At 39.1% G+C, this 255445-nt stretch overlaps 1 protein-coding gene across 9 annotated transcripts; it reads right to left on the bottom strand.

Moving 5' to 3' along the window:
- Positions 1 to 22857: 22857 nt before the first annotated feature.
- On the bottom strand, positions 22858 to 245929 carry LOC124256979 (nucleolysin TIAR-like). 9 transcript variants are annotated; one of them, XM_046690940.1, is made up of 16 exons: positions 245883 to 245929; positions 245775 to 245806; positions 245534 to 245630; positions 209912 to 210007; positions 97242 to 97299; positions 83037 to 83057; positions 82531 to 82618; positions 62961 to 63036; positions 53294 to 53414; positions 49523 to 49615; positions 45993 to 46077; positions 44015 to 44147; positions 35177 to 35352; positions 33543 to 33652; positions 29125 to 29148; positions 22858 to 24049 (listed from the first exon to the last, which is right to left on the bottom strand). In XM_046690940.1, the coding sequence occupies exons 1-16, from the start codon at positions 245892 to 245894 to the stop codon at positions 24030 to 24032; spliced, it is 1242 nt and encodes a 413-aa protein (XP_046546896.1). In that variant the 5' UTR covers positions 245895 to 245929; the 3' UTR covers positions 22858 to 24029. The 9 variants fall into 9 exon arrangements, with proteins under 9 accessions (XP_046546896.1, XP_046546901.1, XP_046546893.1 ...); XM_046690945.1 differs by lacking the exons at positions 245534 to 245630; positions 245775 to 245806; positions 245883 to 245929 and adding an exon at positions 224530 to 224612; XM_046690937.1 differs by lacking the exons at positions 245534 to 245630; positions 245775 to 245806; positions 245883 to 245929 and adding an exon at positions 223191 to 223332.
- Positions 245930 to 255445: the final 9516 nt, after the last annotated feature.

Raw genomic sequence — 255445 nt, 5'->3', positions numbered from 1 at the left:
CGACAAGTCTTGATTCGATACATCATTAACGACAAAGTCAAAACGGAATCTGTACGAAGAAGGAAGGAAGAAAATAGTCGCCCTCCTCGTTCCCCCATCTCGCATCAACCTCTCCCGTTTGACATTTCTCACACCATGATGTCTATCTGACGAACGTTTGAAAGACAGAGTGGTAATGGCCGCCGGTCACTTCCGGTTTACCCGGAAATGGTTGGCTGGTATCGATGGAGGTGTAAGTGGAACGCGGGCAGACGTCCCACTGTTATTGTCGTCGTTTTGGGATGGAGTTTGTTATATACTGGTGCTGCTGGAAAGGAGAGAATGCTGCTGAGCTGGCTATACGAGTCGGATGGTCACCTTCATTAACGTATAGTATGTAGAGGATACGAGGATGAGGAGAAATGTGAATGGATTCAAGGATGGGAGGGATCTTATTTTAGTTCAAATTCTGTCGGAATTGTTCACGTAAGATTTTTGAGTTTCTGTTAGTCTACTATAGAATTAAGTATAGAAGGAGTTGAGGCGGATATTGCATCGGGTTACTGACACCAAACTAGTATATTTTCAAAAGATTATTCTTTCAACTACATTGTTATATTTCACACAATATTTGTATATATTTTGAATTGATGTGAATTCTGAATGTTTCATCATGATGTTTCAAAGACTTACAAAGTAAATATTGCGTGATATTCAGAAAATTATTGTTTCTGATTGTTTTAATTTTTGTCTTTAAATTTTGAAATTTTATCTTGATTCTTTACTGGTAAACATACCCGTGAAGATCTGGGGTAGATGGGTCTTCAACAACCCATGCTTGCCACAAAAGGCGACTATGCTTGTCGTAAGAGGCGACTAACGGGATCGGGTGGTCAGGCTCGCTGACTTGGTTGACACATGTCATCGGTTCCCAATTACGCAGATCGATGATCATGCTGTTGATCACTGGATTGTCTGGTCCAGACTCGATTATTTACAGACCGCCGCCATATAGCTGGAATATTGGTGAATGCGGCGTAAAACTAAACTCACTCACTGGTAAACATAATATACCTTATAAGCTGTTTTCATGCAAATACTATTTGAGTTTAATGTTGCATCTTTTCACCATTATCAGTCAATATATCATCAGGCTTGATGTAGATCGGGTAATTTAATACATGAAGTAACCCCATACAACATTCTCAGTTTTTACGGTGTGTACAATGGGATGGAATTAAGATCGTATCATTTATAAGATGTGGCCTTGCAGTTTCGGGCTAACAGTGATGAGGTCTGATCGTGCAGATTTCCCCCGCGCGTCTGCTGATAACAAATATGTCAACAACAGTCGATAAACTCACATCTTCCGGTTTGGGTTACTAATGAAATTTCCAGTATCGAATTTACATCAGACTATCTCTGGAAAACCTTTAAGTGTCCACTGTCTTGCCAACAAACCGCTATAATTCCAAACCGTTTGGTACTAAAGGAAGGCCACGTGTGGGCTTAGTGGTTAACTAGTCTGGGTTCGATTCTTCAAATGGGTGCTACCTCTGTAGTCGATATATTTACAACAGTAACATGACTATAAGGTTTGAAAGGCAACCCCCGTGAAGATCTGGGTTCGCACTTGTCCTCAGCAACCCATAATTGAAGCAAAAGGCGACTGAAGGGATCAGTTGGTCAGGCTCGCTGTCTTGGATGATGCATGTCATCTTATCACTGACTGACTGACTGACTGAGTTAAGTTTTACGCCGCTTTTGGCAATATTCCAGCAATATCACGGCGGGGGACACCAGAAATGGGCTTAACACATTGTGCCCATGTGGGGAATCGAACCCGGATCCTCGGCGTGACGAGCCAACGCTTTAACCACTAGGCTACCCCACCGCCCCTGTCATCTTATCACAGGTGCGTATACGTAGATTGATTTTCATGAAGTCTCTGATTTGTATGGTCCAGGACTGTTTTCAGACCGACGCCATATAGCGAGGAATATCGGGAATAACAGCAAACAAATACAATGCTCTGTGAGGGGCGGTGGGGTATACGTAGCCTAGTGGTTAAAGCGTTTGCTTGTCAAGACCCGGGTTCGATTGCACTCATGAGTACAATGTGTGAAACCCATTTCTGGTGTCCCCCGCCGTGATATAGCTGAAATATTGCTAAAAGCGGCGTAAAACCAAACTCACACAATCGTATGTTTTGTTACAAAAGGTAATTGTGTCTTTAACACTTAGAACATTTTCCCGTTACGCCGATTAGTGAGTGTATAGTATTTTACGGCGCTTCCAACAATATTCCGGCTCCATCAGAATAGCATCAGAGTTTGTTTCATATACTGTACCCAAGTGAGGACTGGAACCCAGTCTTCGGTGTGAAGAACGCCGGCCTTAACCACATGGCTACAACATCTTCCCGTCTCACCTAACTTTTGACAAATAATAGATAACAATCAAATAATTAAGCTCTTGTAGCCGACTCGATGTCATGAAGCTGATCATGCTGAGTGCTATTACGTGTCTAAGAAAATATTTGTAAATTAGAAGTCTAGCAAACAGTGCGTGTATCGAACGGGATACTGTAAATTACTGTAATTTCGTGTGTGTTTTAGAAACTAATTTCATATTGATTTCTCGGAGCGACAAAGACCAAGAGAAAACATAGACCTGTAGAAAAAAAACTGAAGCAGGTGAAATCAGCAACTGAAATTGATTACCTAAGTTTCTAACACAGTTGAGTGTGGTGGGGGAGTAATTTGTAACAGAAGTCGAAATTAGCGCTTTCTCAAACAAATACGCCAAAACAGAACCGTCTAATTAGATCCTTGTACATTCAACGGTAATGAATAATTGTCTACGTAACGCCCGATAGACTTGGTTCGATGGAAGGTGTTAACTTCTACTAGGTGGCTCAACGTACCACACAAAACTGTTGATGTCTCTGTAGTGAAGTAGATGTTTCTCTTACCAGAAATCCGTTAATGTCATTACTGTTAAAACTGTTCTTATGTGTTGTGTGAAAATATAAAATACGGTCAGAAAAAGAAGGAATAATGATATTATTTTCTTTTTCTAGCCGCGTTCCCAAAAACATATGGCCTGTTTACTTCGAATCAATATTCGCAATGCATTTTATATATATTTTGGAAAGCGTATAAAATCCGTGTGGTTGCGTGTTTTGGGAATAAGAAGGTATCTCGGTTGAGTGATGATAAGAGAGCCAGAAATGAGAAGTGTTACCAGTACCGTGGCTGCCAGACGCATTTAACACAAGGTTATAATCTCCAGGCCATTAAAACATGGTCGAACTGGGTTACTGCGCTTACATCTAATATAGGCAATATTCGCAGTATAACGGTAACTAGGAATAAATGGACATAGCGTAGTTCCAGTCTCATAGCAGCGGTTATTGCACAGCCTATAACTATACTGGGATGCTGCGGCGTCAACAGTGTTGAAACGTGAGCGGTCGTTCCCACAGATGGTGTTGGGATGTGGGTGTAAAGATGCCAAGATGTTGCAGCGTAATGCAAGTCTGTTTCCTGTGAAGTCATCCAGGGAAACTTGAGGCAACTGTCGTTCAAGAAGGCGACATTTACTGAAATACCATACATATCATCAGGTTCCTGAAGGTCATGTGTTCTTTAACGAAGATATGAATAAATGTGAATTAGAAAGATTCATTCATTCATTCATTCATTCATTCATTCATTCATTCATTTGCTGCTTTTTGCGGGCCATCCATATTTCAACAGTCAGCTAAATGTCCAGTCCGTTTCCAGCAAATTGACACAGTTACTCATACATTTTCTATGGAAAACTACACTGATGTTGTAGCTATAATGTGTCCACTTTCAGTGACGAAAAAGCATAGATTATATATTTAAAGGAGCGTCATGGTAGCTAAGTGGTATAAGCTGTCTTGCCACCCCCAAACCAAGGTTCTACTCTATGGTTACACTGTACCAATCCCTGGCTTCGCATTCCCAGCCCTTAATGGAATATTGATAGATGTTGACTTGATGACAAAACCAATTTATACTTTTCGGGAGTCTATTCTCATCTCAGTCGGTAGTGTCCGAGGAACCAAGAATTGTTTGTTTGTTGTTTAAAGCCGCGGGGCGGTGGGGTAGCCTAGTGGTTAAAGCGTTGGCTCGTCACGCCGAAGACCCGGGTTCGAATCCCCACATGGGTACAATGTGTGAAGCCTATTTCTGGTGTCCCCCGCCGTGATGTTGCTGGAATATTGCTAAAAGCGGCGTAAACCAAACTCAGTCAGTCAGTCAGTTTAAAGCCGCACTCAGCAATATTTCAGCTATATAGGGACTGTCAGTAGATAATCGAGTCAATATTTCTCTATCTCTGTTTCTAATAATTGTCTGTGATGTAATTAGTTATTGTAAATATCTTTGGAGAAGGGTTTCGTAAGTTGTAAGAACTTGTCCCCGATCCTTTTCACATTGTGAATAAAATATGTTTAAACTAAACTAATCGAGTCTGGAAGAGACAATCCAGTGATCAAGATCATGAGCATCCATCTCACCCATTCTCCACTAAGAGGGTCGATTTTGGATTTGTAACATTTAAAAAAAATTCTTCCGAATATTATTCGCTTTATAACTTTTTGTCTAGAAGAAGACGCCAGATATCTGGAACAATAACTTGATGACCCAAATCTGACTTACTTTACGCAATGCCTTAAATAATGTATATCAAATTTCAGAAAATCAGATACGTTAAAATGGTGAGTTTGTGAATGTGTTGTTAATCATATTTCATCACACATCATTGAATTGAAAGAGTTCGTGATGTAAGGTAAATATGAAGAAGACATAAAGTTCAGATCATTTAAGAATTTTATAGGTATTTGTCGTTTTAAATCACAAGTTGACTGTCCCCGGAAGTGAGGTTCCTTTTTGATGCAAAGATAGTTGAAGGTATTCTCTTATGGTGGACTAAGTAAAATCACTGCTTCTAAGGAGCGGATTTCAGGAACATGAAAATATAAAATTGATTCAAAAGTGAACGTATCTGATGTATTTTCCATTGGCATTGTATTGTATTATTGTATTATTGAAAATACCTTCAAACATGTTTCCATGAGATAACACAACTATTTTGAGCAAAATACATATTATGAGAATACATATCCTGTACATGTGCAACACTGAGACAGAAGATGCATGTTTAACGTATCTGATGGACATCTCTCATTGTTGGATATCACGTTAAAACAACAAAATCAACTCAAAATTCATTGTCGGATAGTACCTTAACACAATATTAACTCAAACAACCATTGTTGTAATGCGACTGGACAATGTAACCATATATAACCAATATTTCACCAAAAAAATAAGACAAAGAGATCATCATCAGATAGGTTAACTGAATTATCAGATACGTGGAATAGAGTTTCGCTAACTTGTCAAGCGTTACATTAATCACCGTTTAATTTATGGAATGAGCATCAGAGCATGACCACAATAACACTCATTGATAACTGTAAATGTTTATAAACATGATCTAGCAAACAAATGAATTATACCAAATTACATCAAATACGTTAACATACAGTAATATACGTTAAACATTTTTGTAAGCGTTTGTCACAGAGAGGGTTCAGTCTAAGGCTTTCTAAGGCACATTCAATGAAAATACGATTATAAATGTTTACAAACAATTATCTAGCTGGTCCGATAAGAACAGTTTATATTTCGTAGAATACTCACTAGAGAACAGGTAGACTGTCTCACAGTCCCTAAACCGCATTATTTTCCCTACTACCTCTCATCTCTGCAATGCTAAAGCCCTAAATAATGCAAGTCTAGATTCGATTTCCTTAGGTTTTGAATCTCTGATCTCCCTGGGGCTCCTTTTCAATTTAAATGGGCTTGTTTGTTACTATCAAAATTATATATATTCAGAGTCTAGAGAACAAGCAATATGCCTCCCTAGTCTACACACACAACGACGCCAAGATCCAGTCATGTGCTCAAACCGGATATAAACGTAAATTCTGAGTGGAAAGTAAAGATTATCGTGTACATGCCGATGTAATCCGAATGAAATTAAAGTCATCCTTGTTTGTGGTTAACGTATCTGATGGCCACTAACGTCAACACCAGGTCATGTTGTATATACTGGGGATGATTGAGGCTAGTATGAATTTTCTTGATAAGTATTTGATACTGTCCTCCATGAGGCCCTAAACCCTACGAGTATTACAATGGTTAGTGTGTAATTAACTTGGTTTATTGAAGTGAGGTGAAATTGTGTTTAACGTCGTGCTTGAGAATATTTCGCTCATATGACGACGTGCATGCGTGTGTATGTGTATGTGCGGCTGCTTGTACTAGCCCAGACTTAAGCTGGTTTTATAGTGCTAGCTCACTGAGATACCATGCGGCAGTGAAGCATGAATACCCCACTCAGACACATTATTCTGACTCCGAGCCGACCAGTCCTTGTTGTACCCATTAATGCCAACCGCCAGGCAGGGACCAACAAGTACCATATTTTAACGTCTTTTGGTATGACGCGTTGGGGATCGAACCCGCGACCTTCCGCTCTCCGGGCGGAACTGGGTTTAGTTAACGTATCTGATGAAAATTGAATGTCACATGCCATTAATCGTTAGAAACTACCACGACAAAGTGAAAGTAGCAAATTGGAAACAGATTTCAGTTGCTTGACTTTCATGATTGGCCCGATCACTTTGTACACTTTTATTGTTAGGGGGTACATTCTAATATTTTCACGATGTCTGCAAAAATACTGATATTAATTTGTTGGAAATTTATTTCATCCATATTAACAATAAATATAATTTTGAATTCAACTTATGTGTTGACAGACTTATATATATATGCAACAAATGAAGCATATTTTTTGCACACTACCTGGCGTAGGTAAGAGAATAGAGCAGCGCTTTATATGTGACTTAGGACGTGGAAACCAGAAAATGCCAAAATTGGGCACTTGAAAGTCAGATAACTTAGATTTTTGTGTTTATTTGTGATTCAAGTAGTGTTTCAGCTCAAACCAAACCTAAGAGTAGTATAAGAGTGCAATTGCAACTTTTAATCTTTGGATATTTACTTAATATCGTCAGTGGAAAGAAAAATACTAAAACAGTCCCACTTAGTGGAGAATGGGTGATCTACCCAATCGGGATATGATGACATGTGTCAACCAAGTCCGCGAACCTGACCACCCTATCCCGTTAGTCGTCTCTTACGGCAAGCATGGGTTGCTGAAGATCAGTTCTAACTCGGTACCAAGAATTGTCTTTTCACCCTATTAATGTTTCTGTGTGCCAGCACCGTTCCAAGACGTTCCCATGGGATTCACCAACGTAGTAAACGTCTTCGACGGGGATCACCGTCAGAGTTGTCCTCCCACACCAAGCAGACACGCCGTATTACGACTGATATACTGCCGTAAGCCGCGTCAAACCAAACACACCTGCTCTCATCTAAATCACAGGTCGCCGTCTATACGTTGATGGCAACGGAACATAGCCCAGGATAATCCTCTTCCGTCACGGACTGTCAAAAGCAAATACACAAAGACCTATCATGTTACGTTAAAGACACTTACGGCTTCCCACAGCTGAAAGGACCTCTATCTTATCTGAATCTCTGTGTTATTAGCTTATCTCTCACAGACAGCTCAATGATAACTCACTGTGGATCTAGTTGTTGGAATAGGGAGGCTTTGAAGAGATATATTCATCTATCGCTGACCTTTCGGCTCGGTCTAGCCATGCAGTACTACAACTCTGTCCGAACACCTCCATATGTGTCATGGAGGGTGTAATGGATTATTGTATCAGTGCTGTCTGCATCAAAAGAGTCGACTCTTCCCTCTTGGCATCAAAGGGTTAACAGATGCTGCTCTGGGATAATTGTCTTTGAAGAGAAATCTGGTTATTTTTTTTTCGGGAATGTGTGTAATTTGGAGCCGGCGTGGTTGTGATTTGTAGGTCATGGCGTTGTGTATAATGAATAGCCGGTATTTAACATTCCTGCATATTATTGTAATGAGACTGCTGCTGTTACGACTACTCCTTACGTCCTCCCACTCTTCCTCCCACTCTTCCTCCGCTCTTCCTCCTCCCACTGCTACGACTACCACTGCTCCAACGGGTTCGATTATCAAGATGGCTACAATCTGTGTGGCTCATTTCTGGTCTCCCCTCCGTGACGTTGATGAAATATTGTTAAGAACGACGTAAAACCATATTTGTTCCTTCTCCACCACCACTGTCGAAGCTGTCGCCGCCGCCGCCGCTGCTGCTGCTACTCGTGACGATCCGGGTTTGAATTCGGGTCTTCTGCAACCCATGCTTGTTGTAAAAGGGGTAAAGGTTAGGCTCCCTGCCTTGATTGATGCATTTCAACGTATTGAGTAGATCAATGCTCCTGATTATTGACAGACTGCCATCCTGGAATGTTGAGTTCACCGTTAAACAGCAAAACAAACAAACTGCTACAACTAGAGAGGTGGGGTAACCCAGGGGTTAAAGCGTTCGCTTCTCACGCCGGATACGCAGGTTCGCTTCCGCACCTGGGTACAATCCGTGAAGCTCAAGTTTGGTATTACCCGATAACCCGATATTGATGGAACATTTCTAGAAGCGACCTAAACTCATTCCCTCCACTCACTCACCCACCAACACCACTGCTACTACTAGCTTGGGTTCGAATCCCCACATGGGTACAATGTGTGAAGCCTATTTCTGGTGTCCCCCGCCGTGATGTTGCTGGAATATTGCTAAAAGCGGCGTAAAACTAAACTCAGTCAGTCAGTCAGTACTACTAGCTACTATTACTCGCAGCCCATGGTTGTAGTAAGAGGCGACTATCGGTATCGGGTGGTCAGGATCGCTCGCTGACTTGGTTGACACATATCAGCGTATCTAATCGATTCGTTCGATGCTCATGCTGTTGATCACTGGGTTGTCTGGTCCGACCCGATCATTTCCGTACCGCTCCATATAACGCCACCACTGGTGAGAGCGGCGTTAAACCACAGCCAACCCATCATTGTTGGAAACTATAACACGTTATGTATACACGGGCATCGTAATAATATGAACTTTACAAGAGCCTAGTGCGGTCGAACAGTTAGTCTGTCTCACAGTCCCTGAACCACATTAATTTCCTCCATAGTGACTAGCATTTAAATACGATTATTTGTTACTATCAAAATTATATATGTATATATATATATGTGTGTGTGTGTGTGTGTGTGTGTGTATGTGTGTGTATATATATATATATGTATATATATATATATATATATATATATATATATATATATATATATATATATGTATGTATATATAAAGAAAGTGATGATGAGAATACCGAGCGTACTATATATATATATATATATATATATATATATATATATATTCAGAGACTAAGCGTTAGTCTATCTAATACTATAGTCCGTTTGGCTCAAAAGCTCGAGAACGGATTGAGGCGGCACAGCACAGGTGAATGAATAAATAACCCCTGGCTGTCCCTTTCTCTGCACTCCTCCCTCGTAACAAATAGTGAACTGTGTCAATATTTTAATGATAGTTTGTTAAACAACATTATTATTTTTAGGGCAAAAATTCTGCAAAAACCTCACAGAGTTGGTATGATGTTTTGATTATGATCAGCGTTTCATTGACTATGTTATGTTTATTAGTTTTCGAGTTAGATTGCAATTCATCGGTCCGCTTTTGAGCCAAACGGACTGTAGTAACCCGACTGAAGCGAAATATCCACATGAGTTCGTCATCATTCCACCTGATTCCCTCCCCAAACCCCCAGACACCCCCCTTCTCTGCCCCTCCTAACACCTCTGTTAGAATTATCACGTTCACCAACACGTTCTCATGTCATTAGACAGAGTATATATTTTTTGAAATTAATGTACTCAGGGACCCGGTGATCATTTTATCTTTGTGTGGATTTTATCATGGGGATTGTGTTGAGAGTTTCATTATTAACAATTCATTGGTTTGGTCAGTCGTTGGACACATTCAGTTTTTCTACGTCATTGGGGGCGACTATTTATTTTTTTTATTCAACGAACGGGTCTTAATTGCTTTTCCCAGATCTATAATATTACCGTTTCTTAATTATCTTTCTTTCTCAGTACAAAACCTACTTCTCCGTTGGGTAAGTCTTTAGTCTTTAGTCTGGGTAAGTCAGTCCAATACAATACTTGCTCTGCAGCTTGTCAGACAATGTCTTTCCTTCTACCTCAGACAACTCTTATATAGGAGTGAGTGAGGTTAGTTTTACGCTGCTTTTAGCAATATTTCAGCAATATCATAGCGAGGGACACCAGAAATGGGCTTTCCACATTGTACCCATGTGGGGAATCGAACTCGGGTATTCAGCGTGACGAGCGAACGCTTTAATCACTAGGCTACCCCACCGCCCAATTACATAGAAGGATCTATGAACAGAGTGAGTGAGTTGGTTTAACGATAAACGGGATAGTATTACAGTTATATCACAGATCGCCAGGCACGTTATAACGTGTGTCAGTTTTCTGTATCGTCGTATGACCAATTTTAAGATCGGGCAGATTCGAACATATAGTCATATGAAGGGAAGCAACTCTGTATGGCAAATTTTGACGTTTGAGGGCACTTGTCCATGTGCTCCTCAACCGAATAATACGAAAACGAAATGTAATATGCTGGACATGTTTTCAGGCGCGTAGCAAGCCCTTTTTCGTGTAAGCCGATAGGTTGCAAAGCTTTATATTTAGATAGTATTGAGGGCCTGCCCAAATTTCATAGCATATATTTGTATGGCATAACATTCTTCCATGCAAAAAGGGGGCGGTGGGGTAGCCTAGTGGTTGAAGCGTTGGCTCGTCACGCCGAAGACCCGGGTTCGAATCCCCACATGGGCACAATGTGTGAAGCCCATTTCTGGTGTCCCCCGCCGTGATGTTGCTGGAATATTGCTAAAAGCGGCGTAAAACCAAACTCAGTCAGTCATGCCCGGGCTTTTTTTATAATGGCAGCTACGCCCCTGGTTCTGTCGCACAGGAAGTGAATTCAACTTTTTCAACCAGTACTTTGCCTGAAATCTCCACCTTACCAAGTATGTGCAATGGTGCCGTAAAGACTGTCTATGGTTAGATATGATTAGATCACTTTAACCCTGAGATCGCTTTGTGCAACGGTATCCAGGTCTTACAGGTGCTCTAAGTACTCAAAATGGCCTCTGGAGTATTTTTTCAGCATCAACTTTTTTCCAGCCAATGTTTTCTGTCAGACGTTGACGTTAGCGAGTACGTACTGGGCCCCACAGCTGCTTTACGTACTCAGAAGAGTCCCTGGAGTATGCTTCAGGAAACTATGGTCTCCCATCTACGACTCCGGAGTCGCAACTTTGGGAGTTTTATTTCAGGAAAACTGCCACGCTGGCCAGCCATGCACTCACAAACCCTCAGTGACTTCCTGTGTGGATAAATTCGGCTACCACCTGCATGACTCGGGACATCAATCTCCCAACGTGTGGTTCATGCCATTTGGCATTATGACGTCATGAGGCAGCACCAGTCGCCAACAGGCTTGGATGCATGGGATATGAGGTAATATTACACCAAATGTCACTGCACTCAACTGATAGTTATAATTGTAGATATCACACGAATGAATCCATAAAATGCAAGGCCATGGTGGAACCGTCTGATCACAATTTACTGGATCCTCTTTTATCGTCTGATAGAGAAAGATTTTTTTTCAGTTCTTCTTTATCCCGCTCGTGTGTTGATTAAAACTGTTTTTTTTATATTCCGGCCGATTGAAGCCGGGTCCACTGAATCTGAAATTAATGCCGATGAAAAAATATTTTCCAAATCTCAGCATCGACGGCGATTGTTGCAACGATGGACAAGATTGTTGGGAGAAACTAGGTCGCTAGTATCTGCCACTTCTCTTCCCTCGACAATTACAAAACAGAGCACATGGCTAATACCTTACACCCGCCTTCCTTGCACACTTCTAGGACAAAACAAGTCGCTGATACCTTACACCTTTCTTTCCAGGGCTTTTCCAGATCACAACAGGTAGCTAATACCTTATACATGTACTTAATTTTCCCAGGGCACTTCCAGGTCGCTTATACCTTACACCTCTTTCCAGGACAGTTCCAGGACACGACAAGTTGCTAGTTCCTTACACCCGTCTCCACAGGGCACTCGAGGACACGACAAGTTGCTAGTACCTTACACCTCTTTCCAGGACAGTTCCAGGACACGACAAGTCGCTAGTACCTTACACCCGTCTCCACAGGGCACTCGAGGACACGACAAGTTGCTAGTACCTTACACCTCTTTCCAGGACAGTTCCAGGACACGACAAGTCGCTAGTACCTTACACCCGTCTCAACAGGGCACTCGAGGACACAAGTCGCTAGTAGCTTACACCCATCTCCACAGGGCACTCGAGGACACGACAGGTTGCTAGTACCTTACATCCGTCTCCACAGGGCACTCGAGGACACGACAGGTTGCTAGTACCTTACACCCGTCTCCACAGGGCACTCGAGGACACGACAGGTTGCTAGTACCTTACACCTTTCTCTCCAGGAGTGTTCCAGGACACAACCAGTCGTTAGTATCTTACACTTGTCCTGTAATAATTGCAGTACAGACCAGGTGGTTCCTACGGTGTCTTCAATTTCCAATGCGGAATCCATGGCAGAACGGGCCCTCATGTACTTCATGTTTGATTATCTTGGATTGGATCAGGTCTGCATGACCTCATTTATTTTTCTTAAGGGCGTTCCTGACTAGAGCAGATCGACAGTATCCCATGTTAGTTTCTCGGGCAAGTTCCTGACTGGAGCAGATCGACAGTATCCCATGTTAGTTTCTCGGGCAAGTTCTTAACTGGAGCAGATCGACAGTATCCCATGTTAGTTTCTCGGGCAAGTTCCTGACTGGAGCAGATCGAAAGTATCCCATCTTAGTTTCTCGGGCAAAGTTCTTCACTGGAGCGGATCGACAGTATCCCATGTTAGTTTCTCAGGCAAGTTCCTGACTGGAGCAGATTGACAGTATCCCATGTTAGTTTCTCGGGCAAAGTTCTTAACTGGAGCAGATCGACACTATCTCATGTCAGTTTCACAGGGAAGTTCTTAACTGGAGCAGATCGACAGTATCCCATGTTAGTTTCTCGGGCAAGTTCCTGACTTGAGCAGATCGACACTATCCCATGTTAGTTTCTCAGGGAAATTCTGGACTGCAGCAGATTGACAGTATCCCATGTTAGTTTCTCGGGCAAAGTTCTTAACTGGAGCAGATCGACACTATCTCATGTTAGTTTCTCAGGGAAGTTCTTAACTGGAGCAAATCGACAGTATATCATGTTAGTTTCTCAGGGAAGTTCTTAACTGAAGCAGATCGACAGTATCCCATGTTAGTTTCTCAGGGAAGTTCTTAACTGGAGCAGATCGACAGTATCTCATGTTAGTTTCTCAGGGAAGTTCTTAACTGGAGCAGATCGACAGTATATCATGTTAGTTTCTCAGGGAAGTTCTTTACTGGAGCAGATCGACAGTATCTCATGTTAGTTTCTCAGGGAGCATCTTAACTGGAGCAGATCGACAGTATCCGATGCCAGTTTCTCAGGGAAGATCTTTACGGGAGCAGATCGACAGTATCCGATGTGTCTAGTTTCTCGACAGTATCTGGAGCAGATCGACAGTTTCCCATGTTAGTTTCTCGGGCAAAGTTCTTAACTGGAGCGGATTAGTTTCTCAGGGGAAGTTCTTAACTGGAGCAGATCGACAGTATCCCATGTTAGTTTCTCAGGGAAGTTCTTAACTGGAGCAGATCGACAGTATCTCATGTTAGTTTCTCAGGGAAGTTCTTAACTGGAGCAGATCGACAGTATCCGATGTTAGTTTCTCAGGATCGAAGTTCTTTAGTTTCTCACTTTACTGGAGCAGATCGACAGTATCTCATGTTAGTTTCTCGGGCAAGTTCTTAACTGGAGCGGATCGACAGTATCCCATGTTAGTTTCTCAGGGAAGTTCTTTACTGGAGGAGATCGACAGTATCTCATGTTAGTTTCTCAGGGAAGTTCTTAACTGGAGCAGATCAACAGTATCTCATGTTAGTTTCTCAGGGAAGTTCTTAACTGGAGCAGATCGACAGTATCCCATGTTAGTTTCTCAGGGAAGTTCTTTACGGGAGCAGATCGACAGTATCTGATGTTAGTCTTCTCAGGGAAGTTCTTATCTGGAGCAGATCGACAGTATCCCATGTTAGTTTCTCAGGGAAGTTCTTTACTGGAGCAGATCGACAGTATCTCATGTTAGTTTCTCAGGGAAGTTCTTAACTGGAGCAGATCGACAGTATCCCATGTTAGTTTCTCAGGGAAGTTCTTAACTGGAGCAGATCGACAGTATCCGATGTTAGTTTCTCAGGGAAGTTCTTAACTGGAGTGGATCGACACTATGTCATGTTAGTTTCTCAGGGAAGTTCTTAACTGGAGCAAATTGACAGTGTATCATGTTAGTTTCTCAGGGAAGTTCTTTACTAGAGCAGATCGACAGTATCCCATCTTAGTTTCTCAGGGAAGTTCTTAACTGGAGTGGATCGACAGTATCCCATCTTAGTTTCTCAGGGAAGTTCTTAACTGGAGCGGATCGACACTATGTCATGTTAGTTTCTCAGGGAAGTTCTTAACTGGAGCTATCGATTGACAGTGTATCATGTTAGTTTCTCAGGGAAGTTCTTTACTGGAGCAGATCGACAGTATCTCATGTTAGTTTCTCAGGGAAGTTCTTAACTGGAGCAGATCGACAGTATCCCATGTTAGTTTCTCAGGGAAGTTCTTTACTGGAGCAGATCGACAGTATCTCATGTTAGTTTCTCAGGGAAGTTCTTAACTGGAGCAAATCGACAGTATCCCATGTTAGTTTCTCAGGGAAGTTCTTTACTGGAGCAGATCGACAGTATCTCATGTTAGTTTCTCAGGGAAGTTCTTTACTGGAGCAGATCGACAGTATCCGATGTTAGTTTCTCGGGCAAGTTCTTAACTGGAGCAAATCGACAGTATCCCATCTTAGTTTCTCAGGGAAGTTCTTAACTGGAGTGGATCGACACTATGTCATGTTAGTTTCTCAGGGAAGTTCTTAACTGGAGCAAATTGACAGTGTATCATGTTAGTTTCTCAGGGAAGTTCTTTACTAGAGCAGATCGACAGTATCTCATGTTAGTTTCTCAGGGAAGTTCTTAACTGGAGCAGATCGACAGTATCCCATGTTAGTTTCTCAGGGAAGTTCTTAACTGGAGCAAATCGACAGTATCCCATGTTAGTTTCTCAGGGAAGTTCTTAACTGGAGCAGATCGACAGTATCTCATGTTAGTTTCTCAGGGAAGTTCTTAACTGGAGCAAATCGACAGTATCCTTAGCTAGAGCAGATGTTAGTTTCTCAGGGAAGTTCTTTACTGGAGCAGATCGACAGTATCTCATGTTAGTTTCTCAGGGAAGTTCTTAACTGGAGCAAATCGACAGTATCCCGTGTTAGTTTCTCAGGGAAGTTCTTTACTGGAGCAGATCGACAGTATCTCATGTTAGTTTCTCAGGGAAGTTCTTTACTGGAGCAGATCGACAGTATCCGATGTTAGTTTCTCGGGGAAGTTCCTAACATTATTTCAGTGTCCAGCAAGTGTAGGGTTCGGGAAAAGGTTATGCACAGAGAACGGTTCGTCAGATTCCGGGTTATATATGACCTGCTTTCTGTAGCTGAGTATATATATATATATATACACGTCACAACCGCACCTCACGTCGATTGTAAGTGCTCATAGGTGATGGGTGACCGTATTCTACACTGACCAGTAATGCTAAGGTGAAATAATCCCATGTTGAGCAGACAATCCAGTGACTGACATCATGAGCATTGGTCGACGGAACTGGAATACGATGACACGTGCAAACAAACCATGGACTGACTGACTGACAGAGTTTGGTTTTACGCCGCTTTTAGCAATATTCCAGCTACATCACGGCGGGTGAACACCAGAAATGGGCTTCACACATTGTACCCATGTGGGGATTCGAACCCGGGTCTTCGGCGTGACGAGCCAACGCTTTAACCACTAGGCTACCCCACCGCCCCAAACAAACCATGGATCATCAGTGAGCACCTGTGGTTCGAACTTCCCTAGTGCTGTCCTGGCATGACTTAGGAACGCAACTCTAAACAGCTAATTTTGGTGTCAAGGACGACAAATTGTTCCATTTATTAATTAACCCTAATCAACGCTTTCAAAACAGCAACGCCATACGAAATACTCAACTAGTGGTCGATAGTGTGATCATTGACTGGTAGTAAGGCGGCCTAGCGGTTAAAACGTTCGCTAAAACGTTGTTGCTGCGTTTTAAACTTGTTTGATTGCATGTAATAGTACTTGAAGTTATCAATTCACATAATATCAATCACTGGATTGTTTGGTCCAGACTTGATTACGTACAGGCTGTTCATACTGCTGAAACTGCTGTGTGCAGGGGCGGTGGGGTAGCCTTGTGGTTAAGGCGTTCACTCCTCATGCCGAAGACCCGGGTTCGATTCCCCACGTGAGTACAATGTATGAAGCCCATTTCTGGTGTCCCCGCTGTGATTGTTGAAATATTGCTTAAATCGACGTAAAACTAAACTCACTCACTCTTCATGAGGAAAGGGGAGCCCGCAGAGTGTCTCACATTCACTGAACCACATTATTTCCCCCTCCGTCCAAGCCTATCTTCAATGCAAAAGCTCAAATGAAGTAAGTCTAGGTTTCCTCAGGTCCTCCGAGCTCACTGGGTCCTCCTTTCAGTTTATATGGAGTTATTTGTTTGTCAGAATTTTATATATTCAGAGACTAAACGTTAGTCCGAGCTAGAAATGACAGTTACTTGACCTTTTCCACTTGCTGAAACCTACGATATTTCACTTATAAAACCATGTGCATAGAAACGGCGTGCGTGCGTGCCTTACAACGCATGGTTTATACACGGGGGTTTGTAACGCAAATATATTATAAATGCCGGGGTCTTAGCACTGTGCCCAAAGATCCATTCGTGTTTTGGATGTCATATTTATAATTCCTAGTTTTCTGAAATTTTCAACTCATCTCTTGCACTGTCCTAAAGCATTTTCTTGTATAAAAAAAAGAAAAAAGGAGAAAACGTGAAACATAAACAAATATCAAACGATGACGTTTACTATTCAATTCAGCCTTCATTTCATTCTATACAGAGTTGTGGAAATGCATTGACTGTCATAATTCGCATCAGAGTTTAAAAGGGAAAATAAATCAGGTGTGAAATCAAACTAATCTAGTCTGTATTTGTACCTTGCTGCATAAACAGGCCGATCAAAGTTGTTCCATAACCTTACCCAATACCATAGTTATTTCAGTTTAGGATCACAGTATATTTTGCCTTAAAGAATATATTATGAAAATGCATGTGGGTCAATATCTCAGTTTGTTTCATGAGTGTGGTGATCAATTTCCCCTTCAGATGTCACATGTATGCTGCTTGTTGAAGTGCACCACTGTGTGTGTGCCTCTTCAGAGACTGGCCACATGGAAAGCTGCCTGTGATAACATTGATTCAAGTTGTGGGCACCAAGTGGAAGGGTCATAAATACCCCTTTGAACTTCACAAATTGGAGTCACAATTTAACTTGGTAAAGCTGAATCGGACGACCACATCATCTTTACATGATACAAAGCCAAGAGTTAATATGCTGTTCGAGATTTGTTTTCACTGTAAACATGCTTAGGGCACATATAGCAACACAATGATCTCAGCTGATAGGGTTTACTGCGATGCAGAAGTCGCATGAAGCCACTAGCACTTTAAATGATGCAGAACAGAATCAATTCTTCAAAGGAAAAAAAATATATTGAAAAAAAAGTGGAATCCCGCAGCTAATGGATAGGTCAAAGAAGTGCAGGCTTTGTTTTCAATAAAAAAAAGGACAAACACGTTCATTTACAAACCAGTCTTCTTTATTTTCCAGTCCAAAGTGTGGATATACAAACACTTTATTCTCATATCCATCAGCCATGGCCTGACATATCTAACACCTACAGCAGAGTGACAGACAATGGCTCCATCTACACACCACAGTAACACAGGGGAGGTAACTGAGGCTGGCTTGTCTCATGGCAAGGTCCCAGGTGGGACTCCATTTTGACCAAGTACATTAACATCTACATCTAACGATCAGATAGTTGGTCGTGGAAATCCACAGATCTTTTTTCCCCCACATAATACAATTCATGTTGGATCAAACAGTGTATACAGATGAATTATGAAACATGCATACAAAATGAGCAGAGTAAACAACAGATGGTTCATCAAGGTTCATGGCATTTTCGGAATCTCCAAACGAACCGAGTTCACATGACCTGGGCCACAGACCAGATACCATAGACAAGCCAGTGTACAGTAGTACCTATCTGCGTTCCTATGACTTGTTAGACAGTCTCCATGGGTTCCACCTAATACCTACATGATATTTATATATGTATATATACTTATCTACAATAGCAGCAGCAGTAGCAGCAGACGCTAAAAGAATGAAGGGCTGTCTCCTCTCCTTGTCAGGAGGCAGCAGCATGTCATATAGGAATGAACAGGTTAGGTCATTCACAGAAAATAATCCCAACTTCAATTTAGATTAGCTGCAAATTTCCTATGTTCAGATCTGGCTGCATCCATCAAATCTCCCCACGAAATAAGGCTCTGAACTGAACTGACTCTAGACTGAACCAAACTGTTTGGTGGTCTAAGCAGAACATTGGACTTGATATGGCAAGACTCAGACTGGCTTGGGCTGGTTTGAACCGATTTGAAGTGGAAACAGCCAGACTGGACAGGATTGGATCGGATACAAACCAACATACAAGGTCATCAGGAACTGAGGTGAAACTGTATCTGGTAAAGAGACTTACGGGAAGAAATTGTTAGAAGTTGTATCTCATGTTAATAACATTGATGTTAGTTTGTACCTGTTCACAATCAATAACATTAAAAAAAAAAACAGTTTCAAGGAAATTTGCAGCCAACTTACTCCTTACTGTATTCAAACATCTGATGAAGTTCATTGTAAGTACCTTAGGCTATTCTACATCAAACAATCACATAAATTCGAAAAAAAGTATGATTTCAAGCAAAGAACTTAACTGTCATGAGACGAAGAATTTCACTGTCATCATCTAAACTATGGATGTAAAAGAGTAATGAACCTGTGTACTGAGCTCAGTGAGGTATCTCTGAACCATTTAAATACATTTGAATACACTAAAGATTTGTCAGATCAAAGGATGTCTTGGAATGTATATCAGTTAGATGGTGTGCAAAAGTGGAGTACATAATGCACATAAACATAAACAAACTGACTAGAACCTTGCAGGATGGCAATATCTTCAGCGAGTATGCATCTACATTGAGAATTTCAAATCATGTAAAGCAAACGTACATATTCACTTCATAGGCAATTAATCAACATGTATAAAATGCTGTTCTTAGCCATAAATTGGACTTGTGTCAATTCAAAGATTATAATCAACTCATCGATGATATTATGATTATAGAATAATCGAAAACAGTAAAAGTAGAGCTACAAAACTCACGTAAAAAAGATCTATAAAATAAACTTTGACATTGCCTATGGGGTAAATATGTCGATAAATTTTATAAATAAATTATACCGATATTAAGCTAAACATTTTGTCTCTGATATGTACAGCATACGTCTGATCAAAATTGTAATAAATAGGAATAGTGATATTTCATATGAAGAATATCAATGTTATGAAACAATACACTGTATACAAAATGGTGGTGATTTTATTGGGACTATTTTCTGTTGAGGACTTGTCATGATAGACAGTGCTTACCATACCTACATATGAAATACTAACAGAAGGTCATAATGCTTACTTTGTTGAAATAATGATTGGTTTACTCTCTCAACCTTACAACAGTAAATACTAAAGTGAGTGGGACTGTGTTGGCTAATGAACCCAAAACACGATGCTCTCACATCAACACCCATAACACGATGCTCTCACATCAACACCTATTACATGATGCTCTCATCAACACTTCTCCTGAGAGGGTAATTAACGTGGAAGCAAAGCTTGTCATAAATATACCAATATTACAAAACTGCTTGGTTATTTGAATTTCAAACACTGACCTGAATCGTCTCCAATAACATGATATGCAGATTTAACACTTAAAAAAAATCAACAGCAATTCTTGGTGGGTAGTACTTTCTCAAATTTGTAAAAAAGCCAGGAAAATACAAAGAACACTTGATCCTGGAGTCTTACTATATTTACATCCCTGATACAAACTTTAAAAAAAAATAATTAAAAATTGATGTTTATTACCTTTCTGTATTTCAGTTGGCATAACAATCTTGCCTGAAGTGCGTCCTCCATCAACCTTCGAGGCAACTGATCTCCTACCTCCCACAAACATGATTGGTCACTATTGCCAGTCCTCACTGACGTCCAAACTAAATGATGCGTAGAAAATGAAGAGTTTGCTGGATATTATAATTATACTATCCCAAAACTACCTGAGCTTTTAAACTGACAACAGCAGGGCAGCATGTTGGACAACCATTTAACGTTAACTGTTGAATCAATATCTGCTTAGAAAAGAAGGTAATCTCGGTTCAGAGGCCGAAGGTATATAGGCGTCACAAAATAGGTGTTGAACCAACCATCAACAACCAATGGTCGGTCAACAACGTCGAAAATTATGACTTTTATACTTTTATACAAACAACAGTAGTGTGGAATTCAAAAATTCAAATAGATAAAGTTCGCTGAGATCGTCACTCCGGCGCGGAGTGTTAAACACGATTTGCTGGTACTCTCGTCAAAACTAAGCATATGTATTTATGAAGGTATTAATGTCACATATAAAACTGTACAATGTCACGTGTTTGCTTGTGATAATACAATACTTACAAATGGTTAGGAGAACACCAGGTTGCATTGATGCATACAACTGCACCACAAAGCCCGGAACAAAGGAAAAAAAAGGGTTCTAGGATAATATCATAACGTGCATTCACTGCATCAATGTTTGGGAAACGTTCTGAGTGTTAAACTCCGCTAAGCAGGAAACAGGAATGATGGGTAGCCACGTGAGGAATCGCGAGAAACTTGTACACTTATTTGGAAAATTCTTACCCTTGACTACTGAGGATGATGACCTATAAAAGTAACATTTTGTCAACTGGTCTACTGTACCACATCGATCTTAAAACAGTAAAACACATTCTAAAATATTGCATTGTGGGATACTAATTAACGATCAATCAAACGAATAGATTAAAAACTTTCTATCATTAATGCATGCCCCCAAAGAATTTTTAAAAAAAAGATGGAGGTTGCCTGCGTGATTTATGAAAACGGAAAATTAACTTGACCATTCTTTTGACTATTTTGGATAAGAACAACACATGCATGTGTACGAGTTTGACCGAGTTAGGATAGTAAGATATTTACATTGTGGTGATAGGTATGATGGATAGCCCCCAGCGATGACACATGACCCAAGACGAATACCGCCCTCTACAAGCTTCCACGGACACTTACAAACGTCTCAACTTACGAAAAGCTGTGGCAAATAAAACCTGCAATTTGTACAGAGCTGAAATTTGGCACAGAAACCAACTTGCTAAAACAAGGCCGACATGTAGGTTTATAAGCGAATTGCGAGACCCCATAATACCACGCCAACCAATAGTAGAGTGTATATATATATATACGTCGCACATTGGGAGACATTTTCGTAGACAAAAGCTGTATTTACAGAATCCTTTCACCCACGGACAACATGAACATTAAAATCATTGACTTTTCTACAATGGACTAATATTTATTTCACATGCAACAACATTATACACAGAATCTCAACCTCACGTTGTCACTTTCATATATGCCATCAATCAAACAATTTTCAACAATCCTAATAATGATATTAATAATATATATTTTCAACATCTTTGTACAGAAACCCCGTCTGTTGATGGTCGGTTGGTCGGTGGTGTAGTAGTGATTTACTGTTCTATTGTAGGGCATGTCACCGTTAATTGCTGATATTTTCTCTACTTAGTGAGCATGACCAACCTAGCTTGGTAAAAACAAACATTATGAATACTATGTACATTGCTAGATACATGGTACAGCGCGGTACTCTCATCAATTTTCCAGTTAAATTATACATCATATCAAAATATAGAGAATTGGCTCTCTTTCGTGTTGATGTCAATACAGACCTGTAAGATGAAAAATGAAGTTTTACAAATGAGTCAACAGTCAATAGAATAATAGCAATAATAATAATAATCATCAAACTGCTGGTAACAAAACCTATCATACCGTCACGTCTAGATGGTGGACTCTTAGGGTGAAGAGTAACTGGGGTTACCAACAAAACAAAACAAAACGGATTTATCATGTTCAAGCAAGGAAAGAGGAATTACTGTAATTGACGTGATTGACACCCTACTGTCATTTACATGAATAGCCTTCCCTTCCAACAGTGGAAAATGAACATCAGAATCCCCTTCATTCCAACGCTGGAAACTAGACATCAAAATCCCGTTCACTCCAACAGCCTAACTAGACATCAGAATCTCCTCCCCTACATTGGAAACTGGACGTCAGAATCCCCTTCATTCCAACGCTGGAAACTAGACGCCAGAATCCTCTTCTTTCTAACACTGGAAACTAGACGCCAGAATCCTCTTCTTTCTAACACTGGAAACTAGCTAGACATTAGAATCCCCTTCTTTCCAACACTGGAAACTAGACGCCAGAATCCCCTTCTTTCCAACACTGGAAAGTAGACATCAAAATCCTGTTCATCCCAACAGCCTAACTAGACATCAGAATCTCCTCCCCCACATTGGAAACTGGACGTCAGAATCCCCTTCCCCTCCAACACTGGACATAGGAATCCCTTCTCCCCAACAGTGGAAACGAGATGTCAGAATCTCCTTACTTCAAACTGTGGAAGCTGTATATCAGAATCCCCTTCTCTCTAACACCCTAAATCAGAATCCCCATCTTGTCCTTCGCCTCATCACGTATGTGTGTATCTGAACAACTACACTAATGGAGTTTTCCAATCAAAATTAGTTTGGACATGTCATGTTAACTTTGTCGAGGTTGAGTTCTAAACATTGTTTTCCAATAATTAATGATCTAAAGCGTATTAGCAATGACTATTATCTCGTCTGTCCTTGAGAGAGTCTCATAACCACCAAGTAATTGCTTAAATACCCAGGATGCCAATTACGTCAATTACAGTATTTTGAACCAAAATGTGCGCTATAGGTAGCAGAACGGTAGCAGCCATACTGGCTCTCTCGTACAAGGTAGTAAAATGGAAGGTTGACGTCCGTCCAACCAATGATTAGCTACGGGCTCTGCGAGCTAACGTACAAAATAGATCAAAGGTCATTCCGACCTTTCTCGCACCACATGATCACAGAGGTTGGTTTTTCACAATAAATATTAATGAGCATTTGTCAATCATACAACACTGTACAGAGTCATAATCGACAGGGATAGAAGATATCTCGCTGTGACGTTACCAACTTCTGTATAGACTTACAATTTACACAAGAAATACCTGGGGAAAAAATCAATCTCTACCTCATGGACAAAAAACAAAACAATTTTTTTTTAGTACGTACATGTACACATGGACTTCACCACAGACATACAAACACATGAATGTTTCCACTACTAACTAATCTACCTATTTGGACTATGTACAACGCATGTAAAGACGCCGTCTTAGTTTCACTGGATCCCCATCGAAGCTGCGTCCATCCGTCTGTCCATCTGACTTGTCGCTATCTTTAGTCTGGGGACAGATGGACATACAGACGGCTGGTGAATGGCGGCGGTCAGTTTCCGGTCACTTGTTTCCTGGACAAGGAGTGTACTACTGAGATAACCCTAGATGAAGGTTACTGTGCTTGCTGGTAACCTGAAACAAACCACGCGAACCTTAGACCAATCAACGCTCAACGTCACATCTTAACAAAGACAAATAGTATTAAAGGAGTCACAAAAAAACATTGCTGCCATTACTTTAGAATGAAGCATTTTATCTGTATCTGCTGAAAATGAAATTGAAAAACAATACTTTTTGACTTAACACTATCATTATGATTTTTGAATATTGCCGGGTGTAAAAACATATTTACCACCAGGATGTGTAATAAATTATGATTATTTGCATAGGTATTATTGATCAGGTTCTTATAAAGGAGCTCTTGTCTCTGGGATCTGGCACCAGCAAAAAAAGATTGGTTTGTACACAAGTGCTTGTCATCAGCTGATGTGCTGGCTCACACAAGCTATTGCAAAATATTTCAACAAAGGAGCATTCAAGCCTGTTCTTTACAGAAACAAGTGCCCCCTTAGAACCAGTCCTTCACAACAACTGCCTTCAGTAAGTAAACAGTATACAAACATATAAGGCCATACAGTATTCAGATGGCCGTGCTGTCATTCAAGCAATACCCTTCAGATTCTGAAAGAAACAGGAAGGAGGAGGGAGGGGAGTAAAGGGCGGCTAATAAGCAGCATGCAGCGCCAAGATGGACAGACAGACAGACAGACTGGTGGTTAGATAGTGCCATACACAAAGTAACAGCAAGCAAAACTCTTTGAATACCTCAAATTCATATTTTGGGTCTAAATCTGCAATGTTGGAAAATGCAGCCCTAAATACATTATTTATTATATTTAAGGCCAAGTACTGACTGACTGAGTTTAGTTTTTGCCGCTTTTAGCAATATTCCAGCAATATCACGGCGGGGGACACCAGAAATGGGCTTAACACATTGTGCTCATGTGGGGAATCGAACCCGGGTCTTCGGCATGACGAGCCAACACTTTAACCATTAGGCTACCCCACCGCCCCTTAAAGCCAAGTAACTTTATAGTTACAGAGTATATTGTTCTTATATCAGGAGTCAGCTAGTATTGAGGTATGTATAATTATATAATCTCATATAGTCCCAACAACGTAGCCTGTTTTGCTGCCATTTGGTTCCTGTGTAGTGTTTTATGCAGAACCATCCAATACATTATCACAATTTCTATAACCAAACTAAAATTGTTCCTCGGTGTATTTCTTGCCAAATATTCCTTAAAAGCGGTGAATAAAACATGACATTTAAAATTCAATTGATGTCTTTATCAGATGAAGGCTAAATAATAATAGCTCATAATATATGTTTTCTGTAGCAATACTCAATTGAATTGAGTGAGGTTTTATCATAGCCCAGCAATATCAGAGCTGACACCAGAAATTGGCTTCACTCTTTGTATGTGGGTTAATTCAACCTGGGTTTGCCTGTTTTGTTCAAACAAAATATCCTAGTACTTAAAAATGAGATTTCCTGCATAACGTGTCAGACATATTATCGACCTTAGTCCTCACTTGCTGAAAAAATGATTTCTTCCATGAAAATATTCAAACTGATGTGAGTCTTAGGTAATGCTCACATTTCATTGATTAATAACACACCAGACTGACCAAATGAATCCCAATTCGATAAACAAAATTTTTTACTTAAAAATGAGATTTCAAACGTGTCAGACATAGTTGTATCCGACTTTGAAAATCCCCAAACCGTGAAATCTTTAAAAAAAACCCAAATAAGTCCTTGCCATTGTCACATACCCCATTTGTGAATCCCCAGTGTCTTTATGTCATTATTAAAGTCTTTATGTCATTAAAAGAGAAAAACCTGTCAAGCACTTACAAAGAAAATCTATTTATGCAAGGGCATACATGTTAACTGGAAAGTTCAACCATTTTAATCTGTCAGATTAACTTTTTGTTGATCTGCCTTCGACATATTAATCTCTTATTCTCTGATCTTCAAGGAAAATGTAGAACTGCAAAATTATGTTAGAAAGGAGCACAACCTAGGAAGATTGGGTCGTCAGCTAACAGGCCTCACGGGGGATGCCAGGACCCATCATTATGTTCGCGACAAGTTTTCCGAAAAGATAATTACCCTAGGGAAATAATGATTAAAAAAATCCTAACAGGTCAGATTAAATCAAATTTAAGTTGTACAAAGGGCAGTGAGAACACTAAAGATTCCTTCGAGGAGATTGGTAAGGTTAACAAATCGTACGTGCATGCAATTCAGCATTTTTCTACAACCACCAATCTTTAAAAAAGAGAAAGAATTCATGATCATCAGATACCTTTCATTATTTATTCATTTCTCTGTGACTGCTGTTTGTATGTGATCGGTTATATCCATTTGTCAAGAGAAACGTAACACTAAACGCTTGTAATTTGTCTTAACAAAACCATCTTGATTGAATTCTGAAAAATTCTCATTAACATCATTGCCATTTTGCGTTTTTTAAAAATGTCATTGGTTTTAACAATCTCTCATATCATCAATACTTCAATGAAATTGATGTACTTTCTTCACTCAAATAGTTATGCCAAATACGGTTTTCAAATTAGCTTTATATTAATTCCAGCATGTTTCACGCTATCTGCAAACATTTTGAAAGCCTTTCTGAACTTTTATCGACTTGAGAAGTGTAAGTCCAATATTGCTTTTAGAGGCTACTCAAAACAAATTGACAGTATAATTAATAAATACTGTCAAACTTCATGCCCTCTACTGCTATCATTACGTAATAATAACCAATAAAAGAACAGTTAATCTCTTTAAATCATTTATCATCATCATTCTGGCCCAGCGATTTAGCCCCTTTATTGTTTTATGAACAGGAGGCTGATGAAAACAAACATATTAGGACTGGGATACAGTCTACATGGAATCGGTAGACTGATGTTTCTAGACTGGTTGCCTGTCCGACCTCACTCAGCTCAAGGCAATAAACCAGGTGGGAATCGATATCCGATGAGACGATAAATGTTATAGGGAGTTTAATACTATCTGATTCACAATAAACCTAGCACACGGAGTTGGGGGTACTCTGCAAGATTTAAATGTCATCGAGATTGATGGCAGTTGAGAAGGGGGGATGGCCACGCCTGGACAATCTCCACCAGTCACCACTCATGGTCATTTCCAGAAAATCCTTGTCCCGAAAAAAAATCCCTGCTTACTTTTTCATCGATTTCTAAGTCTAGCATAGCTTGTAGCACAGCTGCTGTCTTGTATCGCGTCATTTATGTAATATAATGTATTAATTGGTTCTGTGTATTGTATACACCAAGTTATTAGTTTATTCAATGTACTCGAAACCTGGATGTGTGGAAACAAATTAGTTTTAGAACTTATGGAAATGACTGTTGCCATGCTGGTTTCTATTGTCTGATGTTGTTATACACATCAATATCTATGTAATATATATGCAGATGGAACTATTTACTGGCAGGTTTATTAAACTTCATATAAGAAAGTGATATGATTGATTATAACAGTTTGAAGAGCCAATTATATTAAAGTTACAGCGTTATCCAATACATGTATCAACCTATTACAGGAAGTGGACTTATTCTGAGAAAGTATTGCAGTAATTTGTCCTAAAAAAGTTTGGAATTAATTTTTTGCAGGAACTTATCCACAAAGTCCAAATCTTTCTACGAGCCAGTCATATACTAATAAGTGATATTAGGTCGAAGATGATTGTTAATCCCATACCTCAACATAAACTTCCGAAAAGTCCTAAGATTGCTTTGAAGAGGGTGTCTATCTCAACAGTATGTCCTTGATGTTAACAGACCAAGGATCACAACTCTGGTGAACCTCGTATTGAAACCCATTTTCAGCAGATCCTGACATTTAAGGGGCATAACTCTGTGCTGGAATTAACCTCCATAAACCGGAGACAACTAAGCACAACAAACAATTGCCATACAAGAAAAAAAGTCAATATTCAGTCTACACTATTACTACATAAATGTTTTTGAAACTCTCCCAAACCACAAATCATATTTTTCTCCTCTGTGGACCAAGATGTTTTGCAGTTTTTTTTCATTAATGTTTCTCAATTATTCCACCCAAAAGCAATCACCGGTTTCCAGTTCCCCATTGAGAGAGCTGATGCAGACGTAGAACTGCCTGTTCTTGCCAGAGAAAGGGAGATGATATCAGACAGATGGGCACAAGAATAAAACTCCTGGCACAATTTCCATTCATTTAGAAGAAAATTCTTTCCATTTAATTCATGCTGGTGCAGAAACAGAAGGACAGAGAAAAACCAGAGTAGGACTGACTATTCTGAAGCCATCTGCTGGACTAGATTATGCAGCTACAGAGTTACAAGCAGCTCTACATATGACACAAAGCGGACTGCTACAGGACGACAGACAGATGGAGTATGAGCGAGACATGAGTTTCTATATCAAGCGCTTGCGACTAAAATTGTGAAAGTGATAGAAGTGTTTTGTGCAGAAGGAACAAATTGTAAAAATGTAAAAATATAAAATACTATGCAATAAACCAGTGAGATGGCATAAAAAACAGCAAACTGTTGCTCCTCTTCCAAGTGAAGGGAAGGGGGAAAAAGTCATAGGCATTGAAAATATGCCTTGTTAAAAAAGCTTTGATCACAGTTGTCAGTATGGAAACTAATATTGACCTGTAGCTTAACAAGATTTGGAATGTGTTCATACAAAATAATCAAAGCAAATTGTTGATCATGAAACTTTTATGAATCAAATGAACATGGTCTTCAAAAGCAGTTTTGTTTCAATCATATTTTCACGGATGAAAACTGTCCATAATGTTCGGCTGAAAAATTCAGGCAAGCAGCCTCATTAACAAATATTTTTGAACAGTATGAAAACTTCTGAAACCTAAAATGAAATCATCATTTGAATGTTTTCCCAGACGATGAGACATGAACAAACCAGACCAGCCAACTGACTTCAGTGGAAGCGTTACCCAACAAGATGAGAAAGCATGTACCCTTCGGTGCCACTTTAAACACAGCACACACTCGCAACAGACAAACAGGGGCAGGATATATATCAGATATATACACTGGATAGATATATCAATATATGATATGTATATATTTGGCACACACACTAACTACACAACAAACCTAGTTGGGGAATATCCTGCTCATCTGTAGAACAAAAACAGTATATATAACAAACAAACTAGGGCTGTATAACCATTATCACATACTCTAACCCTAATCTTCTACAATTATCAAATAAATAGAATATAGCCTAAAAGCATAGAACTGAAAATCATAAACACAAAATTTGAAAATGCTTAATTAATTTAACCATTAACTTTTTCAAAGTATTGATTATTTAAGTTGGAAAAGCTGTAACGCACTCTGATCAATTTTTTCAGTAGCCATCATAATACATTACAATGAACAAGAACGTGTGATTACAAACAAAAGAGCAGAAAAAAACAGTATTATCCACTCATAACCAAACCACACAAGAGTACATGTTTAGATACAAGATTCCGGACAGCATTCTAACTTGCAAACGAACCAATCTGCCCAAGGCACCACAGAAGTCATTAATAGGCCTACAAGAAGTAGCAACGATTGATATTGACAAACTGATATTGGTGTTTAGTACGCTCAATGGGGGCACAACTTAAGTATTGACAATCTAATACTAGTGTTTAGTAGGCCTTATTGAGATCATGTCGTGTTAGTTAATGTGCAACATGCAAACCAAACGGTTAACTAACTACTAACAAGTCGTAGCTCTGCGGCCAGGTGAAGTCTGTCTCTCTAAAGCTCTTCACAAAAAGTTCCGACCACGCAAACCGTAAAGACAGCCCTCCAGGCAGGAACGAGGGCTGTATTTGCAAATAGTATCTAAATGCCTTCTGGTTCAGGCGGCAAATTTGATAATTCTCAGGGGACAGGTTGTTATGGATTTTTCCTTTATCAAGATTCTGAGCAGATCACTCAATGTTGATACAAATGAAACATACAGGGGAATTGCAGCACAAGCTCTGTAGACAGAATTGTCATTGGAGGAAGTATGTATTCCAAATGATTGTTTTATGCTTGATGTTGATAGAGCTTTGAAGAGGAAGCATGGGTCTCAACTCAACATCTCTTCAGCTAAGGCTGGTTTACCTGTCCTGCGGGATAAATTCCCTCATTTATCCTTAATCTAGTTTGTGTTCTTAAAACCTAATCCCATAAATCCAAGACAACATGGTACTAAAAGAGACCTACTTTTGAGACTATGTATTAGTTACTGAAGCGTCTTACACACAACTAATAACCTTTCCTGATCAGATATGTTGACAACTTAAGTATTTATTTATTGTTTTTCTGTCAATGGGAAAATGTTATCCTAATTAATGTTGGGTGCATGAGTGGGGGGTGTTTGTTAGTGGTTTTTGCACTTCATATCCCATCAATTATCCTTAAAATGAAAACAATGCCAAAGAGTGAGTGAGTGAGTGAGTGTGAGTGAGTTGGGTTTTCGCCGCTTTTAGCAATATTCCAGCAATATCATGGCGGGGGAACACCAGAAATGGGCTTTACACCCATGTACCCATGTGGGGAAACGAACCGAGTCCTTCGTCGTGATGAGTGAACGCTTTAACAACTAGGAACCCCACCGCCCCAAATGCCAAAGAACACTGAAAGGCATGAGGGAAAGAGTAGGAAAATGGATTGAGTGGATGTTACAAATCTTTCGCTGCTTTTAGCAATATTCCAGAAATATCCCAGCAGGGGACACCAGAACTGGATTTCACACAGTATATCAGGTCTTCGGTGTGATGAGCGAATGCTTTTACTGCAAGGCTACCCCCTAACCCACTTGTCCCTAGCACATGTTAGTAGCCTCGAGCTTGTGGACAAGCATGAGTTTCAAAGGCTGTAGCCCCTTCTATGATTCCTGCTCTTATCAACGTTCACTGGCCATCTATAATGTGTAAAGACACAAGTCCAACCCAAGTTACTCCCATCTACAGTCCGTTTGAGACAAAATGATACCGATGAATTGCAATCTCACACAAAAACAAATAGACTTATAAAAGAATCAAACCAAATAAAACAACTGACCATCTCTAGAAAATAATTGCATAATTTTTGACACAAAAATATAAAAGTTGTTTAAGAAACTGTCATCATTTATTTGTGCGTTTTCCAAGTTTGTTTCAAGGGCGCATTGGCAACTAAAGGAACAGCGCGAAATAAATGATGACAGTTTCTTAAACAACTTTTTTATTTTTGTGACACAAATTATGCAATTTTTCTAGAGTTGGTCTGTTGTTTTTATTGCAGTCCGCGTTGGTTTGATTGTTTTTGGTCTATTTGTTTTTGTGTTAGATTGCAATTCATCGGTATCATTTTGTCTCAAGCGGACTGTAGACCATGACAAGGACAACTAGGGGTTAATGAATGGGTAGGTGGGCCTTGGGAGGCTAAGCAGACCAGAAGATTTATCCATGTCTTAGAAGCAGGCTGGAGGCACGATTCCTTAAGAGAATCAATGGTTATACAGTTACTGGCTGGCAGAGCAGGAACACCCTCATACAGTGTAAGATTTGGTTATCAAGTATGCTTTAAGAGAGATTGCTAAACGAAAAGGTTAATTCTGAACAATATGTTGCTCTTCTGTATCCTACAAGACTAGACATCGCCCGGCTAGACTGAGTAATGAGATTCATCTATGTCATGGGAGAATATTGTGTAAGATTTGAGACAGAGTAATATAATATCCCACCAGATATAGAGCTGGGATATTTGGGTATGTCCTCTCAGTGATTTAAGGAGTTTTCCAATGGACAATATTTGGGGCTGTGATGTACAGGCCACGTAGCCAGAAATAATAAGAAAAACTCATCCGGAACATGGATGGACTCTCAGTGGGCAATTGGAACTACAGGCTAAAAATAGTCTTATATTTTCTCTTGAACTTTTGACACAGATACGTTTTCTCAATAGCATATCGAGATTGTGATTTATTTTGCCCACATATTGGATAATTGTGGCACACTTGTGCAGGAACTTTGAGAACATATCAAGATTGTCATATTTTTTCGCAGAAACATAAAGAGATTGTATTACATGAGATTCTCTGTGTGTGAGTGTGAGAGTGAGTGAGTGAGTGAGAGAGAGAAAGAGAGAGAGAGAGAGAGAGAGAGAGAGAGACAGAGAGAGAGAGAGAGAGAGAGAGAGAGAGAGAGAGAGAGAGAGAGAGAGAGAGAGAGAGAGAGAGAGAGAGGGAGGGAGGGAGGGAGGGAGATTTTAGCAGGATTTTAGATTTATTGATTTCTTGAGAGACAGATGTTAATAAGTGTGCATCAGAATTTCTTTCCAGAACCAATGGTCCAGCTAATACATGTATGTATGTCGTTCTGACTTGAATATAGCCTATTTATTTCATACAATATAAGCTTTCCTTGTTTTACTGTGTGTTTATTCAAAACAAAATAAAATCTACATAATGTACTTAACACAGACACCCTACATCAGTTGACTGGGCACTGTATAATGGGATTGTATTTTCTACAGAAATAACATTGAAAAACAATAAAATAATCAAAATATGCTTCTGGGCATTCAAGCGGCACTGAACAGACTAGAAATGTATCTAATTGCTCATAAGCATAACCATGAGAGGATATAAAATGTATAGCCTAGATGGGGCACATTATGTATATATACTGAAGGTATAATATAACACATATTGGACAGTCTAAAGAGATTATACTCAGCACCCTAGAGACGGAATATACTCTTTAGCCTATAAACGAGGTGTCATACAAAATGGGCTAGAGAGGGAATATGCATAACCTAGATAGGGAATATACCTTTTAGCCTATACATGAGACTTCATACAAAATGGGCTAGAGAGGGAATACACTGCATAACCTAGATAGGGAATATACCGCCCTATACACGAGAGGTCATACAAAAGAGAGGGAATGGCCTATACATGAGAGGTCATACAAAATGGGCTAGAGAGGGAATATACTGCATAACCTAGATAGGGAATATACCGTTTAGCCTATACACGAGAGGTCATACAAAATGGGCTAGAGAGGGAATATACCGTTTAGCCTATACACGAGGGGTCATACAAAATGGGCTAGAGTGGGAATACACTGCATAACCTAGATAGGGAATATACCTTTTAGCCTATACACGAGAGTTCATACAAAATGGGCTAGACAGAGAATATACTGCAAAACCTAGAGAGGGAATATAGAAGAACCTATGCAAGGAACATTCTGTGAAGTGTATGGGTTACTGCAAAGGCCTACAGTATGTCAAGTCAACCAGCCTGGCTTCATCCAACCCACAAGAAAGGGTAAACAGCACAACATTCTTCCTATTATAAGATGCAGGTAATATTAGTTTCCTCTGTACGTGGTAGTAGCGAGCCCCACTGGTATTAGTGTGGTAGTCGCATACATGGTGGGCGTGTCGGTGCACGCACGTCAAGGCAGGCACGTGCGCACATGGACACACCACGGCCACTCACTGACTTAGAGCACAGTATCTAAAAATGGTAATCTCACCCTGCTGCATAGGGTAGCCGACCACACCCTGCTGTTGCTGCCCGTTGAACTGCTGTTGTCCCGGCTGCATTGGTACTTGCCCCCACTGCTGTTGCATCTGCATATTGCCACTGAAACGAGAGATAAGGAAGGAGTGAGTGTGAGTGAGTGAGTGAGTGAGTGAATTTAGTTTTACGCCGCACTCAGATATATTCCAGCTGTATGGAGGCAGACTGTAAATAAAAGTGTCTGGGCCAGACAATCCAGTGATCAACAGCATGAGTATCGATCCAAACAAATGGGATATGATGTGTCAACCAAGTCGGAGAGCCTGACCACTCTGATCTTGTTAGTCGCCTCTTACGACAAGCATGGGTTGCTGAATATCTATTGAGTGAGATAGTGAGTGAGTGAGTGAGAGAGGTTTTGTTTGTATACCTGTTGCTTAACACCACACTCAGCAATATTCCAGCAAAATTCCAGCAATAATCCAGCAATATTCCAGCGGTTTGACATCATGAGCATCAACTGGGATACAATGATATGCATCATCCAAGTTAGACTGTCTCACAGTCCCTGAACCACATCATTTTCCCTACTGCCTAGCCTTCTCGGCAATGCTAAAGCCTTAAATGAAGCAAGTCTAGATTTTCTCAGGTTATCTCTCGTCTCCCTGGGGCTCCTTTTCAATTTGGATTTGTTCGTTACTATCAACATTATATACATTCAGAGGCTAAGCATTAGTCTACATCCAAGTCAGCAGGCCCGACTATGCAACCCGTAAGTCTTACAAGCAAGGACTGACGAAGAAAATTCTAACCCATATATTCATGGGTCAGTGAGGAAAAAGTGGAAGTATGGTTTTATGCCACTTGCAGTGATATTCCATCAATATCATGACTTGGGGTACATGAATGGACCAAACTAGAGAGTGAGTGAGTTTAGTTTTACACTGCTTTTAGCAATATTCCGGCAATATCAAAACTGTGAGTGAGGGGCACCAGAAATGGGCTTCACATATTGTACCCATGTGGGGAAACGAACCCTTTCTTCGGCGTGACGAGCGAACGCTTTAACCACTAGGCTACCCCACCGCCCCAAACTCAAAACTAGAGAGGTTGAGGAAGGAGTATTGAGAGACACGAAGCTGAAGACAGCTCTGGCAATATGGTAAGGTTTGATTCAAGCAGTTCAAAATGCACTGGTATATCTGTCAACGCATCACATAATTATGGTTATAATCTGTGAGGTCCAAGTCCAAAAGCATTTCTTTCTGTCTGATAAGCTCAGCCATTCCCATATATTAACATTAAACACTATTAATAATATTCCCTATAGACAAATTCCGGCAAGCCGACTCAAACATTTGGCGCAGGCTGTGTGTATTAACACATCATCATATAACATGTATATGTTACGTTTCAAAATCATTTCATCAGCACTGTCTGGTAGATCGGGATACCATCATGAACCTAACACAGAATGTCTGATGGGTGCAGCTTTCAGTCTTTGTCAGTGCATGTGTCTCATACAAACAGAATCTATGACACTCCAGGGTTTATACAGTTTATGGATACAATGATTGCGATACACAGAATACAAAGATCGTTGTCTCCGGCAAAATCAATGCTGCTATCTATCTCCATTACGCTTACCCTGCAAACTGATAGTTATACTGGGGCCATTGACTCATGCTGGCTGCCTGTATATAGCCTGCCTGGCCCACGCTCTGATAGGCGCTGTTGCCGGGGTAGTTGTAGTAGCCCATGTTGAAGTACTGACCGTACGTGTTGGGCGATGTTGCCTGGTAAGGCTGTTGTTGTTGCTGCTGCTGTAAAATATAAAAATATCTCTGTATTTGTAAATTAATACATGACAAGTTAATGCAAAAAGAGTGGCTTTGAGTGAGTGAGTGAGTGAGTGAGTGAGTGAGTGAGTGAGTGAGTGAGTGAGTGAGTGAGTGATTATGGTTGGGGACATTGAGTATCGCTGTGTTCAAATTTAAAGTCACTTCGGCAGTATTTCTGCCATATTACGATGAGGGTGTTGTATCAAATCACAATATCCACCTCCGAATATGAAACTGACTTGACAGCCGAATGACCACAAGATGTAATTTTTTGAGTAAAATTGATATTTTATACTTATCCTGACTCATGCTCTTTTTGCTTGTCTCCTTCCTCTTGCGAACATAGTGGAACACTTGTATCTCCCTAATTGAAGTTCCCTTCAATGTAAAATCACTAATTAGTACACCACGAGTTACCTCCCTTCCACAAGCTCGGGAACGAGGGCGCCACCTCTACCCATGTGCCTCACTCTCTCCTCATATACTGAGCCCAACATTTGAATTTACAGGGAAATCCAAAGTGTTATTTGGGGAGGATGGGAGGGTTGACCTCATGAGTCAGGATAAGTATAAAATATCAATTTTACTCAAAAATTACATATTTTTCCTTATCCTGACTCATGCTCTTTTGCTTGTAGAATCCAACAGAGCCGGAGGTGGGAATATATAATACTTTGGATTTTAATAATTAGTGATTTGAATCAGTGAGGATTGTAATAACCCTATGGGAACTTCATAAAGGCATTGAACTGATGAATTCCTGCTGCCAGCTTATCAGCTGCCATATAGAGGTTATTACAATGTACTTATTATGATAAGTATATATAATATTAATACAATGCTTAAGACTAATAGACTTAAGCTTGTTAATATGCTAGTATAAACTCCTTAGAGTTTGTTAGCTAAAATACTTTAAGATATAAACATAGTACTCAAGCTTAAAATATGATTAATTTTAAGCTAATTATATAATAACAAACCCTCTTTAGGGTTTGTTAGTTAAAATATTTATAATGATATAGACAGTGCTGAGCTTAAGATATGAATAAGCTTAGCTATATATATAACAGCAAACTTTTGTAGAGTTTGTTAGCTAATACATTTTTACAATATGAGTATAGTATTGTGCTTAAGATATAATTATCTTAAGCTACATATATAATAGCCAAACTTAGTAGAGTTTGTTAGCTAATATATTTTTACAATATGAGTATAATACTGTGCTTAAGATATAATTAACTTAAGCTACATATATAATAGCCAAACTTAGTATAGTTTGTTAGCTAATATATTTTTACAATATGAGTATAGTACTGTGCTTAAGATATAATTAACTTAAGCTACATATATAATAGCCAAACTTAGTAGAGTTTGTTAGCTAATATATTTTTACAATATGAGTATAGTACTGTGCTTAAGATATAATTAACTTAAGCTACATATATAATAGCCAAACTTAGTAAAGTTTGTTAGCTAATATATTTTTACAATATGAGTATAGTACTGTGCTTAAGATATAATTAACTTAAGCTACATATACAATAGCCAAAACTCTGTAGAGCTTATTAGCTAATAGATTTATAATGTAACCATAGTACTAAGCTTAAGATATGATTAGACTTAAGCTAAATGTATATAGCAAAAACTCCTTAGAGTTTATTAACTAATATACTTTTATGTTATAAACATAGTACTGAGCTTAAGATATGATTAAACTTAAGCTATATATATATAATAGTAAAACTCCGTGAGAGTTTGATAGCTAATACATTTTATTATGTTGATTTAGACCTAGTATTGAGCTTAAGATATGAAGTAAACCTTGCTAAATATATAATAGCAAAAACCTTTTAGAGTTTTAATAGCTAATATACTTATATGGTATCAACATAGTATTGAGCTTAAGATATGAAGAAACCTTAAGCTACATATGTATAGCAAAACTCCGTAGAGTTTGTTAGCTAATACATGATATAATGTAACCATAAAGCTTAAAAATATGATGAAAACTTAAGCCCAATATATAATAGCAAAAACTCTTTTAGAGTTTTGATAGCTAATATACCTATATGATATAAACATAGTACTGCGCTTAAGATATGAATAAGCTTAAGTTACATATATAATAGCAAAAAACTCCATAGAGTTTGTTAGCTAATACATGTTATAATGTAACCATATTGCTTAAGATATGATGAAACTTAAGCCAAATAGCAAAAGCTCTTTAGAATTTGTTAGCTAATATAGTTATATGATATAAACATAGTACTGAGCTTAAGATATGAATGAGCTTAAGCTACCTATATAATAGCAAAACTCCGTAGAGTTTGTTAGCTAATGTATTTTTACAATATGAGTATAGTACTATGCTTAAAATATACTTGACTTAAGCTACGTATATAATAGCCAAAAAAAACTCTGTAGAGTTTGTTAGCTAATGCATTTATCATGTAACCACTGTGATGATAAAAAACGAGCTTAAGCAAATTATATATAGCATGAAGCTATTTAGTACTGTTATAAGATAAGTAAAAATCTGTAAGATTGACTTATCTTCTCCGAGGAACTGTCAACTGTTGTGCAAGGACCATGGGATCAAATTGGTGGATACCTGAGATGTCCTCGGTGGTGATATCTCTCAGATAATGGTTGGCAACCACCATATCGGATCTACAGTAATAAACCCTCCATTATTTCAAATAACATTTGTGTAGATGAAATTGTAGAAGTTAGCTTCTAATATCAAGAGTATTAAAGCTCATGGAGGGTCGGATTAGGTCCATCTGTCTTGTATGCACGTTAGTATGACAGTTCTGATCCAAACGGAGATATAGTAATGCGAGACTACACTCTGCGAAGTTGATGATAGAGGAAAAAAATCTGTTGTATTTTTTCTTCCTGTTTGGTTTGGTGGAGATAAATTTACAGTGCTCTTGCTGGCCAGCTTTGATAGCATCATCGTATCATGGAGTCCAAGTATGTCATCCAGGCATGTTCATAAACCTCACTTGTGAGGTGTTGTAGCACTATATTCATATCCCCAAGTTGGTACCTGCGAAACTTCCGCTTTATTCTCCAAACAGAAACTTAGTAGGTTTTACTAACCATCTAGTTGTGTTAATAGCTTGATGATTAAATTCAGGTGTAGTCTGAAACGCTGTGGATTTCGATCCACTTGTATCACGTCGTTTGAGGTAAATCGCTATGATGTCCTTGACGATCTATGTGCACAACCGGAGTTTGTGTCCTCGATGAACTTTATGTAAAATCGCCTGACTGCTGTGCCCTTTGTCTAAACTTGACAGAGGAGGTCTCTAACCTGAAGAAAGCAGCCTAATCATGAAGGTTCAGGTTAACTGGGCTGTAAGGAGGCTTGCTCGCTCATTGATATAAAGTTGTCACTTGCAACCTATGTCTTGAACTGTGAACTATGCTCTCGACCTCTGTGTATGCTTGTTCATCGGGTCCAATCAGAATAAGGCATTTTGATTCTGTAGAGTACCAGCTGTGTGATGTCACCGTGTAGCAGGAAAAGGAACCTTGTATAATATAGTGCCGTCGCTGATATTAGAACAATCGCCGGTCTTCATCGTAACTTCCCCGGTTACCCGAAAGTGACCACGTGTTTCGAGGATTAATGGTAAACGCTACAAGCTTCTCGCTAGAAAATACCCTCGCTCTGTAATATTAATGCTGGGTAGGTTATTTTCCTGGCTGTCGTGGAAAGTGCTTCAGTTTTGAATATAATTCCGACTTCTTTATATATAAAGGTACAATAACTTGTAAGTTGTCAGCTTGTAGACTGTATACATGAATGTATCGGCCATAATTGTAGAATTAAAGCTGAATTTGTTGTACATATTTCTTCTCAGAAATGTTGGACGATTATGAGTTATACCGCTGTAACAAGGCTGCTGTTCAATTTCGATATTGAATTGTTCTGCAGATATGCGTAATGGTCACGCATGTAGATAATCGTATCGTCGTCCGGGATTGCATATACTAGCAATTTATAATGAATAGTTGATTTCTGTGAAGATCTATGAAACGCCGTTGACAAATTAATACAGCCGACGTTCTGTGTTGTAAATAGCCTGTGCAATTGTCTTCGCGTAGGGCTTATAGATCGCATCTGGCATACAGTTGATAGACAACTTATGCGCGATGCGTCTTGAACGGACTGAGGAGTAGCTATATATGACGAAAGTGGCTAGTATATGGAGACCTTTGGAGGAGACTTCCTCGGTGAACGCCGGAGACTTCACGCTTCCTCGAAGTATCCCTTCTAGATCTACTGGTGAAGTAGACTTGAGCCACTTTAGCCTTCGCGACCTTCGCTGGTATCGAAGTCAAAGTCCGATTAGAATATATATATATATATATATAAGAGCTTTGCTTCGCGAATGGCCTCTGTGTTTAACAGGATGTGGGGTCGAAGCGCATACTCCTCCGCTGACGTCCCTTGTAGCTGGTGAGGCTCTAGCTTTCGCCGAGGCTGCCTGGGACTTGCTGGTTCTGCATAAGTAGGGCCGAGTGGATCATCTTATCATTTTCAGAAGTCGTGGTTACCCGAAATCTGGCGATAAGTGTCTCAATGATCGCTCTAGATCTATTTAGGCCAACTTAACATACGCCTCGTCCATGGATTCAACTGAACCAATTTACGATTGTAGTTCTTATTGTTGATATCGATGATCAACTTGTAGTTTTCATCGATGTCTTAAGCCTTGAAGAAGGGGTCCATGTTGTGCGTGGAAAACTTCTAGGCGTGAAAGTTCGGCAATTATGGTGTCTGAACTTTTGTGGCTTTATGGGATGCTATGTCTAGATTCTGTGCTACCGCAGCAATCGGGTCGATCGGAGGTAGGGTGATAGCATCTGCGTCGTCTTCCTTCATCAGGTATGTCTGCGTCGTACTGCCACTCTAGGAAGGTGATGTAGACTTGTGTGGTAACCTGTGAGGCGATCGATGTGGTGATGTACGAGGAGATCGGAGACTATTGACAGCTTCGCGAAGCTCTTGAGTAGTCCCTTGACTCTGTTAAATGACGATCTATATTCGGGTGTCCTTCCCGAAAGTGCCTTCGCTAACGCCATGGGACGCTTCGGGCGAAGCTTCCTCTGCGCTCGGGTGCTGGGGAACGGCGATTTGAGCTTCAAGGGCTTCCGTGGAGGTCTGGTGGCTGAGTCTGCATCTAAGGATGAAGCCGAGGAATGTGATGATCTATCCCTTCGCCTTGGCTGGCCTTCGCGAAGGCTGTACATCTGGGTCCTTCGTCAAGGTGGTCTGCGACTTCCTTCGCGAAGGCTGCATCGCCTTTGGCTGCTACGCTGACTGGAGGTGCCTCTAGAGTGTTGTTAAGTTGGAGCCTTCGCCGAAGGCTCGTGACTCTGGGCTGGCTGCTTCTCCAGTCTGTAGTGACCTCCATCACGCACGACCATGATTTGCAGTAGTAGCTCGTCTGGGATGGTCTGCACGGCGTAGTCGGTGCCATCTCTGCGCTGTTAGTGGTAGGGCCCTCAGGTAAGTCGCCTCTGACATCAGTGTAGAGACATCAGGCTGCATGACGATCTCTGCTGATGTCATTGTAGCTGTCACCGGTCGCTACTTGTCTCATATCGCCGGGGATGATGATCGGCTGATCATCGTGAGAGGCCAAGTTCAGCGGCTGGAACAATCTCGGTTGAGAAAGTCCTAGTAGACTTCGTTGAATTCCCTCAGAGGTCGACGCGCTGCCCTGGGGGTGCTAAGTCTGGCGTTGAGTGTTGGTAGCACCGGGACCCTCAGGAAGATCATCGAATGTTGATCTGCGCTGACATCACTGTTGCCGACATCAGTCATTCTTTGATGTACATCAGGAATGATGATCGGCTGATCATCATACAGGCCCAAATCTGCGATGAGAACAATCTCGGCTGAGAAAGTTCTAGTAGACTTCGCTGAATACCCTCAGTGCGACGAAAGGGATGTCTGGGGAAGCAGGACGCTTCTTGAGGCGGGCGGACTACGCCCCACGCCTCCACCATTCTAGCGGAAAACCAGACGGGAGGGGGTCGACCAACAGCAGTAGACTGGCTGAGGGTTCAGGTGTATCAGTCATGCTAGACTCTGCATAACCTATCTCCTATCTGCTGCGCTGCCTCAAACGCAAAAGTAATTATTTATTAAAGGTAGAATTGGATAAATTAGTATCGCAACTGCAACGCGAATCACATGAAACATGGCGCAGTACAGCTAGGGCATATTAAATGCGATCAGCAGCAGAATAAAAACGTAATGTGCAACAGTACAGAATTTTTATCAACGTAATCCACTGCAACAGCAGCACGGCGTCCCGCATAAACAGTAGAAACACGACTAAATATCAATATATAATTGTTGAAAGATACTAGCTAAACCTCTATAGATCTCTATAATGAGGTAACTAACTAAATATAATCAAAGGATATAGTGTGTCGGGAGACACAGGCGCTCTCACGTCCAGCTCACTGGGCGAAGAAGGAGAGAGTGAGGCACATGGGTAGAGGTGGCGCCCTCGTTCCCGCGCTTGTGGAAGGGAGGTAACTCGTGGTGTACTAATTAGTGATTTTACATTGAAGGGAACTTCAATTAGGGAGATACAAGTGTTCCACTATGTTCGCAAGAGGAAGGAGACAAGCAAAAAGAGCATGAGTCAGGATAAGGAAAAATAAGTAATATTAAATATATCAGTATGTCAGTCATAGTGGGGCTTGAATATACATCTAAATAGTCAGATTTCTAGAAACTTGAAAGTAACCCAAAACAAACAACATGAAGCTTCATGAAAGACAATACACAGGGTTGTACCTTTACCAACCAAATAAAGGGTTCGCAGGGGCCCAACTTACTAATTTCTACGTCGCGTAAAACCCTGCTACTCTTTTCATGATACCAAACAAGCTTCAAATAAATGTAAGACAATAATCTTTCCATCATACCAAACTTCAAATACATTACAATGGAAAATTGCCATGTCAGAACAATACTACAGAATTTATACAAGCATGTAAAAGAACCATTAACCAAAGTCTCAACAGAATCTCGTGCTATCAACTTGCAAAGTCCTTGACATTTCTTCACCGTACAGCCATATTTCTTATTTAAAGCTTCTAATGCAGACATTTTGAACATGCTCTATCACATACACTGGAGCATTGTTTTACCATATGAATCAAATACACCATACCTGTATTCAAAAGAATTTGACTTTTATAAATAATGTTTTCACTTAAAAAATCCCTGTATTCATATCTTCAGCACAAACTGTACGGAATGACATTAGAGTTTTATACCTCAATTACGTACATATGTCAGTTATATTCAAACATTCAACAGACCGAAATGTCAAGAGTATTTCATTACGTCAATTTTTCCACACACACTTCTATACATAAGCTCTTGTCAACATTCCTGGCGATCAATTTTTTTCATAAAACACTCAATCTTTCAGGAAATCCCATTCCATTCTTCCGATATACATTTGGACACATTACAAGACCGTGAAGAAAGACGGCATGGATCTTGTAGTGACTTTCAGGCTACATACTCACCTCAAACATAGACAGTGAGTCAATAACTGGTGTTAACATTTGGACGTTTGAAGATAACGCAATGTTATAACACCAGAAATAGACAGTCTCTGCAGAATGTTTACCTCTCTGGCCATGTGATAGGAACAGATATACTCTGGTAATAATAGGGTGAGAATATCGGGGTTCGTAAATATCATAAAAATGCTCATATATTCCTCACAATTCTTTCATAATACTGTAGTTCATCTGTTATGACATAAAAGATTAACTATAATGACATGAAAGAATCGTTCCTTAACTTCTTTTGAGTAGCATAAATGTGGAATAATGCACCAAACACATGGGAGTGTTCATTTCCTAGTTTTGAGAGACTGCAAAACACTTTTCCACTAATACACATGGGAGTGTTCATTTCCCAAAAACAGATTTGGTAACAACAGTTAGTACCAATTGATACCTTTTCAATTGATACACTTTAATCAATTGATACACCTTGTCAATTGATACATCTTGTCAATTGCCAGAATGTGGATGGATGGGTTTGGGGATAGATAGTTGGATGGATGGATGGATGGAATGTATGTGTGTATGTATGTATGTATGTGTATGTGTGTGTGTGTGTGTGTATGTATGTATGTGTATGTATGTGTGTATGTATGTATGCATGTATGTATGCGTGGATGGATGGATGGAAGGATGAGGGGGATAGATGGATAAAATAGACAGTTGATGGATTGGATTAGTTTGAGAATAGTTTGATGTGAAGGTGGATAGGTTTATGGATGGATAGTTAAGGGTGTGAAGGTGGGTGAATAGTGTGAAGGTGTCGATAGTTTGTGCATGGATGGGGGTTGGAGGTTTGGGGATGGGTTGGAGGTTTGGGTGGATTGGTTGGTGCATGGAAGGGTGGGGCTTCAAGGAAGGATTAGTGGGTGGGTGAGGTTTGTGGATGTGTGGATGGGAGAGTTGGTGAATATGTGGATAAGTGGATGGGTCATAGTGGTTGAGTGGGCGAGCCAAGGATGGGTCAGTAGAGAGATTGGCCAATTGGATTGAAGAGTGGGTTGAGGAGCGTGAAGTTTGTACGTACATTTACCAATTGCTGTGTTGTCTGACTGGGGTCGTTCGACTCTTTCCCCCAGGAGCACTTCACCTGTTGGTCGTTCACTGTTGTGCCATGTACAGATACAATTGCAGTTGTTGCATTTTCTTTAGAAGCAAATCTGAAAGATAAGACAGACTTTGATGAGGATGTTGAAACAAAACCAGCACCATCCAAAATATAACATTCATTAAATGGGGTTTAATGAAGAAACTCTGGCAACTACAAGACGTTTTTAGCTGTATGTGTTTTGTCTGAAAGTATGTAATCTATTCATTATCAAACTAAAATTTAAAAGGTTCGCACAAATTAAATCTTTGCTCAAATGCATATCTGCCACAATATACTTCAAAAAAACATGTTACTCCTCCTCATAGACACAAAATACATTAGTTTTCTTTGTCGTTATATACATTGTTACAATTTAGTGTATATATTGCTCCAATTATGTGGGGCTTCGCACATGTCGCAAAACACTTCTACCCCTGTAGTACCCTATCTGCGGTACCCACTTGACTAACTGCATGTATATAAAGTCTTTATTGTGCTGCACACAGCATTGAGTGAGTGAGTTTAGTTTTACGCCACTTTTAGCAATATTCCAGCAATATCATGGCAGGGGACACCAGAAATGGGCTTCACACATTGTACCCATGTGGGGAATCGAACCTGGATCGTTGGTGTGACGAGTGAACGCCTTAACCATTAAGCTACTAAGCTACCCCATCAGCAGTTTCAGTAGTATGAGAAACCTGTCTTTAATCAAGTCCGGACCAAACAATCCAGTGATTGCTATTATGTGAATTGATAACTTCATGCACTATTACAAGCAATCAAACAAGTTTAAAACGCAGAAACAAAATCTTAAAAAATCTAAAAATATATATCTAAGTACAACTTAAGTCATATTTCTTCATCTAAAAGCTTTTACATCATAATTCATTTATTTTTAGATCTTGCATCTCTTGGGGACGTAATGACACTGGAATTTCTGCTTGTGATATATCTCTATTGAGTTAGATTTACAGCTGCCATAAGGACGCCTGATGGTCTTGTGTTTCAATGCCCAAGTGTTCTGTATTGTGAGTCTTTTGAATGACATATCTTATGTCATCAGCTACATTAAGCAATGAAAACAACAAACTAACCATAAATATATGGCTGAATACATTGAAAAATGTGAAATGGAATTTCTGCTTAGAATGCAATATTAAGAAACAGTCTAATACTTTGTTTTTAGTTGCTAATTAAAGATTTAATCAGCAGATGATATATTTATTGAGATCATAATACATTTGAAATAATCCAAAGCATTTATGAGGTTGTTTAGATATATTACCCAAGCAATAATATAGCGTTTATATCAGATGGATTATTTGATATTAAGACCTGGTTATATTTTGCCTTCACTGACTGGGTTTGCATTTCTTTTAAGATGAACACCTGAGAATAACTGTTCTCATAACGATGCCCATACGTCAAACCGTCATTCTAAGTAGAATTTACAATTTTGTTGAGAATATGTTTCCTGTAAGTAGATTGATCCTATTTCAAATATAGGTCTTATTCTTCATCGCGGGTAAATTTTGAGAAGATTGTTTACATGACTTTGGTTTGCTTATTCATCTCGGAATATTCACAACAAGATTAGAGTGTGAACTAAAATCTATATTCACAGATAAGATACTCATACTGACTGACTGAGTGAGTTTGGTTTTACGCCGCTTTTAGCAATATTCCAGCAACATCACGGCGGGGGACACCAGAAATGGGCTTCACACATTGTGCCCATGTGGGGATTCGAACCCGGGTCTTCGGCGTGACAAGCCAACGCTTTAACCATTAGGCTACCCCACCGCCCCAATATAAGATACTCATAAAAATGGCAGATTTCTTAAAAGGTCTGTGCTTGAGTTGAGAGTGTTAATTTCTTTAACATCAAGTCATAACACCAGTTGAAGCTCACCTTACAAAAGCATAACCTTTATCTTTAAACACCCTGATCTCTTGTATAGCCCCATACGGACTGAATGTCTTCTTCATCAATTCCTCTGGAAAATAAGAAGAGATAAATAAATTCACAGTTCCCATGGGAACTAAAATGAATGAGACCCACAACAAAATAACTAACAAATCTCACACTTGAAATCTGCCCCGTCCACTTTCTCTAACACATTTCAGATAATGGAGTCCAGCCAACATTAACACACTCTGACAGAGAAACAATACTTGATAAATCATGAATCTGGTTCACTTATAAAGCTAAGAGCTGTTTCATAAATAATTTGTTCTGCCATACTTATCAAAGACACCTTATCTGCAACTGGACTCAATCTTTGTGGAAGAATGATTTATTGCAGAGTTTGAAAGGAAGGCTCCGTGAAAAAGGATTACAAATATCTGACACATTTGTTTCTGCATGAAGGATGATGTGTTAGAGTAATGCCAATTCCAATTTCTCATCTGACTCTGCTTCATATATCTTGATATTCCCAGGGTGGTTCAATCTGCATCTAGTACTGATGGCTACCCAGAATGACCTGGACATGACAGTATGGACTTACAAGCAACCTCCTCATCACAGCCTTCATCAATCAATAGCTGGGATACTGTGACTGTTTGTACCCAATGTAGGTTCACGCTGTGTGATGTGAATTTGGTATTTGCCAACTAAACACACAGTGATTTGTGGAATGGCTCTTCCAACAGTCTTGCTGATGAACTTTCAATACCTGTGGCTCATTACAAGTATAGTGAGTGAGTTTGGTTTTACGCCGCTTTTAGCAATATTCCAGCAATATCAAGGCGGGGGACACCAGAAATGGGCTTAACACGGGGAATCGAACCCGGGTCTTCGGCGTGACGAGCGAACGCCTTAACCACAAGCCTACCCCACCGCCCTTACAAGTATAGTCTAAAACTGTTGTTTCAAAGTGAGTGAGTGTGGTTTTACTCCGCTTTTGGCAATATTCCAGCAATGTCAAGTCAGACAAGCGAAAGCTTTAACTATTAGGCTACCCCACTGTTGTTTCAAAGCTTGAGTTATCCTTGAGACAACTAAGTTCGGAACATCAAGATTCGAAACAACTAAATAAGGAATCTGCCGAGACCACTGTAACTACTTTTGTAGGTACCTTAAACACATGAGTTCAGTGTTGCAAGAGTCAGGTAAAATAGTAGATATGTGTGTCAATATCGATCAATGCCTCCATGATGAACGACTAAACTAGACAGGTCACAGGTGACAGTTGGTCCCCAGATCCTGTAATAGCCGCAAAGGCAGTCAGGTCATAGGTCACAGCTGGTCTCCAGATCCATTATAACCATTAAGTCCGGTCACTCCTGGACTCCAGCTCCCATCGTAGGCATTAAATCAGTCAGGTCACCAAAGTCCCATTTCAGTCTCCTCTTTCAACAAGCATTGCTTACAAGGGACCTATTCTGCCCCGGAATCCCCATATGCAGAATTAAACCTTAGCCTCATGCGTTAAAAGCTAACACATTACCCACAAGGCTACTTGATTGTTCCCTAAGGATCTGCACTGCTCTGATAAATCTAGGATTTGAAAGAATGCTACAATCCTTAAAAGGTTTTAGCCAAAGAAGCTATTCAGGATAATTGCTCGTTAAACTTTTCAACAAATGTCCACTGACATGAAAGTAAGAAAGGAGTCCACATCAGCTGTACATCGCTCTAACGTTCCAGTTTTCATTCAACGAGTCAAATTCTCATATCAAAGTCTGATTCTGCATTCACTACGACCTTCCCAGACTCCATTTAAACTTTAATGTTATTCAAGGCTATCCATGAAATCGTCAAGTTGACTTCAGACAAGAGTCAAGAACATCCCTGACCTCCTCGTCTACTAGACCAAACCTGGAATTGGAGTTAGCATGGAGTCACCAATCAGAGCCAATTTGAGCAATGTTAAATGTACCTGAAGAGCCGGTAGTGATAAGTCCAATTTTAGTGGTTTCTTATAGATTACCATTACTAGGGTTAGTACACTTTGTGGTCCTGTCCCTGTTCAGAGTCTTCTAGGCCTACATCAGGCTGTTGGAAATTGCTCAATATCTCCACTGAGATATAAATCACGACTTGTGTTTTTTTTTAGCACGTCTGCCTGGAATTTGACTTTGGACATTTTTTTCGTGACTGGTTGTAATGTCTGTGAAACAGGAGAGCTTGAAAGAACTTATCAGTCTGCTGTTGATTAAGTGCAGTTTGAAAGAATGAAGACTCTGTGTTTGGAAAAGATGAGACTGATATTGTTTTTCCAAGACTCATGATCAGTGACAGATCTGTTTCTCAAAGCGATCACAGTGCCGAGACTAGTAATTTTAAAGTCGCGTAGTTTAACACACACATTCCTAGTCATACCACTAACCCTATTAATAGCATTTCTGCAGCAGATAATGAAACACACAGAATTGATCTCCATGAGTGTGTGAGTGAGTTTAGTTTTACGCTGCTATCAGCAATATTCCAGGCATATGGCATCAGTCTGTAAATAATCGAGTCCAGACCAGACAATCCAGGGATCAACAGCGTGAGCATCAATCTACGCAAATGGGATATGATGACATGTGTCAAGCAAGTCAGCGAGCCTGACCACCCGATCCCGTTAGTCACCTCTTACGACAACCAAGGGTTACTGAAGACCAGTTCTAACCCGGATCTTCACAGGTGGGTGGGTAAGTGAGTGAGTGAGTTGGGTTTAGCACTGCTTTGAAAGGTGTTCCAGCTTTATCATGGTGTGTCAGCTAAATGTGGGGGAAACGATGCAGGTCAGAGACATCTACCACTGCTGAAGCTAATGGGCAGGGGTATTGAGCTGACAAACCGAGACACATAATGGGGGCAAACTGGGATTCGAACCCACAATGACAGGTTTGTGCCATGCCCAAGGGATGCAACTCTGCACAGAAAATAACCACCCCCTCCAAGAATGCGACCCAGGAGGAAGCTAAACACTGATTTTACTCCACACATTAGCAAAAACACAAACAGAGCTCATCAAGACCTCAATCACTCTCATCCCCACAAAACCCAATGGAGGAAATCTCATTAATCGATCCGGTTTCTATATCTGCTTGTCTCTTTCAGATAACTCGGAAGTCAAAGTACAGCTGAAAAAATACAATACTATCAAATTACAGATAGTCATCAACGTCAGTAAAGATACCATAGACTTTGTATTTCCCTTTCCTCTTTGCTGGAAACTGGCAAGCTGCAAATCAGACTCGTAGAAAATAATAGACCATTACTCATTGGTGTGACAAGCATCCACCTCAACCACAGGGCCAACCAACACACTCATTATGCAATGCCAGCCAGCCCCTGTAACCCACATATCCAGAACATACATCCGCAAACTTAGTGACACTACAAACAGGTGTGACTAGCATCCACCTGAACCACAGGGCCACCCAACTGTTGTAATTGTTTATATAGATTGACAGGTCTATGTGAAAGTCATGCTACTGTTCCAGTACCTGTGAGTCCATTTGAAATTCCTCCACAATACACTGTACAGTTTGTGGCACTGGATTGGCTGAACACTTCATCATAGGAGAGAGGTTTTACATCTGGAAACAAAAAAAACAGAACGTTAGTGTTATTGCATCAAGATTTATCCAGGTACTCTCAGTACTCAGGCATCAATCTATACAACTGCGATACATGGGCATCATCACCAAAAGTCTGCGAATCTGACCATCCAATCCAGTCAGTTGCCTCGTAGGACTGACTGACTGACTGACTGACTGAGTTTAGTTTTACGCCGCTTTTAGCAATATTCCAGCAATATCACGGCGGGGGACACCACAAATGGGCTTAACACATTGTGCCCATGTGGGGAATCGAACCCCGGGTCTTCGGCGTGACGAGCCAACGCTTTAACCACTAGGCTACCCCACTGCCCCATGCCTCGTAGGATTTATTGTTAATTTTTTATTGCTGTAACATTTAAATTAGTTTCAAAACTGAAATTCAAGCAGTGAATTCAGGTTGGAACAATTATATTAGTCTTCTAATAATGTTACACTTCTGTAAAGGTGTCTTATATTTTGCTCATAATTGAGCCAATAGAGAAGGCAAAATACTTCTGAAAGGAAGGCGATTTTTTTTTTTAACCTGTCCAATAAAAAATATCCCAATTTGCCTGCCAGGGACCTTTAAAGAAACACTTCACGTCTCTCTTGTGCTGTCATTATAGTTTCAGAATCTGATATTGGATTTCAAAATCAAGTAAAACTCAAGTTAATGTTTTTCTTCACATCTTTACAAAGATTCCATGGTATTATCAAACAACAATACTATCTTGAGAAAAAACCCAAAACAAAACATTTCAAGGAAGCAAACATCAGAAGACACAAAGAAATCCAGACCCGTGAAAAAGAAATCTTCAATGAAAACAGAAAAATTCCGAAAAAGAAATCTTCAATGAAAACAGAATTTTTCCGAAATAAAACTGAAACTGTCTGCTCAAACAAATATTTGATGAAGTAATGGAAACAGCTCACATCAGAGCAACACACCCTTAACATTTGCTCAGATCCATTACAGTCTCAAAGCTAGCGTCTTACAATTCAGCAAGATGTGGTCAAATGTGGCCACCTTTCCTCCTCCCTTGACCTCTGACATTTTCCCCATATCCCCAGAACCAGCAAAGCCAGAAGATGGCCGCCCCATGTCGAGCCATTAACCCTTCCTTCCTGTCATCTTTCCGATGCCATACTCGCGATGGCATCTGATCACCTTGGTGGAGAATAATCCATTGCCGATGAGGCATAAACGTGCATCATTAATCCCCATAAAAATGTGATTATGATAAACACATGTAAATGATCATGCTAATAGTAGACTATCGAACGGTACGGGTGAACATCGGTCGACCCGGGAATGGATTACAGTGAAAAAGTGGAAATCTGTTTTGTGTTAAAAGTGACGAGATCAGTCTCGCAAGTTTCACTCTCTCACCTTGGTGCAGAGTCTGAGAAATGTGATTTGACACGTGACAACTTCATAAGATGAGGAACTCTCGAAAGGATTCACACTCGTATAATTGTTACAGAGTGGCTATATCACCGTTTATTTTTTTCATCTTTAATTTAGCGAATCTGGGTGAGAAAATGTATCCCAAGGTAGTATAAAATTATTGTTATCTTTGTGCATTTTTCCAACACTTTTACTGTGAAACATCCTAGTTTTGACAAACAGTTCTGAAATAAGACACCACAAGTACTTGACAGATGTATTGTATGTTTCTTCAGAATCATTCTACGAGAATACCCACTATGGAAGAGTTAAAAAATAACTAAATATCTAACCAAATTGTCTCTGAACCGTTTTTTTTAATCATTTATCCTGCATTGCTAGTCAGTTGGAACCCACAAACCCAGAACTTAGATCCACAAACTTGGAGACACTACAAACAAGTCTCCAACCATGGCCAATGTCCGTTTTGACCTGCTAATGTTTCAGTAACTGCAAATATATTTGTCCCGTGTTTTGTGATTGCATGTTGTGGTTGCAGACTTCCTGTTTCCTCCTACTTTTAAGTGTCACACCATCATGTTTTGTTTACTTTACAGCCACTTGCTACAGAGGACACCTTCTTACACCTTTCATAGAAATATTCCATCATTACCAAATTTGAAACAATCTTCTGGGATATGTTGAACACTAATCCATCAATCGCCTGATGAACGAACGATCTGTCTCTAATTATGACTTGACTAATCATGCACTCTTTTCCAAAAATCCAAGAAATGATTTTTGATCATTACAGAAACACCCACTCTATCCTCAAAATTCTCCTATCCCTCGAGGTATCATTAACATTAGGTAACTGCACAATGTAGAACTACCACGAATCCGAGTTCCCCTCCCTCCCCTGAAGACATTCTGACCTTGATTCTCCTTTTCAAGCCCTTAATGAGTGATTAAATTAAAGTCTACGTGGAACTTCCATCATCTCTAATGGAATACAGGGCACATTTTGGAGATCTATTCCCATGTCTTTCTCGCATACACTCAGTCCTTCCACAAGAGTGCCTGATTAACTGGATGACACTCCCATCAGGAGTCTCATCAAGTACATATTTGAACAATATTTTCCAACTGTGCTCTTCATTAGCATAATAAGTTATTAATTCTCGCGGTAATTAAATGGCGTCTGACTGGCTCTTCAATGTCTCCTGGTGCAGACGGACAACAGAGGTATGACATGTTCATATTTACCTACCTCTTCAAACTCCAATTCCTGACAATGTCTCATTACAAACATGGTCACTCCAGTTTGCATCAATACCCTTTGTTGCCGAATTTCCTACACTTGTGAGTATCAGGATATTGACTCTGCTGTCAAATTCTAAGAATTTTGTGTGTGAAGTTATAAATTTAAAATGCAATCAATACAGCTGATCTTTACTAATTTATTATGTAATAAACGTGTCGGTTAAATCAGACTGTCTGCCCTCGTCTCAGGGTGCTGAATAGGGTCTAAGAGTTACGAGATTCAATAATTGATGTCTACCAGACAAAACAGTGACAAAGAGTTTGGACCACACTAGCAAAGTACATACGACACTTTATGAGCCAGATCACATGAATGTAAGCGAGTATGTATACCTGCCTGTGGACTAATACTGATTTTATAATGCTAGCCCACCAAGATACCATGCTAATGTTTAACAGGGATACCCTCCTTCAACACAAATTCTGACTCGTGGCCGACCAGTCCCTCAATTCCGACATCACTTAATGGTTACAAGTACAATCTATTAACGTCTTTTGGGATGAAGCAGCCAGGGTTCGAACCACTGACCTTCCACATATAAACAGACACACTATTCACTATGCCATGAGGGCTGTCTGGCAACAAGAAAAACATGCAGTACGGTTAATTCCCTTCAAGCTAAACTCTTCTTGGCTTTTATACTGGCCTCTTGAGACCCATCAAAAAGTAATACACAGATAATTTTCAATAACTTTTTACTGTTTGTCTGCAAGCAACAAGTGTTTTCGTTTTTTCATTCTGAAGGAACCCACTTCAAAATATCCTTCAATGAAGTAGCTCCTGTTGAGGGGATCATAATTAAAACTGTAACCTTTAGTCAGGAGGAGTAAATGCAATGTTTTTGAAGCATTTTTTATCCTGAGACAGCAGACGTCAAACTGAACCTTCCCTGGAGTCAGAGCAATGACAAGAAGTAGTGTTTGATTAGGTTTTTTATGATTTTGGAAAAATTTCACCATCTCACCTGACGACCATCTGTTTTCTTTCTGACTTGGGGCAGGAGGTTTTCGTGTAGCCCAGTTGGTTCTGATTGGCCGGGAACCTAACCACTGCCCGTTCATATTGGCGATTGCGTTTTCTGCATCCTGAAAAAAAGATGGATTCAAAGTTATGAAGTGCTACTTTATTCCAATCACTTTGTGGCAATAAATCATGTCGAAGAGGGAGAAAAAAGCAGGAAAAAGTTAATAGGAATGGATGAAATCAGGCTGCGTTTTTCGACAAAGTAATCAGAAAATGGCTCTAAGAATAATTTTCTGAACACAACTGGCTCACGTAAATGAAATTCATTGCTGACGTTTATTTAATACAAACGCAACAGGCATGTTTCTGTCCCTGTGAAACTGCATAAATCGCGCGACACTCTTGTCCTGGTGACAGAAAAAAAACTACACCTTCCTCCCAAAAATCAATAAAAGAGCAAAGAAAACAGTAATGAACTCATTTTTTTTGCTCGCTAATTTACATGGAACGGCACAGAAAGCCTGGTCTTGGGTATCTTCACAAGAACATCCTAACACATACAGGAAAGCAATGTTCAGAGTTTAAATTGCAGGTTGTATTGATCAACACATGTTTTTCACAACTGTCTTCGCAGAGCTCAAAGATGGGCTAGAACAGACGTGAAGATGTGAAGCAATCTCGTAAGCAGCAGGGGATCGCGGCAGAACGGAGACAACTGTTGTCACTCCGCTAACGGCAAGGATTCCACACTGCCCAAGTATGTCCCCATCAGCTCAGCTTTTTCAGTTTTCTCCAAGGTGTGACAATTACTACGGCTTTGTGAAGTTGAAATTTTCCATAAAATATCGCCAGTTTGCTTGTCTGTTTCAGGGACACGTGTGATACGGCAAAAAGCTGCCCCTTCAGGCAAGGCTGTGTCGTCTTGATTAAACACTGACTTAGAATTAAGGCTTTATAGGAACTATCCCCATTAAATTGAAGCACACGGAAGAGACTTCCTTCTGATGAGATTTGTGGATATATTTTAAATGAAATGTGTCAGTGTTGGGGGTAAGAATGATGGTACAGACAAACACTGATTCCATTTGTCTGTTTGTGAAAGGCTAAAGGGTTGCTTCCATCACAACATACTGGAAGGAACTGTTCACAGAGGTCGGGGAGTGTAATCCACTGCTTCAGAGTTAAATAATTTCAGAGTACATGAGAATGAGTTTGAAGAGGTGATAAACACAATTCACTCATCTTGACTGTACGAGGGTGAGTGACGAAGTTGGGCTCATCGCCTCTTGAAATGGTGTTTCAGTTATTTCAAGGGTCATCAGCATGGCAAGGAAATCCTGAAGTGACACAGGATGTAGGAAGATGACTTCCACTTTGTCACCATCATACCTATGCTCTCACCAAAGCGGTAAACATCTGAGTGAGTGAGTGAGTGAGCTGGGTTTTGTGCCACATTTAGCAAAATTCCAGCAATATCACGGTTCGGGCGCCAGAAATGGGCTTCGCACATTGTATCCATCTGGGAAATCGAACCCAGGTCTTCAGTGTGACGAGCAAACACCTTAACCACTCGGCTACCACACTGCCTCAGTTAACATATGAGAATCACTTCCAGGTTTTCCACCCCACCGACATGAGCCGACATGCCATGATATAACTGGAATACTGTCAAACCAGCACTAATCCCAACTCACTCACTCACATAGAGGAAACATAAGGCTCTGACAGACTGGCCCTGAAATGGGCACAACATCAGTCAGCATAGCCATGGGATCTCTAGGCATAGCTGCTTATTATCTGGTACTGTCAGATACAAAAGGAATTTGTCAGATACAAGAGGAGGTTTGACAAATGAGCACTAAGCACTGAGCATCAAACCTTGTTTTGCCAAAATGGCAATCACCCTACCCATGAGGCTAGTCCCCAAATAACCCACACCTTTGACTACTCTCTGCAGACATTATATTGCACCATTGGTCCCTACATATAACATGTGACAGTAAGGCAGCAGTGACCCCAGACCTATTTACCCCAAGCTACCAATGTTATCCATTGATAGTAATACCTCCAAACATGTGACACCATCTTGAGACAAAGTGGTGTCCATTACCCTACAGTAAGGCAGCCATACTCAGACACTACAGTACTGTATCACTGTAACCTTTCTGATAAATGAACCCATTTCTACCATCTGGTGTTTTTATCTTCTCCTCCCCCCCAATCCTTGGGCTGTAAATGACCTTTTCCGACATCTTAAAAGCTAAAAGTAAGGTCAAATCATTTGACATTTCTTGTTCAGGAATCTATCATATTTCTCGATCCTGTCCATACAATAAGCTCATGAATTATTCACAAGAAGACTTCCCAGTAAACTGACAGAGTTTGGGTTTACGCCGCTTTTAGCAATACTTCCCAGTAAAAAACAAGAAGTGAGTGGTGCTCGTCCTCATGGTCACCTCAAACAGACAAGTGACCATAAAGCAGACGCGATTCTCAGCTAAATGATTGTGTTCTCGGTGAAATATTCATTAATAACATTAAATATGGCAGCAATTCTCAGAGATTTACTTCTCTATTTCATTACCATACCACAATTAAACCTAATTACCCCATGTTTAAACTGGTTAGGCTTGAGACTGCACCTTAGTGCAATATTACCACGTTGCCAAGTTTATTTGTTTTTTTCCATTGGGTTGCCAAACTTGATCCGTCCTATCTGATAACAATGCCTTTTCCATGACGAGACCGAACACAATACACTTAATTGTCACAAAAATGCTGTTTCTCTTCCATTTTCTATCTATTAATCCTGCAAATGGGAGAACAAATTTGCCCTGCTTGATAAACAATAGTCTGTATGCACGCCGCGCGGAGCTGGGGCGATACGGTGCACGATGCATCCATGTCATGGCTCTGGTTTGTGTATGAGGAGAAGCCTCACCTTCTTCAACTAAATGGAATTACTCCCCGCCAGACAGTTCTGATTTTTATCGGAGCTCTTGGTGAAGCATGGAATCGGTAAACAAACGTGATGAATGGGACAGTTAATGAAGGCATATCATTTTGAATTACCACCATTCTTTTCCATGGGTGCAATCACCAAAAGGAAACAAAACCATTTTCCACACGGCTGCTTCAATATGATTTGGCTTTTACCAAAACAGAAGAAGTGTAAGTTCAATGATTTTTGCCGAGATATTTAACTAGCCAATTCGTATAAAAGCTTGCGGAAAAAGTGTAATTTATTCAAAGTAATTTGACAATACGAGACACATATACCATCCTGGGAAAGAGGAAAAATTACTACCTTTGAGACTATTTATTGACAGCGTGTGGAACTAATTGTTGAATGATACACATCTCTTAGGGAAGCTGTACCTTGGGACCATGGAAAATGACACAATTTCTCCCGATTCCCAGCAATCGTCATGGCAACTGTCGGGATAAAATACTGGCGTGTTCGAAGCCTGTCATTAAGCCCCAATATTTGGGTTGCCTTCCTTTGGCTTGCGTTTTCCTGTCGTGGATACTGTCCATAAAGCAAAACCATTGTCCACTTGGAACTGTTTAAAGGACTGAGAACTTCTGGTGTGGTATATCAAAAGAACGTGTTTAATATTTTCAGGAATAAACTCATGACTTGAGCAGAATGCAACTACGTCAGTTGTCTCCCTTTACATACTGAAAATATCAACATGCAAACCAGCGGGATGGAATGAATTATTCAACCCTTTCTGAAGTCCCAAAGAGAAAATGCTGTTGCAGAAAAAACACACACTTTCACTTGCTGATAATCAGTCAAAATAAAAACTCAAGGGACATTTCGCCTGAGTCATTTTGTACAAAGAGAAATCTATTACACGTTCTCTATTGGAGAACTTCAAAGGCCATATCCTACCCCTGCCTTCCATTCTGCAAGCTTTTTCACTTTCTTGCTGCCAATGTAAGTTGATTAGAGACCTATTACATTTTTTTTTAAACATATAAAGAGAGCATTTATGCAAATTTGGATCTCTTCTCAATGTTACTGTGAGTGAATTTGAACAAAACTGTTTAAATAAATATCAGAAAACATTGACATGATTTCAGAACATTAGGCAAGGATGCCGTAGCATAATAGACATTAATCTTGGTGCTTCTGTTATGACGTTTGATAAATGTAAAACCTAACTGATTGGTACGTTTAGTTGAACTGTAATCACTCATGGTGACTGCTTTGTCGTTTAAAGTCACACTGCCCATTTTGATAAAAACAGTCAAACAGATCTGTCAATATCTGATTCTCTTTTAAAAAAAAGAAGATAAAATTTCAGAGATTTCATGTATATCTGAGTGCGTCAGTGAATAGGATTTTACGTCATCATCAGTGAATTTTGAGCTTTATCAGACCATCATGTGCTATAGCTTCAAGTGAAAAAAAATATATATGCATGTCGCGTTCGAATTTTTCAACTTCAAGAAACTAACCACAATATTTCATTCATAATTGTTTGGTGCAGCAGAGCAGAGGATTTATCTCATGGCCTAATGTAAATATATCATCTTTAAGCACTCTTCCACAAAGAATACAAACAAAAACAATATTCATGAACTGAAAATGAAAATATATTTTTTATAAAAGTGACAAAGACGGACACGTTATTTCATACAAAATAAATGACATGGAATATTTGAGTTTTTAAATTCCAAAATGATATAACAAAACTTAGAACTTATTTCGAAAAGTTTTTAGAGCTTTTGAAATAGGGCCATCAATCTCAACCTTGACAACCCTCTTCCAACAAATGCAAGTGAAATACAAAATATTGGGTTTCATCCCACTGACTACAATGTGTTTGTCAGTCCATTTGTTACTGCTGAAAACACACAGCTTCATCTCACTACCCATAATGCAATTGGGACAATATTAAGTGAAAGCGTGACCCTAAGTAGATCTTTACGTTCAGAAATAGTGGCTTTTCGTGAGTGCTTTAACAAAGCATGGAGCACTGTTGGCTTAATTTGGAACGAACATGAAAGAAAGATATTTGGTGAGAAAAGGGGCGTCTCGGCAGCCATTACTTTCACAATAAAACGACCTGGGTATTACATGGTTTCGCTATATTCAATCCCTCAAAGCCCGTTTGCAGTTCTATCAAGTCCACAATGACACTGAAACATGAAGACTCAAGCACGTGCTACCATTGTTTAAGAAGGGACTGAAGCAAATGAGGGTGATCGCACAACGTTCATTAATGACCAGTGAAAAACAACACGAAGATTATTCTGTTACCAAAGTGACTATTTTTTCGGTGTATATTTCCTTCGCGTCTGATGATCTCACGAGTGTCAATGTTTATATTGACCTCGACAGTCAATGAAAGATATTACCTGGACGAAATATTGCCATTTGTGTTTTTGAAACAAGATACTGATATTGTTTGATAACAAAAAGTAATATTGCCTTCACAAATTTATACCGCTTAAAGATATTAATTTATTACTATTAATAAAGAGCTGACTATAATACCAGATTACTTTAACAGGTAAAAAAGGACCTTTGAATCACAACCTTGTATAAAATATTAATGTTTTTAGTTTGATATTAATCTATCCTGCGAACAAATGACCTTACTTCATGCACAGAAAAATCAATACAAAGTGTTCCATATCACATGCAAGGACATAAATAGTAAAGAAAAGTTAATCTTCACTGCTCGTCCTGTAAGCTGAAGAGTGTGTTATCTGCCGATGAACCTGACGCAAATATCTACACAGAGATGAGGCAGCTATCAAAAGTGCTACGTGAACAATCTTTTCGTGTGTTGAGTTGGTTGCTAGGCTAAACATCAATCGTAAGCAAAGCTGATGATGGAATGAAGTACAAACACCAAGGCCATGGGTATCGACTATCAGTGACACAAGGAAGAGAAATATTGTTACTCGGGTCATATATTGCAGGGGCGGTGGGGTAGCCTAGTGGTTAAAGCGTTGGCTCATCACGCCGAAGACCCGGGTTCGAATCCCACATGGGTACATTGAGTGAAGCCCATTTCTGGTGTCCCCCGCCATGATATTGCTGGAATATTGCTAAAAGCGGCGTAAAACCAAACTCAGTCAGTCAGTCATATATTGCATCTATGTTAACCAGAGGACCAACAAGCCTTGCATGAAAGAGTATGACTGCAGAATGGAACACTAGAACAGACTGGAGGTGGGGTGGGGTGGGGTTTGGGGTGGGTTTGGTGGTGTGTGTGGGTGTCTGTAGCGTGACAAGCAAACACTTTAACCACTAGGCTACCCCACAGGCCAGGAAACTGGATGAAAAGGATAGTTATCTCGCGGAGTTGGTAATTGCATGTTATTGTATCCTTATTGCGCGGATCAGTGCTCATGTCAACACTCCATTGTCGGGTCCAGACTGGTTTATTTACAGGCTGCTGTCACAGACCTTGAACACTGCTGAGTATATTTTCTAAAATTAAAATATACTTTACCATTGGACTCATGCAATAATACGTTAACTAAGCAAGAAAGCCTCCTTGTTGGTCCAGAAGTGATAGAAATACAAACCACCCAATGATGCAACAACTTCAGATACAACTATAAGAATATGAATTAGTAAATTATTATTTCAAATATGGTAGTCTGTGCTGACATTTACACTAGATATGAGTTATTGAAAAGCCAAGATAAATCCCTGATCATTCCTGAGCTTAAACAAATAAATTGAAACAACTTTGATTTCAGTTTAGAACAAATTGGGCTGTTACATAAGACTTTCCTACAACAAATGTTATCCACATTTAAATGCATTTACTGACATTTAGTTCCATAAATATAGATTCTTATTTATAAATATAAAGTTAAAAAAAACAAACCCAGTAAACAAAAAAACGCAATCCCTATAGAGCCCATAACCATGCTGAATTTTGGTGTTATCTAAAGTTGTAGTCATTTTCCAACTGAGTTGCACTACCATTTTTATACATTCTCTAGGGTCTGGCAGACAGACTAATAAACAGACTAAAGTAGGGGGCAGGAACTAGCTCATTTTAGTCACTATCTTTTATGATATAGCTTTCTATTCAGATTTGAAAATTGTCCAAATTTATCAATTTCTACCAGTTCTATGGACATCTTACCATCATAAATATTTGTCAGGGTTATTGGTCAAGGTCTATGTTCGAACACAGAAGTAGTCTTAAGCAAAGGTCCAAGCACACTTTGCTTGTGAAAATGGGACGAAAACAAAATCATAAATGCTGATGTAAAATTCCTTAGAGCAATCCACAAATCTGGGAATAAAGAATTATCTCCTGAAAGAGATTGGTTGGCCACATTTCAATACTCCAATGGCGAATACATCATGCCATGAATTGACCGATTTGGAACCTATTGGCGTATAAAAAGGCTTTGCAATGATCTACAACCCTGATGGGAAAATTGATGTAAATATGGTTGCCATTGTTGTAAAGTGAGTTGTAATGGCAATAGTTGTGTGAGTACAACTCCACGGAACAAAGCCACCATGACCTAGCTGCCTCATTAAGAGGTCACGGGTCGCCACAATGTCTGAAGAAATCCAGCAAGGGAATCCATAGCTTAGCTTAACCTGCCGATATTTCTCTAATGATTGGGAGGAACGTGGTGGACTCCATGATCACAGGAGTTCCTGACAACCGGGCCTTCCTTGAAGCACACTTACTCAGATACGTAAGACTCGGATCAAGGGCAGGATTTGGTAGATTCTCACTTCAGACAAATTTCCTATCTATGGTATATATTACAATGGCATTTCTAGGTTTCCACAAATTAAAGAAATGTTAAGTAGTGAGATATTTTATTAACTGTCCGTTCCTTAATCCTAAAATAAATACAGACAATAAAGAAAGACTAAGAATAATACTGAGTGTCCAAGAGGCAAGTGAGATAATAGGACAAAATAAGCCCTTTGACGAGTGAGTATGCTATTTATGCTGCTTGTGGCAAGATTCCAGCAATGTGACCTAGCATTGATATGACATTTTGTTTCTTGTAAAACGCCACGCTCTGCAATATTCCAGCTAAATGAAGACCACCTGAAAATTTATGAGTGAGTGAGTTGGGTTTTACGCTGCTTTTAGCAATATTCCAGCAATATCACGGCGGGGGGACACCATAAATGGGCTTCACACATTGTGCCCATGTGGGGATTCGAACCCGGGTCCTCAGCGTGACGAGCTGACGCTTTAACCATTAGACTACCCCATCGTCCATGAAAATTTATTAGGCTTGGACAAGACAATCCACTGATAATACTGCGAGCAATTCACGATGATACCCCCCTACACTTAGTTGCAAAGCCTGATCACCATTTGGTTGCTGATTAAAACCAGGGATTTACCTTGAGTCCTGGACAACAAAATGGGGGTCCCAGACACTTAAATATTATTATTAATACTGTTATTGTATTGTGTATCATGATCATCACGTGCACATTGTTACTGTAATTAAATTGCAAATAATACCATAACCCAGCTAGTAGTTGGATTTTTCACAAAAAGTATCTGGACTTTTTCTGAGTCCCTGTGGACGCTAATAAATTTTGTTGCATCCATTGTCAATTTTTATGTATATAGGACACAGGAATTCGTGTCCTGTAAATCCCTGTTAAGACCAGCATACGTGAATGGGGCCCTAACCCAACATTCCCATGACTTGTAGTTGTACACCTACGAAAATCATCTAAGGATTTGATCCAGATCTTACAAGTCATGTGAAAACCAAGACAGCCATCGTTAACTGAGGATTTGTCGTTCCAAGGTTTGTGGGTGCTTCCTGCCCTATTTTTCTGACACCTGAGGGGCTGACCAAAATATGGAGGTTAACAATGATTTGCTAGGTACTGTATCTTCATCACTACCTTAAGGAATTACACTGGCTTAACATACTGCTGCCACACAGCCCTGGGTCTGGGGTCCTGCGGGATTAAACTGATGCATGGGCGTGTCCCACAGGGCGATCAACTTGGTAGAAGTCGGAGGAGGAGAGTTGAAATGGGGGTTCATGTGTCATTCAAGTTGACGGCACTTATACAATGAGCGAGCACATGCGTCTGTGTCAATATTAACATGTATGTAGTGCTTGTATTTGTCTGGACTTATGCCAGATCTATAGTGCCAGTAGGTTCATTGCTGCTGTTAAACATTAATACCCGACTCCAGACAAAGTATACAGTCTCCATGCCAACCAGTCTGTTTTATCCCAAGAGTCATGCAAGGTAACAACAACTACCATTTTTGCCATGCAAGGTAACAACATGCACCATGTTTTACGCCTTTTGGTATCTTATGGCTCAAGAGCGAGTGAGTTCAGTTTTATGCCGCACTCAGCAATATTCCAGCTATATGGTAGGGTCTGTAAAAAATTGAGTCTGGACCAGACATCCAGTGATCAACAGCATGAGCATCCATCTATGCAATTGGGATGCGATGACATGTGTCAACCAAGTCAGCGAGCCTGACCAACCGATACCGTTAGTCACCTCTTACGACAAGCATGGGTTACTGAAGATCAATTGTAAACCGGATCTTCACGGGTTATGGCTCAAGATCAAATCTGACCTTTCCTTCTCTGGACAAAAGCCCAATCCACTACAGCATGGAGGCAGTCTTGAAATCATTGAATGGAGAGTTAAATGTACTCACCACTTTGTTTACAAATGAGACGAAGCCATATCCTTTGGATTTCATAGTCTGTGGGTCTCTGATGATCTTACAATCTCTGAAAGACAAAACAGAAGGATATGACATTTTTTATTCTTCCAGTTCTACTTTTCGAATGGAAATAGAACAGTGTGATATATGAGTGATCCAACATTTATGAATGTTTTCCATCATATTCTCCATCTGATCCTTATAGGTAATAAATATTTTCATACCCTATTGCGATATATGAGTGATCCAACAGGGCTATATTACTCAGTATAAGACTGACTGACTGAGTTTGGTTTTACGCCACTTTTAGCAATATTCCAGCAATATCACGGCAGGGGACACCAGAAATGGGCTTCACACATTGTACCCATGTGGGGATTCGAACCCGGGTCTTCGGCGTGACGAGCCAACGCTTTAACCACTAGGCTACCCCACCGCCCACTCAGTATAAGAACAGTCTGGTCACTAGATTCACTAGAATTGTTCTGACAACTTAACCACAATTTGTTTTTCATCTTTTTAAATCTTTTGGAACGAAAAGTCTCCATAATAAAATTCAACATTACTAATGACGCCAGTTGGGATTGATGTTACCAGAAACATTCAATCTTCTAAAATAAACTTATCGATGCAACCATTTTCTGTTTAAACATGTAAAGAAGCAGACTGAATACCAGAACATAATTTGCTTTAAACAGGATGTAAATTGGATTTTATTTCCAAGAAAAGGCACGACCCTTTTTTAAACATACATTAAGCACATTCTCCAAAATAAATTTATCATCTAACTTTCTTTCACCCAGTCATAAATCATGGCTCCTCCGCTTCCTGCTGCGATGCTGGAAAAGCTGTTTATTGCGGATTTTGACGATTATTTTTAGCGTCCCTGCACCCTCATATTTCATATCTAATATCTGACATTTTGGGAAATCATCTAAAAGTAATTGACAAAGAAATAAATAATTATGCTTAAGAACAAGACGCCCTTTTGAGGAACTTATCATCGGGGGCATCAGCTCCATAAATAAGGGTCTGACTTGACCACGTATTGATTGATGTCTTAAGACCAAGGAATGCATGCGTAGACTACCCACACAAGCGTATCATCCACCAGTGATATTATCAACATTTCAACAACATCATATCAGACAAAATCTCACAACACATGGCCAGGCTCGGTTTCAGGTAATAATGTGTAATTTCTAGCTCCGATGTCTATCGTTGGGCAAAAGGCAGTTCTAATACAATGTAGATAGCGGGTTAATTGGAATAAGACCAGATTTCCATGAGAAAGTAGGGTCGACAGGGAAATGACTTATGTTTATTTGTCGCGCCATGATGAGTATCTAGCATTCCTTTAATAATTAACTTACAGGAACCAGACCTGCAGAAACTGATCACTCAGTGATGATATTTGAAGTTTTCTTGGCTGTGATATCATAACCCTGGGTGGATATTAACACCATACGGGATATTTGTGTTTTGCAATTTTGAAAACAGACCAAGGGGGTATACGTAAAAAAGTAATTGTGGAAAACAATCTTGAAGCTGTGTGGCCTCATACTGTTTCAGTATTTATTTTGAGATTTAAACCCGATAGCTAAAGCAGCAGGGCTTTTGGTAATCCATAGAATCAGTTTGAGGTAAACCTTCTACCATTTTCTTACGTTTTCTAAATACCAAGTATCACTCTCTGAGGCAATTATGGATAAAAATGCTCGACCTGGTTCATTTTTGTCCATCTTTCTTGTCAATGGGATTACAATGGCGAGAAATTTAACAACAATCTTTTTTATAGCTGATTTTCTTAAAAAACATAATATCTTAATACAATTAAAAAAAATGTTTTTGTACTGAAAGAAACAGAGAAAATGCTTTTTCAACACAGGTCTCGGAGAGATTGATCTGTAAATGAAATACAAACTGAGAGGTTGATGGCTATCAGAGTTAGATGTTTTTTTCACGTAAGTCTAACTGAAGTGAATCAGTTCCTCATCGCAACAGATTGGGCGAATTGAAGAGTAATATTGATGCAATGGTAGACATCCCAACCATCTTGAGAACCTACACTAACACATTCTTCAGTAACTACAATAACGTGAGTGTAACGGAAACATGTGAACACCGATGTGCCTCCTCCATGTTGACCATAAACACCCGACAATGGCCTGCCCTGGCCTGGTAGTAACCCACCACTTTACAACCACCTTTCAAGACGGGCGGAGTGTAAAGACAATTTGCAGGGGCCTAACCGAATCAAATATAAATAAAAAGAATTGTTCTAGAGCGAACTGCCATGGCAAGGAAACATAATAGGATCAATCATACAAGGTTATGTCATATTTTCCCCTCTACTGTCACATGAAAAGATTTCACCGAGCAACACTCGACCAGAAGTGTAATGGAAACTTCTCAAAGACAGCACGTCAACCCGGGCTTACAGACTGAGCTCCTGACAGCAGGCATTAATACTGGGAGATAATAAATGGTGAAAACCGCTCAGCTTCGATTGGACTTTATGAAAGTGTGCTGTGTCTTATTTGGATATTTTTAGTGTAATTGCCAATATGAAAACTGCATAAACGGAATTGATGTTAAACTTTACAGCTCCAGCTCAGTTCTGTAATCAAATTTTTAACAATATTTGGCGAGTTATAAAGTAAATCTGAATGGCATTAGGTTAATTCGGGATTTGATAAAATGTTGATGGATTGTTTTCCAAGTTTGTGGCAAGAAGCAACACGGATCGGCATTCCACCTGGTGATCTGTTTCTGCTAGGTGGAACGTATCACGTGGCAAAAGACCCTCCAGCCTTGGAAACAAGACCTTCTATTGTTCAAGAATGTGGTGATTGAGTCTGGTCTGTGCCTAATACACTGTGCTCTACTGTAAATGATTAAACACTGAAAGAATCGATAGTATGCGGAGGTTCCAAAAACTTGTTTTCAAATTGAAAGAAATAACAAGGGAGAACATCATCTTCCGAAGCATCTAACTGCCTGCACTTCGTGAGAGTGCCGTCCTCTTGGGGTCTGGTGATGCCAGCCTTGGCTCATAATGGGAGTATTGATTTGGGCTTAGGCAGAGTGAGTGAGTCAGTTGGGTTCAGTGCCAGGTTTTAGCAGGGCTGCTTCACACATCAGAGAAGCACTATCTGAGTTAGGTTCAATGCCATTTTGAACAAAATATCACTCATGTCATTGCATGTTACTTTAAAGTTCGAGGGAAGACTAAAGTGAATGAGTTTAGCTTTACGCCACATTTAGCAACATTCCAGCAATATCACGGCGGGGGACACCACAAATGGGCTTCACACATTGTGCCCATGTGGGGAATCGAACCCGGGTTTTCGGCGTGACGAGCGAACGCTTTAACCACTAGGCTACCCCACCGCCCCCCTTAACCACTAGGCTACCCCACTGCCCCCTAATACTAACGTGGCAGGTCTATGACGGTATGGTGCTGACAAACAGAATTATAATCAGGGCAAAAGTGGGATCTGATACGACTCAGGAATGTATCTGCATAATTAATCGCATCAGCTCAGATGACTGTAGTACCTCTGACCCTTACACAGTCTCATAAGGTCGGAGCTCACGTTGTCTATATGATGACTGCACCTATCAAACTTTTAGCATGGTCCTGGAGGAACCAAGGTGTCATGCCCTTTGCATGATGGACAAAGGTATCGGCACACTGCACCCTTGTCCAGTATCAAACTGTTTTCAGAGTGACAAGGGAACGCTTTAACAGTGGGCGCAGCTTGAGAGGCAAATGGATAGAACGGAATCTGAACACTGCGTTTGAAATAAGTGCCTGTTAAGAGGCCCGTGCCTTGTAGTTGATGTGTCGTAGTTTCAACACTGTACACGTCCTTATGGCCCGTAGTAAATTTACGTGTCCATTTATTTGGCACAAAAGCTGCCTTTTTTTTTTTTAATGAGCCCCTGAAGAGTTTAGTCAGGACCCGCAGCTTTTGAAGTCTGTGGGTCCTGATGGAAGCCTGGCATTTATTTTATTCCACTGTATGAAAAGTCTTCAAACTTGTCACAAAGATGTTAGGATAATGATTTGGAACAAGATAAAAGCTGACCGATTGGCAGAGTGAAAATACATCGGAACTCACACACTTGTCATATTTTCATTAGACATAACGTTATGCTACTGGTCTAGGTCTCACTGGTAGAGGTTCCCCTTCAAATAAAGATAGACCTGTCTCCATGGTCTGGTGCACACTTCCTGTCTTGATCTAGACACTGAAATTAGAGGGCTGATGAATCTGAAATGCTGTCGCTTTGATAAGGGTAACATGATCGCGATCAATCATCATCCTGCACAGACGAGGAGCGTATTTTGGTCAACCAAACACAGAGGTCAGGATACAATATGTATCTTTTGGAATTAGTGGAGTAAATTAAACTGACAGAATCACCCTGACATACCTTTTCGACTTTTTGCTAATTTTGATTTCAAAACCCTACCGCTACATTAACCTTAAAGGCAAAGAGTGAGTGGGTTTAGTTGTATGCTGCTTTTAGCAATATTCCAGCAATGTCACGACAAGGGGCACCAGAAATGGGCTTGACACATTGTACCCATGTGGGGATTCGAACCCGGGTCATCAGCGTGACGAGCCGACGCTTTAACCATTAGGCTACCCCATCGCCCCACCCCATTAATGGAAAAGATGTTTCTGTATTGAGTTGATAGTGCAGCAAGTACCAGTATATGAAATGATATGCACTGTTTAGCTTACTATCGCCAGTGAGGAGGGAAAGCTTAATGGTGATGATCTAGGTTCCTGGTGAGCAACGGGGCGCAACTCAGAAGAGCAAACTGTGGCAGCATGGTCACCAGAAATGGGCTTCACACATTGTACCCATGTGGGGAATCGAACCCTGGCAAACCAAGCATGATTGTGAGGATGCACAGCAGGAGTTCGGGTATCTTCAAAGACAGCCCAGTCTGAACATTGGCCTCCAACAGGCTACTCATGACTTATGCAAAGTCATGTAACCGTCTAACGACAATCTTAGTAAGCCTTTGTTACAGTGTGTGAGTTATGGTCCCTTTAGTGCTAAGATAGCTTTGTGCAACGGGGCCCAGGAGAGAGCAGCTATCCTTGAAACCACTACCTACTACATCCCATGGCAAAGAACACTATCCCTACTTTTTGTCATGAAGGAATACAGATGTGAATACTTCATGAGTTTTGTTCCAATAAACCCCCAAGATTCAATCTGCCTTTGTTGCCCCATGGTTAGGCAATATTGAAATGAAATATTCATCACAATTCGCCAACGCATCTGGTCACAAAACAAGGTAACATCAAAAGAGTATCTGTGATTACATACACTTTTTTCCTGGTGATACTAGCAGAAATGTATCTCTACTAGAACTGTCTCATTAATAAGTGCAGGACAATAACACACTCCACCATCCATCATCAAATCCTCCTCCTCTTTTCTTTACATTTTCTTTCCCTAGCTTTGGTTCAAGAATGTACACCTCTTGAAGAAAGCCATCAAGAAAGTGTCCCTAGTGAATTGTGTTTCTACAGCACATAACACTAGCTGCTCTTGCAGCAAGATACGAAAGCTAGTTCCTGTTACTTAAAAATAATCACCATCTGGATTAACTTTCACTTTTCTGCACTTTCTTCAAGAAACAAGCCAGTGATTTGAAAAGCAACAATGTTGAATAAACAAGAATCATTATCAAACAAATAGAGGTTATAAATGAATCAGTGAGTGAGTGAGTGAGTGAGTGAGTGAGTGAGTGAGTGAGTGAGTGAGTTAGTTTAGGTTTACGCCACACTCAGCAATATTCCAGTCAGTCATATGGTGGCGGTCTGTAAATAATTGAGTCTGGACCAGACAATCCAGTGATCAACAGCATGAGCATCGATCTGCGCAATTGGGAACCGATGACATGTGTTAACCAAGTCAGCGATAAATGAATCAGACTCCTATATGTATGACCAAGGTGGTCAATAACAAAGCATGTAACTTGATGTCCTGAAGTACGTCTTCCAAGCCTTTGTTTCCAACTCTCTCTCAGCCGTCACAATTCTCTGTGCAGAGTGAGTGTGTGAGTGAGTTTAGTTTTATATACTGCAATATTCTACATGGCGGCAGACTGTAAACAATCGAGTCTGGACCAGACAATCCAGTGATCAACAGCATGGGCATCGATCTGTGCAGAATTGTCTCCCTTTAGCATGCCAAGACCTATGATGGTGGGTTTAATACTGCTTGTCACAATCGTGTTTCTAGGTTTTCTAGCACTGTACCCATGCTTGTGGGTTTCAGAGACTTCACCACTATATAAGCTGACAAGCCTTCCTACAAGTGGTGCTAAACCCAACTCACTCACTCTAAACCCTCATCCTATATACACCTGTGACCTTTATCACACTTTTAGGATCTAAATGAAACAATATACTGCAAGTTTCAAGCACTTTTAACTTTTCGGGAAAACATCTCACAGCCAGACATTTCTGGAGATTCTTCTCATGGATATTGATGGATACAAGTGGATAAACAAATTTGTAGGATACTCACAGACAAGACACTCCTTTACTTTTGACAGGGTTAATTGGACATATTCTATTTAAATACACATGACTTATTATGAGAGGATTGTGTATCATAGAAAGATAAAAATATTCCTACCAAAAGTGGAGAAGTATGTTGCTGCTGAACCCATAATGCCCCAGTAGACATCGAACAATTTTGAAACAATTCTTTTTCCAATGCTATCATTTTTCATTTTTCGGCAATAAATTTCCAGGCAATATTTTTCAATAATAACAGCTATAACTTAGCTTTGCTTCACAAATGGATAAATACCTATTACGAGATACGTCTGCCAACAGTGTGCCAGCCGCGAGGACGACCACCAGCCAAATATGCAGTTTTGCTGTATCGTATCAAATATTCATACTGAACTGACAGTTAGTTTCATTTATTACAGATGGGTTGAAGATGCATCTATATTCATTTCCCACAAGAAATCAAGTAAATTTCATTTCATATTGCTAAATGATGTGGACATATTTCAGCATCCCGATGGACCCTCCTCTATCCACTCGAATAACATTTGGACAAAAACACAAAATGTTTTCCCTTTATATTGTATTGAAATGCTCAACACCAAATGACAAGTGTGTTATTGTGTCCGAATGGCCGCAACATGTTTCAAATCCAAATACACTGGCTCATATGTCATAAAAATGTTTTCTCCTTATGCATAGTTTCGTTTCAAAATACTTTTTTTTATCAACATTGAACATGAAAAATGTGATTTCAACTGTTACTCCAATCACAGCAAATTACTGTTCACTTTCATCAGATAACGCTTCAAAGGTGTCTTGTCCAAGAATCTCATGCAAAACTGATCACAACTAGTAATTTTTTATGGGCAAAAAAATCCAATTTCCTTGGACAAGTAAGGCAAAAATGCCCCTTTGGAAATTCATTTGATTAAATCCTTCAAATTATGGTGCAATCAAAAAAGTATCTGCCATGACTTGCCATGGTTTTATAAAGTTTACTCTCTATGCCAAGGCTGACAAACGCGATCACTGGCCTAGCTCTTTTTTAACTTGTCAGCTACCATTGTACCAAAACATGAGAGAGCACAAAGATAGGAGACATATGAAACGCAAGCCATCAATACAACCAAAACCATTTCTTTAAAGATACGATACTGTATTGAATGGTAGGAGATTAGTTTTTCCTGTTTCGTTCATGATGCTCGATTAAAACATTTTTTTCTGATCATATTCACTGCTCCCTCACAGACTTGTAGCAAATTTGATAACATCGGCCATACTCCATCGATGAAAGAGCTGGAATTCACACTTGCGCATATCAATCATTCATACATGAAATAAAATATGATTTTCACACTGTTTTATCGTCAGCTATTCATCTCGACCAGGAAAATGGAGCCAACTCAAATTTGCAACAATCAGTTGTTGGAAGGGGTTGAAATCAACCATTCCTTTAGGTTCAATGACAAGGCACCAGAAGCCAAATTTTATAGATTGAGGACACCAAACTGGTATGAAATGAAGAAGCCATCACTCATGCTTGCTTTTGTTCGTTGCTTTTTGTAAATAATTCCCAACGATTCGGCTACTTAAACTTAATTAAATTTGGCCAAAAAATATAAATGATCTATGAATACATTTTTTGAGTTTGAACTGTTCCTCTTTCCAAATGTGTCAACAAGAGGAACAATTTGTTGTAATGAATTTTCTTACACTTTGAAAGGAAAAATATGGGAAGTTAACGATAATAATTTTCTTGCAATGCGTGCAGAAACTTCTGGGTAAAGTGGGCAAGTTTGCATCAAAAAGTCAATGAAATAAAAAAGACTAGACGAGAAGACCATCTTGTAACTATTCAGAATTTCTAAGTAAAGAACAAATTAGGAGAACCTATGTATGCCTTGAACAGGTCATTCAGGTACTCGGTTCATTAACAACTGGAATGAGGTGAGGTGAGATGAAATTGGGTTTTACGTCGTGCTTGAGAATATTTCGCTCATATGACGACGTGCATGCGTGTGTATGTGTATGTGCGGCTGCTTGTACTAGCCCAGACTGAAGCTGGTTTTATAATGCTAGCCCACTGAGATACCAAGCCGCAGTGGAGCATGAATACCCCACTCAGACACATTATACTGACTCTGAGCCGACCAGTCCTTGTTGTACCCATTAATGCCGAGCGCCAGGCAGGGACCAACAAGCACCATATTTTAACGTCTTTTGGTATGACGCGGTCGGGGATCGAACCCGCGACCTTCCGCTTTCCAGGCGGACGCTCTAACCACTACACCACGGAGGCGGTCTCAACTGGAATGAACCTTTGAAAAGCCAGTTCAACTGATTTTAAAAAAAAATGATTAACCTCTCATCTTGTCAAATGATGTAAACTGTCTCATACAACTGTGACTTTGAACGTATTTTCATATAGCAAGTGCTTAATAAACCATTCATAACATTAATTCTAATCTATTTAGGAAGATAGTGTCTTGACTGATTCTAAAAACTACAGCTATTTTTGGAATGAATTATAAACAATACTTAAGTTGGCAATTTTTAAGAAGGACTGAATTTGGTTTTACACCGCTTTTAGCAATATTCCAGCAAAATCACGGCGGGGGACACCAGAAATGGGCTTCACAAATTGTACCCATGTGGGGATTCGAACCCAGGTCTTCGGCGTGACGAGTCAACGCTTTAACCACTGGGCTACCCCACAGCCCCCAATTTTTAAGAAGGAAATACCTTGTACTGTGTTCCTGGCTTTTAGCTTGTGATCTTACAGATGTATTGGCTTCTTAACATCATCATTCCAATGAAGAAAAATATTCCAACAAATTTGGACACGTGAGATGACAACTTTGAAGGTATGAGCCATGTTAAACAATACTGAAGCAACAATGGGTTGGAAAACATGCCTTTGGTGGTGAGTGAGTTTAGTTTTACGCTGCACTCAGCAATATTCCAGCTATATGGCGGTGGTCTGTAAATAATCAAGTCTGGACCAGGCCTTGTGTGGCAAGCAATTGGACTGATTATAAGGTAACCTACAATCGAGAAGATACAAAATGAAATCAAACAAGTGATACCGTTTCAATGAATTTATACACTGAAATATGGCAATTCTGTAAAACCACACAACTTCAAAGGAGAAAGAGGCTGGCACTTGTCAGTCAAGAATCTGACAAATTCCTTGTCTTTAAGTGTTCTCTTGCCAAGCACCTGAACTGCAGGTGGTTCGTATCTGGGAATACTCAATAAAAAGATCCCAGCCAAGTCTACTGGTACCAAAACACTCTCGTTTTCATCTTCTTGCTTGTAATTTTTGTCTTCAGGAACATAACGACAGTACTTAGCTTGTCAATCAAGGACATACTTGTGAAGACATCGTTCTTTTAATTCCAACCTCTTCGAAGGGCTGTTTTCTACTGGGTCGTAAGTTCAGATTTCAACCTGCAGCAAGTTCTGGCTTGATTTGGTTGATGTCTACTGAACTGGCAAAGGTTTTAGACATCATTCCCTTACTAGAAAGTGAACTGAGAGTGTATATAATGTTTAATGGCCAATTTTAGCTTCTTCTTTTTTACGTGTTTAACAAATGTGAAATGAATGGATTAACTATCTGCAAAAGGAGTTACCGATATACCACAATACACTTTTCAAACACTTACGTACTGTAATATATTTTTCTGATAACTGATATATTGGGTAAAACACTATGACACATTTTGTCATTATCTCTATGGTTTAAGGTAAAATAAACACAGACTTTCATTGACCTCTGACGTTTAATATTGTAATTAACTGATAAAACAGCATTCTTCATGAGCTATAAAAAGTATAAAAAGGAAAGTATCCTTAACTATGCAACTTATATGTTAGATGGGTGTTATCAGAATCATATGTTTCTCAGGCCTTAGTGTGTAGACTGCCTGACTGCCTGAGTTTGGTTTTACGCCGCTTTTAGCAATATTCCAGCAACATCACGGCGGGGGACACCAGAAATGGGCTTCACACATTGTGCCCATGTGGGGATTCGAACCCGGGTCTTCGGCGTGACGAGCCAACGCTTTAACCATTAGGCTACCCCACCGCCCCCTTAGTGCGTAGAAATAGGATCTGCATGTAAAATCAGTGCCACTTACTGTCAAACATTTTAGCTCCCAAATGTATGACAAAACGAACCGTAATTTGGACACCAGTATCAAAATATATTCCAAAACAATTTACTTGCAAATACACAGCCCTAGCATTTACTTGAACTGCATCACTGCAACAGATGTTGAGTGGGTGGTGATTGTGAATGAGCGCCTGCTTGAAGACAGGGGCCAGTGATAGCTGTTATGACAACTGTAGCTCAACATACGGAAAGGTTTAGAATTGTCCCCCTTGGCTATCTTCCCCTCAGTAACCATCAACCTCATCTGACATTGAGACATGAAAAACTCAGACAATCTACCCCTTCAACGTGTGATCACTGGGACATCTTAAAGCCAGTTCATAAATCTATCCACTTTACATGTGTGACTATTGGGACATGAGAAACCAACTTCAAGAATCGCCATCAATTCCTTCAAATGATTGGTCATTGGGGCTTCTGAAGCTCAATTCAAAATGTCCACTCCTTGAAATAAGTGATCTTTGGGACATGAAAAACTCACATCATAAATCTACCTCCTTGAAATGAATGATTACTTGGGATTGAAATGCATTTTACAGATGTGTATTTACTGTGACATCTGAAACCAACCCTATATACCCCTTTAAATAAGTGATGCTCAAGTTTAAAGGCAGGTAAAACTATGGCTGATTGTGTAAGCAACAATCCGCCCATCAGTGGCACACTCAATCAAATTACTAGTTCAATTTGAGTTTTTGAGGTGTTTAAAATACAAGATAATTTTGAAAAAATATATTCTGACACTACCTGAACACACTAAAACGGTTTAATGTAAACCATCGCAGGATTTGTTAACAGACTTTGCAATATAATCAACTAAAGTCACAGATTAAGGTTTTTCACAATATTTCAAATATAAGGTACAACACTCAGATTAACAATGTATAACAATTACTGATATAGATAATACTTCCATGATTGATGACTTAGTGTTCTCAACTTGTTAAATATCTACCACTGACTGACTGAGTTTGGTTTTACGCCGCTTTTAGCAATATTCCAGCAATATCACGGCGGGGGACACCAGAAATGGGCTTCACACATTGTACCCATGTGGGGATTCGAACCCGGGTCTTCGGCGTGATGAGCCAATGCTTTAACCACTAGGCTACCCCACCTACCGAATATCAACCAATCTTTACCTAAACACTTACTTGTAAGTATAGAAACTACATTAAAACATGACACACACAATTTTGTTTTGTTTTCAAAAACAATCAGAAAGTGATATAATAAAATGTGTTAGTAATTGTAAATTTATACAAGTAATTAAAGAAAACATGCTGATGTGTCTGAAGGTAATGACAACACAGATTAAAAAGTGACCCAGAGAAAGAAATGTCCTCATGATACACTCTCATTTGGCCCAAAGTTCATACGAGTTAATAAACCCTACTTTGGCCAAAATTCATGTCCCCTCAGTTTTGTGGAAAATAGTTTATACATTCCAAATATGAAGAAACACAATGAAGGAATGGGAGACAATTGTTTTACGCCCTTTTTTTTAGCAACATCATGTTGGGGACACCAGAAATGGGCTCCCACACATTAGATGCATTAGGCAAATCAAACTTGGACTTTTTGTATGGTGAGTCAACACTTCAACCACTAAGCTTTTCTCAAGAAAGAACAAAATATATCAAGTTTGAAACTGAGTGTTAACTTTGCAACAAGTTGACGCAAAAAATATTTCAATTTAGTCAAACATAATCGACCCAAATAGAATCAGAAAAGAAATAAAATATATATGCAGTTTAAATTGAGTGTTAATTTTGAGCAAAGTTGGAATTTGTCAATTCAAATATTTACAAAAAACAAACAAGATATGAAAAAATGACAGCTGGCTAAAAAAAATGTTAGTAGAAACAAGACTGTTCTTGGACAAGTTCATCCAGATTTTATATTGCATCAATCGTCTGACACTGAAGGCACTCAAAAACAAATTTGAATTCGACACACGGAGGTTGGCAAGCACTCTCGGAGCATGCTGGTCCGCAGTGTGAGTGGTCCTTCACAAGACAAGGCGACTTCATCTACCATGAGGGAATATTGAGGTTCGACTGGCCTTTGTGCTTCCGGAACTCGCATCATATTGCCAAGAAAAATATGACCAAATCATGCAACAATGTCTCCCAGGAACTTATCAGCCATACAGAACTGTAAGCTGTGTGTGTGAAAAAGAGGTGATGATCAGCAAAAACACTGCGTCACGATAGGGATGGGAAGTAATTTCTATCAATGCTGGTTATACAAAGACCCCTCTGGGAAGAATTACCCAAATTCGTTCCTTCTCTCGCTCATGATTTTGACAAGTTGGATGTCAGTATCGAAGCTTGATGTGTTTTATGTGCATGAACAAAATGGTCTCAATCGACAAAACCTGACACGCTCTCAACATCTTGGTTTATCTCCATCAGTGAGTGAGTTGTGAAATCTTAAGGCTACCTGTTTTTCAAAGGATATTTTCTTTTGTCAAGAGGCCGGAATTTGCAGTCTATTTGCACGACCTCATGTCAATTTTTGAAGACAGTGTAACACTTTCAATTTTAAAGGGTAACAAAATGTCAATCTTGGGCAAGGAGTGATATCACTTAAGCAGTAAGGTTATACATGTACCATTTCTGTTAAAGCCTGGTGGTTCGTAAAATAATAAGGAAACAATTTCAGGAAAAATCCATAAACTTGTATGTACTTTCTCTTCAGTTAATATATATCCACACACGCAATACTTCCAAACTCAGAATCCTAATGAAAAACTAAACTTTCCATTCCATTTAAACCGATCTGCAATCGCATGTATCGGGCAATTGATTATGACGGGAAAGAAAACGCATACCATTTGCAATCGTTGCAGGAATATCTCGAAAACAGAACCCCACTGAGAATACTTAACGCCTACTACCAAGTTAAAAAGCAGTGTTGCAATTCCCACAGGCAATGGAAAAGAACTGCAATAAAATTTTGACCTTCTTAGTCGCAATAATTACTAGATCTATAGATCTAAAGAAGAAAATTAAGAGAATTTGGTGATTATTAGTGACATAGACTGAGGAAAGAATGTTTTTTCTAAGTGAACACAGACTCAGCTCATTGTACGAGGGCTGCGTTGAATTAATGTACTTTATTCTTACAACCTCCCAAGTATGAGCTGAGCCTTGTGAATCAAAGTTTATAAAATAAGAAAGAAATGGACTGGCCGACATTAAAATCTCACATCAGAATTTCCATTTTCCAGCAATCAAAACATAATAAAGTTATATTCAAATATTCAAACAGAATTGATTTCCACATTTGAAGTTATTCTTAATGTCAGCCGTAAATATTTGGTAAAACAACAAAAAGTAGGAAATTTGAAAAAAGTAAACGTAAATAATGTATATATACATTTTCAAAAAACACTAAAATTGAAAAAAGGAATGATAAAGAATGTATGGAAAAAAGAAGAGGAGTGAAAGGCATACATGGCCACGGGAACAAAGTAGCGCTTTTGGGGTTGGTAGTAGACAGGGCCAGTTCACGCTGGGGATATCTGTTAAGTCAGGAAATAATCATTAACACCTGAGTGAGCGAGTGAGTCGGGTTTAAAGCCATTCTTAGCTTTATTCCAGCCACTTTGTAGCATGGGTCACTAAGAATAGGTTTCAAACCCAGAATCTGACATGATGATTCAAAGCTTTAACCATCAAGCTACCCATATGCCCCCTTAAGTGCTTCAGCCAGTTCTCGGACCAACAACAGTGTGTATTCTGTAGCTCTTAATACTTAAAGTTCCTTTGAATTAGCAACTGTTACAACTGTCAGATCTCAGGTCAGTGGGTTATGGCAGTTGTAGCAGTTGAGTTCATGGAGCTGTGCAGTGTTCCCAAGACAGTATTTTATGTAAATGTACTTCTCATAAAAGTGGTGCATCACTTGATTCTTTCATATTATTACAAAAGTCAATCTGCCATGACTTATAAACCTAATATGAAGGAATCAGGTGACTTTTATTGAGTAGTATATTAGAATGTCATTTTACAACAATTACCCACTAATGCCTTGGTGTTTATAGTAAACTCAGACCAAATGTTGAAATAATCACCAAGTCTTGTTGCTCTGGTACGATGTGACGTCTTGTACATGGAAGAATATATTTTACGCTTGAATACGTACCAGTCAGCATTATTCCAGCTTTATTCCTAAGGTGCTTAAACAACCTGGTGTGCATGAGGCAAACCAATCCATGAAATCATGATCATAGCAACATTAAAGTCAGAGAGCCTGACCACCGATCAGTCAGTCGAAAGCATTGGCTACCAGGGAGCAATTACAAAATGGAATCTGCACATGCCTTCTGCATTTAGACTAAAAACAACAATTTAACTCTTTGAGAAAAAAAATACAACTACTGAAAATTTGACAACTTCTAAGTTTGAAAATGTCCAAATGTGAGACCAATATGTACATTTTAGTTTCTCCCTAATACATCCTTGCCCCAAAAGTGAATTCATATTCATTTGGTACAGCAAAGGTTACTTTTGAAATCAATACTGTCTGCACGCTAGTGTTCAACAAATCTTCCCTGCAAGTTTATACCTTATTCATACCATAACAGTGTCTACAGTAAGATGTAGTAACATTCAGTAACATCCAGAAAATCCATACATTATTCTAGGTAGATATGAAATTTATACACCAACCGAGGCGTCACTATTTGCTGTAATTCTCTCCCCGTTCACCAAATCGGACTATAACGAAAAAATAATTCATGAGTGGTACTTGAAAATATGAAAATAGTCCAGCCGTCCAACATATGTGCCCAGCGAACGTTTCTTTCTTTTGATGTACGCCATTATATATACACTGTGTCATGGACAGAGATTAACAGCAAGGAAATTGCTTAATGCTGGAGACAAGAGTTGAAGATGATTTGCCTCTGCGGGGAGACATGATTTGGTTACAGTATGTAGGACATCACCTCTGCCAGCCCCAGGTCATGATCAACTGGTGCGGTATCCCAACTTGGAACACGGGTGCTGCAACCACTTGAACTTTAAGCCCTACGCTCAGTGTATTTCTTGGTAATGTGCACATGCTTGGCTTAAATATTATCTTGATTACCAGTGGTCCCTTCCCCACTAAAAATCAATGGATAGTCTATTTCCAGGAACCAAGCGGAACCCCCGGAGAAAGTTTGGAGGATCAGCTCTCATCAGCTAAAAGCAAAGATCGCGCAAGTCTTGGGAATACATCGCATTCTCATCTAACTTTTATTTCCCTTGTGCTGAACTAGTCTACCGAGTGGTCTGAAATTATGACACCCTGGGCACTGAAATTGATTATGCTCTGACTACAATTAAATCCACACAAAAGAACAAACTCAAGTCACTTGTTGCCAACTCCCTGGTCTATGGAAAAGGTATCTGCAATTTTGGTCATAATCGAGCTTTGGGATTCCGAAAAACATCCTTTACATCTCAAGGGAACGATCAGGAATAATTTTCATTTTATTTGCAGCAATTTCTAAGAGAATTATAAAGTGCGATTTTCAGGATAGATGACCCCTGCCTTTAGAGCTCTTAATGTCTATTATATAGACTCCCCTTTCTATCAACTTTAATTAAATTTCCTGCAAACTCACGTGTGACAAAGACTAGCGCCAGTCACAAGGTGCATGAGAGTGTTACGGTACAATTTCTTCCTTTTAGACACAGTAATTTGGTCTTCACCCTTGTAATACATGCTGTATTTGATAATGACAAAGTCAGATGGGATATACTAATGACTGCAAAAGTGGCCTAGTAGTTAATGCGTTTGCTCATTACACGATAATCACAGGTTCGACTCCCCAAAATTAGGTTCAATGTTTGATGACTATCAAAGTAGATATTACGGATGTACTGGGACTTTGTAAAACCTCACTAATATTAAAGGCAGGAGCGCCAGTCTCTTACAATTTATGTTAAAACCTGTCGTAAATACATAGTTTATCACAGGCTTATGAATGTCATAGCTCTACGAAAGCCTTGTGGATCGGGCCCCAGCTGATCAAGTTTTTGTGACGCCGGCAAGCTCATAATATCAAGCACTAGTTTACTTGGTACACACTTGCCGATTTACATGCTTAAATGGCTGGAATACTGCCAAGTACAGCATTAAACAACAATTAACTCAATAAGCACACACACCTGGAATCTTACAATGGCCCGAGGTCCTTAAAACGTAAAACACATGTTGCTGATATAAAATCTAACATGTTAGCAGTCCGGCGTTTATGGAAATAAGCATCTGATCTCTACACTTCATCACCTGAGTTAAATATGCATTAGAGACACATTGTATCAGAACGTAGGATTCATAACAACTTAGGTGTCGCCACTATTGGGTGTTGATATACCAGACATCTTGCTAGTCTCTAAAGGATGCACACTATCTTCAACTAAACATGATAGATAATGTCAGAGAAATTCCTTTCCTGCCCTGAGATCAAGACAATCTGACTTCAGTAACCCATTCTCATAAAAAAACAATAAGGTTGACTATTTTGGTAACCAAATGCCCAAATTGGCAGTGTCTTTGACGCCCCCTTCTGGAAATGATAATCTTTGTAAAGGAATTAGTTGAATGCTGAAAGAACCTCGTAGCATTACTGTCAATGTGCACCAATTTGCATGTCTGATGATGAGTTATCAAGGGACACACACAGCGACTGGCCCAACCATAGGTATCACCAGCAACGTATCGGCCAGACTGCACAGTAAATGCCTACTAAACTCCTTGACAATTCCCAGAGGCAAACACCTATTTAAATTCCGCCCCATGATGTGACCAAATTGTTTTGGATTAGTAAAGGCTAGGATTAACAGTATCGTTTTGCTAATACGCTTCAACAATTATCCCCTGACTGATCTTGTAAAGATGTGGCCTTCACGGGTTGATCCAGTAAATTTAATCTTCATTTACAAACGCATGCATTTTCTCTTAAAATTACTCCAATGCCATGAATACAAATTTGATCAATTTAACTCAGATGAAATTCAAGGTTTAATTCAAACTTTGAATGTCTTAGAAGGAATAATTCTACATAAAGGACTCACTTCAAAAGCAGAAATATGTAAATTAAACAGATGCATAATTGCTAAACTGGTGAATGAACTGATTAATCTCTGCAAAAGTACATTGCACAGAAAATTAAACAGATGCATAATTAACCTGAACTGGGGGAATAAATAGATTTTAAAAACAACACAATCACTGTCAAAGTACTATGCAAATGTCTGAAGACAAAGTAGATATTACTGACACACTGTTAAAGTATGGTCAAACCTAACAAGTATCAAAGGCAGTACTCCAGTACCATGTAAAGTACTTAAATTTTTAAAAGTAATTCATGTCCATGCACATTATTTTAAATAGTCCCAACATATGCTCCCTTCATCAACAGTCTTGTCCAATCTGCTGGCAACTAACCCCATTCACAGCGTGAAGCTATTTAATATCCTGTTCTATCTGTTTTCCCTCAACCAAAGCATTGATCAAAACACTGACACAAGGCATCCAGCAGGTTTCATTGTCCTACAGTGAGCAAGTATAGGAGAAGACGCCCATGAAATATGGACAATTTAAATAAATTATTTCTCTGTGTTGATGAATTCCAATTTGCACTGTCTATGACAGTTAGTTTCTCGCTTCTGACTATATTATTTAGGTCAATTCAAATTAATTATTTTTAAGTTTCAAATATGTTTTGGCTATGGAACATGTATGTTTGATATTTGTATGCTCTTGGCACAATTACCTAACCAACTAAACAAAGCCTTTAAATAGTTATATATTAGTTTTCAGATTTACATGATATGTTTTAACTTAACCCTTTTCTGAAGCTTATACAAAGCAAATATAGTACCCAAGTACCTAATTATGTTCTAATCTAAAACCAAAAATCCCTGGTAATTCGGTCATCTTATTCCAATGCATGTCTTAGTAAGCCGTTTTGTACAGTTTACCTTATTAAGACAGTGTTCACGAAAAGCGTCTGACCCTCTGACAAATCCGACAGATTCGCCAAAGGTCTGATAGAAGTCTACAACCCACCAGCCCCAGTGTCTGACTGTATATTTCACAATGACTTTGACTGAAGTTGTTATATGTGACACTTGTTTGCTGTTTATAAATCCTATGTTTGTTAATAATTTCAATGCCAATTATAAGAAATGTTAAATCTGAAATGTGTGTTTAATTTTATTCTTTGGGTCCTGTGAGAATTTTCAATGGGTCAGACAGACATCTGAAGCTTACAGGACCCAATGTCCTGTTACTTTGAAACACCATTCGTGAACACTGTTAAGATTGAAAAAACACCTCATAAACCCTGAGGTTACCTACTGAATTGAGATTCCCCAGACATATATTTTGAATGTACATTAACTCAGATCTCTGAACCAAAGTAACCTAATAAATAAGTGATTCTATAACATCAATGAATTAAGACTTACCTTTCCTGTAGAACTGAACAACTCAACGTTTGCCTAGGATCAAAAGTTACCTTTAGTTAAAGGTACGATCCTGAGCAAAAGTTGAGTGGTATAACGAATCTGAAGCTAATGTCCCACAACAATCTTACCTTAGTACACGCAACTATTGTAAGTACACGACTTACGACAGTTGCAGTGCTAAGACAGCAACAGGGTCCACAGGTAAGGTGTATGAACAGATAGTAGCACCGATCAACATTCAAAGTTCAATTGTTTTGACTTTGTGGCGTTTGTTTCCAGCTTGCAAACAAACTTTGAATAGTGAACGCACTGCATGTCTTCATGACTGTACCACTCCCGGCTTAAATACTTACGAGATTTCTCCGAATACTTTGAAAGCTTCACGTAACTGGTGTCCTTCAATATCTGGACTCAGATCCCCGACAAATATGTGAAAGTGTTCTGCAAGAGAAAGGAAATCAAATTATGGAATCGGTACACCTTGACTCACCCCTCTCTTTTCCAGAGGGCTCGTTACCAAAGTAATATCAGGATAAGCAGCATCCAAACAAACATGTCCCTTCCCCCCTCCAAACCTCCCCCATCCCATCCCCAAAGTTACCCACAATCCATTCCTTCTTCAGACCCACCTTGTCCTGGGACTGTAACTTTTTTGCGCCACCATGTATCAAATCTTTCATGGAATGAAGTTCACTTTCAAAATCTGTACCTAGCACAAAACAGAACCTGGTTCTCTTAAACCAAAAAAGAAAAAATTCTCTCCCCGTTTTGGCTAATGGTAGATAGATTTCTTTTTTCATTTTTTGTTTGTTTCATAATTAGGTGGGCAGTATTAATGAAATAAGTAAGACACACATACCATACGTTGATCTTAACCACTCTGAAATGCAGGAAAGAGCCTCATCAGTCATAATAAAATGTGGAAACAACAGATATAGTACTAACTAGAGCACGAACATCCAAGGGGCAAAATGGTCCCAAACTTCAACACTTTTTTTTTTTTTTTTTTTTTTTTTTTTTTGAATTTACTTATTTATTTTTGAGAAAAACAATTCAACACACAAACTCAAATGAATTTATTCCTTTTTGAGTTTCCATGTCTAAACAGATATTCCCAGTGGAAATTTGACAAAGTTAATCCCAGTGTCTAGATGTTCATCAGCTTCCAAAGTTGTTTGTAGAATATCCTGTTCAAATCCATAAACTGAGCGCAGTTTATCACAGGCATGGATTTCCATTACGTCAAATTTCCACAGTGTTAACTCAAAACATGGATTAAATTGATGTTTAGTTTTATCATTCGTTTTATTAGTAAACAGTTTAACGGAATTAGGGCAATTTGAACACAACAGATGGTCCTGGGCATAGAGGTAAAGAAACTGTGCACCTTGAGACATGAGATGATTGTTTCTCTTTCAAGAAACCAATGTGGATCCTTAATCTGGAATAAAACTGCACAAAAAATAGAGAATCAAACCAGCATCACAAAATAACACGCTGAAAGTAAACCCTATATTAACACACAAAACATCAAAATATCACTGTTCAATGTCCTTGTCACCGGCTATGAAGTCATCTGTCAAACAAGACAGACCACGCTAACTAAAGAAGACATATAACAAATCTTCAGCTTCGCAGAGTACCACACTTGCATATGTTGGTTGGTCTAGCTTCCCTCCCCATCAATCTAACGCCTGTGAGCAGATTGGCTCTTGGCAAGGATCACGACCTTGTCTGTTCAATATTATCTCACTAATGGCACTAAACAGTCTAAATGTTTGGACACAAAGATCAGATGAGGCGCAGGTGAAAGCTATTGGTGACAGAATAACCTCCATGATTCCAGACACAGCAGGACTAATATAGACCCATCACTGCCAACCAACATGTTGGGGACAGATCCAAGCAATCTTAAGCATGTTGTGGAGAGTCCTTGAAGTCTGACTTACACACAGCATCATCAAACACCATCACTCACTTTCTTAATGTAGTGTAGCAATGCACTGAAGAGGCTGGGTGATAAAATGAAAAATCTAGAGAATATTGGGAAAATTCAAATTGAAATTACATCCAAATTAGGGTAATGGAATCGTATTTCCATTGAAAGACATTTGGAGAATGTTCCCTCAAATATCAGTTTCAAGCCAACATCAGCATCACTAACGCCTCGCCACGACAGGTTCCCCTATGAATACCAATCCATAAAAGATATGACAAAATACTTGTTGAAGATAAATTTTGACACTTCACTATTTCTGCTTTTATCCAATAACTTCTTACTAATTTCTTTTAATTCAATATATTTCAAAAGCACCAGTTTTCATTTGCACCTTTAAGACTTTTAAAAGGTTAAGGACGGCATACTACGATCAATTATACACGATGTTAAAGTTTTAACCTAGTCTGTCGAATAAAACAGCCGTGAACTATTTGCTGACGTGGTTTCAACACCCGTTGTGATCACAGTAGTTGATAATGAGGTGGTCAAAATGATTACAAAGAAAACAATTTGTGATTATTGGACTTGACATTCACAGAAGTAAATTAAACTCTGCATGAAGCATAACAGGCTGGCAACGAAATTACACCATTATTTGCCGAGTCCAACACCACTGGCTTGACATCACATTTGTGCTCGTACTTGCTGATCAAAGCAAGTGCATCTATTTGTTTTATAAATGCTTCTGTTCTGTTCTCCAAATCAGCAAAACATCTTCTTTTAGATTTGTATTTAAAAAAACCCTGATGTTTAGTGTTACAAATTAAAGGAGCATGGTGTCCTTGTGGTTTTCAATGGTATCTTAATCTTGGTATCCTTAACATTGCTGGGGCGGTGGGGTAGCCTAGTGGTTAAAGCGTTCGCTCGTCATACCGAAGACCCGGGTTCGATTCCCCACATGGGTACAATGTGTGAAGCCCATTTCTGGTGTCCCCTGCTGTGATATTGCTGGAATATTGCTAAAAAGCGGCGTAAAACTATACTAACTCACTCACTCACTCACTTAACATTGCTAATTTCTAACAGCGAGTTAGCGAGGTAATATTTAACATTGCATAAGCATTATTTCTGTTTAAGAGCAACAAAAAATCTAAAACATTAAGGAAATTATGAAGAGACCTTGATTTTTTCTTTTATTTGAAAATACCTCAAATTAACTGTTTTCAGGATAGAAATGAATACCTTCATATCTGAGCAAAGAATGCTTCCAATAAGCAAAAAATACACATAATAAATTAAATAAATATTAAAAAAAATTAAACTGCTTGCCTGGGATGAAAACTATATCCACCAGTTTTATAGGTTACACCCAAATGAAAGAAATTAATTCAAGCATCAATAATTAATTTCAGTAATTTGTTGCAAAACACCCAACACACACACATAACCTTAGCTGGATTTAATAACTTTGTGGCTATATTTGCTACACGCATTGGTTTGAAATTGGAAACAAGAGCTTTCACCATATTTGTTCCAAAGTTCAAATGTTTCAAGTCACCAAATTTTAGGCTGGTTTGATGGACGGACATTGCAGCAGTGTTTCAATGAAGAGTCTACTGAACAAGTACTATAGGAGCCTCTGGAGTTTTAACTGTATAAAGTGTTCATTTGACTTCTGTGATGCTTACTGGGAACGAGGCAGTTTCCCTCGTTAATTCAATTTGGACGATTTTCGATCCTATAATCAACAGCAATCTTCGGAAGGCAGATTTTTTTTTATAGCATGTAATAATGTTATAAATACTGATAGACTAGAACGAGAGAGTTCGCAGGAAAGAATTGATTGACGACAGATCAAAGGTGTTATTGACAAGCTTATAAAACAAACTCCAATTTGGCTTCATCCTATTGCTTTCAAACATTACGGATTAGAGGGATATGAAAAACATGCGATACAATGCTTGTGTAATTGTTCGGACAACGAGCATTCACAAACAGCTACAACAGACACAACGAATTAAATCCAGCTGTATATTCCCTAACTGAATCAGTCTATGACCCTCAAAGCCTGCTGCGAATTCAGAAAAGCTGTGCTGAAAGATTACCCTCAGAATAAAATCTACAGGAGAACTAGATCTAATTGGTGATCAACTAACGACTAGGGCTGACTGCACGATGGCTGTGTTTCAAATCACTTCTAACGTGGATGTATTGGCAGGCCAGTCCAATCGCCAGCTCTCCAACTCTCATAATTGAAGATAAGTTACTTTCCACAAGGGAGAGATAAATCGTAATGTATGGAGGACAAAGGTTTTATTACACCCTCTATTGGTTATTCTTGGAACTGAAAACCCCTACAATGCAACGGTACAAGTAATCATGGTGGATTACCATATCTGCGAGTGCTTGGTGACCAATCTTTGGCTCACATACTACCACCTCTAGAAATCCTCTCTTAATGACTGGCATAAGCCTGATATGCAATCACTCCATAGGAAAAATGAGGAGGTTTTAACGTGAAATTAGCATGGCAAATATTTTGGTCAAACCAAAAAAAGAGTGACAATAATGCTGTTGCTAACAGCAAAATTAGGAAGTTTGCTGATCACATAATGACAAAAAGAAAAATTTCAAAAGAATTTGAATATCCTCGAGCTCAGTCTTGAGACTTTTATTGTGATTCTAGTCAAGGGAGGCAACTCTCCTTCAAAACCATCATCGTAAATGTGGATCTCAATTGTCTTTAAACCTGTTTAGGAATCAAATGCGTCGTTGACATGGTTGTAGTATAAATGAAGAGACGTCTTAGAAATAAAAACGGAGATCAGGAAAAGCAGATTTAGAGCGATTTGAACAGAATTCACAACAAATTGAGGAAGCGTTAATCAAACTTTACTCTTCTTTTGAAAATTGTCACCTTTGTCATGTTTTTTTCAGAAATTTCGTAATCTAAGTGCTGTAGGCTACTTTGAAATTCAAATTAGAAAAACACTTTTTTGAGCATGAACCCGTGAGCAATTTGTTGGCTTTAATTAGCTTTGCCTTAGGCTTAAAGAGCGAGGGCCTCACCAATAATTCATAAGACAAACCATTTCTCGAGGGGTAGCAAAATTCTACAGTTATTTCTTCACTTAGTACAGAATATGACAGGCCAAAACCTTGCTGGGGATTTCCCAAGCTGATTAATGAATAATTAACAATCAATCAATACAATCATCCTGACAGCTACTGGAAAATTTTGATAGGCAAAAATTCCCTATGGTGCGAAATGGATAAGTTATGCATCGGCCATCGGAACGAATGGCAAAGCTGTTGAATTTTCCCCGCCAGTGGCAATCTTCATGTGTCAATATTTGCCACGTAATAGATTATATTTAACTTCCCAAGTGTCTCCGATCTTGAACGAAAAACACAATTTGGGATTTGAAAAGTGAGAATTTGCAAAATCATCTTTGTAATCACAAGACTGCGGAGTACGGGAGTGAACACTGAATCAGGATGCGAGCCAATTGTATCTTTTTTTCAAAATGATTAATGTCTGCCAACATTTCAATTGATATTTTCCCCTCTATAAAACATTAGATATATGTGATAGGGAAAAACCCAGAGATATTGAATTTCCTCAGCCATAAACTTTACTCCCCAATTTTTGTCTTGACGAATCTAGAAATGCTGCTCATTACAACGCAAACATTTTACCACAGTACAAATCCTGAAAAACATTATTTCCAATAACCATGGATAGAAAATCATTATTCTTTAAACGCCATAACAGAATTGGCAAAATAATATATAAAAAATTCCTTCATGAGATGACATTCAAACTCACAGTTATGCAACAACAAAGTGATGCTCTGGTTAATGTAACAGCAGAGGACTTTGCCACTGATTTTACTTCATCAAACAAAACCGTGATGTAAAATTCCAAAATACCAAAATTGTGCTAAAAGCAGCATCAAAGAAAAGTGTATCATCTGTTGTAACTTTATCAATTAATGAAGCCTACAGAAGAAACTACTGGCTTCATCAGGCTGTCCGGCCCAACGACCAGAAATAACAAGCGCTGATATGGAAATCAATGCATTCGGTGGTTGAACCAAGTGCGCAAACGTGAAACTTCCGTTTCTGGAAGCAGACAATGTTAACATACAACCTACTTCCTACTTACAACGTTCAAAGGACAAGTCTGACCATTGGCAAACACGTGATCAAGTGGCTTGGTAACAATGGTGCCAGCAAGCAATGACTTGAACCAGAGTAAAATCAAAGGTCATTTAACAACCGACTGTAGCCCTATCAGTTTTGATAGTATCTAGTGATTAAAAAATTTAGGGGGTCCTGGATCCTTTAGGTTTTCTCTTATAGTATTTGACTGACTGACTGACTGAGTTTGGTTTTACGCCGCTTTTAGCAATATTCCAGCAACATCACGCCGGGGGACACCAGAAATGGGCTTCACACTGTAGTATTTGAATCTAGGCCCATTAATGTTTAACATAAGGGTTAACGAAAAGAACCCTTTTGTTGAGCTTCACTGGAACCAATATTCAAACATTAGATCAATAATGGCAAGCATTTACTGATGTCAAAAGATGGTGCTTTGCATGTTGCATCGGCAAGCAGTTTCAATGGGATTTGAACCACCCAAAGGGACACCAATACAGAGAGAATGAGTGCTACCTCTCCATCGGGTTAGTCAGGGCTCAATCTAGAACAACAAATTGTTTTCTCAAAAACTCAAATTATGCTTAAAAAAGATGCACTGGTTCAAATTTAGCTTGATTAGATTGAGTAATTACTGCTGTTGTACTCTTCAGATATGTGATGATTTTTTAATCAGATATTTTAACATTAATGACATGCAAGGTGACAAATTTAAGATGATAAATGCAGCACCTAAGTCTGGGTGGCAACTTCGGAGTTATAATGATGTAATGACCTGTTGGAGGACTCCTCAAGAGCCTTCAGTCTAACTGTAAAGTGCTATTGGACATAATCAGTATATTATTCTCCCAGCTTCAGACTTGAAACAGCTCGGAGGATTCAGCTGTTGATGATCCTACTTTTCCGGCGAGAAACGTCTGAACGCAAACTGTAATAAGACGTAACTATGTCTTAAAAGACAGATTTCAAAAGGTCAAGTCTCCAAGATGAAAATGAGTCCTGTGTATAGCAACAATTCTAACTGGCGGAATGACAGACCCGTCTCGTGAGACGCAGCCCTGCTCCGATGTGCATGTAGGGAGCCCCCACCAGGTGGCGGGTGACACTGAGCCTAATTACGCTGGAGATGCGTGGAATACCAACCAAGACACCTCGGCTCATCAGGTCGTTGGCCAGACACGCCAAGATTTGACCTAACTGGACACAAGGCCTACACAATCGACTGACCATTGACAATGAAAATCTTATTACGTTGCAAAAAAATCCTTTGAACCCTCCAAGAGAAGACATTCATGGCTGAGTTTGTGGAAAGAACAGGATGTGAGCCAGAATCTAATTTGAAATACACTTGAGAAAAGCCAGTTGAATATCGTACTGTAGCAATGTACGTCTTTCCTTTCAGAAAACACAGAAGAAATTAAATTGAACGGCTCAATACTTCTTCAATACTTTCTTGTCTTGTCATAAAATACCATTTTGGCTGATGATTTCCAGAAAACATGTCTGAGATACGACACACTATTCATTCAAACTGAAGCTAATGCACAAAAACGATATGATAAAAATATATACCAGTCATATTGAATTATTTGCAGGTTTTGACACATAACCTCAATAACAGTCTTATAATTAACAGTAATTTAATTCAACGCAGAAATCAAGCAACATAAACTGTTTGAACTAACAAATCATCCTTGTAATTCACCAAAATACAATTTACATCCGGCTTCAATAATTTGTGGTGAAAATGTCGGAATTAAACCGCTACTTGTGACAACAAATCAATGGACTGGAAGAGTGGTGATAGGAGAGCCACCGAGAAGAGAACTCATGACATACTAAATAAGCCATGAAAGCTGCCTCGCACAAAATGTCCCTTCCTCTGTAACAGCTCTGAACAGATTCCAACCAACAAAAGACTTGCCAGGCCCCACGTCTTTGTTGTAGAGAGATGTCGAAACCTCCTGCAAATGATAGACTCTCTGGAGGCAAGCCTTACAAATGGCCACACTTCGGAAAGTTTTTGTCTTTCTCTGGGTAGTCATAAACTTGTCCAGGCTGAGATAAAACTCTGACATGGATTCGTTTTTTAATTCCACCTGCTGCATATTTTTCTTCCATTGGGCTTCATGCAGCACAAGGGATTAAATTATGAAACAGGTCTTTTATGGAAATTGCCTGTTCGGGGGAAAGACACAATTCCGGACCTGAAGTTCAGGCTCTGTACAAATGAGGCAGCCTTTCGTAAAAGGTGACAAAGATGAAGTGTTCGGCATGCACGTTGCCCATATGATTTAAAGCAATATGTTATCCTCAACAGTGTCCCATGATGAGAGATCCAACTGACCCCTTGAGATAGGTTTCTTAAAGCCTCCTTTATCCTAATGTCAACAAGATGCAATTCATTACGTTAAGCTTTGGTCATAAGAAACTAAAGGGGAAACCATAAAATAAATCACTCTTATCTCTATTGATGTGTTTTGTAATCATGTCTCTAATTCAAACAAGGGCAGGAATAATGAAATTGATGGTTGTTATGCTAGAGAGCCATGAAAACTCTTTAATGTCGCCATGAAACTGAGCTCTAAAGAATCAAGTTGTATGCATCTCTGCCATTTCAGACCTGGACTCTAGATTCGCAAAGTAATCCTAGCCATACAAACGTTTTAATTCTATGTTGAAGCAAGAGAATATAGTTTTATGGCACTTTTAGCCATATTCTTGCCATATCAAAACAAGAGAAATGAGTATTGGGCTTCACACATTGTACCCATCTAGGGTGTCGAACCTGGTCGTGGGTGTTACAAGCCAACCACTGGACTACCCTTCCTTCTTACTTGATGTTAAACCAGAGGTAACAATCACAGTGGAAGGATCACAGTTCAACAGGACACGTGCTATTTATTCCTTTTATTTCTTGTGTTTGACACTTAAAATAAAACCTTTGAGTATCTTGAAAATTGGCTTAAAGAAGGACTTCCCATTTAAACTCCTCATCCCTAATCTATGTACCCATAACACATAAGAAATTAAGTAAGTAAATCAGTGCAGAATTTCTGACAAGTGTCAAATTGAATCCATTAACCAAAAAAAAAGAAGATTGAAATGATGAGGAAATGAATTGAAAAGAGTTAATTTTCCAGACAATCTGCTTGAATAAGGGCAACTCCATTGAGGCTTCCTCCTGTCCACGACAATACAGATAAATGGAAAAGATTACTTGGCAGCGTGGAAAAAATCTAATTGAAATAAAAGAATCCCGGACTCCAGCTTCTGGGGTAAAAACACCCTATGTGAGGCATTGGCGGGCAATTTCCTTAACTTCATTAGAAAGAGATCAGGGCCTAAGATGCAATTCATCATTACAGTAACAACCTGAGCATAGAACATGCTACAAGAAAGCATAGCAATAGTTCCGGGCAGTCTGGGGGCACAATCAATCTCCACGACTAGTTCTACAATGCCTTCCTGGAGGGAAACAGCCACAGGCAACAGTGACACAACCAAATTAAGGGTTGTACCTTCAAAATTACCACCCTGTCAACACTTGTTGACCAAGCTTGGGTTTTCTTAGGGCAGGAAAAAACAACAGCTAGTTGTAGGGCTGAAAGCATGAGAAACTGATCTCAGTTCCAAGGCTTAATTTCTATGTTTTTGTTGACACATGGTTCAAATCTTCAAATAAGCAGGTGTCTCATGACTCATTGACAAGTAGGGTCTGTGAGGAGATGATAGCATGCCATGGGGTTAGGTTTTATTGTTTGTAATCCATACGAAATCTTACACCATTTTTCTTCCACTACCAAGATTGACTTGAGGTCGGAATGTGGACTCCCCTGTTCGAGAAGTATATTATCATCACATGTGAGCAGAGTTGTAACCACTAGCCTGAAATACTCGTCTCTGGAAACATCTTGCTGGCTAAACATACACCATATGCAATACATCAAAATTAAACATTGATCTTTCACCACAGCCTTAGAATTTAGAGTCAGGGTTGGAGAATGGGGATTTAACATGAAGTGTAAATCCAGAAAGTCTCCCTTGTGCAGAGTCTCATTCCAGAGAGCAGTGTTACTTAGTATTACTCTGTTAGATTAACACAAACTGACTCTAGTCAATATGCTGAGGTAGCTCTACAGACCAGAACACCTCATCCTGTGGACAGTCATAAATTCTCATTCCGGGGCAATATAGGTCCGTTCTACCAGCATGGGATAAATGATAAAATCTGTCCAATGGTGCTGAACATGAGGTCACTGCCCTACCATAAACCAGTAAGTATTGGTACGTTCTAGTCTGTGTGTATGGTTGTGTCCAATTACTTTGGGCATGTAATGGCATTGATGTTCCATTCTGAAGCTGTGTTCTAGTTCCAGGAATATTTCCTGCTGAGCCTCCTGATGAGGGCTAATGAGATAGACATTCAATTAATATCCAACCAAGGCAATAGCTCCCAGCTGTTGTCTGTTTTTTCATGTTTTTCCAAGCCTAATTTATTAAATTATCATTAGAACATACAATAGAGTGGTCTACAGAGAATTTACCATACTGAGTTAGTTTCCACTCACCCATGGTTGTTTCAAAATCAAAGGAAAACAGTATGATCAACTTTGAACTAAAACCCCAGGCTAAATTAACTTTCCGATTTGCAAAATATATCAGAAAATGTAAAACCAGATACAGACCTATCTTTTATATTTTGTGCGTAACGTTTCATTTCTTGTGTAGATTTATTAGATGAAATAGTTATGATTATTATTTGGTTCTCAAAAAACAACTGTGAATTTGGTGCTACATGTCAAATCTCATCTTGCACACCTTGCTCTTCAATCAAATTGTCATGCAGTTTAATTAAACTGTATTGCTGTTTAATGAACTGAATGAACACAAATATTATTGTTAACAATATGTTTGTATTTGGCAAAAGGGTGAGTAAGGTTTTATGCCTCTTTTAGCAATATTGCCGCAATATCACAGCTGGTTAATTCTGATATTGCTGTCCTTGTACTTATGTGCTGAATCAAAACCTTGCCTTTAAACTTGACAAGCAAATGCCATAACCACAAGGCTATCCAATTCCCTGTCAGCACAACAAAATACAATAATGTCTATCAGATTTAATTTCAAATTACTCGTTCTTATGTTAGAAGTTTCTGATAACTCATGAAATTTCACCTTAGACTTACATTTCATGAACATAAAATGACGCCCGACTAAAAATATAATAAAAAGAAAATAGCATTATGGTTCAAATTGTCTGCACTTGAGGATTTGTTGTGTTAAATGGAATTCATAGGAATGGTTTAGAATGAGGAAATGGATGCCAGAAAATACTTGTCTTGTGAGGGTTCTCCATCATAACATTCCCATTGTGCAACCACTGAATCATCTGAGCAGATTGGTGGATTAACTCGGACTTGAACAGCCATAGTGAGTGTGGTCTTACACATCTTTTAGCAATATTCCAGCAACATCATGGTGGGGGGCACCAGAAATGGGCTTCACACACTGTACCCGAGTGGGGAATAGAACCTGGATCTTCGGTGTGACGAGTGAATGCTTTAACCACTAGGCTACCCCCACCGCCCCTTGAACAGTCATAACACAGACTGGCAATGCAATGGAGGAGGAATGCCGTAGCAATTTATGTTGAATACATCTACCACTTTGGCTAACCATCAGTGTGCATGGGTTAGAACTTACACAGGCCAAGGATGTAACTCAGTCTGAACTTGGGACTAAAACCCACATTCAGAAAATACCAACACAGCCAAGGTAAGAAATGGTGAAGAGTAAGTTGCAGCAATTTGGACTGTAGGGCTAGTCAGCCTCAAGAATAGCAATAGAATGTATGATAAAGTCTATGTGGTGATATATGGACAGTTTATGCCAATCTGTGTCAGAGATTCACCCAATTCCATGCCATTAATGGAATCATGGCAACAGCTTTACTTAGGAAGCAGATTATGACAAATATATTCTGATGCATTCATATGACACTAAGACGGCCATTTTGGAATGCACATACTCTACAGACATCAATACCATGAATTCGTACACTTAAAGAAAGTCAATAGTCAGCTGAGACTGACTGCCACAGAAATACTCATTTTTAGACCAAGGGCTATGAGTATAAATATTCTGATAAGTAGACCATGAAATGTCCAATGGTCATATACCTCTTTATGATGATCATCAGAAATAAGTCGGAGATTCCAAAGCATTGGCCTTGAAACATGAAGTAGGTGAATGGCACGATATAAAAACACAAAAAAACGCCAGATATAGAACGACCACTTCAGATTAACTTGCTCACGCTAATTATAGCAGTCTGATTAGAAGACGTATCTCTTGTGTTCCTGGATTACAAATCTCATCACACGGAAGAGCTCGGAGGTTGTAGTCATGCACAGAATAATCAATAAATGAGAAGAAAACAAATAAGCTCAACTTGTCCACACCACTTTTTCATCCAGAAAAAACCCAGCATTCATTCCAGTCTGACTGAACCGTTCAATTCACACCTCCATGAAATGTAGGAGGGTTGACATGGATTAAAATTGACACAGAAAAGCATGGCCTAACAGAGTCCAGGCTAAAAAAGCCGTGAAAATTTTCCAATATCTTTTCACCGAGAAGAATGATGGATGTTGGATAAAAATCTTCGGAAATCACTTTTTTTTGTGGGGAAAAGTGATTTAAATGTCAGTGACATATTGCGCCAATCCATCAATAGATGACTGTTTGGTTGGCCACTGATTGCTTTCAAAATCTTTCTATCCATAGTCAAGTCCAAACCAAGGACAAAAACTTGAAATTAATGCTGAACAGGATGCTTCAAAGCAACACAGAAAGCATTATATTCAATGATTGTGTTTCTCTCTCTTCCTGAATTCTGACACGTATTGGCACCTATAATGGAATATGGCTGGCAAATGCGTAGAATGTGGAGACGGACTGGTCAGAATTAGACTCTAAACCAGAAAATCTGTTATGAACAGCTCGGAAAATAAATTACGCTGAGCGCTATCTTTTTTGTCATGCATCGTCCATTTTGTAAAGTAATAATTTCAGCAACTGAAAAATTGGTTATTGAAAATAATGGGATATGCTGACCAATAAGACTTGATGAAATACACCTTGAACCTCTTCAGAAAATTAAATCATGAAAAATGGACTGCTGTGTTTGAAGTTAGACTGCTTTCAAATATTGTTTCCTGCAGGAAGGCAGCAGCCTGTTACCTGGATGAACATCAATTGTTATCTATAGGAAGTATCTGTTGATGTTCTCACATCACAAGAAATATATATTTTGCTTTGCCCTTCAACAAAACTCAGGGCATACTAACCTCAAACAAGGATTTGTCAGGACAGAGATATTAGAAGTTAACAAAAAGTATTGTGACAACGAAACAAAGCTTAAGAGAAACATGCTTAGATTTGGGATGAACATGTGTTAGTATTATGTAGATATTCATTTACAAGCAAGACATGATAAACTGAACACAGATATATGTATATACATGTATGACAGAAATATGACTGCAGTAAGGCCATGAAAAGTTCATGAATGTTTCATGTGGGTCATTATTACATGTTGATAATAGGATTGTTTTTAAAGGGATCAGTAATTTTGTTTTTCTTTGATAATGAAAGGGTCATTTCCTTTGGCAAAAAGAAACTGTTAATGTTGAGAGACTAATGTTAAAATTGTTTGACATTTTACACTTCACTGTCCACTGATGAAAAAACACAAAATAAATTGCAATAGAAAAATTCCATTAATTTTCATGGCCTTATATATGATCAGATATAAGCAATATGATGGCAATTTGATCAAACCTGCAATATTTTAAAATCAATACTTCACCATTAACACATTGTACAATTCAAGAGACACTCGTTCAGCTTCCATGGCAACAGGTTGGAATATGGAAAAACTCATTTAAATTATTTTTGTTACAATGAAATACCAAAATTGTCACAAAATCCAAGGCATTTGCAAATCTATGTTCACAGCACAGGCTGTCAACTGTGTCAACTGCTGGAACAAGTGGAAATTGGATTTTCTGAATTTCTCGAACAGTATGAATAATAATATCCTCTAACAGCCTTGAAATGTCTTGTAAATAAGAAAAGTTCTATTTCACTGTTGAAGTAAAGTATTCTAATTTATGTATGAATTGTGGTCGACTGAGAAAAGCTTTGTGCTCCCAGAATCAGCGATTTCCTAACAGTGACTTTTCTCTTCCATATGCGTCAATTCACTCAGGAATCGGTTCCTTCACATGTCCAAAGTACCTGGCTTTGAATTTGGCATATTTTCATTCTCAACTCTCTCCTGTGTGCAATTATACTGAACATTTTCAAGCATTTTCTTATCAACATAACAAGGAGAAATTTCAGTTTGTTCTCATGAGAAATGAATAGTTTTGTCGCCCAGAAAATATTTTTTTGTCATTCCTTTTCTTTTGTGAACTCATAAATCCTCACAATTTAGATCTTAATTGCAGTCTTACCAAATACTGAAATTAATACGCAAAAATTGAATAGAACCGGAAAATTTAACTTATTAATCGAGTGTTTTTCTGTATCAATTTTGACAGTGTCGGGCACCTTGAGCGTGTTGATTTCTAAAGATACACGATCTCACATGTTAAAGGTCAAGCAATGATATCAGTATCAAAACATTGCAGATTTTACATGAAGAATGAACTAAAAGTAACACAGTTTGAAGCACCCAATGCAAGGGTCCTGGAACTAAATGGCTAAATAGCTGTAGCCAACAGTAACAGACATATGACAGGTCAAAGTTAATTATTGCTTGATTTTTCCTTTTTGGTCGCTCCTAACAGAAGCCCCATGTGTGGGTTGTCGTGGAATTGCCCATAAATTGTGAGTGCCATTTGCAGCCAGAAGAGCCATTGGTAATAGCAATAGTAAGGGGAGATAACTTACTGCTTGTGTCCTGCTTGGGCTGGCTACTTGGAGAAGTTGCCCAGTTAACTTTCATCTCCTGAAACAGAGAAAAACGTGTTAAGATTCATCAGTAAAAACAGGCTTGGGATTGTGGCCATAATGTTCCTGCTATGCATAGAGTTTAAATGTGATGTGAGCGCCAGATATTGGCTTGCCTAATCTGCTTGCTGATATTCCACAAGCGGTGGCCGTGCCTCCAGATCGGGATGGTGATAGAGAAAGATGGGAGGCATGAGGATGAGTGCCACTCATGGGTACAATCACTTGTTCAAGTGCCAAATATAATGCACATTAGAAAAACATATTAGCCGTTGATTTCAGGGCACTGAGCGCACAATAGCACATGCTTTAATCCTGGAATTGATTTGAAGAATATCATTCCCTGCTCAATTCAACATTTGTCACATATCAAAGTGAAGCATATTGCAAAATCTATAACTGTCTCAAGACTGAACAACTTGGAAGAAAGAAAATGGTTTTAGGAAGATTCCATCGAGACAAAAGCTAAACCAGAAATACCTTGATACAATCTTCACAATTTCAGTAATATTGATCAAGATATCAGACAGTTATTATCATTTTAGTTCAGGCAAAAGTTACACGTTTTTATGCCCCATTATGTGATTTTTATACCATCAGAGCCATAAGGCTTACAGCGTTTCTTCTACAAAAGATGTATTTTGCATTTCGGATGACTTCACTAGGCAAATCAAACAAATGAACGTAAGCTAGAATTATGAAAATGAATAATTCATCCATTTTCGATAATTATAAATGTCATGAAGTACTCATTGTGAAACAAATACCACACATCTGGTTCACCATTTAGAACAAGGACACATGCATATACATTAATATTGACCCAATGCTCCCAACAAACATGGCTGCTGAATGAACCTGACGCAACCTAACCATGGGGAACCTCACCAGATGACTACACACCATAAAAACATAAACTTAAATTGTATCTCCCGGACTAGCTGGGTGACATGTCGCCAATGTCACGGTGTTTAGTGTGTGTTTAAGTAAGCCTGGCAATATGTTCAAGTAATATCATTGCAATATGCAATCTGTAAATCGTCAATCGGTTCCAATTGTTCATACACATCAGTGCCCGACTGCATGTTGGCATACTGATACAGACTGAGCCATGCCACACATTGTAACCAGCTTTTCATGGGTTGAACATAGAGATTTTTCTGGGTTACATCTTCTTTTTATTCTCGAGTACAACGTTTCAGGGCTTGTTCTGGCCCCATCATCAGGTAAACTGAACAGTAACTGTTAACTCTGGCCCGTGACGTCGCAATGCTTATGACGTCACAATGCTATGACGACGCAATACATGTGGTGGTCAATAGATACAGATGACATGGCTAATAGAATACATGTTATTATGAATAGATAAGATGTCATTTACTGCAAAATTAATGGATCAATTTAGAACTGTGCAGATACTTATACAAAATTGTTGATTGAATTAGAAATGTACAGCATAACAACCTCCCTTTCTTGGACATCGCCATTGACAACTCAAACAACCATTGTGACGTCATAAGCATTGTGACGTCACGGCCAGAGTTAACAGTTACTGTTCAGTTTACCTGATGATGGGGCCAGAACAAGCCCTGAAACGTTGTACTCGAGAATAAAAAAGAAGATGTAACCCAGAAAAATCTCTATGTTCATCAAATATCATCTTCTAAAATGCCAATCAAGCATTTTCATGGGTTGTTTCTCCAACAAACATTGGGTATTGGGAACCCATTCTCCTCTACCCCACAAAGATCCAGTTAGGACAGTAACCCACACTTGATCTTAAACATGAATTATGGGATCAGGTGGTCAGGTATGCTGACACGGTTGCACGGTTCCACAGGAGATATCGCTTGTGAGAGATCCTAGGAGATATCGTTTTGACAGTAGATTTTGTACAATGCCCTGACAATGCTATGTCATCAACTTGATGACGTCACAATGCTATGACATCACTGCACTGCAAGATATATGGTAGTACAGTGTTGAGAGATGTACATTTTTCATTGAAAACTAATGAAGAATGAATTTTGATGATAAATAGAATTTCTCCCTCATGTCTACTGATATCAATCATATCAACATTCGTTGACAAAGTAAAAATATCCTCGGCAAGCCTTGGATATTTGTAACTTTATCAACTCGTGTTGATATAATTGGTATCAGTAGACACTTGGGCGAGATTCTCTATGTATCTAATTATTGATGCTCATGATATCAGTCACTGGATTGTCTGGTCCAGACTCGATCACTGAAAAACCATCATCATATCGTTGGAATATTCACTGCATTGCAGAACAACAAGATGTTTCTTTACAAACAAGTGGTAGGGTAGCCTAATGGTTAAGGCGTTCCTTTGTCACACCAAAGACCCGGGTTCGATTCCCCCGAATTTTGGTGTCCCCGTCGTGATATTGTCGGAATACTGTTAAAAGCGGCATAAAACCCAACTCACTCTATACACACACGAGGTATTGGTAACTGCCTAGTGAGAGAGGATTGAGATGTCTTGTTACAGATGAGCAAGGTGACCGCGTTACCTGACGCATTCTTGGCATGTGTCTCAACACCAGCATACAGATCGATCTGTTTAACCATCAAATCAGGGGGACAATCTCTGACACACAGCTGTAAGTTTACAATTGAATAAATGTCCCTTCTACTGATCCCACTTGGGTAATGTCCATACCAAAATAAGCACCAATAATGCTACTTTGGGGGAAATCAAATTTGGGAAGTCAACAAAGGAAATAACGTGTCCAAGTTTCAAATTGCCTCCTCTAGTCCATAGTATTTGTTAATTATAACACAAATTCAATCTGCCATTATCTCCATGGACAAAATCGATAAACTCCGCGAAAGTAAAAAAGCACTGCCTTAGACGTGAATGTAGCACAGTGGACCAGCTCTTTGGGAGGCACCAATTATGACCACAAACTAACTCGGTTTGATCGCTCCCTTATGGAAAATTTCCTCTATGCTAGACCTAAGGTCAAGTCATTTCCATTTTATCCGAAAAAATCAATTTTAAGTGGAGGCAATCATATATTTGTGGCCAACAAACAGTAGCCTAAGTCTTTGAGTTTTGTCCCCTGAATTTTGCCCCTTCGCATAGTTCCTACTGAAAATACACGAACAATTTTTTACACAAAGCAACATAATTTGTGGACAATTGATTTTGGTTCTGTTCGCAATCACTTCAATAAAGCTGTGTAATCGCAAGTCAGAGGCAGCCATGAGGTGCTTGGAGAGATTATCATACAGCAATTACCCAACATGCCTCTGCTTTTAGAAATTGGAGCAGATTCCACTAGAAATTGGAGCAGATTTTTCCACTTGGCTTTCACAGGCAGTCGGCACCTCGTCTTGATGAGGTTACTTCCACAAATCTCCCATTCGTAATCAAATAAGCGATGACACTTGGTCGCTTTCTCTCCCACAATTCCCGGTCATAACGTACTCATTTGCCTCAGACCTGCATCGACCCAATCTTATGCCAAGCCTTGGAATTCTAAGCTACATCAAATGATTAGCTGTTGATCAAATACTTCACAAGCTCTTAATCTAATTCAAACAGTCTTCCTTGTAGACGTATCATTGGTGCTAAAAGCATGTTTTAACATATATAATTTGGAGTTGCATCATTTGAACTGTGACCACATTTGTAACACACACTTTCTCTCTCACACACTCTCTCATATTTCCCCTCTCCGTCTCTCTCACACTCTCTCTCAACGTGTTATTGATTTGCATATCAAATATTTTGGATTTCAGACTTGAAGCTGTTCTTGTACTTAATTTGTACCATTTCGATAGATTTAACTCTTCATATTCTTACCTTCTAATTTGGACCTAATTTCAGCGGGGGACAAATCTATACACTGTTCAAAGGACTTTACAACAGAACAGAAGATAATGATTAGGCTCCAAGAACATCGTGGTCAATATCAATTAATCATCATTATCTCTTGTGAACACACTTCCAAATGTCATATTATGTCAAAAGGCAGCGTACTGACATTATCAACAATGGCTGAAGCGCTTGATCTCCTAGAAGTCCACTAATCTAAAACAAATAGCAATTATCCATTTCGGCCATAGCTGATTACAGGATAAATTCCGACAAGGAACAATAGGAACAATTATATCAAATTTCTCCACTGAAAATGCTCCTAATGACAAGCATTTATTAACACAACTATCCCATCGTCAACTGATGTAATCAAATAGGTAATTAGGCCATATTAGCCATTGAATTATTAGTACCGCATTACTCTCAGTAACCATTGAGAATCCTATCTTGCAATAACATCTAACGGTGGAGTTTGGATGAACACTGCTTTGGACAGTATTTTTTATCAATATCATGGCCCTTTTTGTCTATTTGACCATGTGTACATTTTTGGTGTCTTTCTCTTTCTCTTTCAATATTAAAATTCAAGCAATTTGTGAAATTCACGTTTTTTGTTATTACCAAGGAAACATTTTCTTGAGGTTGATAAACCTTGTCCTTTCACAAGCAGGGTGATTTTGTATTTTGTAAATTACATGGTATACATGATTTTAAACTTTCCTGTTCCAAACCAAACCGACAGACATTCCTAAATAGGATAATTCCTTTGTAATGGGTCCAACAGCAGACCTTCCCATCATGCAGTTTTTTTGATAAAATTAATACGTGCATGTATCATCAAATATCATTAAAACTCTCCCCAAGGACTTTATGTATCGATCAAGCAGAACATATCAAGCTTGGATGTGATTCAACAGTGTTTGCGTAGGTGATGGCAAAAAAGTTGAGTTAAAGTTTGATCCTTCTGATGTGCGGCAGACAGTACATGTAAAATGTAATTCCCCTTTAAAGCAGAAAATATCATTCCAGACTTGAACAAGTTTCAGACGAGACAAAGAAAACCACCGAAGTGGATTATGCTATTCTTATCGCCCCGTGGGCCTTGGCTATATTGCAAACGATAATTTGATGGATCTTCGTGACCAGGGTTTGATTGAGAATGATAATCCTTTATAGGAGAACAAACATCCTATCATGACACAATGAACGCCTGACGTAGAAATTTAAACTGTGTGCATCAACATTGGTATTTGCTTCGTTTGATTCGCCGAACCGAAAATCAACTTTGAAGACAATCGTTCTTACCCTTAATGATTAACCAACTGAAGATCTGAATAAATATGCTAAATGGGAGAAAGACATTTTTGATCAGTGCCAGGGAAAATGCTTTTACTGGTGGCATTAGGAATCTCTTGCAAAAACATTTGCCTTGGAAAAATAGCTTCATCTAACAGCCAACAGGAGACGTTTGGAAGATCTCTGATTCTCAACTACTTGAAATTCTCACGTGCCCACAACTGCTACATGCCGAGGGCCTCAAATAAGCGAACATCGGCCGTGTAAACCCTTTTGCCTGCACGATTGCCACACATGATACTTCCCAGCTCCATTTCCTCCAAATGTCCACTGTTACAGGCCCGCAATGAGTAAACAAAGTCTGCAAAAGCATTCGGCTGCAGTTGAAACGTATTAGAGACACGCTGGTCAATTAGCTAGCTTGTGTGGTCGACAAAAAACCCATGTAGTATTTGGATCATGATTGAATTATTAACCTCCCGAGTGACAAAAACCCCAGTTTCAAATAGCAATGTCAAAATGGCTATAACGAATATATTTGATGTGGTATACCAAAATAAAAGGCGGTTTTAATGCTTTCAAACAAATGGCCAGATGATGCTTAAATAGATTAAAAAGTAATGTTCCCAATGTGCTTTCAGCTCCTGAATTGCTAAATCATGAGACACAGAATTTGGGAGCAGTGAGATAGATCTGGACTTTGTAACTGTTGAAAATTTCTTCTAAACCGCTGTTAAAGAGCTTGCTGATCAATAATGAGAGCCAAACAATTGCAACAACAGCATCAAAGATAGCGGCTGAATGGACACCAGGAAAGAGAACCAATCAACAAGGACGGACAAGTCAATAATGCATGCGATACTGGGCCCTTGTGAATAGGCAAAATAACGATAGCAGTAAATGCAAAAATGAAACAGTCCCACAAGGCTCTCCACATGCACATAGACAATAGGAGCCCACTAATGTATCTTGGCAAATATGCATGGAGTGAATAATACATTGCCTTAACAATTGAGAAATTATTTCAGTGGAAAAATGTAAATTGTGACTTGCAGCCTTCATCTGGAAGCAGGTGACCTTCAAAGGTACGGGTCTGTACTCAAATAATGCCTGGGACACCGAAAAGATATTCAGATATTCTCTATGCCAGGGAAGTGGGTAGGAAAATAATTTCTGATCATGCAATAATCTCATTCATAAGACAGAGACTGTGACCGATTTGAACACAGAACATGAGGAATCGTGCCCAGTCACAAGGGAATCTAATGCTGTCCGATCCCACTCCAACTAATAGCTTCCTTGAACGACCATATTGACCATTTTTACCCTAACCTCTATTTCGAAAGACACCCACCAACATTCCAAAGTCATCAGTAATATACATATATTTGTCATCTTGGTAACATGATGAATATTTCGGTCACGTCTGATGAAACGAATAAAGACCCTCCAGGTTATTTTGTACCTACTTGCAATGCTCTATGTAATCAGGTCCAAATGTCAAACATACATCAATGTCCGATAGAAACATGCAAAACACATTTATTGAATGCTCTATTCTTGGAACGGGCTATAGAAAGCAAAAACTAGAAATTCAAAATGTCTTTGTGTACTCACTAATTTAAATACCTTTCTGAAGTGAGTGAGCAAGTGATTATTGCTTAATGCTGCATCAGATATCTTGCAACTACTTGTGGCGACATATTCTCGTATATTTGTCATCAATACAGATAAACTTCAAGAAAAGCGGCATGATCTGCTTTAAACTGTAAACCCTTAACTACAGACATGAAAGAAACCATAACCAATCCAAGTGTGATTTTAAGACTATTTAAAGATGCATCTGTTGCTGTAAACATGGAAAAAAACTCAGGAAGTTTTGCATCCATCTTGTAAAATAATTCATTTCTCTGAAGAAATGAAACATTCAGCCGATTGATACAGTTTATCAATAAATGGCAAGCATATTGTCGATAAATATCTCGTTCTAGATCATGATTAATTCCAATGATTAAACGCTGATGTTAGAAGGCTATGGGCTTTGATGGATTGCAGTCATATGCCGATGTCAAAGAAACTACAGACAAGAACATTACAATCCAAGAACAGGAACAGAACAAGGCATTCTCCCAGTCAGATGACGACACATAAAACAAATCGGGAGCCCTGCCTCCACAAAAAGCAACAAACGTGAAATTGCAACAGAACCATTTATCAGCCTTCAAATACATAACAGGTTCAGAATATTTCCTATGAAACTAGTCCTGATTAATGATGGGTTGCTATTATGAGATACACCATTAATTGCGCCAGAGTATTTTCCTTTCTCGGAGACGAGCGAATAAATCGTACTTGGAGCAATAGAAGCAAAAGAATATCACATCACAGTTCAATGCAACCAGTAAAGCTCCCATCACACTTTTAATTGCTAGTGTCATCTTCATCACCCGTGATAGATCATATTCTCCAATATATGGGAGAAGAATTTCCACCAGACATGGAAGTGTGGCTCTTCTTATTGGTTGCCATGATACTGTAACGGGATTTGGGCTTCAATACTGTGTGACATTTGGATGTTTGTCCACTTGGCGACATGCTTATAGGAAAGGTGTAACGAGAGAACACTGAAGGCAAGCTAAATGTGACAATTTGGGTTCCATTATCAAGGCTTTTAAACCACTCTTATCGCATTTGAACACTGACCTGTACCAATTATCACAAACAACAACATGTTAATGTAGGAACATTGTTCAAATTTGATCAAGTGGTGTTACTTGAATGAAACAGATTTTCTGAAAAAGATTTGAAGCATGTAAGGTGAACATTGTCAAAATCTGACCAAGTGGTGTTACTTGAGTGAAACAGATTTTTTGGAAAAAGATTTTTAGTATGCAAGATGTGTTCCTAGATCAAATTTTAATCAAATATTGACCTGAAAGTCAACTATACAACAGACTATTGTGAACCAAATCTGCAAACAAGCACTACAGATTGGATGCAAATTCAATTCAAAACCGTCCGTTTTTCATAAATATTTCTTTGACAAATGGAAATTTGAACCTGGATCACATCAAGAGGCACATGTAAGATTTGCCGGTCTATTTAGCACCTAATGTAGTCTTAATTCAGGTACAACGGACCTATCAAGAATTCATGATTAAAAACCTTGACTAATAATTGCAGCATTTGGAACATGAGGTATTTCATACCGTCAAATAGCAGTTACTTCAATACCAGCCTTCTGCCATGTTACCATAATGTTTAATTATTCATCCTGAAACCATAAGTAACATTGCCTCGAGTTGTGCTGAGTTCATGCAAGTGTATTGTGTTCTTGCAGTACAAATGGATCTCTGGACAAAGGAAAGTGCTTCATATTTCATCAGTACGATATGGTACACATAAAAAGTACATTTGACAATCTTAACCGCCAAGCTCTAAGCCCGGAATCTGAGGCAGTATTGATTTCATTCCTTTCATTGGATATCAATACAACTTAGAGAGTCCCTAACCAGATACAATTCAAAATATCCCATGCATTCTACACCGATATTCAAATCACTTTTTGACAGTATCCCAAACCTTGAAACGAATTTCTTCACAATTAAGTTAAGTCTTGAAATAAATATATTTTTCTGTTTACGAAAGTCCTATTTCAAAATGAAACTTCTCCAAAACCGATTTCAAGAAATGAGTGAGTACGATAGAAATGTACAGCCTGGCTGAAGAGATTATCCAATCAATGATAGATAAAAACGAATGTATGGTGTGTGAAGACTTCAGCCATGCCTGAAATACACAGAGTACCAGAGTGATGAATAGACCAATGGTGTGTAAAATGACATGAATAATCTAGCGTATGTGATTGAATGTCGGCATCCTGGGGAGTGATGCCGAACCCCTAGTGGCAGGTCAACCTTGACTCTCGTGCCAACTGTCTCCTGAGTATTGGATGACAAGTAAAAAGAGATTTAACTGTCAAATATCAGAAAATTGTTCTATTGTCCCTTCGATCAGGAAGAAGTGTTAATCCGAAATGCTAAGGACATTTGGCTCCTCTTGGGTGAAGGCTGGTGGAAGATGATTAGGATAATTGTCCCCATGAGGTCAAGTGTCCAGTAAGAAAGGACGACGATTGTCCCATTTGACACAGCCCATTTTGGAGTCTCTCTCATTATTAATTAGTTTAGACAAAGAAATTGATGCCCTTGTTCATCACAGAATCCTTACGATTTTCTTCTTTTGACAAAAAAGAACTGAATAAAGGTCAAGCTTTCAAAGGTCTGCCCAGTGTCCCCAAATGAAAGTGAACGAATGGGTCTTGACAGAGGTTGGAAAATATCATTAAAAGTCCTGAACAGTTATTGAAACAGTCATTCAGGTTAAACACAGAAACGTACAATTGCCCTGCACCATCAAAGAAATAAACATGCTACAGTGGAGACTTTATGGACAACTCATTATCTTAGAGCTGGTCACTTCAATAGAATATATAAACAGAGCCTGTTGTCTCCAGAATGTCCAAATCCTGTGGTTCCATTGTTGGAACATTTCTATAGCTATCAATAGCACTACATGAACCCAACATTTACAGTGAATGGCTATTGGGCAGTAATACCTCTCCTTAATCTTCACACTCACCAACAACAGCATAGGTCAAACTAGGAAGAAGCGTTGGATAAAAACACGTATCAGTACTTTCATACATGCGACAATGGCCATCTCATATACCACAACATTGGATACTTGAGTACCATTAAGGAAGGAAGGAAAGGATATGGATTTTCAAAAACACAGCCATTGCATGAATGTGGCAATCCAATCGTCACCAGATGCACCACAGGAAGACCAGATTATTTAACTCTCTGTTTGGCTTGGTATTGAATACATTACCATGAAGACACAAATGGAGGCCTCAGTCAACACGCAGCCAGAATTCCATTAGGCTACTGACTCAGTTCTCATGCCTCGATGCAACCACAATGAATGACCAAACACACATTTTCAAACCTTTCAGTTTGTCATAAAACCAATGGCAGACTGAAATCCTGAAAATTAGTTAGGGATGCAATCAGATGTAATCGTAAATGTTTTCATAAAAAGGAGCAATTCTGTAACCTTTCAAGTGTTATAGACAGGAGGTGCATATTTCTATATCATGTGGGAAACTTCAAAAGTTAGTGACGATTAAATATTTACATGTGAGCAATTCTTTTTAGTCCTTCATCTTGATAGGAAATTGGTCTTCAAGCAAGACTTACTTTTGTCCAAAGGACCATGATTCTGATCAAACTTTACCGCTAATTGACTTGTCCTCAAGAAAAGTTCATTGATAGATTGGTGTAGCTTATTTCTCCTAAGAAAAACCGATTGCGTAATGCCTCATTTCATGCAACAAGAAGAAAACTCCGCTGAAAACAGTATCCACAAAGTGCATCAGTTGTGAGAAACAGTTTTCAATAGTGAGCCAATATAAGTGAATGATTTTTGGTCAGTAGGCAATATTCCACCAAGATCACAGCAGTCTGTATACAAAAGAATCTGATAAAGCTAGTGATTGGTTGATAACATGAAAACAAAGTCTTGCTTTGGGACTGACTGACTGACTGAGTTTAGTTTTACGCCACTTTTAGCAATATTCCAGCAATATTCCAGCAATATCACGTCGGGGGACACCAGAAATGGGCTTAACACATTGTGCCCATGTGGGGAATCGAACCCGGGTCTTCAGCGTGACGAGCCAACGCTTTAACCACTAGGCTACCCAACCGCCCCCTTGCTTTGGGAATACACATAACAATCAATGAGTGAGTGAGTGAGTATGGTTTTACGCCACTTTTAGCAATATTCCAGCAATATTCCAGCAATATCACGGCGGGGGACACCAGAAATGGGCTTAACACATTGTGCCCATGTGGGGAATCGAACCCGGGTCTTCAGCGTGACGAGCCAACGCTTTAACCACTAGGCTACCCCACCGCCCCCTTGCTTTGGGAATACACATAACAATCAATGAGTGAGTGAGTGAGTATGGTTTTACGCCACTTTTAGCAATATTCCAGCAATATCACGGCGGGGAATGGGCTTTGGCGTGACAAGCCAAAGCTTTAACCACTAGGCTACCCCACTTCCCCCACATAACAATGACATATAGTACTAAATGACTAAAGAACACCCTATTATGTCAAATAACTATAGTCAATCTATCACAGCATGGGATTACCCATAGTAATAAGTTTTCTGGAACTTCTTTTGAGTTGTACATAGCTAACCAGATTACACATACAGGGCTCCAGATAATTTTTAAACATTAGGAGTACGTCGTCCTTATGTTTTTAATATAGGAAAACTGGAAAAACTGTATGAGTACATTTAGAGTTCTGAATGGAAATTAATGAACTATCAGTTATCTTGTGTTTTGTCTCATATATGCATCACAACATTGCTACTCTTGTGTAAACAGATCAATAAACAATAAAACAATACTTTTTTCAGATATATATGTCTGTAAATGATTCTAAGGCTGTACACCAATGCTGTGGTGCGTATCTGCTACGTTTTCTAAATTTATTTCCTACCGTATCGTGCAAATTCTATATCCGTACATACACCCCTTATCTGGGGCCCTGACATAATAACCATCCTATCCTCAATTCAGCTTGTTATTTTGAAAGCTTTGGGTACTGGGTACCAACTCCGTTCCTGAATACCCACGGGAGCCCATGTTCAGAAAGAAGATGAAGGAAAAACTGGTGAGAATCCTAACTGATAATCAACTTGTTGAGCATTGCATAAAAAAATGCCATTATGACAGATCAGGCAAATCTGGACTATGCCAGTTCCATTTCAACAACCCCCAGGGGAGTAAAAACAACGGACATGAGTTTTAACGACCTGGAACTACAGGAATTTGATGTGACAATGCAGAAGATTTACGACTCGAAGACATTATGAGAACTGTCCCCTTACACTCTACCACACCCCCTTACGACCGGGATCAAAAACATTGGAGAAGTTGACCTACAATGACGTCCGTCTCCTGGGCATGGCCATGGAACAACAAAGTCTGGGAAGAGAACAATAAAGATATTATCTCTCAATATTGGGGACGCTCTCTTAAGCAATCCTTAAAACCATAGCAAAGATGCTCTTGCCATAACTCCCATGGGAAGCAGACACAAAAATCCAATTGCATTATCTGGCTAAGTCTCTCGCTTTCATCACTGTCTAGGTAAAGGAGACCAAGTCAAACTGCAAACTCTTTTCATGCCATTGGCTTCATCATAATTCAAGCAAGCGCCCACTTCATCAAAGAGGGAAGCAAGGCGTGAAATGGCAAATTTACAGCATTTAATCATTCACTGGCAGTTTGAGCTTCCAGTGTTGTTGGGCGAAGAGGCAAAGCACATTAGATGACGGACATAGGACTCTGAAGCAGCTATGTCTGAAAGGCCTGCCTCCGAGGAACTGAAGGTGAAGTTAGGATGTCCAAAGGGCGTTCAGGTGCTACAGATCTCATATGTAGGTCTCAACCATCTTAAATTGATTCCCTAAGTAGCAGTGGAGGTGTATATCTTTGTGTATGTCTGACCCACAATATACAGTGTCCCATCAGGAAGATTCAAGCCTATTATCTGCCAACATATATCAAGGTGAAAGGGACAAGAAGAAAAACTATGGCTCTGGCCAAAGATGTAATAACAAGTCTTGTCAGCTAGTGAACATAAAGGTTAAAGCAAGGCAACATATATCTGTCTGTCAAATGAGTGAGGACATTGGCCACCAAGAATTGCCAAGCAAGATCCTGTTCGGCTTTAATCAGAGATTTCTGTGAGACAGACACACATCCCCCTTCAGTCAATAAAAGATTGTGTAGATTGAGATAGGCTGCAGTCACTGTGCCTCAACCATGGGATGAGCCGAGCAAATTGGAAGAAATTACTTTTGGTAGTGCTTCCACCCATCTTTGAGCCGAGCCTCTAGCAGCAGACGGCTCCTGCCTAAAAATGTCCACAGGCAATGTTGTGTAATCTTCACACTCCAGTTCTCATTAAGTCAAGCCTGCTATTGTTCTTCAAATCAAGGGCTGAAAGAACAGGATCAGGCCCTCTTGCCAACTTACTTTATGTCAGGCCAAAAGATAATACTCAAATCAAATCAAAACGTGACACTCTTGAGCAAAACCAATAAACTGAACGGGAAATTCAATCAGAATTTCGTCTTGTACTGCTACACCTCATGAATGTCAAACTATATATGGTATGTTTTTTGACAGGGAATGACTCCATGATTGAATATGTATCCTGATATTATTGTCAACTTTCATGCACTTCCCTCTATTCCCCATTTCAAGAGAAATGTCTTAGAGCAACCAATTTTTTTTCGTCAGACAATTTCTTCAAGCTCTGACACTTCCTAAATTCTGTTCTCTCCGATGGACTGTCGATTTCCATGCCTGTCTAACACCAAACTCTGACTAGCGTCTCAGAAGATAATGTGCACAGCAACAATGGCTAATGCAACTTTGATACACTGGACCAGGTAATTTGATTAGCCGTGAATGCATCCATAAAGATATTACCAACCCGTGGATATCAGCACTAGTAATAAATTCATGAATGCAAAACCCTGGGGTGATGTTTATGATATTAATCAAGAACTGGACCTTCCGTAGGGACCTCCTGCTTCTGACAAGTGGCTTTGAGTCAGCCCTTTTCATCATACATGGTCAAACTGGCTCATCAAACTGCAGCTATGGAATTAGCTACTCTTCCTGGGATTTGGCCATAATCAATACAAAAGCAAGGTCAATTTTTGCACGAGCAGTTTGTATTTTGAGTATTCATTTGGATATCATCAAAACAGAAATATCTGTACCATCGAGAACAACCTTTTCCTGACTGGACTAACCTTTAAAAGGGGCAGATAAAACTTAAAAGAATCTGAAATGACATCTTGATACGTAGAAATCTTGACACATCAAACAACACACCAGGCAATCCATATTGTTTTTGCAAGGCACATCTTGCAGACCTGTATAGAAAGAGGACTGCTCAGTCTACATATCGTGATGTCAAAGATGATATGGAAATGACACAGACTTAGGCTAAGGATTGACAATGAAAACATTTCAATAATCTTGTGACCTTCACTCTTTTATTCTCCAAATGGTGCTGAGAGCCTAGGACCTGAAGTCCAAACATGGTGTTAGAAGCACCTTCACACAGCCAGTTTATAGAGTAACGGATAACAGCATTGGAAATAGCATCTTAAATCAACAGTGAAAACACAATTAGATTCTCCAATCTAAGGTAGACATCCACCTTTCCCTGGCACCTGCCACCAACGTGGAATAGTAACAACATCAAATAGACATTTCCACTAAAATCAGCAAATAAATCTCAAGTGCTGTCAGAGGTTGAAACCAGCTTAAGGACATGATTGAAAAGCATCTATCCAAGAGGCCCACTCCCTTGTCGAAGTGGTCTAGCCCGACATTCACTAATGCATCTTGAGTGATCTAAAGGCTGATCATTGATTCTACCTGCGAGTTTCAAAGCATTTGTTTTCAATTCCACTTATGTTCGGTTATGTCATGCTCTTCCTTACCAATAAACTCTAGGGGTATCCTGGTTTTCTAACATGTATGTTCCTACGCAAGATCCTGGAGATCAGAAATGAGAAGCAGCTTGATCCAAGGTCACCGTCCTCAAAATCACCCACCAAAGCAGATCAGGTCGGCCTGCCATGTGAATCAAACGGACATGGTTTCATGCACGGCTTGATCTTGGTGTGACTTCACATGCTTAGTTTGCAGAACTTCTGTCAGAGTAGTTGAGTATTTGGAAATGTCAAAATCTCTTTATTGGAAAAGTTGTGTAGCATGGCTCATTGTGCTTAATGGATCGAAATTGAACTGAAGGAATTGTGTGTGTGAACTAACTCACCTCCAATGTTTTAAGCTAGTTAGGAGGTGATTATGAGTTTTAACACCTACAGGGTTAGAAGAAACCAAGTTTATAAAAATTGTATGTAAAACAATAACATAGAAGACTGCTGATATCCTTTAACAAATTTTCTACAACAATGGTTGCCACAAGAGGATGCTTCTGAGGGGGAAAGGATTAAGAAATATAATTAGGTAATAAAAAAAACAATACACACACAAATGTGTCATACTGATTTTATATAACTTGTGTAAAATTTTAAGCAGTATCCTTGCTCTTGCTCAGGTAATACAAGAATTCTGACCCCCATAAATTCAGTATTACATACATTCTTGTGCAATAATCTCTATACATGTCAAGGACTGAAGTAGGGGGAATCTGATACAGGTGCCGAGGCAGTGAAAGTCCTTGACCTTCTGAAACCCGATACATGACATTTAGGCATGGATAAAGCAATTTCCTTTAATTTCTTGATTACATTTGTTTTGTTTGTTTGGTGTGCAAATAAATTCCTGTGAGAAAGAAGAATTGATTTATTCTGAAATAAAAAACAGAGAACAAATGCCAGCATGTCATGACAGCAAAGCTTTAAGTTTTTCTAATATCCTAGTCACTGTCAAATAAAGCCATTTTCCACTTGACTTAACGGAATCTTACTGTATCAATAATACTAAAACACTATGATGAAAAAATTAATGAAATACGATTCTTAAGATCAATGGGCCACTCACTCTACAGGAGAATCGAGTCCTGTAATCAATAGTTTAACATCACTGCATGGTTGCAGCACATTGCGTTCTCTCCACACTAGTCTGTGTTCAAGTCCTGCAATATTTCCTTTGTCATGGAAGCTACACTGACAGTTTCCATAAATTTTCCATTTCATTACAGATTCAAAATAACGGACTTGTTCCTCACAGACAAAGACCATGTAGAGAAGAAAGCTTTCCGTGCCGAACTGCTAACATTTCAATGGCATCAGGCAAGTACTATTATCAACCTGAGGCGATTATTACAGGCAGTGCAATCAACCTTTAAGATACAAGAACCCAAAAGCAGCTGAAATTACAGATAATAGAATCCATAAGTAGATTACAGTTAATTGATAAACAGTGATGTGATATGATGCTTATTCAGTGAGCAGAGCAACTGTGATCAAACCTCCATGGAAAAGGTCAGGGGATGGTGTCTTAACTCTTCTACCAACACAAAAAGGTGGGAATCGCCTAAATAACATCAACATGCACTCCTAGGTGCAGTCCATACAGCCCATTATGGGATTCCTCAAATACAAAGGAAATTTCCGTGTTGCTTTTTGTGCAAGAGATCCAGCATGCTTTTTTCATTGGGTAATCAATTTGGTGGAATCAATACAGACAAGCAGTTCAATATCCGCCCGTTGAGCATGTGCTGTTGTACGACGACGACCTGAGCGCATCTCTCTGTTGCGTCAAGTGCTTCAATTCTATGTCACTGCATTGCATGCTCGATCTGGATTTTCCTCCGAAGACATTAGAACAAAGCATCCATCAAAGGCAATTCCTCTATACAGTACTGAAGACTTGGTCAATGGACCAGGGATCTTTTTGTTAGATTTTTTTTTCTTATGTTGTTCTTAGTTTTTCAAGGGCACCTGATCTAGATAATCTTTACTTTCATCTCCATTAATTCCTCCATGAGTTAATAGGCAAAAAACCACCTCCTGGTCCTCACAGGTGTTAATCATTCAGTCCGTTGGCTTGGCCACCAACACAGTTGCATGCCTTTCCCATCCTAACCTAATTCCACTGAATTTTCCTCCCTGGAGAACAAAATGTGAAGGCCCCATGGAATATTTATGGACCTTCAAGTCACCTTAAATGAAACAATCGAAAATGCTCTCTAGAATTAAAGTCAAAATGTTTTGAAGACAGCGATTTCTGAGTTTGAATAACACAACCCTTTCACGAGTAAAGACAACAGGTTATGTAGTATTATGATATAATAACAACCACATCCTTTTGAATATTTTCAGTAAACACAAGCACCTGGTAAAATCTATGAGGCCATTTTACATGAAGACTGTCATAACAAAAAAATTAATCCTGAATTCCAATTTTTTTTCACACACCACAGACACCAGTTAATAGGGAAAATCAGCGAAATGGATGTAATTTAATGGCTTCTTCGGCCACGACAAAGTCTGCCCTGATTACCGTCACACAAAGCTTCCCTGTCAACAAAGATTCCAAGGGAGGTTATTACTTCTCGTCATTTTCACATCGCCCAAACAGGCCACAGATCATACCACTTAAGAAACCAGCTTTTAACCTTTTGAAACGACTCTCAGCTAAAATGGCTGACGAGATTGTGGCCTCTGGATGCGGCTATTTCATAAGGCAGGCAGCTGGGGATGCAAAACCTTCCTATTACCACTATGAGGAACACAACCACTTGGCTTTATCTCATACGGCAGGTAATATAAGGTGAAAACAAGGTGGCTTTCAAAGGTCATGCAGAACAATCCAGGTAATATACAAGGCAGAAACAAAGCAGTTCTTGAAGGTTAATTGGTTCTGTAACAAGGAATTGTATAACAACATGGCATTAATGGCAAACCTTGATCCTGCTTTTTTCTATTATTTACGGATTTTGAGTCCATGTTTTCAAATGTATCTCTAGCAATACTGATATAACTTCTGAATTTGCAAATGTATATCAGCTCTGCATATTCTATTAACCTTTGTGTGTCAAGGATTTATCTTGTGTATGGGTTAAATTAGGAGCCACAGACATCTGGCACTGGTCTTGTGACCAGTGCCAAACTGGACTATAGTGAAGGTATCATAATGACCAGTTGAAATATGTCATTTTTAAGGACTAGTTGACAAAACATTTTAGTTTCTATTGCTAATTATACTTCTTCTGTATGTAAAGTCAGAATTTAAGTTCATAGAACACTGCTTTGAGAAGTAAACATACAAAAAAAGTAGAATGGAATGAATAAATAATAGAAAATGATCAGTTCTGGTTTCCATGAAAGTGAATACAAGGAACCAGAAAATGGTGAATTCCAGATCAACACCTCAAGGGCAAATTGACCTCAATCAGATCTCATTGTCCAGATTTGGGGCCAGACTGTTCTATTTAGAAGCTCTGACCCTGGCTATTTTAGAAAGACTACCTTGCTGTGAGTGATCATTAATGAACAGTTCATATGCGACAATGCATAATTCTATCATTCATAAACACACATCACACCGTCACAATTATCCTGACCAAGTGGTTCTTGTCTGGAACCTACAAACTCCACACATTGCATGTGACCATGTGGTTGTTGTCTGGAGCCTACGAACTCCACACATTGCATGTCTACAGGACATAATATTCTACCCCATTACAAAGTCTAGCCGAACAAGACAATGGTGCCATATGACCCCAATCCCGGCAATATCAGAAATAGATAGCACTGACTGGGACACCTTCCGCTTCACCAAAACAACTTGTACCCTTCTGTATGCAAGATCCATAAATGTTTAACGAACATTATATGATGCTTGGAGCTCAATTAACACATCCGACCTGTTTGAGGTTCCATGGCTAGTTTACGCTTGTATCATATTTCATGACTGTAGTAGAAATAATTTGCCCCTATTAACAATACACTAATTTTTTTCTGCTGAAGCAAATAACTTATTTGGTCTTCATTTTTGCTGAAGACTATCAAATATTCTGCTGTCTAAGCAGTTCCAGTTTCAATTCTTAAAGCAATTATTAATTATGCAGTCATGCAGATGACTCTGTTGTTATTTGATAAATGAGAAACTGCAAGTAAATTGATGAGTATTTTAGGGACTCACTCATGGTAAAATGAGCCCTTGTTCTTTAAACCATTTGACGTCACATGTGTATGCGTTTTTACATTAATGGGTTTCCAAACAAGTGTAACAAAAAGATAATAAAAAATGTCAGTGTTGTGATGAAATAACAGACCCCTGGTTCCAGTTTAAGTGAGAGCGTTATTATCTCCACAAAAACTATTCCTGCCTTGTTTCGAATTCAGACTAGTGGCTACAAACTAATCTGATATTCAATATATGTGGGGGAAAAAACTTGCAGGTCCTTTTCCTTAATGTACTATCAATTTCAAGTACCACAGTACTATCAGGTTTTTTTTCACTTCCTGATTTTTTTTCTGAAACTTAACTCAGGTACAGTCTGTGCCTTAAACATTTACTACCCAACCTGTCACTTTGAGTGAAATGTATCGGCTTCCTCTGAATATTATCGGAATGAAATAACTTTCGCTAGATTTTTACAACAGTGTTGTGGATGAAGTCACTGATTTGTAAAAGTGGTACAGTTAAATGGCTTGCGACACACAATTATTTTTTATGCCACAAATATATCCAGAACCAACCCCCTGGTCTTCAGCATGAAGATCAAACACTCTACAAGACTACTTCCTCCATTTACCCCTTAAGACACACATTAGCATTATAACACAGTCAAACAGGTTGCACCCTCATGGAGTGAGTGAGTATGGTTTTACATCTCTTTTAGCAATAGTCCAGCAATAACACGCCTGTGGACTCCAGAATTAGCATCACATATTGTACCAATGTGGGGAATCAAATTGTACCAATGTGGGGAATCAAAACCGGGTCTTCTGCGTGACGAGTGGACACCTCAACCATTAGGCTTCCCTACCACCTCATGAATATTAACAATCAAAGATTAATGCTAGGCAGAAAATCAGATTGAGGATACTCAAAGCCAAGTACCTCAATTTTTTCATCCTATGTCAGAATAACTTTATCTTCAATTTACTTCTCTATCCTTACTACAATAAGGCACTGAAATGTTAAAATGTCATGGCTCAATATCTACCTCGAGCTGACTCTATTGATCCTCCCTCCATATGTGATTTATAAATCCTGGGCTCTAGATTTCTGATCGATGGAATCAAAACTAATTGAAAGAGTCTCTTAAACATATCAAAGACATCTCAAGGTTTCTTAATTCTTTTTAGACATTTTGGTTTCTTTGACACACCACCCTCCACTGTCGAAGTATAGACCGGACGAGTCTCAGGTTATCGTACATCATTGTTGTCCATACTGTCTGAACTATATCAAGGTACAAGGTCTGCAATGACATGCTCGTTTCAACGCAGAATCTATCCTTGCCTCTTCCATCATGTTTTTTTCTCTTCTGAGCCCCGATTTGACAAGACCTACAAAAATAGTCTGATCATTGGCAGCAGTGTCATGGACCCATTCTTCTTCTACCGAGGTTATTATATTTCTCATCTTGACAAGACTAAGGAAAGTATGGGGCACAACCTTGCAATGAAATCAGACGAATGAGGATTCGTTAGAAGGTTCAAAGACCTTGGCAGCCATTTGATCTCTATGGTGGGCCTTCTCCCATCGCGTCCACCAATGCGGATTGCAGATGAGGCAAGCCTGATGGCCATTCATTGGAGTGTCCAGCATCGCAATGATGTCTCCTCTACCTACAGGGTGGCATCTCCTCCATCAAATGGGTCCCCATGTCACAGTTCAGACCTCAAGATGCTCCTGGTCCAGCTCAAGTGATGGGACCCGGTCCGGCCTCCAACACCAGCCTATTACCTAGTTTGATTGCCCACCAGGGTCCATTTGTTCGCCTATTGAGGCATCTGCTCAAAATAAACCCCATCAGCATGAAAAAGCACATCTCAATTGTGTGAAGGGAATCAACCCAATTTTCTAACTTTGGGATAGTTTCATCAGTCTTGCATTAGCTGAGAAGCGGGAAGGGAAAAAAAATCAATGAGACGGTCTGCTTGTAACAACAAACCCAGGAGCATCCCGAACGAAGGAAATTGTGTTACCTGCTTTAGTTGGGGGGGAAAATTGCAGGAAATTTGAAATCGGACTTTTAAAAGAGTGTATTACAAAGCACTGGTTGACAAGGTGGATAAAGCATCACTTGGGTCTACAGTAACAGGAGACATTGATGTATTCATTAAAGCCATCTCTCCAGAAGCAAGAGGGAATTCAATTAGTACTGCAGTACAAACTCCTGGCTCCTTGATGAACCTAACCCCAATCCAGACAGTGAATATTTCATAGGAAACCCTTGTTCCTTACGATGGTCCTTGGAGGTGACAAATTATTGACTGATGACTACGATCATGCCATGATGCAATGACGCTACCATCCAATTACGGATGGTGTCCTGACAGCTAGAAAAACAATACCGGAGCCGTCAAACAGAGCCGCATACACTTCATGTGCAAATATTTATCATTAAGGACTTCAGGTAATCAAGCTAAGGTAATCAGGCAAGTGCAGACATTGCTACCTCATTGCTATCTAATTGAAGAAGGAAGGAGAAATTATAGGGCCATGGAAATCAATTGAACAACACTGCAGGATATTTTTAGGCACACATCGTAGATATACGAGTTGATATTACCATGGTTCAAACTCAATATGAGATATTGAAAAAAAGTGGATATACGAGTTGATATTACCATGGTTCAAACTCAATATGAGATATTGAAATAAGTAAATATACGAGTTGATATTACCAAGGTTCAAATCAAATGAAAGAGATAAAAAACAAGTTCCTTGCCCAAAGTTATGGAAAATATTAAGTAATAATCCTTTTGTTTGGAGAAAATACATCAATATCAAATTAACCTTTGGAAAATAAACATGATTTTAATTACTGAAATGTGAATCTTGAACTTATCATTTTGAAAAATCTGCTTAAATTGGTTGTCAAATCCTTGGCTTGGCAAAAATGAAAGCAGCATGTATGTGTCTAGGTTGGTATAAATCAAGGAATGAAAGGAAGTGATACAACTAAAGCTCTCCTGCATGAGAGATGAGCGAGTGAGTAATTGATGCTTTACTGACTGACTGACTGAGTTTGGTTTTACGCCGCTTTTAGCAATATTCCAGCAACATCACGGCGGGGGACACCAGAAATGGGCTTCACACATTGTACCCATGTAGGGATTCGAACCTGGGTCTTCGCCGTGACGAGCCAACACTTTAACCACTAGGCTACCCCACCGCCCCAATTGATGCTTTAAATCGCATCAGCAGTATTGCAGCTTTTCACAGCATTTCCTGCATGAATACGACAGCATAGAAGTAGATGATGAAACAAACATTGCTTCATCATCATGTTTTTCTCCCATGGTAGTGTCAGTCTTTAATTATATTTCAGATCCATGTATCCAGACCTTCCCAAGCAGGGAGTCAAACTATTTATGTCACTGGGGCAGATTGAAACAAGTTTACTGCAAATGTGGATCAGGATACGATCAAGTTATGTACTTCTTGTGAATTAGTGAGCTGCAGCAATATTCCAGCAATATGAAAACAAGGAGCACAAATGGGCTTCGAACATTGCACTAAAGTGAGGAATCAAACCTGAGTCTTCAGTGTGACAAGCGAAAGCTTTAACCACTAAGCTACCACACCACTTCTTTATTTACAGAACTATCCATATATATAGCTAACATAATGTGAGAACTAGGGACAAAATTAATTCTGCTTGCATGTTTAACAATAGAACAAAATTTCAAGTAATAAAATTTGAAATATCCATAAATATAGGCCCAAGAACGGAAAATAGTCAGTCTCAAATATATTCCCGAACAGATTCTGTTGAACATAAAGGGTTAAACAGTGATGACACAGGAATTTCACAAAAAAGTTTAATCTACGCTGAAAATATAGCAATGTATGACGACACCACAGAGACACGCGCCATCACATAATCAGGTGAGCTAAATCATCATTGCTTGACAGAATCTTCCAAAGCAAAATAATAATCAATACTACAATGAATACATAACTCCTGATTCAACCATAAAGACCCTTCAGGAAATAAGTTCTTAGTCGCTCCATTGATATATTGAATAACAGAGGTAAATAAATCTATCTTTAAAAAATGTGATACAAAATGTAACCCTCCATGATCAAACCTTCTAACAGGCTCTTTCCATTAAATACCTGGTTACATTCGAGCTGTTAGGCAATATATTTGATCCAATCACACATGCTTACAATGAGGCAACATAAAACTGTCATTCTTCTTGTAGGCAAAGCACATCAAAGACAGAAACGTCTTGGAAGCTTCTACTGTGAGAAACTCCTGCAACACGAGTCCTTCAAACCTCCCCGTCCAAACATTTTGCTGTGAGACAAAATACACATTCATTACAGGCTACTTGAGCTTTTGTTTACAGTACTGAGCTCAAAGTGTAAGAAAATCAACAATCTTAATGTCCGATACTTTTAGTACTTTCCTTCGACATGTTTAGTGATAAAACAGGCTTTGTTTACCTGGGTTTTTTTAATAACAGTTCTTGAAACCAAGCAATGGCCGACCCATCAGGAAGGGACCGTGGGATTGTTCTTGTCTATTCTAGGTAGATTAAGTGCTATTGTTATCACATGTGTAGGAGATGAATGAAGAAATGAATAAATGAATGAAACACAAAATGGGAATAAATGAATCAACTATTGAAGGAATAAACAAACAAATGAAGGATGGAACAAATGAATAACTAATGAAAGAATGAAATACAAATGAAGGGAAAAAAATACAGAACAAAATGTTAATAAAAGAATGGCAAATGAAGGAATAAATGAACCAACAAAAAAGGGGACAACTGAACCACAAACGAGGGCACAAATGAAGGAAAGAATTAATATTCCACCAATGAATGAAAGAATGAACCACAAATGAAGGGCAAAACTTAAGCACAATTGAATGAATGGACAAATGAAGGGAAGAATTAATGTACTACCAATGAATGGGGGAAGAAATGAACCACAAATGAAGGAATGAATAATCAAACTAACAACATAGGAGTACACGAACCACAAATGAAGGCAAGAAAAAACGCCATTGAAAGAAGAATAAATCAAAGACCAATGAAGAATTAATCATACCAACATGGAGGGATAAATGACCCACAAATGAAGGAATAAATTATTGAATGATGAACTAACGAAAAGACGACCTGTTCCTGAACATGTATATATAGTCCATATTCCCTACAACCTTGTATCAAGTCATATCAGATATATCTATACAGGTATTCAGAAAATGAATGGTAGTAAGAAAATCCCTTGTCCCTCATTATTTAAATAGCTCAGTTGTGAAAGAAGCAAAGTCATTTTCCTATAGGTAATGATCAGAGACCCTTGGTATAGGAAATCAGAGACTCAATCAAAAGCAAGCAACAGGTTTCAACTTCTCACACATTGCTTCTGCCATCAGATAGACATTCCTTCACACAACCTTATTGAGTCACAGGAGTGCCGTTATTTTCCCTACTATCAGTCATTTCAAAAGGATGTCAATCGACTCACAAGATCAACCGTTGCTCAGAAAATGGGGAAATTATTAGATTCAATTACAGGGGACAAGGATTCAACGAGCAAGAGGTCTCTTACAGCTAAGCAACTGTCTCGAGCTAGCATTCATGTGTGACGATAAGACACACACAAAGCCGTTTCAACTTCTCTTTAGGTAAAGAAAGGGGACAAGCTGTTCTTGAGTACACAATAACAATAGCAAACCAGAGCTGTCCATTCATGTTTCTCTCATTCACTGGGTGAATGGTGCTCCGCTGGTAGGGGTCATGAGGTGGGTTGTGTGCCATCAAGGCACATGGGGTGCGGAGACGGAAGAGAGAGACAGACAGACAGAGCTTACCGGTGGCGTCTGGGTGGCAGTTTCCATAAGCATTGGGGATTGGAGATGGGTGGGCACTGGTAGCCTCACTGGTGTCAGAAGTACAGATCCCGGACTACGGACTACACTGACCAGAGAAACAGGCGAGCAAGGATCCGATACTCCAATATGAAAATACATAAATTATTTAGCACGGAGCATACACAGCGAGAACCGACGCTAGCTACATCAATAGAGGAAAGAGAGCAGTGAACAGAATACGATTGGCCTGGCCGTTCTACTAGTTGATTGCACGTTGGTTTCACAGCAATCATCGTTTCCACCCAGCTCTCATTAATGGTTTGTGCAAGTCCCCCGGGAGGTGACAGCCACCGCGGTCCATTCCAACGGCTTATTGGCAGATGCAACAACGGGCTGGTGTGCTGGAGATCAGCCAAACTTACGCTGATGGATAGAGCCTGAATGCAAATTGGGAGCATACATTATTAATACCCAACTCTTTTCCCTTTGATGGCATGCTACTGTTGTTTGATAGCAGAGCAGAGGGAGAATACGAAGAGAGGGCAGGGTAATGAAGGAGGGAGGGACTGGAAGAGGAGGATGGAAGGAGGAAGGGAGGAGGGATGAACTAAGAAGGATGGACCAAACATGAACATCTTCCTCGGTCGTGTCCAAACTGTTCTCGAGGGTGGATAGGAAGATGAATGGCCTCGTGGGTGGAAGAGTGCTGCTTGGAGGCAAACAAATGCTTCTTGAATCAAAGTTGTCGAAGAACGGAGTGTTTTAAATACTCACAAAATCCTTTAAAGAGCATATTCATCCTGCCTTTCATGTTGAGAGGGTTTCAAGGGCATTGAGATGTGACTGAATGAATTCTAATAAAATTGGTTAAAGGCATTACCACCAAGTGTGATATGACACAGCCTGAACCGTGTTATAACAACCATATTACATCATTTCTACATGTTTATATCCCAATAATGCAAGCTTACAAAAGGCAGAACATAACATATTAACGTGTCATTAACACGATTCTCTTTGATTTTAACACCCTCTGCTCAATTATGCATCACCAGACCTGGATATATATCATCCAATCTGAAGCAATTTTGTCAGTGAATATCTAATTCCCTTGGGTAACATGATGTCAGCAAAATACCAACTTGACAAAACTTCCACAAATTGGAAGAGACAGGTCATCCTTGAGAGCTTTCTTCTTCTTCTTTAGGGGATTAAATAACCAAACAAAGACTTAAAGGTCAGCTTAATGGACGTGCTGGACACAATAATTATTTACTACCAATAACAATCATCAACTAGAGTATTTCAAGGGCAGCTGATGCTTGGTGCATTTCCTCTGATAGTCCTTAATCACATATCAATTGCTTGGAATTGCAAACCAGACCTGAGTATCTTGGGATCGGATAAACCGTATAAAAAATGGTTTATATGTTTTGGTGTAGATAATTCAGACTTTTTATGACAACAAATGTGTTTCTGTGAAGATGGCCATGGAATAACCATGGATACGATCTTAACACCAACCTTGAAGCATCCAAAGGTTAGGCATGGAGGATAAGTGTGGCCTGTTCTCCCCTCGAGACCCTTTCTAAGTGAACACGCATATAAGACTATTACACATACTATTAACCGACTATGGTGAAGTATGACAGGCAACACTAACCAGTTGTCCCAATTGGCCGCTGGATGACGTCAAGTGTACGGCTGTGTTGTTCAAAGGGGGTATAGATAAATGCAATCAGAACATCAATACTCAGGGAACTCTATTGAGAGTCCAAACACAATCGGCAGAAAAAAAGTCTGCTCCTTCCTTTGGATATTATTCATCAAGATGCCCCTTTAATTTCATTGCCACTCTGCCATTTTGACCAGTTGGAGTTGCACATGTGTTGTTTTAAGTGCATTGGAAATTTGGCAATTGAATGATGTATTCTGATGCATATGTGATCAGACTTCCAGAGAGGGTCTGATAAGGATATACTCATGTACTGTTGAAATTTGTTTTGGCCAAGACACAAACCAGCTACAGATTACTTGTAAAAACAATTTCGAAAAACACTTAAATCTTGTAGACATCCCATATTTCCAATTTTTTATATCTCACCAGACAATATTTTCCTAACCACCTTCTTGTACTGAAACATTCAGTGTTGGCAGACAGAAGAGAACTCTGTGATGCTAGCCACACCATAACACTCTGTCCATTGTGAAGCTCATGTGTAATTAAGTTACAGAAATAAAACTGGATTATTGGTTATATTTTAACACAATGCTCAAACACCAACATTTTCCAAACCAAAATATCTTAAATTACTTATCTGCATTGATCTTGGTTCCTTCAGGTCTTTTAAGACCCTGATTTAGTGTTCAGTCACCATATTGCCTTCGAGATCATTTCACCTCAGAACTGCCAATTCATCACAAACAGACCCTCGCAAACTTTCTAATACAATAATATTACACCATTTCATTTTAGTCCAACCTTTAGATTCCGTCAGCAGAAGGTCATAAAGCATAAAGAAGTGATTTTCTTTGCACATTCCAAGCAATGTTTGAACCCTTGGTCATGAAAATAGATCGTGGAATCATGTTCAGGTTGTAAAACCATAAACCACCATGCACCTCCTGTGAGTTGCTGAACAAACAACACACATCTCTCACCTATATTCTGGCATCAAACGCTTCCCTTGATTGAATTGAAGAGAGAGCAGGCACGCTACACACCGCCACGACCTTCAACCATTAATACAACGCCTCAATTTGTTCAACCAGTAGAGATGTCACCTTCAGCATGTCATATGTGACAAAAAGCACACTATCCAAGGGGATATAATCAAGTACAACGACAACCTACAGAGTTCGTTCTAATTTCATACCACTGCTGTCATACAAAAAGCAATTCCTCGGTAAATCAGGGAAACGAATATTGAAAGGCAGGAAATGAACATGTGCAACCAGAAATTTTAATACAAATGCCAAGCAAAAAACAAACCTCTAACTACTTCATGGAGACTCAGGTTTTATCTGCGAAGAAGTGGTGGCACTATTCTTCAAGTAAATAAACGGTATTAACAGTGATTTAAATGCTTATCTAAAACAAATATGCGATCGCAATATATGTACATAAACCATTCAGAATCCCAACACCTGATAAATGACATCAAACGTTAAGATTATAAAAAAACAATTCTTATAATTACCATTCTTACTTCAGCTACAGTTACTGAACAAAAAAGATGGCATTTCCTCTGAGCACATTCCTTCTCAAGTGGCAATCATCCTATGTAGTAACTGCCTAAAACTAACTATCACTGTTGCCACAGAAGCAGTATTTAAAACACTTCAGATGAGATAAAATGACACCAAATTACTACCAACGACTTCGAGTAATGCTTCCTCAAAGACCAGATCGAAATAAAGCCATTATCATCACTTGACCCATCCAACCCCACAACCATTCCCCCAACATAATACCAACATCGCAATAATAGTGCCACTGTGTCACTGACTCAAAACCCTGTTGTTACCAATGGCAATAAATGAAAATTTTGGTCGAGAAAATTGACAATAAGAAACAAAAAACAAATTCTTTCTGGAATCACATGGGGCAGCTTCAGCTATTTCTGAATCCACAACAGCACGGATAGCAGTACTGTTTAGGAATACATACAAATTACACCAAACACTCTTTTGGGACCGAAAAAGTGCCAACCTTCAAGAATCGTGTTTTCATGATGTATTGTACCGATTTATAAAATTCTTTTTAGCCTCACCACCAGAGATAAATGCACGAACGACAAAGAAATCTCAACTGTTTACCAAATGAGGAAAAAGTTCGATATTTTTAAAAAATTGAAGACCAATCTAAAGATAGACCAACATCTTCTAGAACTGTACAAACACGCACAAGTAGAGTATTTGTTCCGAAGGAGGAGTGGCAAGGAATCTCCATGGGTGTAAATCATAGTTGGATCACATGTCATCCAAGACAGAGGCAGAATCAACAACCAGTCATGTTGCAGTGTAAATTACTTGTGACACCGTGAAGCAGGAGCACCCTAGTGGTCTGCAAGTGTCAAATCTCTGTAATACGGAGATGAAGGTGGTCACACAATTTCATATTGCTGTCAAGAACACAGGATGTTCATCACAGACAGAAATAATTATTTTAGTTCCATCGATTTCACAATGGGAGAAGGACCTTGTTTCCTCGAGTATGTACGAGTAAACTGGGTCCTACATGTCCATTGTGTGAAAGGTTTATATTAGTTTGTAACTACAGATTAATTGTGAGTGAGTGAGTGAGTGAGTGAAAGGTTTATATTAGTTTGAAACTACAGATTAATAGTGAGTGAGTGAGTGAGTGAGTGAGTGAAAGGTTTATATTAGTTTGAAACTACAGATTAATAGTGAATGAGTGAGTGAGTGAGTGAGTGAGTGAGAAAGCGAGCTGGGCTTTACGCAGCTTTTAGCAATATTTACGCAATATCACAGCAGGGGACACCAGGAATGCGTTTCACACATTGTACCCATGTAAGGAATCGAACCCCAGTCTTCGGCATGATGAGCAAACGCTTTAACCACTAGGCTACCCCACTGCCCTGGAGACATTAATAACATCTTCCCGTTTTGTATGTGGTGAAATCGAACCCAGGTCTTAGATTGATAAGCAAAAACTTCATCCATAAGTCTACCTGAACGCCTTGAAACTATGTTTGATATGACAGATACTTTTCTTGGACAATGGATGTTGGATTCTGCTTTTATTGCCACCGATTTAATAAATTCAGAAAGGTTTTGGATAATCTTATTTGTATAACTTGTGGATCCAAACATGTAAGCATTATTTTTAGATGCATTGTTACACTAAGGTTTGTAATTTAAGTACATACACTATTGGGAAGAACTTAGAACCACCAGATACTTCCTTATTACTGAGTGAGTGAGTGAGTAGTTTTACGCGGCTTTTAGCAATATTCGAGCTATATCACGGATTTTAGCAATATTCGAGCTATATCACGGCGGGGGACACCAGGAATGGGCTTCACACAATGTACCCATGTGGTCCTTATTACTGAATCATTACCTGTTACTATTACTATATATTACATGGAAGAATTTGGTGGTCCTTAACTTCTTTTGCACAGTATGTTATTGAGTGATTAAGGGCACTAGTAACTGTAAACGTAACACAGGGATGCATCTATTTATATCAACTATGAATACCCTTCAGAAATATCAATAAGTCCAGGTAAAAATTGGACAAGAAACCACAACACCATTGTGACTGACCTACAGAAAAATTAAAAATCTAAAAAAGTAAGGATTTGGGTGTGAGATATGACAACTACACTTTAACCCATTTTTCCTTTTAAAAAAATAATTCAAGCGTTTCTCGCTGACATTACTCTTAAATCAAAGAAAACGCTTTCAGTTTAATTCATAGAAGAGAACTGTTTTTATTTTAACGTTTCTTTCAAGATATGGATCTGTTTGATGTCAGATAACTATAATTGCAATTATTTTCAATTTAGACGTGGCTGTTTTTATTGTATATCATGTCATCACTGACAAAAATCTTTTGACATCTTAATTGGATTATTCTCACAACACGCCAATGGAGGCTAATCTCCATAGTTAGAAAATGAGATTATTGCAGTGGACAAGATAATATAAAAATGTTAGATCGGCAGAAAATTCCTGCGAATATTTTTGTCAATTTTCCATGCGATCACTTGATCTTATTGTGACAGTTATTGACAGAAATTGCTTAAAACTTAACAGCTGCCAAGAAATTCTACGCTGAAGATGAAACAATTACCCTTTTCTCTACAGATATGGCAGAATTGCTCAAGAAGACTGGCATTTTTGTTGAAAATTTCACTTCAAAATGTTCAGAAAGTTTTATTACTGCATATATTTTGGAAAGCTATCTGTACATAAATCTAGCAAGGCTATTCATGATCCATTTCAAATTGCGTTTAACTGCAGCAGTTGTCAAACGATTTATCATCCTTCTTTAAACTTCACATATTTTCAAGGCCTAATTATCATAATGTTTGGCTTATGTGACGCCAGAATTCTTCGGAAAGGCTTAATTGAACGACTCAGAATGAACAGTGTCTTTAAGTCCAGAATGTTCAAAAGTTTATATACACAAGAGAGGTCCATCCTATTAGGTACCAGAACGTTATTTTGCAATTTCTGCACTTCGAGGTACAATCCAATTAAATGTATTTACATGTTAGAGACGATTCACAGTTAACATGTGTGTAATTAGTTTAATCAGGCTACAAACTATATTTCCATTTTCAAAAAAAGGAATCCAGTGTCATTCATGGTAACAGTGCTGCATGACCAAGATCCTTGCATGGTCTTAATTCATACTTTTTCCAAAATAAATCCTCATGCTGAGAGCAGCCAAAGTAAAAATGTTAAAACATTTGAATTCAGAATTTGAGAGGACACTGCCTGCTCACAAATCACAATCTCTCAATCCATTCTCTGATAATTTGAAACGTCACCACCAGAAAATGTTTCTGTCCTGTTAATCTGCCAAAACAGATCCCATTGGGTGAAAAAAAACCCCACAAAATAGTGATGAGAATTATTTGAAAGGAAATCTGAAATTCACTGATGACACCAGGTGTTTGAGAAAAGGTTAATCCACTGGTGGTGCTTGCCACTTGTACAAAACCTGTTTGTTGCAATGGTTAATTGTGAATGCCACTTTGAACAATATTTCTGTCATCACATCACAACACATCAGTATATATATAACATTGGACAATGTTTCAAGTGATGCTTTGATAAAACCAACAAGTGCTGAGATTATGTCACAAAAACCCTGGATAATAACTTAGCAGTATCTGTGATTCAAACGAACAATTTGAATATCCTTGCTATGCCAAGGGAAGCAACTCCTGACATCTATGTCTCTAACCTTAAAATGTCAATCCTGGTGGAAGTAACCTGCCTTGTGGCTCTGATTTTAATATAGATGACATCACTAAAGCTCCAGGTTGTTGAAAAATTCAGTTTGCAACGTGTATAACAATTCAACAAGTTAATTTATACACTTCCATAAAATCAGATTCACACTCAAATCTTCAAATTTGATTTACTTCCTCACAATCTGTAACAACTTACATTCACAGTGACATATATCAATTAACACCCTATCAATGCAGTTTATATATGAAATATAATACCTTACAAATGTCAAACATATTATAGTATAAATAAATCATGTACCATATGCTACGCTAAAACTCCCTGTGGGAAGTGAGAGATAGAACTGGTCTCTAACATCCTATGTTGATTGTAAAAGACGATTAAATGGGTGGTCTAGCTGTGACTTGTCTGATTGCTTGTCAATCCACACAATATGTGCTCACAATATCAATCAGTGGATTATCAGGTCCAGACTCCATTAATTACAGTCTCGGACCATATTGCTCTGAGGGGCATTTAAGACACCGACACACAGACCTGATATTGACAAAACGTCATGTACATACATCGGACACGGACATTTCTGACAACCTTAAAACACAATACTGACAATGCAAAGGCAGAAATTAACCAAGAATGTCTTCCCCTTCGAATAGTGCTAACAAACAGCAACACCCCCCACGATGCCTGCAAGTCTACTTGCCCTTAGGATACCTTTAACATTCACAAAACTGTTCCAGCTAGCAGGCAAGTGCTAATTTTGATCTCTGCCATGTAAGGTGTACATTTCAGCCTTCCAAGAACAGTATATTGTGAATTCACGTCTATTTAGAACCCCTTCCCCTCATAAACAGGCCCCATAAATGGCTAGCATGTTCCATACACGGAAAATTGATAAGCGCATTCACTGGGTGGAAACAAAATGGCATGACATACTTTAGCGTACAATGGACAGTCCAGGATTACTATAGAAGCCATGCTGTCTATTATTCACCCAATGGGACAGTGGTACAATACTGACTCATACAACGAACACTGTTGATGATATGCCAAGTATAAGCATATGCCTTCAGTGTTAAAGAGTGAAGTGACAGTTGCATAATGTTCAATGGTGTCTAGACTAATCAATAGTGTTGAGTAATCTGTCCTAGCTGTGGATGGGGTTAAACGAGCTGAAATAAGAGAAGATTGTATATCTGAGTGAACATTTACATCCTACAAAGCTGAAATGTTTGTTCAAATATCGGTAGAAATAGGTTTGTCATAAAGGATTCAGAATTCGAAAACCGATACCATGTCACACTGTCTGGCCGACAGTAGAACCTGGTTCAATTTACTAACAGGGCTGAATTCTAAATCAGAACAATTTAAGGTTTAGTATTGACACTAACTAATTTAGGAAGGAACCATCAACATTATTGATTCCCTGAGAAGATCAATTCAGGGCCGCCTTGCAACCAAATGGAGCATTTTAAGTCCAACAGCGTAGCAAGAAAGTCCCTAACGAGCTTGTACCTGAAAACCTGCATACCTGTCAGGTATAATGACAAGCCGCGGCAGCTCACAGCATCAGCTGAGCTTCTAGGGCAGCTTCAATGGATTTCATTTGCCTCTCATAATTCATATCAAAACAATGCTCAAAACACTCATTTCAACACTCTCTATGAATCTTTTCAATAATTTTCAGTGTGAGACTTAGTTCTGTCAGTCATTGGGACAAATTTCACATCAATCACCCAGCCTGAGGTATAGGTAGAAGTGTTTATGTCACTGGGCCATATGAAAACTATTTATCAATGATATTTATCTACTGTCATTTGGGGCTGTCGAACACGTGATCAAATCTGTATTTGGGCAAGTTTGCATTTACACTCCTTTTTCAACAATATTCCAGCAATATCAAAACTACGGACACGAGACATAGGCTTCACACACTGTACCAATTTATTCCTAACACTTTGCCTATCTGGGGCGTAACACACTATAGTAATCGCTAAAATCAAACCCACACTTTCAATGTGATAAGTGAAGACTTTATCCTCAAGCCTACCCAACCATTTAATTAATTCTAAAGGAAACATATCCCTGCACGAATAATTCAACATAATGTCTGCTAACTAGGGAAATAATTAGCTTTTCCTGCATGTTTCAACAATAGAACCTAAATAATATTTAACCAACTATGAAATATCAACGAAAACAAACTTAAAATAATAACACTTTTAGTCCACAGCTGCATGTATTTACAATCAGCACATAGGTTGGGAAGGTATATTTGGAGCTACTATGAAGGAAACAGTGAATGCTTGATTCAAAGAAAGTAAAACATTGTTTTCTTAAAAACAGAAACAAGCCTGCAATGCTATTAGGCCTTTGTCATTTGAAATTTTATAAGCTGTGTGTCACAGTACCTAAATGTCATGTGTCAAGGCAACTTCGAGTCAAGTGTCGACGTACATTTAAGTCCCACAACGTCCCACAATAAAGTCAACATTCAGGTCAAGATATAAATTACTGTCAATATTTTCGTTATAGGTCAAGCTGGAAATCTCCCACATCCATAAAGATCAACCGCAGCCAACACTGCAGAATCCACCATCATTCTAACAACACCATCTAGCGGGAGTAAACACAGAATTAAATCGGCTCAATAAGGACTTAAGCATTCTCTCCAACAATAATTACAAACTGATTGCTTGTGCCCAATTTTCCTGTCGACTCTTACTATGACCACCCTTTGTGTCAAATATTCAAAAATCTGTTGTGAGGACATACCACAGGCTCACTGATAGATCATTAATCCAACTTAGCGACAGCTAATAAGTTATAATTTACTACCAATAAGAGATCCATCAGTCAGGACAGAGACGGACGGCCTGCCAGTTGAGTAAATCACGAGCATGCCTCACCCCGCCACTTGCCCTACCCTTCACGACTCTTAATATCCGCATTCACTTCGCAGTAAATAAATTCCACTTCTCGCAGAAAATGTCATTTCTGACATGAAAATGTTCAGCATTTGATTGATGAGTGAGTGAGTGAGTGAGTGAGTGAGTGAGTGAGTGAGTGAGTGAGTGAGTGAGTGAGTGAGTGAGTGAGTGAGTGAGTGAGTGAGTAAAACTGTTATGCTACAGACTGTGAGGTATTAGAAACAAAGCATAATCATTAAGAGAGGTTGTCACAAACTTTAGATTAAGTGGTATCACTAGACAAGGGAAGTGTAATGGAGCTTAACGTTGTGTTCACTTATTGGGCAACATGCATGTGTGCACTGTTGCTTGTACTTGTCTTGAAGCTTGCTAGTGTTAAAGTGCCAGCTCACTAAAACACCATGCTAGTTTCCCATACCAGTCAGACAGTGTACCGACTCACACCAGTCTCCATTCTGCCAAGCGAGCGAGCGAGTTTGGATTTACGCCGCTTTTAGCAATATTCCAGCAATATCACGGCGGGGGACACCAGAAATGGGCTTCACACATTGTACCCATGTGGGGAATCGATCCCGGGTCTTTGGCGTGATGAGCCAACGCTTTACCCACTTGGCTACCCCACCGGCCCCCCATTCTGCCAAGCAGCAGGTAGGGTGACAACAGGTACAATATTTCAAGTCTTTACGTATGATGTGCTGAGGATTGAACCACCAGGGTTCCGCTCGAGACAAATGCTTCATCTACTGGACCAAAGACACGGATAACAAGATAAGACCACAACAACAGCCTCTATCGCCAGGCACAATGTCACTAAGGTTGAGAACGCATTTCATGATAAACAGACATATGACTGAATTACCGATGTCTGGGATTGAAAACTCATCACACCATGCTAACCGATGAGCGGGAAGGGGGCAATGGGTTTGTCATACCATGACAGCTATCAACCCAGCCCTTTTATTAACTGTCTCGAAAGAAAGATCAAACCAAACTCATCTGCAGTCAGTTTATTGTGACCAAAATTTGCCCTTGATTTCCAGCTTCTTCCTTTACCGAAACAGCATCAGGTTTTCTGTGAAAACAAACTTACCCTTCTCCCCATAAGCAAGGTTACAAACAAGATATTTTCGACTCGCTCAAATGAACCATTTAACACTGTGGATTGCTTGGACAGAGACTTATGATTCCTAGTGTTTTGACTGTAGGTTCACATATCTGTACATCTGTGGACAATGCGCAAGGATGTGGTGTAATTACACCCGGGACTGTTACACACACCTGTGTTGTCTGCCTGTCACGGCTTGACGCACGACACCCACAATTCTAGTCACAGGAGATATGAGTCAGCAGCACTGACAACTACAAGCCTTCAATACTGACTTCATGGGGATATATAAGCACATCATCTTAATCCACATGACCGCATATGGTACCAAACTGCTCGTCACACTTCAACAAAATTTAGTGATCAATAATGAAATATTCAGTGCTTAAAAATAAGGAATTACTGAAGTATGTCCATGCAGGTGAACGTACATGACTACATTATTAGTCAATGGCTTAAAGCTGTCCTGCCTGCCTGAACGTACGGTTGACTATTAAGTGAGTGAGTGAGTTTGGTTTTACCCCCGCTTTTAGCAATATTCCAGCAACATCACGGCAGGGGACACCAGAAATGGGCTTCACACATTGTACCCAAGTGGGGAATCAAACCCGGGTCTTCGGCGTGACGAGCCAACGCTTTACCCACTAGGCTGCCCCATCGCCCCTTGACTATTAAGAGCCTGGCTGGCTGTGTGTTTAGTACTTTGGGCAAATGCTTAATCCAGTTCCTGTACAGCAGAAATATATGACAAGCTTAATTTAAAAGGGTATTGGAGTTTCTATTTACAGTTTAATAATAAAGATAGACATCTTATTTTTAATATATTAAATTCAATTAATGGCATCGACAGGTGCTTGAGCTTTGTTGCGTATCATTTGAACCAAGGGACCCCTAAATATTCAATTTTAACATGAGCATTATTGCAGGGACTTTCATCCTATGAAATGTAAACTGCCATGGATATATCCAGAATTGAGGATGTATACTCCCTTCAAGGAGGGCCAGACTGTAAAAGTTTTGACAATGTTGATGAGATACCTCTACTAAAACCTGGGGCGGTGGGGTAGCCTAGTGGTTAAAGCGTTGGCTTGTCATGCCGAAGACCCGGTTTGAATCCCCACATGGGTACAATGTGTGCAGCCCATTTCTGGTGTCCCCCCCATGATGTTGCTGGAACATTGCTAGAAGCGGCGTAAAACAAACTCAGTCAGTCAGTCTACTAAAACCTACATCTGAAACATACCTCTTAATTTATTCCATTACATGATACACACATGCATGAAAAACTCAACAAATGAAAGCATTATGTGGTAATTTTCCTCTTCATCAATCATTGCATTTACAATTAGAATTCCTCCTTTGTGAGTGTACAATACAGTGAACATACATGGTATATTCTGACGGAGCTGTCCAGATGGTGCCTTCATGCTTGGTGCTCCAGTTTTCATATTAGCCTCACACATGGTCTAATCTATAAATTACCTGTAATGACTGGTCCTAGATATCTGGGAGGTTTTACATCAACATCATTCCCGAGATATCAGGCCAGGGATGCAGGGTTTTACACATGATCACCACATGGATTATATGACAGGCGACAAAAGCAAACACTCTAACCACTTGACCACCCAAACTCATGTGGAGGACTTGAAAGCAGCCTTCAATTTTAGCCACAAGTCCAAACACGAATTCCAGTAAATAATAATGGTAATTGAAGTAAGCTCATCTTATAATATTCCGAACTGTCCTGAAAAAGTTAAAAGCCAAATTCAGGCTACCAGACACAAAAGCTTTTGGCACTTATGGAAAAAAGCATACATTTGGGACATTCATTTGGATATGTTGGTACAATGACACGAAAACACAATGACATTGTTTCAACGCATCCTTTTTGTCATTTCTGCTCCATTAGTGCATGAACCCATGTTCACTGCAACCTCAAATAAGGACCATTTTACAAAGGCTGGAAACTAGTTTGTCTGAGCTAATACCTTCAGCTTTCTGTATCTAACCATACACATTATGTGGTGGTGTTATACAACAGCAGTGGTAAGTACAGATATTCATCAACTGCACAACATCAATACTGGGCTGTTGAAAGTTTATCTCGTGCTATTCACTGCAATTGTGAATGCTTTATGTCAGTGTCTGCATCTATTATATTTGTCACACATACTTGACAATGTCAAAATCGTTCAATACAATATTCTTGAAAATGTACCACTAATAACCAGTTCAATATGGCTCCTGTATCACTTGAAATAACCACAAGTTATATCTTTAAGACACTCTCGCCCTAACTTTACACCCATGTATAACACAATTTAGCATCCCTTACTAATTCAAGGCCTTATTAAGGCCTTTTTAAGGCCTTTTTAAGGCATGCTTACATTTGTCCAGGCAAATACGAACCTACATGTTTCATGGGAATAATTCTACTTTTCAATGATACACAAAAGGGAAATAATATCTGAGCATATTGACACAGGGCTCCAGATAAGGGCTGTATTGGCGTATGTACGGATAAAAAAATATGCAGGATACGGTAGGAAACTTTTGGAAAACGTAGCAGATACGTGCCACAGCAATGGTGTACGGTCTTAGAATCATTTACAGTCATATTTATCTGAAAAAAGTATTGTTTTATTGTTCATTGACCTGTTTACACAAGAGTTGCAATGTTGTGGTGCATATATGAAACGAAACACAAGATTACTGATACTCCATTAATATTCATTCAGTACTCTAAATGTACTCTTAAGGTTTTCCAGTACTCTTATATTGAAAAAATAAGGAGTACGTACTCCTGATGTTGAAAAATTATCTGGAGCCCTGTTGACATATCTGACTGTCCCTATAATAAATTGAATAGCAAATATTTAACAGCTGAAATAACAATGGTTCCTACATTGAAAGCTATTTATTGCATATCAATGCCTGTTAAAGGCCAAACTGACAAATTCAAGTCCATTCAAGATTGCAAACTGTTACCTGCTCCAATACCTACTGAATTCAACAGTGTAGCTATGATGGTATGTTCAGGTGTTGATTGGTTGGCCATATGTTATCAGGATGCTATTATTCATAGCTGCTGCAGACAATTCACAGAGAATCGAACCCGAGTCTTCAGCATGACGAGCAAACGCTTTAACCACTAGGCTACACCACTGCCCCTATTGCAACTGAGAGCTAGGTTAAACAACAAACTTCTTGAAACATATTCACACACTCATATCAACACAATGTTACAATTCCCAACAAACAGCTGTTACAGGCTAAAGATCACAATCTAATCACTCGCATTCCAATCAAGAAGAAAATTACATCAATTCTGTACATAACCTGCATGAATAACTCATCAAGTGCTATTCGAACATCCCAAACCTAAGGTATAAGGATTAAATATTAACTGCTTCCGAAGAATCTATTGATCTAGCAAATGTCATTAGAAAGGAGTCCTGAGATTTACATCATAACATTCTTCCACATTATAGCTGCAACATGACAGTAGCTGCTATCATTTCCATTAGTCAATTAGGTCCCACAGTCCTAACATTAGGTCACTGGCCATGCCAGGACAGATTGGAGCAATGGAGGCTGCTTCTGGTTTGGATGTGAGGTAAAATGTTTAACTTACATATCGACGTGCATGTTTGTATATTTCGAACGTACTTGTCTGGATGAAGGTGGCTGTCTAACATGCAACAATCTAACATGGATTTGGTGTTTGTTGAACTCAGCAATAATCCAGCTATATCATTGCTGTCTGTAAATAATGGAGTCTGGACCAGATAATCCAGTGATCAACAGCTTGAGCATTGATCTACGCAATTGGGAACCAATGACATGCATCAAACAAATCAGTGAGCCTGACCACCCAATCCCGTTAGTCATTTCTTACAACTCGAATGAGTTGAAATTGAAAAAGTGAGTGTGTGAGTGAATTTAGTTTGACGCCTCTTTTAGCAATATTCCAGCAATATCATGGCGAGGGACACCTGAAATGGGCTTCACACATTGTACCCATGTGGGGAAATCGAACCCAGGTCTTTGGAGTGACAAGTGAACACTTTAACCACTAGGCTACCCCACTGCACCACATGTATTTTTGAAGGATATAAACAAATCTGTATAACTGTTAAACATGATCTTCAGCTGAGCCTATATATAAGCATGTTGAACCTCTCTGCCTCTGATGTGCTATGTATCCTGAGGCAAGTGATTTGTGAAATTAGAGAAAACAGCTTTTGGCAGTGTCTAGGTACGAGGCAGTGAGTCATTGGTTGACATCTATTTGTTGTCCTACACTATTCTTACAAGCCTGGGATGGTTCAGTTCAAGGCCACATCAAAAAGATACAATGTTCTTTCAGTTGTTAATTGTATTAGGATATTTTCTGTCATTTAATTTCTTGAAAGCATAGACAAAGACAATAAATAAATAAATAAATAAATAAGACAATAAATAAATAAATAAATAAATACACCCGAAGCCAAACAATATGGTGGATCTGTATTACACTATTAGAAAACAAAACAAATAGTTTCAGTGTACACGCAATACCATCATATATAAGTACATAACATTCTTCAGCAAGACAAAAACAGAGCTTACATTTATTAGGCCAGGAATGTCAATATCAGTGCTTTTCCGGTTTAAGAAAAAATTAAACATATAGTATATTTTTGAGAAGTTAATTTGAATATAAAACTGTCTCAAGATACAGTTCATGGCACAATGATTTTTTCCTGTTTCACTCTGAGATTATTGTCTGTCTGATAAAATAACAGGTGTTTAATGATTCTTGCTGATCCACTATATATTCGAGTGACGATAGTCAAGTGATTCTAGCTCGACTAGTCTGTCTCACAGTCCCTGAACCACATTATTTTCCCTACAGCCTAGCCCTCCCTGTAGTGCTAAAGCTCTAAATGAAGCAAGTCTAGATTTCCTCAGGTTCTGAATCTCTGGTCTCCCTAGGGCTCCTTTTCAATTTAAATGGGCTTGTTTGTTACTATCAAAATTATATATATTCAGAGACTAAGCCTTAGTCTATAGCTCGACTAACAACATCGGTTGTGCATGCTGAACAATAACAATGCACTATTTGGGTCGAAAAGTAAAACCATTTTCAAGGCAATTTGAGCAACTACCACCTTTCTTCATGTGCAAAATAACTTAAATCTGGTAAAACAAGAGACTGTGAACAGACTTTGAACCACAATCCACGTTAAGCGAGTAAACGAGCTGACTTGAAACATGCAGATTAACGCTGCAACACGTTACAACCGCAACAAGCAAAAAATTAGGTTTCATAGCAATTGCTGATAAGGATTACTGACAAAAACAAAGCATATTATAACCTTTTAGCAGCATTTTGTGCCCTGGGAAAAAAAGCTCCAAGTGTGTTCAGTGTATTGGCCTTTGACAGCATGGCTTCCTACTATGTGGCAAGTTTTTGCCAATCCATAGTGTAATTTCTCAAGAGAATTGCCTCCAAGCAACGCAGGCTGGCTACCAACCCCTGTTCGACTCTAGTCGGCCTCATTGCTACGAAAAACACACAAAATATTGAATTTATTTTGACAGACGCCAATCAGCTATTCTGTCTGTCACAGCGTTGTCTTTTTCATAAAGCTTGTCCTTCTTCAAATGTATATGTAGAGGCACTGGGAAGTGATTAACTTGATTCCACAAATATTAGTAATCAATAGTTAAAACAATGATAGCTGGAATGGCTTCAGTGCCACCTTCCTCTGTGCCATGTGTTTAAGCAGAATATGCACGCATTACGAATTAACGTTATAACGAGATACGACACGACAAAATCCTATTACTGCACGCCAGTCCTGCTGAGAACATATCATTATAAAATTTCAAAGATGAGGAATACTGAAAGGATGAAGGGAGAGTGTCACAGGCTTGAAGGGTATTCGTTGAAATGGTTGGCTGAAATGCTGAAGTGGGGCAATATCGAGGGATTTGTGGCCTCGCGCTGCTGTGACAAGATCAGGTGAGACGGAGTGACATGTGACATCATGTGACATGCTCCACTGAGAGTGTCAGGAAATACCATCAAATATTAATGCACAAAGGACAAAAACTGCAAACTGCCATTGGGAGCGGAATAATCAAGCTCCATGTTCAATTGTCATCATCCTGCTATTGTTATCCTGAAGTTAATCCAATTGAATACCTTCACATGTAAACAAGCTGGAATTTTAACTGAAATATCAGTTTTACTTCCATAATTTCTTCAGTGAAAAGATCGTAAATTGTGAAATACAGATAATTTACTGGAGTATTTCATAGTAAGGCTACGTGTTTTATGCAACATATGCAAGAAAAAATATTCAGGATCGTGTATATTGTTTGTTTGGGGGGGGGGGGGTGCGTGTGAGGAAGTTTAGTTTTGCGCCACTTTTAGCAATATTCCAGCAATATCACGGTGGGGGGACACCAGAAATGGGCTTCACACACTGTACCTATGTGGGGAATCAAAACCGGGTCTTCGGCTTGACAAGCAAACACTTTAACCACTAGGCTATCCCACCACTCCTAGTTTTCAATAATTTCAAATGCTGTCAGTACTTAAGTGCAAGTGAGGGAGTTTGTTTTACGCCACTTTTAGCAATATTCCAGCAATATCACGGCGGGGGACACAAGAAATGGACTTCACACATTGTACCATGTGGGGAATCGAACCCGGGTCTTCAGCGTGACGAGCAAATGCTTTAACCTCTTGGCTACCCAACCACCCTGGCAGTACTTGAAGGTTATACATGTTACCTATTTTACGCAGCCAGGACGTCACAAGTTTCACACAAACTGTCATTCAGTGTCATATATTCACCCACAGGCATCTGTTCACGAAAGATATGTTTCAAACAGCAGCATTTGTCAAAACTGAACTCGCATCGATTCTGATTTTTAATTAAAACCAAGCCATAAATAAGTGCTCCATATGAAAAACATAAAATGATATTAATTTCATTTACTAAAGAATAAGCAGTTTCCAGGAATGGGACACATTGTAAGTGTTGCCACAAATGAACTAGCGCAAGCAAAACAGAATTTGAAATATGCAATCTGAACTAACAATGAGAAAGGGAGATAATTCAATCCCTTTATTACTTCTTTATTGAAGTAAATGCAACGTTTCGGCATAGATAACAACACCATTATTAAGCAAGTGATGTGTATACATCTATAAACTGAGCATCAATAGAATATGCGTAAACACATACATAGCTTATATGTAAATGAAAATTATGCCATTTAAAGGCAACCATGTGGAGATTGTGTTTGATAGCATTGATAGTATATTCACTAACACATGTCAGATTCATTGTAACAAAGAAGTTGTATATCTACAGAATTACCTCCCTTTTTCATCTTAAACTTCAAAATTCCATTGTTTGAAGTTAGATTATAAATACGATCACATACACAAACATAAAATCTAAGACTATCACCGAATTGTAATTAATATACACAAACCAGACAAAACTGATCTTGTCAGTTTCACACATGAAACAATCGGTCTATTTTCTTAGCTATCAACACAACGGTTACCTCCCAATAACACCTAGGTGTCTTTAACACAGAGATCCTATTGATGTCTACACAGGGTTTATAATAGTGAATCACCCAGTGTTGCTTCCAGTTCAAATTACATCACACAAATAATGTTCCACAGTGAAAAAGAGGAGGGGTGGAACATCTGTTGACAAGCTTTTGTCCCCGACACGCTTGGCTGCCTTCAACACAATTTGCCTATTACCACCAATCTCAGGTGATTGTCATGTGTTTCGGAGCATGTTTACCTGGATATATGATGCTAACCCATGACTGACTTTCCTCTTGTGAAGGTTGGAATGTTTGGAGGATGCTTGTCATTGTGGCTCATGCTTCAATCATGATTAATTTTTCATCTGATTATTAAACAGACAACTATGTATGAAACTGGATGAATCCAGAATATAGATCCTGTTTTAGCTGGAGATTCAGGTTTTTGATGAAAGACTCATATCCATCAAGAAAACCATTGCGAGGAGTGAGTGAGTGAGTCAAGTTTTACGCTGCTTTTAGCAATATTACAGCAATATCAGGGCGGGGGGACACCAGAAGTGGGCTTCACACATTGTACTCATGTGGGGAATGGTGCCTGGGACTTCGATGTGACAAGCGGACGCTTTAACCACTAGGCTACCCCACCGCCCCTCCATTGCAAGGAATAGAACTCGGCTGTCTAAGCAGACAATATGGTGGCCGCACCACCTCCTTTAAATGTGGGGAAAATTCTGTCTGAATGACGATCATAACACACCTTCATACCTGTGGGTGAAGAATCACCTGAGAAATATCATGATTTGAGCCGGCTTCATCAGCAGATGGCCAAAGGGAGGTAATTTCACACCAAAAAACACTATAAAAACTGTATCTTGTACAAGTGTCAAGAAGACAAGAGAAAGACACAAAATCGTAAAATGTAAGTGGTCACGTGTCATAGAACTATGCCTGGAAACGTCAACAAGATTTCATTTTTTTGCTTATCTATTATTGGTGGGTGGAGTGTAACGCTCTTGAAGCAGATGCATCTCAACAAGATTAAGTCTGAATAAAGAAAACATCAATGCCTTCACTGTCGGAACATGCAGCCATTGAGCCACGGATCACTTCCCTCATCCATCAAACAGCATGTACTATGCGTTCCTTTGTGAACAACTCAAGCGAGACTTGCTGAACAGTTACCTGTCACTGACACCTGTTACCTGTCGTTACCTGATGTTTGATGTGGATATCTAATGTGAAACAAGCTCATTGATAAGTATTATCCCTGAATTGTATCTTATTTGTGGTTCTTTAGCGCAGCAATCAACAACATTTCAGCCAAGTGAAAGCAGAATGAAAATTACTGTGTATGGACCAGACAATCAAGTGATTGATATTATGAGCAAATATCACATTCATTGATACAGGGCATGCAATCAACCAACGCAGTGAGAATGACCACTTTTCCCTTTTGTCAGCTCTTCAACTGGTTGTTTGGTTGTTTAACGCCGTACTCAGCAACATTTCAGCTATATGGCGGCGGTCTGTAAATAATCAAGTCTGGACCAGACAATCCATTGATCAACAGCATGAGCATCAATCGACGCAATTGGGATATGATGACATGTGTTAACCAAGTCGGCGAACCTGACCACCCCATCCTGTTTGTTGCCTCTTAAGTCAAGCATGGGTTGCATAAGACCAATTCCAACCTGGACCTTCATGGGTTGTCAGCTCTTGGAAACAGCTTAGATAACTGGGGACCATTTCTGAATCCACAAACCGGAAACAGTGTATACATACTGCAGATGACCAATACTAAAGCAGCCATGACATCAGACATGTTTCATTTTGATTACCATAAAGCTACTAAATGTTTCATACATTGCTTTTTTTTATCAGATTCAGCCAGTTAGAAATGTGATGAAATATTCATAAATAACAATCAAAGATTGCTGTGTTTCTGTAGGTAGGTACGTGGTAGGTTACGTTTAAAGCTGCACACATATTTATAAGTTCAGCAGTAGACTTTAATGAGCAACTTATTAAGGCTTTATCAGTTTCATCACAACATGTTTATATGTGTAGGTAAGCCTAACATAATTTGGGTCATGAGCATCGAGAATTCATCAGAATTTATAGGATAATATCAACCTACAATTACCAGTTTGCACGTCAACAGTTGAAATATTCAATTTTCAGTCTGAAAACCCTGACACCTGCATTTTGTGAAATTTGTTTCGTGGAGTCAAATGTTGATACAGAATATAAATTATTGAAACTTATATCCAAGAACAAGCTCAAGTAAAACTGTAGTATTACGGCCATAGCAATAAGAATTTTGGTTCGAACTATAGGATAAGGTCTGTTTCAAACTACATCCTTTCTTCTACTTTTTGAAAACTAACAATTGAATGAGACATATTACAGAATTAACATGAAAAAAAACCCAAAACATATAAAGTCTAATACAGCAACTCACCTTCATGGAATCTTGCATCTAAATGCAAATCACATATGTTGATGAATATTTAACAAGGTATTTCTAGTCCTGTGTCAAGGCAATGTAAGTGATAAGTAGCAGAGTATTTTCTTACATCCTGCGACTTACCTTGACATGCATTAAACATAACACAAATCTAGGATTGCTATGTCAACACCATTTGTCCAGGGCAACATAGGAAACAGGACTCAAACATGCACAATAACCATTAATGAACTGTGTCACTGCTAGAGGTTGTTTGAAGGTCAACAGCATCAAGTGCCAGATACACAATGGTCCCAAAATGTTTTAAAAGCTGAGAAATTGGGTCGAGTTCTCAAGATCCTAAAAAGCCAGTATCTAATCACTTTCAGCTATGGTTGCTGTGAAACATGATACTGTCAGACTTTCATCGTTTCAAACTGTTCCCATTTCAACCTTGCTTAAACCGAATATTGTGATTCATAATGTGCAAAATTAATTTTGGGAATTTGAGCCTTGCTATTAAGGAAAGAGGGTAGTACAACTAGTTGTGTATTTATTTGATTAAAAGAATATTGAGAGCTGAGAATAAAGTACATGAATCGCTGCCCGAAATCCCGAGGGACTAAAATCAGGCAAGTATTCCTCCATCCTCGCTGTCTGTCATCGAGCTCACTGTTGTGGTGGATCTGGCATCGTCAGGCATAACATGCAATTATCATCTGCGCTGAGATGTTTGTGTATTGAACAAACCAAAATATGGATAATAAATTTGAAAATATTTTCCCCGAGGGACCTTTCCGCAATGACCCTTCCTACTCGACTTGCAGTTAGTGACACTAAGCAAGCCGCCTTCATGGCTGTTGTGCAAGCCAAATTCATATTTGATCGGTTGCAGGAATTTACAAGCCATCAGAGACCAACGTAGTCTCGAAACTTAGGTCCCAAAGATGATACATCAACGGGCACAGCAAATAATAGGTAGGGAATTATTGATAATATCATCTCTTGGGAGCAGGGAAAGAAAGACCAATTCATAGGAAGCAACCTGCACACAACATAACAACATTTTCAACATGCTGGCTATGTTTTGCTGGTTTTTCCCTCGTGTTTTGACCTACTATACTTCAAGAAGACTTTCCAAGGGTTTATGGCAACCAATTTTTTCTAGTCTGAAGTCTTGCAAATGAACATATTGCATTTTTTTAGGTGCTAAAGCACATTCAATTTCACAGTCCAGCTGTTATTACAGTATTCCTGCCCCAGCAAACAGCTTGTCCAGCTCTACCAATGTGACCAAGTCCTCTAGAAACCTTTGACCCAGATCTGGCTGGCTGGCTCAAAACAAGGTTAATAACTTCAAAATTCTGCAGTCAACTTCAGAGGTAACAAGACTGACTGTCGGCAAAAACAGGAATGCAAAAACACCAATTCCGGGATGATAATATAATTACAATTACCAGTGTTATTCAATGAGTACATTTCAACCCTAACAATGCAATAGCAAACCCTGGAAACCTTCAGATCTGAAGAGACACTGTTTTTACGAAATGATTGCCAACATAACTAATATAGAACAGATGTTCTTACAGTGTTAAGAACATTTTTGAAACATAATGGCTCCAGTATAACAGAGGTCATGGGGTAAACCTGCCAAAATTTAGCAGTCAATTCGCAACTGTGCCCCAGCTCCCCAATTTGACACTGGTAATACATTACATAACAAAATCAGCTTACAGCTTCCATTCCCACTGTGGAGCAATATTTGTGGAACTGCTGCAGCATCTTGATGAGATTCACCTGTTTGTTATGATAAGCAGGAAGAGCTGCAGCGATAGCTGTGGGTCAAACCCGAGGTGGCTGTCACAGACTGGTCAGCCCACTGGGAGCGGCTGCTCTGGTCGTGTGTGTATTCAAGCCGTGTTAGGATTACCGAGACGGGCCGAGACGGACCCAGACGTGACGCTATCAGACCTATCATCCTGGGACACAAGCCCTGAGATGTCTGCAGACTAGGGCCGGATGCACGAGACTAAATCTACTGAAGAGCGAATGTGTATAGAATACTGCTATATCAACGCTCACTTTGATTTAGACTAGGAAGGGTCGATGGCTGTGTGTATATATAATATAAGAATCTTGAGAATAGTATGGTGGACATTTGTTATCAGAGTCTTTGATGGGATGTTCAGGAAGTCTGGCATACAAGATACCATATACTCATAATGGAATGGTCCGCTTGTTGATGTTTGGGTTAGATCTGTATCAATATTTTACTGCTTAGCGTAAAGAAGTTTGACAAACTGCTCAAGGGCCAGCAGATTGATTTGGTTTGGTTTCACACTCGAACACACTCATTCCCACCCGGACATAAAAAAGATTTCAAACAACTTCTTTGCAATACACCAGAACAGGATAAGATCTAAGATCCACAAAAAAACCAATGTTTGGTTGGCAGGAATGATCACAATTAATAACAGTGAGCAATTACGTTTCACTTTTTTGCAAGGCAGTCCTGAAAAAACGGAACTGATGGACCCTGGATATCCTGTTCTGTTTGGTACAGAAGCAACAGAGGTCTGACTATGTTTTCACTGGAACAGATGCCAACTTGAACAAACACCGAGCTTCAACTCTGGCTCCTCGGAACATATCCCATCAGGAGGCTATCATTTCTCTATTAGCCTCGGGACACCAGTCGCAAGGCCAACAGAGGAACACACACTTCTTGTAGGTTGTACTAGAAACAATACAAATACAACGGGTTTTATTAAGCTTTACATTTCTGCCACTTTTTTTTTCAACAATTTTCTCCCGGCCTGTCGTGTGTGATATTTTCAAACATCAAACATAATTTTCCTTTTATAGTTTTAGAGCATGATAAACACAATACAAAGACGACCAAATGCTCAATTTACCGTAATTGGAGGATTCCCTGGAATCAATGTTTCTGCTTTAAACATATTGATTGGCCCATAGCAAGCTCCAATGAAGTTTACTTTGATTTCAATGAAAATATTGATAGTATGCCTCTGTTCCGACCATTAAGAGATGCCACCCTGGCATTTCTCTTAAAAAGGTTGCCGATTTTGCTGTTCAAAATTCAAGATCACTTCCTTTCATCCACGTGTTTGTTAGAATCCTTTTCAAAAGAACCGCAGGTCTAACGTTCAGGTGTGGTAGATTGTCACATTTCATTTTTATATTTTGCATGATCATTTTTTAGTTTTTATGTTTTGGATTGATAACCAAAATAACTCTATTAATCATGACTGGATGATTTGAGTTCAGCCAATATCCAATCTAAACCTTAAGATTTCTGTCTAGCAATTATATTAATCACGTTAACCCTTTGTGGAAAGCTCAAGACAGCATTCAAACAATCATTAAGAATATAATAAAATGACATGCATTGCCTCGACACGACACTATAATCAATTTCAATCACTCAAGTTGCAGATACTTTCAAGAAGGAATGTGGATGAAATTTACAAAACACTTACACCTAGTCTAAACATAATGATAAGCATTTCTCCCGATACAGGCGACCAGTTTTTCAAAACCTTGACAAATGTCATCAATTTCATGAGTACTTTTTCTTCAACTCCTCAAACATACAAACTTTGAAATTTGTCAAGACTTTTTTGAGGCACATTTCAGTGGATCGATAAATTTGCGTTTTCAACCACTTTTATAATCAATAGAACTGGAACAAGGAACAAAGAACAAACATGGCAATAGATTCAGCGACTGATACACCCCAATAGTTACATCTTCTTCCTTCAAATGCCATGCTGTGTGATTGCATAACCTACATTAGAAAAACGTACATGATCTTTGTGCTTGTAGCTAGGATTCAGCAGGTTTTGTTGATATAGCTAAAAGTGAAAGATATTAAAGCAGAGGGCTCTGCACACACTGGCATTTATACTCTAATTGATGCTACCGTGGTTATATCGATCATCATCTAAATTAATGCACACTTCTCTCTTGCATTATCTCGAAAATCTCATCGCTCGAGTTATCTCCTCGCATCTCAACTCACAATTTTCAAACTGTTCATGTACTGACCAACCTTTCCAATGAAAAACAGTCAAGGATAAACTTATGGCGTGAAGATGAAATTTTTATTGCGGAAAAACATATTTTAAAATTGATGTTTAATAATTAATTGAACACTCATTGCACTAAAATGTCTGGTTGCGAACAGGAACATTTGAGATAACCTGTGGTATTTGGAAAAGTAATTTATGTAAGCATTGGCACCATTCCCATATGTGTGTTGGCAAACAACTGCAAGATTATTGTAAATCATAAGCTGTTTACACATACATAATTCATTTTGAGAATTCAAAGGCTTCCTGTTGCAAGGAAATTAGACATTGAATGAAACATGCTGCAAGCAGACGTACAAGGACAATAATTCATGTACTTAAAACACGGGACAGGTCATAGTTTCTAGTCTTCCAAGAGGCCATCATTGTTTCCAAATATTCTGACAATGTGAATACTGAACGTATCTATTACATGAAACCAAGGCAATGCAGGTCTAAAGGTTTCGGTAACTCTGCAGAAATGCATTTACATAACCATGCAAGTTGAACCAGGTAACTCTTGGGAGAAGAAGTCTCTGCAAAGGTCAGAGTCTGATTCACATTTAAATTGCAAAGTCTGTTCGCGTAGTTGCAGAGCAGTTACTTATCTCATCTTAAATTTAAATATGCTATTTCCAAATCAAAACATGGACATTTCACTCGCATTTCAAAAACAATGCATTTCTAGCAAAGCAGAGAAATGTATCATGGTTACATATGGAGGTACTGCTGGCCGTAACGCGCTATTGTGTGCTATCAGTGAAATACACAACAGCAACAAACTGAGGCGTCTGGCACTATGGCGAGATGAAATGGAATTAGAAATTGAAAGAAAAGACGACAAAATGGCGTGACCATGATAAATTAACAGCCACTTTACCAAATGAATACCATGCCTGCCAAAAGGCCTATAAGGACTTGTGCAACATCCCAAATGGCTTTATTTGGCATTTTCTCTTTCACATGAGTGTCTTCTTTGTTGAAAAAGATCCAGATTAAAATGACATACATGCCTGTTCTGAAAACGAATATGCCAGACTGTCTGTAGCAAGAATGGCCAAATCTCACTTTATATAACACACAGAAGTGGATGTGACAACACACTACACCAGAGAGACACACAAAAACTTACCAACTTTAAAACTTCCAAGAATAGATAGACAAAAATCCTGTCACTGCTTTTTTTCCTAAATTGTGCTAGTCCTTCGAGTTTAAAGAAATTAAAATCACCTTGTCATGTGAGCTTGGAGTCAGGATCTTAATTAAAGATTTGCAGCACCCCGATTTCTACCTTTTTTCTGATTAAAACCCTTGAACTTATAACTAAATTTAAACTCAAATTCTTCTTGATGGCGACAACCACAACTGCGTCCCAAAACCATGTTATAGAGACTGTAGCAGCTTACTGGACCCACCACAATTTGATCAGAATGTCAATGTTCTCTTGCTAACAGCTAAAAAGCGAAAACTACAGAACCTAGACTTGTGTCTCTATTCAAGGGATTCATATTTGAACAGTTCCTGATCAATTCTCAATCTAAATACAGATGAGTTTTAAATATGCCCACTTTCTATGGAGTCATTCCCTGGGTTGAGGCTGCCTACCCACGATACCAATTGATGCAATTCTATCCTCCAATGACAGCCCTCTGGGCCAACCTAGCGTTGACACAATGGCAAGGGAAACTGCTATTCATACAAGTGATTATGGAATAGTGTGAACATGTCGGGGAAAGTGCATATGTTGGTTTTATGCAAGTGCATGGCTGTGCATGGAGCTCTCGAGATCAGTTTCCCGGCAACTGCAGAGGCAGCAAACAGACGCAACGGTGGACTGGGAAGAAGACGGGTAGTGATGACAGGTCTGTTGACATGGGGAGAGGTCCATTAATGCTTCTGCCTGCTCAACCCACTAAGTAAGAAAGCTAGAAAAGAACTCGGAAGCTATCAGCAAGGATCAATGGCACGGAGGACAATCCCACGACTCAAATGCCACTGAAAGGTGTGTGAGTTCCTGGTGTTATGATACTGAGCCCAGCCCGGCCTCACAGATATTTCGGCTAAATATCGGATGGCTTTGCGATGAATCCTGCATGCTTTTAATGGAGCTTGTCTTCAAATCGGCAATGATGCTTCAACGACACTTGTGACCAACTTATTGATTGGCCAATAAACCTTCACTGTCGTGAGGAGTATTTAACGAGTTGCTATTATCAGCCACAAGTATGAGGACTGCAACACTGCAAACTCAAGAGAGGACAGAGATGTGAAATTCGGCGGACAAGAAAAGAGCACAGGCTTCTCATAAAGACCGTGGACATATTGCCTGGGCCATCTCTAACCATCCGTCCATCTTTACCACAAACAATACACAATTCAAGCTCATTTGTCCTTAATCATACAATACCTAAACTAATTTATCCATATGTTCCTGGAGTTATAGAGATTGGTTGGGGCATTAACAGCATTCTGTTAATAACCAGTTTCCCAGGATAACATTGAACAATAAAACCCACATTGAATTCACTATCAGTAGTGATCAATATTGAAGATTAAGCTAACTCGGTTAACATTCGTTAACATTGACACGGAATTTACGATGGCGCAAATTTTGCCATTCCTGGTAAGGATCGGATGTCAGATAAGTTACTTGGTGCATAGGGGTCATTCTCTCCACCAACATGCTATTAAAGAGCAGAAAATCTGCAAAAGGAAACCCCCTTGTATTAGCTTCAAGTGCTCAATGAGACAAAATGGCTATGATTCGCTAAAAATCAAATAGGATAAAGTTGATAGAAATTATCTTAAATTGGAAATTTGAATGCAAGGGCACAGTGTGAGAAAGGCTTTGTGTTCAAAGATAATTGCTTCAAATTAGAATTAATTATTTAAAGATAGCGACTTTGGTTTTAGAGACGGCAGATGTTTGGTCAAATTGCAATAAGGTATCAAACAGCTCACGATTCTTGATGCTCAGCATCTCTCAAAGACCACAGTGTTATGCTATCTTCAATTTCAATCATCATTGATCAATAACCTATTTCATAATTCACCAATTTCACAATAAAAATATCAATCAGTTTCATAGATTATAGCCACTGTTGCTGGACCCAATTAAAATTGTTCCATTTTCATCCCTTAAATTCAATTTGCTGTGTAGGTCGTGTATGATTGGAGTAAAAAGTGTGTTTTCATTTGATGAATATATTACTTAATATTTCATGATTTGGAATTCGATTTCAAACTGACAAGATTGTAGAATGAAAATGTTTGGTAAATTTCAAAAGCTCTATGAATATATGTCTGCTCAATAGAGTGACATGTTCAGTCACCTGCTGCGTGAGTGAGTGAGTGAGTGAGTGAGTGAGTGAGTGAGTGAGTGAGAAGGGTTTAGTGCCGATTTATGCAAAATTCAAGCAGGTCTGCTTAACATGGGAGGAAAGCACGAAGCGATGAAGGTATCACATTTTTATCACTATTGTAGAAAGAAGAGAACACAAATAAAACAATTTTAAACTTTCAAAGAAACTTTAACAAAATGATCATATTCACATTGTGCCAAAGAAAACTGAAACGTCTCTACCAAACAGCACTGATACAGAGTCTGGAACATATCTAGGCTCGAGGCTGATCACCCATTTTCATTAGTCAGTGACGTTGTTTTCCAATGTAAATTGCAAAGAATAGTAAGAACATACTAATTAAGCACCATAACTCTTCATAATGAAAAACTGTCATTCCCATATGGCGACGATCAGAGACAACAGACTCCTGTATGTAGATTAGGTGAGACAGGTGGCCATTTCTCCCAGGACATGACAATCTATCTCCCTGACCATCACACCCCACCATCACTTACTGATACCAGTGGTGCATGATTAAATGACCACCCTGCCCTGTGCTAATTTAGACAGATGGGGGAGGCATGCAAATAGCCCAATACAAATTATGCCCCTAGGTGGAGTTTGTGATGACCATACTGACCTCTACTTAAGGCCATGAATCTTGTGGTACTTCCTAGTTGTCAATACAGAATTTTAACACAAACAACTTCATATTACCAAATCAGAAATCTCATAATGAGACTCGTTGTTATGTTATGGGGTATCTTTGGATGAAACAGTGAGTGAGTTTAGTTTTACGCCGCTTTTAGCAATATTCCAGGAATATCAGTGGGGGCCACCAAAAATGGGCTTCAAACATTGTACCTAAGTGGGGAATTGAACCCAGGTCTTTGGCATGATGAGTCAACGCTTTAACCATTAGACTACACCACTGCCCCCTTTGATGAAACAGATGATTCGCAATTCACCTCAGTCCACTAGCTTAAACTTTCTAAACATGTGGTCAAGTAAATATTCAATGATCGTGGTCCTCACTGATCTTTTGGAGTTATAATTCCGAACCTGATATAAATGCTTTAATTAAGCTGCAAAACTGAGTAAAACTGATAACCATAGTAGATACTGTTAACTCCGTAAAACCAGGTAAGGATGTTAAGCAGAGATACGAGACTGATGTGGTGTCTTACTTGATTTAGCTGGGATAACATCCCTGAGCCACTGATACAACCTTTTGTTTGGGAAGATGAGATGGGTTGAACGTCTGTTTGGGGTATTTCACCCAGAGAAGATTCTGGGACAGAATACCTCCCTGTACCTAATGCTACATTCAAAGACTGACTGACTGAGTTTGGTTTTACGCCACTTTTAGCAATATTCCAGCAACATCACGGCGGGGGACACCAGAAATGGGCTTCACACAATGTACCCATGTGGGGATTCGAACCCGGGTCTTCGGCGTGACGAGCCAACGCTTTAACCACTAGGCTACCCCACCGCCCCTACATTCAAAGAAGCTAATGGGATGGGATGGCTTAACCTGGGATGGTTAAACCCGATTATGTGTTGAACTACACAGCTGAAGCAATATCAGAAGTGGCACCCATCTTGGATGTAAGTATGTTATCAAACCCTGGTATCCTGCTCAACATTGTAACCACAAGGTCAGCTCAGCAACTATCAACTTCATCTTCATCCCGGAATCCTATCACAAAGACTTGGATCACAACAACTGGCAATAACTACCCAGAAGTACATCAATTCAGAGTTAAACAAGTTATCTAAGTGCTAAGTCGGCCATAACTCAACCACTTCAGCAAAGACTTATGATAATTGTTGCACCAAGATGGCTCACTGGAATGAGACCCTTGACCACATATTAAGCCTCTGGAAATACAAACAAGGCTATAGGTTTCCAGAAGTCATAAATATTGACCAGTAGGCAATATCACTCATGATGTCTTCAATGAGGATTGGTCGAAGATTCAAGGTCTATCAAACTGAATGTCCGCTACAATTACCCCAAACACGGTATCCATTGCCAGTAGTAACACTGCCTTCTGCCACAGTATTGAACGCAGAGACAAGTGGCAACACCTGCCACAAAAGGGAGGTAATTTCAGTTTAAAATTGACATTTCTTGTCAACTAGACCAAGTCAACTCTATCATAAGGGCAGTTTTATCAGGCCAAGGGTATTCCAAACCTCATACTTGTCCTAACAACTACTTTTTAAGCAGTGTGGTTGAAATACACAAATGTCAGTTAGGCTTTCAGGCGTCATCCCTAAATTACTTGAAAGAGAACAGAAATAATTATAAACATTTTCTAGGCCATATCTGCAACTGCTTGCTTCCTTTCAGCCTTACATCTTGCTGGTCTGGAACATCTTCCCACTTCACAAACACCTGGTGTCTCTTTATTCTTTCACTTCTAAATGTGAAAGTAGGTTAACATGAATTTTTAAACCCTTGTTTAAAGAGGACGGAGATACAATGATGATTACCCATAAAGGGAGGCCATGAACAGTTTAATTGGCAGTCCAGCATCTCCTTCATTCAACATTCAAACACACTTTGTTGGTAACACAACATACATCTATGTATCTGATAAATATCCCAGAACTTAAACACTACACTTTCAGTCAAACAACAAACAAAGACGGCATTCAGACGATGGCTAGAAAAGGACACCACGTATTGTAGTCCATCAACCTGCTGTAACGTATGGCTGTCACACAACAAGTGGTGGTGGCGACATCTGGTGGAAAAGAAGCATAACTCCTGGTCATGCAAATATCCAACAAGCTGTGCAATAAGTAATTGTACTCGGTGACTGTTTCTCTGTGCAGTTTACGGTGTCATTGATCAAACTCTTCAAAAGATGCCTGCTAGAATTTTCAAACAGCAAAAATTGGACCATGGACATTGATGTTTTCAGGCCATGCAGCTAAGAGATATAAATGACAACAATGTAGGAATAATTAATGGTCCCGCCATGCTTCATTCCTTCATCTCACTGGCTTTCTTCATGGAAACAGATTAATAACAGTTTGTGCCATTGTTGAAGATTTTCGACAAGTTTTGTTCAAACTATTTTTAAGCCCCACTGGTGTTACCTCAAAAAGAGATGAGTATGTTTTTCCCAATTCATCTTGTTAAAAGTACCAAGATCCTGAATTAACAAATTTGCTTCAATTAATCTTTGACACATTTTTCAGCGAACATTAACCTTTTTAGAAATGATCTCGGTCCCACCCTACACCATATTTCAAAGTCCGATATCTTGAGTCACAAACGGTATATATCACCATAATCTAATAACATCAGCACCATATTTCACATCTTGTCAATGGGGAGAACAGCAAGATTGTTTTTCACAGCAATTAACACCAGCGGATTTCAATTTCTATTAGAAAGAGAGGGAGGATTGTTCCCTTGACCTGTGATCCTTACAGGGAACAATTGACCAGTGTCCAGCTACGGCCACTGGTCCCAAGGTGGTCAGTACAATGAAAGGCAGGCAGGAGTTCCAAGTCCTCACTTTCACTCCACATTCTGGCTTATATCAATGCTAGATTAGTACACTGCCAACTCTTGTGTTCAACTGGGAAATTATCCTTAAATTATTAATGTGTTTGCGTGCTTCCCGGCACAAGCTTTGTTGAACTTTGAGATCGCAAACATAGATCCTCATGATGACTTACCCGGCAGATCTGCACACCAGATAAACTACAAGACTAATACATTCCACAGATCGATACTGCAAGGTGAAGTTTTTTTAAAGTTTGATTGACAGTTATTGTCTTTACGTAATCAATAGCCAAGATGGATGGGAGAGTCTAATGAAGTCCAACCTCTTTAGGAAATAAAACTTTCATTAATGTCCCCATTTTCTACTCAATTCTGTTTGGTTCAATTTGGCGATTTTTTTCCCTTGCTAATCTTTTAAGTCTTGCTACAGGAACGCTGCCATATCTGTGATTAGGACAGTCTGTCATATATTAATAGCTGTAGCAATCTACATGTCATATTTCCATTCCCAAATCATTGATCCTTCATTTCACAAAATACAACTTCAGGCCAGCTCTGACCATGGGGCATTCATGATGGCTACCATGCTGTAATTGAAAAGAAGATAATCCATGTGTTTTATGTAGACTGGGGAACTAATGCTTATCAACTGTTTTATTGACATCAAACTGTCTGAAAACATACCAGTCTGTTTCCAACTGGACACCCAACACGCTGCAATCTATCGGTTACATACACATGGTTGATGCTGTTTCCAAACAAGCTCAGAGGCAGGGGAATAGCAGGTCTTTTTTCCCCACATGCATTGGGAGAGTAAGATGGGTTTGATCCTATTTTGATCTGTATTTCAGGTACATCAGTGGATCAACATAATGTGGAAGGTAAGTGTGTAAGGATGCACGGCTAAGACATTTACCACATAAAACTACAAGCTCAGGTGAGGTGAGGTGAGGTGAGGTGAGGTGAGGTGAGGTGAAATTGGGTTTAACGTCGTGCTTGAGAATATTTCGCTCATATGACGACGTGCATGCGTGTGTATGTGTATGTGCGGCTGCTTGTACTAGCCCAGACTTAAGCTGGTTTTATAGTGCTAGCCCACTGAGATACCATGCCGCAGTGAAGCATGAATGCCCCACTCAAACACATTATACTGACTCCGAGCCGACCAGTCCTTGTTGTACCCATTAATGCCGAGCGCCAGGCAGTGCCAACAAGTACCATATTTTAACGTCTTTTGGTATGACGCAGTCGGGGATCGAACCCGCGACCTTCCGCTCTCTGGGCGGACGCTAACCACTACACCACGGAGGCAGTCCCAAGCTCAGGTGAAGACAAACCTAGAAACAATCAGTTGACCCTGGATCCAAACCCCAAGACAGGTTCCTGGGATACCAAAGGGACATAACTTGAAGCACCATAAACAACTGACTTTCCAGTTATGCAGACAACACGAGAAGGCCATTTCATTCTCAGTCCCTTCCATGACTTCGATGGAACGCTGAAGTAAAACCCCACCCACGCTTGTTCATCAAGCTCACTAGGTACACAATTAGTCAAATGTGCTCATGCATGTCCAATGTATTCATATCCAGTTGAGTAAAAAATAAAGAAAAATTACATGTTCAAAATATATGTTCGAACTTGATCAAACATACAAATTAGCATCAGAATTTCATGCGCAACTACCATCAGTGATCATCCTCCAACATAACACAGAAATTCCTAAGTGAACTACCATAGCCTGGGGACATTACTGAGTTGAAACATGTTCCACATTTGAATACTACCCATCTAATATACACAGAATTTCACCCTATATTAAACACAATCTATGACAGCTAATTTTGCATAATGTATCCGACTTTGTTTATCAGCCATCTGTTGCACGAACCCTCCATCAACAAGCCCAAGGCATACCCAGTACAATACCACAAGTAATAAAAGTCAACTATCAGCTGGTGTTCCACCTTCAGCTGCGGTGTTGTGTTATGGCCACACTGCCATAACTGGTCCAACACAGACCTGAAAGCTGTCTTCCCGGGCCCTATATTCTGTAGTTTAATTGATAATCAATGATTTCGGTGTATTCATGTGACATAAAGGCCAGGGGAATAGGAAATGTATGAACTGTTTCCAGACTAGTGTTAAATATTAATACGGCTACTTGTAGGAGGTGTATGTTGATAGATTTTATCGAACCCTTTCAAAATGTCTTCCAGCTTCAACACAAAGAATGGCATAATATTGAATAATGTTCACACATTCAAACATTTATAACGAAATATTTTTACAATACGACAGTTCAAAAGCTACAAAATCTCCAGTCAGAGATGTAATTCTTGGACAACTACAAAGAAAAGATGAATATTTATGCAAGCCCCCAAACCACTGCTGAGAAAACGGACACCAAATAATCAAATGCACAGCCATCCACAAACTCCATGAATAAAGTGACTAAACCTGTAAAGTACGGCTAACGGTTCATGAAGTCCTTTGAAAATATACCATACATAATTCACTGTAAGTCTTTACTCGAGTAAAAAGTTGGTCACACTAAGTTCTACAATCAACAGACTTGCAAATGATAAATGTTTGATGAAGAGAGCATTGGTCTTTCCAGCGCTCTCAAAAGCCACAGACAGGGCTGACTGCACGTCTGAGAGGGAACTTTGAAGACAATTCAAAATTTATACCGTTTTCCTAGTTGATGGAATCACTATCAATTTGCACACAATAGAAAATGAGGAGTCCTAGCCATCGAACACAGTGTCATTCGTCTACTGTTAGGAAAAGGTTTACAGTCAATTGACTGAGTGAAAACAACTATGCATCAAGTCGGCAAGTTTCGCAGAACAATGCAGCCAAATGTTGGACAAAAACTGGTTCGAGGAAAGGCGCAGCTTAGCTGGTGAATGTATTCAGTTTGACGTTACCGAGACTATTACAGATGAGGTGGAAGCTGTGTGAAGTACGGTAGTTGCTGGTGGCAAATACTTTGTTCTTCCATCTTATACATGTTTGTATAGACTTGTAACTAAAGTCTTATAAATGTTTTCGATCATGCATATGACAACGGATCAGTTGTTCATATTGTCCTTAGTTTATGAATCGATACAAATTTAAGATGATCGCTACTTAATTAAATATGTACTGCACAGAAATTGTATTTTTAAGGTCATCACAGTCAAAAATGGTTTGTGAGAAAGCAGAAAACTAAAAATTTCATTTCAAACATTAATTGATCACCTCTTCAGTATTAAAGTTATCAAATGCAGGTTGATATAGATAATTTCTATCCTTACACATACAGAAAAATTAATGTTATCACCAATCTATATATTGACATATTGTGACACTTTTTGTGTTAGTACTAAAACTTCCAAACAATAACACCTCTACTTATAAGTCTCATATAAATCAATTGAACAATAAAACATTTTTATGGACCCAATAAAATAAAACCACAAAAAGGATGGTACTTCAAGAATATGGAACTTGAAGATAATCTTTCAGCCCTGTCATTCCTGATTCAACCAAGTGAACAGCAAATGGCTGCTTCATCTCTTGACCTACAACCACCCTTTATCAATACAGAGGACTTCACATGGAGACACTGAAGTTTCAAATTAAAAATCACGAGCAACACATAACATGTTCTTTCATACACAAGTGGTTAGGAAATTGAAACATTAACCACCACTCAAGATGAAAGACTATCACTTATCTACCCAAATGTTTAATCCTACCAAAACACATCATTAATTGTGAAATGACCCATTTGTAAGAAAACTGAAGGTATTTTAGAGAACATCAAAATGAATGTGTCTCACAACATATCAGTATCAAAGTTTCAAGTAAGAGTATTCAGAATGAAATCCACATTAAATATTCCTTTTGCATGTGAAACAAAGAAATCTTTAAACACAGCATTATGAACATAAAGATACCGATCAGGACCTGAAAGGACCTAACAATACGAAACCATTAATGACATAAAAAGTGATTACACTTAGCTCGGGCCATAACGCAGAATTAAAAGCATCACATATTTGAAGAAGAAGTACTTGCATTTTCTAAACCACTTCCTAGGTTCAATTAATTATATCTCCATGGCTTTCACAATCCAGGACAGACAATGGAGGAATGGTGGACAAATACCAAATATCCTAATGTTGTAACTATACAATTAAGATAGGATATAGGTTTGTTTGTCTACCAAATGTATCGATGGAGTTTAATGACAGGTGAAAACCAAAATGCTCTGCACTACCTTCTACGCTGTGCCTATATCTATTCATGCTATGATGAATAATTAACAGTCGACTGCTTGGGCTCTGAGTGTGCCTGCAGTTATGGCCGACAAAGAGCTACCCAGTTCATCGTTACCTTTGCATACAAAGCCGACGGACGGACAATAGCTATGACAATCAACCCACACTAAACCACCTGGGAATCGGTATCTCGATGGAAACATGTTCCAGAGATGGGAGGGGAAATAACAATATTTGATGATCGCTCGTCCTCCAACTGAAAAAGAGGCTGATATCTGGTCGTGTAAACGCTAATCCTAACAGGTCCACAATAAATCAAGATGACACTTTATTCCGAGCTTCGATCCACCTTCACACAATACTCCTCCGACACACTATGAATATCCGGGTAGGTTTGATTTCATAATAGAACTTGCAATATCGTAATCAATTTTACGGGATGAAAATTAGCACAAAAAGATAGCCATTCATAAGAAATGATAATCGCACATTGTCATGAAAGCCTGTTGTGAGTTTATTTGATCATGTGATTGTACCTTCGACAGTTCGTGATACTATTACAATTTTTGGGTCAATAATTGGACACACATATACTGACTCATTACGGACATAGTCATGGCCGCCATTCAGATGATGAAATGCACCACAAATTGAAACTTCTATTCAATTGTTGAATGTCACATGAAATGATATGATCATTACATGGTAATACATTCAATATTAATGACATTATTCTCATAACTGCTCTAGTTACAATCCATGCATAATCCATCGCAGGAACATTAGGACATGGAATAATGAACACTGCATCTAGAACTGATCTGCAATGAACTCGGGAATCTATACACAGTGTCCAACTTTAGACTTATCATATAGGGCCAGAAATAACATGAATTGGGTCCACTAAAACCAGGGCTCCAGATAAGGGCTGTATTGGCGTATGTACGGATAAAAAATATGCACGATACGGTAGAAAATAATTTAGAAAACGTAGCAGATACGCACCATGGCAATGGAGTACGGTGTTAGAATCATTCACAGACGTATTTATCTGAAAAAGTTCTGTTTTATTGTTTATTGACCTGTTAACAGGACTAGCAATACTGCGATGCATATATGAAACGAAACACAAGATCACTGATACTCCATTAAATTCCATTCAGTACTCTAAATGTACTCTTAAGGTTTTCCAGTACTCCTATATTGAAAAAATAAGGAGTACATACTCCTGATGTTGAAAGATTATCTGGAGCTCTGAAAAACAATAAGGGAATCCTCGATTCTTATAATTTCAACTGAGTGAAGGAATAGGATTTAAACTGCTTTTAGCAACATTCCAAAAATATCAAAAGAAATGTGGTTCACACGCTACCCGTTCAGGGAATCAGACCCTGGTCGTGGCGAGCAAACGATTAAACCACACGGCTAACTGACTGCTCCCTTAGTTTCATGAACTCAGAGTGTGATGGGTTAAGTCTGGAAGAGTCCAGGAATGTAAGGCAGGTGGAACAGAATGGAATTGATCGTCTTATCAAAGATATGATCTGGGTTCTGTCAGCTAGACTATATTCAACATGTAACAGCTCAGTTCAGACAAAACCACCCAAAACAAGCTAAAAACAAGATTCTAAGTGTCCTTAATTGAGAACAGAATTCCTTATCAATGAAAGCAAGGAAAACTTGAAATGAGGTTTGAAAATCCTCAATATTAATTCCCTTATATAGTAACATTCATGCCTGCATCAACACTTTATGAGCTGAATAAATACACTGTAAAAAGTACCAAATGATACACTTATAAATTACATTCTAAATTCCACAAAATAAAACAATTCTCAGTTGATGTACAGTTTTATTGAACTGTTTACCACATGTATCTATCTGCCTTGTGTATATGGACTAGGCTTATCGATGTTGACTCTCGCTGTGAGCTTGCATCAGGATGAGTCTCTCCATACTCAATGCAAGGTGCAACATGCAGCAGTCGTAAAGCTGCACAGATGTACACTTGATTGCCATGTAATGCACACTCACGCTGGGTAGATTGCTCTATAGATCCACTATCAAGTTCACATGAAATGGGAATGCTTCAACCAAATGTACAGCAATCTTGTATTGCCTCATCCAGATGAGTAAAAAGTGAGTATGGTTTTACGCCGCTTTTAGCAATATTCAAGCATGATCTGGGCGAGGGACACCAGAGTGAGTGAGTGAGTTTGGTTTACACTGCCTTCAGCAATATTCCAGCAACATCACGGCGGAGGACACCAGAAATGGGCTTCAAACATTGTACCCATGTGGCGAATCAAACCTGGGTCTCGGCGTGACGAGCGAACGCTTTAACCACAAGGCTACCCCACCGCCCCACTTCCTATACTTTTCTGCTTGAACAGAACAAGCTATGGCAGCACAATATTGGTTTAAAACATGTCATTATTATATACGGGGTGGTTTATGATTCTGAATTCAATGAAAATTACTAATACAATCCATGCAGAACTACCTGCAAAGTTCATGACTCGAAGATCAAAGGAAAATGCATGTAAATTAAATTCGATATTTTCAAGGTCCACTGGCCATCAATTACAGTTTTTTTTTTTTAATGTTATTGCAGAAATTAGTTCGGAAGAGAACATATTGTGTTTTAATGACTACATGTTTGTTCAGAGCATAAGTTTTAGAATCTTGACATAACCTTTAGATCAAAGAGTAAAGATTTAGGCAAAGTGAAATATTCTAATGCCACAGAATACCTAAAAGACCATATTACTTTCAGATTCTATTCTTTTAAAGAGCTGCCTCAGTATGACTTTTCGTTTTGCCGATATGTTGGCCTTTCGTTTTGCATTTTGTTATGGCGATATGCTGGCTCATTGTTTAAAAAACACACAGGTAACTTGGGAATCAAACAGGTTTCTCAGCTTTTTGAGTTTTGGTTAGAAAACAAAATCAGCTCATTCCATGCTCAATTTACACATCGAAGTAAGCGATATATTCTATAAATATTCAAATCAATAAACATGAATTTGTTGTCTGCCAATATGTTGGAAAGTTATGTTAATGAGCCTTTTGTAAGTAACATGGTGTAATTACTTTAACAAGCCTAGCATAGAGCGCCGCAGAAGCACGAGTGGTGGAAAATCATTGCTAAATGAAAAACAATTCATTATGTTCATTGCCAACTTGACAGTTGATATTTACAAGGCCATAGCATATGCAAGGAGCTGCCAATCAGTTTTTATGACATGAAACCTGATCACTTTCGTTCAGCATTCATAAACTAATATTTATCAACAGAGTGGAAATCATTTATAAGTCATTTCAAGTCCTTTATCCTATCAGTTTACGTGGCAGTACAAATCTGTCAGAATATGCTACTTTTGCTAGTATTCACAAGTTAAAACTTCCAACTCTGTGAACTCATTGTATCTGGAAACGCCAAACTTTACAAACTGTACTTTGTCACACACAACCTACTGCAACCAATCAACATGTATTAGTGCATCCAAGAAACGTTAAAAACCTCACAAGAAAAACATCAAGTGCAAACTATCTAGATTTCAATTTCAGCAGCGAAATTACTCTATCTAAATCCCAAGTTGCTGAACCATATTTTCTAAATTACTACTACAACGCGATTCTGGAAAAGTATTCAGTGACGATCAAGCATAACAACACAATGGCAATAACAATATTAACAGTTAACTAAGACACTGCCTGATGCCAGCATCTAAAGATAATCCGCAATGTGTCATTATCAATTATTTGATCGGCAGATACAAGCTCAGACACCGATTCCATAATGTGTTTATCATGCTGAAATCATCACATGAATATTGATAAACTGTCTTATCAAATACCAAATCTAATTGTGCATTTTTTCACAAAGAAATCGACATTTTTTCATTCACCATGCTGTCAACTCCCTCAGACGTAGATAGGGAAATCGTCACATGCTTCATAGTGCTACCAAGGCGAATATGGATTGCAAGCTGACATTTCACCTAATTAGATTCATGGAACAATTTGTTAAATGCCACTTAAGCAATGTGTAAGATGTATGCAAGGGAAATTGTGAGTAAATGTATTAGACCTTGTAGTAAACGGCCATATCTGCAGTACTGTTCAGGATAATTGCTTTATTTCGCAAACCGCCTATATTAATCGCTGGACAATTTGCCAGCTTTATATGGAAGACAGCTGTTAAGTGTGATTCTGGCCAATGTGAGCTTCCATTGTTCTAGTAGCACTGCAACCTGACAATCTCAAATTGTGGCAAAATACTGGAAATTTTAAGCTGATTATGATGTATGATAGTGAATGAGTTTCGTTTTATGCAGCTTTTAGCAATATTCCAGCAATATCACGTCGGGAACACCAGAAATGGGCTTCATATATTGTACCCATGTGGGGAATCGAACTCGGGTCTTCGGCGTGATGAGCAACGCTTTAACCATGAGGCTACCCCACCGCCCCATGAAGAATGATAAAAGTTTAAAGATTATCGTCACAAAATCTCACTCAGTCCATCAAAACTAAGAAAAACCAAGCAATATTTTTACCCATACTTTGAAACATTCCAAACAGCTTTAAAAAATGTTTCTTTAACCTTCTTGGTTATTAAATCTGTCAAAAAATGTTTATTTTAAAACCTGACCATCAGTAAACATGTCCAGCTCTTCTACCTCATAAATCTGCACTCTATTGGTTCAAATTGATCACATGCTAACCATTCAAACCCTATCAAATGCTTATCGAAGCTTCCTCATATATTTTAGCTTCAGAAATAAAAGTAAATTGTCAATTCAATCTGAATTCTAGTCTTATCAGTGAAATCAAAGCTGATTTGGCGAATGTTATTCCTGGTGGTGAATACTGGATAGGCAATCCAAAAACCTGAGTGAAATACAAAAGGAGAGTCTCTGTACGATAAGCATTCAATTCACTCACATAGCCCACAATACAACCAGAATAACAATCCACTATCACGATTTATTTGCACATATACCATTGAAGCACATGCATACGTTTACATACTAAGTGTTATAAATAGATGCTTTGAATACATTAACTTTATAACACATATCATACTCACATCCTCACATAAGCTGGAACTGACATATGAGGCTCAGCCTTTGTTAAAAATTTCAGCATAAAGTACATTATCTAATCACATAAGTATGAGCTGCCCAACAATGCCCTCGGTCTTAGTAAGACAAAAGCAGCATATGTCATTGCAGGTCACTCAAATCATAGGGGTACATGTCTATGACTGACTGACTGACTGAGTTTGGTTTTACGCTGCTTTTAGCAAGATTCCAGCAACATCAAGGCGGGGGGACACCAGAAATGGGCTTCACACATTGTACCCATGTGGGGATTCGAACTCGGGTCTTCGGCGTGACGAGCCAACGCTTTAACCACTAGGCTACCCCACCGCCCCACATGTCTATGAAATACAACTAGCCTACTTGCCACATCGTGGCAGTTAAACATTGTGTTAATGTATGGCCTCTGTTTAGCAAAGCTTACTGGACCATCTGGAAATTTACCTGACTCTGGCTACATGTCAGTGGTTATAGTCACCGATCGAGTGAGTAAGTGAGTTTAGTTTTACGCAGCTTTTAGCAATATTCCAGCAATATCACGGCAGGGGACACCAGAAATGGGCTTCACACATTGTACCAATGTCAGAGTGAGTGAGTTAAAATTTAAAGTCACATTGGTAATATTTCAGCCATATCGTGACTAAATCAAGTTATGTACCCATGTCAGAATCGAACCCGGGTCTTCAGCTTGACCAGCTTTAACCACAAGGCTACCCACAGACCGATGGACTATTTATTAATAGTAAGCACTTCAGCATATGTTGAAAAGGGTGTACTGGAAAGTTTAGGTAGTAATGCAGTATGAACAAATGCATGTACCTGTAGAACATTCTGCCGGGTTTAATACATGCACTGGTTTCTAAAGAACCCTTGGGGTATTCTGCTGTTGAAATGATGCACTTTCGAGGTCATTTTCAGCAAATTTGCTATCCACTGAATGAACTTACAGTGCATGAGAAAACTAACTAAATATTACATTGTACCTTTTGCACGATATACGGACATAGGGGCCGCAACAAATCGGCTATGAGCCAAATATGATACATATCACGAATATTGGGTAATGAATACAATAACAAGTCAACATCTGAAGCATTATTAATTATCTTCAGCGAAACAATAATAAAATTAATTCCGACATGTCTTTACCATGCTGACAGTGTTCATTTATCATGACAGTCACCAGAGACGCCATTACTGTCAAACTAAATATTATGAGTGTTGACCATTCTCCTGCCTGGCTTAGATCTATCCATTTTGCATATCTTTCCTTGATAAATAACAATCAAATTCAAGTCAAAACAGTCCTTTATAAAAAATTCATGAACATTTGATTCTTGTGATCATGAATAACAAACTGAATTCACGAAAGTTTATGGTTCGATTCACCAATATGCATTTGTATCATAACATCCCAAATGGACACCTGAGAAACAAATAACTTTGCCTGACTTGGCATTAATGTCAATATATGGAATACCTTTGTTACATTGAAACCATTCATTTTAACTTCCATTAGCTCAGTGGAAGGGCATTGTCAGTCCTTACTAATAATACATGAGTTCACTCATCCATACATGTGTCCGAGGACATTTCTGTACAAAACATAAATTTAAAATATTTTTGTTCGTTAATCTAAAATATGTTGCTGCAGATCAAATGTGGATTACAAATACCAAATCTGCTTTTTTACAAGTTTAGACAAGGTGAAGAAAAAAACTCATGAAATATAATCATGTTGTTTCATGTCCATGTCCATGTCTGAAACCATGTCGTAAGATACGCAAACGATCACACACAAATCTTTTATCAGGGAAACATGCTTGAAAGGAATGCTATAAAGGACTTCATAACTGAAGAGAGAGGCGTTAAAGCAAGAAGTAATGTTTCTATTCACACAAAGTTGACTTTTCAATAAGCTTGTTCCTTTCTTTTCAAGTTTCAATAGTTAATGCAAGGGTGGAGAGCGTCTCACCCTGCCTTAACACTCTCTCCAACATATGACCCAATACTGAAGAACACCAACGTCAGCCTTCAACTTGTATCTCATTACAGATCAACAGCAAGCCTTTCCACTTAACAGAAAATAGCTATGCAGCAATTCAGTCTCAAGTCGTAGCCTATTTAATATCAGAGTAAACTTACTCCCCATGGGTTCAGAAAGAGCTCAAAGAGGCTAACTTTATTCAAAACGCTTCCCACAGCAAAACTCCACACAAAAGCATAATGGTTGTGTAAAATCTTGCCTGTATGACTCAGAGAGAAAAGAGGCGATATTCAAACTACATGGATGCATTACACACAGGGGTAAAACTTTAGCTTTTCAATGGCCGCCCTAAGCTGGGACATGGGACAGCAGATGGTTTAATTCTTGACACATTAAACGGAGAAATACTGGTTAAGTCGGCACCTAATTCACATCAGCTGGGACGGCAGTTCTCAAACCCTGCAACAGGTTTCAACATTGTATTATTCTCCCGTCTCCTCAAGTGCCACTGTTTAATACAGTTATGTATTTCAATGGATTTGTAAAGCCACGGTCAATACTGTAAATTCCAAATATTTAACCGAAACGTGTCGTGCCTTTGACTGCAATTTCTTAAGACTTATACTCACTTTTCCCAATGGTTCTATTCCAGCTGTATTAGTTTATATGCTCTAATAAATGTGAGCGTGTGGCACACCGTGTTTATTGTCATTATCTCATTGATTTCAGCACAACTGTTACACAGTATCCAAACTATGTGCTATCTCAATAGAAACACGCCTATTTTTTCTCTCTAGCATATTAACAGAGGCCGCAACATATGTCTGCATGTGAAACTGAATTAGAACTTTATTTAAGATAACTTAGCATTTTCTTCATTGAAACTTGAAAATAATAAACATGTCTGCTGCTTCCCAACTGAAAATAACACCTAAATATAACGTTTTTAAATTTTAAAATGGATTTTTTCCTCCACTCTCTCCAAAATTATGGTCTTGTTTGAGTGATCTTAAGAAATGTCTATGACAAGGCCTTGTTGACATTTTACAGTGGTATATTAGGGAATCAAACCTTGGTGTGAGTGAGACAAGCAAACACTTTACCTACTAGGCTAGCCAACAACCAATATCTTGGTAGGGGCTCACTTTCAGAAACCTGTAATAAGGGGAAGCTTTCAAAGAGACAAGAATCACATGTGAAGCTTTGAAACCAATGAAATTACTGATTTTGTTACGTCCTCATAAATTTCAACTACCTCAAATCAAAGGGTCAGGCATGCGAATTTCTGTCGATGTTCAATCTCAATGATTTTTTCCTCTTTCCTTTTTTGGATCCCAAAAGTACAGCACCGAAACAATACATGATAACAGTAACCAGATGTCTATCAAAGCGTGGTGATATTATAGGCAGGGAGACAGCAATCAGGATTCAAGAGGCATCAAGTGCACAAGGAAGTAGTGACAAGATCCCCACTGCCCCAACATCCTCTCTATTGGTATGTGAAAAGATTAAACTAATGTCTGGCCAGACTATATGTCAAATGAATCCACACATAATATGACCACATCTTACAGCATACACTTGGAGGAGTGGTATTTCATCAATGACAGCTTATCATGGCCTGTTTGCAAACTTCCTCTTCCCTAGGGCTAATTAGTCAGTTGCAATTTTTCAAAGCGGTGTTATCCTCCACCGATATATTTTCAAGTGGAACGATTCTCAATAATTTACAGCATATTTACTTTAAGGAAAGATCTTTAGTTCAAATTTATCTTGAAATAATTCATGCTGTAGAATATATATTACACGAAACTTGCTTAAGGATGAACACTGACTTGAACTTTATCCTGTTCTGAGTAATGGTGCACTTTGTTTCCAGTTCAACTGATCAGCAGCTGATTATTTTGAAAGTTTTAAAAATGTTTGGCATTTTCCAGTTTTCTACATACAACCATGATGTATATCATAAATACCATTTTCAACTTAGGTCATATATGATAGATAATCTTTCTATCAATTCCAAACGTTTTTGAAACGTGACCCATTATAGATCTGAGTAACAGTAATTATTGGCCAGTGTTCAACACAAGTAAACCAACCCTTTACTCAAATATATGTCTGTTATTACTAAATAAACGATGTTTTTTTAAAATAATTCCATTTCCAAAAGAGCTGCAGGACAGGATGTTTCTTGTTAATTATTGAAATATATTAACCTCCATTAAGTACACGTTCAATCATGTTTTCTCTGAACACAATTATCACACGGTTGATCAACTTCATAGATTCAACAATGAAAGCATATTGTTTGAAACTCATATGTACGCAACAACAAGTTCGCATTTAAATCAATCTTTCCTTCATTTGTGAAGTGAAATTTCCGCGAACAACAATGCATCATTATTCTGGTATGAACATGAAAATATCCTACGTGTAATTAAACAGGAAAATGATATGACATGTACCATTAGAATGTATGCTACCACCACTTTCAACCCATCCATATTCTGAACATGTGCAAACCCTACCGAACACATGCTGAATTTTTAAACAAATAGAAATGAATGGTAAGCAGTCCACAACTTGAATAACCCTGGCTTGTCCTGGATAGTATCTACCCAATAATCATAAAAACATTTTGCCAGAAAAGCACATGTGTATACAGTGAAAATGACCTGAATATTTAATGGTATTTGTTCAGTAATCTGAGCAGGAATGGAGTCAGTCATATTGATGCATAGCATTGCTACCTGATCAGCATCTGTGGGATCATCCCCCAACTTCAGGACATCCTTTGTATTGTTTCAAATACTTGAGAACAAACAAACCATCTGAATCTTGTTACCATACCAACAGTAACTGTCAGCAACAAATACAATCAAACTGATCATTAAAGTATTTAAAATATGGGGAATGTAAATAAAACAAATATTCACAGATTAAATTCTCAGCCATATGTTTTCAGTCTATATGGACCATCCACACTTGTAGGACACTGTTAGAATATAGCGCTGTATGAAAATGCAAACTGTTTACACTGTATGACATCATGGTGATATTTTCCCTATGTGATATTGATCGTGTAGGTATTAATTTTTAACTATCCTAGACACGATATACGTGGTGACGAGTTGAATAGGCTAACATCAGAAGAAACAAACAAATCAAACGACTGAAGCTACTGACTGAAATCCACAAGGCAAGTTTTTTTTGACAACATTGTGAGTCAACCTCATGCCGCCATAATGCGTTCCGCTTCACTACACATTCAAAGTTCGCATGTATGGGTCTTTTCCTTACTTTCATACCATTGTTAAAGTCACGCCTGCAAGCCTAAACAGGAAACTTGTTTTCACTTTACAAATGAATGTGGCTGAGAATCCACAAAGTATATAATCCATTCGCCTCAGTCCATATAATCTTTCTTGTGTAAATGGCCCCTAAATGGTCATAAATTAGATTGATGTTTCTGTTACTCTTTGTGAAAGTGTCTCCATTCCTCAAACCCACCTGTTGAATTCAGACTCTTCCACCTTATGGGTCTTTTACATTCCAATATGGCTTCAGCCAAAATTGAATTTCAACCCCTGATATGCTCCCTATTAAGAAGGCATGGATCTGTGTGAATTCAATAAATCTGACAATTCCTTCACACAAAACTGGAGGTCGGAGTGAGGCAGAAGCAGAGAATTTCATTTAATGGTGTAATTTTGCCAGCACATCATCAAATGAGAAGCATACCATTAACATGCCGGCTTCTACTGAAGCAGACGACATCGCCAGGCCACGACAAAGGCCCACAGTCGGACTGACAGCAAAAACCACAATTCATCAAGCATGTATTCTACACAAGTATGTGAACAAACGCAGTGGGTACTCACCATATCCTGTTTGAGAGAGATTGGTATGTACTGGACATAGTAGTAAGGGTGCATCCTGGCTACACCGCGTAGTCGTTGGCGAATCGTGGTGGCAGACGGAGAGCGGCAACACTAACGGGAAAGCTCAACGACAGTTTGTAATGGTACTCGTACAATTAACGAGTGAGAAAGAGACACTGACTGCAGAGTGTGGACAGCGATTCACCTAGTTCTGTTGGGACAGTCTGTGAGACTGTTTAAACCATTCCTCTCATTGACTGAGTGTCTAATGCTGCTTCTCCACCGTGGGACAAACTACCGACAGCAGCCTAGGTCCTATTGACAACAGCCTCAATACTGCCTTTTGTTGTGCTTACTACACTGACAAAGCCAGCCACAATTATTGCACGTTTTTTGAATTGGGAAAATTGCCGACTTGAAGCATAGTCATTGGTTACTATTAGTCGTGGCTAGTATTGTGACTGTGAGAGTGTAATCATAAAAGCGTGCAAGCTGGCTGCTGCGTGTACGGGTATCGCAGTAGTAGGAGTGTCTATTTCCATGTCAATTCATCAATCAATCAAGCAGATCGCTGACAGGGCGTCATATTTCATGTCTCCCCTATTCGTTCCCCACTCTCACTGGCTGGCAGTGCCTACAGGTAACTCTTCACTAATTACACGTAAATGAGGCTTTGATCTCCTCTCATCGCTTACACCTGAGGGAAGGGGGAGGCTAGATAACGACACGGTCTGCGTACCATGCCTCTTCGGGGGAGGAACAGGTGTCACGTCCGAGTTAGTACAGGTGTCGTTTAGCATGTGGCCATGGCAATTTATCAATTAAGCCGATAGGTGAGCAGTAGCATATGTGATAACTACAAAATGATACAAAGAGGCATACAAAGGAACTCGGAGGCTGCAATTAGGCTTGATTACGTGAGGATATGCTGTTATGGAATTCAGAATGTCAAATGAACATATGTTCAAGGATGACCTTATGCTCAGGTATCAGGTAACTTACTGTGACTTATCATAAATAGTTATGCATATTCATTATTCCTTTATATATGTATATATAACGTTGCATACATTTTTCCAGATAACGACTGTGACACTACTTTTAGTACAGCAAAACAAAAACAGAATCATTTAGCATTAGGTTCATAAATATATGAATAAATATGGAATTTCAAATATTTTCAAAAATATTTCAAATGAAATTACTTTTTCATGAGACACTCAAAAACACAATATATTTAATGAAAAGTTCTATACACCGAGAAATGTCTACAGATAGCATGCACTAAAATTCAGTGTGGAATAAGAATTCAATGTCATTTCAAAATAATGGTGTCAATGATCCTAGCCAAGCTTATAAAAGGGAAGTAACTCTGCACAACCTGACATTGGAAACTCAATATGTGATGAAGAAATAGCATTTGACATATGTCAGCTACTACCAAGGGAAATGAGCGTGCTTGTGTAATACTGGGAGCCGTACACCCCGGCCTCATGTGTAAGTCTCATTATGCACACTACCAGAAACCGGTACACAGACAGCAAATATGGATTGCCCTCAGCAAGACTTTGAACAGCAGCAGAGAAAACAATTCAAATGATAATCTCAATTCAAATGCTTGAATAATGGGTGATTTTTTTTTATTCAAATGCTTTGATTAAGATGAACAGTGAATTATTCGGGAAGTGAGGCAGTACAGTTGAAGGTAAATGAATGCCTCTACTACAGTTAGAACACAGATACTTTTATTCAATGGCTGGTCACTATTTTGGTCAGGTGGAGTGAGTGAGTGAGTTTAGTTTTACGCCGGACTCTGCAATATTCTAGCAATATGATGGCAGTCTGCAAATAATCAAGTCTGGACCAGACCTTGGTCGGGTGGAGTACATTGACAAGCTGATATAGTCTAGGGCCTAGAGTTTCGAAGCTTTCTTAGCGCTAAGATAGCCGTCAGTTAATGTTAATGTATGGCACTTAAGACTATCATAGCGCTAAGACAGCTTCGAAAATCTAGGCCCTGGGGTCCGATCCACAAAGTGTTTGCAGCACTACGTAATTTGTAATCCTGTGATAAACTATATAGTTACGATAGCTCATAACGCTGTGGATGGTTTGTGGACCCTGGAAAGTATGAGTGAGTTACAATTTACAGTCACATGGGCAATATTTCAGCCATATCGTGACTGGAAAGTATGAACTGCAGGGGCCGATCCAGAGGGGGTGTGGGGGTGTGCACACACCCCTCTCCCCACAAAACATTTTCCCGGGGAGCATTTCCCCCTAGCCTTGGACTTCATTATTTATGTGCACCTCCATTCTCCAAAACCCTAGATCTGTCTCTAAGGTGTATAGGCAAAGGAAATTCTTGTGCTTTGTGAAACTCGTACATTAAAACATGACCTGATTTACACAACAAACCCTGACTGCATGAACAGGACAGTACATGACGTAAACTGTCTGCTTTGCATGTGGTTGAGTTAGTGTAATCTGCAGTGGATAGTTCAGCGTACTAGCTAGGGCACTAAAAGAGAGAATTATGTTAAGACAACAGCACAGCTCTGCTTCTCCCTGTTCTTGTGACAGTATATTTACATACCAGTAAAGTACTGGCACCCACGGTCTTATAAATATAATACATAAAAGTAAGGTATGGCTTACCAATATTTGCATACATCATCCAGAAATTCTGCAAATTTTATCCTGAATTTAAAATTACCTTTCAATTTCAATTTTACTATTTCCTTGCACATAAAATCTATATGAGACAATAATACCGTTTTACATACTGCTGTTCTAATCAAACATATAAGTAATCCTATCACATATTTGTCATTAAATAAGTATTATTGTTGAAAAGTACACAACTCAAAACGAGTTTTTCATAAATGACGAAAAGTCATGATCAATATGACAAGGGCATCTATTGCGAGTAATAGCAAATATTATTGTTCAATAAAAAATTAAAAAAATATACCAGTCAAAAGGATTTTTTCATTTGACTATAGGCTGAGATTAACTTCAGTGATATGAAAAATAGAATGTTGTTTAACTTCCTTTGCATGGAATATATTGAGTAAGATGATATTACTTTGTTACAGTGTCAGATAGCAACAGGCTTGGGTTCCCAAGGTGTTTTGAATGGTGTTTATATTTAAGGTCTATATCTTAACATTCTAACAGAAGGGGGCCTGTGAAAGACATGACATTTATCAACGATAAGATCTTGTTTATTGTATGACATTTATCAACGATAAACTCTTGTTTACATTTTCAATGATGTAATTTGTATTTTTGTTTGACAAAGGTCTATCAATTGTTCAAAATATCTTGTCTATGGCAACAAGGAGAATAAACTCAAATGTTAACATTTTCAATGATGACAAAGCAAGGTTGTGATCAATTGAATTTGCATTTTTGTATGATGACAAAGCAAGGTTGTGATCAATTGTTCAAAATATCTTGTCTATGGCAAAAGGACGTGATTGAGTGAGTGAGGATCAGGTGATGATGAAACTTCAGACAAAGCAAATCAATTGTTCATCGGCAAAAGGACAAAGGAGCAGTAAATAATAGACTTTGTGTGATGAAACTTCAGATAAAGCAAGGTTGTGATCAATTGTTCAAAATATCTTGTCTATGGCAAAAGGACATGAGTGAGTGAGCATGTGAGACGTGAGTTAGTGAGGCGATGAAATCGTCAAAGGATCAGTAAATAATAGACCGTGTGATGAAACTTCAGACAAAGCAAGGTTGTGTTCAATTTTTCAAATTATCATGTCTACGGCAAAAGGGCTTAAGTGAGTGAGTGAATGAATGAGTGAGTGTGAGAAAGAATGAGTGTGAGAAAGAAATCAAATCTTCAAAGGTTCAGTAAATAAGAGACTACAACAGGAAGGACTCCTGCTAGAACATGACTGGTCGTGAACATGTGAGCCTCATATGAGTTAGCGATCACATTGCTACAGTTATGTGACACTAGAACCAACAACGCAAATGCGTGTTACACTGAAATTTAATGGCGACACTTTAATGGACGTAATGCTCCATTGTAATATACCACTGCCAAGCAACAGATACATCCAATACCTCCCACCATTGTTACATTTGGCTTTGTTGTCCCTCATTGCTAAAGCAATTAACATTACGGTTGTATTTTATGTTTAAAATAATTCAATATTTTTCTGAATCCATCCACAGCTGTAATGGAGTCAGTTCAGATCCCACCATGGATATATACCAAATCATCCAAAATGTCCTGGTTGGGAATATTTTTTAAGTTAGGTATGTGAGGTACAAGAGCCATGAAAGAGCATTCTAATCACTTTGAAAAATCTTTTGAACTTGCATCTTTCTCACCTCAACGCAATGAACTCTTTACTCAACTGAGGGCAAGTCACCCCTTCCACACAACAGCCCACATTCTTCCTACGACACTTGTCTCATTTTCACTCTTGTATTTCAATTTGACAAAATGTACCCTCAAATGTGTTGGCGAACGGACCGCCATGTGAAGGTAACCATATTTGTCACTGAGACAGCAAAATTAATTGTAAACCTATAAAATAAGCACAGACAAAAATAATAGATAATTTCTTGGCAGCAAAGATCCATTGCTCTTCCTAGTATATTCATGTTTTTCCCCTAAGATAGGACACATATGAAAGTGAGCATGTTCAGATTCAGCAATACATTATTCCAAATGTCTCCATGAAAAATTAATTTTAATTACACTCCCCACTTGTATTCAACATATGAACCGCAAGTTGCTGTGTGTCGCATCAACCTCCACAAATGTAATTTCAAGTTCCAGAACAATTTCATTATGCCATATAACGCATTGGAGTTTGACAAGGAAGTAATTTTTTCACATGTAGTATATGCTGTACCGGATCTAGTCGGCCATATTTGTGCTATATATATAATAGAGCAGAATAAATGCGGAAGTATCAGCCAGTATCAGATAGTATCTGCTGGTTTGTTAGAGACCAAGAGGGCAATATCTGCCATAGTATCAGACCTAGTATCTGCTGGTTTGTTAGAAACCTAGTGGGCAATATCTGCCATAGTATCAGCCTGTATCTGCTGGTTTGTTAGAGACCAAGTGGGCAATATCTGCCATAGTATCAGCCTGTATCTGCTGGTTTGTTAGACACCAAGTGGGCAATATCTGCCATAGTATCAGCCAGTATCTGCTGGTTTGTTAGAGACCAAGTGGGCAATATCTGCCATAGTATCAGCCTGTATCTGCTGGTTTGTTAGAGACCTCGCAAGTGGGCAATATATCTGCCATAGTATCAGCCAGTGTATCTGCTGGTTTGTTAGAATATCTGCCACCTTCTGCTGGTTTGCAATATCTGCCATAGTATCAGCCTGTATCTGCTGGTTTGTTAGAGACCTAGCAGGCAATATCTGCCATAGTATCAGCCTGTATCTGCTGGTTTGTTAGAGACCAAGTGGGCAATATCTGCCATAGTATCAGCCTGTATCTGCTGGTTTGTTAGAGACCAAGTGGGCAATATCTGCCATAGTATCAGCCTGTATCTGCTGGTTTGTTAGAGACCTAGTGGGCAATATCTGCCATAGTATCAGCCAGTATCAGATAGTATCTGCTGGTTTGTTAGAGACCTTGTGGGCAATATCTGCCATAGTATCAGCCTGTATCTGCTGGTTTGTTAGAGACCTAGTGGGCAATATCTGCCATAGTATCAGCCTGTATCTGCTGGTTTGTTAGAGACCTGTGGGCAGTGGGCAATATCTGCCATAGTATCAGCCTGTATCTGCTGGTTTGTTAGAGACCTTGTGGGCAATATCTGCCATAGTATCAGCCTGTATCTGCTGGTTTGTTAGAGACCTAGTGGGCAATATCTGCCATAGTATCAGCCTGTATCTGCTGGTTTGTTAGAGACCTAGTGGGCAATATCTGCCATAGTATCAGCCTGTATCTGCTGGTTTGTTAGAGACCTGTGGGCATCTGCCATAGTATCAGCCTGTATCTGCTGGTTTGTTAGAGACCAAGTGGGCAATATCTGCCATAGTATCAGCCTGTATCTGCTGGTTTGTTAGAGACCTTGTGGGCAATATCTGCCATAGTATCAGCCTGTATCTGCTGGTTTGTTAGAGACCAAGTGGGCAATATCTGCCATAGTATCAGCCAGTATCTGCTGGTTTGTTAGAGACCCAAGTGGGCAATATCTGCCATAGTATCAGCCTCAGCCAGTATCTGCTGGTTTGTTAGAGACCTTGTGGGCAATATCTGCCATAGTATCAGCCTGTATCTGCTGGTTTGTTAGAGACCAAGTGGGCAATATCTGCCATAGTATCAGCCAGTATCTGCTGGTTTGTTAGAGACCTAGTGGGCAATATCTGCCATAGTATCAGCCTGTATCTGCTGGTTTGTTAGAGACCTTGCGGGCAATATCTGCCATAGTATCAGCCTGTATCTGCTGGTTTGTTAGAGACCTTGTGGGCAATATCTGCCATAGTATCAGCCAGTATCTGCTGGTTTGTTAGAGACCTACTGGGCAATATCTAGTATCTGCTGCCATAGTATCAGCCTGTATCTGCTGGTTTTGTTAGAGACCTTCTGCCATAGTATCAGCCTGGGGTTTGTTAGAGACCTTGCGGGCAATATCTGCCATAGTATCAGCCAGTATCAGATAGTATCTGCTGGTTTGTTTGAGACCTTGTGGGCAATATCAGACTATATACCATAGCAGTATACCTGACATAGTATTAGCTGGCTGTCTATAAGACATGGTTAACCAACATCACAACTTCACACCAAGAATTTCAAAAATATATTTTTTTAATAGGAAAATAGTAATTAAAACCATTAGTCTGTTTCCAACATGTCCTGTTGAAGCTCCATTTGAACACATGGCATCAGTAGAAACAATCAAGCTAACACCAACCAATCATAGTAATTGACGAAATACAATACAGTTCTCCCCTGTGAATCAGTTTGACAAGTTTGTAATTTATGAGGCTTTCCTTAAATTACGCTCCTGTCAGTAACAACTGCAGGTGTGATCATAGACATGACCTACAGCAGTACATAGTTGTCATCATGCATCACAATACCTAGCACTGCAATATGTGAGGCGAGGTGAAATTGGGTTTATCGTCGTGCTTGAAAATATTTAGCTCATATGACGACGTGAATGCGTGTGTATGTGTATGCGGCTGCTTGTACTAGCCCAGATTTAAGCTGGTTTTATAGTGTTAGCCCACTGAGATACCATGCCGCAGTGAAGCATGAATACCCCACTCAAACACATTATACTGATTCCGAGCCGACCAGTCCTTGTTGTACCCATAAAGGCCGAACGCCAGGCAGGGACCAACAAGTACCATATTTTAACGTCTTTTGGTATGACGCTGTCGGGGATCGAACCCGCGACTTTCCGGTCTCCAGGCGGACGCTCTAACCACTACACCACGGAGGCGGTTACTGCAATATGTAGTGCAAACAATTTTTTAATGAAAGCATTAATATCAAATATTTATTAAGCTGTTTATAATTTCTGTGGTAATATTTATTTGATACGGTCATGATGTATTATCACTTATACATCATGACCTGCATCCCATGAAAACAAAATGCTATGTTATCTACCATTGGAATAGCTCTTGCTGGGAAATATCTGCGTTAGTGCTGTCTGTGCAGAATAGCTACTTTTACCAAAATTAATTAACTAATTACCAGTATTAATTACCATTACTTAGCATATTTGAAAAGAATTGAATCTTTTAAAATAGTCAGTTACAAAATTCTACATATTCAAGAACTGTTTTGTGGGGTTAATACCAGCAGTTCTTGAATATGTTGAATTTTGTAACTGATTATTTAAAATGATTCGATTCTTTTCAAATATGGTCAATCAACATTTTTAAAACTTATTTTAAATAAACTTATTTTACAATCTCAACTTCTCCTGTTACTTGAAAATATTACGTAATCTCTGACATACAACTTCTCAATTTATTACACAACTAGGAAGCAAATTCCACTGGCACAATGTCGTATTTCTTTGTGAATTTTCTTATGGTTTCTAACTTGACAATTCATTACTGAGACATGAAGCATTATTTTCCAAATAACTGACAGGATTTATAAGACCAACTGCTTAGTTGGTTTTACTTCCAAACCAGCAACGAACTATGAACAATATTCAGTTTTCGGCACGTCACCATTTTTCATAACTTGTCTTGTCCGCCCAGTGAACCCCTGCCCAAGAGAGCAGCCAGATCAAAATCATTAATATGGAGTTCCCCACAGTTCCAGACAAGTGCCACACCAATATTAGACCATACCGTCAATACAAATTCTGATGGAACCAACAGTGTTCTAAACTAAGGGGTCGAGTTGGGTCCCAAAGGTTTGTTGCTGTGTTATCTGAATCTTGGCGCCACAGAATAATCACTTCTGATATTAGGATCATGACAAGGACAGTTGGACTTCAATGATAAATTTGAAACACTTGGTACCATTACAAACAATAAAGCAGATAGCCTTGAGTGAGTGAGTTTTCGTTTTACTCCGCTTTTAGCAATATTCCAGCTAAAATATCACGGCAGGGGACACCAGAAATGGGCTTTCAAACATTGTACCCCATGGGGAAGTGAACCCAAGTATTTGGCGTGACAAGCCAATGCTTTAACCTACCTAACCAACACCACCACTGTGAGTAAAATAAGCAAGAAATTTGTCCCTTGATCTACAGGTGATTCAGTAAAGAAATACAAAACAGAATATTTACAATGCACATTTTATTGCTATGAACTGAAGAAATATATTTTATCAGGAATAATGCATTTTAATATCTTTTGGGTTTTTTTAGTTGCTGCTTTTAGTACATACACTTAAAACAAATATAGTAACAAGGTTACCTTTCTGTTTGTACCTGTTACTTTTTAATATATGAAAAGCTTGGCCTATTAGCGATTGAGATCAACCAAGCATCAATTGTAATGAGGGATTCACGTTAATCTGTTATTTCAGTCATGTAAACAATAGATTGACATTTAATATCCAAACAACTTTTTATCAGACAAGGCTTCCATTTGCTGACAACTTTGGTTTATTCCAAGGCATCGACAGTTGTAATTTGCTCATGGTGGTGGACCAAAAGGATTGATGAGTGAGTGAGTACCCATGTGGGGAATCAAACCCGGGTTTTCGGTGTGACAAGCAAACGCTGTAGCCACTATGCTACCTACCTCCCCACAAAGGAGACTTGGTGTTATGAGATGATCAATAATGACAAAATGTTGATAAAATTAATTAGTATTTCTTTAGAATCCTTTCTAATGATCTTAGGGATAAAGTTAATGTCAAAAGGTGTATTGCTCCAATGTCTTTTTAAGTAGATTTTAGTTGTAGTATGTGAACTATTATTGCCTGAGATTGCTAGACCAAATAGACTTGATCAGGGTCCAACTCAATAACTGATATTTGGGATAGGGGGTTGGGGAGCATGTGGTATTACACCGCTCTTAACAACATTCCAGGAATATCACAGAGGGGTCACCAGAAATGGGCTTCACACATTGTACCCATGTGGGAATCGAACCCGGGTCTTCAGGGTGACAAGCGAATGCTTCAACCACTAGGCTACCTCACTGCCCCTGTTTGAAAGGAAAAAACCCATAAATAAATATATAACAAAATGTTATTTTCATTAGATTTTAGTATTATGCTGACTATAACAGTATTATTAGATGAAATTACTAGATCAAATAGACCTTCATTAGGCTCGTGTAAGTGACAAGGAAAGTCCATAAAGTACAAACTGTACTCACAGAAGAGCTGGTACCTAAATATCAATTGTTTCCAGGCAACTAGCTTTTCACAAACAGGGATGATCTTCAGCTTAATGTTATGTATATTTACTGAATAAAGCGTGCATATAAAAATTTCCAATTTGGACAAATAAAAGTATGTTCATCATATCAAAAAGCTTTGATACCCAATATACGTAGCCATGTACCATGACAACTGGAAATCTTGGTCAATTCCGTTCCAGTTAGTTCAGTCATACTAGCACCGTTTCCAAGGTACAATCCCAGAGAGCAAATCCATAGCATAAAGACACACTTTCCATATTTACTGTTTACTGACTGACTGAGTTTAGTTTTAAGCCGCTTTTAGCAATATTCCAGCAATATCACGGCGGGGGACACCAGAAATGGGCTTCACACATTGTGCCCATGCAGGGAATCGAACCCGGGTCTTCGGCGTGACGAGCCAACGCTTTAACCACTAGGCTACCCCACGGCCCCTATTTACTGTTTAAAAGAGTATATGACAAATAGTTGTTTTTTGTAATGTTTACCTGTATTTTCTATTTATATCAACTGAAAACTTGTACATAAAAGAAATTTGCAATTTGATGACTTTGTATTGATTAACAAAACCTGTGAATTCCGAATCATATATTTTTCGAGATTCTCACAAACACCTGGTATTTCAATTACACAGATATACTCCAATGCACACATAAATATTGACCAAGAAAACACGGACATATATGTTGTTGTTCCAGTTCATCTATAAACAACGTTGGCAGTTTTCACATTTGGTTGAACGTCCCATCCTGTTAGTCTACTGCGACATTTTGTCTGTACAATCGAAGGTGTTTGTTCTAAATATGTTGGTCAGAACAGCAAGTCATTAATATTTTCATGAGTTAGTTTCTCCCTTTCAGAGATCCACAGCCTATTCGTACTTGCAGTCTTTTGTTCGTCGTGAACCTGCATATTTATGCATGTAGCCTCAGTACTGCAGCACCTGGTGAAGTGCATGCAAGGGCCCAAGAGAGTGGGAGGAGGAGTACTGGGCGTGGGCTGTGCCCTTTTGAAAATTACACAACACACCTGTTACATAATCGTATAATGAAATCATATTAACATGCAGTTGCCAGGTACCTGAAAATTTTTAATCGATGGACCCTCAACATTTGTGTTTTGACAGACACAAAACCCTGAAAGATTTTGAAAACTCTATACACATGGAATTTGAATTTGACTGCTCTTTTCTGATGTTCTGACCTTGGGGAAAATATTTTGAAAAATAATTTATGTGCATCAATATGTAAGAACAAAAGTTTTGTTGAAGTTTTGTTGAAATGACATGTCAGAATATGAACTGTATGAATATTGAAATGACATGTCGCAATATACAACTGTATAATTAATGACATGACATTATATCACAATATGAAACTGTATAATTACTTATGACATCACGATATGAACTGCACAATTACTGATATGACATATTAATACGAAACTGTATAATAACTGATGACATGTCTCAATATGAAACAATTATTGATGACATCATGTCTCAGTATGAAGCTATAATTATTGATGACATGTCTCAATATCAAGATATATAATTATTGATGACATGGCTCAATATGAAACTATAATTATTGATGACATGTCTCAATATGAAACTATAATTATTGATGACATGTCTCAATATGAAACTATAATTATTGACGACGTCTCAATATGAAACTATAATTACTGATGACATCATGTCTCAATATGAAACTATAATTATTGACGACGTCTCTATGAAACTATAATCACTGATGACATGTCTCAATATGAAACTATAATTATTGACGTCTCAATATGAAACTATAATTATTGATGACATGTCTCAATATGAAACTATAATTATTGACATCTCAATATGAAACTATAATTACTGATGACATCATGTCAATATGAAACTATAAATATCACCGTGCAATGCAATGCATCAGCAGGCTTTACATCCTGACAGCTTCTGTCCAATACTTTTGTTTGCTGACAATAACATATGATAAGATCAATGATGCGATACACATCTCTACTTTCCGGCAAAAGATCCAGCTGAATGAAGTTGGCCTGTAAATAATCCATTGATTGATATTATCGATACAATACCCTGCCATTGGAGTACAAAGTCACAATGAAATGAGAACGTGAGTGAGTGGGCAAGTGAGCTGGGTTTAACACCAATAATATGGCGTTCAGCTTATTGTGGGAGAAAAATTTGTGATGTCGATTTTGCACATTTACCACTCTTCTGAAAAACAGGAACATGGGTTTGGTGCTGTAAAACATAATGAAGGCCACCCAGGATTCAAACCCACAATATGAAATCTGTGGCACACCAGGGGGACATAACTCTGCATGTCCAATGGACATAACTCTGCACAACAAATTGCAGTGCCTAAGAGAACTGGGCCAGCCACTAGATCCAAGCTGCCCATGTCATCTTCTCTGAGTATTTAAATGATCACATTCTAATCTTCATTAGAAGTATTCTGGCACATTCTAGACCTGCTTCGCCAATACGTCGAATGTCAAAATGATCAACATTAACCTGACTATTCAACATGAAATCAAACCATCATTCCCACTCACTTCCAGAATACCCATAAAATTGGCAGATTCCTTCAAGCAGATGTGAGATCATGATATTATTCACAAACTTTATCTATCCAAGTAATTGGCACCGAACACCTTTCTATGAACGTGACCAATCAGCTGTCACAATGTTGTTGATAAGCCATATAGGGCAGGTGAAAGGATAAGCATGTGCAGTCATAAGTACATTGAAACTGAACTGTGTCTCAGACCATAGCAATAGGAAAAGGGAGATAACTGTCAGTGAAGGTCACATTTACTCTAAGTGATGGAGATTAAAGACCCTTTTGGATCATTACTGACTGACTGAGTTTAGTTTTACGCCGCTTTTAGCAATATTCCAGCAATATCACGGCGGGGGACACCAGAAATGGGCTTAACACATTGTGCCCATGTGGGGAATCGAACCCGGGGCCTTCGGCGTGACGAGCCAACGCTTTAACCACTAGGCTACCCCACCGCCCCTTTTGGATCATTAAGTGTGGTAGTTATATAATGCTGAACACACAAAGAGTGGTAGTTTATATGTAAGTGAGCGAGTTTAGTTTTTTCCCACTCAGCAATATTCCAGCTATATGGCGGTCATCTGTAAATAATCGAGTCTGGACAATCCAGTGATCAACAGCATGAGCATCAATCTACGCAATTGGGATACGATGATATGGTCAACCAAGTCAGCGAACCTGACCACCCGATCCCGTTAGTCGCCTCTTACGACAAGCATGGGTTACTGAAGATGAATTCTAACCCGGATCTTAATGCTCAAACTAATAAACAATGGAAGCACAGATGAATGGAAGTGTAACAATAGCCATGCCAAGTCAACACGCCCGAAGCACATTGACGGACAACATGTCAGCAGCGCAAATAATTGCCCTTTCTGTTGCTGGTAGTTAAGTCATTACAGATACTCTTGCCAGGCATCTATGCGCAAGAAAAGAAATGGGAGCCAAACAGCATTAACTTCCTCACAAACTATTTACTTCTTAAAGAAAAACATCACACCGTCATTATTTTTGCCACGACTGTTGTGTGTGCTTCTCCCAAGATGATACTCTGTCGCTGTACAGCCTTACTTCTCCATCCACAGGTCAGAGTTCACCTTGCTAAAATGAGAAATCTCTCGATCACACTACAAAAAAAACATTCATTTTGTTTGGTCTTGCAATTACAGTCAAGATTTGAAATTGTGTACTTTTTATTCAATCTCTTTCGGATTCTCTGGAGAATTTGATAATTGAAATCATTAAATCTTGTCTTAAACTGGGAGACTCGGATGCCAATTGTTACGTATCCATCTTCAAAGTGAATAATGTCACGCGTTGCAACAAGTAACTCTTTTAAACAGATTCAAGCGCATATGTGAATTTCATATAGATATCATACCGAGTAGCATAGAAATAACTACAGCAAAACTCAACAAGAAAATTAGTTTTCAAACTTGCAAAATCAGGAGCAATAGAAATTAATGGATATACATGACCAAAAGCTGTTTCTCCAAAAAGCTTAAAATTGCTGTTGGAAATAGCTCATGCAAAGGATCCTTGAACTTCACACAGGTTTCAAATTGGCCACAAATACATGTATAGATAAAAACAGACTTACACAGTGCCACTCCCTTCTTAGCTGCCCAAAACTGGAAGAATAAAAGTCTTCAATGTATTTTCAGTAGAAAATAATCATTGCTAGCACAACCTTTAGAAAAGCCCATTACAGAAAGACGTTCCCATGACATACTCTCAATTTGGTTCTCAGAAGTTGAAGACATGTTTGCGTTTTTTGCATGACACATCCTCATATTCAAGACAAAAGTTTATTACTGAAAAACTGCTATAATTACACAGAAAAGGTTTTGAAATGTGCATTGTTACACTGCAGTCATTTATGCACATTGAACATAATTCTTTTCATAAACTCAAAGACATATCACACTTCCTTAATGGTGTCCAATTTTACTGTTTACACCTGTAAAATGTAAATATTCTCCATAACATTTTTCAATTTCAAAATATTGAATATATATCAAAATGAAGTTCTTTGAAATGAGCAAAATATTTTAGTCCAACGTTGCAAGTAATTACATGGAATGAAACTGCAAAGTTTTCAAGCATCATTGCAAAAACACATCAAGAAGATTCACTGACGAAGGTAAGTCTTGTGATAGATTCTTAACAAAAACTGAAAAGTAAATACATGTTCAAGAAAACAATTTTCCATCACCTACATGAAATTTTTAAATTTCTAAATGTTTTTAAATTATTTTTTTCTCTCAAATACAATCAGTTAACATAAATACTACAGATCTGAATACAGAGCGCGAAAAAATCTCCATCAAGTTTCCACTCAAATATCTGAGGTATAAAACAGTTATTTTTTCCCTTCCAACACTAAGAAGTAAATGATCACCAACTGAGGAGGAAATTGTTCTTGGGTTCTTACAGTTTTGTAAATTAGGTTTATAAAACCATAACATTATCCGTATTGTGTGTTTTTAAACAACGCATTATAATCAGTATGATCTTGTAGGAACAAAGGTTTTCAGTGCCAAGCCAATGAAAAGTGCAAAGACTGAACAATTGAAAAACCCTTGTATATCCGTTTTACACAAAGAAAATCATTAAATATAAATAAGAGGACCGGGGTCTTTCAACAACATTAAATTTTTTGGTGTGATATTTTTGTAAAGTTTGACACATGATGAAATAATATACAAGCACAAGTGCTCTCAAAGTGGAAAAAGTTTTTGATGCCCTGCTCTTCTTGTCGCAGGAATAAGAATAATTTTTTAATTACCAAAAGGAAAAAATGTACTTGAATAAAATATCAACAAAAATGCATGAAGATTCTGTATAGTGACATTCTTCAGATAAAGAAGCCCCAGCTGGAAGCAAATGTATTTTCTTTGAAACAACTGCACCAGTGATGGCTTCAGAGACCTTAGGAATAGTTCGCAATTATGCATTGTACATACATGGACCTGTTTCAAGGCCTGGTCTTCCCTTTAAAACTTGTCTGACTAAATCATGTGAATGAGACAAGTTTGCTAAATTTCTCTCTAAACTTCTGTCATCACTTCTTGTGATTCAGGTCCATGTAAGGGTATATACACAATACACTACCAGTCTGCTGAGACCCATGAAGATCCAGGTTAGAATTGATCTTCAGTAACCCATGCTTGTCGTAAGAGGCGAATGGTGGGATTGGGTGGTCAGGCTCGCTGACTTGGTTGACACGTCATTGTATCCTAATTGCGTAGATCGATGCTCATATTGTTGATCACTGGATTGTCTGGTCCAGACTTGATTATTTACAGACCGCCACCATATAGCTGGAATATTGCTGGGTGCAGTGTAAAACTAAACTCACTCACTCACTCACCAGTCTGCTGAGAACTAATGTAACTGAAGGACACTAGGCAAGTATTTCCAACCTACAAGAATGATGTAAAGAAACTTCGATAAGAAAAGCCCACCACCACCCCCAAAAACAAAAACAAGTGTTTGCCACTGATATGGCAATGTCCCCCGTCGCTAAAGAATGGAATATCTATATTTACTACTTTATATTTTTGGGTCACATACAAGATGCCTGAAATGACAGGTGTCTGTCTAATCACTCAATGTAGGCTGTCAACGTAATTGAAAACATTGGGTGCAATTTTTTATGAGATATCGCGTTTAAATAAGTTTGAAAAGCGGTCAAAGTGTCGTGGTGACCTTGAAGATAAGGTCAAGGTCACCCAAATCAACTGGTGTCTGCGTAATCCCCCAATGTAGGCTGTCACCAAATTTGAAGACATTGGGTACAACAGTTCATGAGATATTGCATTAACAAGAGTTTGAAAAGTGGTCAAAGTGTTGTGGTGACCTTGAAAATAAGGTCAAGGTCACCAAAATCGACTGGTGTCTGTGTAATCCCCCAATGTAGGCTGTCACCAAATTTGAAGACATTGGGTACAACAATTCATGAGATATCGCGTTAACAAGAATCGGGACGTACGGACAGACGTTGCTGAATACAGTCCCCAGTTCTGCATTGCTGCGGGGGACAAAAAACAAACAAAGTGACTTTTCCTAAACTTCTGGGAAGTTTGACAATCTGTGTGAATTACTAGTAACTTTGCAAACAATGATAATGCATATACTACTCAAAAGATGTTAAGGAATGTTCTAAAAGACTACCGTTTCTTTGTGATGCTATATTATTTTGTGTGGTATACCAGTGGTCAAGGGCGACTGAAACACTGCAGTCTTATATATCAAATGCTTTTAACCTGCAGCAATTACCATGAATAATTGTTGATACATGTCTGATCGTAATTAGTAATGCTTTCATGGTTACAAATTGAAAACTCTTTTGTTACAAATGTGATCCCTGTATTCCTTAGTCTGCTAGATATTTGATAATATTAGGCACTGTAGGACTGTTACATGATAGATAGTGCATCAAGGTCCTTTGTAATGTAGACAATGCAAGTCCATTCAACTGTCTCAAAACTCATGTGTTACAGTGTTAGGACTAAAACAATGCCTGTGTTTATACTTGTTTTAAGTATAACAAGTGTGTGAGAAGCCTAGAGCAATGTGCACCCGTCGACCTCATTCTCGTCATCGTCATCATCATCATCATCATCATCATCATTAATATGTAGTGATATAGTCATCATCATCATCATCATTAATATGTAGTGATATAGTCAAGTAAGAAATAGAAATTGGTTGGTTCATTGTTTAACACCACACTCAGCAATATCTACAGCTATAGGGTACCCTTGAAGATCCGGGTTAGAATTGATCTTTAGTAACCCATGCTTGTCATAAGGGGCGACTCACATGATCAGGTGGTCAGGCTCGCTGACTTATTGACACATGTCATTGTATCCCAATTGCGTAGATCGATGCTCATGTTGTTGATCACTGGATTGTCTGGTCCAGACTCAATTATTTACAGACCACCACATACAGCTGGAATATTGCTGAGTGCGGCGTAAAACTAAACTCACTCACTCACTCCAGCTATATGACATCGTAAATAATCAACTGCAAGAAAAATAGTGTGACTGTCGTTGAGGCTTAACTGTCATGATCCACCTGTGACAAATGAAGATTCAAGAGATCCTCATATTAGTATTTCATATTGTTTGTCAAACTGGCAACAATATCACTGAACAGAAAACAAAACTGTAAAAAAAATCTAATTTCAATGGATTTTTCCCATTTAATCCAAATTATCTGTATACATATGTGCTCAAAAACATTCTAACATGAACATGGTAAATAATTACTGTATTTTGTTGATGATTGTTGATGATTAAATCTGAGTAACGTCACTGTGAAACTCCCTGCAGTTACCCCAATGAAGCTTAATGAACACACCTAATGAGTCAGACGTCATTATTTGGACTTCTCATGGCGTTGGTACTTAGTAACCATTACCCAACCGAATGCATTGCTTCTGCAGCCAACAAATTCCTGCTGCTTAATATTCTAAATACCATAAATAACACTGATGCTAGCTGAGACAGGTTATGGGTAATTATCCCCAGAAAGTGGCATTTACACAAATATGGGTGAGGTTTGGGTGTAATAACCTTCTGATGCCTCATTACAAGGGCAAACAGCCTAATAAGTTACAAGGCTTTATTTCTATCCCATCAAGGGGTAACAAGTCCATATACGCCTACTTTGATACTGGAAATTAACCCCCATGGCGAAGCCCAACTTTGTTTTGGGGTATCTGCACTTGGAGTGAGTTAGTGAGTATGGCTTTCAGGGTCCCATCTGAATAACTGATATTTGGGATAGGGGTTTGGCGAGGTGAAGAAAGAAGTCTTTTAAAGGAGTGAGTTCAGTTTAGTTAAGTAATATTCCAGCGATATCACCAGTGGGTATATCAGCAATGGGCTTCACACACAGTACCTGTGTGGACCTGCACTTGGAACCTTAAAGAGGTTCACCATCATCCCCATCTAAGTTACTCCATCAAATGGGAGACTGACTGACTGGCTGAGTTTGGTTTTACACCGCTTTTAGCAATATTCCAGCAACATCACGGCAGGGGACACCAGAAATGGGCTTCACACATTATACCCATGTGGGGATTCGAACCCGGGTCTTCGGCGTGACGAGCGAACGCTTTAACCACTAGGCTACCCCACAGCCCCTCAAATGGGAGAAATTTACTCAGTTCAGTCAATGGACAGCCTTCATTTTTGTGGTACAAACTTTCAATGCAGAAACTGCACTGTTGAGATTTTTGTTTTGAAATTAGCACGAACATGACCATTCAATTGAATGACCTCTAATGGCTTGGAGCAAGACCAATTGCTAAGAAGTACCATGTATTTGTCAAGGTGTATGTCTGCTTGTGTACCTCTGAGGAGTGAGTGAGTTTAGTTTTATGCCGCTTTTAGCAATATTCCAGCAATATCATGGCGGGGGTACACCAGAAATGGGCTTCACACATTGTACCTATGTGGGAATCGAACCTAGGTCTTCGGCGTGATGAGTCAATGTTTTAACCACTTGGCTACCCACCGCCCTCTAGTAGACACACACACACACACACGCACATCACAAGGACCAGTGACAGATGCAGCACCCGACAATCCAGCCATTTCCCAGATAACTGCACAATCATGTACTCACCCAATACATTCTCATGTAACTAATTAAAACGATAAGCTCAGATTGCAACATAAATCATAGATGAAGCAATAGTGTAAAACTGACTCCAAATCATCAAGAGTGATTATGATCTATGCTCGGGCAGCAGAGGGGATTATTAGCCAGTGACAGATGCCTACATCTCCCGCTACTCAGGACTCTACAGAGTCATGTGCACATCAATTGTAACTTTGTGATGAAGTAATTTTTCTCCACCATGGATAGGTGTTTCAAATTTCTTAATGGATATCTGGCTGAAAAGGGTCTATCATCAAAAATATGACACAATGCTCTGGTTATTCTTTCACGTGCTGATTACATTTTTTTTTTAACTGGGGCCTGTTCTTCAGTGTTCGGCTAGGTGCCTGGAAGATATTTTCAAGGTCATGTTTGAAAGAATGCTAATATTTCCTTTAATAGAACAATAATAAACTTTAACTGAATTCTGATGAGAGCACTCTCCTGAAAGTCTAGTCAAGTGTAGTCAAATGTCTTGAAGATCGGCAATCTACAATCCTGAGTGCCCCATTTCCAACAATACTTTCATGTAAAACATAAAATGTTAACTTGAGACAGTGATGTAGAGCCAAATTTGCAAGGAAAAATATGAACCAGGTCATATTTTGATATTCAATAATGGTGGTATGAGATTATTGCCCGTTCCATATCTTTTTCCCAAATTCTAATTTCAACTTTCTTGGGACGCAACCAAAATCGCTAATCTCATGGAACATAAAGATCTCCAAATTAACAAAAATATTGAATTTATCATTAAACCAGTACTTATTCCAATTGCGTGATTTCAGCAGCAGCAATTTCCAGTTTGATCCTGTGATGTATGAGAAATGGGCTATAAGCACCTCCCAGCATGCTTGACAGGAAGCTGCTCATGACATGCGCATTCACACCAATTGCTGGCCAGAAGGCACTGGTTATACAATCTATATTCTTCTTGATCAGGACAAAGCAACAAAAAAGACGACCAGCATCAAAAAATATTTTTCAGCAATCAGATATCAGTCCTGCTCTGACCGATATCTCAGTATTCTTTCAGGAACACATTTCCCTTTGCGTTGTTTCTTTTGACCATTTTTCCACGATGCGCTCGATTCAATAACCACATGAAGAGGATGATGAATGGCAGTAGTTATTGGCACGATACATGCATATTCTCAGGTGTCCGAGCTGCTTCCGCAAAGCCCACAACACCAGCTAGCTCTGGCCAACATGAACACATACCATTACAACAGAATCAATTGACAGTGCCATACAAACAGAAATACATCAAAGGCTTCATGGAGCTACAGACTGGTGAGATCAATTATCAAACATTACTAAATGAGTCCTTTTGGCCCCCAATTAAAGACACTAATGATGATTCTCTACACCTAGCACTAACAATTAACACACTGTTCGCAAGTCTAGATACTGAGCACACAAACAGGATGACTGACTGACTGAGTTTGGTTTTACGCCGCTTTTAGCAATATTCCAACAACATCACGGCAGGGAACACCAGAAATGGGCTTCACACATTGTACCCTTGTGGGGATTCAAACCCGGGTCTTCGGCGTGACGAGCCAAAGCTTTAACCACTAGGCTCCCTACCGCCCAACAAACAGGATGAAAAGAGTTTCAAAAATAAATTATGTGCGTGAGGATATTAATAATGTTGAACAAGGTATTGAAGCTTCCGAGCAGCATCAGAGCCAAACACTAATCATTGTCATAGTTATTAACGACCCGACAACATAAACAAACAATTTTAGCTCGGGGAGACAAAGCATGGATGGCCAGTTATAATACATCATGCCTTGATAGTAGGGTGACTGGGGTCATGGTGGTCATTTTGCCTACAGGAACCACGTCAGGCCGATATCTGGTGGCAGCAGTAATGCACTTCATCATTCGATAGATGAGATCCCTCATGCTATCCTTTCCACACTAACTAGTACCAAGCAAGGAAAGGCAATACCATTTCCCAAAGGAACAGCACCCACTTTTTCCGTGACGAAACAATTTGGTGTCTATTGCAATGTAGCTCAGCTGAGTGACAGTCAGTGATCATGATCTACAAGTTTAATCACCAATCATGGAGCAAGGGGTTCTCAAAAGCACCGTGCAAACTCTGAAAATGTCTCCTATATTGCACATTATGACTTGGACTTCCTTGTTGCAACACAAACCCTGAACTGGGCGTCACAGAGTCGGGCAAAGAGCGTGTTATCGCCATAGGGAGCAGTTTATTGTCTGTCACGTCTCATTATACCTCCACAAGACCTGTGCCATTCTTTTAAAACATAAACACCTCTTCCAAACAGTGGTGCGATCAACTGCCGGGTGGAATTATCCCTAATTGAATCACAAAACAATACCTTTTACTGCAAACATTATCCTTCCTGTGAAAATGGAAGCAAACCAACTGGCTTACAGAAGCTTGACTTAACACTGAAAAATAGGCTTGGACGAAAAAGCCTTGATTTATGCTCAATACCATAGATTTTCTTTCTAAAAATGTATCAGATTTCCCACTGCCTTTATTCTTGTCTGGAGAAATCAAATTAACGATTTGCCTAGCCATGCACTACCAGAATTTTTTCATTTCTGTAAATACAATTTCACATGAAAATAAACATTTCCATGTTTGTATATCAACCAGATCAAAATAATCTTAGTATTCAACCTGGATTATTTATAAAGTAAAACATGATTCATCAAACACTATGAAGGCCTAAGGTTCCTCTGCAGACTTGAGTATTCCATACTGTCTCAGATTGAGGCAACTACCATAATCGTAGTAATTAGTGCACCTGGCATTTAACAAAGTCAGATGCCAAAGTGAGTGCTTATTAGGACAATGCTACGATTGGTCCCTCTTAATACTGTCTTCTCAAACTGCTATAATTTGATTTCAACTTGAGGATGAAGTTCATGATGTTCCTTCCACTTACTTTTGTTTCAAGGAAATTGGTAGTTATTACGAGAAAAGCAGTAATTATATCATTTTTATAATACCTTATAAATGCCACTCAGAAAATGGAGAGGGAAAAAGAAAGAAAGAAAGAAAAGAGGAGGAAGGGAGGCCATGGAGAGGAAGAAGAAACTAGTGCTTAAAGTGATAATGTTTCCTAACAAGCATCTTCCAGCATGAAAACCACTCTACAATTTTCACTGAATTCTGCGACATTGGAAACTTTAAAGAAGAGGCAAACCCCATAAAAAATCCCTTCCCAATCGGTCTATGTACATTACAGGGGAATATTTAGATCTAATTCCAATTTAAGGAGCTTGAAAGCCTTCCCAAAAGCAGGAACAGTATAAATTATAGGAGAACAGCATTGACCCCTTGATATCTATCCCTTAAGGGCCAGGGCAGGGTGTTGGAAGCAGCCTGTGATTCTGATTAGCTACGGAAGCTAACTGTGGGCATGGCGAGCCTCAAGTCATGAATTTGATACATTTCTTAATCAAATACAGAATATGGTGTCTAAATTACCTCAAGGTATTTAAAGTGCCATATTGAGTTCTACTAAAACACATCTAATGCTCAATTAGCTGTGATCTAAGCATTCTAATTCCTTGGTGTACAGGGAGATCACTATCACTGCAGAAGGGATGTAGGAGATCTCTAGTAGACACGCCTTCCTTCCTCAAAACAAACGGTTTCAGGACCCTAAAATAGAAGCATTGCCATTTATCAAAGTATTACAGAATCTGTTTCAAGATTTTTAAAAAAGACAAAAAAATATTACTGACTTACAAATGAACTGACCATGCAGCTGATCATATGAATATTTTTCCCCCAGAACACTGTATGACCGAAATTGATAATTAACATTAACATCACAGGGAGGATGGTGATAGAAGAAACGGCTCTTCAGTCACTGGCCACATGTGGGGAATTAAACCCAGATCTCCAGCGTAATGAGCAAATGTTTTTACTACTGTGCTACCTTGCTGTCCAAATGAGTGGCTGGGTGTGTGAACATTCAACCTTGAAATTGACAAAAAGAGTTTTTCTTTCAAGCAATCCTGCAATGACGGCAAGGAACACCAAAGATGAGTAGAACCCAACTTGGATTCAAACTGAGAACTTTTGCATGATGAGAGATTGCTTTCATCAACTAGCTGCCCAAATGAAACTTACAAAAAAGCATTGGCGACCAATATATACTTGGATTATCACTAGGATGAATGAATGAGTATGATTTTACGCCGCTTTTAGCCGTATCAGGTGGACACCAGAAATGGGCTGCACACATTGTACCCGTGAGGGGAATCGAACCTGGGTCTTCAAATCGACGAGCGAACACTCTAACCACTAGGCTACCTTACCAGATCATCACTGGAGGACAAAGTCTGTAGTCACAGTGACACAGTTCACCAAATGAGCATGGTTCTGCTGCCGACATATCAAACCATTTTAATGGGATTCTAGCCGACTATCATCAGATCCTTCGACTGAAGAAAAAAACCTTGTAAGTGAGCCAACAAACTGATCCCTCTGATATGAGGGTTTCTTATTCTAACCAACTCTTCATCGCTGGAAAAAAACAAGTTCACTTTGTTTTATTACACTTCCTTATTCCACCACACCGCTGCAGCACTTGAGAAAGGTTAAAAGCACCTGCCTTTAAGCAGCAGCACCAATCTATCCAGCTCTCACCTCCATCACTGCATGTGACAGATTACCTGTTAACATGTAAATATAAGCCTTCACCAGAATGGTATGCAAATTAGATATGTGTCATTCATAGGCCTAATACCACTGTGTATTCATCATAGTTCAAAGCAACCTTGTGATATTTGAGCAAGCATTTTGATCCATTTTCTCTTTTATCCTTGCCATGGAAATATATTTTTGATCAATTATTTTGGCATTCTCCTCAATCTTTTTTTGTCCACTGGTTTGTGTTTGAAGCCTTCGAAAAACGTAATTACGATCAAGAAATACAATAACACGATACAAGATGTGTTGATTCTTCTCTTGTATGTAAACAGAACACCAAAACGTGCTGATTTTCAAGGTGATCCACAAAATAATCTATACTGATGGTTTGCTAGAATGTATAATGCTCTTGTGCACATTTATACCACTGACAGCATCCCCTACAAAGCCCATTCATAATTGATACATATCATGACACGAGACAACATCAAACAGCAAACACCTGTAACTGATTGAGTACGTGTGTTGTCAGTTTTTGTCTGTCTTTTGATGTCATTTTCACATTATTGAACTTGATACCAACTTCATGTTTTATACCCAAACATCAATAATTAACATTACCAGTTATAATAAAATCGAATCAAGGCACTGAATATCAATTTTTCAAAAATAAAAAAAGATTACGAGGAAGGTTTTGTAGATCATGATTCACTGAGACATATAAATGAATGAGTTTAGTTTTACGCAGCTTTTAGCAATGTTCTGGCAATATCATGGCGGGGGGACACCAGAGATGGGCTTCACACATTGTACCCATGTGGGGAAATCGATCCTGGGTCTTCGGCGTGATGAGCGAAAGCCTTAACCTCTAGACTACCCCACCCCCCTGTGGCAGATACAGTTTTTTTTAAGGTGAGGTGAGGTGAAATTGGGTTTAATGTCGTGCTTGAGAATATTTTGCTCATATGACGACGTGCATGCGTGTGTATGTGTATGTGCGGCTGCTGTACTAGCCCAGATTTAAGCTGGTTTTATAGTGCTAGCCCACTGAGATACCATGCCGCAGTGAAGCATGAATACCCCACTCAGACACATTATACTGCCTCCGAGCCGACCAGTCCTTGTTGTACCCATTAATGCCTAGCGCCAGGCAGGGACCAACAAGTACCATATTTTACGTCTTTTGGTAAGACGCGGTCGGGGATCGAACCCGCGACCTTCCGCTCTCCGGGCGGACTCTCTAACCACTACACCACAGAGGCAGTTGTTTTTTTAAGGAGTTTTATGACAAATTATTATAAGGTTTTCAATGGAGGCTTAAGAGAAACCCCTAAGATTCAGACCAGTTGGTCTTGGTGTGTACTGGATGGAAGGAAAATGAGCTAAGTTGATTCATACACCAAATTGTAATATCTCAAATAGAACTTTTTCAATATTACAGGTCCTCAACTGCTGCAAAACTGAAGCTTCTTCAGGACATGTCCGACATGATCATCCAGCCTTGCTGCCCTCTATTGTTCAAATAATCTGATGGCATGAAATGAAACAGATTACAAATTTTTCAGGACAGTTTGCAAAGTGTGATCCGTTATTGAGTGTGGGATGTTTTATAAACACCAGTAATTTCACCATCCTGTGGGAGACTTGTCAAGCCCAGCACCGACGAGCTTGGATCTTGTTACTGGTGGCGATCGTGGAAATTTACTGGTCCTGTTCATTTCCTTTGAATGTCATATGCAGATGCAACACTATGGCTGGGTTCTGCTTGGAACTGATGGCAAGCTTTGTGCACTAGAATGGAACCACTGCTTTGGGAGTCCCTGCCTCAGCCTCGAAGTTTTTGTCCCATGTCTTGTACAGCAACTTTAGCTTAATGAAGGATGTCTTTGTCTCTACAATTGGACTTCTGCCTGCTTGATGCAGGTCAAATTGTTAGTATCCAGCATTCACTTTAATTGTTACTGTAATTGAAAATATTGAAGTATAATCTCCAATGTGAATCGATGGATGCTTGCATTGAAGAATTTTCGCTTCGCTAGTGAGTTAATTGATAACCTGATTGCATTTATTGAAAAGCTATGAATCAAGATTTTTTTTCATAAAAAAAACTCAATAACACCCTTTCACATACGAATGACTTAACATGCGTATATATTGACAAAGAAGAATTATCAGTATTAATTGATTTATAAATAATTTAGAAAAACTCCTATGGACCCCTATTTCGGTTGAATTCTTGCAAAAAGAGCAAAGTATGCATTTGTTCGGATTGAATGCTTAATGACAAGATCATGCAGCCAAGTCATATGATACCCAGTTAATCATGTATTTGTAATGCTGCCAATCCTCTTAAAAGACTTAACTGAATTTCATCAAGAGTTGGGCTCCTCATAAAGTATTTAAGATGTATTCAGTGGTCGTGACTTGCTTCTCCAGGGTGTTCTGCTACATGGTCAGTTCGCGCCTTGTTGCCCCATGTCAGCTCTTTAATGCCAGCAACCACAATGTTCATTAAGCTGAAATTGTGTGAGGAGAAGCCGCCCGATAGCACTTAATAATTTACAAGTCGATCGTCTTTGAGGCACAGTTTCAGTGGCCAAGCACATTAGTTGCCATCAAATGTCTATGGCTAGAGTTGATCACACCTACCTTTAGCCTTCACGTGTTTACACAAAATAAATGAGTGAATTGATTAGTACATCCACATTCAATTGATTATGATACTGGTGACACCTTTGTTTCTGCGTATTCATAACTGGACATTGACAAACACGACACCAGTTGGAATTGTTTTTCAAGGCACATGTAATGCTTAAGTAAACTCCTTTATGTAATTGTCTAGACCAGGCTATCAACTCTAAATGTCAACTGGGTCAACAAATTACTGAATAGATCAACACCAGTATCAACTGAATGCCGTAAAGATCGAAGAGATCAACACCAAATATCAACCGAGCAAGCCATAGATTCAACAGAGTGAGTGAGTGAGCCATAATTTTCGCTTCTCTGGTGCTTAATCCAGGCACTATGAAGGTGTGAGCTTACAACTGTATTAAAACCAAACCAAGTTGAAATCCATTTTATAAATTATTTAACATTCACATTTACAAACTGTATTACTGGACCTTTGAAATGATACACAACATGTAGAAGCAAAGATTGTTACAAGCTGATATTGTCCCCGATGAACGTTGGCTTCATCTGTCAGCCCATAGTTGGGACACGCAGTAAAAGCTTCTGGTTGATTGGTGTTGAAGGAGTAGGAAAACTCCCTTAAAGTATTTAAGCTTGAAAGAAACACTTCAAAGACACATACAATATATAATACATGCTGTGAATGACCCGCAAAGACAGACTGAGAACTCTCTCAAATACATACTATGTGTATGAGCACAAAGTTGAAAGAGAATGTTGATTTTATTCAGATTTTATTGTGTTAGAATTGCTGAACAGTTCATCATGGGGAGCAAGTGTGCCCATAGGGTAACAGGTTCGCTCATCAGAGTCATCTAGCTTAACTGGGATTAGAGCCTTAACAATCTTTCAGATGTGCTGTACAATATATGCAGAAGCCCCGAGATAGATTGTATACACAAGAGCAGAGTTATTCATTGCTGGATTTGTTGAGAGAGATCATCTGGCTCCCGATATTGACTCCACATATGACAGAACAAGTGGATACAAAACACACAATCTTTTCAATTTTCTCCATACTGTGTATCAACAGATGATTCAAATGTTGATGCCAAACAAAAGTCAGGCTGAGTTATTTGTATAATGCCACTCTGAACTGTATTCAAGTTGTAGGAACCCTTAATTTGGGTAACATGACTGTCATACTCCTGTAAGAGTGAGTGAGTGAGTGAGTTTAGTTTTACGCGGCACTCAGCAATATCCAAGCTATATGGCAGCGGTCTGTAAATAATCGAATCTGGACCAGACAATCCAGTGATCAACAGCATGAGCATCGATCTGCGCAATTGGGCTCTTGTAAGAGGGGTACACAAAGTCCAGGATCTAGAGTACCAGTTGTACCACTATCATTTTGGTGGAAGCTATGGTGGCTGAGTGGGTTAGATGGCTAACATTGCATGCTGGGAATTAGGTGCCTGACCCGGATGGGACTCAACCCAACCCATGGCCAGGATATCCTGACAACTATTAGCGAATCCAAATTCTGGGATTTCACAGAAGTGAAGGAAACTGGTTTGATCACTGGTATACTTTCAGCAATATTTCAGTGATATCACAGATGGAGACACAGAAGTGAGGCTGTGAATATTCAGATCACTAGTATGCTTTCAGCTATATTTCAGTGATATCACAGAAACGAGCTTCACACCATGTACCTTTGCTGAAATTTTGAACACGGTCTTTGGTGTGATGAGTGAACACTTTACCAACTAGACTAGAGGGCCTAGATTTTCGAAGTTCTCTTAACGCTAAGGTAGTTGTAAGTTAATGTTAAGGTATGGCACTTACGACTATCTTAGAGCTAAGAGAGCTTCGAAAATCTAGGCCCAGCCCTCATTTTACAGAAGAACAGTTCAGATGTAAATATCTCCTGTATCTGCTTAAAATCGAAATAGGAAATTCATACCATGGACTTACTTTCTCATTTGGACATTCTGATACAGCTTAATATTGCTCCCTATAGCCCACAACCCTATTCACTCACTCAAAATGATGAAACGGACTTGTTCTGTTACAATTACATTAATCATACAAAAAATGGTCTTTCACGCCATGAGAACCCTCTCAAAGCACTATTTCCTGTGAGATTTTCAAAAAAAAGTTTTCAGTGTTCCAATATGTTCCAGCACATATGTACAATTAATTACTCCCATCTATTATGACTTCTACATTTTTTCCATTTTCCGCTTAACGTTTCCCCAAGGTAGTGATCTATTCTTTGACGTTGATAAGTAATTGGTTGCAGTAACGCAGGGTCTCATGGGACAAGGGGAGGAAACTCTTGTTGGTGCTATTGCCCACACATTCAACGCTACATGAAGTAATTTAACTGAATCAACCACAATTATTTATCAACAATGCATATTCACCCAAATCCTGATGATTTTAGGGAATAAAATTATATACTGACTCTAATAAGAAAATGCACTGTTTTCTCATCAACTCAGATATAAGGTCTCATATTGAACTGAAAATCATCATCAAATCTCATCACATGATAAGAAAACTCTTATACTGTGCATGGTGAGTGAGTAAGTGAGTGAGAGTGAGATAGAGAAACAGAGAGAGAGAGAGAGAGAGAGAGAGAGAGAGGGGGTAAGAGGGTGAGGAGGGAGGAAAGCCTCAAAGGATCACTAAATGAGCGACTACAACAGGAAGGACTCGTGTTAGAACGTGAAGGGTCACTTCTTTGGACAGTATTCCAGTTACATCACGGTGCACCAGGAAATAACAAGAATGGGATTCAAACCTTGGACTTCTGCATGATCAATAAATGCTTTCATCAAATGGCTTCTCAAATGTCCCTACCCTGTTGAAACCAGATGCCACAGACACAATAAGGCTTCAAAAGTAATCATCACAATTAATCAAAATAACAAGCAGTAATGAAAATAACTAACAACAAATTTAATAATAATAATAATGCTAATTTTTGCGCCTAGAATCCAACACGATGTTGGTCTCTGGCGTTACATGATTACCCTGATGGAATTGTACTTTCACAGCTGCTACTAAACGCTAAGTGCGACCGTATAGGTCCGTACATCCGCTTTTCAGGTACCCATTTTGAACAGTTGGGTGGACACTGAGTGCAATGTGGACGAAGTGCCTTGCCCAGGGACACAACACAGTATGAGACCAAGGTCACAAAGTTTGGTGTCTCCACCGGGATTCGAAACCCGGGCCTTTGACGTGAGAGGCCAGGTAGCTAACCACTACACCACCGTGCTCCAAATTTGAACGACTCACTTAGAAAACTTAAACTTAAAACATTTTTCATCCAGTGAATACAGACTGTGGCAAACTTTGTTGAAAGTTGCACCAAGCAATTTTCCAAGAAAACGACAATACCCTGTAATTACAATAACCTGGGCCTGACGATCCTGTGATTTATATTGCGAGGGCAACACAGTTGGGTGAAACGACATGCACTCAAGTGAGTCAAAGGGTCTGCTACCCGATTTATTTAACTGATTCTTACGACCAACATAAGTTGCTGGGAGCCAGTTAGACTACACAGGAAAGTAATAAGCTACTCTTTTTGTTGTCGACTAGTCGAAGAGCTTTTGAGAGGAGAACAAAGTTTCTGTTGACTGAGGAGACACTAGATATTTTCAACCTGACACGACAACGAGAACAAGACCTCTCTGCCGTCATGGTTTCGATCAGCATCAACAGTAGAAGCCGCCCTCAAACAAAACCTTGCGCTGGCATTGCCATTCATCTCGATTATCACTGCCTTCAGTAGGTTGTCAATCCAAGATTCCTTCCTGTGACACTCAAGTCAAACTTAATTTGAGTGATAATCCAGTTTGTTTTCTACTAAGAGTGTTATCCATCACTCAATTACACATGAGCAAAAAAATCAAACCATACGAATGCATAGCATAGCCGCGAACCTGTTAAACGTGGATATAGTGCACTCTCTCCTTACATCATTACCCATAAAGGTTAAGACGTGTTGACACTCTTAACCATAAATTAGATGTAAGTGTATATTCGGCGCCTACTTATCCAAGACTTGAATCCAAAAATCATTCATACATACATACATTGCAATCTTCTTGAATAAACATGAGTTTATATACGAAGCGAGAAAAATCCTGAATAAACAAATAAAGCAAACGATATTAACCCAGTTAGGTCACTGATGAGCATTAGAAAATGGATTCCATAACGCAGTCAGTATGATAACTTCGCGCCGGAGCGGCACATCATGACCAAGGCGGACATACATTCTGAGGTTCCCAGGTGGCTGGGCTACACATACTAATGTCGACATTATCTCAAGACGTCTTCTCTCCTGGGACCTAGGCCTGAAGAACAATCTCTCCCTAACACCATTGCCTGCCTCGGAATCAAAGTGCTTGTTCAACCAATCAAAATTTCTCCTGTGTGTCCATTTTTGTTGCAGATAATTTGACAGAATTCTCATCTTTTACTGCTAGTGACTGCGCATCAGCTGCGTATTAACTCAATCACAAAATACGATCACATCGCTGAATAAATTCGGTAAAAGCCCACAGATACATACTAAATGCCACGACTTCTGTGCTGGTATTGGGTGGGAGGAAGCCTGTAAGTGGCCAAGGCATGATCTGCCACATATTAGACAGTCTCCAACGAGTAACAAAGACTGGTTTGATATAATTTACAACATGGCGTATGAAGATTTTTCTTATCGTCCCTACCAACACAAACACTCTGATCTGTAAAAATTTCACAAGTAACTTTAAACATTCTCCACCACTGTCTCAATGTGTTCTTTTAATTGGTTTGTCATTGGATAACGAACAAACCAAAGGTCACAAACACTATTTAAACCCAACAAAGAACTCACTACAGTTTAACTAAATGCTTGTCGTTCATTCACTGAAAGAAACAATGTTTTTCACACACAAAAAACCCTTAAACGAGAAACAAACTTTTTACATAAGTGTCTTAAATGCATTTTAAAAGACATCAGACCAAATCACATGAACTAACAAGGTACAGAATTCAAATTATTCTTCAGTTATTTGTAATTTATTATTTGATCACGACTAATCTTTTAGACTTTTATTGAAGTCTTTAGCCGACTCTTGAAATTGCCTTCATTTCAAACATTTTAAAGCAAAGAGCACTTTTTCTTCCACAGAAACACTCAACTCAAAGGGAAATAACCACAGCATTTCAACCTCAACACTAGGCGTAATATTCCCATTATTGATTTCATAACATTTCCAGGATGCTTTCTCCATATAGCAACAGATAGCAGAAAAACAGTACTAAGTATTTGGTTCCAAGACCAAAGTCAGGGCTTTCCCCGTTTAAGATCAAAGATCATGATGGCTTTTTATGCCTTCTCCACTTGACAGTTGACAAATAACTTGGAGTGGTTGTGCGAACATGATACTTTCAATAAGGGGTGAAGGAAATGCATAATCGGCTAGAGTGTCACTTTGTTACCGACGATGGGTCATTATCAATTAATGCACTTCAACATAAACAATCAAAGCGATGGATCTTTTCTATCACATTAGCGTATTATTTTCAGCACGATTCAGCAAATACCTGTAACTAGGTATTGGATAAATGCAACTAGGTATTGGATACAAGGCCGTTGAGAAAAAGAAACATCGGCAGTACCGATCAATGCAGGTGTGTTTCTGTTGATTGAGCTGGTCAATGCACTGATGATCCCCTAATGGACTTGCATTCACTATCACCTTTCGATCTTGTTGAACAATGGTTGCTCACATTACCATACAGGGAAGGCAATCTTGTTTCGCTTTGAAAAGTATGGACTGTAGTTGTCCCAGTTATTAATATTTATTTTGGTCAATTAAGATAACCTAATGTTTGAATATGTGGATATAATAATCTCCTGATGAACAATAACTTACATCCTTGATGAACCCAGAGTATTTTGACACAGATGCTCAACAATATTCCATCTATATGATGACTAGGGCTGTGCAATATAACCAGTTTACAAGTATATACCAGTTCAGGCATGAAAACGATAAGTGTTGCGATACGCTGATAGAAAACCGGTATTTTGACATGCATTTGGAAAATTTTGTAACACTCGGAAATCTTCGGATATGTCCGTTTTTTAAATTGTTCCTTTCCTCGTTTCATTTGTGCCAAACATTTTTTAAATTTTTATTTTGTCATGATTAAAAGTTTTTATTAAAGCCTAATCAAGCATAGTGATTTTGTTGTGTTTTTGCTTTGTAAATCAAGCATTAACTCGATGAGAAGTAGTTTGTTTTTAAAATTCTTGCAAACATATCGCAATATATGCTTTCGCATCGCAATATATCGCAATATGAAAATTCTCTGCAATACCCACCCCTAATGACTGATAAAAACTGAGTCTGCACCAGACAACCCAGTGATTAAAGTTACAAAAAGCGATTTACACAACGGGGATACAACAACATACATCAAACAAGGCATCTACCTTGGCCACTTGATCCTGTCTTAAAATATTTCGGGATGACAGGCCAAGGATACCAGGGATGAACCTGGGATTCAAACCAATGATCAGGGCAAAGGGACACAACTCTGCACACTCTTACTCACCATACAGGATATTATATTGACAACTGACTGACTGAGTTTAGTTTTACGCTGCTTTTAGCAATATTCCAGCAACATCACGGCGGAGGACACCTGAAATGGGCTTCACACATTGTACCCATGTGGGGATTCGAACCCGGGTCTTCAGCGTGACGAGCGGACACTTTAACCACTAGGCTACCCAACCGCCCCTTATATTGACAAGATATGCATGGTTGGATCATCATATAAAGAGTAAGTCATATCTGTTGCTTCACAGGCTTGATTTTTTAATACTCTGGTTATACTTAGAATCATTTAACCTGTGAGGTTGGTGTGTTTCTTAAAATGACAGTGTCATATTATATTTGGCTTTATATAAATTATCAGAAGGATATCAAGATTGGTCAAAACATGTTGATCCTAAGTTTCATCAATACAGTTAATACATCAACAGATAGATACATCAAGAGCACAATCTTACAATAACTAAAATTTTCTAGTCTCTTAATTGTCTAAGATTTTTAATCACATAATTTAACCAAGAATATTACAAGTACAAGTCTAACATCACTTTATTTTGTACAGCAGTCGTTTGAAGGATACAGCTCTATTTCCTTTTGCCTTGAAGGCAGCGTATTGGTTGTTAATGCTCTAATCCAGCATGCCAGGCATTAGTGTGTTTGTGTTTGCATGATCTAAGCTCAGGGACAAACATCAAGCTAATACAATAAATACTGATTAGAATAGGGAGACAGCAGTAGGATAAAGCTATAGTGATTTCCGTTAATGGAGGGGATATTTGGACGAGGTGAACAACCGTCCCGACCAGTAGCAAGAAGACCTCCATTGATATGTGACAAGTTGGTTTGTATGCGTCTGAGTGGAGGTACAATCCAGACTCCAGTCATTGCCCAGTTGTTAGACTAGGACTTCCGCGGTGGCCGCGGTCCAACTACCAACACGCATGCGGTGCTTGACAGGATATCCTGCCTAGGACGCCGTCATTGGATTTGAGGTGATGATGAGACATTCTGCCAGATGAAGCCGAGCTTGGCGCTTCCTTTGATTCAATTTCATCGATGAATGCATCCTAGAGTAATTGATTTTTACCTCTACCATGCATATTGGGTTGAGCCTCTATAAGGCTGTGCTCAAAGGGAGGTAACTCTAGCCTAAAGCATCTATAACCCACCTCTGTGAACTATACATGGACACAAGAACAGATGTTAGTATTGATTCCGTATGTTAATCTTGATTTTAATGCCTCCATAAAAGACATTTATCAGCTTGTAAAATATTATGTATAGCAAGGCAATCAAAATATTTTGCCCAAGGCTGCATTCATATTTTTAAAATTTATGCTTTTCCATAAATCCTATTAAAGCACGGTATATAAAAATCCTTATCAATAAAAACAGCAATGAAAGAACTGGCTACATTGGAAAACATACATTTCCAAGCAAACAGGAAATAAAATGTCATCAAATATTTTCCACTGCAATATTTCTAAATAGCCAACACATGCAATATACTTCCTCATGGCGGAAACAAAATACTTCTCTAACCAAATAGAATGTTGAACAAAAACTCTCAATGCAAGCTGATATTCCTGACCAAAATATTATCAAAACGCTTTTCAAGTGAGTGCGGAGGAAAAGCAGAGGGAAGTCGACTCTGGTATCTGTACTTCCTGAGGATAAAGGTTACAACACAACTTTGATAAGAGACTGACATTAGGCTTTCGATTTCACAAAGTTCAGGCAAGATCTGGCTGCTTTTCACTCCACTCTTCACTGGCAAAGCAGCTTGATTGACCAGCTCAATTCAGCATCCCCCCATTGAAGGCCGTGGCCCACTGACTGGCAGTGATGTCGTGGCCGAGACAGATATTTTAACGCACGTTTCACAGCAAATGACAGAGCTGCAGCATTAAGGACATATTCTGTCAGATTGACGTTGGCCCTTCGCGCCCCGCCAACCCCGTGTCTTTCCAGCTCGCTTGATTCCTCGCAGTGACAGTTGACAGAACACACTATTACCCGAGCTATTGTTAGAAAACACATTATTGATTATTGTAAGTGAATTATTCCTCATGTCTTCATGGCTACAAACACCTCATGGATTAAAAGACAAACGCATTGAGCGCCTAAAACCAGAAACATCTGCGAAGCCACTACTGAGCTGTCATTCTTGTCCCTTCCGATATCTCGTACCTGATCAATCGTAATACAATAACTGTTTCATTGGGCTCTAATGTTATTCACCAAAGTTGTTTATCCTCACTATTACACAAAACATTACCCAGACCGGCATATTGTTTCACAGCTTTTGAATCTGCCTGTGCCTCAGTCAATTTATTTTGAATAACAATTGAATGATGCTGAAAATATTCTCCCAAATCTTAAGATCTTCTGATCATACAAAGCCTCTCTGCTTGTCCCAAGGAGGGCATAGTGTATAGATTTGTGTAAATATATTTAAATAGAAAACACACTGGTGGGAAAACTCAATATCTTGGTGACAAGAATGCTACTTCAGAGGTTATACTCAACATTAAAGTTGATATGAGATAATACATTGCAGTAATACATGTCCCCCTCTTTATATTCATTCCTTTGGCACTTGGTTTGCAAAATAGCCCTAATAACACTGTTGGAAAACCCAGCTGATGACTCACAGATCCATTACAACCATGGAATCTTACTTATTGCAAAACAAAGGCTGTAATAGTTAAGATACTCTGTGGAATTTCATCACTGTAACCATGGAAACAGACACATTTTTACCCTTAAATTTTCATGTCAAAGGCACATGGTTGAAAATTGCCAACACAAATTAACTATTTTCTCACACATGATGAGAATAACCTTCAAGTTTATACCATGTAAAATGTCAAAATAAAATATTCAAAATTTTCAACAAAAGGGATCTAAACGATGCAGTGAATGGGAATCGATGCCTTCAACAAGCTCTGCATCACCCTTTTGCACACAGTGATTAATGGGAGATAATCTGCCAGGCTCACAATCAGCAAGCATAGAAATGGGAATTCTCAAGCTTTGGAGAACAGAGTAGAAAAGAGGCCTCATGGAAGAAGATCCCACAAATTTGACTCATTTCTGAAACCATTAACGTACAGGCACAGCTCATGTCCGACCAGCTTCAAGCAAATCTTATTACATGATTTCGTTTTGCATAACAACACGTTTTGGAATCCTCTCTTGTAGGATGATACTTCCTTTCATCTTCATTACCATCAACAGAAGCGGCACATGGTTGCAATAGTGAAGTGGTGATACAAACACACTGCTAGTCCTTATCTGGGACAACTTCCCAATGCTGGAATACACTGTAGTCCTATGGAAAAATTTCATCACTGCACATTTGGTTTCATGTACAAGACTACTGCAAGTTTAATGGATTCTGATCAACACGTTTTTTCTACGGCTGCTGGTTGATTCGATAGTGGTGTTACAATACGAAAACATCGTAATGTTTTTTTTCATAATATAAGTCTCACAATACAATACATCGACTTACCACACCAGCATCACAATAGATACGATTCATTACATTATTATAGTCTGTTTGGCTCAAAAGCGGACCGATGAATTGCAATCTAACTCGAAAACTAATAAACATAACATACTCAATGAAACGCTGATCATAATCAAAACATCATACCAACTCTGTGAGGTTTTTGCAGAATTTTTGTCCTAAATATAATAAAGTTGTTTAACAAACTATCATTAAAATACTGACACAGTTCAATGTTTGTTACGAGGGAGGAGTGCAGAGAAAGGGACAGCCAGGTGTTCGAGAAGCACGTTCACAGACAAAGTTATTTATTCATTAACCTGTGCTGTGCCGTCTCCATCCGTTCTCGAACACCTGGCTGTCCCTTTCTCTGCACTCCTCCCTCGTAACAAATAGTGAACTGTGTCAATATTTTAATGATAGATTGTTAAACAACTTTTTTAATTTTTAGGACAAAAATTCTGAAAAAAACTCAAAGAGTTGGTATGATGTTTTGATTATGATCAGCGTTTCATTGAGTATTTTATGTTTATTAGTTTTCGAGTTAGATAGCAATTCATCGGTCCGCTTTTGAGCCAAACGGACTAGAGTTTTATTGACGTACAAATATGCAAGTAGTATAAGAAACTGTTCAATAACCAGTTTATGCGGATTGTCTAGTTTTTCCTGGTTTGCTATAAACAACAAACTCTGCACTGTGCCCCAAGCTTATGTATCTCACTTAAAATGTACCATCTTTGCTGAAGCAATATAAAATAAGGGTTGTGATTCGCCTACAAATACGGACAGTACTGTATTAGAATATGAATTATATCGCACCCATATCTGGTGCTCTTGAACTCCCCTTGAGTGGTGTCTAGTCAGCACCAATCACTGTTGTTTCTGAGAACACTAATTGAGTGAGTGAGTATGGTTTTATGCCGCTTTTAGCAATATTCCAGCAATATCATGGCGGGGACACCAGAAATGGGCTTCACATATTATACCAATGTGGGGAATCGAACCTGGGTCTTCAGTGTGACGAGTGGACGCTTTAACCATTAGGCTACCCCACTGTCCCAATATAGTCTTGAGTACTACAGGCATAACGATTATCGAGACTGCAATAGGATATATATCCTGATGATATAAGTGCAATACGATTCATATCCCAATACAATACTTATATTTCAAAGGTGAATTTTCTGTAGCAAAGATGGTATATTATATGAAGTAAGTGAGATAAGTTTTACGTCACTGTTAGCAATATTCCAGCAATATCATGGCGGCATATTATATGGAAGAAACATAAGCTTGGGGCGCTGTGCATACTAGTACCAAGACTAAACAACAATTCTCCTCACCTAGACGCCAATGGCTTAGATTACAGTCACAGTGTCACTGCCAAAGTAATAACTACATTTCCTGGCCAAATAAATGACACCTCATCTACCACAACATATTATTTTCCTTATTCATTTCCTCTAAAGTCAGAATGACAAAGACTTACACATTCATTCTCCTCCCCACCAAATATCTATATCCGAATCCTTGGTGGAAAATGACCAATTGAGGGGGCTATTTTTGTACCTTAACTAGAAGAAATTAAATAACTTCTCCTTTGATCAATTATTAACCCATGTTCCACTTTGTGCCTTAACCCAAACACTGACAGGTTCAGAGAATAATGTAAGTTTAGACAGTCCAAACCAAATTAAACGGAGAACACAAGAGTTTGATAGTGATTCCTTCAGGAAGCCAGACATGGCATTCTGTCTGTTCTCTTAGCTGGGTCAGTAGCCACTGAAGTCAGTGGACATCACCAGACTCGTCTACAGTGGGGCACCCAGCATTCTGTTACAACTCAGATGTCCTGTTTGAGCCTATGCAATGTACACAACTGATACAAGGGTTGTAAGATAAAATGTCATAATTAAATAAACGTGCGCATTTTAGCGATTCTGAAACCTGATTGGTTGGTGAAAGAATGATGACATCTGTGTTGTTTCAGAAAGTCATTTTTGGTTTTAGGTGCAAGGAGTTAGTCATACCATTGCTTGTCGTGTTTAATGTGCCAGGAAAGCTGAAAATGACCCAGGTCTTTGACATTTGCCACTTGGTGAAACTCACGACGGAGAGCACTGACAAATCTAGAAATGTATTCTAGGTGAAATTCGGATTCAAACTAGTGATCATAGGTTTCTGGCCCCCAAGGGGCACAACTCTACACAACTTACAATAGTGAGTGAGTATGGTTTTACGCTGCTTTCAGCAATATTCCAGCAATATCACAGCAGGGGACACCAGAAATGAGCTTCACACACTGTACCCATGTGGGGAATCGAAACCGCCACTTACAATAAGGGAGTTGTGTTTGTATAGTGTATGTGCTTGAAGAAAACCGAACGCCTAAATTGACATAGGTCTTTGAAGCTTACTTTGGTAAACAAGCACAGGTTTGGTGCCAACAAACCACAAATCATACCATGGTGAATATGGACTTCAGTCCATAATCCTAACATGGCCAAAGAAGAGAATTTCAACAACCTGTCAAATGTGTTACTAACAGGTTTGTTTCTGTTGCATTGTCAGTGAGCGAGTCCCTCTAGTTATGCCACTTTGTCAGCAATCTTCACCAAACAGTTAATTGTTGAGCCTGAAGTGACGCAGGTCCTGACATATTTCAAACTATGGTGAAACCATGAGCAGGGATGTGGCTGTATCAAACAGTTCTAATGACGGAGAATCTAGGTTGGAAAGCATCATCAGATGTTGGACAACTGAAGGATGATACCTAGTGGGTATGCTTGATGCTTGTTAGATCACCAACACAAAATGTCTCCTCACCAGATACCAACCCCAGCCCTTAGAGATAGTAGTCATTTGGTAAACCGATACCACATCTTCATAACATGGCTATCTATTTCCATTGATAATAGTGCTTCTCTGGCTTTCGTTATATTTTCATAACTTAATGAGTTTACGCTTGATGACCACATTGGACCAACATAATGGGGACTCGAACCCAGGTCTTCAGCGTGATGAACGGACACTTTAACCACTTGGATACCCACCCCACTGCCCCATAATAACCATATAAAATATATCTTACATTCAGGTATCATGTTCATACAAACTTTCTTTAATGCCTCTGTGTACAACATTAAACACTATCGAATCAATAACAAAGAAGAGCAAGGAGAATATGATAACCTACCAAAGACCTGTGTCTCACATTCAAACCTGTGTACACATAATATTTGCTTTTCTTGAAACATTTTGCTACTTAAACAAAATATGTATTATTCATTTAGAAAATCAGTAAACTAATCACTGTCACCATTGCCTCAATGGCCAAGTTAAATCACATATACTATTTTCCTAATGACACACAAATGTTATTGTTGCTGAAAAAGAACCATTAGTAATTTTTGCTCCAGGCAAATTTTGACATTTCTGTATCACAGATATGGAAACCTACATCATCCGATAGGAGAATTTTATTACAATAGCGGTTTAGACAGCTATATCATTAGCAGACAAAAAGACTCAAAACAAATTCATTTCCATAATTCGGAAAATCTTTTCTCAAAGACCATGCAACTTTGGTCTATTATATTTCAGTTCCAGATGTGTCTGAAAACTCAAAATAATCTAACAGAAGAAAACATGTGTCACAACTGAAAGGAAGATTAAGAACACAAGTGTCAAAGAGCATTTTTTTCTGAACATCAAAAAATAATCAACTGATTACAACATCCACCTGAAATAATGCTGTCATTCCACACCTCAATTCTAAGTTTTTATTTCACCTGTACGCACAATACAACTTGTACAGTGTACACTGGTACAAAAGAAAATCAAAACATATGAAAATTGTCACATTAAATGGACAATCCTGAAAATAATTGTTCATGACACTGAAAAGGAAGAGCTTGATTAAAATCTAGCCATTCAAATTCATGTACTGAAAATGAAAACCGTAACGCATGTACGTACTGCAATGAGAATACGTCTTATCAAAAAGATCAAGCATGGCAATTAATACATTAATATTTCTACTTACTCGTCCCATGCAGTTCCGCTTGTTCATTGCCGCTAACGCAGACGCTGCTGCGCTGTGCTCGTAGAATTCTACGAACGCATAAGGGTCATTTCCAGGCTGCAAAAGATACAAAAACATCAATGAAGATCAGGAAAATAATTTCTCAGACACAATCAAATATATGTCTACTGCCAAAAAAATCCATACACTCACCTACCTAAATACACGGAATTGCAGTGCGATACCCTCAAGCAAGGACAATGTTGACTCTTTAAAGTCAGCCACAATGCCAGACCAATTGGGCAAGATCTGAACCTGCACCACATCTAATCAGCCGATTACCTGCGGTTCTAGTGCGAGTTTCAAGACCTCCATTTGCTAAACGGATTGGGCATGTGTACCATCGAATGGGGACGTAGACGAGAATCCTAGCATAGGAATAACGGCAGGGACAATTTGATTTGTCTTGATTGGCAAGATTGTTGTGTCAGCTAACAACCTATTTAGCCTCTCCTGACAGCCAGCCCATCACTAAGAAGCTCAGTCCCGATTTGTGCTGACATTTCTCTTACAACATAAATCTTTATTAACTTTACCAAGCTTACGACACTTGCAATAAGTATACGAGTTAGGCAAAACATTGAAAATGGAGAAGACATTTTTCAGCATCTTCAGCCCACATCCTAGCCTATGGCTGCTGCTCCAGTGATGCTTCAATGTACCTCTCTGTTACAGCAAGACTTAATCAATGCTAAGTTAAGGTATTTCAGTCACATGTGTATGATGATAGTGTTTCGGACTGGTGTGGGAGGAAAGCTTATACTGTCTTGGTCTTGAGACATTTCCCTCATTATGAGTGAGTGAGTTTAGTTTTACGCAGTTTTAGCAATATTCCAGCAATATCACAGCTGGGGGGACCGCCTCCGTGGTGTAGTGGTTAGAGCGTCCGCCCGGAGAGTGGAAGGTCGCGGGTTGATCCCCGAACGCGTCATACCAAAAGACGTTAAAATATGGTACTTGTTGGTCCCTGCCTGGAGCTCGGCATTAATGGGTACAACAAGGACTGGTCGGCTTGGAGTCAGTATAATGTGTCTGAGTGGGGTATTGATGCTTCACTGTGGCATGGTATCTCAGTGGGCTAGTACAAGCAGCCGCACATACACACGCATGCACGTGTCATATGAGCGAAATATTCTCAAGCACGACGTTAAACCCAATTTCACATCACCTCTGGGGACCCCACAAATGGGCTTCACACAATGTACAAACCCGGGTCTTCGTCATGACAAATGAACGCTTTAACCAACAAACTACAGATGGCATTCGACAAGTAGATCAACATCACACTATTCAAATTACAAAATATATCAGGCTTGCTGTTATATTTCAGTGATTTTCCTGAAACAAAAAATGTGAAAAACATTTATGTAATACAGTGACAAGGAAGTTATTTGGGCAATTTGACCTTCGTTCATTTTCAAGACACCGGCAATCTGGAATGCTGTATTTGATCAGTTCATCACTGGATTGATAGATCCTTTTTTGGATATTCGGGTGTGAGTGTACGTGTCTAATTACATGCACTGACTGTCAGTCTTTGTTCACAATTTTTCATAGTAAGAATTGTATAACTATTTAAGAAATATATCGAGGACTGTATTAGTTCAGGTGAAGTTTAAGTAAATCAGGTCACATAACCTATTGGATTGGCATGAGGGCTCAAAACCCCAGGTTAATAATCAGTGACAAGCAGGGTTAAACAGTCAAGGGACGTAACTCAGCCCATCGGTAGACCTACTCTTCCACAAAACATTTCTGAGAAGTATCAGACACTTTGGACAATGTGAAACTTGTTTCCAGTGCAGTCAGCAAACATAACACTTACCCCCGATCTAAGAAACTGAATGACTGAGTTTGGTTTTACGCCGCTTTTAGCAATATTCCAGCAACATCACGCTTTTCAGCAATATTCCAGCAATGCTTTAACCACTAGGCTACACCACTAATCGCCCGATCTAAGAAAGAGCAACTTCTGAACAAACAATTTACTAGTTGACAACACAAGAAATATACAACTGGTTAGTTGAAAACTCATCAATATCCCAATAATGGCATACTGATTATGTCTACCAAATATGTATATAGAGATATTGAACCTCAGGTCTTTCATTCTCTATGGTTGGATGGAAATGCGAAGCCAATGCTTTAAACCACTAGGCTACCCCACCACCCCTATGTCAAACTTCTGGAAGAAAAATATTTTATTCAGAGTCCAAAACTACCAAAAGGCAACAAACAATTTGGTGACTAGTTGACAAATTTGCACACCACCAATTCCAGGCTACAATTGTTGCCATGGACAACTGGGATCTTGTTTTGGTGAAGAAATTGAACAGTTTTAGAAAAAGTATGATTCAACTTGCTCTGTCCAGTGATGTGGATGGTGGGTTTTAGAGTGGTTTGATCCCCCCCGTAAAAGGTGTATATGATTCAAGCTCTGTCCAGTGAGTGGAAAAAGGTGTATCTCAAAAGGAGGTACTTTCAGTTTACAGGCTTCCCTAATACAGATGATGAATTGCTGACTACATTGTCAAACAATATTCCTTCAGTTATTGGATGCACTGAAGCCTACGACTTGCGCACGAAGGGGCCAAGCTATTCAACAACTGTGAAGGTATTGTCAGCCATCAAAAGGCTCCCTCAGGGTTTGGCAACAGCATTTTAATCGGAGAACCCTTCAATTCTTTTATATCAAAACATTAGCATCGTGACAAGGACCATACGCTTGTCATCCCGAACATTCAAAGACAAAGAAAAGTGTTTCATTTTTCTTTGGCAGTTCCACTTTAGCATCTGAGACTCAATGAACCAATGGTTGAGAGGTGCCTTGATTCCCAGATTAATCAAATCATGCAAACCTGGTTCAATTTTATTACACAAAACACTTCAAATTTCAGTGAAACGATTGTCTAAACGTCATGATTTCTCAGTTAAAAACAAAAACTTTTATCATCATGATTATTGGAAGTTGGGTCAGGATGATTTCAATTTCAACCAACTGCTAGCAGACTATTCCAATCCAACCAGACTGACTCCTGCAACACTTGCATACTTTCTGCTACTGGGAGTGTTTTTCTGAATTTCTACAATTTGAAATTTATATGACCTTTCAAAGATATCATTCTGTGTTTGGTTAACATAAAACGCTATGTGGCAGAAATTGTGAGGGTTTTTTCCCATCTTATTGACATTATTTGACTGTTAAACAATAAGCAGAACACGTAATTCTTTTACGTCATTACCTGAGGGAGCAGAAACAACTTTTGTTTGACATGTGCTTTTATGTTTCTCAGTGGAATCGTGTTTTTGCAAAAGTGCTGATAAACATTTTCTGGACTTTGGTATTAAAACGCTATCCATAAATCTTATTAGGCATACTCCTATGAGAGTAGGTGGATGGCTTTTTACATTATTGTGCCAATCTTTCAGTTGTATCTAAACACTTCAAGTCAAACAGTCTGAAGTTATCAAATTGCATAGTTTCGTCTGATTCAAGTGTCAGCGTATGGCTGAGTGTAAACTGCAGAAAGATATGACAATAGACTCTGAGAAAGTCGAATAAACAATGCTATGGCACAGGTGCCGCCAACTATCAGTGGTTGGTTGGTTTGGATGGTTGTTTAACGCCGCAGTCAGCAATATTCCAGTTATATGTCGACCGAAGTATGGGTAAGTATTGTTGTATACCAGTAATACCATGAGCATGAATATACATACACTAACCATTTCGGGAAACAAACAAGCTTTGGCATCCAAAATTTGAAATTAAAAAAGAAGTTTAATCCATAAAAATATCTTGGACATCAATGTACAACTTCTAAATGCCACTGAAAGACATCAAGCTTTGGCATGTTGAGAGAAACACTTGGGCTACCACTTCCTTAACAAAAGATTTTTCAGAGACTGATAAACATACAACCAATTGGTACATATATCATATCTATGTGGGGTGGTGGGGTAGCCTAGTGGTAAAAGTGTTGACCTGTCACTCTGAAAGACCCAGGTTCGATTCCCCACATGGGTTCAATGTGTGAAGCCGATTTCTGGCATCCCGTGATATTGCTGGAATATTGCTAAAAGCGGCATAAATCCATACTCACTCACTCATATCTATGTTGCTGTTCAAAACAGCTGTGAGAAATTGAATAACAAATAGGTCTTTATCTGCTCAGTGTACATAATATTATGTCAAGTCCGCTCAACTGTTCCAGGGGAGATAACTCCTTCATGAACATATGTGCAAGTTGGAATGTGTGAATAAGATTGCACAGGATTTAATATTACCTAGAAATGTGCTTTAATTATAGCATGGTATGTCAGCTTGATGTGGGAAGAGTGAGTGAGTTTGGTTTTACGCCACTGTTAGCAAGATTCCAGCAATACCACGGTGGGTGACACCACAAATGGGCTTCACACATTGTACCCATGTAGGGAATCGAACCAGGGTCTTCAGCATGACCAGCAAACGCTTTAACCACTAGGCTACCCCACCGCCCAGATGTGGGAAGAAAGTGCCAAAGAGATTCAGGTCTTTGTCACTTAGTAAAAGAAAGCTCACAACCCAAGAAAGATGGCCAGGGTGAACAAAAAACTACAACCCATGACTACAGGTTTCTATAAATTCCTAGTGGAATCATTTCAGCATTGTGTGAGTAAGTGAGTGAGGTTAGTTTTACGCAGCTTTTAGCAATATTCCAGCAATATCACCGGCGGGGTACACCAGAAATGGGCTTCACACATTGTACTCATGGGGAATCAAGCCCGGGTCTTCGCCATGACGAGCAAACGCTTTAACCACTAGGCTACCCCACCGCCCCTTTCAGCACTGTGAATTACAGTGCCTGAGACAATTGTTCTATGCATCCAAACTTAATCTGAAGAGATTCATATAGAAAACTATTGTCACTGTAATTAGCTCAAGGCTCAAGGAAGTAAATATTGATGAATAGAGCATCGGGGGAATTCTCAAAATCTTTATTGTTCATAGAAATGGAAGTGTAGCCTGTGTGTCTGAGTCAGTCTGACTTATACTCAAATGTATCCTGAATGCCAATAGAAGATCATTTTTACTTGATGACCTGATAATTTGCCACTATTCAGGTGTGGAAACTTCATGCTTGTCGTAAGAGGTGACTGACGGGATCGGGTGGTCAGGTTTGCTGACTTGGTTGACACATCATCGTATCCCAATTGCAAAGATTGATGCTCATGTTGTTGATCACTGGATTGTCTGGTCCAGACTCGAATATTTACAGACCGCCTGCCATACAGCTGTAATATATGTGGCGTTAAACAACAAACCAACCAACCAACATATACTTTCGACTACTGTAGCCAAATAGATCCAGTATTTGTCAATAACACCTTAGGGCAAGTTCAATTCCATACAAGGATAAATATCCCAAGTCCTGGTATCCTCTTCATGATATTGCCACAGGCTCCTCCCTGTTACAGGACCAACCACGGCAGCATCACAATGAGATGTACAACAATGTCAATGTCTATTTACAGCCCTTCTCAGCAGTGTTCACCAGCAGGGCTCTATGTATATAAGATAATGGTACCATCAATCAAACACCAACAGGGCTGTCTTTAGCCAGGTCCATTATCAATACAGTGTGTAATTTCCGTACAAAACTGTGAATCAATCACATTGCGACTTTCCTGAACCCCATAAAAACATACATGCAATTTTCCTCATCCTGTGTCAAAATGGAAATGTCCGAACCCTGCTCCAAGCTTCCAATGAGACTCTGACGAGATGATTCCGTCACCATGTTTACAACACTCTCACTCCTGCGGATTCGTAATGTTGTTGTAATACACTGGAGACCAACCCATTACACAGTACTTGCTGTTTGACTGGCTAAAACAACATGGTTGAAGGGACTTGTGAGACAACCCATTACACAGTACTTGCTGTTTGACTGGCTAAAACAACATGGTTTAAGGGACTTGTGAGACAACCCATTACACAGTACTTGCTGTTTGACTGGCTAAAACAACACGGTTTAAGGGACTTGTGAGACAACCCATTACACAGTACTTGCTGTTTGACTGGCTAAAACAACACGGTTTAAGGGACTTGTGAGATAACCCATTACACAGTACTTGCTGTTTGACTGGCTAAAACAACAGGGTTTAAGGGACTTGTGAGATAACCCATTACACAGTACTTGCTGTTTGACTGGCTAAAACAACAGGGTTTAAGGGACTTGTGAGATAACCCATTACACAGTACTTGCTGTTTGACTGGCTAAAACAACACGGTTTAAGGGACTTGTGAGATAACCCATTACACAGTACTTGCTGTTTGACTGGCTAAAACAACAGGGTTTAAGGGACTTGTGAGATAACCCATTACACAGTACTTACTTTGTTTGACTAAAAACAACAGGGTTTAAGGGACTTGTGAGATAACCCATTACACAGTACTTGCTGTTTGACTGGCTAAAACAACAGGGTTTAAGGGACTTGTGAGATATCCCATACACAGTACTTGCAACTGGCTAAAACAACCTTTTAAGGGACTTGTGACATTGACGTACATGATACTGGCTAAAAACATATTAAACTATACTCTTGACAATTTTCATTTGTCCAGATGATCACTAAGGGGACTGAATATTAACTTACAATGTCACTAGCAAAGAAATGCCTCAGTTTGTTCGTAGTCAAATGAGCTACTTCAATTTATTTCAGGTTGTATTGGTTTAGGTCCAGGAGGTAAATAGTGTCACTAGCAAAGAAATGGTTTGTTAGAGTAGCAAATGAGCTACTAATTTATTTCTGTTTAATACATTACAGATGAATACATTACAGATGACCCAGTTCTCATCTATTCACTTAGAAGTCCATTAACATGGTATCCAGGATCCATTATTACAACAGTGTTGCATCCAGGAATTTGGGATTAAGGGGGACATCCCCCTTAACTGTTACAAGAGAGGGGGAACCTGACACCAAGCAGGGGGATCACATATTGACTGAAGATAAAGAATTTACTGCAATGCTGATGTCTTCATAACAATGATGGTGAAAAACCCGATTTGGGTATTTGTTATGAAAAGAGAAAGAATGATGAAACTGGTTTGGTTTAACAAACGGAAGAGTTTATCAACACGATTCGAGGTCTTGTCTATATATTTACCAAAGACGCTTTTAATTTGCGATATGTAAATGCGTCCATGAGTACGTTATGTACGTTAATAGAGGGAGTCCCGCAATCGCGCAGCCTGGAAGCAACTCTGTACTCTGTACTCTGGCTTGCTATCAATACAGAACAATAATACTTTTCTTGATTATCAATAAATATTTATAAATAAATAAAAGTAACTGAGCAAAAATGAACAAAGAAAGCCTCAAAGAGATTACCATAGTAGCGAGGACATTTCTGAGTTTGGAAAAGAACAAACAAAATTAACAATCGATAGCAACATGTTATTTTCAATCTAAATTTCTACACCAAATAATTTAATTTTCATATCGATAATCATCTGTAATTCTTCCTATCAACAATATTTCAATGATTGGTCTTTTCAGCCAGCCCTAATTTTTATTTGCAGCCTTAAAATGTGGATTGTATATAAGTGGCAACAGCATGGTTCAATTCACAGACAGTTACAATAAGGTGAATGCCAAACACAGAAATCACATTTAGTAAAAGTCAAGAAAAAATGACACTTGACATGTTTAGAAAATCATTTTCTTCAAAAAAGATCATTTTGCAACAATCGTCAAAAAAATATTATTTGTTTATTAGTTTGGTTTGAAACCACATTCAATTTCACACCAAAATGATTGCATAACACAAATATGATGGCTGTTCCGGAGAACATGTGTTTTGTTTCTGAAACACGAACATTCGTGCAAACGCTATTTACTTCGTGGAAGTTTTAACTGCATGAAACACGTGGACTTTAACTTGCACAAGGTTTCTTCAATGGCAGTTTTGAATAGAGTTGTGGACTGGAGCACCCCCTTAAATTAGTATTAGAACTTCACTGGCTCGTATATTTGTTACATTCAAATTAGTGAGTGAGTGAGTGTTTAGTTTTACGCCGCTTTTAGCAATATTCCAGCAATATCACGGCAAGAGACACCTGAAATGGGCTTCACACATTTTACCCATGTGGGGAATCGAACCCGGGTTTTCGGCGTGACGAGCTAACGCTTTAACCACTTGGCTACCCCACCGCCCCCCCAATTCAAATTAGAACTCGCCAGTTGATAGGTTGCATTTGCAATGCCTATCGTTAGTATTTCCTTGCAGTCACAATAGGGCTATAACCAGGGGTGGAAATAACCCATTGCCCGACGTCCGAGTCCAGTCAGGCAAGCAAATTTGTACATCACAATGCACTGGTGTCCAGTTGACTTTCCAATGTTAATGATGTTGTTTATTTAAGAAATCAACAAGAAAACGGACGGTATAGTGGGAAAAGTATCAGGGCAAGTGATTTTACATGTGCCACTGTACCAGAGTACACCAGCAATTTTAAAGTTATTTCCACCCCTGATAACATTGTGAACAATGTACCAACTGTATACATTTGTGTCAAACAAAAATAGAATTAAAGTGAATATAGATCAGTCACAGTGTTGAGAGTTTAACTTATAGAAAACTGCGTAACAATGGTGGTCAGTAAATATTCAAGCTGGGACCAGACATTCCAGTGATTTCATCAATCTACACAACTGGGATACAATGACATTATAAAAATCTGAAGGCCTGGCCACCCAACTCCCTTTGGCGCCTCGAAGACCAGGATTACTTGCTGAAGACCAATTCTAATTAACAGACACAATTTCAAATAATCTGTTTCTTTATTCATTGAAATGTATTTTTTTATTGGCATATTTGAATCCCTAGGGTCAGGGCTGAACATTACTATAACTGCCCCATGGCCCACTTGAAACAATACACATTTTTATCCCTGGATGGTCATTGTGTTTATTCATTAACACAGTCCACATATTTCAGCGTAATGTTTTTAAAACGGATGTTGGGACACTATTTAACCTTTTGGTCATTAATATCTCGTAAACCCGAGTTCTGATTCATTTGTCATGGTAGCAAAGGGGCTATTCTCTCATTGAAGGACTATGATAATTGGAATAATAACCGTTAGCAAAAAGACCTATCATTTACAGAAAGTTTCATTATGCAGTGAGTGAGTGAGTGAGTGAGTGAGTGAGTGAGTGAGAGAGAGAGACTGACTGAGTTTGGTTTTACTCCGCTTTTAGCAATATTGCAGCAATATCATCGCAATGGGGGACACAAGAAATGGGCTTCACTCATTATACCCATGTAGGCATTCGCACCTCTCTAACCACAAGTCTTGAGGGAAAAGAGAGAGAGAGAGAAGAGAGAGATGTATATGAAAAGTTTTCTAAAACACTCATATTCTACTAATAAGAGAGACAACCAGTGAGAACAAGAAGACAAAAGTCAGACAGAGAAACAGAGAAAGTGAAGGAGAGTGTTGAAAGAGAGTTGGCATGATTAAAAAGTATTTCGGTTTAAAAGTTCTGCTCAAGAAAAGAGCACCAACACCAATTTCAGTCAAAGTCAAACTAGTTGCCATGGAAACGCAAAAAATATTATAATCAGAAATTCAAAACTACCAAAAGGCACCAACTTAGTTCACCACCAGCCCTAACAATCTGCCAAGTTTGGTGAAGAAATAGTGAACGGTTTAAAAGTTCTGCTCCGGAAAAGACAAACGTGCACAGACGCACGCACGGACGGACGCCTTGCGGGGGATAACAATCAAAGCAATCAGGTCATACTGACATAGATATATATCATATATTAAATGAGCTAAGAGAATAATACTTCTATCACATTACCATGGTTAATGTCATGCCACGAGAAATTAACTTTCATAATATGAAATAAATATATGTTTCATTGCTTTAAAGTAATTTATACTTAACAATTTGTCATTTTGTATAGTTAACATTTCCTATACAAGAAGTTAGATATAAATTCCTTACATGCACATTTAATAAAAAATTAATCAAAATATATTATTCAGTTGTAGATAGATATTCACTTTTGAATTTTTTAAAAAGTAGTAGATGAACATTCTGTCCCCCCTTTCCCCCTCCAACTTCTAATTATGTGTAGTACATACAATATTCAATTCACAATTCATACAAAATAGTACAATGCTGATTCTCCATACATTTGAAATTTTAACAAACATGTCTTTGTTGATTTACCTCTTTAACAGCATGTGTACTTTATAGACATTAGATGTCACGGTTACAGACTCTGACAAAAGAATCATGGTTTTATTCACCTCTTACAAGTATGGGATTGCAAACGACCTATTCTGGTCATGAATTATATACCCATTTCAACATTTACTGATCTACATACAGGCAGGCAGGCTTCTGTTGGGGTTTTAAGTTATATCCTTGATTTCAACGCACAGCATTACAAATATTATCCAAAACCATCTGGACATTTGAGTGAGTGAGTTTAGTTTTACGCCGCTTTTAGCAATATTCCAGCAATATCACGGCAGGGGACACAAGAAATGGGCTTTACACATAGTACCCATGTGGGGAATCGAACCCGGGTTTTCAACGCGACCAGCAAACGCTTTAACCACTAGGTTATTGTTCCTGCTTCCATAACTGGATCAATACCACTCTCATGATAGTTTAGAATCGTCAAAATTGGGTTTCAAATTAAAAGACGGAAACACTTCATTCTGCAACATATCAAGTGTGCAGTAAATAATATCTTCAAGTTGCAGTGTTGCTTATGTCAGCTCTCTCCAAGACTGCTTCACTAAGCTGCACCAATTCAAACAGACTAGCATACCAGTACTAAAGCTTCCTAAACCTTACCAGCTAGGGAGCTTGGTAGTCACACCACAAACACCTTCAAATCCCTCAACACCACTCCACTCTCACTGGTCATTCCGCTGTTACTCTCCCTAATCTAATAAAACCAATCAGGAGCTACAGGTTCTCTCTCTCTTCCTGTCCCCATCTCGTCCCCACACACCCAGGGAACACTCACCGTCCCTGATCAGTGTTGGAAATTAGGCATGAAAGTCAAGGTTTTTGCAATAACCACGCTGCTCAAAGTTCAAGATTTAGAGTGCCTGAGATTCAAACAGCATTGGAGAAGAACTCAAGGATACTAGGGCCCCTACTTAATTTTGAACACTGCCAATCATGTCGACCCCTCCTTCATTTCCTCAAATAAATCCAGGGTTTGAAATTAAGCATCAAAGTTAACAGGTCCTTTTCACATCCCCAATGATCAAGATACAGTTTTAAGGGGTCGCTAGAAACACTGCAGCGGAATATCTCAAAAATGCTTGCCACCTTTAATTTCAAACAATGAAAACTATCACTCAAGGAATTTCTTTTATTTCTTCAAATAATCTCTCCACTGTCCATTAACCAATTCCAGTAAAATACTTAAAATATATCCCTAAAAATAAGACATTAAACTAACAAAAGCTTAAAAACAACACATATAAAACGTTCCCAAAATTAAAAATCTAACAGTTTCTACAATAGATTCCTATATGTAAAATCTCTTACACTTTTTATTAAACTGTGGAAATTTAAACCTTAAACTACACAAACATATATTATAATCACATGATAAACAAACACCACACTGAAATAGACAAAGCAGAATGACAAAGTATACCCATGGGTCAAGGGTCAAGGGTCAACACAAATACAGCTAATATGACAACTAGGTATGCTAAGTATGGAAACACAGATCAGTGAAATCTGCATTCTGATTATTTGTGGCCTCCATAAGCTATGACATAGATTCTCAGTCTAAAGGCCATGGCGAAGCTGTGGATTTACCGGTAACATGTATCCATGGGCGATCACTGAAGTCAAGGCAAATCCCCTTGTGCGGTGGGTGAGGGTCACATGGTAATTTTAACATTGGTTTCAATTGAGTTGCACCAGCAAATAACAGTGGAATAACACTGAGGTCGGGCTGACATTGTAGAAGCCTAAGGCCACACTTCTTTAATTTTTCGGTTAACAGATCAACAAATCTGGCCATTAAAGCTTCTGAACAAAAAATAAATAGACAGAAATTACTTTTTTTTTTCAATTTACCATCCTCTCTATTTTCAGTGGATTAGGGACCAAACAAGACATGAAAAAGATTAAACTCCCAGAAAAGAAGAACCCAAAGAAAATTCTACATCAAAGAATTTTCATGAGATCCAGCTGGTCTGGTAAACAGATATTATTTATTTTTTATATGACCCAAATTGATTTTTTTTCTAGTATATTAACAAAATTTCTTTCAAAAAATGAGCTTTCAATACAAATCTTTAACCTAATCTGGTATTTAACAAGGCTAATTCATAGAGAGAAACATTCAGATACACCAGTTAGGCTAAATAAAATTAAATTCCATGAGAAATATAAACAATGCAGTATATCATCCCTAGATCAACATTTGAGGCAACTAAGAGGTCACAATTTATATTACTTTCTACCTGAGAGGTTCAGCTTCTTTGTCTTATTACTTATCTTCTATTAAGATCTTCACGGACATTTTATTGCTGGTGAAGAGCCAGATAAATCACATTTGTTGAAGCATTATCTGATAAGCCTGCCGATAAACACAGGACTTCATTCCCAAGGCAAAGCTAGGAGTCTCTTGTTTGCCTGGCAGTTTGATATTGTTACTATTTGCTACTTATCAGAGCATGGCTTGGAGATGGAAGTAAACATATGATAAAGACAAATACAACTTCCTGAACATTAGGGGGAGAGGGAGGATAGAGGAAGGGGAGGGATGGAGGGAAGAGATATCAAGAGGGGCAACCAGGAAAGGGAAGAGTGAAAAACATTTAGGGAGTAAAGATAAGGAAAACGAGAAGGAAAACAGATACCGAATACTGAAGGAGAGGATGGATAGAGAGAATGAAGGAATGACAGCAGGTTGATAATGGTGGCTAGGAAAGAAGAATGAGAAGGGAGGGCGTATTGAAGTGGGAGCTCCCGGTGAGAAAACTATTAAGCAACATAACCACTATATCCCAAGACTACTTTAAGTGACAAGGTCGCTGTAACCTGATAAATATGATACTGACAACACACAGAAAGTACAATCCAGATGTGGACTACATACACAACTAATGGCAATGTGACCGACATGCCAAGAGCAAAAAATGGAACATATCTATTTTTACCGAATACAATTTGAAATCAAGTGAATAAATTCACCTACGTGAAGGAAGTCCCAAGTGTAAATCCATTCCACCTTGTTTTCCATTAGACAGTTGAGGCCTAGAGGAAGCGTATGCACCACTGCTGATGAATGAAGACTAGCCGATAACGACAGGAGATATGTAAACCTGTCGACTTCACAATGAAATTGACAATTTACAAATGACTCATCAGCTGCGAGGGCAATCGTTTTTATATTTATTATCCAACACCCCAGTGTCATTTGGGCACGTGGAGTATTGTTAAAATAACATGGTGTGGCTAGGAAAACATCAGGCTGGTTGTTGATAACAGCAGTTTCAAGGGAGGGGTGAGTGAAGAGCATTGAGCGAGTGGGGAGAGGGGAAGGGAGAGAATTACAGGGGTTGTGTCATTAGAAAGAGATTGGGGGACCCAGGGAGGGTGGGAAGGAGTGTGTGAAAAATAGGAAGGAAGGTTGATGGATGGTGGATACAGGGGAGGGTGGGGACAAGGATGAGGAATGGGGAATGGAGACCTGGGAAGGCACAAGGATAAGTGGACGGTGACTGGAAAAAGGGTGGATGATGGTGGCAAGGGGTGGATGATGGTAACAAGGGGTGGATGATGGTGGCAAGGGGTGGATGATGGTAACAAGGGGTGGATGATGGTGATGGTGGGGGGTGGATGATGGTAACAAGGGGTGGATGATGGTGGCAAGGGGATGGTGGATGATGGTAACAAGGGGTGGATGATGGTGGCAAGGGGTGGATGATGGTGGCAAGGGGTGGATGATGGTAACAAGGGGTGGATGATGGTGGCAAGGGGTGGATGATGGTAACAAGGGGTGGATGATGGTGGCAAGGGGTGGATGATGGTGGCAAGGGGTGGATGATGGTGGCAAGGGGTGGATGATGGTAACAAGGGGGTGGATGATGGTGGATGGTAAGGGGTGGATGATGGTAACAAAGGGTGGATGATGGTAATGGACAAGGGATGGACAGTAACAAGGGGTGGATGATGGTGATGGGGGTGATGATGGTGGCAAGGGGGTATGATGGTAGAAAGGAGGCAGGTGATGGTACCTATTATAACATCATTACACAGTTGTGGGGACACCAGAAATGGGCTACACAGTGTACCCACATGGGGAATTGAACCCTAGTCTTGTCATGAGCAGGAAACACTTCAACCACTGGGCCTCCTCACGGTCCCAACTCACAGCCCAGAAAGCAGATTTAATTACAGACAGGAAGCTCACAAGGGAGATGACTGACAGATTAAGTTATTAGTACATAATGCACAAAAACACCAAGCATAGACAACAGATACTGTCTAGAGAAACGAAAGAATGGCTGTTTGGAGGCGGACATGTTACGTACCTTGACACTATCAAGTTCCAGCCATAAACAGGTCCTAACGACGTGTCACAGTTTTCTCACACATAGGTGAGCAAGAAGAGAATTGCTGCATTTTGATGACTCATGTAATGTAGTAAGGTTTTGAAAAGGAAAAGAAATAAAGCGAATGTGCAACAGGGCCTTACATGAGGCTTGTGTCACAACAGCGAGTGCAGCTCACATGCATAACATGACATCTGACTCGGCTGATCAGTTCAGTCAACCTGAAACTTTTGTAATGTATTTAACATTTCTGGACAATACTTTCCCTTCAAGATTAGAATTAGTAGGTCATTGATTTGCAAATACTCTGGGAAAGAGACCCCAGTGATTAAAGCCTTAGCTCGTCATGCTGAAGGCCATTTCTGATGTCCCCGACGTGATATTGCTGGAATATTGGAAAAAGTGGCATAAAACTAAACTCACTCACTCACTCATGCTCAAGACACCTCAGCATGTCATCACAACCAAAGGGGTAAGGGGTTCACCTCATGTTTAAAGTGTTCAGTAGTCATGCCAAAGACCTGCACTCAATTCCTCACATGGGTATAATGTTTGAAACCCATTTCTGGTGTACCTGCAATATTGCTGGAATATCAAAGTGGCGTAAAACGTTACTCACACAATCCCCAGTGGCATGGGACATTAATCATCTCACTAATCATCCTTTGTGGATGTTGACAATAATATGGCTAGCTCTGAACCTGCTCATAATATCTACCGCCTCCGTGGTTAGAGCGTCCGCCCAGAGAGCGGAAGGTCGCAGGTTCGATCCCCGACCACCCCATACCAAAAAGACGTTAAAATATGGTACTTGTTGGTCCCTGCCTGGCGCTCGGCATTAATGGGTACAACAAGGACTGGTCGGCTCGGAGTCAGTATAATGTGTCTGAGTTGGGTATTCATGCTTCACTGCGGCATGGTATCTCAGTGGGCTAGCACTATAAAACCAGCTTAAGTCTGGGCTAGTACAAGCAGCCGCACCTACACATACACACGCATGCACGTTGTCATATGAGCGAAATATTCTCCAGCGCGACGTTAAACCCAATTTCCCCTCACCTCACCTCATAATATCTACAAGTGACACCAGTTTGGTGATATACGAAGACATCCTTCATAATATCAATCACAAAATTGCTTTTGGTAGTTGATTATTTTCAGTTTGCTTTGATACACACAGCGAGTGTCACACGAAACAACATGTGTCACATGACTAAGGAGTGAATAACATGGACTGTGAAAATGATGGAACACCAGAAATCTTATATTGGACTATGGGAGAAACGAACCCTTTGAGGCTGACCAATAATGAGTCTTTTCCCTTTCCAAGAGTCATCTGCCAGTCCAATGAGGAACACAAACTACCCTTGGAGATGAGGGTGAGAATTGGTCTTCAGTGACCCAGGCTTGTCTGAATGGGCAACTATGCTTGTCACAAGAGGAAAACATATTTGGGTGGTCACAACTTGGTTGATATCACTGCATCTTATTTGCATATTTTGAAGCTTGGGATGTTATTCATAGGGCTGTCTGGTCCAGACAGACAGACAGACAGACAGACAGACAGACAGAGAGAGACAAGCCACTAAACAAATTAACAAACCAGGCCTAACAGGTCAAGCCAGCCAGATTATGATATAGTATACATCATGATAAATCACATGGCAAATACTTCAACCGGTATTGAAACCTCACGAACATGCAATGCTAAGGGGAAACATGTCAGATGGATATGTTACTCAACTTTTGACAGGGGTCACCAGGTATGTCATTCTATTCAAATATACACTCGACATAAGACATATAGAACTATCAGAAGAAATGCAGAATGAGTGAGTGAGTGAGTGAGTGAGTGAGTGAGTGAGTGAGTGAGTGAGTGAGTGAGTGAGTGAGTGAGTGAGTGAGTGAGTGAGTGAAATTTTTACCTTCACATACTTTCACTTTGGATATGTGGGTACATGCAGAAGGTGTTTGGAAAGTATGTTACATTAAACACGATAAAAATCACTATACGAAATCACCATGTACACCAAGCATTCAAAAATAACGTTGTGATACACATTGTGGACATTAATAAGCCGACATACCGAAGATGACCGAGTTGGAAATAACGGCGAGTAACGTCGAGTGTTTGTTTGCTATGTGCAAGAGTTACATTCAGTTCCACATTGATCTTCTTTGCATGTGTTTAAATTCTCTCTAATGGCTCTTCAGCCAGAAGAACAAGACCGATCTGAAATTTTAGTTCATTTCGCATGTGTCAGTGTTTGTCCTTGGATCTGCAAACCAGGATATAATATCAAAAATATATCATGCAATACAATATCGTTAGAACCAAAGAAGTTAAAGAGTGAGAATGAAATTCGATGACTGATGTTTTTCAAAATCCCATAAATGATAGAGTGTTGTCAGATACTATTACACAGCATGGCTAAATTCATCAAAGAACAAAGAGGAAATTCATATCATATGAGCTCATCTACTGATCTGTTTTCAAACACTTATCATGAACGTCATCACACTACATGCCACAGAAATACAACATACGCCATGTTGACAAGCTGACATGGTGTTTATATTTAACTGTCATAGCATCATTTTTCACACTGACACAGTTCACCTACAACCAGTAACTCATCAGAAAAGTGCCGCAGTTGCATTTCATATGGTGAAATATGACAGTGAAATCTATTTCTGTTATTGAATAATCATACACTTCCCAATATGTAAAAGGCTACTTTCACCTTGTTCAAAAATAAAAAGGACAATATTTGCATTTTTGCAGGCTTAAAAATATCAGATATTTCAAAACGTTCACATGATACCTATTAAAGAAGTTTATGGTTTTCAACTGTTATCAACCATTCTACCTCCTTGAACAATTACAGGAAACAAAAGTCTGAGCACATTTACCTGAAGTTTAAGGCGTGTAAAAGGTGAGTAGAATTTAGAAACTGTTTTATGCTACACCATTTCGGTTGGGTTGATTGGTTTGTTGTTTAATGCTGCACTCAGCATCCAGCTATATGGCGGCGGTCTGTAAATAATTGAGTCTGGACAAGACAATCCAGTGATCAACAGCATGAGCATCGGTCTACGCAGTTGAGATGCGATGACGTGTCAACCAAGTCTGCAAGAATGACTAGACCAGTTTGGTCGAACATAGTTTATAAGATATGTTCTGAATTGGATCAGGGTCAAACTTCAGTCAGCCCTGTAAAGTCTTCCCAATGGTTCACCTTACCTTTTTTTATCCACACTTAAGGCATTTTAGTCCTGTGGTTTTATAGGTGCTTCTGAATGCTGTACAACTACTCAAGTCAGCAATAGTCCAACTAGATCACAGATGCCTTTACTTCAAGTATGGACATGACAAGCCAGTAAGTGAAAGCCAGTAAGTGAAAGCCAGCTATGATCAATAGCATGTGGCATGGCTGACCGGGCTAGGCAGCTGACTTTGTGTGCTGGCGATTTGGTGCCTGACTCTGAGGGTGTGGGTTTGAATCCCGGGTGGGACTCAACCCAAAAAGTACTAGAATTTGTACTTTACTAAGAAAGTGTAATCCCAAATATAACATACGTAGCTACAATCAATGTCATCAATGAAATGCAATCCATTTAAGCCTTACTCTAACCAAATTGTGTAGTCAGTTTTACAACTATTTTGAAATAGTTTCGGAGTATGATCTTCGTCGTCGCCACTGACATCTAAAGTAGTTTCAAAGAATTTCGCAGTATTGTGCGCCACAAAAAAACAAAACAAGCAAGGGCCATAACTCTGTATAACTAAAATTGCAATGATGTTTTTAAACTCATATTTATCCCTCTATAGTGTTTGACAATAATGTCCCTCCACAGCACACCTGTGTGAAATCACAACATGGGTGCACTTGAAGAAAGCTTTCTCGACACACTGTAACTCAGATACCAGATCACAGTGAGTTAAGTTTTACGCCGCACTCAGCAATATTCCAGCTATATGGCGGCGGTCTGTAAATAATTGAGTCTGGACCAGACAATCCAGTGATCAACAGCATGAGCAGCGATCTGAGCAATTGGGAACCAATGACATGTGTCAACCAAGTCAGCGAGCCTGACCACCCGATCCCGTTAGTCGCCTCTTACGACAAGCATTGGTTACTGAAGATCAATATTCTAACCCGGACCTTCACGGGTCTACCAGATCACAGACTTAAGATAACCTTGGTGCTGACATCTTTTTTCCCCAGTGGACCTTGGTCCTCAAGTGAGAGAATGACGAAACCAGAGTGTTTGAATGGCAGTCTGTGACTGTTATGGTCCTTCAATCTAGACATTCCCACTAACATTTAACATTACAGTCGTGACATCAACATTGACTTTGATGACCTTGACATTCATGACCTTGACTTTGATGACCTTGACATCCATGCATAATTTTGGACAAAAGCACTTGGTGACACCATTGTCACTCAAGATAATGAAAAGCAGTCCAGAAGACTAATCAGATCTAATGCTGGTCTTTCGGTCGTCAATTGCAAAACCTGGGACACATTGTGTAGTAATTCTTATTTACTGACTTTAGACCAATGTTAATTCATCCATTTCACAGAGTAACATACACATCAAGCAACAGCAAACAGGGGTGAACAGAAGCTAATTTCCGACTAATGGTTCGTGCAAAATAGCAATATTTGGGAGAAAAAACAAGCTAGTCCCTCTAGATTCCACTTTTCTAAGACTAACAGACAAGTGGTGGAGCCTGTCCATGAGCACGGAAGTGTGTCACCAGGAATATCTAGAATTCCAAACAAAGTGCCCTGGGCAGGCAAATTGCGAAAAATCATTACTTTGATCATAACTGGTATTTTAGTCAAATTTAAAGGCATTTTAACACTGACGTTTAACAATTAATTTCACACAACAATGTTAAACTAAGCGTTAAAGCCTCTGGTCCTGGTATCAGCGAAAAACATGTCACCTCAGTATCACCAGTTCCATATAACTACAGCAGCATGAATACTAAAGTCAAATTTGTGTATTTTTACAGACATTTGCTGCAGACACAGGGCCAAATATCTGCCTCTATGCAGGACTAGAGAATCCCTTAGCCATGATGTTTTTTGCATCTTTTAGTGCTATTCAATCAATATCTGGGAACATCAAGAACGGCCTCCACATATTGCACCTTTGTTGTACAAGGAACCAGGAAGTAATCATTACAAGTCATTGTTCAGAGGACTGGGCTAAACTACAGCTTTTAGCTGCTCAGGAGAACAGGACACTGACACTCACCTCTCTGTAAATATTTTACTGTATTATCTTTGAAGGAAAATGATCAGTCTTCTTGATACTGAGCGGGGCATGGGGCTGTAGTATACTAATAGAAGGTAGTAACATTGTCCCTGTCATTCCGATGCTATCAGAAAATATATCATCATAATAATTGTCAAATTGAACCAATTATTGAGTAAGTGCATGCATTCGAACATTCATAGCTTGGAAAATGAACATAAAAATACTTGTCACAATTCAAAACTTGTCGTCATATTATTTAAAATAAAAAAATTATGAAAAACAAAACAAGTTCAATTTGATATACTATTTCATATACTATATACTAATTGAACTACAAAGTTGACAACTTTGGTCTTTTATTTTGATTACAAAGAGTTTTCCTGTTTTAATAATGAGACAGTCAGATGATAATATTACTTATTAATATTGTTGAGAACAATAGGTACAGAGTTATTTCCCTTGCAAATTCTATCCAAATATCACTAGATATTACAATAACATTATCATCATGAATGAGAAGAAGACAATAACAAAATAAAAGTTCTGTCTGGATATCATGTATGAAGAGGAAACTGTCATTTCATTTATATCCCAGGTAATTAAATGTATCTCACATAAGTGCCTTGTGACACTTGTTGATAAAAGTATAAAATTGCCCTATAGGCCACAGAGTAGGAAACATTTGCCAACTAGTGTTGGTATATTTGACATCAAAAGACAGGATAGTGAGCTATTATCACCAGAAATCCTTCACTTTTTCAGTATATAAACAGAAATAACCAGTTTCTTAAAGGTAACAAGCCCCAAGGGAAGATAGATTAGTGATGTCATTTGATTGTCATCATGTAACTAATGACATCACAATCATCTACAAAGCACTGTGATGCAATTGTATTGCAGTGATATCTCCATGAAGGCATCAAATGTTCTCACCTAAGCAATATCTCCTGTGGACGCCAGTTTCTGATAATGGAGTCAAAGCCCGAAAAAGCCAAGTATACTCACACAACATACTTCAGTTGTAGTAACGTATTAAATGATATTAAATATTTTTTCACGAAGTATTCCTTAACTATGAGTGCCCAGAAGAGTATTTGCACATGGTCACATTTGCTCCTGATTTCATTAAGATTATTAATATTGATGTTTTTTGTACCCACTTATTGTTTTGGTTCAAAATCTACCTCCTGTGCCTAACAGACAAACATTACAAACTGAAAGGTAGAATAGAGTTGACCAAGATTTTTTGTAAACCAACAACAAAAATTTAAAATGACCTCAATAACATTTCACATGCAATCCAGTGATTGACATTGTAAGCAAACAATCCCTGCCATCAGAGCATGATGGAACCGAATCAACGAAGTCACTGCAGATTACCAACCAAAGCATTTGGTCATGTCTTAAGACATGGAAAAGGTTTCCTGGAATATCAGTCGGACATGATGTAGGAACAAGTGAATATTGCCTATTGCTGCATCAGCAATTTGTGCTTTTTGCCAAATGTGAACAACTGAATGAGAACGATTTTAGTAGTATTCCAATAATATAGTACGATTTACAATGGCAGTAAAGGGGTAAGTGAGGAATTGAACCCAGGCCTTCACCATGACATGTGAACCATTCAACAACTGGATGCCACAGCCCTGAAGATATCAAGAACTGAATCTTAGAGTCGATAATCTGCTATAATCAGAGTTGATACATTCAATAATTCATTCAAGTCGAGGTAAAATTTGAATTCACAGTCCTACAGTTTTTCAGTCTTTCCGTTGCAAAGAATGCAGAAGCTTTAGGGCTGTGCAGTCCTCCTGTTAAAAAATTCAATACTTCTGAAAATGGAGCTAAATGCTTATTTCACACAGTTGACTTTCCATCAGCACTGGTTACAATCACTGACTTCATTTTATGACTTGACCCATTTCAGGAAAAGTCTTAAAAAAGGAAGACATTATTTCCCAGAGTCCCGTATTAGATCCAATTCAGTATCAACCTGAATAGTTTTTAACAAGCTGACATTCAAACTATATTTCTGCTGGATTTTCTTGAAAAAATACTAAAACCAAAATGTCTGTGAATGTGAGCATGTTTTACAATGCTTTTAGCAATATCACCACAAGAACACCAGAAATGGTACCCATGGAATCGACCCAGGTCTTTGGTGTGATGAGCGAACGCTTTAACCACTAGACTACCCAATTGCCCCTGTTTTATGTTAATATAACCTAGGCTAGACTACCCCTATCTCCCTAAACCAAATATGACTGAGTGAAAATAATAATGATAATTTTAATGTTGAAGTTCATATAAACAGAAGCATGTATTTTTAGGAAGCAGACTGTAAGTGCTGTAAGACCTACAAATATTACTGTAACCATTGCCCAACAAACTGATGAATCTTCTTTTCAACTTTACAGGGCTGGGAGCACTAATGACAATGTTGTGTTTGAAGACAGAAACTCTAAACCCCCAAGGATTGTTCTTGCAATCACAGGAGCAGTGTTTGATTGAGTGAGTGAATTGGAGGCCACTTTCAACTGAATTCTGGTTATATAAATGTGTGTAAGCTAAATGAGGCATGAAAGCAGAACGTGTCCACAAGACTGAAGGACTGGACTCTAAAGGAGGGTCTTTGTCTGGTATGTCTAATTAAGAATGAATTAACCTCATTGGTTGCTGGCTACTTGTTTGTTTGTTGTTTAATGTCGCAGTCAGCAATATTCCAGCTTAATAATTGCATCGGGACCAGACAGTCTAGTGATCAACAGCATGAGCATCGATCTCTGCAATTGGGATACGACAAGTGTCAACCAAGTCAGCAATCCTCACTAGCAGATCCCGTTATTCGCCATCACAATCATGGGTTGCTGAAGATCAATTCTAACCTGGATATTCACGGGTAAGGCAACTTATGAAGAAAGAAAAGTTTGTAAAGACCTCTGCAACATCAACATACTCGCAGGGTTTTCAGGTTACAGAAAGGAGTGTTCAGTATGCACAAATGTATAGACTAGATGTCGAAAATACTTTATACTGATACTGCATTCCCAGAAATGAGGCAAATAATACTGTGTCACAAAGGGCACCCAATAATATACAATGTTCAGTATTCTTGATAAGGGACAAAGTTCCTGTAATTAAAATGATAATTAAATCTTATGGTTCTGTACACTAGGGCTGTAACGTTTCACCCAGACCTTGATTCAATTCGATTTTCGATACTGGACCCTAGATTTGATCATTTTCGATTCGATTCTTCATAGTATGAATCATACAAGTAAAAACATCAGATTTCATTTAACTCTCAGTCGGCTTTTTTAGTGTGAAATCCATCATCAACTTGGCGATGTCTACTAACAATTCTCATTGGATAATTAACCCGACGTCAACCAATCACAATTCGCCTTATTTCAGTATCAAAACTGTTTAAGTTGGAGTAAAAATTACAACCAGGCTGTGTGGAAATAATTTAAATAGGTATTCAAATATCGAATCGAAATTAGTGATACTGGTTATCAAAACTGAAACTAAGGTGTTAGATTGGATTTTTGATGAGTTGACCCAAATCATTGCAGCCCTACTGTAACAGTACATCATTACAATACTTGGACACTATTATTTCCTGTAAAGACTCCTGAAATTGGTATTCGGGGTCCAATGGAACTCTACTTTTGTAGGTCACGGAAAAAACCAGGCAATCTGACTCCCATGAACATCGCCCAATGATAGTTCCTTTACAAATGCGTAGGAAACAAACAATTGTCTTTGTTGAGGGTATTAAAAATTCTTCAGTTCCATTACTGTGTGCAGTATAAGTGACACCAGGTCAAGGAGGGCACACCCACATGAAACATCAAAACCCATCAGATTCTACTAGCAGGGCTCATGCTGTCATACAATTAGAGTCTTAAATTAGACAGTCTTCAAAACTGTGGTTGCTCTTCAGGGCCAGGATGATTTTCAATTTGTATTCATATCTTGTGATTTCAATTTCCCCATTTAACATCATTATGCTAAGACCCCTGACGAAAATGTTAAAATTAGACTGACTGACTGAGTTTAGTTTTATGCCGCTTTTAGCAATATTCCAGCAATATCACGGCGGGGGACACCAGAAATGGGCTTAACACATTGTGCCCATGTGGGGAATCGAACCCGGGTCTTCGGCGTGACGAGCCAACGCTTTAACCACTTGGCTACCCAACCGCCCCTTTAAAATTAGAAACTGATCAACTGTTTAATTTCCTGGGGATAAAGTTTCAAAACATTACAGAACCTCAATGAGAAAATATTAACAATTGCCCAGGTTGTGTGACCATAAAGCCCTGACGCTTCTATAAAGCCATGAGGTGGTGTGCCTGAAGAGACAATTCAGTTCCGTCACGAGACTATCTGTTGTACATAAGACATATGATAGTCATTAGTTCACATTCCACAGAACGAAATGGTCTTTAAGATTTTGCCTATAACTTTGAAATCACAGATCACAGGACTACATTCAAACTGAAGTAATGGACTATATTCTGGTTCGTACAATGAGAAACTTGAGGCAATGGCAATTTGGAGGCTCTTTTGTATATTTGTGTATTTCTTCATCACAAATTTTATGTAGAGATTGGGAGTTGACATTGTAATTGTGTTTAATTTGTCTGCTGTCATAACACCTCAGTTAGCAATAATCCACCTGTATGACAGTGGTCAATAAATATTTGAATCAGGACCAAGCAATCCAGTGATTGACATTGTGAGTATCAATGTACACCATTGGAATAGACATGCTTCAAGCAAGACTTGATCTCCATCCATTCCTGTTATCTTCCTCTATGGAGCCGTGTTTGAATAGGTCCCCAGCACACTACTGTTTATCTTCCTCTATGGAGCTGTGTTTGAATAGGTCCCCAGCACACTACTGTTTATCTTCCTCTATGGAGCCGTGTTTGAATAGGTCCCCAGCACACTACTGTTTATCTTCCTCTATGGAGCTGTGTTTGAATAGGTCCCCAGCACACTACTGTTTATCTTCCTCTATGGAGCCGTGTTTGAATAGGTCCCCAGCACACTACTGTTTATCTTCCTCTATGGAGCCGTGTTTGAATAGGTCCCTAGCACACTACTGTTTATCTTCCTCTATGGAGCCATGTTTGAATAGGTCCCCAGCACACTACTGTTTATCTTCCTCTATGGAGCCGTGTTTGAATAGGTCCCCAGCACACTACTGTTTATCTTCCTCTATGGAGCCATGTTTGAATAGGTCCCTAGCACACTACTGTTTATCTTCCTCTATGGAGCCATGTTTGAATAGGTCCCCAGCACACTACTGTTTATCTTCCTCTATGGAGCCCTGTTTGAATAGGTCCCCAGCACACTACTGTTTATCTTCCTCTATGGAGCCATGTTTGAATAGGTCCCCAGCACACTACTGTTTATCTTCCTCTATGGAGCCATGTTTGAATAGGTCCCCAGCACACTAGTGTTTATCTTCCTCTATGGAGCCCTGTTTGAATAGGTCCCTAGCACACTACTGTTTATCTTCCTCTATGGAGCCGTGTTTGAATAGGTCCCCAGCACACTAGTGTTTATCTTCCTCTATGGAGCCCTGTTTGAATAGGTCCCTAGCACACTACTGTTTATCTTCCTCTATGGAGCCATGTTTGAATAGGTCCCTAGCACACTACTGTTTATCTTCCTCTATGGAGCCATGTTTGAATAGGTCCCCAGCACACTAGTGTTTATCTTCCTCTATGGAGCCATGTTTGAATAGGTCCCCAGCACACTACTGTTTATCTTCCTCTATGGAGCCATGTTTGAATAGGTCCCCAGCACACTAGTGTTTATCTTCCTCTATGGAGCCCTGTTTGAATAGGTCCCTAGCACACTACTGTTTATCTTCCTCTATGGAGCCATGTTTGAATAGGTCCCTAGCACACTACTGTTTATCTTCCTCTATATGAGCCATGTTTGAATAGGTCCCCAGCACACTAGTGTTTATCTTCCTTTATGGAGCCCTGTTTGAATAGGTCCCCAGCACACTACTGTTTATCTTCCTCTATGGAGCCATGTTTGAATAGGTCCCTAGCACACTACTGTTTATCTTCCTCTATGGAGCCATGTTTGAATAGGTCCCCAGCACACTAGTGTTTATCTTCCTCTATGGAGCCCTGTTTGAATAGGTCCCTAGCACACTACTGTTTATCTTCCTCTATGGAGCCGTGTTTGAATAGGTCCCCAGCACACTAGTGTTTATCTTCCTCTATGGAGCCCTGTTTGAATAGGTCCCTAGCACACTACTGTTTATCTTCCTCTATGGAGCCTTGTTTGAATAGGTCCCCAGCACACTATAGTTTATCTTCCTCTATGGAGCCATGTTTGAATAGGTCCCCAGCACACTGGTTATCTTCCTCTATGGAGCCGTGTTTGAATAGGTCCCCAGCACACTATAGTTTATCTTCCTCTATGGAGCCATGTTTGAATAGGTCCCCAGCACACTGGTTATCTTCCTCTATGGAGCCGTGTTTGAATAGGTCCCCAGCACACTATAGTTTATCTTCCTCTATGGAGCCATGTTTGAATAGGTCCCCAGCACACTACTGTTTATCTTCCTCTATGGAGCCATGTTTGAATAGGTCCCCAGAACACTACTGTTTATCTTCCTCTATGGAGCCGTGTTTGAATAGGTCCCCAGCACACTACTGTTTATCTTCCTTTATGGAGCCCTGTTTGAATAGGTCCCCAGAACACTACTGTTTATCTTCCTCTATGGAGCCATGTTTGAATAGGTCCCCAGAACACTACTGTTTATCTTCCTCTATGGAGCCATGTTTGAATAGGTCCCCAGCACACTACTGTTTATCTTCCTCTATGGAGCCTTGTTTGAATAGGTCCCCAGAACACTACTGTTTATCTTCCTCTATGGAGCCATGTTTGAATAGGTCCCCAGAACACTACTGTTTATCTTCCTCTATGGAGCCCTGTTTGAATAGGTCCCCAGAACACTACTGTTTATCTTCCTCTATGGAGCCCTGTTTGAATAGGTCCCCAGAACACTACTGTTTATCTTCCTCTATGGAGCTGTGTTTGAATAGGTCCCCAGCACACTATAGTTTATCTTCCTCTATGGAGCCCTGTTTGAATAGGTCCCCAGCACACTACTGTTTATCTTCCTCTATGGAGCCATGTTTGAATAGGTCCCTAGCACACTATAGTTTATCTTCCTCTATGGAGCCGTGTTTGAATAGGTCCCCAGCACACTACTGTTTATCTTCCTCTATGGAGCCGTGTTTGAATAGGTCCCCAGAACACTACTGTTTATCTTCCTCTATGGAGCCATGTTTGAATAGGTCCCCAGAACACTACTGTTTATCTTCCTCTATGGAGCCCTGTTTGAATAGGTCCCCAGCACACTACTGTTTATCTTCCTCTATGGAGCCATGTTTGAATAGGTCCCTAGCACACTATAGTTTATCTTCCTCTATGGAGACGTGTTTGAATAGGTCACCAGCACACTACTGTTTATCTTCCTCTATGGAGCCGTGTTTGAATAGGTCCCCAGAACACTACTGTTTATCTTCCTCTATGGAGCCGTGTTTGAATAGGTCCCCAGAACACTACTGTTTATCTTCCTCTATGGAGCCGTGTTTGAATAGGTCCCTAGCACACTATAGTTTATCTTCCTCTATGGAGACGTGTTCGAATAGGTCCCCAGCACACTATAGTTTATCTTCCTGAGTGGAGCCCTGTTTGAATAGGTCCCCAGCACACTACTGTTTATCTTCCTTTATGGAGCCGTGTTTGAATAGGTCCCCAGAACACTACTGTTTATCTTCCTCTATGGAGACGTGTTTGAATAGGTCCCCAGCACACTACTGTTTATCTTCCTTTATGGAGCCGTGTTTGAATAGGTCCCTAGCACACTATAGTTTATCTTCCTCTATGGAGACGTGTTCGAATAGGTCCCCAGCACACTACTGTTTATCTTCCTTTATGGAGCCGTGTTTGAATAGGTCCCTAGCACACTATAGTTTATCTTCCTCTATGGAGCCTTGTTTGAATAGGTCCCCAGCACACTACTGTTTATCTTCCTCTATGGAGCCCTGTTTGAATAGGTCCCCAGCACACTATAGTTTATCTTCCTCTATGGAGCCCTGTTTGAATAGGTCCCCAGCACACTACTGTTTATCTTCCTTTATGGAGCCGTGTTTGAATAGGTCCCTAGCAAAAAATAGTGTATCTTCCTCTATGGAGCCGTGTTTGAATAGGTCCCCACCACACTATAGTTTATCTTCCTCTATGGAGCCGTGTTTGAATAGGTCCCCAACACACTATAGTTTATCTTCCTCTATGGAGCCATGTTTGAATAAGTCCCCAGCACACTATAGTTCACCATACTGTGTGGATCTGTCTGAAAAGGGCCCCAGCACACTATTGTTTATCTTTCTGTGTGGAGCCGTGTTTGAAAAGGTCCCCAGCAAATTATTGTTTACCTTCCTGTGCGGAGCCATGTTTGAATATGTCCCCAACTAGCTCTCTATAGAGTATAGTGTGTCAACTTATCAGGACTCAGGTTGTCTCCCAGTGCATGTGCTTTAATCATTAAGCAATGCTTTAATCATGCTTACATTACATGTTGGTATAATGCCACTCTGAATTGTTTCCAAGTTATACTCACAGCCCGTCAACCTAATGGGGGAGGAAAAGCCTGAAGTGACCCAAGACAGACATAAATACCACTTTGGTGAATTCCATGAGCACTTGTATGATACTGACTAGGAGTGGTTGACCGGTATATTTCAATCCGAACTTCATAATACAATATATTGCGGCGGTACACTTTTACCGTTCACCCGATATGATCGGCAATTTCGTGACCATGATCGGTAATTTTCGTGATGTAGTCAAAAATGCTAATAACATTTGTATTTCCTTTACATTATTATACATTAATTTTGAGAATGCTTACTGATCATATAATTGCATTTGTGTGACTTTTAAACCATATAAATAATAAAAATAGATTGGTACAGACAGGCACTCGTAGGGATAAACAAACCAAAATTGTGGATGCCGCTGCAGACGCTTTTTTAATTTTTTAATGAAATAGGTCTTCAATTTGGAAACATTTTACAAATAATCTCTTGTACAATAACATCGGAGTCCTGACAGTGGCCAATGGCATTGTTTCAAAAGAAAGGAAACAGTAATTTCATTACCTTAAACCATGTGTTACACTTTCACAATATATTGCAATACATCAACACATATCACAACATATCACAATATGAACATTTTGGCAATACCCAACCCCTGTACTGACAAACGAAGAAATACACATGCAACTGAGATTCAAACCCACATTCGCAATAGTATGTTGCAATAGACTGTTGCAATAGACTATCGCAATAGTTGGTTCCCCTTCAATACTCACCCCTACACAATCACACACACACTATCATAAGGTATCCGGCACACAGAAACCACATTTGCCAATGAAGTGAAGTGATGATTAAATTAGTTATACACATTTTTCCTCAGTATAACCAACTGGCATGGGTTTAAATGCTGACAAACCAAAACATAATTGTGACGAAAGGTTATCGGAACCACTATCATACGTGTCTAGCATGCCCAAGGGGTGAAACTCTGTACAGTGAAGTGCAGGGCCATTGACAATTGGGCAACCTGTGCACTGTACAGTGAAAGAGTGAGTGAGTGAGTTTAGTTTTACTCCGCTTTAAGCAATATTCCAGCAAAATCATGGCTTGGGACACCAGAAAAAGGCTTCACACATTGTATCCATGTGGGGAATCGAACCTAGTTCTTCGGCCTGACAAGCAAACACTTTAACCACTGGGCTACCCTACCACCCCTTAGGGTAGGACCAACTATAAAGAATGATGTTTCTGTTCTGCATTATTATGTGTACTACATTATGCCTAGTATTAAATTCTTAATGTGTTTCTGACACTAGCTATTGCCTTAACTTGTGACAAGTTACAATGGTGTCATGCACACTTTGCAATTCAGCCATTATGAGTTTAGTACCACACTGACCATAGCATTAAGATTGTTGTAAACTGTTTGCAGTGTCGTGAAACTCCAAACTCAGCAATATTCTACTATAGGCCGTGAATATTCCAGTCTGGACCAGACAATCCAGTGACTGGTATTCTGAGCACCGTTCCATATCAACTGGGTACGATGACACTTCAACAACCAATGGAGCATGAAGCTGTGCCTCTGGGGTCTAATCCAGTTAAATATGTGTGACCATGTGAGTCACAGAGTGAGGGAGTTTTACCAAACATGGTGTAACGCCACTTTTAGCACTACAGGTATAGGTGACACTAGAAATAGCCTTACAGATGAACCCAGACACTTCAGCATGAGTATATACTTTAACCAAATGGCTGCCAATAGACATGTTCCAGGAATTGTGCCAGGGGGCACTCACTAAGTGTTGGGGTTGGCCCTTTGGAAAGAGTGAGTGAGTTTAGTTTTACGCTGCTTTTAGCAAATATTCCAGCAAAATCATGGCAGGGAACCCAGAAATGGGCTTTACACATTGTGGGAAATCGAACGGGATCTTTTGCATGACAAGCGAACGATTTAACCACTAGGCTACCCACTTAGTTTTACGCCGCACTCAGCAATATTCCAGCTATATGGTGGCGGTCTGTAAATAACTGAGTCTGGACCAGACAATCCAGTGATCAACAGCATGAGCAGCGATATGCCCAATTGGGAACCGATGACATGTGTCAACCAAGCCAGCGAGCCTGGCCACCCAATCCCGTTAGTCGCCTCTTACGACTAGCATGAGTTACTGAAGATTCATTCTAACCCGGATCTTCATGGGGTACAAGCATGGGTTACTGAAGATTCATTCTAACCCGGATCTTCGCGGGTTGGAAAGGAAGTGTGACCAGTGGGAAAACAATGTTGATACATCATCAAACCTGGTCCCCTTCCTTTTCGTAAAGACTGGATGATAGCCATCATTTCTGACATAGTATGTCAGTCCTGCTCACTTGGGATTTCACATAAGAAACATTACAATAAGGTATCAGTATGCCATCTATAACAACATATGATTAGTAAGTGTGCCTGTCAGCCACAAGAAGCTTATGTCATGATGACATTATGTTAAAAATGCCATCCGGACCAAATCCAATAGAATTTCAAGCCCTGCATTGGTAACACAGTCAGAGTACAGGACCTAGTTCATTCTTTGCACCATTTTCTGTTTTCAACCCTGCCTATGCTACAAAAATTAAAGCTGTTTCCAGTGGGTTAATATCTGCCAGTTTAAGGTCCAGATAACACACATAAAATACTACTGGACATGTCAATTTCGCTCTCAGGTTCAGCATTTTCTGTTTTTAACCCTGCCTATGCTACAAAAATTAAAGCTGTTTCCAGTGGGTTAATATCTGCCAGTTTTAGGTCCAGATAACACACATAAAATACTACTGGACATGTCAATTTCACTCTCAGGTTCAGCACACTTCAACATTGATGTTTTGCATCATCGTCAGTGCAGTACATCTGGTACCATGTGAGTGAGTGAGTTTACTTTTACGCCACTATTAGCATTATTCAGGGCTCCAGATAGGGGCCGTATCGATGTATGTACAGATAAAAAATATGCACGATACGATAGGAAATAATTTTGAAAACGTAGCAGATACGCACCACAGCAATGGTGTATGAATCATTTACAGATGTATATATATGAAAAAGTATTGTTTTATTGTTTATTGACCTGTTTACAAAAGAGTAGCAATGTTGTGGTGCATATACCAAACGAAACACAAGAATACTGATTACTAATTTCCATTCAGTACTCTAAATGTACTCTTAAGTTTTTCCAGTACTCCTATATTGAAAAAATAAGGAGTACGTACTCCTGATGTTGAAAAATTATCTGGAGCCCTGCCAAACAATATCACGGCAGAGAACACCAGAAATGGGCTTCACACATTGTACCCATGTGGGGAATCAAACACGAATCACGTGACAAGCAAAAGCTTTAACCACTGGGCTATCCCCTTTGCCCACTTGTACAATGTAACAACAGCTAGTTGATAATCATAGGCTACAAAGATTGGTAAAATTACCCTAAGAGGGCCATGACAAACTCACATCCTGGTTTTCTTTTAATCACAACATATTGTAACTGGCTAGGTTAATCTGTCGGATTTCTAAAACTACCCCTCATAATAATAATCATTTAATTACATAGTGCTTTATTCCACCCACTCCAATGCTTTACAATACTCCTGCTGCAGTACATGGATCAGTGCCCAATCACCATTCAGTGAACACACATTTCGAACAAAGTCGGGAGACACCAGATGTGTTACACCTGCTTCACTGCGGGGCAAGAGCAAAATAACCCTCGGGGGTTACACAACTATCATGGTTACCCATTCAATAACTCTTTCTGCAACAAAAACTGCTTTACCTGATTTACAACCACATGCATCCAGTCCTACTTTTGTCTAACCCCGTTTTAAAGATCAGGATTTTTTAAATAAATAACAGATGAACATCAAATTAAAATTATGTTGACGTCTACCCCTTCAACACTGTGGAAGGATAACAATATATAGGTCTGTCTCCTATTCTCGCGGGTTTCCTATTATCGCGGTAAATACGTTTTCTGCCGAAATCGCCGATGCGTGACAATTAGCAGTTGTTTACATCACCGACTGGTAACTAGGAAGTGGACCAAGTCGGTGAATGATCAAAATCTTGCAGTGTTACAAATATTGGGGAGTTTATACCAACTTGGACATATCATTACTTTTTCCTGCCCTTTCCGGCAGGATTGCTCTTACATACACTCAATAACGTTAATTCCTGGTAATACCGCGAGAATAGGAGAAGCCTCATTTCGTCAATGGCGGATGGCATTGTTTATCACCGGGCTCACGAGTGGTAATTCACCTGATGGATCTGGCAGCTGATAGATGTAGATGTTAGGAGGAGAAGACCCTTCATTTAAAAACAACATGCATTAATACAATAAGAATTGTTTGTGTTATTTTTTCAGCTGATATCCGTAAGTACCGCGAGAATAGGAAACGCCTTCCTACATGTGAACAACTTCTATACAGTGAGAGCAACAGTTATCAAGCAACGGTGTTAGAACCTACACCGAAACATCACTTTCACTGTAATCAAGAAGTTGGTCATCGATATATTGTTATCCTTCCTTAAGGCTCCAACTTCTAAATGCCTCCCAAACAAGCACCTAACACTGCGTTTATAGGAAGTACTGTCCACCCAAAAGAACTGTCCATTGTCATTTGGAATTTTGGTGCCCATGTCATGATGTAACAAAACAGAAAAATAGTTTGAAAATGTTTGTAAAATTTGACAGACATCCATATAGAACCTACACTGTGTTAAAACCTACAAAGAAACATCGCTCTCACTGTTATAAAGAAGTTGTTCATCGATATATTGTTATCCTTCCTTAATGCTCCAACTTCTATTCTAAATGCCTCTCAAACAAGCTCCCAACACTGTGTTAAAAGGAAATACTGTCCATCCAACAGAACTGTCCACTGTCATTTGGAATTTCAGTGCCCATGTCATGATGTAAAGAAACAGAAAAATAGTCTGAAAATGTTCGTAGAATTGCAAAGACATTCATATTTGGTGAATAGGTTTCAAACTTTCAATTACCGTTAGATTCTTTAAAACATGTGATAGAATTATGTCAATGACGGCATCATACAAGGCCAGGGCTCCAGATAAGGGCCGTATCGGCGTATGTACGGATAAAAGATATGCACGATACGGTAGGAAATAATTTAGAAACCGTAGCAGATACGCACCACAGCAATGGTGATCATTCATGTAAATCCTGTTGAAAGTCAACAAATCAAGTGTTTGAAAACAGGCCAATTTTAACATTGAAGGCATCAAGACCTTGAGTGTGAACTCAAATTTTGTTTGACTCGTCATCCCCCGATACATCCACAATGTTGTCTAGACTGTTCACAACTGAGTTTCATGAGGATAGTAGGGCTGCTCAATATAACCGGTTTACCGGTATTTACCGGTTCAGACATGAAAACGATACATATTGTGATACGCTGTTCGAAAACCGGTATTTTGACTTGCATTCGGAAAACTTCGTAACACTCGGAAATCTTCGGATATTTCCTTTTTTCATTTGTGCCAAATATTATTCACACTTTTATTTTTAATCATGAATAAAAGTTGTTATTAAAGCTTAATCAAGCATAGTGATTTTGCTGTGTATTTGCTCTATAAATCAAGCATTACCTCGATTATAAGTAGTTTTTTGTGTAAAAATATATCACGCAATATATTGCAATACATATCGCAATACATGCTTTCGCATCACAATATATCGCAATATGAAAATTCTCTGCAATACCCACCCCTAGAGGATAGTAACACATGCGGTTTGACTTCCGGCACACTACAAATTAGGGTATGGTCTGTCTCACATTCCCTGAACCACATTATTTTCCCTATTGCCTAGCCCTCCCTGGAAAGCTATAGCCCTCAATTAAGCAAGTCTAGATTTCCTCAGGTTCTGAATCTTCCGTCTCACATGGGCTCCTTTTAAATGTAAATGGGTTTAATTGTTACTGTCAAAATTATATATATTCAGAGACTAAGTGTTAGTCTAATTAGGGTTGTGCAAGGACTCTTTGAAGTTTCTTCATTACAAATTTTGTTTCCAGTTCAAAATATAAGGCTCTGTGACATGTGGTTTATTGCTGGATTCTGTCGTGGAATTATGTCTAAAGAGTAAAGTCATTTGCTTGCGCAAAAATACTATTTGTACTTTTGTGCTGTGTATTTCTGTTTGCACTAGCCTTTGGGTGACATATTTCATAAATAAGACAGTCTGGACCAGACAATTCAGTGATTGACATCATGAGGATCATTATTCACACATGAGATACAATGACATGAATCATCCAAGTGAATAAGTCTGATCTGCCAATACTGTTAGATACCTATTACGACAGTTATTGGATGATGAAGGCTAATTCTGATCAGGTTATTCAAAGGGACTGCTGTGATTTACTTTGTGGAATCTGTAATGGGAGTTACAGAGTCAAAACAGAAATAGTCCCACATGGCTCTCAGCTACACCCTACCAAACATCCACAACACCATAACATAAACGATACCCATTATCTGATGAAATTGTAATGCCATTTCTGAATGTGCAGATGAATTTTACAGTTATTTGTGGTATATGAAGAATAAACAGACATTATGTCCAATGTTGTTGTTCTAATGTTTCAAATCTGTCCTACAATATGGACTCCTAGCAAACGTTATTTCATAACCATTTGAATAATTTAAGTTGTGGAAAGCAGTTTACATGATTGTCTGACTGACATCGTCTGTTTATGACAACTATAAGAGAAGAAACATATCTGGCGCATTGTCTTATCACAGGTAATTGATATGTTTTGATCCTTGAACTGGAATATATTTTCAGAGCACTGATTCTGAAAAAAAATCATTCACTAACGTCAGCCAAACTGAATGTCAGTTGGTGCAGTGGTAGATATATTCTATGAAATATCGTCTGGTCAAAAAGTGTCTCAAAAGGTAAACCAGTGTCAATATCTGCTTTATGCACTGAACTAAAAAGTCAAATATGCCTTCAATAACTTCCTTCTCAAAATGAAACATGATTTGAACTCACCTCGCTGATAATTTTACAGCTTTTGCAGGGTCCAATCTGTCCAAACAGGGCCATAATAAGGGCTTCTGAAACTGAGCTGTCCAGGTTCCCTACATATCTATTAAAATACAAGCACATGAACAACAACAACAAATCAAGTTTTATTTCTTTTCGATTGTTCTGCAACTCGATTACGAAGCGGAAATAGATTTGACGCCTCTAAAGATAGACAGATTTGAGAGAAAAGATACGGTTTACTTACAGGGTCCTGGGCTGTGACTCTTCACTATGCATCTAGAAAGGAATACAGACCATCAAAATGTGTCAAATATAGTGAAATAATAATAAATGCTAGAAGAAATAAGCTTACCTGTTTCGACATTATGGCGACTTTACACACGCGATTCGGAAACTGCGCATGAACGGAAGTGGAATTGTGGGAAGGACCGCCAACACGGAAGCGGTTTCAATGTTGTTTTGTCAGCACTATTTATATGTGAATTTTTAGTAATAAATGTGTGCAAGTGCAGCAATAAAACTGAAAATGCTCTTCAAATGTATGTGTTCGTTAATGCCGAGGCGATGTCCATCGAATGAGAATTCTAACACGGTGGACAGTACTTTCATGGAATGACGATACGGAGAGGGAATTTATCGATCAGACAAAAGATCGACGATCAGACAAGCCCGCGAAAACTTCAAACGTAGTTCAGTGACAGATTTTACCAATGTCGATGCTGTCACGATTGAGACGACTCAATTCATCGATGACACACGAAGTCCATTTATCATATTGGAAAATACCCAACAGTTTTACGTTTTACATCCTATTTATACTGATTCATAGACATCAATTATTTTATAAATCTCTCTAATCCTTATTCTGATAATGCCCCGAGGAAATTATCTGAAATATTTATATTTATTAATTTATTATTATATATTTAAAATAGGCGAGAGATCTAAACAATATCAGGTGTCTTATTTTAATGAGGACTGAGACTCACAGCGTTTACAATATGAACACTTGTATAAGTCTTCAATGTGGACAAGCAGAGACCATATCTATTATTTGTTTGAAAACTGCAAGTACACGTATAAACAACATGTTTAGTGATGAAGAAGCAATCTCTCTCTCTCTCTCTCTCTCTCTCTCTCTCTCTCTCTCTCTCTCTCTCTCTCTCTCTCTCTCTCTCTCTCTCTCTCTCTCTCTCTCTCTCTCTCTCTCTCTCTCTCTCTCTCTCTCTCTCTCTCTCTCTCTCTCTCTCTCTCTCTCTCTCTCTCTCTCTCTCTCTCTCTCTCTCTCTCTCTGATAAAGACCTGATCATATGCTTTTCATTGGTATGGTTTGTTCAATACAATGATAAATACAATACTGTAAAATATAGTGTTAGAATTGATCTTCAGCAACCCATGATTCCGAATAACAGGATCTGCTAGTGAGGATTGCTGACTTGGTTCACACATGTTGTATCCCAATGGCATGGTTGATACCATCAACAATGTACAAATGAAATCCAAACCTCTTTGAACAGAATGAAATCTGTACTATGTCTGCTTAGTAACTTGCTTGTCTTCAGAGGTCTGTGCATCACAAAGTGTACGTATTGTTTGACTTGAGCTTGACAATTCAATGTTAATTAAGTTTAATTTGGAAAATGGGGTTTCGAGATCCAATAGGGGGAGTTTGGTTAGGGTCACACCCTTTTTTATTTTTGGTTCTTTCACTCTTGTTATGATGCTGTTCACCATGAATTAACATAATCAGTAGTGAGTGAGTTTGGTTTTACACCGCTTTTAGCAATATCATGGCGGGGGGACACCAGAAATGGGGTTCACTCGTTGTACACATGTGGGGAATCGAACCGTGTCTTCAGCGTGAGGAGCTTACCCCACATGACCAGTGATCATTATCAACAGCTTTCCTAATCTTTAAACATATTGGTTATAAACCCAACAGACACCCTACAGACTTCAGGTCTGCTAGGTTGACCCTATGTTGAAATTGTATTGATTTTCTGGATATGGTGGATGTTCTTGAAAAGATTTGTTTCTATCAAAGTAATAATAAATTTTGAATAAATATTTTGTCCTAAACATTGATCCACTGACCTCAACTCTGACCCTTCACCACACCTGGCTTGTAGCTTTGAGTTCAGGGAACCCTTAATCCTTAATATTTAACAATAAGGCTATGTCCAAAAGAGAAAAATTACCTTTGGCATTCATACTTTCAAAAGTTTAGGGGACACAGGTGGCTCAGTCATCGAACGCACATCTATTTGCTGTGCAGAGTTGCATGCCCTTGGGCATGCTCTCTCTCGTTTGTGAGGACCTAGCCCCTGTACAACCCCAATATGTAAAATCAAGACAATATGTAAAAACTAACGCAATATGTAAAAACTTAACGCAAAACGTAAAAAATAACGCTATATGTAAAAAAATTAACGCAATATGTAAAAGATGTCTTTAACGCAAAAAGTACAACACCTATTGCAAAATGTAAAAACAATTTTTAACTTAATATCTAAAAATTTAACGCAATATGTCAAATCCAGTTTTAGGTTTGAATATTAGGGTGGCAATCGAAAACCATTTTTGTAACAAATTTGGCAAAAATTGACTTTATTTACAAAAACTAAGATATCGCAATGTTTCTTACAACATAAACTTCATATTACATTTTTATGCAAAATTTTACCTTGTTCAGTATACATGTAAGCAGAGTCGATAAAGATATAATTTCCTTGTATATAGAGATATTTTAATCGATCTTATAGTCTATTTTCGAAAGTTTTAAAGGAATAATTTTATTCTTCAAACTTTGTTTCATAAATGGTATTTTTGGTAATATTCATTATGTCTTATTCAAGAAGGATGGACCTTTCCTTGAAACTGTCCATTCCGTTGTTGATAATCTGTGATTACCGAATTTGGGTTTTAAAGAAAACCACTTATTGATCCTTCTTAATTTGGTTTGAAATAACATGCATGTTGTAGTAATGTTTCCAATTTTAATTCATTGTGTATGGGGGTTGGAATTAATTGCAATTGGTACTTGGCATCGAGATGGTAGCTCTGACCATTGGACTTCGGACCTAGCAACTGATCTAGGAGAGAGCGCCAATAGTTATGATTTGACTATGTACATGACTGACTGACTGAGTTTGGTTTTACGCCGCTTTTAGCAATATTCCAGCAATATCACGGCGGGGGACACCAGAAATGGGCTTCACACATTGTGCCCATGTGGGGATTCGAACCCGGGTCTGACTATGTACATGAAACAACGATGGGCGGTTTAAGGGAATACTAGAATAGTACCTAGATGTCATAAGTGCATTTGCGGGTGGGAAACAACTTCAAGTAAACCAATGTGTACATTTATTAAATGACTCTCTCTCTCTTTGCCCATTCTACCTGTTCCACTCTTAATTTGATCAGGTGGATTTAGGGTCATGTAGTGTTTCCCTTCATTTTCATGGAAGTAGCCAAGATATATAACTGGACTCTGTCCGGGTAGAATCTCTTTTGGATGAACTTGTGTCACTGTTCCGTTTACATCAAAGATTCTGACCTCTATCATAAGATTCCTGATACAACCGTGAGAACCAGGTGATCACCATATGTCCCGTGAGTGAGTGAGTTAATATGGTTAAACACCCCTTCAGCAATTTTTCAGATATTGAAGACGTTAATTAAACAGAGATGTCTCCATTTAGATAAGCAATAGAATAACTGGTTCCATTTATACTAATGTTTGGTACTACGTCAAATAATCACATGAATGTCGCAGAATACACAGCGAATGTCAATCTATGTGATTAAATGGTGAATTACGATTATAATTTCTTAGGCGTGGTTTGTGATTTTGCAATTCTATTCAGGTATCATTGATCTTGGCATTGGCATGTTTGATGGATTGAACAAGTCATGTTACCCGTTTACATCAATATTACATATTGCTTAAATTGCATCAAATACAATAGCTTTATTTCATTAAATTTGAGCGATCAACATCGGTTTCAATCTCAAATGTCTCTGGTATTACTCGATTTCATTGGCAGCAATATTAACTGTGACTTGATGGAAGGAAATCAGATGTGATTGGAATGCAAATACCCGAATCACTGCGATGCCATTATACCTAAAACTGCAAGATGGATTTACCATTTCTAAATCAAAGATACTTGTGTCCAGCGACACATTTATACTTAAACAGTAATTTTCATATTTTGGAGAAATATAATATTTGTAAATACATCAACATAAATATTATATTTTCTCTAAAATTCATTCAGAGTGTTTCTGAAACAAATTCAGACAAAGTCTCTCGTAATGCCTCACGAGAAACTTTTTATCAGGATTTGTGCATTTCATTTAAGTAAACTCTGTCAAAAAAGAAACGCAACCCCTGTCCTCAGATATGAAAAATTCGTTTGAATGAAGTTATTGCTTCCAAACTAAATTTTATTCGAATGTATTGAAATGATACACGTAATTAATGAAGATTACCATCCAAACAACTGCATTTGTACGCATAAGTGTATTTTATTGCTTATTCCGTCACAACGCATGAAATGACCCTCATGGTGACTTCGCACAAAAAAAACACATGCAAATCATGAAAATGGCAGTTAATGTAGGGGTGTATAAAAGCCCATGTGCTTCCGTATTATATTCATTCATTTGTCGCCGAAAAGCTGTGTTAAAAATGCCACGATTGAGTGCTGCCGACCGAAATATCGCCATTGGTCGTGTTCAAGCCGGAGAAAGTTTTGGAACTGTTGCACGGCACCTAAATGTTCACAAAACAACGATATCCCGACTTTGAGCCGCTACAACAACTTCAATTTGACCAACGATCGCCCGAGAAGTGGAAGGCCAAGAATCACGACCCCTTCAAGATCGGTACATCCGGGTCCATCACCTGCGTAATCGGCATGCCCTACCAACCGTGACTGCCACACAAATACCAGGTTTGAGGAGAGTGTCAGCTCAAACGATTAGGAACCGTCTGAAAGAAGCGGGTTTACGTGCCTGTAGACCAGTTGTTGGACCTGTACTACGCCCCCTACATCGACGCCGACGACTCAGGTGGTGCAACAACGTAAGGATACGGACTTTACAAAACTGGAGGCGAATCTGGTTTTCTGATGAATCACGTTTTCTTTTGCAACGTCACGACGGAAGACAGCGTCTGTATAGGAGACGTCATAAAGTTTTGCGCCCATCTGCGTCCGACAGGTGGACAGATTTGGCGGAGAAAGCGTCATGGTTTGGGGAACCATCTCATACAACCAGAAATCAGACTTGGTGATCGTTCCAGGGAACCTGACAGCCCAACGTTACATCAACCACGTGTTAGAGCTTCACCTTCTCCCGATTATTGACCAACAGACACAGATTTTTCAACGGGACAACGCCCGGCCTCATACTGCACGTGCAACAATGAACTTTCTGCAGAATTCCAACGTCAATGTCTTGCCATGACCCTCTAAATCACCAGACCTCAACCCTATTGAACACCTGTGGGATACTCTGGATCGACGCGTACGTCAACGTCAGCCGCCGCCACAGACGCTGCAACAGCTCGCCGTTGCACTGCATGAGGAGTGGAGAGCCATTCCCCAGGAAAGAATCCGGCGTCTTATCCGTTCTTGTCCAAGGAGATGCCGTGCAGTGATTGCAGCGCGTGGTGCTCATACGAGATACTGAGAAAGACGCCCCTGGTGACAAACTGGTGTCTGTGAGATGACTTTTGAAATGACAATTTTAAACATGCCCATCTGGGTTATTATTCTGCCAAATTTCAGACTTCTGTCTTAAATAATAAAAATGCCGTGTCGTCCTAAAACTTCAGATCAAAATCTCTAAAATACAGGGGTTGCGTTTCTTTTTTGACAGAGTTTATTTTGAGGTGAGATTAAAAAATACACTGCCAGGAAAATAACTTATGCATTAATTCACCACTAAATAGTACAAATTTGAAAACAAAACTGGTCTCTCAGCCAAAACAATGAAAAGAAAAAGAAAAAAAATACAAAAATGTCTATCTACCGAATTCCAAGTTGAACCTTGGTCACCGTACCCAATGCGGAGGGTCATTTTATGTCCGCAACTTTGCGCTACATGCGCGTTGTGGGATAAAAAAAGGCCAAAAGGTAAATCCTCCTAGGACATTATAAATACAACCCATATGACCATTTATGTAAAAATACTATGAAGAATGAAATGATTTCCTTGGATACTGTCGAAAATAGATTATGATATCAAGTATCGCTATGTATATGTATATGTATATGTATATTACACAATTATCGGCTTTACTTTGATGTTAAACGACCCAAAAGATCAGCTATCAGTAAATTGCAATAGCTTAGTTATTTTGAAACACAATAAAGCAAAGTTTTGTAAAAAAAATGAATTTCAGTCTCCAAAACAATAAACAACAATAAAGCTGTATTTTACAGATTTCGTTAATCTTTTACAAATTGCGTTAAAAATAGTTTACATTTTGGGTTAGGAGTTTACATGTTGCGTTAAAACCATTTTTTATATTTGGCGTTAATCTTTTACATATTGCGTTATATTTTACGTTTTGCGTTAAGTTTTTACATATTGCGTTAGTTTTTACATTTTGTCTTGATTTTTACATTTTGTCTTGATTTTACATATTGGGGTTGTACAGCCCCTGCCGTGGGTTGCACTTATGTGGTAAAAGTCCTGTATCGTCATGGGCTTTCCTCACTTTAAGCCGACAGTTGATGCTGACGGAAAGCCTGGCCCAAACATAAGTCACTCACTCACTTGACACTGCACTTTCACCACCCGTTAGCAGGTTTGTGAAATGATAACATCACTGACTCCAAATCGTCCAAATCCTGAACAGGAGCCCATATGAGACTGTGTGTTACCTTGCCGTAAAGCATTAAATGAGGACATTTTACTTGTATAAAAGTCACACATACACACCCATTGTTGTTATTTTGCGGGGCCTAGGGTGGTTATTCAAGACTATCAGTTTCACGATACTTCTATCATGTACAAGTGTATCAGCAAGTTTATTTTGCCATCCATGATACCTACAAGGGATGTTGTATCTCGCTATTTATAATCCAAAAATGAACGGGAAATATTTATTGGTTTACGTTGTAATTTTGTTTGCACAGAAATCCCATCTTCAACAGGGGTGGTGGGGTAGCCTCGCGGTTAAAGCGTTCGCTGGTCACGCTGAAGACCCGGTTCGATTCCCCACATGGGTACAATGTGTGAAGTACAATTGTGGTGTCCCCGTCCATATTGCTGGTGTCCCCCGGCGTAAAACCAAATTCACTCACTCCCATCTTCAATGTGGATGGTGGCTCCAGGGACACAGAGCAAGGATGACTACAGAACTATAAACCGCCACTTGAACAGTGATGGGTTTTAAGGCTCTCTTCAAGATTGTTTTATTTATGTACTGAAGTGCATGTAGGTATGCTTGCTGCCTGTTTAAGTAAGGACATATGCATGTTGTGCTAGCCCACTGTGGTATCATGCTGCTGTTTAGCATGGATACACCACTCAGACACAATAGCCTGTACGTTTCATCATCTTAATACCAGGGTCCAGCTACACAAAGCGATCTTAGCGCTACGACTATCGTAAGTCAACGTTCAAGAATTAATGCGAGTTACGATCATCGCAGCACTAAGATCGCTTTGTGCAAGTCTCGGATTTTTCTTCCAGAATCGATTATTGATAGGTTAACTTCACTAACTGTAATATTGCTGAGAAGGGTTTAATATCTGCCAGTTATAGGGCCAGAAAACACACACAAACTACTGGGTATGCAGTGTGCGAAATAGCCACTGGCCCGCTAGCCAGTGGCAAGTAAAAATCCAGTTGGGCCAGTAAATCACCACTGTCACTGACCCGACTGGCTAGTTAATTTTCATGGGTTCAGTATTTAAATAATGATAATAATATAATAATACTTTATTGCCCGACAAAGGAATTCGTTTTACAACAGCATGGTTAAAACAAATTAAGCACAAAAACACGATCACCTTAAACACACAGATAAACAGGATGGGGAGGATAACCAGTGTGTACTGTAAGAGACTAGTAGTCAAATGCATTTAAAATTGTGGCTAAGTCTAACATTCATTTAAAAGTTTAATGCTAACAGGTATAAAAGATGTTTAGGACCTTTTTGTGCGAACTTTAGGGACGAGGAATGTACGTCCAAATACATCCCTCACTCCGACTTGTTAAGTTATAATACACGTTTAAATCATGCAAGGTTATGGCCTGATAAATGATGGTATTTTACCTTTTTGTAATATTTGGCTTAGACTCTAAATTCAAATTTTGGGATAGTGAATTATTTTGTGGGCTAGTAACTTTCTGGCATAGCTAGCCCGATTGGCTAGCAAAATTTGGAAACTATTTCTTACACTGTGGGCATGTCAATTTCACGCTAAGATTTATCACGCTTCGGTTTGTTATTGTTTTGCATCATCGTCAGTGCAGAACATCTTCTGGTACCATGTGAGCAAGTGAGTATGGGTTTACACCGCTGTTAGCATTATTCCAGCAATGTCACGGCGGGGAACACCAGAAATGGGCTTTTAACACATTGTACCCACGTGGGGAATCGAACGCGGGCCTTCTGCTGGACGAGCGAACGCTTTAACCACTGGGCTACCCCACCGCCACCTTGAACAGCAAACAAACAAAACTTACAGGTGGCTCTGGCAAACAACGTAATATAATCACGGCGACGACCAAGTTTGAATCGAGAAGTCGGAGAATACAGTGTCTCTGGCTTGGACTCAGTTTTTAACTTTACTGTGGCTATTTTGAACAAATCGAATTGTTAGAATGTACTGCCCCATGTGACGATAGAGCTGACCGAGGACCCATGCTGGACGACATAATCACTTGAGACAACACGACGGAGTGGGACCCAAAATAGCATCTTTCATTTCACTGACCACTGTATGTCGTACCGTCCTATTGATGAACAGACTGAGATCAGACAGCAACAGTCCTACTCCTAAGCCCTTTTCATGGCGTTGAAATAGGTAGAAGCAGCCATTGGTCAGCAGACTTGAACGACAAAGCTGGTCCTGAAGGTGATTGTCTGCGCCAAGACAGATGACCAGCCGATCGACATGAGGACTACAGAGAACATCAGTCATTACTGGTGGCCCTGTTTGTTTTATACAGTCACAATAGCCCTTAAAGAAAGCACACAATGTAAAGCTAGCTGAGAGCCCAACGACAGGTTCGAGAACACCTGGTGTCACCAAAGGGTTTCAGATACAGCATTTTAGAAAGAGGAGGGCTCATTTACAGGGCAAATATTCTAGCACACCCTTCGAGAGACAATCTATACGTTTGTTAGCTATAAAGTACATGTAGTTAGATTGTATTTATTGTTGATATTAATATTATTGTTCCGAATGGGCACCTCTGTTCCGCTTCACGGCACTCCCTCTCCACTGGAGCTGCATAAGCCTATTTTCTTTTGATGTGTACAGATACCTGTTTGGAATCTGCGCTTTGGGATGATTTACATTAATCCCCACCCCAACCCCCTACACACACACACACGCACGCACACACACAAATTCCTTTACCGATACATAATGGTATATCAGCTCAATGTAGAAAGTAAAAGCATATTTGACGCAGGTAACCGTTTTACACTAATAGAACTTTGGTACACGGGTATCATCGTATAATCTTGATGAAAACAGTTCTGGGGTTCGAACTCAGAAGCTCGGCTTAGAGCTGACGATTTTTAATCTCCAAAGAAATTACTCCGCTGTTTTCAACTGGCCACCCTGGACCAAGGTCTCAAAAATAATGTGTTTTGCCTCTGTGAGTGTTTACTTAATAAAAATTAACTCACACTGTTTTACGTGACTGTTTAGTTATAAT

This window comes from Haliotis rubra, unplaced genomic scaffold (assembly GCF_003918875.1).
Source record: "Haliotis rubra isolate DU_JTF1 unplaced genomic scaffold, ASM391887v1 Scf646, whole genome shotgun sequence".
In the NCBI taxonomy this organism is placed as follows: Eukaryota; Metazoa; Mollusca; class Gastropoda; order Lepetellida; family Haliotidae; genus Haliotis; species Haliotis rubra.
The sequence above is the reverse complement of the archived record's forward strand: the minus strand, read 5'-3'. Positions and strand labels throughout refer to the sequence as shown.

Excerpts from the sequence above, each read along its gene's own strand:
- LOC124256979 (XM_046690940.1), bottom strand. Across the intron at positions 83,058-97,241 it reads GCCCAAGCAGGACACAAGCA|AGTGGTTAAGATCAACGTAT; the intron begins GTAAGTTATCTC and ends CCTGCATTTCAG. Across the intron at positions 53,415-62,960 it reads TCTCATTTGTAAACAAAGTG|GATGCAGAAAACGCAATCGC; the intron begins GTGAGTACATTT and ends TCTTTTTTTCAG.